The following is a 253,164-nucleotide window of genomic DNA, read 5'->3' on the forward strand; positions in this document are numbered from 1 at the left end:
AATAACCGTTTTGATAGCGGTACGTTTTCCTCAGCCCGAGTAAGACATTATGTTCAATGTGACAGAGGTTCCTCCCATCCCAATGTCTACATCCCCCTCTGTGTTTCCCCTTTTTGTGAGTGTGATACCTCCAATCCATCCACAGACAATGGCATTTTGTTCCTCTGTTTTGTCCTCCTGTCGACCCGCATTCCCATATCGCTGAGCAACGATAGCGCACACTAAAAGGAGAGGAGTTCCTTCTCCGCCTTTTAAATGTCTCCGGCTATTGTGTGGCACTTGCAAATGAAAATGTAAGGTCTCGCACGCATCGCATTTGTCCTGATTTATTTAAGTGATAGCATATGGTCGCTGCTATTTATGTGTCGTTGGGTCACAAATTAACCGCAGGTTCACTTTTATTAAATAGCCATTAAGATACTGTAAATCACGGATTCCATGCACTTGTGATATTTGTTTTCAGATGGTGCTTAATTTCAAGTGGGAGATCATATTTTGACTTGTTAGCATCATAATGCCGAAAGTGTAATGCGTAATTTTACTTCAGCCACTTCGAATCTTATTTAATTTAGTTACGGCCTATTTGAAAACGTGTGTGTAGCCTATAGGCCTGTTTGTGTGTATAGGCCGGTGTGTGTGTGCCTGTGGGTGTGTCTTACAAATGTAGTGAGCGAGGACGGGCTTAACATTCTCTAATCAAAATATCAAAGGTTTTAACTCTGACATTTAATTCCGCCCAACAGATTTGGAAACCAGTTGATAGAATAAAGGGAGACGTTGAAAATATAAAAGAGGGCGTTTCAGTGGTTGGTGGACTATGGTGGACTATAGGCCGGTCGAATAAAGAGCCGTTTGAATGAGAGAAACGGATGGCAAAAGCTATAATTCTATTTGCCTCGGCAAAATATCAGAAAGGACTTCTCGCTTCTTTGTCAGCTATTAGATTAATTCCTAGAGATGGCTTCTTTTGCGGTGCCAGACGCGTGGAGGGAGGCCGGTGAACCAGTTGGTCTTTGGTTTCAATAATCAAATTAACCATTTGGTAGGCTACAACTTTAGTCACAACTCTCGTGTAGAATGAAAAAGAAAGAGAAACCATTTACATAAAAGGGTCTAGGTTGTGTCAAGAAAGAATTAACTTTTTATTGTCGTTCATCATTGAATGGGTAACGCGTAAAGAACAGAGGGAAAGACACTGAAACGCTTCAGCAATTTTGGAGAAAAAAATAATCGATTGCATAGGACTTTATTAGCATAACATCTTCAATGTTATGTTATACCCGTTTTTGTTGTTCAATGCACCTTTCATCTCCTGTTTTGAACTTCAGAAAGAAATGCATGAGCCTACTTTCTTTTCTAGAGACACCAACAAAGGGTCAAACGGTAGTTATTTGACTTTTTGTTGCTAAGTCTTTCTGACTCCTTTGTCCGTTTATTTCAAGGAATTAAATATCTATTTTGGCCGATGTCTTCATTTAATTTTCAAGAGACAAATACATTGAATGATTGTCAATTTTAGGGTTAGACTATCTTATAGGGGCTCTTTTGAGTTGACTAACCCAATATATATGTGCAACATGTCAATTTATTTTTTATAGCCTCACAGCGAACATCCATTTAAATTGATGCGGAAAATATAATTGTGCCTAGACAGACACATTTTGATACACTCCCGTTAGATACTATTTCAGTGGAAGAAAAATAAACATTGCGCAACAAATAAAATGTTGCTACAAAGCATATTTTTTTTAGAAAGGCAAGAATGCGTTTTGAGAAATAGTGTGTGGACTTAACATAAACGTCGACATGCAGGCTCTTGATCCAATGATAGAACAACAGGATCGGGTAAACACCTTACCAATTACAAATTAGCCTAATATCAGCCTAAAAGGTCCGATGACTTGCTCACGACTTAGTTACTTTCATTAGAAATAAGCTATTGGCTAAATGAAGAGAATAATTAATGCAATAAAACGAATTACACCCCACCCCCTCCCTCCAGATAAAACCTATTCTGTGGCTTTACCTTACGGAATTGAAATAATATATCATAATTGTTCTATAGGAATATCCTATACCCATCCATTATCTCCTATAGAAATAGCCTATATCCAATCATGTGCATTTAAAACATGTAACATTACAGGCCTACCATTCTGGTTTTCATTTAGACTGCTTTCATTTAGTTTGTTGAGACAACAAGAGACATTAACGTCGGCAGGGTTAGGATTAGGGTTGGACGGTGGCAGGGCAAAATAACAACAATAGCCCAATAATAGTAGTAACAATAATAATAATTTTAAAAAAATACAATCCACCCTTCTGTAATAATGTTACATCATGCGTAATGATCCGCACTTCAAGCCAAGAAAGAGTGCAAAGGCAAAAAGAGAGAGGGAATACTATCAGAAATTCTGCCTAAGGTATACTGTTGGTTAAAAGGCTTAAAAGCTTGGGGAAAATTGGATCAGGGAGAATCGTCACCCAACTTTCATTATTTCCAAGTGGTGTGATTGAATTAAAGAGCAAGACCGTGGTTAGAGAGGAGGGTGGATGGCGCGCGGGGAGGGGGGAGGGGGGGGGGGGGGTCTTGGCGCATAATGGTGTGGTATTAAATTCTAATTAGAGATGCAGGGGATCAATGATAGGGAGGTTGGACAGTGCGGGCCCCCAGTGCCAGCCCAATAGACTGATGAGTTATTGTCATGTAAAAGCGCTAGCAATAAGACCAAACGCTTTGCCATTGTCCAAGAGGAAAGAGCCAAGTTTATTATGAGGACTATATGCTCTAGAGACCTGAGGCTAGGCGGCTCTTAGAGGGCTTTTCATAAAACAGGGCGAAGCTCCTATAAAGGAGGCCAGTTTTGGAGCAGGCGCCGAGCAGTGCACATCTACCCACGGTCTAGCCTCTTTCCAAAACAGTCAAATCCAAGCAAGTCAATTCTCCCCATCTCATCTCGCGTCATTATCATTGTTTTTGTAATCAAATTTGAAGTTTCGATTTTTTTTCCCCTTGGAAGTGCTGCTTTCTTTATCCACTGAGCCTTTTCAAATGTATAAAATGGAGTATTCTTACCTAAATTCCTCTGCCTACGAATCATGTATGGCCGGGATGGACACATCGAGCTTGGCATCAGCCTATGCGGACTTCAGCTCGTGCAGTCAAGCCAGTGGGTTTCAGTACAATCCGATCAGGACCACGTTTGGGGCTACCTCCGGCTGCCCGTCTCTTACGCCGGGTTCTTGCAGTCTGGGGACACTGCGGGACCACCAAAGCAGCCCATACGCCGCAGGTAAGCAACCGCCAACTTTATTCACCACTCCCTGGTCTCTACCCGGGTATATAGGACGCCTTGATTGCATTTGAAAATGGAAATGTGTTTAGTATTTACCAAACGAAATTTGCTTACACAAATGAAAGAATTTATCACGTTAGAAGCGATTGCAGGCAAGCGGTAATTCAGTTATGGGGTTACACTATCCCAGTCACACCCAAACCGCCAACAACATTATCTTAAGCTGCCAAAATGATAGGCATAATTTATTTACCTTGCGATGAGATATAAAGCTTCAAATAATTAGATAACCAAAGATCTAAGCTCATTATTGACACATAATTGGAGTTACAGTAGCAACAACCGGTACGGATGGCAACATTATGACACGTTTCCAAACTTGAACCCCAATATCAAAGCAAAGATTTGTTTATCATTACAGTTAACCACATTACAGTACATCACTGGTCTCATTTTAACACTAATCCACAAGTATTCTAACATATTATAGAATTTAATAACATAACTCGATTTCCAACATAATCATTCTTAATTCGGATAGATTTTTATCTGACAACTTTGTTAATATTACTCTACAGCTATTGCCATTGCAAATACGTTTAACGTTTACATTTTATTCCCACAGTTCCTTACAAACTCTTTACGGATCATGGCGGACTGAACGAGAAAAGAAAGCAGAGGCGCATTCGGACCACTTTTACCAGCGCACAGCTCAAGGAGCTGGAGAGGGTTTTTGCTGAGACCCACTATCCAGATATCTACACACGTGAAGAGCTGGCGCTCAAAATCGATTTGACTGAAGCCAGAGTGCAGGTAGGCTATGCTATCACCTCGTCAAAGTGTACCGTCTTTTCCAAACTCGAGTCATTAAGAACAAGGTTCCCTACTATTATTGGGGGGTTTCAAAACATTTATATGGTTTAAAAATACTTTCACCAACATTAGGCCCATACAGAACTCATATGCTTACACTGTTGTTTGATTATGTGTGAATAATTGTTGAGAGTTGAGAGAGTTGTTTTCCGACGATCAATGTCTAATATTGACAGCATGACTAGTTTCAGTCATTTACACATACAGTAGGACTATTTAGTCTAATGAACCCGTTTTTCGTTTTCTAGGTGTGGTTCCAAAACCGACGCGCCAAATTCCGTAAGCAAGAGCGCGCGGCCGCTGCTGCGGCTGCCGCTGCCAAGAACGGTTCCGGGAAGAAGTCGGACTCTAGGGAAGAAGACAGTAAAGAGGCCAAATCTACCGACCCTGACAGCACGGGAGGACCGGGGCCCAACTCTGTCCCAACCTCTAACTGCGGTGGGCCCAGTCCAACCGGTGGCCAGGTCAACGTTTCCAGCGGAAACGGACAAGTGGACCAAGTGAAGACGTCGGTGGCTCCCGGCATGTGTGGAAACACACCGAGTCAAGGCTGGGCTTCTGCACCAGGTACCATCACCTCAATCCCGGACTCATTGGGTGGACCGTTCGCCAGCGTACTGTCCTCTTTGCAAAGACAGAACGGAGCCAAAGCTACATTAGTAAAGACCAGCATGTTCTAATACAGCGGAGACCCACTGACAAAATCAAACAGGTGACTGAGTGTTGAGTCGTGAAATGAGGGATGTTACAAGAAAGACTGAAGGACACTGATAGGCCTATCATAACCGCAGTTGTAAAAAGATGAAGATGACTACTTTGATTTTTTTTGCCTCAGTCCTTCCTTTTCGGTTATCGTCCAGTATTATGGTCATTCTGCACTTATAGCAAGTAACCACAAACTGCTGTGAGTCATAAGCAGTGTCCCATCATACGACCAGATGTCATCAAAATGTCAGACACTGTACAACTGCTTGTTTTGTTTAAGTAGCCAACATTCTGATTTGACTGAAGATCTTCGATATATGGAATGTCTCTGTTGATTATCGAACGAGAGACTATTTTGTTAATTTCCTGATGCAACTTGCTAAGTGTAAGTAGCCTATACACCACTGTTTCAGGGCTCGTGAAGAATTTCGTTTATTTCAATTGTTGACATCAAATGAACACCCTTATTTCTTCAAAAAAGGCACAAAGTACAAAAGTTCACTGTTGACAGGAATATGTAATTGTATTGTGAGTCTTTCTACAGCTGTGTTTTTGTGGCTCAATTGTATAGTGTTAATATGTATTATTGTATCTATCCTATAGTTGACCATAGGCCATACTCCCCAGTCCCTTTAGAATCACGAAGTCTTTTTGACGTTTTACAAAGTTACCACTGGCGAATTTATTTTGGGTAAAAAAAGGGAATGTATGCAAACAGTGTTATTTCACTATTATTTGCATGTCTTTTTTGTCCGATTTTATAATAATTTCCCCCCATTTTGTGAGCATAATGTAACACGTTTTGTCCAGGATTTGAAAGTTATTTATATGTAGGTAATGAATGCTTATATTTAAGGAAATATTTCTACATGTGCACATAGTTTTCCAGGTGTACCATTGAAATGGTTGTTGATAAAAATAATCAAAGTTGTTTGTCATGTTTTTCTTTGTTGATCTTTAGATAAAAAGGTACAAACAGGCTAAGCTACCATTCTGCATGCATTAGATGTAAAACGGTTAACCAAATTCGCACAAATTACTATTCTCTTCTGATTCCCCAATCCATGTCAGATTTGGTTCTCAGAAATGTATCACATTGTTTAAAAGCTATTGTCATGGATTCTATAATGTATTACTATGTACCTCTATTATACAAGTCACCTACACTGAGAGAGACCTTTTTGGAGAATTTACTTCAGCACCATGGATAGCGTCTTGCGACAGAACGCAGGCTATGGGATCAGGGTTACTTTCACAAAGGGCTGACTGTTCAGCAGTAATACCTTCGAAACAGTCGTGGTTAGCCTTTCCCATTCTCTGTCTGCCTTTAGCTGGCTAAATCCAGAAAAAAATACTGACCTTTTTGCTTTCATCCTCGTCGCAGCAAAAAGGCATAGGGCCGAATTGAGCCGAGTTGACTACATGCAGGTGCCCCACATTATTTCATTATCTTTTAACTACAGAAAGACACGGACAAGCTCATTCATTCATTTGTTACATTTTATTTATAAACATACAGTATGCTATAAAGCCAATGCATTTGAACATCACATTTATCTTTCTTCGGGTAATGTTCAGGTGAATATTACAATAAATACAGAACTTAGACGTAAAGTATCATTCCCAAACTATTCATCCAGCTAAGACGGTATCGATATTTCTGACACAAAGACGCCCCCCTGCAGAGTATCAGCTGAGATGTATTAATTTCCTAAGTAAAAGTAAAAAGACAATCAGACCTGAAGCCTAAAAATATGGTAGGACTATATCAGAAAAATAAACTCAGACGAAACAGGGAAAGTTGTAAGCTACAAGTTGAGAATGGATCATATGTCTGACAGAGTAGGCTATGGATTTATTTCAAGATAGCATTTGAACATACATTATATCCACCACCGGTAACCTATGGAGCGATTTCAGTGCCAACAGACATTTGATTTGAATTCCGTTATTTTGAATTTGTAATGCATGAATTGAATCGCTGAATTCATAAATGTAACTTATGGTAAGTATTGCATTCATTGTCTGTGAATCAAGTTTACAAACCATCATTTCAAGTTAATCAAAGTTTCATTTATTCAACTTCAGCTCTCTAAATTCAGATTCAAAACCTGAGACAACATCCTGGTACTTTGCCAACCAGGAAGGTAGAGAACAGATAATCAAATGCTCACTCTGTAAAACATAAACTTCATGCAGTTTCTGAAGCCAATGTGACATGTTGAATTTATTTCCTTCCTATTAATTTAGCGCCAACTTTTGAACCGTCTTGGCTATGAGCTATTACGACCCAATTCCTGAAAGCAAAGACTCTGGAGCCTTCTGTTCCCTTCTATGATGACAACAATCGGAGTTAGAAGAGTGTCACAAAAAACACAATTTGGCCCACATAAGAATATAGTTGAATAGTCCTGTCATAGCCCTTCTAAGGATAGCCTTTCCACTCCCTATTAAATCTTGCTCTTGTGACTGAGTGGGTTTGAACAAGGTCTCCTACATGTCACAAGACTATGTTAGCCCAATTAGCTAAAGCTGAATTCAACGATTACAAATTCAAAAGTATTACAATCAAATTCAAAATCCTAATATAAATTCGAAATTATGAAATTCAAATACAATATCTGTTGGCACTGAAATTGCTCCATAGTAACCTATAATTTCACAATTGACGTTCAAACTGCTGGCACTGGTCTTTAGCAGCCAAATGTTAATCAAGTGCACCTGGTGGTAAGAACATTTTAGCCATAATTTCACAACGCAACAAGTATGCTTAATTTATATTTTTGTTGTTGAAAATGGGTTTCTATTGCTGACCAAAATCGTCATCACTGTCAACAGGGCATAGAGAGGCCTATATAGAGTTATTATAATGTCAAAACATTCAGATACACAAAATACAAAAATCAATGGTCATCCTATTTTTTGTTGGGAAAGGCTGCTATTAAATATGTCAACCATATATCCTAGATATATTTTAGATTCTGTTTAGAAACTGGAAAGACACTGCAAATCATGAAAAAACAAGGTTTGGTAAACTGTGACATGAGTAAAAAAATAAAGGGGAATATCAACAAAACAAATTGGTGGGGTGATTTTAAGCTCTCTGCAGTTTCTCCTGCATTTTGGACAAAAATCTCCCATCCTACCCTATCACACTTAAAGGAAAACTCCACCCAAAAACGAAACTTTGGCATTTGTTTCATTAGTCTATTGTTGATATAGTCTCAAAATGTTTTGCTTGTTAGCAAATAAGTTTTAAAAGACATGTAACATACACAATACAGAAATAATCCCTATACGATGCCTATTGCTGATTTCTGTATTTTAAGTGATATTCTTGATCATGTTTTTTTTGTCAATAATCAAGTTGAGACTATATCATCAATGGACTAATGAAATAAATACCAAAAGACAGTTTTTGGGTGGAGTTTTCCTTTAAGTAGACACCATCTTTGGGTTCCCTTCCCTTGAGTGTGCAATCACCTGTTTACCTAAGGCACGTTTCATGACATTCCAAGCCTGAAATTCCTAAAGAGAACCGGTTAAGAGTTTACGGAATGGTTTAGTACAGTAGCATGAATCCATGACGGTTGTTTACCTCCACAATCAGTTTACATGCATCAGTTCGCGTTATTGCTTTAAAATCAAGTACATCTAACTTTGTGAGCGGACATTTTTTTTGAGCAAAGAAAGAGAGAAAAGGATAACGTTGTCAGGCCGACGTGCAAAGTTACTGTAATGTATGTAGGCCTATAGCCTAGTGACAGCACAGTATTTTTTTGTATCCAGTAGGCTACTAAAGCAATACGCAAGAAATAAACGATAAGACAGTGTTGGAGCTGCCTGGAAAGAAGATAGTTAGCTAAACGATTTCGTTTTCAGAATTTAAACCAGAGTTTGGGTTAATTGTGGTTTAAGTGAAAATCGGGAGGAACAAAGCAGGCTTTTCTAAGCCTTTAGTTGACCACCGAGAAAAACTCCTACAGATCTCAAATTGGCAAAATGGAATACACTTCTATTACTTGAAACTTTTATTGGAAATCATGACAACCTTCTCTAGCAACCAAATTAGAGACTAATAAGGCCTATCTAACAACCTGGATACCAGAGAATAATTCAATTCAAATAAAGGGTATACTTTACAAACAAATATTTTGTCTAAGTGCCAAATTTGTTGGTTGGACTTCATTGCATTAGTGTTTATGAGTTTCCTATACTGTTTTGAAGTGGAGGAGGCTGTTATACTGTATACACCATATTTACAGTATCAGAACTCAGATTCAAAATGTCCACCATCCTCTAGAGAGCTTGTGGGTGCATATGGATACGAGGAAGTGAGAACCTCTGAGCTGTGATCATACAGAGCCAATAGAATCAATAGGCTGACTATGATCAGTCGGACTAATATTCTATGTACACACAACTTTCCAATGTCAGGCATTAAATGGACCATTTCAATAAACCCGATAGGATGTGATTTGCAGACATTGCGAAAATCCCCACATAGGCATTGACAGACAAGACACATTCCACACATGTTGATTATATGGAGAAGTAGGAAGAAGGGAGACAATTTCTCTGTGTGCTTTCCATTGACCCAACGTTGTCACAATGTGGTTGGCTGGCCGGCTGCTGAAAATAGAGCAACAAAACAATAAGGACAACTGTAAATTCTCTAATAGTTGATTATCATATTTAATGGGATTATGGAAAAATACATGTATTTCTTGAGGCAATTGGGTACACAATAATACTCTTATATCCGTTAAATTAAAACTGTGAAAAGGGCAATGAACTAATCAGTGTGTGATGTAGCTATTTATCATGTGAAAGTGAGGGAGACAAATGTATAGGTGTGTGTGAGAGTGAGTGAGAGAGAATGCAAATGTGTATACGTGTGTGTGCATGCGGGGATGTGATTTTGTGTGACTCACAGCGGGAGCGGATGTAGCACTGGTGGCAGTTGAGGAGGCCGTTCCGGATCCTCACGTCTGTCCCCGTGGTGGTGTCACCCAGCTGTCCCTTACAGACCCCACACTGCAGGGGGAAGAGTGAGAGAGGAGAGAGAGAGAAGGGAGAGGAAGGAGGAAGAAAAGTACACTACATGAACAAAACTATGTGGACACCTGCTCGTAGAACATCTCATTCCAAAATTATGGGCGTTCCAATTCATCCCAAAGGTATTCAATGGGGTTGAGGTCAGGATTCTGTGCATGCCAGTCAAATTCCTCCACACTGATCTCGACAAACCGTTTATGTATGGACCTCGCTTTGTGCACGGGGGAATTGTCATGCTGAAACAGGAAAGCGCTTTCCCCAAACTGTTGCCACAAAGTTAGAAGCACAGAATTGTCTGGAATGTCATTGTATGCTGTAGCGCTAACATTTTGCTTCACTGGAACTAAGGGGCCTAGCCCGAACCATGAAAAACAGCCCCAGACCATTATTCTTCCTCCTCAAACTGTAGAATTGGCACTACGCATTTGTGCATCTGCCAAACCCAGATTTGTCTGTCAGACTGCCAGATGGTGAACCGTGATTCATCACTACAGAGAACTCGTTTTCACTGCTCCGCAGTCCAATGGCAGCGAGCTTTACACCACTCCAGCCGACGCTTGGCATTGTGCATGGCTAACCGAGGCTTGTGTGCGGCTGCTCGGCCATGGAAACCCATTTCATGGAGCTCCCGATGAACAGTTCTTGTGCTGACGTTGTTCCAGAGGCAGTTTGTAACTCGGTAGTGAGTGTTGCAACCGAGGACAGAAGATTTTTTACACGCTTTGCGCTTCAGCACTCAACGGTCCCGTTCTGTGAGCTTGTGTGGCCTACCACCTCGCGGCTGAGCCGTTTTTGCGCCTAAATGTTTCCACTTCGCATTTACAGTTAACCAGGGGAGCTCTAGCAGGGCAGAAATTTGACGAACTGACTTGTTGGAAAGGTGCCATCCTCGGGGAATCCACTAATTTGAAGGGCTGTCCATATACTTTTGTATACATAGTGTAAGACATATGCATGCTTTGTTTGAATACTTTGAAAATGCATAATTCTTTCCTTCCTTCCTTGTAGTAATCACTGATCTGACATTGGTGAGTGTGTTAATCAGAGAGGATTGGAAAGGTTTAAGCATTATGGTAATTCCTTCACCTTGCCTTCTGATTGGTCGGGTGGGAAATCTGCCATATTGCTTAAACCTTAGCCTCTGAGTCCCGAATTACCAGATGTTCTGGTTTTCAGGGGAAATGGAAAGAGAGTCTGTGACACGACTTCCGCTATTGGAAATTAACAAGGCAACACTCCATCTTAACTCCTCCTCCACATTCACTGGATTGGTTGAACAGTGCGGAAGACAACCTCCCTATAGTTTTTTCTTCTTGTCAAGACCAGTACGTAGGGGATCTAGTTTCAGGTGTTACTTTAACCCATGCTACGTTAGGTTACTTAAATCTTATACCAGTGGAGGCTGCTGAGGGGAGGACGGCTCATAATAACGGCTGGAAGGGACTCAAGGAAACCATGTTTTGATACCATTTCACCTATTCCGCTCCAGTCATTACCACAAGCCTGTCCTCCCCAATTAAGGTGTGACCAACCTCCTGTGGCATATACAATCTTTGAAGATCAACAAGGAGTTTCTTGGAGGTTGGGTCTAGGGCTTGGAATTCCATCATCAATTCCATTAGTTACAGTCCTGTAGTTAATAACTGTGGATGGGTGTGGTGTTGTGGTGAAAGGGTTCTGACCCAACGCAGCCTGGTACTAACAGTGGTGGTGTGGTGAAAGGGTTCTGACCCAACGCAGCCTGGTACTAACAGTGGCGGTGTGGTGAAAGGGTTCTGATCTAACGCAGCCAGCTACTAACTGCGGCGTTGTGGTGAAAGGGTTCTGACCTAACGCAGCCTCAAACTAACTGTGGTGGTGTGGTGAAAGGGTTCTGACCTAACGCAGCCTCAAACTAACTGTGGTGGTGTGGTGAAAGGGTTCTGACCTAACGCAGCCTCAAACTAACTGTGGTGGTGTGGTGAAAGGGTTCTGACTTAACACAGTCTGCCTGAGTGACACTGACCTTAAAGCACTGGATGTGGAAGTAAAGGCTGAGGGTCTCAATAATCATGGCTGCCCCTTTTCCCAAAGGGTGACTGCAACTGGAGCACAGCTTCTTACCGCTCACCGACCTGCAGGGGAGAACCCAGTTCAGGCTACAACAGACTGACCACTGAGCAGCACAAACTGAATGACCGCAGTGGCAAATGAAGTATGGTCCAGTGGATATATGGTCCAGTGATAGTGAATGAAGAACTGAGGGATTGATGCTTTTAGATTCCTCAGATTCACATCTAGTACAGTATATTGATCTATACATTTAATACAGTAGTGTGGGATAGAGATATCAGCATTGTCTTCTACAGAGCTGACATGATACTTTTCACAGAGAAGCACAGATCAAACCTTGTACTTTCAGCAAGTTCAATATCCTTCTCAATATAACAGATGACAAAAGCAGCAGTGACTGGCCTCAGGGAGCTGAGTTTGGCACCCTCTGATGGCTGTACCTGTTTGGAGATTGAGGCATGTCGGATGGGCATGTGGTGGGTGAGTTTGATGGACTGGGCCCCATGGATTCAATGGAGCCACACCTGAAGATGAAAAGCAACATGAAGGCCTGCCTAGCAACATGGACATGATTGAAACCTTTAGTATGAATTGGACCAATCAAAACTATATGAGCCGAACAAACAATATTTAAGGTTCTATAGGTGAAAATACAACGTTGCTACCAATTATGTGGACCACACAGTGTGCAATACAGCGGCATTTGACAAATTCCTACTATAAGCTGTAGGTTTACCAATATGGGTTCTTACTCTCTTGAACCACAAATAAGAATCTGTTTTAATTGGTTGAACTATAAAATCAGGGGACTTTTTTTGTAAATTCCTAAATATAACACCTCTGTTGTCATTTCTCTATAAAGCCTCATCTTGACATTGAGGCAATATAGATTACTTACGGGGCCACCAACGGGCCATCTGAGTAAAAGGCATGTCCGTGATGGAAGATGTGGAGAAGCATTAATAACTAAAAGAGAAAGCCCTCTGCATAACATAGTGAATATTGGCTTGTGAATGAAAAAACAAACTCAAACCCACACCCACACATGAACACACCGTTCCCCTCACCCCTAATCTCTTCTCACCCGCACATATGCAGAGCCAGAGGGGTGTCCGGGGTGGCACCGGACACCCCTGACATCTGATTGGCCACCCTGGGTGCCACCAACATTCAATTCGCTACTGGCAGTTTGATGCTGATTGACATCTCATTTCACATCTTGCTGAAAGAAGCATTTTATGTTGACGTTTGGGGGGCGCATTTTTCAAATCGAGGATGAGAGAATATTAACGTTGGTGGCGAGATACAGAAGAATAAGAAGAACGTACAGAAGAGAGAATATTTCCACAGCTCCACAAGCTGTGATTGACGAAAGCCTCATATTTGAAGTAAGTTTTAAAGTTTAGCATCGGGTTTAGATTTCCTAATCAACTTTTACGAAAGTTGAGTCGCTGTGTCAGTCAATGGAGCCAAAGGTCTAACATTAACAGACAGTTAATCAAATAAGAGAGATCGGTTCCTAACATTATGTTTACATATGTGCTAGTAATACACTCATATACAGTGCAGTAAGTTACAGTATACGAATGTTTAGCTAATGTGGGGTAACTAGTAGGCTACAGCTGTCAGTGTTGAGCAAGTTAACATTCAGCAATTTGAAATCCATTAACTCAGATTTTCATACTTGAACTCAAAACTAACAATTATCAATCTGTTAGCGTTACTCAAAAGACTACCACAATTTGCAGATAGTCTGTTTGCTATCGTAAAGGTATAAGAAATGATAGATAGCTAAGTTACTTACCGCAGAGTAGTCCTAGCCATGATCTAACTAGTAGCTTACCGCAGAGTAGTCCTAGCCATGATCTAACTAGTAGCTTACCGCAGAGTAGTCCTAGCCATGATCTAACTAGTAGCTTACCGCAGAGTAGTCCTAGCCATGATCTAACTAGTAGCTTACCGCAGAGTAGTCCTAGCCATGATCTAACTAGTAACTTACCGCAGAGTAGTCCTAGCCATGATCTAACTAGTAGCTTACTGCAGAGTAGTCCTAGCCATGATCTAACTAGGAGCTTACTGCAGAGTAGTCCTGGCCATGATCTAACTAGTAGCTTACTGCAGAGTAGTCCTAGCCATGATCTAACTAGTAGCTTACTGCAGAGTAGTCCTAGCCATGATCTAACTAGTAACTTACTGCAGAGTAGTCCTGGCCATGATCTAACTAGTAGCTTAGGCTGGTAGTTGATTTTAAGATACAGTTGTGATAAAGGGGATTTGTAATTAAGATTGAGATTGGACTACAATGTGGGAAATTGGATGCTTAGATGTAACTATAGACTGTCTTACTTTAGCATAGGTTCAATTAAACATGAAAACAAAAGGGAGAGAGACTTCTGTTCCAAAAGGACCCAATGTTAGGCCAGGCCTATACATTAAACTACACATTTTAGTTAGCAGCTGTTAGCATCTAATCTTGTGGATCCCTTAATTATACATTTCCATAAAGACTTTATTTAACGTGTATTTCAGAAATGTCAAGATCCAGAGAATGCTTCCTGTACAGCCGTGTTTGAAAACATTTCCCAGAACTCAGCATGTTACTAGGAAAAGGGCTGTCAACAGCTCCTGGTATAAGGACAATTCGTGGCTTGAATATTCTGTAAGTCAAGATTCGACTTGTTTCGCCTGTAGGCGTTTCTCTGCCCAATAGACCTGAATCTGCCTTCACATCACAGTCAGGTTTTTTTGTAACTGGAAAAAGGCGCTGTTTAAAGATTCGGGGTTTAAGCTCCATTCGATATGCTTGGAATCATCATAAAAGGGCTATTGACAGCAACTCAATGTTAGACGTCATAAATGAGGACAGGAAAAGTGGAGGAAAATGGTACTTACATTAAAACAATTGCAGATGTGCTCCTATTAACTGCCACTCAAAATATAGTGCAGAGGTCATTAACAAGGGTAATGGTTTGACAATCTTAAAAGAAATAGCAAAGCATGACCCTCTCATAGAGAAAAGGATGAATGCATGTGGCAATGCTAAGTACACAAGCCACCAAATCCAGAACAAAGTTCTTGAGGGCTGAGCTGAGATGGTACAAAGTGAAATAATAAGAGAAGTAAAAGAAAGTGAAGTTTTTAAGTGTAATTGTAGATGAAAAAGAACAAATGTCTTTAGTTGTGAGGTACTATTACAACTGCCATCCACGAAAGCTTTTCACACTTTCAGTCAGCTGAAAGCTTAGATGCAGCAGGTCTCATAAAAATTATGATCTGGCTATTGCCTTGAAAAACATAAATAATCTTGTGGGGCAAGGCTATGACGGTGCATCCGTCATGAGTGGAAAGCATTCTGGTGTGTCTGCACGGATTAAAAACAGTGCAAGAGTTGCATTTTATGTGCACTCTAATGCACATTGTTTGAATTTGGTTCTTGTCAATTATGTAAAATCAGTGCCTGAGGCAGTTAACTGTTTTACTCTCCTGCAGAAGCTTTATAACGTTGTGTCTGGCTCGTACGTTCATCTCAAGTGGCTTGCAGTTCAGAAAGAGCTGTATCCACAGCAGCAGCCCAGAGAACTACAGAGACGGATGTAAGGTGGGCATGCAGATACATGGTATGCCGTAATCTGAGGGACAGGCTTCCAGCAGTTCTGAGAGTGCTACAGGATATCACACTTAAAAATAGTGTTGATAGATTAGTGGAGGCAAGGGGCCTTCTTACTCAGATTTACATTTCATAGGGCTTTTGGTTACCTTTTGTAAAGTGCTCGGTGATGCCAAATGTCTCTGACATGTTCCAATCAAGCGCTCTTAATCTATCAAGGGCTGTGGATCTAGTAGGTGCCCTTACAGACACATTACAGGAAGGGCTGTGGATCTAGTAGGTGCCCTTACAGACACATTACAGGAAGGGCTGTGGATCTAGTAGGTGCCCTTACAGACACATTACAGGAAGGGCTGTGGATCTAGTAGGTGCCCTTACAGACACATTACAGGAAGGGCTGTGGATCTAGTAGGTGCCCTTACAGACACATTACAGGAAGGGCTGTGGATCTAGTAGGTGCCCTTACAGACACATTACAGGAAGGGCTGTGGGTCTAGTAGGTGCCCTTACAGACACATTACAGGAAGGGCTGTGGATCTAGTAGGTGCCCTTACAGACACATTACAGGAAGGGCTGTGGATCTAGTAGGTGCCCTTACAGACACATTACAGGAAGGGCTGTGGATCTAGTAGGTGCCCTTACAGACACATTACAGGAAGGGCTGTGGATCTAGTAGGTGCCCTTACAGACACATTACAGGAAGGGCTGTGGATCTAGTAGGTGCCCTTACAGACACACTACAGGAAGGGCTGTGGATCTAATAGGTGCCCTTACAGACACATTACAGGAAGGGCTGTGGATCTAGTAGGTGCCCTTACAGACACATTACAGGAAGGGCTGTGGATCTAGTAGGTGCCCTTACAGACACATTACAGGACTACAGAAGTGAGGGTTACTATGGAGAACTATGTAGAGGTTGAAGAGATTGCAGAGCACTGCGAAATAAATTGATAAATAGTGTGTCAAAGACAGCCTAAAAACAAGCTTAAGAGCCCACGACTCATTGATGATGAGCACTGTAGGACAGAAAAAGTGACCAAAGTGATGGTGAGCTCTTCCAAAGAGATATCTTTTATCAGGTGCTTGATAGACTCACAGCTGAGCTGCAGAGAAGAATTGCGAGAATGCAAGGGGTTCAGTCTCTCAACCCAAAGACTACATCATTCTTGAATGAGGAGCCTCTGTTTGCCTTTGTTCAGACCTTTGAGTCAGATTTAGAGGACATCAAACCAAGCGGCTTCTTGATAAGAGAGAAAAGTGGAAGGGACAGACCGTCTACTCTCCTCGACTTTGTTGTGTTTCTAGAATCTTTAAAAAAAGAGGCCTTCCATGAGCTTTTTTGACTTTGTAAGATTTCCGTTGTTAAAGCTTCTCAGCTTTAAAACGGATTAAAACCCACCTTAGGACAACAATGGTTGATGACAGGTTAAGTCACCTCAGAATCCTCAGTGTTGAGTCAAGGAGGGCTCGCTCCCTCAACATGGATGAGTTTGCGAAACATTTTGCCAGTTCTCACCAGAACCTCAAAATTATGCTGTTTTTAAATCTACCTAGGATAATTTGGCATTTAGGAGGTCCCTCTGGTCATGATTAAAACCTACACGGTGTACTAGCTAGTACACAGACATTCAAAATGATAAATCCAAAGGGTATCATGTCACACAGATTTAATTTGGTCTTGATTAGGCCAATTCCAAAACTTCTCTTTGCTATTAGTTAACACACACACACACACACACACACGTACACACACACACGTGCATACATACGATACTGTAAGTTTGTAATATTGATTGGCAGCAAAATTATTTTTATTTTTCAAGTCGGTTTCTGCTTGATACCTGGTATGTCAAATTGCATTGTGTACATTTTTGTAAATAAACTATGCAATTTATGTAACACACAAACGCCATCTTATCTCCTTGCTGCTTGAGCTTTATTTCCTTAATTTTTTTGGGATGTGCAACACTTCTGAGAGAGAAATTGAGCTGCAGTTCCGAGGTAGAGACACTGACTAGTCATAGTATATTAAAGAATTCTAGTGAAGTAACCCTTTTGGACCACACTATCTACCACATTGAAGAACTCCGGGTTATGTGAATTATCACTTCTACCTCTAATCAGCAATCATTCATGCTCCTTAGATGCCAGGTTAGGGTTACACACTCATTTTCTGTCATGGTCTATGGACCGCCTGAAGTAGCCTTGGCCACCCAATGTATACAATTCTAGTTCCGACACTGCACATACCTCCTGTCCCGAGAGGGCGCCTGCTGGCTGGGTTTGGTGCAGTCTAGTAAGACCTCTGTATTTTGTTTCTTGTTGGGTGGCTGGGGAACGGCCATGGTGGGTGGTGCTCTCTGACCATTCTGCAAACTCGGTGTCAGCTTGTCTGCCTGACTGCTGTTCTGGCTGATTGAGCTGTTGATGATTGATTGATTAAATGCATAATTAATTTCCATTTCATTAATGGCATTATATAGAAAGTCATTATTCTCATGACCATTGTAGAGTTCAAGGCCACACACACACACTCTCAGACTGACCTGACTGCTGTTTTCAGACTCTCATCTCTGGACGCTGTGCTGATGTCACTACTCCTGTCGTTATCTTGTCCTTTCCATACCACTCTCTCGGTGTTCCCCTGGTGGATGAAGAGAGATGAAGACAGTTTCAAAGGGTTAGTTACAATCACCCTAAAATCCACCAAATCACAAAACCCACTGCTTTACGGCACATTAACTGTGGTCATATTAGCCGTTTAATAAATTAAAAACTGTTAGTTCAATTTCACTTTATTAGTGAAGTCCACGTCCCTACACTGAGTCGAGTGCCTTTTAACGGTGTTGAGATATGCTCAGAGAGAACTTGCAGGGCTCTGCGTAAACAGCTTCGACCCACCGATGAGAAGTACGAGACTGGAAAGTGTACTTCAAACGAGTTGACTGTCAAGAGTGGAAAGGACCGGGAGTAGTCATTGGCCAAGATGGTGTGGTGATATTTGTGAGGCACGGAGACACCATTGTGCATCACTCAAGATTGAGGAAAGTAAATGATCAACAAGATAGAGGGGCTGTTGCTGAGAATCAGCCACCTAATGAAAATGACAAAAAGGACACATTAACAGACACACATCAACCAGATGTCATATCCAATGACATGGACACTGAAACAGGAAATGGAGCAGACACCTTCAACCATGCCACAGGTAATACTGTTGAGCATTCAAATTAGGAAAACATTCAACAGCCACATGTGATAAGACAACATGGTTGTTCCAGTCTGAAAACTGGACACACTTAAATACATGGACAAAGAAAGTAGTATTCCACATACAGAAACAGCCATTAGAGGAGCAGCACTTGAAACAAAGGATGTGTCATTTGACTAAGTAACTGGAGTAAAAATTGAGTGTTTGAGGAAGTCAAAGAAATGCCTCAACAAGGTAGGCGTGTACCCTTAAAGAATCTTTAACTGGAATAGTGCCAAAAGCACATCTAGTGGCTCGAGGAGCTGGCTGCTAAAGAACTCCAAAAGACGTAGTGTGCTAATACGGTTTAGTAAACGTTGTTAAACTGGAACCTTGTTGTTGTGCCATTTCGAGTTAACAAAGGGTACCGAAACATTTCTGCTGCATTGAAGGTCTCCAAGAACACAGTGACCTCCATCATTCTTAAATGGAAATAGTTTGTAACCAACAAGACTTCCATGAGCTGGCCGCCCGGCCAAACTGAGCAATCGGGGGAGAAAGGCCTTGGTCAGGGAGGTGATCAAGAACCCAATGGTCACTCTAACAGAGCTCTAGAGTTCCTCTGTGGAGATGGGAGAACCTTTATTGTGAATTTTCATTACATACGTGGCAATTATATATTTCAGAAGGAGCCAGCAATACTAGTGTAAGTATTTGTGCTCTAGGTCATTGGACACCATTAGACATGCACGTGGTTATTCTTGTAACTGTTATAGCCAACTATGGTTACACCCCTTGGGTCTTTTCTGGAACAGGGGTTCCCCTTTCAGAAGAGTCAGCAGGATAACATATATTGGTTATTCCTGTAGAGTGCCAAGGTCTGTTGCTATTAGAGGTCGACCGATTAATCGGAATGGCCGATTAATTAGGGCCGATTTCAAGTTCATAAGGAACGGTGGGTTAACTGCCTCGTCCAGGGGCAGAACAACAGATTTTCACCTTGTCAGCTCGGGGAATCCAATCTTGCAACCTTACAGTTATCTAGTCCAACGCAATAACGACCTGCCTCTCTCTCGTTGCACTCCACAAGGAGACTGCCTGTTACGTGAATGCAGTAAGCCAAGGTAAGTTGCTAGGTAGTTAAACATATCTTATAAAAAACAAATCAACAATCATAATCACTAGTTAACTACACATGGTTGATGATATTACTAGATATTATCTAGCGTGTCCTGCGTTGCATATAATCTGACTGAGCATACAAGCATCTAAATATCTGACTGAGCGGTGGTAGGCAGAAGCAGGTGCGTAAACATTCATTCAAACAGCACTTTCGGGCGTTTTGCCAGCAGCTCTTTGTTGTGCGTCAAGCATTGCGCTGTTTATGACTTCAAGCCTATCAACTCCCGAGATGAGGCTGGTGTAACCGAAGTGAAATGGCTAGCTAGTTAGCGCGTGCTAATAGCGTTTCAAACATCACTCGCTCTGAGCCTTGGAGTGGTTGTTCCCCATGCTCTGCATGGGAAATGCTGCTTCGAGGGTGGCTGTTGTCATTGTGTTCCTGGTTCGAGCCCAGGGAGGAGCGAGGAGAGGGACGGAAGCTATACTGTTACACTGACAATACTAAAGTGCCTATAAGAACATCCAATAGTCAAAGGTTAATGAAATAAATGGTTTAGAGGGAAATAGTCCTATAATAAACTACAACCTAAAACTTCTTACCTGGGAATATTGAAGACTCATGTTAAAAGGAACCACCAGCTTTCATATGTTCTCATGTTCTGAGCAAGGAACTTAAACGTTAGCTTTCTTACATAGCACATATTGCACTTTTACTTCCTTCTCCAACACTTTGTTTTTGCATTATTTAAAACAAATTGAACACTCTTGACATTCTTAATAAATCTAAAAAACTGTTTTTACTTTGCCATTATGGGGTATTGTATGTAGATTGACGAAGGGGAAAAAACTATTTAATAAATTTTAGAATAATGCTGTAACATAACAAAATGTGGAAAAAGTCAAGGGGTCTGAATACTTTCCAAATGCACTGCATATACATATTTAAAACACGTTATTTTAATTTGAAAGGTAACCCAATATAACTTCTCCTCTCACCCCCTGTCTCTCCAGCAGCTCCTGCTTGCGTTCCCAGTCGGCCAGCGACCGGACGATGGTGTCCTGGGGGTCCATAGGCGCGGGGGTGTCCCCCCGGATGGGCGAGGGCAGGGTGGAGGAGAGGGGGGTCAGAGGGGCCACAGTCTCCTCTAGTATCCTTCGCTCCTGTGGAAAAAGGGAGGGAATGAGGAAAAGCGGGAGCAAAAGAGTGCGGGAGGGAGGGAGAGGGAAGGAGAGAAATAGAGAGGGAGAGAAATAGGCAGGGAGGGAGAGTAATAGGGAGGGAGGGAGAGTAATAGGGAGGGAGAGAAATAGGGAGGGAGGGAGGGAGAAAAATAGGGAGGGGGGAGGGAGAAAAATAGGGAGGGAGGGAGAAATTTGGGTTTGTATTCATTCAGCAGCCACTTTCATATTCGCACACACACACACTCACTCAACACACCTCCTCATGGTATCTCCTCTCCTCGTCTTCCACCTCTCTTTGCGCTCTCTCCCACTCCTGTTTCAGCTTCTCCTGCTCATGCTGGTACTTCTCCTATTACCATGGCAACAAGAGATGGCACACATTCAACATCGATGACATGTCATACAGACAGACGGATGGTCAGAAAAGATGCCTATTGGGCCATACCTGGCCATAAAGCATATCGGGATTTGCCACTTTTCGTATTTTAGTAACTAACAAAGTACTTATCACACTCCCTAAAACATGATGGCTCATGACACTTTGCTTCATGAAAATCCAATGTCTTGAAAACTTGACTGCTGACATGCAAAACATGTTGGGATTGTATCAACAAGGAACTAATGTAAAAAATGTGCCTTTTTCCTTGAAAGATGGTGTGAAATGTGGAAGACTCATCTTCAGACTCCTTTTGAAATATGAAAACATCTGATTAACTTAGATTTCGAATGAACTATCCATTAACATTGGATTTCATCTAAAATAAATATATTGTGTTAGTTCAGGTCTTAAGTACCATTGAGAAGCATGAGCCAATCATGTGACAGGAAAAAGTGGGCATACACAAACATAGCATGTGTGTATGATGAGGGTTGTAAAAGAGAGAAAATACATTAAAAAAGCTGCCAACCAAAGAAACAGACACACCATGCACTGACAAGGTGGTTTAGGAGTCTAAGGTGACAAGGGTTCATGCATCAGCAAAGCAAACCCTGTGGGTGGATCTCAATAGTCTAAAATGGCTTTCTTTTCTTCTCACCTTCATCTGTAGATTTATAGATCTGAGAATATAGGTTAGGTGAGGATGAAGAAAACAAGGCTATTTGGAGTATTGAGACACCCTATGACGGGTAGGTAGAGGAGGAGAGCGAAGTTGACTGGCGGAAGATTTGGGGCTCTGGCGAGAGACACGCAGGTCATGCCATAGCACATAGCTTTTATTGTGCAATGCTGCCGCTGTGTGGCCACTGTGTGCACAGCAGTGAGTAGCACATTAGGGTTTGACTTCAGACTCAGAGCAGGCAGATGACTAAGCAGGATTGTGGTTAATTAAAATGTGTCTGCAAGCTAACAGAAAGTTAGCACCTGCTTTGGGTAAATTTAACTGGTGCTGCAGACCATCGATTCAGTAATCAGCAGGCTTATTCGGGCCTATCTTTAGCTAAAGTCAATAGGACATCATGCCAACTCAGGCCTAGCTTTAGCATGCTAACTCTGGCCTTTTGTTAACATATTATTAGCCATATGCTAACTCAGGCCTAGCTTTTGTTATTTAGTATTTTGCAGCATGCTAAATCAGGCCTAGCTTTTGGGTCTTTAGTAGCTTAACTCTACCTGAAGCATGCGCTCCTGCTCTTGCTGCCACCTTTCCTGACGCTTTCGCTCCTCATTTGGGTCCCAAGACCAGCGGTCACCCCGCTTAGCCTGGGCCACTACCGGGGATGACACCTGCGTGACCTGATAGAGCCCACCCAGAGCTCACACACGCACACACGCCGACCCACATATTCATAAACCAAAGTACACACACATCCACAGAAAGGGAAGAGAGGAGACAGTTGATCTACAACAGCACTATGTCCATGCTAGCCAAAGGTGTCCTACTAAGGAGAGAGAAAAGAGCGAAAGATGAGGGGATGAAGAGCAAGGCTGGGCACTTTGTACATAATCCTCATCTGATTGGTCATTGTTCATTGGCTCAACCTATCAAGCACTGGGTTTTAGGGAGGTCCTAAATATATTAGAAAACAACAAATGGATTGTGCTCAGTAGACAAAATGGAAAAACACGCTCTGAAATGGAGTGAAACAGAGCCAATAATGAACTTGCCCAATAAGAAAAGTTTGTTTTGGTTTCACGGTTTTGTTACTGTGTGCCCTAATGAACACAACCCTGGATTGTCTGTTAAGATGCATTGTATCCTATGCATTTGGGACGGTATTCACACCATTTTTTTTGTCTCAACCAGATGAGAACTAGTAAAACCCCCTTTAGAACTCTACCAGGAAAGATTATAGCAGATGGAACAGTTAGAATGGACTCACCGCTGCTGTACCACGCTCCTGCTCTGCCCCCTCTATGAAATAGAGATACAGTGAAAAAGGTAGTCGGTTAGAAAACAAACATCGTTCAAAACACAGGAACTGATGCGGAGTGGACATGAGCTTTTTAGGCATTACCACTGTCTTTGTGTGAACGCAAAAGCTATTTAAATAATGAATGTCAGGTAAAGGAATGAGGGAATGAAGCGAAAGGTGGCAGGGAACAAATCTAGGTGAGAAGGTGAATATTGAGTTGCTGAAAAGCTACAAGCTGTGTGGTATTTGTCATTACTGAGTGGCTAACAATTCCAGTTTCCTCTGCAAAAGTACACTAAAAATCTACATTCAACAATTCTTTAACACTTTACAAGAAGTTTCTCTTATTTATTTAAAACTCTTACTTACAATTTTGTTGCAGTGTCATGTACACGTTTAAAGTGTCGTTTAAATACAAAACAAAATTGACAATACAACTTTCATAACAGTTACATACCAATAAAACATATTTTTTTAAAAGACTAGCCTGCTGGTCTTACTGAGTCGATAGGTACGTTAGCCCAAGCTATTTAGGAGGAATATCACACCTGGCACAACTTATTGTTTAGTTCTGTTTTTCCTGCTGAGGGGTGCCCTATACCTGCGCCCAGAGGGGAGTAATTCAGATTCTGGGTACAGGGGGTGGCTTGGGTCTAAAATGATTTTGTGAGCCTTGGCAGGCCCTGACCTTAAAGATCTCATCCAGGCCTGTCTGTTTGACACAAAGTACCTTGCTTGCTGTAGTGATAATCCTCAGCATATTTCTCTGGCTGACAGTGGTATTACCAAACCAACAAACAATACAAAAGTTTAAATACTCTCAATGAAAGATTTGTAAAACAGAGTCAGTATAGTGTACATTGAAAGATCCCAGCTTTTTGAGAAAGTACAGTCTCTGTTGGCTCTTTTTGTAGATCAGGTCTGTACATTTACTCTACTGAAGCTTATTGTCCAAGAGGACACCGAGGTATTTGTATTGCTCTACATTACAACCTCTATATTCTGACCTCTGATAGATGTTGCAGAGGTAGGTGTTGTACACTTCCTGAAGTCTATGCACGTCTCTTTGGTCTTGTTGGTATTGAGGACCAAGTGTGATTCCTCACACCACTCTACAAAGTCATCTAGGACCGGGCCATGATGTTCCTCATCATCATGCAACAGGCTGATCAAGGCAGTGTCATCAGCAAACTTAACGAGGTGTCTGTTAGGATGGGAACTAGTACAACTATTAGTGTACAAGATGTACAGGAGTGGGGACAAAACACATCCCTGAGGAGAGCCTGTGTTGGTATTGCGAATGTCCGACACGTGGGGACCTATTTTGACTCGCTGTGAGCATTGGCTCAGGAAGTCCAACAGCCACAAAACCAGCCCCCCATCTAAGGAAACAGTGTTGAAGGCAGAAGAAAAGTCAACAAACAGAACCCTAAATGGGTTTTGACACCCTCTAGATGTCTATAGACCATGTTAAGGAGGGTAAGAATGGCATCATCAACTCCTCTGCTAGGCGGATAGGCAAACTGAAATGGGTCGAGAAGCTTCAGGGTGACGCTGAGAATATGACTTTTCACAAGTTTCTCAAGGCATTTCATTACTAAGGATGTCAAGACGACAGGGCGGTAGTCATTCAGCACAGAGGGATAAGATGCTTTAGGAATGGGTATAATTATTGAGTTTTTCCACAATACTGGCACATACTGCTGATCGAGTGAGGATTGGAAAATGTCTAAAAACACCAGCCAGTTGTTCAGCACAGTGCTTTAACACATGTCCACTCATTTTGTCTGGGCTTTTGTATGTGTTGCATCCCCTGAACAACTTTAAATCATCAGACTGTTTAACAACAACTCTCCCAAACATTTGTAATGATGCTTCCATTTGTTTTACCTCCGACGCAAAGTTGTCTGATTCAAATCTTGAGAAAACATTCAGTTCATTAGTAACACTGTAGTTATACGTAGCAATGTTGTATTAACATTGTTACTATAGTAATTACAGCATTATAAGAGTCCACAGGACTCCAATAGTAAATGACAAAACCAGTAGAGTGAGGAAACAGGTTTCCAATGCTGTCACCCAGCCTCCGGGGAAGCCATGGGGAAACCCTGTACTATGTATGAGTAAATGAACCCCAAAGAGGGTTACAGGCAAGCTCAACTAAACAGTGAGCAGTTTACCTGGCGTGGTGAAGAACTCCCAACGTAGGCCTAACCTAGGGTTGCCGGTTGCTGGTGGATAACTGGCACTGTTAGCCAGCTCTACAGCACAAGCAAGGAGAGGGGAGGAAGGAGGGAGGTTAAGGGGGTGAGGAGGAGAAAAGGAGGGGATAGATAGAGAGTTCACAAGCAAACAGAGTGCCAGTTGGAGACGCAAAGAAAAAAAAAGTGTTGGGTGTGTGATAGCTGAGAGGGCTGCGGGAAATAAAGACTTTTGTCAAAAAGGCAGTTTGAGGTTAATTCTGTTCTCAAAACAAATTTTGATTACCTGTTGTGGGAGCTTCACATGGTGGTTTGTTTCTGACAGGTCCTGGATCAGCCAAGGTAGCAACTTCATCTGCTCTCTGAGACGCTTCCAGGCTGGGCTCACTGACCTAAGATCATCCCAGAAAAGTCAGAAACACAATGATCAAAACATGACCAGAGGATTCTTCAAAAATATTTATAGTTCGAACTTAGCAGAGAGAAATTTAATTTATAGAGTTTGTGATATCCTATTCTACACAGTATAGAATCAGGTCTGTCCTACATTTCTATCTGAAAGTTCTATGGCGCTGAACACTCCTGGGTACGGCTTCTGCTTGAGGTAGAGCAGCGTGCAAATGATGGACTATTCGCAGCATTGGGGGCCATTGATTGGTTGGCAGGTGATCTCACCGGTGCGGTCATTGGTTGAGCTTGTTGTGTGGCGTGCTCTGATAGGACTGGACGGAGGACAGTGGTGTTCTGTCTAGTCGCTGTGGCATTCATACACACTTCTGTTTGTTCTTTGGGAGCTTGTTGTGACTCTGAAAACCAGACGGACACATGTCTAGGTGAATCAGAGCAAGACTCTGCATCAGAGTCTACGGTAAGCCCAGACAGTGTGTCCTAATGTGACTTTAACCACAGGAAGACCATGTTTAACAGCCTAAAGTGTTCATTTGCTAATCAGACAATGAGTAATAAATTACTAGAATGCACATCAAATAGCAAAAGGATTTGATGGGTTATAGAAACAATATAAATGGCCACCACTAGGTGTCAGAGTAGCAGCAGTTAGTCTCCTAGGTAACACATAGGAACAGACCTGTAGCTGGAGAGGGCTGTACTGCAGTCTCTGTTGTATTGGTCTCCTCCCCCAGTGGGCCTGCAGCAGACCTGCCTCCCGCCTCCACAAGACACTCTGTGCTCTGCAGCTCCTGTAGGGACACCCACAGGAAGAAATAGTCTGATTATGCATCCTCCTCCTTCCTTTTGTTGAAGTCATGACCTTTCTGACACAATGTTGCTTTATCCTATCTATGGACTGTATGTAGGCTTTCAGTCAGCAGTTTGCAATGGTGAAAAAAGCACCCAATTGTCATAAATGAGTAAAAGATATCTTGATAGAAAATGACTTGAGTAAAAGTGAAAGTCAACTAGTAAAATCCTGCTTGAGAAAGTCTAAAAGTATTTGGATTTAAATATACTTAAGTATTAAAAGTAAATTTAATTGCTAAAATATACTTACGAATCAAAAGTTAAAGTATAAATCATTTCAAATTCCTTATATTAAGCAAACTAGACAGCACCATTTTCTTGTTTTATTAATTTACAGATAGCCAGGGGCATGCTTCAATAATCTCATATCATTTACAAATGAAGCATGTGTTTAGTAAGTCCGCCAGGTCAGAGGCAGTAGGGATGACCAGGGATGTTCTCTTGATAAGTGTGTGAATTAGACCATTTTCCTGTCCTGCTAAGCATTCAAAATGTCATGAGTACTTTTGGGTGTCAGGTAAAATGTATGGAGTAAAAAGTACATAATTTCCTTTAGGAATGTAGTGAAATAAAACTTGCCAAAAATATAAATAGTAAAGTAAAGTACAGATACCCCCAAAAAATGACAGGATTGCTGGGTCCCCCGTGGACAGTTGAGCTAACTTAGACTAATGTGATTGTATGAGGTTGTAAGTATCAAGATAATTTCCCAGGACATAGACATATCTGATATTGGCAGAAAGCTTAAATTCTTGTTAATCTAACTGCACTGTCCAATTTACAGTAGCTATTACAGTGAAATAATACCATGCTATTGTTTGAAGAGAGTGCACAGTTATGAACTTGAAAATGTATTAATAAACCAATTAGGCACATTTGGGCAGTCTTGATACAACATTTTGAACAGAAATTCAATGGTTCATTGGATCAGTCTAAAATGTTGCACCTACACTGCAGCCATCTAGTGGCCAAAATCTCAATTGTGCCTCAGCTAGAATAATACATTATGGCCTTTCTCTGGCATTTTAAAGATTGTACAATAAAAAAAAATTAATTCATGTTTTTTTCTTTGTATTATCTTTTACCAGATCTAATGTGTTTTATTCGCCTACATTAATTTAACATTTAAACAAACTTCAAAGTTTGCATATCCTTGCTACAGGCAGTTAGATTTGGGTATGTCATTCTAGACCAAAAAAAAGGGGGCGGATCCTTAAGAGGTTTAAGTAGTACTTTCAAGTATTTTTACTGAAGTACTTTACACCACTGGCAGTTTGTCGAGATGCAAGCCACAATTTACATTGTTCCAAATCTTTTCAGACCTTTTAGATAACGTATGTTTTTTTCCACAGAAACAAAGCCGGCTGGCTGCATATATTGAGTGCTCACCGAGGGCAGTGAGGTGGGCCGGCTAGGCGGGGTAGACTCCTGTGCATTATCCTTCTTCTGGGCATCACTTTCTCCTGGCATTGAAGATGATGTCACTGCAGTGCCTGTGCCACACTGTGCCACAGCTGGCATGGCTGGTAATGGGCTTGCCCTGGGGGAGAGGCTATGTGTGGGTGGGGGAGTGGCCTCACATGGGTGTGTGTCAGAACCATCAGAGGAGGCTGTAGGTGTGGCAGGGGAGGGGTAGAACCGTAGAGGGGAGGTCCTTCCCTCGCTCTCTGGAGTGGTGACCTCATCGTTTCCCATGTCGCCGTTCACTCGCAGCAAGCCGTCCACCTGAGTACACAGGTTAGAGACTGAAGGCTTAGAGAACACACACATGTATACATACTACAAAGATGCATTTCAATGTCAAAATCCAACACTTAAAACACAATTTTAGAGATACTGCATCCACGCCAAAAATATCCTTCAGACAGCAATACAAGAACAGTCAACTGGGGTGAACTCTCCCAAATTCCACAGCAACGACTGCATTATGACCACACAGTTCTACTCCAGACCACCCAGACCGGAAGTTGCCCCATGTTGTAAATAAAACCGTAACTCATTCATGTAACTCTGGCCTATAAGCTATTCAGCTAGCCCGATAACATGCTGGGACGGAATGAAAGGCTGTAATGCATGTGTGAGGAGCACAGAGTACTCCAGACACACAGGGGAGTTGTTGAATGAAGGGGGACTCACTACCCAGAATCGCCCCCTCAGTCTGTGTGGTCCTCTGTCTGCCCAGAGACCCACTTCACATTGAGAGGGACTACTTGTCAACTTCTTAAGTCAATACGGAACAGAGCCCCCCATTCAGGCTCCCCTCAGCTCCAAATAAGAGATTCCAGACACAGAAGTGAAAGAAGTCCCGGTTTGTTCCCATAATAACCCCAAAGCATGTTATCTTCCTTTGGAATAGGCCCATTTGGCAAATGGCTCTGAGGATGAAAATGAACATCCTGTTATGCTGAATTGAGATGTTGCAACAGACTTCGGGGAAGAAGGAAAAGGGATTTCTATCTTTTTGTCTGAAAACATGACACCTAATCTCCATGGTTTCTGTCTTCTATTCTAATTTAAATGCCAAGATCAGGGTTCCATTTACACAATACATTTGTGTGCCCTTGGAAGACTAGGCTGAACAAAACATTCAAACTACTTTGAGGGATGAGTGGCGAACAAGCCCACGGCCCCCCTGGTAATTTAAACCTTTGTTCAAACACAATGTTACAGTAAAATACACTAGTGATAACACTGATAAAACCCTTGCCATTAGCTGGCATTTTGTGCCTCACCTTGCCTGGCCTGGGTCCCACCAGCATCTGCATGCCCTTGGGTTGATTGTAAGGCTTGGGCATCAGCAAAGGTACAGACTTGGGTGAGACGGCCCGGATCGAGGGGTTTGGTTCAGGCTTACGCGACCGAATCTGGGGGCGATGAGACAAACCCTGGGGGAACCCCACCACCTGGGCCTCAACAGTAGCGGTAAACTTGGGTGCCGGGAGCGACTGCTGCCTCAGGTACTTCAGGGGGCCATTTGTATCTTCTTCCGGGGAGGTGGGGGTGGGAGAACAGGAAGTGGGGGTGAGGGTGAGACGTGTGTTGGTGGTAGCGGTGGGATCCTCAGAGATGCTCCTGTCCAGCAGTTTGGGCAGTTGCAGGCGCTCCAACACCGCTTCACTTATGGTGAAGCGCTGGGCGTAGCGGTGGAGGACCAACGCTGCCTCCTCAGGGGTGCGGGCCAACCGGTAGGCCTCGCGGAGGTCGTTCTCACGACGCTCCCTAGGGGAGGAGAGACGGGAGGACAAGATGAGACAGGGGCCATGTGACTGGCTACACACTGACAAATGCATCATTGTTGAAACATGCTATGATCCCCTGATGCAATTATAAAATAGGTCGAGGCCAGGATGAGATTAAAAAACACAGGCTATGAGAGAAGAGAGTAGCTATAGGCCTATACTGCACATGGAGACAACCAACAATATGGAAACCAGGATTCGATCTAAAATGGAGGATTTCCTTGTGACGTACTTCTCCTCAACAATCTCCCGGTAGGTTTTGATGCTCTTCCTCCTCTGAGAGATGGCCCCCCCCTCACCAGTCATCAGCTTCTCCATCATCTTCCTCTCTTCCTCCTTCTTAATCAGGTCCTGGGAGACGCTTCTCCTGCGACTCTTCCACCGGGCTAGGTCCTAACAGACCGACAGTAGATGTGACTGTATGAATGCTTGAATGTGTAGGTGTGTGTGTGCAACTGTATGATAAAGTGTGAGTAAGTGTAAATGTGTGTATAAAAGTGTATTAGCATGTGCGTATGCGTGTGTGAGAGAGTGCTTACATCCTGCCAGTGGTCCTCTTCCTCCTTCATCATGTTGTACTGGTTGTGCATGAGCTCGTGGCGCACCTGGCTGTGGTGTGGCAAGATGGCGTCCTCCTCACAACGCATGTCAATCATACTCACACTCCTGAGGGGGAAAAAAGGAGAAGACAAGGATATGAAAGGAGTTATAGAGAGATTCACTGGGAGAAAAGTCATGTATACGGTAGAGACAGAAAGAGTTTTATTTTAAAGGCACATAAGATGGAGTAATGTTTGGAGTTGCCGTAGTGATGAAAGTTCATTCAGGAAAGGTCAAACCGAGTCGATGGTCAGATACACCTTCTCAAACCCATGATTCTGACAATACCACACATATTATTGGATATTACTCTTCTGTATATATTAGTTTGTATTATACTGTGTTGAACCATGCAAAACAGAAGGCAGCAGCGATAACGTTAATAATTAAAGGCAGATTATAACATGTAAAGCAACATGCTATCAAAAGGTCATATATACAGTAGCCTATCTGTACAACAGCACAGAGCATCAGTTCTACATTTGATCCAGGTTTTGTTTTGAGAACCACAGTGAGAGCCTCATACTGTGTACATATACTTGTTTGTGAGTGTATGCGACATGCATCATATGGTGAGCTCTCTAGTCTCTCTAGCCTTCCACAGTTTTCAAATGTTCTGGCTTCACAGCGTCTGCATGTAATAGAACATGAGTTTGTCATAGAAGAACTAAGTCTCTGCCTACGTCACCATCTTATCCACTTAAATACTAAATAGTATCTAGCAAGATGGAGATCCCAGAGGTTATTTTTAATGAGTGCATTTCGCAAGTGGCTAGTTTACATCAACTACCTTCACTAAAACTAACCATCTGAAAATGTCTGAAACACTACCTCTTCAAAGAGTATCAAAAATAAATCCCATGGTGCCCCCCACCCCAAAAAGAATAATGTATGCACTAATGTAAGATGCTCTTATCCAGAGCGACTGCTAAATGACTCAAATGTAAATGTTAATGTAAAACCACTGCAAGGTTTTGCATGCAAACTTTGGTTTTGAATCTTCATTCAGGCATGTCTGCCTCCTGATTTAAAAAAAAGAAGAGTTGTCTGTCTGAAGAGGACCCACCCCAGAACAATTTCTTCCCCCCTTATCGAAGTTGCCAAAAGAGTCCGTCATTGAAATCAGACCCTAGTCACTGCTGTTGCTTAGGGTTTGGGGTTTGAGACTATGAGCTGTCCACAAGACAGGAGAGTGATCTAGGTTCATCCTATTCCACAGTAGACCCTCGAAGGCTATAAGAGACACCAACTCGGTGAGGCTGGATAAGTGGCTCACAGACATTTTCGGGTGCACACTTGCAGTTAGGATTCATGCGCACGTCTAGAGTTCCAGCATTTGCTTCTGAGAGTGAGTGTGAGACATGCAGATGACAGAAGCTGGTTACAAACACAAGCATCTTAATTTGAAGTCAACCGCTAGTCCCTCCCAACTTCTGGCAAATAAAAATGAATAGGATGGGTGTAACATGGTTAAAAGTCCAATAGTCCAGAGTTACACCCATCAGCTCCTTACAGATAGACATGTCTAGAAGCTGGGATACTTGATGGGATACTTTGCAGGTGTGGTTTAGCAGGGATGTGCTGCCGATGGGTAACAAAGAACTACTTACTCTGGGTCATCTGATACACTAGCAGCTCTGTGACTGAATCTACGAAAGCAGAGACATGGAGAAAGAGCACAAACACTAATGAACAAACACACAACTACAACACATACAGATCTGGACACACAACGCAATACATACAGATATGAGAATGTGTGATAAGGAATATAGGGGGCGTGTTGAAAACACCTGTAGGTTTACTCTATGAGTAAGTTTAATGAGATACTTACTATAGGTTCAGTATTATTACAAAATGAGCAATTACTGTCTTAAATATCAGAACGATGGGTTTACAGTAAAGTTGTTCTGGCTAGATCTACAGATTGATAAAAACAGTGTCCATTTGAACACAAGGTGGCACTCTAAACAAGAACACAGCCAGCTCAGCACTTGGGGAGAAAAAAAACACTGAATTCACTGCACTAATATAGGCCTCTACAGAATATTGTATGGCGCAGATGGAAATGATCTCATGATGCAGTCTAAAATAAAACTAGCATTAAAAAGCATGCATATTTTATTAGCCTGCTCATAACGCATCTTCAAAGATGGGGTTCTTCGTCTTTCGCCAGAACAATACGCAATTTGGAGGTTTGGGTTAACCGGGTTTGGGTTTAAGTTCCAGGCCACAGAGGGCTTTTAAAAGCTGCCTTTCTGACATTGGGAAGGATGCGAGTTAAAGTGTGTCTTGTGGTCCTATTAAGACTGGCCACAAGACGGAGAGACGCAGTGACGAGCGGTCTTATGAAACGGACAGCATATAAATTGTTTTACGGGCTGTATGTATTTGTCATATCTGCCACATAGAGCGAAAGGCCATTTTTCTACTACTACCAGTGCATTCTAGTAATAGAGTTTAAGTCTACTCTATGTAATACGTTTACCATGTATGCATATATCTGCAAGTGTTTAGGCACATTCATGCATACATGCGCAGCCCTGTATATTCAACAATTATTAAATAGCAACACTCCTTGGACAAAGCTAAGAAAGTAATACAATGTAAATATGATTGAGGGAGTTTCTGTAACCAGTGTGTATTGGAAATGGTCAAATTTCAGAGGTCACCATGCAAGGTTATTTAAAAGGTCACTGTCATTTCTTCACATGCGCAAAAACATACACACCCAAATGAACAAATAAAACCCATAAAGTATAAATAGAGAAAGGTCATGCATTCTTCATGTTTGCCATCCAGAGGTGTGCATCACTGCTGGAGGTCATGGCCACATGCGTATGAAGCAGGATTTCTAAACGTCTACTGAAGGATGACAGGTAATGTAGTTCTCTGTATCTGATCTGTGTAGGCTGGGAGAAACCCAATATGTTGTGGCTGTTATGGTGTGATGCTCCTCCCTTAGCCAACTGAGCATTTTGTATCGGTCTCTGAATCCTAGTCAATGAACGACAAGCTCACATTGGCGGGAGGTCGTCGTCAAGCCAAGATGGACATTTCCCCACTGCCGGTTTGTTGCCCTCGCGACCTTCAACCTCCGACTTGCCCATGCGACCCTGGCAGGTGATGGTCAGCGTGGTGGTTGCCCCGGCTGAAGGAACAGGCAGGAACTGGTTTGGACCAGTGGTGCCGCCGTGTTTTGGCGAGGTAAGGGCACGGCGAGCCCATATGTCGTCATTCCTCCCCGTGTCTGTTGCTAGGGATATGGACAGCCCCACCTTCTTTTGCCCTGCCTTCTCCCTGTAAATCAAGGGAGGGAACTTCCTGGTTGTGTCCAGGCTGGCCCTGGGGCTAAGGGGGCTCGTCACGATGATGGAGGTAGTCATGGGGCTGGTTGTCAGGGATGACGGACGGTATAGTTCCTCGGAGCATGAGCGGACGGGGCTACTGCTGAGAGAGTGGTTTGGTTAGCATTGACCAAGGTCGTAGGGCATTTTAAATAATTTCACTATTGAAATAACATAATAAAACAAAATTAGGATATCCAGATAGTTTAAATATATATATATTTTTTTTAAAGTCTCTTGACCAATCATAATTACGCAAATGCACATGGCAGAGGTAAACAGCGGAAGGCTGCTATCTCCAGTCGATTTTGGCAAAAAGCAACAGGGTCGTTCCATGTTATTTCATCAAGCCATGACACCTACCATTGTTCTGAAATGGTTTCTGTAGTTAGAAACAGATCATTCAGCAACTTTATTTTGAGGAAATATCATTTTCTCAGAGATCTTAAGCTAATTAATTGCACCCAAATTGACCATAAATATTTTTAAGGATTCATACAATAATTATAGTACCCAACATCCAATTTGGACCACACATTCTTCAAACTTTGTCCACCTAATAGTAGGAACAGTACCATCTAGCGGTTAAAATCTGGTGATATCAGGATGATGGATGGGACATAAACCTAAAAACTTCAATTACTAGTTTCTCTGAACAGGGGGAAAAAAACAAATGAACTGAGAATACATTACATAGGATGAAGAAACAATACTCCGATCCGCAGCTTCATACTTCTTGAGACAGAGAACTGATACTGTATACTTGTTTTTGGGGTGAGATTGACGTGAGGTGTGGGGGGGTCTGTGGGTGACTTGCCAATTTCTTTGGATTCCTCATGTCTTACTCATTGTTAGAAAATTATTTGGTACTATATTTATTGAATATTATCTGAATCTTATGAATTAAAATGGCCTATTTGGGCACAACAACAAATTAGCTTAATTTTTTTGAAATATAATTTAATCTCTAAGGAATTATGTTCCACAAATGCTTATCTTACTTGTTTCTAACAAATTATTTCAGAACAATCTGAACTTGTCAGTGTCAAAACACTTCCTTGTTCTTTTTGGAGGTGGAACCACCCAACAGTAAAAGAGAAGTCTGATTTTCGCCATAATATAATTGATTCTGTTACAAAAAGGTTTTCTGGTGAGTGTCATACATTGATCAGTTTCAGGTCTTTTGGAAACTCTGTTCGGTGCACGCTTGTAATTTCTATTTGAAGTGGGGAAAATAGCATACCGATGTCAGGGCAGCCTGGAGGGCTAAATACGCCACTAAAAACTATATTAAATAGTTTGTTTTATTAAGTATCTCAAATGACATGGTATATCCTTGCAGGTAACAATATTTATATAATTTAATTCATAACAAAGCATTAAAATAGGCTGAACAAAAAAAGTGATCCAAAAAAGAACTCACTCAAGTAATCGAATAATAACATCCATTCAGATATCGGATATTAGATAACCGTGCCCATCCTGTAATAATCGTAATATAAAGACATTGGCATAGACTCGAATGGGTTTGTTCTTAAGGGTTGTGGAACCATTTCAAACACAGAATCATACCCAAACACAATATCCTATTATAAAAACTCACATTAGTACAGCTGGAAGGTAGATTTGTGAAGAAAAGCAGACAAAAAACACTAGTGACTCACAAAGATTGTATTGGGAGAAAACCCACAATAGCTATAGCTAGTCTGCTTACTAAAAATGATTTTTCTCCCCACTCATATTATACTAGGCCTTACATTCTACCAGAGTCATTTTCATTATCACACCGTTACCATTGAAAATGTCTTCTGTCTTTGAAAAAAATATCTAATGTGTGCCATTGAGAATGCGTACATCTTTTCAGGCAATGAGAGGGGTACGCCATATCCCAGCCCTGGTCAGCGGTGGTAGGACCCCTCATTTCCTACTTCCTGAGGGTGGGTTGTCAAATACTGTAACACAGTATGGGTAGGCTAGCTAGACAATGGCAAGTATTTGGTATGTGCGTGCAAGGCTGCGTCTATATCAAATGTGTGTGTGTGTGCTTGAAAAATCAACGTGTTTCCAATATACAAAAGGCAGCATAGTGACTTGCTGATTATCTCCAACGAGTGCCATAGACCCATTCGGTATTAGATAGATCGTAGCAGCCCTGCCCATCTCTGGGGAAAACAACCTGTGGTTACCTAGATTACCCCATTGACTCACAGCAAAAACATTTAAATGCAATTTTCTTGTAATCTGCTTGTTTTAGTAAACTAAAAACAACATTTAGGAACTGTACAACATGTCTAAAGATTACTTTTAAACATTGCCTTCTCCCGATCTCAGTATTGCCAACTTAGCGACTGTCGCTATATCTAGCGAGTTTTCAGCCCTTCATCGACTTTTATTGGTAAAAGATTCTAGCGACAAATTCAACAATTTTTCAGGCTGCCTTTGGGGACTTTTGACAACGAGGGTTTCTATGGTTTTAATTGCATTTAGCGATTTTTCCCACTGAATTCTGCTGCAAACTAACAGAAGCCACAGCAACGACGCACACACAGGCAGAGAAGCACCAGGAGAGGGGGATCTGGCGGCAAAGGGGACAAAAAAAACGCTAGACCGGGGACCGCAAATTGGTACGGTGACTTCGTTGCAGCAACCACAAAAGGTAATCTAGCAACTTCTAGCAACATATCAAAGAGCCAATAAAAGATATCACTGAAAAATATGGTTGGCAACTATATTGTAGGGCTTCCCTCATGCCCCTTTTCATGACGGTGCTAGCAGCCACGTGACTACAAACAGACTACAGCTACAAGTAGTAAGTGGGTGCAAACGGACTGTACTAAACAAGTCAAATGTCTTACCTCTGATTAAATGTTTTCCACACACATAGCTACATGTAGTCTACTTGGACACCGAGTCCCCACATTTCCCACTCTCCTACGGTGAATAGCCTGAAGCCACAGGGCTCTTATCGCAGGCTCCATTTCCCTAAGTGGGAGTATTGTGAACTGCATGTCAGGGATTTTGACCTGGTTACATATACATTGAACACCACATCAGATTTTTGGCATGTTTTGTTATTTATGTTGACGAAGTTGGCTCTTTTACACTGGATTTTTTTTTGTGTTCCCCATTTTGTGGGGGCGGTCGAGGGGAATTCCTTCTTATTATGTGAATATTGACTCTGCCAATAGCACCATGTTGCTTAGGTGATCAAATCAGAAAAATACTCTTCATTAGGTCAATCTCTGTCGAAAGGAAATACAGTGGGGCAAAAAAGTATTCAGTCAGCCACCAATTGTGCAAGTTCTCCAACTTAAAAAGATGAGAGGCCTGTCATTTTTATCATAGGTACACTTCAACTATGACAGACAAAATGAGATGCTAAGCTAAGCTGCTAAGCTACAGGACTGTTTTGCTAGCACAGAAAGGAATATGTTCCGAGATTCCTCTGATGGCATTGAAGAGTGCTCCACATCAGTCATTGGCTTCATCAATAAGTGCATTGATGCAGTTGTCCCCACAGTGACCGTACGTAAATACCCCAACCAGAAGCCATAGATTACAGGCAACAGCCGCACTGAGCTAAAGCTGCCTCTTTCAAGGAGTGGAACTCTAACCCGGAAGCTAATAAGAGATCCCACTATGCCCTTCGATGAACCACCAAACAGGCAAAGCGTCAATACAGGACTAAGATCGAATAATACTACACCGGCTCTGATGCTCGTCGGATGTGGCCGTGCTTGCAAACCATTACAGACAACAAAGGTAAGCACAGCCGAGAGCTGTCCAGGGACACAAGCCTACCAGACGAGCTGAACTACTTCTAGGCTCGCTTCGAGAGGCAAATGGCACTGAAACATGCATGAGAGCACCAGCTGTTCCGGAAGACTGTGTGATCACAGCAGCCGATATGAGTAAAACTTTTAAACAAGTCAACATTCACAAGGCCGCAGGGCCAGACGGATTACCAGGACGTGCACTGCGAGCATGCGCTGACCAACTGGCAAGTGTCTTCCTGACATTTTCAACCTCTCCCTGTCCGAGTCTGTAATACCAACATGTTTTAAGCAGACCACCATAGTCCCTGTGTCCAAGATCACTAATGAAACCTGCCTAAATGACTACCGACCCATAGCACTCACGTCTGTAGCCATGAAGTGCTTTGAAAGGCTGGTCATGGCTCACATCAACACCATCATCCCAGAAACCCTAGACCCACTCCAATTTGCATACCGACCCAACAGATCGAAAGATGCAATTTCTATTGCACTCCACACTGTCCTTTCCCACCTAGACAAAAGGAACACCTATGTGAGAATGCTATTTATTGACTACAGCTCAGCGTTCAACACTATGGTGCCCTCAAAGCTTATCAATAAGCTAAGGACCCTGGGACTAAACACCTCCCTCTGAAACTGGATCCTGGACTTCCTGACGGGCTGCCCCCAAGTGGTAAGGGTAGGTAACAACACATCCACCACGCTGATCCTCAAAAAAGGGGTCCCTCAGGGGTGCATGCTCAGTCCCCTCCTGTACCATGTGGTGCCAGGACAACAACCTCTCCGTCAATGTGATCAAGACAAAGGAGATGATTGTGGACTTCAGGAAAAAGAGGACCGAGCACGCCCCCCATTCTCATCGACAGGGCTGCAGTGGAGCAGGTTGAGAGCTTTAAGTTCCATGGTGTCCACATTGCCAGCAAACTAACATGGTCCAAGCACACAAAGACAGTCGTGAAGAGGGAACAACAGAACCTATTCCCCCTCATTAGACTGAGAACATTTTTGCATTGGTCCTCAGATCCTCAAAAGGTTCTACAGCTGCACCATCGAGAGCATCCCGACTGGTTGCAACACTGCCTGATATGGCAACTGCTCGGCCTCCGACCGCAAGGCACTACAGGCGGTAGTGCAAATGGCCCAGTGCATCACAGCGGTACCGGAGCGCCAAGTCTTGGTCCAAGAGGCTTCTAAACAGCTTCTACCCCCAAGCCATAAGACTCCTTAACACCTAATCAAATGGCTACCCAGACTATTTGCATTACCCCCCCCCCCCACCCTCTTTTACACCGCTGCTACCCTGTTGTTATCATCTATGCATAGTCAATTTAATAACTCTACCTACATGTACATATTATCTCAACTAACCGGTGTCCCCGCACCGGTACCCCCCCTGTATAGTCTCGCTATTGTTATTTTACTGCTGCTCTTAAATTACTTGTTACTTTTATTTCTTATTCTTATGTTTTTTTTAAAACTGCATTGCTGGTTATAGGCTCATAAGTAAGCATTTCACTGTAAGGCTGTTGTATTCAGCGCATGTGACTAATAACATTTGATTTGATTTTAGTTGAAAGCACCGACAGTCGTTCTGGATAAGAGCGTATGTTAAATGACTAGAATGTAACTGTTATCAACAGTAACCAAACAACTAACAGGCATAAGGCCATAAGAAGTTGCTACAGGACGGATGTCAAAACAACTGCCAGGATCACATAGAGCGACTCAGAAATATAAAGAACAAACATTGCAGACTCCTGGCAAACACCAAAACACCAAATTCTGAGCTTGGTTTTCACATGCAGCGAAAGAGGGCAGCTGTGTCCAGCGCCAACAAAAACACTAGGCCACAGCACAGCTTATGTTTGGAATGTTCCTCGGACCTCCCCAGAATAACTCTTGGGTATGTCCTAAATGGCACCGTATTACCTATATAGTGCCCCTACTTTTGACCAGTGCCCACAGTGCACTATATCAGGAATAGTGTGCCATTTAGGACACAGACTTGGAACATGCCCTGTACACAAGTCCTATTTCATCTTTAGTGTGTTTAGTCAGCCAACATAGTGACAAGCCAGGTCTTCAGATATCGAGGCCAGAGAAAGCAGACCTATTCATAGGGTGGATCCAAATTTAACTCACCAGAAAGCAACACGCCAATGGAAACATGTGTAAGGAAAAAAAATAGCATATTAACAGATCACACATTATAATGATGTAATAAAAATCTCAAAACATTTGAATAAATAGTCACTGAAAAGCAGAACAAGCTGAATGAAGAAGAATAATGTGCTGTTTGGTATTGGTCGGTCAGGGACCCGATGACCTCGGTGAAAAGCTCAAGCCAATCTCATGATCTCATTCAAGCGCACAGACAGGTGTAGAAATGCACTGACACATGCACACGTCCTCATACATTTACTCAGATAGGGTTAGCATGACTTTAGGATCTACAATTGCACACCCACATGTAAACACACAGAGACACACTTGCTTGCTCTGCTCACACTTGCTCCTTGCTCCTTGTTGACTTCCACTTACAGGTGTAACTCTTTCCAATTACAACCTTGCATTGAGACACACACGTAGAGGGAATACGATGTTTGCTGAATGAATCCAGCTGGAAGCCAGTCATCCTTCCAACACTATTGCGAAGCCTGCGTATTACGAAGCCTGTATTCGTCATCGTGTGAGAGTGGTGTGTAGGTGTTACATCTAAAGTCTGGTTTAACTAATAAGCTTAAAGTCAAACCATGCCATGTCAACAAGGTCAGATGTACTGTTGGAGCAAAGGCCCGATTTAGTAGGTGACGTCTAGTGTAAACAAACACACTCATATGTATGCATGTAAACTCAGCAAAAAAAGAAATGTCCTCTCACTGTCAACTGCATTTATTTTAAGCAAACTTAAATGTGTAAATATTTGTATGAACATAACAAGATTCAACAACAGACAAACTGAAAAAGTTCCACAGACATGTGACTAACAGAAATGGAATAATGTGTCCCTGAATAAAGGGGGGGTGGGCAAAATCAAAAGTAACAGTCAGTATCTGGTGTGGCCACCAGCGCATCTCCTCCTCATGGACTGCACCAGATTTGCCTGTTCTTGCTGCGAGACATTACCCCACTCTTCCACCAAAGCACCTGCAAGTTCCCAGACATTTCTGGGGGGAATGGCCCTAGCCCTCAACCTCCGATCCAACAGGTCCCAGACATGCTCAATGGGATTGAGATTTGAGCTCTTCGCTGGCCATGGCAGAACACTGACTTTCCAGTTTTGCAGGAAATCACACACAGAACAAGCAGTATGGCTGGTGGTATTGTCATGCTGGAGGGTCATTGATGGAGGGATTGTGCGTTCCTGGTGTAACTCGGGCAGTTGTTGTTGCCATCCTGTAGCTGTCCTGCAGGTGTGATGTTCGGATGTACCAATCATGTGCAGATGTTGTTACACGTAGTCTGCCACTGCGAGGACGATCAGCTGTCTGTGCGGTCTCCCTGTAGCGCTGTCTTAGGCGTCTCACAGTATGGACATTGTAATGTATTGCCCTGGCCACATCTGCAGTCCTCATGCCTCCTTGCAGCATGCCTAAGGCACATTCACGCAGATGAGCAGGGACCCTGGACATCTTGCTTCTGGTGTTTTTCAGAGTCAGTAGAAAGGCCTCTGTAGTGTCCTAAGTTTTCATAACTGTGACCTTAATTGCCTACAGTCTGTAAGCTGTTAGTGTGTTAATGACCGTTCCACAGGTGCATGTTCATTAGTTGTTTATGGTTCATTGAACAAGCATGGGAAACAGTGTTTAAACCCTTTACAATGAAGATCTGTGAAGTTATTTGGATTTTTACAAATTATCTTTGAAAGACAGGGTCGTTTCTTTTTTTGCTGAGTTTATGTATGTATGTGTTTGTACAGTATGTATGCATGTACTCTGTGTGCACACATGAAAGCACGCTCGCACACATGCTCATAAGCGCACACAAACCAGATTTCAACTCATCAAGATGAGTGAAACAAGCCATATTTTAGTTTCATGAAAACCTCAATACGCTGTTTTGATATTGGTTTCTAACAACACTCAACAGGGTCATATAGTAGCCAAAGTGGCTCACACATTTTAAGAGTCACCTATCTGTGTCTGCATAGCAAATGTCTTGCCTGTTGCTGGCTTTTCTCTGAGTGCTTCGGCCTTGGCCAATCAAACACACATCTGGTCTATATCAGATACTCTGTTCATGCCACAACAGTACAAATTTTATTTTTATTTTTACTATGCTCCAGAACTTTGGTGACTACAAAATATTTTTTAAACCTCACGCTTTGAGCTGGATGTGTCAATGTGTGGTTCATACACTAATAATCTATGAGCAGAATTACTGTTTTACCTTAATTAGCCACAGAATTCCTAGTTTGAAAACAACTGTTTTTCTGGATGCCACATTTTCCCCCATGTGGGCCAGCCCCCTAGCAAATCAAGCGTAACCAATGAGCTTCAGCCTCTCACCATAACAGATACAGCTATCAATACACACATGACACACCCACAGCAGAGGGAGAGAGCGAGCAAAGAAGTGGTGCACGTCTGCATATCTGGAAAATTGCGTGCTACGTTTGAAAATGACCTAACTAATTAACTACTTTCAGAACTACTGGCTAAATAGTATACAAAAGTACAGGAAAATCTCTTTAAACATGCATGTTCCACATCAGACAAGACATTCCCAGTATCCTTTGTGCGTTGGGGGAATTACAATATGAAGGAAAATTGGCTGACGGTAGCGGTTTTCGAAGTGCTGTGTCAGGTCTGGTGGAAGAAACAACATATCTGTGTTCCGGAGAGAAGCAGTAAATCATCACATGCCGACACTTCTAGAAAAGATAGAATAAGGGCTCCGAGTTTCTTTTGTCTCAATACTAATAACAGAACGAACCATTAGCATTTTGGCTAATGTTTAGATAGATGGCCCATTAGGCTCGTGTTATCTGTAGCTAAAAAAGAACACTAGGCTAACGAGCTGCTAAGGTGTGTGCACCAATCGAGTGGTGATGAGTATTTTGGAGAACAGTTATCATTTTGAACAATAGAGTACGAGAGGTACTTTTTCAATATATGACAAATACAATATTAGCATATTGGTCTCCTACTGCTATTGAAACACCCCCCACTATCTATTGCCTTGGGTCTGTCTAAACTGGTCTGTCAAAGTGTAGCAAGTGACATACATACGAGTTAAAAATATCAAGTTTTCCTGGAGAAAAGAGTGCCAACACATTTACCAAATTACACCATGGCTACGATCGAATATCCATACTAGCATTCCACTTAGTAGTGGTAGTAGGCTCTGTTCCAATCTATCAATCACTTTTATTACATCACCAATGCTCACCTGAAGGGTATATCACCTCCTATGGGCGAGGTGGCGGTACTCCAGCTCTTGCGGCTGCCTCCACCCCCTCCACTGCCCTCCTCCCGGCTCTCGTGGTCACCCCTTTTCCTGCGCAGCGGTGTGGGCACGTAGCCACTGGCGTTGCTCTTGTTGGGCAGGTACTGATTGAAGGGCACCATCACGCGGGGCTCGCTCACCGAGGTCCGCCGAGCCAGCATGTCATCCTTGCGCACGTCTGGCAGCTTCCTGCCCCCGTGAGGTCCGGCGTCGGACTCTGAGTCGCTGCCACGGCCTGGTGGGTACAAACGAGGGAGAGACTGACTTAAACCACCACAGTACCCCCATGAAACATTGCCTCACCCACCGAGAAAGAGAAATAACTGCTTAGGTTTTTAAAATTAGACATCAGCGTTTCCCAATCCTGGTCTAAAAGGACCACTTTCTTCATTGGTTTTCATTTGAATGATGCGATCCAACCACTGACCTCTCAACTTGGATAGACATTACTAAGAGTGGTCTAGAGGTAAGCTAGAAACACCCCAGTATCAATTAAACAGACCATTGAACAGCAGAAAACTTTCTAGATTGTACCTTTAAGAGCTCTGAGTCTGATATAGCCATAGACCGTTAAAATGGAAATAAACCACAAGAATCAGTTTAAAAAGAACACCAGTACATTCAGGAGTCCCCCAGTACCTGGCCTAGATGATCATGTGACTTAGCAGTCTGCCAGTGAAGTCTCTCTTTTACCACCTATGCACCTTTCTAGGCTTTCTTAAACAAACTGTACAGTATACTTATTATGGGCGAAGGTAGATACTGTTTGATTGCTCTTGTCAACCATCAAATTAACCAACATTTGGTTGTGCAGAACCTCATCGCTTAAGGTCTTCCCTCCCTCTCTGCCACATAAATTCATCCTTTAAGGTCCTGCCCTTCTCCACTTTGAGATTTATGCTTCCCAAATGGCACCCTATTTCCCCTTCAAAGTGCACTACTTTTGACCAGAGCCCAGAGGATGCCATTTGGGATGCAAACATTCACTTTTTGACAGATAAAGACTATACAGGCCTTAAGGTACTTCTGCTTCAAATTGACCGTAGGTTGTAAAGTGGAGGGGTTTAACCCTTCAACAGCTTGAATTTGGAACCATAAGCAGGTGCCACTAATGCATGCAGCCCATACCAACTGACCTGTGGTTTCCTGTCAACCTGTTGTCTCCTGTCAACCTGTGGTCTCCTGTCAACCTGTGGTCTCCTGTCAACCTGTGGTCTCCTGTCAACATGTGGTCTCCTGTCAACATGTGGTCTCCTGTCAACATGTGGTGCAGCCCATACCAACTGACCTGTGGTCTCCTGTCAACATGTGGTCTCCTGTCAACATGTGGTCTCCTGTCAACATGTGGTCTCCTGTCAACATGTGGTCTCCTGTCAACATGTGGTCTCCTGTCAACATGTGGTCTCCTGTCAACATGTGGTCTCCTGTCAACATGTGGTCTCCTGTCAACATGTGGTCTCCTGTCAACATGTGGTCTCCTGTCAACATGTGGTCTCCTGTCAACATGTGGTCTCCTGTCAACAGAAAACCACATGTTACCAGTAAATGGTAGGTAGCATAACGGTTAAGAATGTTGGGCCAGTAACTGAAAGGTCGCTTGTTCGAATCACAGAGCCTACTAGGTGAAAAATATGTCGATGTGCCCTTGAGCCAGGCACTTAACTCCAATTGCTCCTGTAAGTCTCTCTGGATAAGAGCGTCTGCTAAATTACTAAAATGTAAACAACATGTGGACTACTGTTAACAGGGAAGAATAGAAGAGGGAGGAATAGAGAAGAGTGAAGACTAGAATAGGGAAGAGAGTACAGAAGTGGCCTCTTGCTAGTAACACAAAGATGTCTATTTATCCACAGTGTGCGTTGATTTAAATAACCCCTGACAAAAGAGGGCTGCCATTATCACATTTCTTTTGGAGATGAAATTAAAATCCTCTGAGTTAGCTTCCACAGTGAGTTTGAAAGCAGAATGGTGATAGCAGCTTAAGGAAGGCCTGGACCATGGAAAACTGTAGCTAATTTGTATAAACAGTCATGATTGGGAGCCTCATCATTGAATGATCTCTGTTCTGTCCTGCTGTTCTCAGACCAAGTGTGTGGGCCTCCAGGAGGTCTCCTGGAACTGTTCCAGAGTCAATTAGAGTTAGATGAGCCCAGGGCTGGAGATGGCCTGGGCGAGGCACTGTGGTTAGGACAGTGAACATCTTTAACGTACAGCTGGCCTCACTAAATTAATTTCACTAAAACCACTCAATTTTTACCTATATGGCCAACCCAGCATAAAAAAACCCCCACCAACAACTCAATGCTTCCTTTCAATCCAATAGAAAAACAAACCTCTCAACGCCTTTCGCAACAAACCAATAATAAAACATCTTTACAAATGAATAGCAAACATATCAACTAAGCGTTTCCCTACAAACCAATAGCAAACACAATGTGGTCCTGTGTGGCTCAGTTGGTACCATGTGGCACTTACAATGCCAGGGTTGTGGGATCGATTCCCACGGGGGACCAGTACAAACAAATGTGAAAATGTACGCACTCACTACTATAAGTCGCTTTGGATAAGAGCGTTTGCTAAATGTTATATATATATATATATATATATATACTGAATATATATACTGAATATATATACTGTCCACTTAGGAAGCAACACTGATTTTCAATACATTTCACATGCTGTTGTGCAAATAGAATAGACAACAGGTGGAAATTCTAGGCAATTAGCAAGACACCCCCAATAAAGGAGTGGTTCTGCAGGTGGTGACCACAGACCACTTCTCAGTTCCTATGCTTCCTGGCTGATGTTTTGGTCACTTTTGAATGCTGGTGGTGCTTTCACTCTAGTGGTAGCAGGAGACGGAGTCTACAACCCACACAAGTGGCTCCGGTAGTGCAGCTCATCCAGGATGGCACATCAATGCGAGCTGTGGCAAGAAGTTTTGCTGTGTCTGTGAGCATAGTGTCCAGAGCATGGAGGCGCTACCAGGGGACAGGCCAGTACATCAGAAGACGTGGAGGAGGCCGTAGGAGGGCAACAACCCAGCAGCAGGACCGCTACCTCCGCCTTTGTGCAAGGAGGAGCAGGAGCAGCACTGCCAGAGCCCTGCAAAATTACCTCCAGCAGGCCACAAATGTGTGTGTCTGCTCAAATGGTCAGAAACAGACTCCATGAGGGTGGTATGGAGGGCCCAACGTCCACAGGTGGGGGTTGTGCTTACAGCCCAACACCGTGCAGGACATTTGGCATTTGCCAGAGAACACCAAGATTGGCAAATTTGCCACTGGCGCCCTGTGCTCTTCACAGATGAAAGCAGGTTCACACTGAGCACGTGACAGTGTCTGGAGACGCCTTGGAGAACGTTCTGCTGCCTGCAACATCCTCCAGCATGAACAGTTTGGCAGTGGGTCAGTCATGGTGTGGGTTGGCATTTCTTTGGGGGGCCGCACAGCCCTCCATGTGCTCGCCAGAGGTAGCCTGACTGCCATTAGGTACCGAGATGAGATCCTCAGACCCCTTGTGAGACCATATGCTGGTGCGGTTGGCCCTGGGTTCCTCCTAATGCAAGACAATGCTAGACCTCATGTGGCTGGAGTGTTCCTGCAAGAGGAAGGCATTGATGCTATGGACTGGCCCGCCCGTTTCCCAGACCTGAATCCAATTGAGCACATCTGGGACATCATGTCTCGCTCCATCCACCAACACCAAGTTGCACCACAGACTGTCCAGGAGTTGGCGGATGCTTTAGTCCAGGTCTGGGAGGAGATCCTTCAGGAGACCATCCGCCACCTCATCAGGAGCATGCCCAGGCGTTGTAGGGAGGTCATACAGGCACGTGGAGGCCACACACACTACTGAGACTAATTTTGACTTGTTTTAAGGACATTACATCAAAGTTGGATCTGCCTGTAGTGTGGGTTTCCACTTACATTTTTGTGTGATTTTGTTGTCCGCACATTCAACTATGTAAAGAAAAAAGTATTTAATAAAAATATTTCATTCATTCAGATCTAGGATGTGTTATTTTAGTGTTCCCTTAATTTTTTTGAGCAGTATATATCTATGTATATATGTATATATGTATATATGTATATATGTATATATATATATATATATATATATATATATATATATATATATATATATATATATATATATATATATATATATATATATATATATGTATATATGTATATATGTATATATATATATATATATATATATATATATATATATATATATGTATATGTATATATGTATATATATATATATATATATATATATATATATATATATAATTATATTATTAAATATACACACACACTTTAAATCAAACAAACATTAACTAAACATCTCCCTGCAAACCAAAAATCCAGCTCTGAGCACTTTCAACCATCGACACAGACATTTCCTCCCCACTTCCTTCCAAACAATAACACACCCTAGCCCTCGACAGGAATATTGGTCTAAGCCCATGTGTTGCCTTTACTTCCCAGAATCTCAGCCAAAACACTTGGTGGAACATTGCAACCTTTTACAAGCCTCCATTAAAAGTTAAGAGGTTGCTTTGACAATTATACTGTGTGATACTACTTACCTACTTCCTATGGTAACTTATGACTAGCATGAAGTTAAAAAACACCTACACTTTCAGCCAAGCTAGAATTCAGACTCCATTCATGTCTTCCTTGCAGTGCATAAATATTTTTTTTTACAGCTGTTGACGTGTCTGTCTTTCCGACATGAAACATTACTCACAGCATCGCATGTTACATGCGACCATTGTGAACATGGTGGATGCATTGGAATATGGACATTTAAGCAGAGCTGTTGCTTTAATCCTTTCCATCCATTGTCTGACACCATTGCACTCTCCAAACTGAAAACACACGCGTGCACACAGTGTATGTTATACTGGGGGGGTTGTGGCCAGCAAAAAGTGCACAAAAAAAAGGGAGAAAAAGAGATGATAGCATAGCTACCTGAGCTGCATAGGGTCAAACGTGGACAGGTAGCTTAAATAATAACTGCATGCATGCATACAGTTATTATTTACGCTGCCTTTCCACATTTGATCTTCATTATAAAGGGTTTAAACACTGTTTCCCATGCTTGTTCAATTAATGAACCTGTGGAATGGTCGTTAAGACACTAACAGCTTACAGACGGTAGGCAATTAAGGTCACAGTATGAAAACTTAGGACACTAAAGAGGCCTTTCTACTGACTCTGAAAAACACCAAAAGAAAGATGCCCAGGGTCCCTGCTCATCTGCGTGAACGTGCCTTAGGCATGCTGCAGGGAGGCATGAGGACTGCAGATGTGGCCAGGGCAATAAATTGCCATGTCTGTACTGTGAGACGCCTAAGACGGCGCTACAGGGAGACGGGATGGACAGCTGATCATCCTCGCAGTGGCAGACCACTTGTAACAACACCTGCACAGGATCGGTACATGCGAACATCACACCTGCGGGATAGGTACAGGATGGCAAAAACAAATGCCCGAGTTACAATAGGAACCAGACAGGACTGGCAAAAAGTGCTCTTCACTGATGAGTCGCGGTTTTGTCTCACCAGGGGTGATGGTCGGATTCACGTTTATCGTCAAAGGGATGAGCGTTACACCGAGGCCTGTACTCTGGAGCAGGATCGATTTGGAGGTGGAGGGTCCATCATGGTCTGAGGCGGTGTGTCACAGCATCATCGGACTGAGCTTGTTGTCATTGCAGGCAATCTCAACGCTGTGCGTTACAGGGAAGACATCCTACTCCCTCAAGTGGTACCCTTCCTGCAGGCTCATCCTGACATGACCCTCCAGCATGACATTGCCACCAGCCATACTGCTCATTCTGTGTGTGATTACCTGCAAAACAGGAATGTCAGTGTTCTGCCATGCCAGCGAAGAGCCCGGATCTCAATCCCATTGAGCACGTCTGGGACCTGTTGGATTGGAGGGTGAGCGCTAGGGCCATTCCCCCCAGAAATGTCCGGGAACTTGCAGGTGCTTTGGTGGAAGAGTGGGGTAACGTCTCACAGCAAGAACAAATCTGGTGCAGTCCATGAGGAGGAGATGCACTGCAGTACTTAATGCAGCTGGTGGCCACACCAGAAACTGACTGTTACTTTTGACCCTCCCGTTATTCAGGGACACATTATTCCATTTCTGTTAGTCACATGTCTGTGGAACTTGTTCCGTTTATGTCTCAGTTGTTGAATTTTATGTTCATACAAATATTTACACATGTTAAGTTTTCTGAAAATAAGCAGCTGACAATGAGAGGACGTTTCTTTTTTTGTTGTTGCTGAGTTTATATATGTCTGTGCACGTGCGCGTGCGTATATTAAAAGATGAAAGCAGGCTAGGCTTGTGTGGTTATGGTTAGGTCTCATTTTGTCTCAATCCCCCTTGAACAATCAGGGTTTTAAAAAGGCTCTGGTTGGAGCATCATAGAGTTTTAAAATACAGAACCTAGTTCTTGGCTTCTCTTTCCTTGCCTGGAAAATACATAAAACACACATCTTATTTTTCCTCTGGTGCATTCGATGGAGAGCTTGAGTCTTGTGTTGACATTGCAGCTGCTAATATACAAAAAATAGTCCTCAAGGGTACCATAGGCCTGTATAAGAGAGGAGAGGGATTATATCAATCAATAATGGTGTATGTGTGCACGCGCATGTGTCCCTAGGTCTGCATACAAATATAGGCACAAGATTGAGTATGCCCCTATATTACAAGCAGAAACACCCACACCCACTGTGACTGATATGGATCACTCTCAGGTATCTTAATTCTAGTGCAACACTACAGATGACAGACAGAACACTCACACCCACTGTGACTGATATGCATCACTCTCAGGTATCATCTAGTGCAACACCACAGATTGTAACAGTTTGAATTGGTATGCAAAAAAAGCTCCACTAGAATATGTTGCAACCCGTCAGTCAAGACTGCAATCTCCTCTCTCCACCACCTGATCTCAATTCTCTCTCCATGTCTCTTCAAGAGGGCCTTCAAAGAGACGTAACCCACAGCAACAGCCCTAAACATTGGGCCCGAGGAATAAACACAAAACCTCCTTTGTACATATGTCAATAACATAGCTGGGCTGAGATGGAGATACCCTGACAGATGATCACATAGATTGGAGGTTGAAAAGAGCAAATAGGGGCAGCTAGTTTCAGACCAGCTGACGGTGACTATTCCACCACCTGCCCCAAAATGACACCATGTGAAAATGACTGACATGCATCATTAAAGTGCACAGAATAAACCATTGGTGGTGAATGAGGTAAGTCACTATGTGATGACAGCTACATGAACAAACCATTTAGCAACAACGAAAATGAGAGTTCAAGTTCAAGTAGTCCCTCCCGGTTTTGTCCATTTTCTTCTGTTAGGTTTTGACCCAGGTAACACCAGACAGTATGAGACAGTAAAAGCATGTGACTTGTGTGTGCAGTGTGACCCATCCGGGCGTCTAGCGTCCTACCATCACTGCCAATGCCGCGGGCGACCACTACGTCCGGCGAGGGCGTCTGTCTGGAGCGTGAGCCGAATGAGTCCAGGCTGTCGAAGGAGTCCTCTCGGCCGTGGCGAGGCGGGGAGAGTGAGTCGCTACGCTCCGAGTCCCAGCAGTCGATGTAGCCGCTGTCCCGTATGCTGCGTTGGGGGCTCTCCGTGTCCTCCGCCTCCTTTGACACACAAAATGTACAAGCATGCAAATGTATGCACACACACACACGTCAATGTAAAAAGATTGTGTTGAGATCATCCCAATACCCCATCCAATCTGGATCTCTCCTTCACCATGATTCCTCCAACACGGACAAGTACATTCACTTCCTCTTTCCAATTCTAATTGATATTCTACTTCTGTCTCTGTGTTTTAAGCTGCACAGTGTAACCCTGTCTGTGGCTTCTCTAGTTTCCAGGGTTGAGGAAAGGCTTTTCCATCCCGTCTGCCGGAGGAACCTCCTGGACCAGCCCTGTTTCTCTTTCCCCCTCATGGCTGAAACCTACCACCTCTTTCTCCCTCTCCACTGCCCCTTCTCTTTTCCTCAAACCCTCCTGTCCCTCCCTCTCCCCTTCCTCTACTCCTCTCTCCTGCTCCCTTCCACTCCCCCTCTCCATCCCTCCCACACTATCCCTTTCTCCACCCACCCCTATCCCCCCCTTACCCTCCAATCTACTCCGTCTTTCAATTCCTCAGACCTATTCCCTGTGCCAGATCCTGAGTGAAGGAGGATGCTGGGGTCCTACTTGGCTGACCTCATGGTGGGTGGGGGGGTGTGGGGTACAATGGCTGGCTTTGAGTGGCAACTCTAGGGGGGGGGGGGATTCCTGATAGGGTTCATAGGACAACGGCAGTGGACCTGAAGCTAATGGGTGTGCAGGTTTTGGTTCCTGCCCAGCATTAATACACCTCCTGTATTGCGTGTAACAGGATTTCATAAACCTATTGAATTTCTCTCTCACTTTAAGTCACTATCATTAACTTTAGTTAAGTGGAGATGCGGCCCTGTTATTCTGGACTATACAGACATCTGGGAAAGCATTCTAGGTTAAGTGGTCATTTCTCATTTATAGAGAATAATAGTGGGAGAATGGAATAAATGGAAGAGGAGTGACCTCACGCTCAGAACGGTTGCTACAGCTACATCCCTATATGTCCCTGGGGGGCTGTAAAAAGCCATAGTCCAGGTGACACACACTGGTTCTGGAGGACCAGTTGAAGGCCTGGGATCATCCTTGGACAAAGAGAGAGGTGGGAATGGGGGGGGGGGGAGAAAGAGCAAAGAGAGCATTCTCTTCTAGAGATGACTCCATGATGAGGGGAAGGGAGAGATAAAGGATGGAGTAGTGAAAGCATCAGTGCACCCCGAGGGGAGTTTGCGTCATAACATCCTTACGTTTGCCAAAGAAATAATATGCTTAGGTTGGACAGTCCTTCTAGTCTAACGTTCCTAATAGTACAGCCACCTAACAACTGCAAAACTACTTTGAACATCTACAAAGACGTAAAAATAAACCACCCTTCCAGGAATTGAACCCCCAACCTTGTCATTGCTATCACTAGGATACAACAAACTGAGCCATGTCAAAGCCTTACATCTATCCCTGTACGCATCCCTGTACACACCTTCCGCATCTGTGATAGCAGGCCTTCAAACTCCTTCAGGTCCAGTGTGGGCCCGTTGTAGGAGGTGCAGCTGTTGGCAGCCCGGCCCAGCCAGTATATGGTAATCAGAACCTGTGGAGGAATCATTACAGCAGGAAGAGTATTTTAGAGCCAGTATCAACAAGACAAGGTATTAACGTCAGTCTGTAACATTCAATTTAGTGGTAGATCATTGCCAATTGACCAACCCACACAGTCAACCAACTTTTGGGCTAATTAATTCCCAGTGGTCTCATACCCCAAGCTTGTGCACAAGTTGTGTAATACATTATGCAAGACTGCTAGCACATGATACATTAGCTTATTTGATAATTAGCAAAGTTGCTTGATAAATGCTTTACGGGCCCAATATCCCACTTTCCCCCCCAAAAAACTGACCAAACTAACAGTTTGCTTACTGAGTAAACCTGGCAAAATGCCATTGCAAAATCAACCTATGTTGAGATGGGTAAGTTAACATACTGTAAGCCACATATGAAATTCTTGACAGCTCCAAGGTATGCTTCATAATGCTAATACTAACCGACAGCAACACAAGCATTCTCAGCCACCTGAGAGCAATCAGAGAATTCCACATTTCACACAGTATGTCTATGTGACAGATGCCAGCCATGGCACACTGTACCCATTAGCTAGCAAAATTATACCATCTCTCAAAGAGGAACATTGGGCTAACTTATATAAAATTAAAATAATGCTAACTCAGACATGTGTTGCAGACACATTGAGGTACTGTACTGACACATTAAATATTCCGGATACATTCTGGACATATCATTTTGCCATGCGGTTTGTACAGCGACCGTACCACACACAATTGATACTACACACAATTGCTCCACAGTTGTTATTCCCCAATTGCATCAATTCAATGTACTATTCTCCCTTGAGTGTTAGTTTGATGTCAAGTCCAGTCATACAAACTAAATCACCCTCCTTTCCACTTTCCTTCAATTTGTAAGGAGTATAAACAGTTTCATCAAAGTGGCCACCAATAGGTTTCACTTCCTGATATATTTGGTCCACTCTTTTCCCTATCACTATAATAGGCTAACCAGGGGTTTCTGTACAAAAAAGACCTAGCCCTTGTCCTGGCCAATATGAACACACAGCTAGCTTTCTCACTCTCTTTACCATTGCCACATGGGTAAGGTTGTTTTACTATGCTAGCATAGCCCTGACAGCTAATTTACCATGCCAACTTCATCTACTATCTCATGTCCCTATATGTAGCTAGGCTACTGTGGCCATATGGAGATCACACAGGCTCTTTTACGTTGCAAGAACAAGCTGATAGATTGATATCACAAAACAAAGCAGACAAAGTCATCTAAGGATCTAGGGGTATTCCTTTGATAAAACAGATTACAGGTTGTCTTGGGTGGTTTGCGTAATGTGTGGTACACAGTAATTGTAAGCACTCTTTTCAGATGACAATCTAGGCTACAAAACAAAAACTAAACATACTTCACCCACAATGCACATCCCGTGCACTGTATCTAGAAGGCAAAACAATACTATTCACATTCATCACAAGCACCCACACTACCATTTAGCATGACAAATGTACACAAAGTGAATTCAGGTAGGTAGCCTGACTGGGATTCAAACTTGGATACTTGCAACTTTCAGTACAACACCTGTCTGTCAAACAGCAAGGGGCTGGAACCTCTTGATAAGGTCATTAGGTGCCGTTCTAAGGACGGAAAACATTTGTGTCAATAAATAGCCTAGACAGGGTATAAATATTCATACAACTCATGCTCTGTTTGTGGAATATACAGTAGGTTCTACAACTGTTGCAATGATAAATTAAACAGCATACCTAACCTGGCTAAACATGTTGTAGCTACACCTTTGCAAACACCCGTATACACCACAAACTAATCCTGCAACATCTTAAAGACCTGAGGTCATGCCCTCTGCACATCTGTCTCCGCCTCACTTTACAGTGCCCGTCTTCTCTGATACGTTTCACTGGACCAGTCACCTGACAAAATGTGTTCCTTCCGGACGGGACAATATCCTCTTTGTGCCACAAGTGTGTACACAGGCCTGATTGGTGTCACAGTTTTGCCCCAGCCCCAGCTAACACACCTGACTCCAATAATCACTTAATCATGATCTTCAGTTTAAAATGCAATTTGATTAATCAGCAGTGTTTGCTAGGGATGGAGAAAAAGTGTGCCACCAATCAAGCCCTCGAGGACTGGAGTTGCCCACCCCTGTAGCTTGCATGAGCACACACACACCTTCACAGCAGCAGTTCCTTACCTAAAGAACCAAAATGCCAAACAATATTTCCTCCAAAACATACCTACGTCATAGGGAATAGATACCTTACGCTTGGTTCAGTTTAACAATCCATGAGGCCAGCAGAATTCCATCCAGTCAAGCATGATAGTCCCTTTTCCTAGCCAAGTTTGAGCTGTGTTTACAAAACAGTACAAAATACTCCACCTATCTCATTTTTTTCAGTTTGATGGTGCTCAGTCTCAGCAATTTAAGAAAACAATTATTGAATGCTGCTGCTGCAGTTTGCTACAATGAAAAGGCTACAATCGACAGCAGCATTAGGCTAGCTCACTCTACAGCTGTTGGGAGTTTATGGGACAGTCTAATGCAGCGTTTCAGTGTCCCTCTGCTAAAACAGCTGTGGGGCTAGAGCTGGAGGCAGCCTTGGCTGAGTATAGTCACATATGTTAGACAGAGTACGCTATAGCAAGCAAAGTCAGGTAGAGAGCTCACTGCAGAGGATGACAAATGCACTACGCCAGCTCCTCTTAAAGCAGCAGAGACAGGAGATAGACGGAGGGAGAAAGAGAGGGGTTCATGGGATGGACTGACTAAGGGAGAGGGATAGGATTGAGAGAGATATTCAGAGATGGAGAACAGAACGACAGAAAGAATGACAAAAAAAGACAAAACAGCCAGAGACAGAGACCAACCCATATACACGAGGACATAACAGATTACCAGACTGACAAACAATATAGAGAGGTGTCACTTACATTCTTGAGTTTCCTACTGCAGTCGGCAACCCTGCTAGGAAGAGAGAGAGAGAGAGACGAGGAGGATCATAGGTTCCAGGTTAGAGAGCTGTCAAATGAGCTGCACCTACTCCACACTGCAGTTATGGAATGACATACAAATGGAAAAACCGATCTGGACTGAGAGGGAGGGAGGAGGAAGAAAGTGAGAGTGGGAGAGAGAGAAGGAGGGAGAGAGAGGGGAAGGGAGAGAGAAAGAGAGAAGTAGAGAGGGACAAAGAGAGAGAGAGAGAGAGAGTAGTTGCAAGAGAGAAAATATTAGTCTCTCCCAACTCTCCAGCCTGACCCTGTTGCTTCAGCCTCAAGGTTGTTTGGATGCTTTTCTATGTTCAAGCACCTCTAGGCAATAGCAGGGTAAGGACAAATTATTATTTAATTGTCTTTCTGACACACAAATGGACACACGCACAGAGACAAACAGACACAAACACACGGGCAGGCATGTTTGCCTTCCATTCTCTCACTAACATATTTCTCATCAAACTAAATAAGCACTCAACCATGTGTCAGAATGGTGACATATTTAACTATATCTCCAGGTCCCGTGTCGGTCTGGTGTGTGCATGCGTTTGTGTGTGTGTGTGTGTGAGCATGTGTGTGTAGGTGAGCTGACCTAAGGCTACACTTGATACTTTACTCACACACTAGTCAGCAGAGGTCATAGTGGGCTAGTGGGCTTGTTCAGCTCCCACACAACATTCCATGTCATAATAACCTTTACAGGTGACCCAGGAGTTAAGAGTGTTACAGACCTACTCCCACATGAGTGGGATTATTATGGAATGGTCAATCAAATGACTCAAGTCCAGATCGTTAGTAGGTGGAAGCTTATTCATTTACATGTCAATCTGCTTGTTCATACCTAATCCTTATTTTACCAGGTTGGCTGAGAACACGCTCTTTAACAACCTAGATTTGCAGAGAGTTGCAGGAGAAAGGAGAAGGTTTAAATTAGAAGCTGAGGATGATTTGGTAGCCAAGGCACCAGGGATAACATCCCATACTCTTGCGACAAGTGCTGTGGGATCATGTAAATTCACTCATCCTTATAATATATGGATCAGTTCATGCTTGCCTGTTTTGAGGTTGAGGTGATTTGTAGACTTCTGTGCTGCAACTAACCCTGTCAGATCCAATGACTAATAGAAAGGCTCTATAGCAATTAGAAAATATTTTGAAGATATTCTGTTTGTTCTCATTTCTGGCAGCTTTGATAAAGAGACATATAAAGGTGATTATTTTCACTTTGTACATGACCTCCCCTTGAGAGCACCACATTTGTTAGTTGGCAACAGGATACTAACACACTTCATGACCAAAAGTATGTGCTCGTAAAACATCTCATTCCAAAATCATGGGCATTAATATGGAGTTGGTCCTCCCTTTGCTGCTAGAACAGCCTTCACCTTTCTGGTAAGGCTTTCCACTTGATGTTGGAACATTGCTGCTGGGACTTGCTTCCATTCAGCATTAGTGAGGTCAAGCACTGATGTTAGGCGATTAGGATTGGCTCGCAGTCTGTGTTCCAATTCATCCCAAAGGTGTTTGATGGAGTTGAAGTCAGAGCTCTGTGCAGGCCAATCAAGTTCTTCCACACCGATCTCGACAAACCATTTCTGTATGGACCTCGTCTAGAATGTCATTGTATGCTGTAGCGTTAAGATTTCCCTTCACTGGAACTAAGGGGCCTAGCACGAACCATGAAAAACAGCCACAGACCATTATTCCTTCGGGCAGGTAGCGTTCTCCTGGCATCCGCCAAGCCTAACTTCGTCCGTCGGACTGCCAGATGGTAAAGGGGCGAGCTTTACATGGTGATCTTAGGCTTGTGCGTGGCTGCTCGGCCATGGAAACCCATTTCATGAAGCTCCAGACAAACATTTATTTTGCTGACGTTGCTTCCACAGGCAGTTTGAAACTCGGTAGTGAGTGTTGTAACTGAGGACAGACGATTTTTACACGCTTCTGCACTCGTCAGTTCTGTTCTGTGAGCTTGTGTGGCCTACCACTTCGCGGCTCAGCCGTTGTTGCTCCTAGACTTTTCCACTTCACAATAACAGCACTTACAGTTGACCGGGGTAGTTCTAGCAGGGCAGATATTTGACCAACTGACTTGTTGGAAAGACTGCCATGTTGAAAGTCACTGAGCTCTTAAAAGTTAGGACATTCTACTGCCAATGTTTGTCTATGGAGAATGCATGGCTTTTGCTCAATTCCATACACCTGTCAGCAACGGGTGTGGCGGAAATAGCCAAATCCAATCATTTGAAGGGGTGGCCACATCATTTGTGTATATATAGCTAGTGTAGCTGATCCAGCAGAAAGGGCCAAATAGCAAATACAGTAGATAGGTGACACCAAGTCAGTTTCAGCGTCAGTTTCTCCACCTCCCTCTCCTTCAACAGAATGGCCCTGTGTCATTTCACCTTCCTCGCCTCCCTCTGTCCTTCCTCCTCTCCTCTAGCTTGATTAAATAGACAGGTCTCTTTTCTCTACGCTACCTTGATTACTTACATAACCACATCTAAAGGCTGCCTGAGAAAGAAGGCAATTCAGATTCCACTAGGTATTAGATCACTGCCTGTGATATCAACTGTACTCTCTTCCCTCTCTCCCTCGCTCTCTTTTTCCCTCTCTCACACTCCCCCTCACTCTTGCTGTTACTCTCTCTCTCCCCCTCTCTCCCTCTCTTCTTTCACCCTCTTCCCCTGTCACTTATCTTGGAAATGGATCGGTTTCCATCAACAGATGGTACAGAGGACATATTTCAGGCCTCAGCTCATTGTGTGTCTCTTTATACTAGAGGTCGACCGATTATGATTTTTCAACGCCGATACCGATTATTGGAAGACCAAAAAAAGTAGATACCAATTAAATCGGGCGATTTAATTGGTATCTGTTGGCGAAGTGTTTTTTTAATAATGACAATTACAACAATACTGAATGAACACTTATTTTAACTTAATATAATACATCAATAAAATCCATTTAGCCTCAAATAAAATCAAACATGTTCAATTTGGTTTAAATAATGCAAAAAAGTGTTGGAGAAGAAAGTAAAAGTGCAATATGTGCGATGTAAAAAAGCGAACGTTTAGTTCCTTGCTCAGAACATGAGAACATATGATATGAAAGCTGGTGGTTCCTTTTAACAGGAGTCTTCAATATTTCCAGGTAAGAAGTTTTAGGTTGTAGTTATTATAGGAATTATAGGACAATCTCTATACGATTTGTATACAGTCATATACAGTTTGGGCACCCATGACAATTTCCATGATTTCCATATATAAATAATTGGGTGTTTGGATCAGCAATTTCATTTGGATCTATCAAATAACTGATGGACACAGTAATATTTCAGTAGTGAAATGAGGATTATTGGATTAACAGAAAATGTGCAATATGCATCAAAACAAAATTAGACAGGTGCATAAATTTGGGCACCCCAATATTTAGTAGAGCCTCCCTTTGCTAAAATAACAGCCTCTAGACGCTTCCCATAGCCTCTAATGAGTGTCTGGATTCTGGATGAAGGTATTTTGGACCATTCCTCCTTGCGAAACATCTCCAGTTCAGTTAGGTTTGATGGTTGCCGAGCATGGACAGCCCGCTTCAAATCATCCAACAGATACTCAATGATATTCAGGTCTGGGGACTGGGATGGCCATTCCAGAACATTGTACTTGTTCCTAGTAGATTAGATTTTGAGCAGTGTTTTGGGTCCTTGTCTTGTTGAAATATCCAGCCCCGGCGTAACTTCAACTTTGTGACTGATTCTTCAACATTATTCCCAAGAATCTGCTGATATTGAGTGGAATACATGCGACCCTCAACTTTAACCTCAACTTTAACCTCAACCTCTAGTAACTCCCCACCCCGGGTCCGGGAGCGTAATCGTCGACTGACATTAATTAGCATAACGCAACGGATATAAATATTCCTAGAAAATATTCCTATTCATGAAAATCACAAGTGAAATATATTGAGACACAGCTTAGCCTTTTGTTAATCACCCTGTCATCTCAGATTTTCAAAATATGCTTTACAGCCAAAGCTAGACAAGCATTTCTGTAAGTTTATCGATAGCCTAGCATAGCATTTTGTCCAGCTAGCAGCAGGTAACTTGGTCACGGAAATCAGAAAAGCAATCAAATTAAATCGTTTACCTTTGATGAGCTTCGGATGTTTTCACTCACGAGACTCCCAGTTAGATAGCCAATGTTCCTTTTTTCCCAAAATATTATTTTTGTAGGCGAAATAGCTCCGTTTGTTCTTCACGTTTGGCTGAGAAATCGCCCGGAAATTGCAGTCACGAAAACGCCGAAAAATATTCAAAATTAGCTCCATAATATCAACAGAAACATGGCAAACGTTGTTTATAATCAATCCTCAAGGTGTTTTTCAAATATCTATTCGATAATATATCCACCGGGACAATTGGTTTTTCAGTAGGACCGATTGGAATAATGGTTACCTCTGTATTTTATGCAAGAATCACTCTGAGAGCCATCAGGTGATCAATTGCACAATGTAGCCGCTTACGGGTATTCTTCAACATAAATGCGTAAAACTAAATCACAATGCCTTGGGGAATACGGAGAAAAAGTAATCTGGTTGATAGCCCATTCACTGCTCAATAGGGACGCATAGGAACGCAGAGCTTTCAAAAGATGAGTCACTTACGAATTTGATTTTTCTCAGGCTTACGCCTGCAATATCAGTTCTGTTATTCTCGCAGACAATATTTTTACAGTTTTGGAAACTTTAGAGTGTTTTCTATCCTAAGCTGTCAATTATATGCATATTCTAGCATTTTGTCCTGACAAAATATCCCGTTCACTACGGGAACGTTATTTTTCCATAAATTAAAATACTGCCCCCTAGTCACAAAACAAGATTCCCAGTACCGGCACGGGCCACACAGTCCCACAGCATGATGGAACCCCCACCAAATTTTTACTGTGGGTAGCAACTGTTTTTCTTGGAACGCTGTGTTCTTTTGCCGCCATGCATAACATCCCTTGTTATGACCAAATAACTCAATCTTTGTCTCATCAGTCCACAGCACCTTATTCCAAAATGAAGCTGGCTTGTCCAAATGTGCGTTTGCATACCTCAAGCGACTCGGTTTGTGGCGTGTGTGTAGAAAAGGCTTCTTCCGCATCACTCTTCCATACAGCTTCTCCTTGTGCAAAGTGCGCTGAATTGTTGAACGATGCACAGTGACACCATCTCAGCAGGATGATGTTGTAGGTCTTTGGAGGTGGTCTGTGGGCTGTTTTTTACCGTTCTCACCATCCTTCGTCTTTGCCTCTCCGATATTTTACTTGTTAAGGCCAGTAGTGGCAGGCCAAGAACTGTGCCTGTGGTCTTCCATTTCCTCACTATGTTTCTCACAGTGGACAATGACAGCTTAAATCTCTGCGATAGCTTTTTGTAGCCTTCCTCTAAACCATAATGTTGAACAATCTTTGTTTTCAGGTCATTTGAGAGTTGTTTTGAGGCCCCCATGTTGCCACTCTTCAGAGGAGAGTCAAAGAGAACAACAACTTGCAATTGGCCACCTTAAATACCCTTTCTCATGATTGGATGCACTTGTCTATGAAGTTCAAGGCTTAATGAGCTCACCAAACCAATTGTGTGTTCCAATTAATCTGTGCTAAGTAGTTACAGGTATTCAAATCAACAGAATGACAAGGGTGCCCACATTTTTGCATAGCATATTTTTCACATCTGATTGAATTTCATACAACGCAATATTGCTACACTAAAAATCTTTGTCTGGACAATACCCCAGTACTCCGCTTTCATTAGAAAATGAATGGCATGCCACTGTGATCATTTTCTGTGACGACAGAGTAATTATTATGCAGCCTCAGAGGGGTGCCCAAACTTTTTCATACGACTGTACCTTTGACTATTGGATGTTCTTATAGGCACTTTAGTATTGCCAGTGTAACAGTAAAGCTTCCGTCCCTCTCCTCGCCCCTACCTGGGCTCGAACCAGGAACACATCGACAACAGACACCCTCGAAGCAGCGTTACCCATGCAGAGCAAGGGGAACAACCACTCCAAGTCTCAGAGCGAATGACCCTGCTAACTAGCTAGCCATTTCACATCGGTTACACCAGCTTAATCTCAGGAATTGATATGCTTGAAGTCATAAACAGCGCAATGCTTGAAGCACAGCGACGAGCTGCTGGCAAAACGCACGTAAGTGCTGTTTGAATGAATGCTTACGAGCCTGCTGGTGCCTACCACCGCTCAGTCAGACTGCTCTATTAAATCATAGACTTAGTAATAACATAATAACACTCAGAAATATGAGCCTTGGGTCATTAATATGGTCGAATCCGGAAACTATCATCTCAAAAACAAGACGTTTATTCTTTCAGTGAAATATGGAACCGTTCCGTATTTTATCTAACGGGTGGCATGCATAAGTCTAAATATTCCTGTTACATTGCACAACCTTCAATGTTATGTCATAATTACGTAACATTCTGGCAAATTAGGTGGCCCAAACTGTTGCATATACACTGACTCTGCGTGCAATGAACGCAAGAGAAGTGACACAATTTCACCTGGTTTATATTGCCTGCTAACCTGGATTTATTTTAGCAAAATATTCAGGTTTAAAAATATATACTTCTGTGTATAGATTTTAACAAAGGCATTGATGTTTATGGTTAGGTACAGTCGTGCAACGATTGTGCATTTTTCGCAAATGCGCTTTTGTTAAATCATGCCCGTTTGGCGAAGTTGTGTAGTTAACTAGTGATTATGATTGATTGTTTTTTTATAAGATAAGTTTAATGCTAGCTAACAACTTACCGTGGCTTCTTACTGCATTCGCGTAACAGGCAGTCTCCTCGTGGAGTGCAATGTCATCAGGTGGTTAGAGCGTTGGACTAATTAACTGTAAGGTTGCAAGATTGAGTCCCCGAGCTGACAAGGTAAAAATCTGTCGTTCTGCCCCTGAACAAGGCAGTTAACCCACTGTTCCTAGGCCGTCATTGAAAATAAGAATGTGTTCTTAACTGACTTGGGTATGGCTGCACACAATCTAAGACTGTGACAAGGGCATATAAGTGGCAGTTTGATGTTTATCGGTTATTTTAATGCATACACAGCATGCACACACACTTCCCTTAGGCCACACCTGAACTCTTCAAGGCATCATATGTCATGTAGAACCAGTCGAGCCACGCCCAAGACATGTTAAGTTTGACATTGCTCCATCTCTCCTTCTCTCTGTCTCTCTCGTGCTCTCCCCCCCTCTCCCCCAGTCTCTCTCGCTACTGACAGAGTAGTTCTGGCACCAGGACAATTGGGGGGAAACACCCACTCACCTAGCAACAGCCACAACATCACAATCTCTGGATATAGCATACTGTAATATTTTGTCAATGACCAGTTGTACCTAACAGATACTGCTTTGTTATGTTGCATACAGGAGAGTCACACTTCCACTGAACTGTCTTCCCAAGAGTTATTAATTACTGTACTGTTGACATAGCAGACACACAGTGATGTAGAAAGACAAGCAAATGGATGGAAATAGATCAAACACATGGATGAAAATACAAAGACGGACAGACAAAGAGAAAGAAAGGGAGATGGATACAGAGATACAGTTGAAATTGGAAGTTTACATACACTTAGGTTGGAGTCATTAAAACTCGTTTTTCAACCACTCCACAAATGTCTTGTTAACAAACAAGTCGGTTAGGACATCTACTTTGTGCATGACACAAGTCATTTTTCCAACAATTGTTTACAGACAGATTATTTAACTTATAATTCACTGTATCACAATTCCAGTGGGTCAGACGTTTACATACACTGAGTTGACTGTGCCTTTAAACAGCTTGGAAAATTCCAGAAAATTAAGTCTTGGCTTTAGAAGCTTCTGATAGGCTAATTGACATTTGAGTCAATTGGAGGTGTACCTGTGGATGTATTTCAAGGCCTACCTTCAAACTCCGTGTCTCTTTAATTGACATCATGGGAAAATCAAAAGAAATCAGCCAAGACCTCAGAAAAAAATTGTATACCTCCACAAATCTGGTTCATCCTTGGGAGCAATTTCCAAATGCCTGAAGGTACCAGGGTTCATCTGTACAAACAATAATACGCAAGTATAAACATCATGGGACCACGCAGCCGTCATACCGCTCAGGAAGGAGACGCGTTCTGTCTCCTAGAGATGAACGTACTTTGGTGCAAAAAGTGCAAATCAATCCCAGAACAATAGCAAAGGACCTTGTGGAGATGCTGGAGGAAACCGGTAAAAAAACGATCTATATCCACAGTAAAACGAGTCCTATATCGACATAACCTGAAAGACCGCTCAGCAAGGAAGAAGCCACTGCTCCAAAACCACCATAAAGCTAGATAACGGTTTGCAACTACACATGGGGACAAAGTTTGTACTTTTTGGAGAAATGTCATCTGGTCTGATGAAACAAAAATATAATTGTTTGGCCATAATGACCATCGTTGTGTTTGGAGGAAAAAGGGGGATGCTTGCAAGCCGAAGAACACCATCCCAACCGTGAAGCACGGGGGTGGCAGCATCATGTTGTGGGGGTGCTTTGCTGCAGGAGGGACTGGTACACTTCACAAAATAGATGGCGTCATGAGGTAGGAAAATTACGTGGATATATTGAAGCAACATCTCAAGACATCAGTCAGGAAATTAAAGCTTGGTCGCAAATGGGTCTTCCAAATGGACAATGACCCCAAGCATACTTCCAAAGTTGTGGCAAAATGGCTTAAGGACAACAGAGTTAAGGTATTGGAGTGGCCATTACAAAGCCCTGACCTCAGTCCTATAGAACATTTGTGGGCAGAACTCAAAAAGCATGTGCGAGCAAGGAGGCCTGCAAACCTGACTCAGGAATGGGCCAAAATTCTCCCAACTTACTTTGGGAAGCTTGTGGAAGGCTACCTGAAACATTTGACCCAAGTTAAACAATTTAAAGGCAATGCTACCAAATACTAATTGAGTGTATGTAAACTTCTGACCCACTGGGAATGTGATGAGAAATAAAAGCTGAAATAAATCAATCACTCTACTATTATTCTGACATTTCACATTCTTAAAAAAAAGTGCTGATCCTAAATGACCTAAGACGGGGAATTTTTACTAGGATTAAATGTCAGGAATTGTGAAAAACTGAGTTTAAATGTATTTGGCTAAGATGTATGTAAACTTCCGACTTAAACTGTATAGGCAGGCAGACAGACAGGCTGAAAGGCAGACAGGCTGAATTACAGACAGGCTGAATTACAGACAGAACAACTGTTCAACCACCCTACTGACCACCTACTGGACAGTGTTCCAACCAGCCAGTCAACCAGCCAGACAGACAGAGAAGCAGGTGTGTGTGATGTCTTACTTGGCGTTGGGGCGTGTGGAGATATCCTGCAGGTCCCCAGGGTCAAACAGCTGAGAGCCCTTCAGTCCCAGCTCCTCACAGCCACGCAGGAACACACTCAGGTTGTCCTGAAGGGAGAGAGAAGACAGAATATTACTTAGAGAGGACATAATCACGTCAGACGCCATAAAGTGCTTTGAAAGACTGGTCATGGCTCCCATCAACACCATTATGCCAGAAACCCTAGAACCACGTTCATCTGTACAAACAATATTACGCAAGTTTAAACACCATGGGACCACGCGGCCATCATACCGCTCAGGAAGGAGACGCGTTCTGTCTTCTCGAGATGAATGTACTTTGGTGCGAAAAGTGCAAATCAATCCCAGAACAATAGCAAAGTACCTTTAGAAGATACTTGAGGAAACAGGTACAAAATCATCTATATCCACAGTAAAACGAGTCCTATATCGACATAACCTGAAAGGCCGCTCAGCAAGGAAGAAGCCACTGCTCCAGAACCGCCATAAAAAAGCCAGACTACAGTTTGCAACTGTACATGGGGACAAAGATCGTACCAAAGTACGTTCATCTCGAGAAGACAGAACGCGTCTCCTTCCTGAGCGGTATGACGGCTGCATGGTCCCATGGTGTTTATACTTGCGTAATATTGTTTGTACAGATGAACATGGTACCTTCAGGCGTTTGGAAATTGCTCCCAAGGATGAACCAGGTGTTGGTCTTGGCTTATTTCATTTGGTTTTCCCATGATGTCAAGCAAAGAGGCACTGCGTTTAAATGTAGGCCTTGAAATACACCCACCGGCACACCTCCAATTGACTCAAATTATGTCAATTAGCCCATCAGATGCTTCTAAAGCCATGACATCATTTTCTGGAATTTCCCAAGCTGTTTATAGACGAAGTCAACTTAGTGTTTGTAAACTTCACTGGAATGTGATACAGTGAATTATAAGTGAAATGATCTGTCTGTAAACAATTGTTGGGAAAATGACGTGTCATGCACAAAGTAGATGTCCTAACCGACTTGCCAAAGCTATAGTTTGTTAACCTCTCTGGGATATGTGGGATGGTAGCATCCCACTTGGCCAAAAGCCAGAGAAAATGCAGAGCGCCAAATTCAAATAAATTCCTATAAAAATCTAACTTTCATGAAATCACACATGTAAGATACCAAATTAAAGCTACACGTGTTGTGAATCCAGCCAACATGTCATCGCCGAAGTCGAGGATCTGTAGGATGGTCAGTTTTATGAGGGTATGTTTGGCAGCATGAGTGAAGGATGCTTTGTTGCGAAATAGGAAGCCGATTCTAGATTTAACTTTGGATTGGAGATGTTTGATGTGAGTCTGGAAGGAGAGTTTACAGTCTAACCAGACACCTAGGTATTTGTAGTTGTACACATATTCTGAGTCAGAACCGTCCAGAGTAGTGATGCTGGACGGGCGGGCAGGTGCAGGCAGCGATCGGTTGAAGAGCATGCATTTAGTTTTACTTGTATTTAAGAGCAGTTGGAGGCCATGGAAGGAGAGTTGTATGGCATTGAAGCTCGTCTGGAGGGTTGTTAACACAGTGTCCAAAGAAGGGCCAGAAGTATACAGAATGGTGTCGTCTGCGTAGAGGTGGATCAGAGACTCACCAGCAGCAAGAGTGACATCATTGCTGTATACAGAGAAGAGAGTCGGCCTAAGAATTGAACCCTGTGGCACCCCCATAGAGACTGCCAGAGGCCCGGACAACAGGCCCTCCGATTTAACACACTGAACTCTATCAGAGAAGTAGTTGGTGAACCAGGCGAGAAAATCATTTGAGAAACCAAGGCTATCGAGTCTGCCGATGAGGATGTGGTGATTGACAGAGTCGAAAGCCTTGGCCAGGTCAATGAATACGGCTGCACAGTATTGTTTCTTATCGATGGTGGATATGATATCTTTTAGTACCTTTAGCGTGGCTGAGGTGCACCCATGACCAGCTCTGAAACCAGATTGCATAGAGGAGAAGGTATGGTGGGAATCGAAATGGTTGGTAATCTGTTTGTTGACTTGGCTTTTGAAGACCTTAGAAAGGCATGGTAGGATAGATATAGGTCTGTAGCAGTTTGGGTCTAGAGTGTCTCCCCTTTGAAGAGGGGGATGACCGCAGCTGCTTTCCAATCTTTGGGAATCTCAGATGACACGAAAGAGGTTGAACAGGCTAGTAATAGGGGTTGCAACCATTTCGGCAGATCATTTTAGAAAGAAAGGTTGTCTAGCCCGGCTGATTTGTCGGGGTCCAGATTTTGCAGCTCTTTCAGAATATCAGCTGACTGGATTTGGGAGGAGAAATGGGGAAGGCTTGGGCGAGTTGCTGTGGAGGGTACAGTGCTGTTGACCAGAGTAGGGGTAGCCAGGTGGAAAGCATGAACAGCCGTAGAAAAATGCTTATTGAATTCTCAATTATAGTGGATTTATCGGTGGTGACAGTGTTTCCTAGCCACAGTGCAGTGGGCAGCTGGGAGGAGGTGCTCTTTTTCTCCATGGACTTTACAGTGTCCCAGAACTTTTTTGAGTTTGTGTTGCAGGAAGCAAATTTCTGCTTGAAAAAGCTAGCCTTGGCTTTTCTAACTGCCTGTGTATATTGGTTTCTAACTTCCCTGAAAAGTTGCATATCTTGGGGGCTGTTCGATTCTAATGCAGAACACCATAGGATGTTTTTGTGTTGGTTACCCTCTCTGAGATAGGGGGACGTAAATGTCCCACTTGGCCAATTGCCAGGGAAAATGCAGAGCGCCAGATTCAAATAAAATACTATAAAATTCAAACCTTCATTAAATCACACATGTAAGATACTCAATTAAAGCTACACTCGTTGTGAATCCAGCCAACATGTCAGATTTCAAAAAGTATTTTTGGCGAAAGCATAAGAAGCTATTATCTGATGATAGCACAGCAGTAAACAAAGATAAATAATATTTCAACCCTGCAGGTGCTACACAAAACACAGAAATAAAATATAAAACATGCCTTACCTTTGATGAGCTTCTTTTGTTGGCACTCCAATATGTCCCATAAACATCACAAATGGTCCTTTTGTTCGATTAATTCCGTCCATATATATCTAAACTGTCCATTTATTTGGTGCGTTTGATCCAGAAAAAAAACAGTTTCCAATTTGCGCAAAGTCACTACAAAATATCTCAAAAGTTACCTGTAAACTTTGCCAAAACATTTCAAAATACAACTTTAAAAATACCTAAACGTTAGTAAACGATCTGTTTTCAATAGAGGACGAGAGAAAACTAATGCTACTTTTCAAGTCTTGGCCAACTCTCAACAGCATTACCCTTTTCCAGGATGCACAAAGGAATAACCTCAACCAAATTCTAAAGACTGGTGACATCCAGTGGAAGCGGTAGGAACTGCAAACAAGTGCCTAAAAAAATATTGTTTCCCCATGAGAACCCAATGAACAGACCTCAAAAATAAATAATTCTGAATGGTTAGTCCTTGGGGTTTTGCCTGCTACATAAGTTCTGTTATACTCACAGACATGATTCAAACAGTTTAGAAACGTCAGAGTGTTTTCTATCCGAATCTACTAATAATATGCATATCTTATATTGAGTAGCAGGAAGTTGAAATTGGGCACGCTATTTATCCAAAAGTGAAAATGCTACCCCCTATCCCAAAGAGGTTTTAAGGGCAGTCAGGTATAGAGAGAACCAAGGGCTATATCTGTTCCTGGTTCTAAATTTCTTGAATGGGGCATGCTTATTTAAGATGGTGAGGAAGGCATTTAAAAAAAATAACCAGGCTTTCTCTACTGACGGGATGAGGTCAATATCCTTCCAGGATACCTGGGCCAGGTCGATTAGAAAGGCCTGCTCACTGAAGTGTTTCAGGGAGCGTTTGACAGTGATGAGTGGAGGTCGCCTGACTGCTGACCCATTACGGATGCAGGCAATGAGGCAGTGATCGCTGAGATCTTGGTTGAAAACAGCATTTTGTATTTAGAGGGCAAGTTGGTTAGGATGATATCTATGAGGGTGCCTGTGTTTATGGCTTTGGGGTGTGCAGGGTGAATACGTCGTCTGTCATACAATAATTTGGTAAAGAGCCAATTTGACATTTGACAGTACATTGTTTTCACTGAGGAAATATACGAGTCTGCTGTTAATGATAATACAAAGGATTTTCCCAAGGTTTCTGTTAACGCATAACCCACGGTAGTTATTGGGGTCAAATTTGTCTCCACTTTGTGGATTGGGTGATCAGTCCTTGGTTCCAGATATTGGGGAAGATGCCAGAGCTAAGGATGATGTTAAAGAGTTTTAGTATAGCCAATCGGAATTTGTGGTCTGTATATTTGATCATTTCATTAAGGACACCATCAACACCATAGGCCTTTTGGGTCGGAGGATTTGTATTTTGTCCGTTAGTTAATTCAATGTAATTGGAGATTCCAGTGGGTTCTTGTAGTCTTTAATAGTTGATTCTAAGATTTGTATGTGTTTTTGATGTTTGTTCTTTGTTTTAGGGCCAAAAAGATTGGAGAGTTGGTTCATATTAGAATGACTGTGATTTTGTTGTGATCTGATAGGGGTGTGAGCGGGTTGACTGTGAACGCTCTGAGAGACTCTGGGTTGGGGCCAGTGGTAAAGTAGTCTACAGTACTACTGCCAAGAGATGAGCTATAGGTATACTTACCGTCCCCTCGAAGCCTACCATTGATTATGTGCATACCCAGCGTGTGTGACAGAGCTGTAGGAGTTGTGACCCTTTTTTGTTGGTTATGTTGATGTAGTTGTGCCGAGAGGGGCATATGGGGGAGGGAATGATTTCACCTCCAGGTATTTGTTCTGGAGTTCTGGCATTTAGGTCGCCACAGACTAGTACATATCCCTGGGCCTGGAAATGATTGATTCCCCCCTCCAGGATGGAGAAGCTGTCTTCATTAAAGTATGGTGATTCTAGTGGGAGGGTATAGGTAGCACATAGGAGGACATTTTTCTCTGTTGAGATCATTTCCTTTTGAATTTCTAGCCAAATGTAAAATGTTCCTGTTTTGATTAATTTATTTAATAGAGTGAATTAGGTCTGCTCTATACAAAATTAGCATACCCTCATAGTCCCTTCCCTGTTTCACACCTGGTAGTTTGGTGGATGGGACTACCAGCTCTCTGTAACTTAGAGGGCAACCAGTGGGTCCATCTCCTCTATACCATGTTATTGTAGGATGACAATGTCTGTATTTCAGAAGTCCAGGTTCCTGCTCTTTAGGTCAAAGGCAGATGACCTCAGGCCTTGGATATTCCAGGATGAGATAGTGAAGGCAGTGTGTTCAATAAAGTGTTCAATGTTATTAGTCATGTGGTTTGGCCTCAGACCAGTAAGTGTGAGCAGAGCCTGCTGAGCATCTGGTACATGCCATTGGCTTGGGCTAGTGTAAGAGTGAGGGTTGGGCCTATTTGCCTGCTCTCTCTGTTTCCTTTTTCCCCCCATCTCTGTCTCCCATGCAGAGCTTGCCAGGTGTCCTGCAGTCCTTTGTTCTGTCGGTGCAACCTGACCCTGCTAAGGCTCCTGTCCCCTTCTCTTCTCCAGTTCCCAGCCTCTTTCTCTTCTCTCCCGTTCTCCCTCTCTCTGCACAGAGCTGGATTTTCTCACATTTCAGAGCATTTCTCACTGTGCTAAGCCAATGAAAGTCCGCTATGGGGGGGGGGGGCCCCCCCGGCTTCCTGTACATTTGGGAGAGTCCCATCTCTGCTACCCTGGAGAGGAGACCCCACCCATAAACACACACACACACACAGAGGGTGTGAATGGATATTGCTCTGCCGGCAGGATATGTAAAAGACAATCAACAAAAAATATTTTTCACAATATTGAGCAATTGGAACAGTAGTATTCAGTGATATCAACTTCTCTCAAATCAGCACTGCATACACACTGATACAAACTATTGACATGCATTTCAAGGTCTACAAGGTTTTGCTCTTCCCATCCATATGTTTATCATAGCGGACTTTGTTTTATAACTTAGGACAGTTTTGACACTCACCACGACATCCTTTATCATAAAGTTGGTTGGACCTCTCTAAAAACACACAGGTCACGTCATTATTCTATTTTTGTTTCTCAATAAATACTAATAATACTCAATAAACTACCAATTTACTTATCATTGTTGAAATATAGAAACTCAGATTACAAAACTAGAACACAGGGTTGGTTAATGCTGGAGACTCCACGTGTATCCACAGAGTTCGGTAAATCTGCTTTTTCCTAACAGGCCCCTATCATGTGGAATAATCTCCAAGTAACATTTCATTTGGATATGTTGTCATCTCTGGGTCAGTTTAGGAGAAAGGCTAGGGATTTTTGTATTTATAAATGTGCTTGTTTTGTTTATTGTGTATATAATATTAGCTATTTATTAAATTTTGTGTTTTAAATTGTGTATAATTTTCCCTTCTGTATTGTTCACATTTGCAAATGAGACCTAGGTCTCAATGTGTTTTTCCCTGGTTAAATAAAAGTTAATAAAAAAAGACTAATAATGTTCCATATCTATATACACTGTATATATACAAAAGTATGTAGACATCCCTTCAAATGACTAGATTTGGCTATTTCAGCCACACCCGTTGCTGACAGGTGTATAAGATCGAGCACACAGCCATGCAATCTCCATAAACAAACATTGGCAGTAGAATGGCCTTACTGAAGAGCTCAGTGACTTTCAACGTGGCACCGTCATAGGGTGCCACCTTTCCAACAAGTCAGTTCGTCAAATTTCTGCCCTGCTGGAGATGCCCCGGTCAAGTGTAAATGCTGCTGTTATTATTATTGTTGTTGCTCCTATTATCTAGGAGCAACAACAACTCAGCCGCAAAGTGGTAGGTCACAAAAGCTCACAGAACGGGACCGCCGAGTTGCAACACTCACCGCTGCTCGGTTGCAACACTCACAATCAAGTTCAAAACTGCCTCTGGAAGCAATGTTAGCACAATAACAATTCTTCAGGAGATTCAAAAATGCGTTTCCAAGCCTAAGATCACCACGCGCAATGCCAAGCGCCAGCTGGAGTGGTGTAAAGCTCACCGCTACTGGACTCTGGAGCAGTGGAAATGCGTTCTCTGGAGAGATGAATCACGTTTCACCATCTGGCAATCAGACAGACGAATCTGGGTTTGGCGGATGCCAGGAGAACGCTACCTGCCCGACTGCATAGTGCCAACTATAAATTTCCTTTCCTGTTTCAACATGACAATGCCCCCGTGAACAAAGTGAAGTCCATACGGAAATGGTTTGTCGAGATCGGTGTGGAAGAACTTGACTGGCCTGCACAGAGCCCTGACCTCAACTCCATCAAACACCGTTGGGATGAATTGGAACGCCGACTGCGAGTCAGGCCTAATCGCCCAACACCAGTGCCCGATGTCCCTAACGCTCTTGTGGCTGAATGGAAGCAAGTACCCGCAGCAATGTTCCAACATCTAGTGGAAAGCCTTCCCAGAAGAGGGGAGGCTGTTATGGCAGCAAAGGGGGAACCGACTCCATGTTAATGCCCATGATTTATGATTGTGGAATACTAATTTCATCAATATTACAAAACTTACTTTAGGTCAGCTTCAATGGCTTTTATAGGTAGGTAAGAAAAGTTACATGATGTAAATTTTTATGTCCAAACATGAATATTGACTTACATTGAAGCGTTTTCGGGTGGTATATGGCCAATATACCACGGCTAAGGGCTGTTCTTACGCACAACTCAAAGCAACGCAGAGTGCTAGGACACAGCCCTTAGCCGTGGTATATTGGCCATATATCAAACCCCTGAGGTGCCTTATTGCTATTATAAACTGGTTACCAAAGTGAATAGAAATGTAAAAATAAATGTTTAGTCATACCACGACTTTCAGCCAATCAGCATTCAGGGCTCGAACCACCCAGTTAATAAATAGTAGTGCAATACCGTAAATTTTTTCCCCTTTAATTTCAAAATGATCCAGCTTCTTCCACCATGTTTCACACATATTCAGACTACATTTTGAGATAATATATGACAAAGTGCAGTTAAAAAATATATATATTATAGACATTACTTTATAAGCAACCTTAAGTCTGAATAGTGATGAATTGACCCAATGGGTCATGAAATGTAGTTTCACCAATTTACTGTATGTTGTCAACTATTCAAATCATATTTTTCACCAAAATAAGCATTTTTTAAATACAAACGAAATGTACCCTATTCTTAGTCCACCATACCCTTTACTGACATATTAACCACCTGGTTGAGCACATTTGTTGATTTATTGCTTTTTAGCCTTTTTACATTTTAACCATTTATTTTCATATTTCTACTCTTCAAGGTCTCTACTAACAGGAATGGTGCAATATGAATACCTCAACAACTGAATTCCTCCTGCCTTTTATCCCTTATCTTTGGTGACTGATTTTGAGTATTCTTACAGCCCTCGAAGTGGGCGAAGTTAGAGAGCCACAACACTGAACTGCAGCAACCCAAAATAATACCAATTATGTAAATTCATCCACAAGGGCTGGGGAGTTGACCAATCAAGTTCAAGTGAAGATTTCTTTCATATCCACTTCTAAATCAATTGTCAAAACATGCTCTACCAGATGATTGAGAATAGGGTTAAAGGGGTAAGGAGAAATTAATCATTTAAATAAGGTTGTTTCCACTTAGAGAAATACATATACTGAAATCTCCAAAAATACTTCACCAAGCACACTAAACAAAACCTTCTCGAAAATTCCAAACTATTCGCTTACAACTTGGGGGAGCCTGATTGGCTATGCAGCACCCAGTAAGAATGTGCTTTGAGATTTCAAATGGCTCACCAATCACTGACAGTAATGAAGTCAATACAGTAGGCCTTCCATTGGCCAGAGACTTCCCAGTTCCCATTTAGCATAGCTGAATTACATTGGAGGGATTCCATCTTAAAAGCCTGTAGTAGGGCTAGATGAATGTATTGTTGGCAGGGGGAAGAAGAAAGGAGGAGGATGGAAAGGATTTGGAAAGGGTTTAGGAGGGCTATCAACACCAGTTAAAAACAAACAAACTAAACTAGTTAAGTCCAGTAGAATCCAGTGAAAACCAGTTAGTCACAGAGGTCTGGCACAACATGGTTTGTTTAAAAATTATGCTTTTAATAAAAAGTGGAGGCTGGGTGGAGACATTGTGAAATAACACTTTCATGTTTTTCAATGTCCTATTTTGAGTAACGGGTTGGTTACGCTTAATAATGCCTGCATTGCTAACTTCTCCACTGTTTTTGTCCCGTAGCTACCATGTTGTAGCAGCGTGAAGCGAACCCATAGTTACCATGTTGTAGCAGTGTGAAGCAAACCCATACACATGCACAGATACTCTGTGTGATCCAGTAGTCAGTTAACAAGAAACCAATAACAACAAAGAAACTGGAGGCTCCCAAACCATCTCTCTCCACAATGCTGCTGCTGCTCCCAAACCATCTCTCTCCACAATGCTGCTGCTGCTCCCAAACCATCTCTCTCCACAATGCTGCTGCTGCTCCCAAACCATCTCTCTCCACAATGCTGCTGCTGCTCCCAAACCATCTCTCTCCACAATGCTGCTGCTGCTCCCAAACCATCTCTCTCCACAATGCTGCTGCTGCTCCCAAACCATCTCCCTCCACAATGCTGCTGCTGCTCCCAAACCATCTCTCTCCACAATGCTGCTGCTGCTCCCAAACCATCTCCCTCCACAATGCTGCTGCTGCTCCCAAACCATCTCCCTCCACAATGCTGCTGCTGCTCCCAAACCATCTCCCTCCACAATGCTGCTGCTGCTCCCAAACCATCTCCCTCCACAATGCTGCTGCTGCTCCCAAACCATCTCCCTCCACAATGCTGCTGCTGCTCCCAAACCATCTCCCTCCACAATGCTGCTGCTGCTCCCAAACCATCTCCCTCCACAATGCTGCTGCTGCTCCCAAACCATCTCCCTCCACAATGCTGCTGCTGCTCCCAAACCATCTCCCTCCACAATGCTGCTGCTGCTCCCAAACCATCTCCCTCCACAATGCTGCTGCTGCTCCCAAACCATCTCCCTCCACAATGCTGCTGCTGCTCCCAAACCATCTCCCTCCACAATGCTGCTGCTGCTCCCAAACCATCTCCCTCCACAATGCTGCTGCTGCTCCCAAACCATCTCCCTCCACAATGCTGCTGCTGCTCCCAAACCATCTCCCTCCACAATGCTGCTGCTGCTCCCAAACCATCTCTCTCCACAATGCTGCTGCTGCTCCCAAACCATCTCCCTCCACAATGCTGCTGCTGCTCCCAAACCATCTCCCTCCACAATGCTGCTGCTGCTCCCAAACCATCTCTCTCCACAATGCTGCTGCTGCTCCCAAACCATCTCCCTCCACAATGCTGCTGCTCCCAAACCATCTCCCTCCACAATGCTGCTGCTCCCAAACCATCTCCCTCCACAATGCTGCTGCTGCTCCCAAACCATCTCCCTCCACAATGCTGCTGCTCCCAAACCATCTCCCTCCACAATGCTGCTGCTCCCAAACCATCTCCCTCCACAATGCTGCTGCTGCTCCCAAACCATCTCCCTCCACAATGCTGCTGCTGCTCCCAAACCATCTCCCTCCACAATGCTGCTGCTGCTCCCAAACCATCTCTCTCCACAATGCTGCTGCTGCTCCCAAACCATCTCCCTCCACAATGCTGCTGCTGCTCCCAAACCATCTCCCTCCACAATGCTGCTGCTGCTCCCAAACCATCTCTCTCCACAATGCTGCTGCTGCTCCCAAACCATCTCCCTCCACAATGCTGCTGCTGCTCCCAAACCATCTCTCTCCACAATGCTGCTGCTGCTCCCAAACCATCTCCCTCCACAATGCTGCCGCTGCTCCCAAACCATCTCTCCACAATGCTGCTGCTGCTCCCAAGCCATCTCCCTCCACAATGCTGCCGCTGCTCCCAAACCATCTCCCTCCACAATGCTGCTGCTGCTCCCAAACCATCTCTCTCCACAATGCTGCTGCTGCTCCCAAACCATCTCCCTCCACAATGCTGCTGCTGCTCCCAAACCATCTCTCTCCACAATGCTGCTGCTGCTCCCAAACCATCTCCCTCCACAATGCTGCTGCTGCTCCCAAACCATCTCTCTCCACAATGCTGCTGCTGCTCCCAAACCATCTCCCTCCACAATGCTGCTGCTGCTCCCAAACCATCTCCCTCCACAATGCTGCTGCTGCTCCCAAACCATCTCCCTCCACAATGCTGCTGCTGCTCCCAAACCATCTCCCTCCACAATGCTGCTGCTGCTCCCAAACCATCTCCCTCCACAATGCTGCTGCTGCTCCCAAACCATCTCTCCACAATGCTGCTGCTGCTCCCAAACCATCTCCCTCCACAATGCTGCTGCTGCTCCCAAACCATCTCCCTCCACAATGCTGCTGCTGCTCCCAAACCATCTCCCTCCACAATGCTGCTGCTGCTCCCAAACCATCTCCCTCCACAATGCTGCTGCTGCTGCTCCCAAGCCATCTCCCTCCACAATGCTGCTGCTGCTGCTCCCAAGCCATCTCCCTCCACAATGCTGCCGCTGCTCCCAAACCATCTCCCTCCACAATGCTGCCGCTGCTCCCAAACCATCTCCCTCCACAATGCTGCCGCTGCTCCCAAACCATCTCCCTCCACAATGCTGCTGCTGCTCCCAAACCATCTCCCTCCACAATGCTGCCGCTGCTCCCAAACCATCTCCCTCCACAATGCTGCTGCTGCTCCCAAACCATCTCCCTCCACAATGCTGCCGCTGCTCCCAAACCATCTCCCTCCACAATGCTGCTGCTCCCAAACCATCTCCCTCCACAATGCTGCTGCTGCTCCCAAACCATCTCTCTCCACAATGCTGCTGCTGCTCCCATACATCTCTCTCCACAATGCTGCTGCTCCCAAACCATCTCTCCACACAATGCTGCTGCTCCCAAACCATGTCTCTCCACAATGCTGCTGCTCCCAAACCATGTCTCTCCACAATGCTGCTGCTCCCAAACCATCTCTCTCCAATATGCTGCTGCTCCCAAAACATCTCCCACCAAAAAACAAAATTCCTCCTTCTGTGCTCTCTTCCGACAACAAGTCGCCCGATGCCAAGAATAACAGAAATGTAAACAAAGAACATGCGGACAGAAGAAATTTTAGTGACAAGGGTCTGTGTATGTGCATGTATGTGTAGGGGAAACCACTTAAACCCATGTCCAGCAAGCGTCTTGTACAATAACATACAACATCTATGTGTGTTTGTGTGTTTGTACCGTTTGTGTGTGCGCGTGTGGGGTAGGGGGTCACTGGTAGAGGAAACTGGGTGGAGACCACAGCTGAGAACATCCACAGTGACCTCTTGTAATGGAAGGCTCTTGATGACAGACACTGATGTCTACATCAACACACACAGTGTTCCAGCCACTGCCCTCTTCCCCCCTCTCAGACACCAAAACTATGGACAACGGTCAGAGAAAACCAGGCACGATAACACATGTAGACTTAAAAGAGACATCTGCAGAGAACTCCATTCCTGTGGTCTTGAGACAATATTTCCCCAATAGAACTAAAACAGTAATAAAACTATTAGGTGCTAATTGATGATGCATGAAGTACAGAGACATTGAACACGTTCCATCCTCAGATCATTTTACATTACGGTGCTGAATCTGGATGGACTCAATACCTTTCTGACGCGATCTGACGACAGATGCAGGGGGGGGAGTGAACCAGCATTCACACCCAGAAACAACACCTATAGAGTATCCAGGGGAACGGGGTTCACAGATTATGCTGAGGGAAATGGGTGTCTCACAGATCTGTTTCAGATTCCAACCACAGAGTCAAGGCCAAGGACAACACTCAAATAAGCAGGGGAGAGTTTAAAACTCACAGACAAGTGGTTTCTTCTTATCACAAGTCAAAATTCTAGGCAGTGCCATGACTGGTGTTTCACAATTATAAAGTGTCATACACACATCTATGGTTATCAGGTTCTGTGTAATGGTACACTGGAACTAAGACAGAATATTCCCAAAAGTGCAAATTTTAAGCTAAATGTAGTGCACCGCAAACAAATGAACCCAGGTCTGCTACCAACCCACTAGCCCTCTTCAGCAGAACAACAAGCAACAAACCAAAGAACCAACCAGCCAACCAGCTGTAGTCCAGGGAGTGTGGCTTGCTAACACTGAGTCTCAGTACAGCTTGCTAATACTGTGCCTTAGTATGGCTTGCTATCACTGAGCATTCCTAATGCCCTGGACAAGAGCCACCAATCAACCTGTAAAACATTCCACACTCTGCTCTGCTCCAGGAATTCCACAGAGAGACATTTTCCCATTAGGCTGTAACAGGAAGGGGAAGAGCCTCTTCTGGAATTTTTCTTACGATATGCAGATGAAAGGTGTTACTGCAATGCAAAAGCGTGCGTGTGAGCACATCCATATGATTTTCAAAAAGGAAGGTGTGGATACACAAGCCTGCACCTTGAGTTGAACCATAAGGATTTACAAGCCTAGTTTACATGCCTAGTTTACATGCCTAGTCTAGTTCAGTAGGCCACAACTTTCAGATAGAAATATATTTTAAAGAACAAATCAAATCAATTAAAATCTCATTTGATTTGTCACATGCACCATGTTGACCTTCCAGTGAAAAGCTTTTACTTACAAGCCCTTAACCAACAACGCAGTTGTAAAAAAATAGAGTTAAGAAAATATTTACTAAATAAACTAAAGTAAAAAATAAAAAAGGACCAATAAAATAACTAGGCTATATACAGGGGGTACCGGTACTGAGTCAATGTGCGGCGGTACAGGTTAGAGGTCATTTGTACATGTACTGTAGGTAGGGGTAAAGTGACCATGCATAGATAACAAACAGTGAGTAGCAGTAGTGTAAAAACAAACGGGGTGGGGGGAGGGAGGGGGTGTCAATGCAAATAGTCTGGGTGGCCATTTGATTAATTGTTCAGCAGTCTTATTGGAGTGGGTCTAGGGTTTCCGTGATGATGGTGTTGATGTTTATTTCTTGAACTGCATTGTTGGTTAAGGGCTTGAAAGTACGCATTTTACCCGTTGTATTCGGCGCATGTGACAAATGCATATCGATTTGATGTGAGCCATGACCACCCTTTCAAAGCACTTCATGTCTACCGACGTGAACAGCGCTACTCTTATAATTTCTATCTGCAATGTTCCACAATGATTCCCTACTCAACCCTTCCCTACTCAACATGGCCCTGGTAACCCTGTATTTGCTTGGCTTTGTTCAATGACAAAAAGCAAAAGCATTATGTTGTGAATTGCTTGTGCCCACTCAGATACAGTACATATCAAAGACGTACTAAGGTCTCTTTCCTCCTCCCACTCACTAGTTTCTTGTTCGTGTCCCCAGCAGATGGAGGGCCAGTTTGTGTAGATGGATAATTGATAACCCCTCTAATTCTATGCAGAAAGACTGACCCGACACCAGATTAAGTGTTCTCTTAGGTCTTATAGACAGAAATCATTAGATGTGTAATGGAGAGAAACAGTAGCCATGTAAACAGAAAGTAGGTCCAGAACAGAAACGGAGGAAGAGAGAGACTTTTGATGTTCTTAACTTAGATATCTTCAGAAAATGAGACTTCAAGAAAGAAAGAGAGAGAAAAAAGAAAGAGAAAGAGAAAAAAGAAAGAGAAAGAGAGAAAAAAGAGAAAGAGAGAAAAAAGAAAGAAAGAAAGAAAGAGAAATAAAAAGAAAGAGAGAAAGAGAGAGAAAGAGAGAGAAAGAGAGAAATAAAGAGAAATAAAAAGAAAGAGAGAAAGAGAGAGAAAGAGAGAAATAAAGAGAGAAATAAAAAGAGAGAAAGAGAGAGAAAGAGAGAAATAAAGAGAGAAATAAAAAGAAAGAGAGAGAAGAGAGAGAAAGAGAGAAAGACCAAAAAGATTAAAGACTTAACTGGTGTAACAGTGGAGCAAAAACATCTTGACAAAGTGAGGAAGTAACTGTGTTGCTTTGAACTTGTTACAAGATAATAAGATAATCCATTGTTACTGGATTGTAAAAAAGAGAAAGGGCATGTAATTGCTGGTGTTCCTTAACAGCCAGAGGAGGCTCGTTGGTGGCGATTAGAGACGCCGTTAGATAAGAGAGTAGGGAGAGAGAAGCCGGGCCAAACCAAACTTCCTTCAAAACAGTTCAACTGAAGCCTACCACTTTTGCATTTTGGGTTCTAGCTCCCCCTCTCCCTCCCTCCATCCATCATCCAGCTGTTGAGTTCTCCTCTCTTTCATCCTTTCTTTTCTGCATATGTTTGTCTCTCGCTTTCTTTCTTATCCAGCCATTGTTCATCTCCTCTCCTCCGTTCTTCATCCCTTCTGTACTCTTTTCATTACCCTTTGGTCTTCAAACCATGAGCAGAGTCAAAGAAGATAGGACCATTGTGATTATATATATTTATTTATTTATCCTTTATTTAACTAGACAATTCAGTTAAGAACAAATTCTTATTTACAATGATGGCCTACACCGGCCAAACCCGGGTGACACTGGGCCAATTGTGCACCGCCCTATGGGACTCCCAATCATGGCCAGTTATGATACAGACCGGATTCAAACCAGGGTGTCTGTAGTGACACCTTTTTGAAAAACTAGAGGATTACTTCAAGGATTATTTTTAAATTCAGAAAGGATGTTTGCGAAAAACAACTTCTCTGTAAACTCAATGACATTCAAATGAACATTGAAAAAAGGTGCATGTTTAAATCAGAGCTTGCTATGACGACACACCAAAAGTGTTTGATGGATCGAGGGAAAAGAGCAGGAATAGGCTTTTGTAGGCTACAGTCCAAGCTATGTCTTCCAATGGTGCGACTGCTGTCGGCATCCAAAGATTATACAACTTGAATAAATGCTTGGAGGTAAGGATGACAGCAGTGGTGTAGTCTACAGCGAAATGGATATCACTTATTATTGATATCTACAGTGGGGAGAACAAGTATTTGATACTAAGTTCTGCTTTTCTGATGTATCAAATACTTCTGTCATGCAATAAAATGCAAATTAATTACTTAGAAATCATACAATGTGATTTTCTGGATTTTTGTTTTTGTTTTAGATTCCGTCTTTCACAGTTGAAGTGTACCTATGATAAAAATTACAGACCTCTACATGCTTTGTAAGTAGGAAAACCTGCAAAATCGGCAATGTATCAAATACTTGTTCTCCCCACTGTATATAGCGCAATGATGTGAATCACACTCCTACTCTCTAAATTAGCTATTTGCGCCTTACGGATTGTGGTTGTTGTGGATGGCTGTTCAGAAATCTAAATGTGTATTTGAACCCAATAATGGTTGAATTTAATAAATTAACGCTTTTGATAAACTTAAAGAGGCAATCTGTAGTTGCTACATCCATTTTTGGGCTTATAAATTATATATATTAATGTAAAGATACAATTTTATCTGAAATTATATGTAGTGGAAAGCGATGGGTTAGAAGAAGCCTACACAACCAACCCATAAAGTAAAATTTAACATCCATATATGGCCAGCTATGTAAACTTTAACATTGATTTATCCTGCAATAGATGTCGTTCAATTGGTAACATACAAGTTTACATACACTTAGGTTGGAGTCATTAAACATATTTTTTCAACCACTCCACAAAATTCTTGTGAACAAACTATAGTTCTGGCAAATTGGTTAGGACATCTACTTTGTGCATGACAAGTCATTTTTCCAACAATTGTTTACAGACAGATTATTTAACTTATAATTCACTGTATCACAATTCCAGTGGGTCAGAAGTTTACATACACTGAGTTGACTGTGCCTTTAAACAGCTTGGAAAATTCCAGAAAATTATGTCACAGCTTTAGAAGCTTCTGATAGGCTAAATGACATCATTTGAGTCAATTGGAGGTGTACCTGTGGATGTATTTCAAGGCCTACCTTCAAACTCAGTGCCTCTTTGCTTGACATCATGGGAAAATCAAAATAAATCAGCCAAGTCCCCAGAAAGAAAATTGTAGACCTCCACAAGTCTGGTTCATCCTTGGGAGAAATTTCCAAAAGCCTGAAGGTACACGTTCATCTGTACAAACAATAGTACACAAGTATAAACACCATAGAACCACGCAGCCGTCATACCGCTCAGGAAGGAGACGCACTCTGACTCCTCGAGATAAACGTACTTTGGTCCGAAAAGTGCAAATCAATCCCAGAACAGCAGCAAAGGACCTTGTGAAGATGCTGGAGGAAACAGGTACAAAAGTATCTATATCCACAGTAAAACGAGTCCTTTATCGACATAACCTGAAATGCCGCTCAGCAAGGAAGAAGCCACTGCTCCAAAACCTCCATTAAAAAAAGCCAGACTACGGTTTGCACATGGGGACAAAGATCGTACTTTTTGGAGAAATGTCCTCTGGTCTGATGAAACAAAATAGAACTTTTGGGCCATAATGACCATTGTTATGTTTGGAGGAAAAAGGGGGAGGCTTGCAAGCCGAAGAACACCATCCCAACCGTGAAGCACGGGGGTGGCAGAATCATGTTGTGTGGGTGCTTTGCTGCAGGATGGACTGGTGCATTTCACAAATTAGATGGCATCATGATGGAGCAAAATGATGTGCATATATTGAAGCAACATCTCAAGACATCAGTCAGGAAGTTAAAGCTTGGTCGCAAATGGGTCTTCCAAATGGACAATGACTCCAAGCATACTTCCAAAGTTGTGGCATAATGGCTTAAGGACAAAAAAGTCAAGGTATTGGAGTGGCCATCACACAGCCCTGACCTCAATCCCATAGAACATTTGTGGGCAGAACTGAAAAAGCGTGTGAGAGCAAGGAGGCCGGCAAACCTGACTCAGTTACACCAGCTCTGTCAGGAGGAATCGGCCAAAATTTACCCAACTTATTGTGGGAAGCTTGTGGAAGGCTACCTGATATGTTTGACCCAAGTTAAACAATTTAAAGACAATGCTACCAAATACTAATTGAGTGTATGTAAACCTCTGACCCACTGGGAATGTGATGAAAGAAATAAAAGCTGAAAGAAATAATTCTCTCTGCTATTATTCTGACCTTTCACTTTAAAATAAAGTGGTGACCCTAACTGACCTAAGACAGGGAATTGTTACTAGGATTAAATGTCAGGAATTGTGAAAAACTGAGTTAAAATGTATTTGGCTAAGGTGTATGTAAACTTCCGACTTCAACTGTACATAACATACATTTTTGTCTTCTAATGCCTCAAGGGGAATGTAATCTAAAAGTAACTGAATGTAATCAGTTTGGTTCATCCAAAAGTTGTGTTACTGAATATAAATTTTGGACAGGCAACTAGTAACTAACACATTACATTTAGAAAGCCACCTACCTAACCCTGTTCCTATCTCACAATAGCGCCAAATCTGACCAAGATAATAGCAGCAAATCTAGTCAAGGGCTACTGTAGCGATCGATTTGAAAACCAAAGTGTTCAGCAGAGGTAGCATAACCATGGGTCTCGTCAAACAGCGCTGCCAGTCTCGCAGCGTTTTACACTAATAACTGATCCCGGTGCTGTCCTTCTGGGCCTGGCTAACCAGCAGACTCAAGCCAAGCCAAAACAATGCAGAGGAAGTGTGGGGGGGGGGGTGAACTAAAGGAACAAGTAACTAATATGTTTCCTTCCTCTCCTCTCCTTTGCTATCACTCTATATACATAAAACAGTGTAATGAGGAGCTGGATGCATTTCCACAAGATCTTGAAAGACCTGCTGCAACACACACACACACACACACACACACATGTGCACATATGTTCCCACAGACACACACAATGGAATACTAGTGTGAGGTTTACACCCTTCCATTGTTCCCAGCTGTTTGACAGACATAGGTTGAGCCTTCTTATAGCTTGGGAGTTGGAGTGACTATGTGCTGTCTATCTGTGAATAATTTAAAGTGCAGAATAGACTGTACATTATTCAGAAAGGAATAGAGGTAGAGTGAGAGAAAGGGAGAGGTGGAGGGAGGGAGGAGAGGAATAGGAGGATAGGGGAATTAAATGGCGGGAGGAAAGGGGGAATAGATGGTAGAGTGAAATGAAGGGGGAGATGGAGGCAGGAAGGGATGCAGGAATGGGAGGATAGGGAAACTAAATGGAGGGAGAAAGCTGGCATGAGAGGAAGATAGAGGGGGAGAGGAATGGAGTGATGGTAGAAGGAGAGCACTTACCAGGCCAGCGATGGGAGTGGGTAATCTGTTGATCTTCTTCACCAAGCCAGGTTTGATGGAGCTCAGCAACCTGAGAGAAAGAGAGCGATGAGAGAGAGCGAATGTAAAATAATATGAAACCACAAACATCTGATTCAAATCCAATCAGATATCTCTACAAAACATCAATATCTTCAGCTATGAATGGATAACATCTGTAAAGGCATTGTTGGAAACAGTCCCAGCAGATACCATCAGACACTTACAGTATAATATAGACAGAAAGCAGTTTAGTATTTTGTTTTATGGATAGAGGGAGGGCTATAGACCTAAACTTCCTTAGATAACTCTATGTGAATGATCATCATAACCAGAAAGTCCAGAGTTGGTGAACTTCAATGTCTCTTATCCAGCATCTGTTGCTCTGAAGAGCTAGGAATCGTATGCATTTCATGTAGGAGGAAGATAGAGAAGGGGAGAAAGGGATAGATTGAGAGACAGACAGAACAAATAAACAATCAGACAGACTACAACGACAGAAAGAAAGAAATGAATGAAGGAATCAGAAAACAGACCCTCCCCCTGAGTGTGTCCTATGTGGCCCTCTTGGGAGGTTGGCATTGACACTGGCTCTAAATCAGATGGAAGGACTTAAGGACACATGCTGCTCCCCACTCCTCTGTATATTAGAACAGGTCTCAGAGCAGTTGGAGTGGATAGTGATAATGACAGGGCAGAACCAGACGAAGAGGAAAAACCTCTGTCCTCACAGCCCTTAAGGGGCTCATGGTAAGTTGGAGCACAGTGGAGCACACAGCCGCAGCCTTGGACTGCAGTCAGACTCGCAGACAGGCCTTGGACTGCAGTCAGACTCGCAGACAGGCCTTGGACTGCAGTCAGACTCGCAGACAGGCCTTGGACTGCAGTCAGACTCACAGACAGGCCTTGGACTGCAGTCAGACTCACAGACAGGCCTTGGACTGCAGTCAGACTCACAGACAGGCCTTGGACTGCAATCAGAGTGACAGACAGGTCTTAAGAGACTTAAATACACACCCAGTCACACAAACACGTGACGAACGATCATACGCTATCTCAGTGTGTTAGGATGTATCTGGCTTTAGTGTATCCAGTCATGTTATTCCTGAGGAAGTGGGCATGAGTGGTTGGGATAATGTTGTCAGGTCATGGTTCACAACAAATTACTAACACACAGATAACTGTAGCTAAAATATGTTATTGTACACAAGCACTTCTGTCAAAAACATGGGAAGTCACGAGACAAAACCCCCCCATTTTGATGTTCTGAAACTTAAAACACTTAACTAAAGTACATACTCCTCCTCACTCAAGGTAACCTCCTCAAAAACTAAACATGAGAAAAAAAGTGGGTAAGGGTGTCAAAGACAAAACAGATAACTTCCTCGTGGTCCAGCCCTTCCTTTGTTTTGAGAGCACACATGGTCCACAGGAGACATTCTCCAAATTCCTCCCAAGGTGCAAGGTTTTTAGAAAGAGCCTGAGGAGATCTTATCTAATCCTAGGCCTGTTATTGCCGTTTCACCTGAGGAATGTACAACAAGAGTTCCCCCTATCTGATTCCAGACCTGTTACTATGTCCGGTTGTTGAGGAATGCACTACAATAGTTCCCCCTTTGTTCCTCATCAAAGCCAGAGCCAACATGACATAACCATCTTGTGATAACAATCGCTGTGGTTATGACATGCCTGGAAGGCAATGTGATTCTATCTCAAACGCTGAGTGGAAGAGAGTGGAGAGGTTGAGTTGGATTGAGATGGATGGCTGTGGGATGGTGTGATAGGGGAAGGGTTAGGTGTAAGGGAGACGCTGGTTGTTGACAAAGGTGTTTCACACATGACCGTGGTTGTAAAGAGTAAGCGGAGAAGGTGATATGTGATGTTGATAATATGGTAAGATAATGCTGGTCTTTCAATGGCGGTGTTATTCATACTACTGTCCCGACTGTGCGGATCTCCATGATATGCATGCAATGATTTTATTGCGAGGGATTAGAAAATTACTGTTATCACGCACGCACACACACAAAATGCACATACAGTGTAGACAGAGAACATACAGTAGAGGCCCACAATTCACTGAACACTCAACAACCCACAGTTGTATTACCCATCTGTTTCAGTTGACCCCACTGAAGTCCTTCAAAGTCCCTTCATGGTCTCCAGGGGGCTGTACCGAACCCCTAGGGTGTCTGTGCACTTTACTACACTAACAGAATCCACACACTGGAATTTAGTGGGATGACCAAAACCATTAAATCTCCTAGACTGAGTCCACTGCTGAAAAGGACAGGGTCATACCGTAAAGTAAAGTATGTTCTATGCACAGGATGAGGAACATGTCTGAAGGGAAGGTGGGAGACTATAGCCATAACACAGGATGAGGAACATGTCTGAAGGGAAGGTGGGAGACTATAGCCATAACACAGTTGTTCCCACAATGTGAAGAATTGAGTTGACATGGTTGGGAGGATGCATGCAATTTACAGTGCCTTGCGAAAGTATTCGGCCCCCTTGAACTTTGCGACCTTTTGCCACATTTCAGGCTTCAAACATAAAGATATAAAACTGTATTTTTTTGTGAAGAATCAACAACAAGTGGGACACAATCATGAAGTGGAACGACATTTATTGGATATTTCAAACTTTTTTAACAAATCAAAAACTGAAAAATTGGGCGTGCAAAATTATTCAGCCACCTTAAGTTAATACTTTGTAGCGCCACCTTTTGCTGCGATTACAGCTGTAAGTCACTTGGGGTATGTCTCTATCAGCTTTGCACATCGAGAGACTGAAATTTTTTCCCATTCCTCCTTGCAAAACAGCTCGAGCTCAGTGAGGTTGGATGGAGAGCATTTATGAACAGCAGTTTTCAGTTCTTACCACAGATTCTCGATTGGATTCAGGTCTGGACTTTGACTTGGCCATTCTAACACCTGGATATGTTTCTTTTTGAACCATTCCATTGTAGATTTTGCTTTTCTCTTTTTAAATAGAGAATAAATGATTGGTTAAACCCCTCAGAACTGTGAATATATCAAATGGCAAACATATCTAGTCAATATGATAAAATGTGCATGTAATGTACAGTTAGCCTGACTAACAAAGCCAAACTCTGTAGCCATAGTGACCCATTTCAGGAAACTTGGCGTATGTTGCGGGTCACTACTTCACAGGAGAGCCGTTTGAAAGTGAACTTTTTTTAAATGAAAATGCGTTTTTTTGGGGACAGAAATGCCTTCTCGAACATGTGAACTTTCATGTACCTTAATAAAAAAAACTTGTATGCCATCCGTAAATATGAATAAAATTGTTAAATTACGAGCCCTGTAGGTTTAGCCACAGAAAAAAACAGCAACATTCCAGCTAGCCATGATTGGCTGAGATAATGAGTGGGCTGGACATGACGAGAGATGAGTTTGTATTGGTTTGCCATATAGTACACATTCTGTCTATTTGAGCTGGTCAGTATGTGTAGATAATCCTGTCTAATGCGGCTTTTTTGGAACTGTATTGAGTAGTAAAACTACATAAATCAGTATGATATTCAAGAATGATAGCTAAGGAGATGGAGAAAACACCTGTTTCTGAATTACATCTTCAAACTAAGGGCAACCATGGCATCCGTGACAGGAGACGCGTCCATCTATGATGTATACGGGTAAAATATTCTAGCAACCTACATTTTCAGATATGACACATTTCTAATTTTGACAGAAAGTAGTTCATTTCAAGTTAGTGTACCATTAGCTAGCTAACATTAGCTTGCTAACTCGCAAGCTAACTTTAAGTGTATGATCTTATTATTTGTATCTCTGAGTCATTTGCTTGGCTAGTTAATGTCAGCTAGCTACCATTGAAACTGATTGGTTAGCTACCTGCAGACTCATGCAGGGTAGTAACATCATGAGTTGGGAATATGGTTCATTGTTAGCTAGCTAGCTACCTACATGTCTTAACAAAATAATCCACTATGCAAGTAACTATTTCGGATGCGTTCGTAAATTCAGTCTGGCCATCTACTCCGATTTCAGAGCACTCTCGTCTGAGTGTACCAGAGCTCAGAATAACTGATGAATTTAGGAAAGCTCAACACCCGTTGAATATGGCCGGTGTCAGTAAAAGTTGGCAAATAAATGTAATTAAATTGTTGCCAGCAGCACAGTTAACCAACACTCTGGATAACATGAAAACAGCCTAACCAGCACTGCTAGGGTGAGCTAAATGGCCAGAGTTTGGGTGGGGGCTAAAGCTTAAGAGGGTGTGAATGATGCTGAATGGGTGTAGTCAAAGAAGGGCTCTCCAGTAGGTAAAGGCATTCAAAGGCCATTTCTCAAAAGTGAGGTTCATCAACTTTCAAAGCAGAATTACTTTTCCATTGTTCCTCAAATGCAGTATTTATTTTATTTATTTTTATTTTTATTTCACCTTTATTTAACCAGGTAGGCTAGTTGAGAACAAGTTCTCATTTGCAACTGCGACCTGGCCAAGATAAAGCATAGCAGTGTGAGCATACAACAAAGAGTTACACATGGAGTATACAATTAACAAGTCAATAACACAGTAGAAAACAAAGGGGGGGTCTATATACAATGTGTGCAAAAGGCATGAGGAGGTAGGCAAATAATAAAGATTTTGCAGATTAACACTGGAGTGATAAAAGATCAGATGGTCGTGTACAGGTAGAGATATTGGTGTGCAGAAGAGCAGAAAAGTAAATAAATAAAAACAGTATGGGGGTGAGGTAGGTGAAAAGGGTGGGCTATTTACCAATAGACTATGTACAGCTGCAGCGATAGGTTAGCTGCTCAGATAGCTGATGTTTGAAGTTGGTGAGGGAGATAAAAGTCTCCAACTTCAGCGATTTTTGCAATTCGTTCCAGTCACAGGCAGCAGAGTACTGGAACGAAAGGCGGCCAAATGAGGTGTTGGCTTTAGGGATGATCAGTGAGATACACCTGCTGGAGCGCGTGCTACGGATGGGTGTTGCCATCGTGACCAGTGAGCTGAGATAAGGCGGAGCTTTACCTAGCATAGACTTGTAGATGACCTGGAGCCAGTGGGTCTGGCGACGAATATGTAGCGAGGGCCAGCCGACTAGAGCATACAAGTCGCAGTGGTGGGTGGTATAAGGTGCTTTAGTGACAAAACGGATGGCACTGTGATAGACTGCATCCAGTTTGTTGAGTAGAGTGTTGGGAGCCATTTTGTAGATGACATCGCCGAAGTCGAGGATCGGTAGGATAGTCAGTTTTACTAGGGTAAGCTTGGCGGCTTGAGTGAAGGAGGCTTTGTTGCGGAATAGAAAGCCGACTCTTGATTTGATTTTCGATTGGAGATGTTTGATATGAGTCTGGAAGGAGAGTTTGCAGTCTAGCCAGACACCTAGGTACTTATAGACGTCCACATATTCTAGGTCGGAACCATCCAGGGTGGTGATGCTAGTCGGGCATGCAGGTGCAGGCAGCGACCGGTTGAAAAGCATGCATTTGGTTTTACTAGCGTTTAAGAGCAGTTGGAGGCCACGGAAGGAGTGTTGTATGGCATTGAAGCTTGTTTGGAGGTTAGATAGCACAGTGTCCAAAGACAGGCCGAAAGTATATAGAATGGTGTCGTCTGCGTAGAGGTGGATCAGGGAATCGCCCGCAGCAAGAGCAACATCATTGATATACACAGAGAAAAGAGTCGGCCCGAGAATTGAACCCTGTGGCACCCCCATAGAGACTGCCAGAGGACCGGACAGCATGCCCTCCGATTTGACACACTGAACTCTGTCTGCAAAGTAATTGGTGAACCAGGCAAGGCAGTCATCCGAAAAACCGAGGCTACTGAGTCTGCCGATAAGAATATGGTGATTGACAGAGTCGAAAGCCTTGGCAAGGTCGATGAAGACGGCTGCACAGTACTGTCTTTTATCGATGGCGGTTATGATGTCGTTTAGTACCTTGAGTGTGGCTGAGGCGCACCCATGACCGGCTCGGAAACCAGATTGCACAGCGGAGAAGGTACGGTGGGATTCGAGATGGTCAGTGACCTGTTTGTTGACTTGGCTTTCGAAGACCTTAGATAGGCAGGGCAGGATGGATATAGGTCTGTAACAGTTTGGGTCCAGGGTGTCTCCCCCTTTGAAGAGGGGGATGACTGCGGCAGCTTTCCAATCCTTGGGGATCTCAGACGAGATGAAAGAGAGGTTGAACAGGCTGGTAATAGGGGTTGCGACAATGGTGGCAGATAGTTTCAGAAATAGAGGGTCCAGATTGTCAAGCCCAGCTGATTTGTACGGGTCCAGGTTTTGCAGCTCTTTCAGAACATCTGCTATCTGGATTTGGGTAAAGGAGAACCTGGGGAGGCTTGGGCGAGGAGCTGCGGGGGGGGCGGAGCTGTTGGCCGAGGTTGAAGTAGCCAGGCGGAAGGCATGGCCAGCCGTTGAGAAATGCTTATTGAAGTTTTCGATAATCATGGATTTATCAGTGGTGACCGTGTTACCTAGCCTCAGTGCAGTGGGCAGCTGGGAGGAGGTGCTCTTGTTCTCCATGGACTTCACAGTGTCCCAGAACTTTTTGGAGTTGGAGCTACAGGATGCAAACTTCTGCCTGAAGAAGCTGGCCTTAGCTTTCCTGACTGACTGCGTGTATTGGTTCCGGACTTCCCTGAACAGTTGCATATCACGGGGACTATTCGATGCTATTGCAGTCCGCCACAGGATGTTTTTGTGCTGGTCGAGGGCAGTCAGGTCTGGGGTGAACCAAGGGCTGTATCTGTTCTTAGTTCTGCATTTTTTGAACGGAGCATGCTTATCTAAAATGGTGAGGAAGTTACTTTTAAAGAATGACCAGGCATCCTCAACTGACGGGATGAGGTCAATGTCCTTCCAGGATACCCGGGCCAGGTCGATTAGAAAGGCCTGCTCACAGAAGTGTTTTAGGGAGCGTTTGACAGTGATGAGGGGTGGTCGTTTGACTGCGGCTCCGTAGCGGATACAGGCAATGAGGCAGTGATCGCTGAGATCCTGGTTGAAGACAGCGGAGGTGTATTTGGAGGGCCAGTTGGTCAGGATGACATCTATGAGGGTGCCCTTGTTTACAGAGTTAGGGTTGTACCTGGTGGGTTCCTTGATGATTTGTGTGAGATTGAGGGCATCTAGCTTAGATTGTAGGACTGGCGGGGTGTTAAGTATATGTTATACAATTTTGTAGCTCTGTGTCTATGATTTTATCCAATGTAAAAAACACAATTTCAAATGTTGCTACATAAGACCGAATCAAGGTGGTCGGTCACATACGACCAGTAAGCCTGTAGTGTACTTAACTCACTATTGTACCACATGGTCTGGTGTGTCAGGCTACTTACTGTACATTATAAACTGGGTGGTTCGAGCCCTGAATGATGATTGGCTGGCAGACGTGGTATATAGACCGTAGATCACGGGTATGACGGAACATTTATTTTTACTGCTCTAATTACATTGGTAACCAGTTTATAACAGCAATAAGGCACCTCAGAGGATTTTAGTATATGGCCAAAATATCGCGGCTAAGGACTGCATCCAGGCACTCCGCGTTGCGTCGTGTTTCAGAACAGCCATATAAATGCAACTCTTATTGTGCCGAGCAGCAAAAGGAAGACAGTTGAGGGTACAGCTTATGTCATGATCGTAACTTGAAGGTGTTTTTTTAAATTTTATTGTAAAACACTTACTCGCACAGCAGGATCCCATTCTCCAGGCCTCCCCTGAAGTCCTTGTCATTGAAGCATCTGCCTGTGACCGCCTGTCGATCAAAAAGGAAAACCAAAAGGTGTCAGTTCCCTATTCAACCAAACAGGCACATTAGTCAGTCAGTAGTCCTGCAGTAGCTATGCCTTGTCCTCCTTCTCGGTGTACAACAGTATTTTCTAAATTCAAAAACATGAGTTATTCCTCAGTTGAAGATGTACAACTATAAAATGCTACATTATTTAACATTTAGCTACTTAAATAGCAACATGAAAAAGCACGGCTGGCCGAAGAGGATTAAAGAGAAGGTATAGTGAACTGACACTCACATGTCTACTGTAAATCAACGTCCATAAACCAAAAATCCCTCTGTGGGAAACAGGCTTCAAACACAATAGCCTTTGTTCCTGGTGCTTCAAAACTTTTCCTCCGTAAATCTCCAGAGGAAATACTCCAGAGCAAAAGAACAAGAAACTAGAAAGGCTATCCAGTCACCCTCGCTCATTGACAGGGATAACTAACAAGCTGTATGTTAACAAGCTTGACGTAAGCTGCCATCATCCCCACCAAATGGCTCTCTGGGGCTGTTCCAGGCCTGTAATTGGACGTGACACAGGGGATTTATCTCTCGTAGTAGTCCAGTAGCGCTTGCATGACTAGTCTAAAGTCTAAATGTGTCACTGTGGTCTAAGGCTCGAAATAGGACATGTGGATGCATATGCTAGACTGTTTTGTTCAAATGTACATTTGTACATCCAAAGGTGACAATGTGTCTATATTTCAGACTAGTAGCAGGTTGAAAATCATAGAAGAGCATCTAAAAAAACCTCCTCTCAATTTCAATCTGAGTAACACTTGGGAGAATGAATGGACTGATGTCAGCACACAACTTACAATCGAAATCTAGGCAAGTTAGAGTACCTTGACCTGTTGACCCTTGACCCGGCCCCGGTTTCCCAAAAGCATCTGAAGTCTAAGTTCATTGTTAGTACCTCCGTAGGAGCATTGTTAAATCTCAGAGCGGTTTTCCAAAACCATAGTTACTATGGTTGCACTTGAAAATGCTCGTAATCTAACGCCTGCCTCAGACCACTCATAGAACAGCTAAGTGCGTTGTGAAATGCTTTTTGCCCTCCCACTTTGTGCACAGAAGATCTCCGCTAAACATAGAATCACACGGTTTATCCATCTCTGCGACTGCCAATAACTTCGGAACAAAGTTGACTACAAATACAACTTTTCCAACGTCTTAGCAATTGATACAAACAAGCGAAGTATAAACATATGCTTCAAATGAAAACCCGGGATGACTGCATTCTTTCGATCCTATCAGTATCGAAACATGCTCCAACAACGCACTTAGCGACCGCTCTCTCTGCACGGTGTTTTGGGAAATGGATGTTACATCTTCGGCCATTGTAGGAAAGATACATTGTTAACACATTCATAGGCCTAAATTTCATCGCTATTGGGAAACCGAACCCTGGAATGATGTGTATACAAGGACATCCTCCTTACACATCCGCACACAGATACAAATCCTGCCAAAAACATTGTTTACAACATGCGCAAACACACACACACACACACACAGTCCCAAACTAATTATAACAGTCTTACTTAAATATCAGCAGCACTTAATAAACAACCTCCATTCAAAAATCACCTCTAATCTCCCTGTTGTAAGTGTGTAACAGTCTTGCTTCCGTCTCTCTCCTTGAAGCAACCTGGACATGAACCAGGGACCCTCTGAATACAACTGCCTCCCATGAAGCATCGTTACCGATCGCGCCACAAAAGCCACAGCCCTTGAGGAACCGCTACGTCTAGGTCTCAGAGAAAAGTGACGTTACCGATTGAAACGCTACTAGCGCACACCGCCAAACTAGCTATCCATTTCACACAGGTTAGAAGTGCAAGACCAATTTTAATGTTTTTGTTTTGAGGCGCATAGTAAACATAGCCATTTAAAAAGTGGAGCTCTTCGGATGGTTATTTTTGGAAGCTAATAATGTACGGGATTAAATTCCCTGACTGGTACATTTATTTGCACAGGTGTGGGAAAAGTGTGGGGATACGGGATATACAACGACTGGCTGGCCGGGGTGTGCATTTCTGTCAGTTCTTTGGCTTGTTTGGACGGCGTACAAAAAGAAATGGACTGCTGTAATGACAGTGAGTAGTCCAATATGTTGATGTGTTTGGTGGAAAGGAAACAAGGCCAACTGCCTTGTGTATGTGTGCTGACATTGGGGCCTTTCACCAATACTATTCACAGCAGTGGCTAAGAATAGTGAACCAGGCATTGTCTGTCCATTGACTACACAAAAGTGATGAGACAACATTCTATTGGAGGTCTGTGTCACTGTGTGAGCTCCAAACATTCTAACACTAAACTGTCAAAAAGCACATAGTCCACATTATGAGCATTTAATTTATAATTGCTGTATAGTTTTCAGGGTTTAACAATACAGTGCAATGTAGATTTATACAGTGTCATTTTGAGAGAACCGGTTTATTCCAGTTCAGATTCAACAGTAAAGTATCAGCTTATATTAATTTAATACAGGAGAATATTTCAATGCAGTGAGGATGATGATATAGCAATGCCTGATATATTTCTTAGTTAAAATTGTTGGTATTGTCAGTGTCTGCAAGGCTTGAATAATGTCAAACTGGCTGTCCACTGATTCATCTGATGCGGTAACCTCTAACTCAAGACCTAGAGGGCATCAACAGATAGCTGTTTCCTAAACTGAACAGAGACCCGGTAAGGAAGCCCAGGCCTTTGGCCGACCAACACACCCTGGCTTACCTCATCATAGGGGCTTCTGGCTGGCACAACCAGGGGGCCTGATCTCTAACAGGCCTCTCCTGGCTAATATAGCCCCTGTGGAAATTTTATCAGGAAGCCACAGCAGTAAAAGGTGAATTTGTTCCTAGCACACCAAGGGAGGGTCCATAGACTGGAGCTATACTATACTGACAGGTTCAATCAAAATAAACACACATTTTCCTGGAAAAAAATTGCCTCGGGGGTCCAGCATCCAGGAGAGTTTGACCCCAAAGTCCATTTGGCCCTTTAATCTAGTTCAAAGATTAAAACCCTTTAGTCTCATTCGATAAATGCATCCATCTTACAAATTTCCTCAAATTACCTCTCATTTAGATGGAAACATAGACCGAAACTAAGTAATGGGGAGATATTCTGACCAAGGTCTCAGCCAGTGTCCATGCCCAGTGAAGTTTCTGGTAACTTCTGGACCCCAGATTTCAAAACAGCGGGGTCATCTGAGGGGGCTCAATTAGACTGTGGAATGTGTTGCCTTTGTTGTCTCCAGTGGAATGCGGCACGATGCTTGTTGTCCGAAATGCTTGGCCACATTGTTCCACAAACAATAATTGTTTTTCTTACTTCCCATCCCCATGGACCCCTTTAATGACCAAACAGAAGTGATTCTCATGGTTTCGTATCCAAGTGTATCAGTTCCAGTACTTTCTCATGCTCGTTGGGAGGAAGGCTCCATTGGAGAAAAACAGCATAGACATACTTTTAAAGGAAGCAACAGAAAAGCTTTGCTCTTTATCCCGAGCCAGGAAAACCAAGGACTCTGAAGAGTAAATCGACAAAGGCCTTGTTCTACTTTGATGACTTCAAGTGTCCTAGATCTGAGGAGCCTGGGAAATGTGTTCCCCCAAAGGAGAAGCAGTTTGTGACTATTTGTTGCTTCTGAAGAACTGTCTGGTCTGGTTGTTCAAACCAAGCACAGGGAATGAGCAATGAAACATGAGGTATTGCTTGCTTTCCATCCTGGCTAATCCAATCTACAACATTATTAGTCATACAATGTCAAAAGAAAATCCATTAGAAACAAAATTGCATAACAAAATGGACTCTGAGGCCTCTATCAAAATAGACAAGGTCTACTATTCTACCTGCAAGTTCAAATTCAGATCCAGTGCTCAAGACATCCAAACTTCTCTAGACAAAATCCTCAGTGACATGAGACCCATCGGAGGGCCAACTTTGTCCTGAACAGATGTCTATCTTTGTAGAAATAGTCTTAACTGGACCCCCTAGGGCCCAGCTATTGAAAACAGATTTTTTATTTTTATTTTTATTTTATTTAACCTTTATTTAACCAGGTAGGCTAGTTGAGAACAAGTTCTCATTTGCAACTGCGACCTGGCCAAGATAAAGCATAGCAGTGTGAGCAGACAACAAAGAGTTACACATGGAGTAAACAATTAACAAGTCAATAACACAGTAGAAAACAAAGGGGGAGTCTATATACAATGTGTGCAAAAGGCATGAGGAGGTAGGCAAATAATAAAGATTTTGCAGATTAACACTGGAGTGATGAATGATCAGATGGTCATGTACAGGTAGAGATATTGGTGTGCAAAAGAGCAGAAAAGTAAATAAATAAAAACAGTATGGGGATGAGGTAGGTGAAGAAGGGTGGGCTATTTACCAATAGACTATGTACAGCTGCAGCGATCGGTTAGCTGCTCAGATAGCTGATGTTTGAAGTTGGTGAGGGAGATAAAAGTCTCCAACTTCAGCGATTTTTGCAATTCGTTCCAGTCACAGGCAGCAGAGTACTGGAACGAAAGGCGGCCGAATGAGGTGTTGGCTTTAGGGATGATCAGTGAGATACACCTGCTGGAGCGCGTGCTACGGATGGGTGTTGCCATCGTGACCAGTGAGCTGAGATAAGGCGGAGCTTTACCTAGCATGGACTTGTAGATGACCTGGAGCCAGTGGGTCTGGCGACGAATATGTAGCGAGGGCCAGCCGACTAGAGCATACAAGTCGCAGTGGTGGGTGGTATAAGGTGCTTTAGTGACAAAACGGATGGCACTGTGATAAACTGCATCCAGTTTGCTGAGTAGAGTGTTGGAAGCCATTTTGTAGATGACATCGCCGAAGTCGAGGATCGGTAGGATAGTCAGTTTTACTAGGGTAAGCTTGGCGGCGTGAGTGAAGGAGGCTTTGTTGCGGAATAGAAAGCCGACTCTTGATTTGATTTTCGATTGGAGACGTTTGATATGAGTCTGGAAGGAGAGTTTGCAGTCTAGCCAGACACCTAGGTACTTATAGACGTCCACATATTCTAGGTCGGAACCATCCAGGGTGGTGATGCTAGTCGGGCATGCGGGTGCAGGCAGTGACCGGTTGAAAAGCATGCATTTGGTTTTACTAGCGTTTAAGAGCAGTTGGAGGCCACGGAAGGAGTGTTGTATGGCATTGAAGCTTGTTTGGAGGTTAGATAGCACAGTGTCCAAAGACGGGCCGAAAGTATATAGAATGGTGTCGTCTGCGTAGAGGTGGATCAGGGAATCGCCCACAGCAAGAGCAACATCATTGATATACACAGAGAAAAGAGTCGGCCCGAGAATTGAACCCTGTGGCACCCCCATAGAGACTGCCAGAGGACCAGACAGCATGCCCTCCGATTTGACGCACTGAACTCTGTCTGCAAAGTAATTGGTGAACCAGGCAAGGCAGTCATCCGAAAAACCGAGGCTCCTGAGTCTGCCGATAAGAATATGGTGATTGACAGAGTCGAAAGCCTTGGCAAGGTCGATGAAGACGGCTGCACAGTACTGTCTTTTATCGATGGCGGTTATGATATCGTTGAGTACCTTGAGTGTGGCTGAGGTGCACCCATGACCGGCTCGGAAACCAGATTGCACAGCGGAGAAGGTACGGTGGGATTCGAGATGGTCAGTGACCTGTTTGTTGACTTGGCTTTCGAAGACCTTAGATAGGCAGGGCAGGATGGATATAGGTCTGTAACAGTTTGGGTCCAGGGTGTCTCCCCCTTTGAAGAGGGGGATGACTGCGGCAGCTTTCCAATCCTTGGGGATCTCAGACGATATGAAAGAGAGGTTGAACAGGCTGGTAATAGGGGTTGCGACAATGGTGGCAGATAGTTTCAGAAATAGAGGGTCCAGATTGTCAAGCCCAGCTGATTTGTACGGGTCCAGGTTTTGCAGCTCTTTCAGAACATCTGCTATCTGGATTTGGTTAAAGGAGAACCTGGAGAGGCTTGGGTGAGGAGCTGCGGGGGGGGCGGAGCTGTTGGCAGAGGTTGAAGTAGCCAGGCGGAAGGCATGGCCAGCCGTTGAGAAATGCTTATTGAAGTTTTCGATAATCATGGATTTATCAGTGGTGACCGTGTTACCTAGCCTCAGTGCAGTGGGCAGCTGGGAGGAGGTGCTCTTGTTCTCCATGGACTTCACGGTGTCCCAGAACTTTTTGGAGTTGGAGCTACAGGATGCAAACTTCTGCCTGAAGAAGCTGGCCTTAGCTTTCCTGACTGACTGCGTGTATTGGTTCCGGACTTCCCTGAACAGTTGCATATCACGGGGACTATTCGATGCTATTGCAGTCCGCCACAGGATGTTTTTGTGCTGGTCGAGGGCAGTCAGGTCTGGGGTGAACCAAGGGCTGTATCTGTTCTTAGTTCTGCATTTTTTGAACGGAGCATGCTTATCTAAAATGGTGAGGAAGTTACTTTTAAAGAATGACCAGGCATCCTCAACTGACGGGATGAGGTCAATGTCCTTCCAGGATACCCGGGCCAGGTCGATTAGAAAGGCCTGCTCACAGAAGTGTTTTAGGGAGCGTTTGACAGTGATGAGGGGTGGTCGTTTGACTGCGGCTCTGTAGCGGATACAGGCAATGAGGCAGTGATCGCTGAGATCCTGGTTGAAGACAGCGGAGGTGTATTTGGAGGGCCAGTTGGTCAGGATGACGTCTATGAGGGTGCCCTTGTTTACAGAGTTAGGGTTGTACCTGGTGGGTTCCTTGAGGATTTGTGTGAGATTGAGGGCATCTAGCTTAGATTGTAGGACTGGCGGGGTGTTAAGCATATCCCAGTTTAGGTCACCTAACAGAACAAACTCTGAAGCTAGATGGGGGGCGATCAATTCACAAATAGTGTCCAGGGCACAGCTGGGAGCTGAGGGGGGTCGGTAGCAGGCGGCAACCGTGAGAGACTTATTTCTGGAGAGAGTAATTTTCAAAATTAGTAGTTCGAACTGTTTGGGTATGGACCTGGAAAGTATGACATTACTTTGCAGGCTAACTCCTCCCCCTTTGGCAGTTCTATCTTGACGGAAGATGTTATAGTTGGGTATGGAAATCTCTGAATTTTTGGTGGCCTTCCTGAGCCAGGATTCAGACACAGCAAGGACATCAGGGTTAGCAGAGTGTGCTAAAGCAGTGAGTAAAACAAACTTAGGGAGGAGGCTTCTGATGTTGACATGCATGAAACCAAGGCTTTTTCGATCACAGAAGTCAACAAATGAGGGTGCCTGGGGACATGCAGGGCCTGGGTTTACCTCCACATCACCCGCGGAACAGAGAAGGAGTAGAATGAGGGTGCGGCTAAAGGCTATCAAAACTGGTCGCCTAGAGCGTTGGGGACAGAGAATAAGAGGAGCAGGTTTCTGGGCATGGTAGAATATATTCAGGGCATAATGCGCAGACAGGGGTATGGTGGGGTGCGGGTACAGCGGAGGTAAGCCCAGGCACTGGGTGATGATGAGAGAGGTTGTATCTCTGGACATGCTGGTAGTAATGGGTGAGGTCACCGCATGTGTGGGAGGTGGGACAAAGGAGTTATCAGGGGCATGAAGAGTGGGACTAGGGGCTCCATTGTGAACTAAAACAATGATAACTAGCCTGAACAATAGTATACAAGGCATATTGACATTTGAGAGAAACATACAGCAAGGCATGCAGTAATCACAGGTGTTGAATTGGAAAAGCTAGCTAAAACAGTAGGTGAGACAACAGCTAATCAGCTAGCACAACAACAGCAGGTAAAATGGCGTAGACTAGGCAACGGGGCCAACAGATAAAACAAACAAGCAGAATGGAGTACCGTGATTAATGGACAGTCCAGCGTGCATCAGCTATGTAGCCAAGAGATCAGTGTCCAGGGGGCAGCGGTGGATGGGGCAGGGAAGCTGGACTGGCGAGTGTTATCCAGGTTTAAAAAAACGAACAATGACTAAATAGCTTGTAGCTAGTTAGCTGGTTAGCTTCTGGAGGTTCTTGAGTGTGTTCTAAAAATAAAAAAATAATAGCGATTCCGTATCACATTGGGTGAGGCAGGTTTCCGGAAGGTATAAACAAATTAAAAGTCAAAAGAGATAGAAAGTAAATATGGGTCCGGTAAGCGTTTGGGACGCGGCGATTCAGGCGGTTAGCAGGCCTGTGCTAACAAGCTAACAGTTTGTAGGCCCGGGCTAGACAAGGTAGCAGTTAGCGGACCGGAGCTGGACAAGCTAGCAGTTAGCAGGCCGAATTAGCAAGCAGGGAGATAGTGAGGGCTAGAGAGTTAGCCTTTGGGGGACGTCGCGATGGGGTGAGTCTGTTTATTCCTCTTCATGCGATGACATCGATAGACCGGTCGTGGGCCCGGGTATTGTAGCTCAGGAGTATGCTACGGTGGTAGCACAGGTGCTACGGCCGGGCTAGCTTCAAGCTAAGTGGGTGGAAACGCTAGCCAAGGAGTAACCCGGGGTTGCGGTTTAGCTAGATAGCTAGTTGCTGAAAAATCCAGCTGAAAGATGTTCCGTTTGCGGTGGGAATCCGGGGATGAATCCGGGGATGAAAAATAAATAGGTCCGTTATGCTCTGGTTAGAGTCGCGTTGTACGAACAGGCGAGAGCTTTCCGAACTACAGGTTAGCTGATGACCAGTTAGCTGAAGACCGCTAGCATACCCGCTGGTTAGCTGGCTAGCTTCAGTTGAGGGGTCCCGAAGTAAATATAAAGACTTTAGGAATTTAGGAAAAATAGCTACATTGGGTGAGTCGGGTTGCAGGAGAGTATTTGGAAGCTTAGGTTTAGCAAAATGTTTTCAAAGAGATATGTGGAGATAATATGTAAAAATATGTAAAAAAAACGAAAATGAAACGATAAATACAGGGACACGACAGGACAGGACGACTTACTGCTATGCCATCTTGGATCAAGTCCATTGCATCCCAACAGTAATCTCTGGAGCATTTCCCTGGAAGGCTACCTGTCGCAAGTTAATAACCGGTAACTCCAGTTTTTTTTGACTGCAAAACCCTTTTACCCTGAGCCTGAGGCAAAGCATGTTCCACCTGTTCCAGAGTTGACAGCTGTTCACTCCATTGCTCATAAACATAAACAGAGACGTGCGCTCCTCAAAATGGCATGTCGTGGTCTGTTTTGTCAAATGTGATCTGCCATTCGGGTTTTTTGTATGGGCCCATTGCATAATCCTGACTACCTAACACCATGCACATCAAACACATACAGTTGAAGTCGGAAGTTTACATACACCTTTGCCAAATACATTTAAAAAATTTACATTTAAACATACATTTTTTCACAATTCCTGACATTTAATCCTAGTAAAAATTCCCTGTCTTAGGATCACCACTTCATTTTAAGAATGTGAAATGTCAGAATAATAGTACAGAGAATTATTTATTTCAGCTTTTATTTTTTTCATCACATTCCCAGTGGGTCAGAAGTTTACAAACACTCAATTAGTATTTGGTAGCATTGCCTTTAAATTGTTTAACTTGGGTCAAACGTTTGAGATAGCCTTCCACAATAAGTTGGGTAAATTTTGGATCATTCCTCCTGACAGAGCTGGTGTAACTGAGTCAGGTTTGCAGACATCCTTGCTCACACACGCTTTTTCAGTTCTGCCCACAAAATTTCTATGGGATTGAGGTCAGGGCTTTGTGATGGCCACTCCAATACCTTGACTTTTTTGTCCTTAAGCCATTATGCCACAACTATGGAAGTATGCTTGGGGTCATTGTCCATTTGGAAGGCCCATTTGCAACTTAGCTTTAACTTCCTGACTGATGTCTTGAGATGTTGCTTCAATACATGCACTTACGTTTGCCTCCTCATGATGCCATCTATTTTGTGAAGTGCACCAGTCCCTCCTGCAGGAAAGAACCCCTGTGCTTCACTGTTGGGATGGTGTTCTTCGGCTTCCAAGACTCCCCCTTTTTCCTCCAAACACAACAAATGGTCATTATGGCCAAACCATTCTATTTTTGTTTCATCAGACCAGAGGACATTTCTCCAAAAAGTACGATCTTTGTCCCCACCGTAGTCTGGCTTTTTTATGGCGGTTCTGGAGCAGTGGCTTCTTCCTTGCTGAGCGGCCTTTCAGGTTATGTCGATATAGGTCAGGTTTTACTGTTCATATAGATACTTTTGTACCTGTTTCCGCCAGCATCTTCACAAGGTCCTTTGCTGTTGTTCTGGGATTGATTTGCACTTTTTGCACCAAAGTACATTCATCTCTAGGAGACAGAACGCATCTCCTTCCTGAGCGTATGACGGCTGAGTAGTCCCATGGAGTTTATACTTGAGTAATATTGTTTGTACAGATGAATGTGGTACCTTCAGCCGTTAGGAAATTGCTCCCAAGGATGAACCAGACTTGTGGAGGTCTACAATTTTATTTCTGAGGTCTTGGCTGATTTCTTTTCCTTTTCTTTTCCCATGACGTCAAGCAAAAAGGCACTGAGTTTGAAGGTAGGCCTTGAAATACATCCACAGGTACACCTCCAATTGACTCCAATTGACAATTGATAAATTATGTCAATTAGCCTTTCAGAAGCTTCTAAAGCTGTGACACAATTTTCTGGAATTTTCCAAGCTGTTTAAAGGCACAGTCAACCCAGTGTATGAAAACTTCTGACACACTGGAATTATAAGTGAAATATTCTGTCTGTAAACAATTGTTGGAAAAATTACTTGTGTCATGCACACAGTAGATGTCCTAACCGACTTGCCAAAACTATAGTTTGTTGACAAGAAATTTGTGGAGTGGTTGAAAATCGAGTTAATGACTCCAACCTAAGTGTATGTAAACTTCCGACTTCAACTGTACACGTACAGATGTGGGATCTTAATTTGATAACTTTTTTGTTGCTGACAATTGCTCTGCGCCTCAGAAAATGCTGATGATCTTTGTGATTGACTTAAATTCACTGAAAACCCACACTAAAACAGTTATATTAACAGTATTCCATTTTTCCATTGAGCATACTTTTGTCCAGCTAATAGCCTAACCACAGATCCAGCAACATTATGGACTAAACATTCAAATCCTGTTGCTGCAGGATTATTTGCTACGACAATACTAGTCAAAATAAGATCCTATACATGTACATTCTGGCCACCGACCAATAATCGTTGTAATTTGAAAATCATAACAAAATGTTGCACATCTATGGAAACATTGTGACTACCAAGTTTTATCAATATATAGCTACAATAAAAATCTCTGGACCACTCAAAGCATCCCTGCCCTCCCCCGTCCCTTGGCCTAGAGACAAATGTACAACATGTCTACACTGTCAGAACATGAACGGGCACTTCGGTTGTCCCCATAAGAGAACCCTTTGAAGAACCCTTTTTAGTTCCAGGTAGAACCCTTTTTAGGTTCCATGTAGAAGCCTTTCCACAGAGGGTTCTACCTGGAACCAAAAAGGGTACTCCTATGTGGACAGCTGCAGAACCCCTTTGGAACCCTTTTTTTCAAAAGAGTGTACAGTACAATACAACGCCTCCAAGGACACCAACATCATTGTATTGTGGATCATCAGTTTCTAGGAATTCCATGCGTGGGGGGGCCTCTCTTTAGGGTTTGTCAAACCATTTGGGGCTTCAACAGTTCAGCCAAAGGCCAAGAGAGGGATTTGTCTAGGATCCACCATCCAAAACTTTCCACATGCTGCCACTCTCAAAGGAAACCAACTGTCTTTGGATGTCTAGCAGCTCCCTCTATTGTGACTATGGGCTGGATGCCCTGGGGCTTGACACATATTATAGACTGGGGTGGGAGGGAATTAGGGGTTCAATGTCGCAGTTAGTGGCTGTGCTTGCTGCCACCACTGTGGTAACTCAGGGGGCAGCTGTTAACTTTAAGGAGACTTCGCAGCACTACAGTGGGTGAGAATAGACGACACATCTCCGCCACAGCTGCCCTCCTCTACGGTCCCAAAGGCTGCTGGGAAAGCAGTTGGCGGCTGGAGGATTCTGGCCTACTTTCTGCTTTTAGCACTAGCCCAGTGGTGCTATTCTATTATATTAAGGAGTGGGAGAAAGAGGGGGATGAGGAGGGAGAGGTGGAGAAGAGCTAGCCTCGTTTGGTAGTATAAATGCATAACCCCTTGGCAAGAATTGGTTAACATTTCCAACAGTTCCCTCTCTCTCTCTATTTTTTGAATTTGCAAAAAAACATACATTTGAACCCAGATTTGAACCACTAGGGTCACAGGTTCACAAATCAACAAAAGGGTTGTTGCCGTACTGATGGACTAACTGACAGCTGGGAGACACGACTGAATTGCTAAATTATTATTTGGAAAGAGAGCAGCAAAACCTCCATATGTTTTAAACCAGAAAACTATCCAAATGCCTGTGGTCTCATTTTTCAGTGAAAGGTCAACGCAGTTTCATTCTTTCCCTCCGAGCCCTCAGAAACTATTGGCCAGGCCTCCCGTCAAGGAGTGAATTTCCATAAAACTGAAAAATGAGACGCTTTTTCCCCACAGCTTTATGATATTTCCCCTGTTCTGCTGCCCCTCCCTCCCTCCTGTTCAAACAAAACGCAATGGAAGGAAGATGCTAAAGCTAAGTCGCTAGCCTTGCGTGTGGTGAACAGGGATGAGCTACAATATACTGTCATCACATTCGCGCCTATGGCGCAGGAAGAGGAGAGAGACTAGACCATCTGGAGAGAATGTGTCGGCCTGTAAAACTTCTATCTTCTTTGTCTACAATGGGTTCATTGATGTGGTCTTGGCAGAGACTGTATCAGATTTGGAAACTGGTCCTTAGGCTTGCTGCAGGTCTATATAGTAAATCACCCAAGTGGAGGTCAAAAGTATTTAGAGGCTGACATCCAATAGATACAAGCTAATACAGTGAGCACACATTTAAAAGTTTGGCCAGGAATACATGCTAGACAGCTAGGTAACATTGCCTCACAGCCCTGTACTGTGCATTTTTTATTTTTAAATACCATAAACCTCACAATGCTCTGAGATATATTTATGGCTTAACTGTTCTTTTTACGATGTCCTTGAGAAGGCAGCGACACACAGTCTACAGCCTACCTCTATACCAGCCTCAACATACACAAATCTAGATTTTTATGCGGGACTTGAGCAGGAGTCAGCTCTGAGGAAACGCCAGAGGTATAAAATCAACTAAACCACAACACAGGCGTGCCAAAAGGATCATCGCAGGTAATGAAGCACCCTTACTGTGGTATTACGAAGTTGAAGTCAGAATGAGACCACAGCAAAGTCTAAACCCAGTCTGTAAATCCCTCACTAAAAGACACACCAATAGAAGGCTTGCCATTTTTTTTTAAACACAGCTACTGATTGAGAAGGATATGGTTTATTTGATTGTGGGCATTTTATTTAAGCCTTGAGGTCAGATATAATATTGTGTACGGTGCAACTGTTTGTAAATATCATAAAAGGATGCTGTGCCTTCAAAAACCACACACACAATAGCCATCTCTCCTGGCAAAAGCACTACTAAATGTAAAATGTTTGATCATGAAACGTTGAACTTTTTCACTATGAAGTAGTCATAAGGGGTAGAAGCATGCAAGGGATAGAATGTTGCACAATAGACTAGAGTTGAATGGCACTAGCCCTCTTCTCTCATTACACCCTAACCACAAGAGCTATATTGGGTGACAACACTCCATTACCTTGATTTATATCATGATTTATGTGGAACACAACAGTAGAGAGACAAACAAGGTAGAGCCTGCTATAATCTTAAAGTCATGTATTTTTCAACTTTTTTTTATTGAACCTTAATTTGAACAGGGACTTCGTGTTGAGTCCAATGGTCTCATTTCCAGGTGAGCCCTGTGTACACAATACACATCGAGATACAATATACACATTAAAACTACACATGCAAAAATACACAAAAACACAATAATTTACTGTTGATTACTTCGGGGGAAAATACTATTTATGGTACTATACTAAATGTAAGTACAGTGTATATGAACATGCCACATTTGTCTATCCTGAGACAGTAGGTTTAGATTATTTTCTCAATTTGTCTGGATACATTTTTTTTATTTTTTATTGGACAATAATTTCCTCCTCCAGGATAGATGGATATCCTATTGTATGTGTGTCTCCCCTTTTCGTAGGCCGAATATATGGATCAGACAGCATTGTTTCTGTTTGTCAGTGACAGCAGAGTACACTACCGTGTAATTTTTGTCGTATTAAAAAAGATTCTGCTAATGTCTCTGGTCATATAAAGTGTAGTACAATTGCATCAAATGTGTTCATAAAAAGGCCAACATTTTCCTGTGCAAAGAAAGGTGAAGAAATGTAGACATCTGATATATCCTATAGCCTAGGCCTACTCTAAGCCACTAGTGCTGCAGTCTTTTTTGTGAATATATATTGTATTATATATTATTACTATATTATCCACTGGTATTTACATATATGAATAGGCTAAAGCGCATCATTTCGGAATGGAATTTTTCTTTCTCCCAGACAATTGGGAGAATTGTGTCAATTTTATCTATCTGCTCCTCTTTCTTTTTTTTATTGGCCAAAAGCCAGCTATTACCGGCTAAAGGAAACCCTGGTGCATGTGTGCTGTCAGGTCTAGTTGCTAAATGTCTGACTTCTGTGAGATAGCAAGGATCAACATGCTCTTGGAGCACAGAATCTCCCCTTAAACTTTTTCATGCCTGTCATTCAGCATAGGACATCCAGAAAGTATACAAACACCTTAATTTTTTCCACATTTTGTTACGTTACATCCTTATTCTAAAATGTATTAAATTGTGTTAATCCCTCATCAACCTACACACAATACCCGATAATGACGAAGCAAAAACAGTAGAATTGGTTATTTTTGCAAATGTATGTAAAAAAAATACATAAACTGAAATATCACATTTACATAACTATTCAGACACTTTACTCAGTACTTTGTTGAAGCACCATGGGCAACGATTGCAGCCTAGAGTCTTCTTGGTGTGATGCTACAAGCTTGGCACACCTGTATTTGGGGAGTTTCTCCCATTCTTCTCTGCAGATCCTCTCAAATTCTGTCAGGTTGGATGGGGAGCGTCACTGCACAGTTATTTTCAGGTCTCTCCAGAGATGTTTGATCGGGTTCAAGTCCGGGCTCTGGCTTGGCCCTCAAGGACATTGAGAGACTTGACCCGAAGCCGCTCCTGCGTTGTCTTGGCTGTGTGCTTAGGGTGGTTGTCCTGTTGGAAGGTGAACCTTGGCCCCAGTCTGGAGGTCCTGAGCGCTCTGGGGCAGGTTTTCATCAAGGATCTCGCTGCACTTTGCTCCGTTCATCAGTCTCTCGATCCTGACTAGTCTCCCAGTCCCTGCCGCTGAAAAACATCCCCACAGCATGATGCTGCCACCACCATGCTTCACCAGAGGGATAGTGGCAGGTTTCCTGCAGAAGTGACGCTTGGCATTCAGGCCAAAGAGTTCAATTTTGGCTTCATCAGACCAGAGAATCTTCTTTCTCATGGTCTGAGAGTCCTTTAGGTGCCTTTTGGCAAACTCCAAGTGGGCTGTCATGTGCCTTTTACTGAGGAGTGGCTTTCGTCTGGCCAGTCAACCATGAAGGCCTGATTGGTGGAGTGCTGCAGAAATGGTTGTCCTTCTGGAAGGTTATCCCATCTCTACAGAGGAACTCTAGAGCTCTGTCAGAGTGACAATCGGATTCTTAGTCACCTTCCTGACCAAGGTCCTTCTCTCCCAACTGCTCAGTTTGACTGGCGGCCAGCTCCAGGAAGAGTCTTGGTGGTTCCAAACGTCTTCCCTTTAATGGAAGAATGATGGAGGCCAATGTGTTCTTGGGGATATTCAATGCTGCAGAACTGTTTTAGTGACCTTTCCCAGAATCTGTGCCTCAATACAATCCTGTCTCTGAGTTCTACGGAAAATTACTTCGACCTCATGGCTTGATTTTTGCTCTGACATGCACTGTCAACTGTTGGGCCATATATAGACAGCTGTGTGCCTTTCCAAATCATGTCCAATCAATTTAAATTTAGCACTGGTGGACTCCAATCAAGCTGTAGAAACATCTCAAAGATGATCAATGGAAATAGGATGCACCTGAGCTTAATCTGGAGTTTCACAGCAAAGGGTCTGATTACTTATGTAACTAAGGAATTTGTTTTTTATTTTTAATACATTTGCAAAACCTGGTTTCACTTTGTCATTATGGGATTCCTTTATTTTTATTTAATCCATTTTAGGATAAGGCTGTAACGTAACAAAATGTGGAAAAAGGGACGGGGTCTGAATACTTTCCAAATGCACTGTAGCTCTAAGTGCCACACCCTGATCTGTTTCACCTGTCTTGTACATGTCTCCAACCCCCTCCAGGTGTCACCCATCTTTCATAGTTTCCCTGGTTCCGACCATTCTGCCTGCACGGACCCCGAGCCTGCCTGCCGTTCTGTACCTGCCTGACTCTGACCCGTTTACGAACCTCTGCATGTCCTGACCCCAAGCCTACCTGCTGTTCAGTACCTTATCACCTCTGCCCTGGATTACGGACCTCTGCCTGCCTTTGACCCGTCTTTTGCCTGCCCCCTGTCTGGGTCAATAAACATCTGTGACTCTAGCGGTCTGGATCTGGGACTTATCCCGAGTTTTGATAGTACGAACTGGCCATGACCGACCCAGCAGTCACAGACCAGCTCTCCCTGCAAGGAGCCACCATATGAAGACACGAGGAGTTACTGCAATGTCTTATGGAGGGACACCATACCCTGGCAGAGCGCCATGACCAGGCATTCAATTCATTGCTGGAGCAATTCCGTGGATTCCCCACTGGGCAGCAGGTCATACTCGTAATCTCCCAGCCTACCCCAGTGTCCAGAGAACCCTGCTTACCTCTTCCGGAGTGCTACACTGGAGATCCGAGCCAGGCTTTTCTCTCCCAGTGCTCCCTTATTTTCAAGCTGCAGCCTTCTTCGTTCCCCTCGGACCGCTCGAGGATAGCGTAACATCATACCGCTGATGTATGGGAGGGCACTCGCCTGGGCCACGGCGATGTGGGAGCAACAGTCCGTCGTCAGCCTCAGTCTGAAGGAGTTCATGGAGGAAGTTCGGAAAGTGTTTGATTCTCTGTTGTCCGGGAGAGAGGCTGCTCGTAAGCTGCTCCAACTATGTCAAGACTCCCGTAGTGTGGCAGACTACGCAGTGGATTTTCGCACGCTGGCGGATGAGAGTGCCTGGAACCTGGAAGTATTGTTCGACATGTTCCTTCACGGATTATCGGAGGTGATCAAAGACGAGCTCGCAGCCTGGGAGCTGCCCATGGACCTTGACTCGCTCATACCCTGTGTCCTGGCTAAATTCCCAATCTGGCCCTCAAACCATCAAGGTCACCTAATAATCCCCAGTTTACAATTGTCTCATTCACCCCCCTCCTCTCCCCTGTAACTATTCCCCAAATTGTTGCTGTAAATGAGAATGTGTTCTCAGCCTACTTACCTGGTAAAATAACGGATAAATACAAAATTTAATACAACTCATACTCTGGTGGGCCATACGGAGAACTTTTCCTTTCCCCTTACTCGCACCCGTTTCCATGCCATTCTGCTCTGAGGGAACAAGTCGAAATCTCTCTGGGTACTCATCGACTGAGGCCGATTAGTTTTTTGGAAGCTACCCTGGCGTCCGAGCTAGGCATCCCCACTCAGCCCCTCTCCATTCCCATGGACGTTAGAGCGCTGGACGGGGGTTCTATAACCTGGGTCACCCACAATACCACCCCCATCAACCTACGTGTGTCAGGGAACCACAGAGAGACGATCCAATTCCTGCTTATTAAGTCTCCTCAAGTTCACATTGTATTGGGATACTCTTGGCTCCAGCGACACAATCCCCTTATTGACTGGTCTGCTGGTGCCATCAACAGAGAATCAAACACCTTCCAAACTTCCTCCACAAACTCCTCCAGACTGAGGCAGATGGTGGACTGTTGCTCTCACACCGCCATCATTCCACGTTCCCAGGGTTCTCATTACAGTTGTTTTGGCGGCAGCTTAGCGTTCAGGCCAGAAGGGTGGTGTGTAAGGGATACTAATACATGAGTTCCAACAGCCATGGGGTGTAGCCACTACTTCAGAGACCAAGGAATAGACAGATATAATGAATGAGTAGAAAAGAGATTTTAATCTTTGAATGAAGGAATGGAAAGAATGCATATCACTTTAACACTTGACAGAAGAAAGTGGTTTGTTTCCAAAGCATTGTGAATGCTGACAAATACAGACACACACAGAGAGACGCATACAGTGGGGCAAAAAAGTATTGTCAGCCACCAATTGTGCATGTTCTCCCACTTAAAAAGATGAGAGAGGCCTGTAATTTTCATCATAGGTACACTTCAACTATGACAGACAAAATGAGGAAAAAAATCCAGAAAATCACACTGCAGCACTCCACCAGAAATTATGGTGGGAAATAAGTATTTGGTCACCTACAAACAAGCAAGATTTCTGGCTCTCGCAGACCTGTAACTTCTTCTTTAATAGGCTCCTCTGTCCTCCACGCATTACCTGTATTAATGGCACCTATTTGAACTTGTTATCTGTATACAAGACACCTGTCCACAACCTCAAACAGTCACACTCCAAACTCCACTATGGCCAAGACCAAAGAGCTGGCAAAGGACACCAGAAACAAAATAGTAGACCTGCACCAGGCTGGGAAGACTGAATCTGCAATAGGTAAGCAGCTTGGTCTGAAGAAATCAACTGTGGGAGCAATTATTAGGAAATGGAAGACATACAAGACCACTGATAATCTCCCTCGATCTGGGTCTCCACGCAAGATCTCACCCCGTGGGGTCAAAATGATCACAAGAACGGTGAGCAAAAATCCCAGAACCACACGGGGGGACCTAGTGAATGACCTGCAGAGAGCTGGGACCAAAGTAACTAAGGCTACCATCAGTAACACACTACGCCACCAGGGACTCAAATCCTGCAATGCCAGAAGTGTCCCCCTGCTAAGCCAGTACATGTCCAGGCCCGTTTGCTAGAGAGCATTTGGATGATCCAGAAGAAGATTGTGAGAATGTCATATGGTCCGGATGAAACCAAAATAGAACTTTCTGGTAAAAACTCAACTCGTTGTGTTTGGAGGACAAAGAATGCTGAGTTGTATCCAAATAACACCATACCTACTGTGAAGCATGGGGGTGGAAACATCATGCTTTGGGGCTGTTTTTCTGCAAAGGGACCAGGACGACTGATTCGTGTAAAGGAAAGAATGAATGGGGCCATGTATCGTGAGATTTTGAGTGAAAACCTCCTTCCATCAGCAAGGGCATTGAAGATGAAACGTGGCTGGGTCTTTCAGCATGACAATGATCCCAAACACACCACCCGGGTAGCGAAGGAGTGGCTTCGTAAGAAGCATTTCAAGGTCCTGGAGTGGCCTAGCCAGTCTCCAGATCTCAACCCCATAGAACATCTTTGGAGGGAGTTGAAAGTCAGTGTTGCCCAGCAACAGCCCCAAAACATCATTGCTCTAGAGGAGATCTACATGAAGGAATGGTCCAAAATACCAGCAACAGTGTGTGAAAACCTTGTGAAGACTTACAGAAAACGTTTGACCTCGGTCATTGCCAACAAAGGGTATATAACAAAGTATTTAGATAAACTTTTGTTATTGACCAAATACTTCTTTTCCACAATAATTTGCAAATAAATTCATTAAAAATCCTACAATGTGATTTTCTTTCTAATTTTGTCTGTCATAGTTGAAGTGTACCTATGATGAAAATTACAGGCCTCTCTCATCTTTTTAAGTGGGAGAACTTGCACAATTGGTGGCTGACTAAATACTTTTTTGCCCCACTGTACATGAAGGTATTGTGTGGGAAGAGTGAGAACCAACTGCTGTCAAAACCAGAGCACAAGTAGTGTTCAACACCTCTTCACTGCTGCAGTCTCATTCACACACACACCTTCTCTTTCATAATTTAACACTAACACACACATACTGCGCTCTCTACATGCTCACAGTACCACCAACATTCCCAGGCCCATTCCCTGGGAGACTCAACTGCGTAGGAAACCTTACATAACCTCTGATTGGTCATCCATTACTCCCCCTCATCAAGAAAGACGTACTGCTTTTCCTGGAAAAAGACAGTCCCATATCATAGATTATCTTCAACCAGGTATTACTAAGCACACACACACACACACACACACCTTTCTGTCTGAGATTAGGGAGGATGGTACAGGTAATACAGAGGATGGTACAGGTGTTATTTATCTCCATCTACTTCGCTTTCTCCTCCAGCACTCCACATAAACGTGTGTTAAATCTTATACCTTGATCTCCCTCGTTTTGACAAGCAGAGGTGACCTCTGACCTGACCTCTTGGTCACCCGTCAAATCTGTGTTTGCCGTTTCAGGCTTGATTGAAGGTCGAGGTGGTTAAGAATTCATCTCAGGGTCTCACTACCAGAGACATGACTAACACTAAAGATACTGTGTGATCCATCCTCAGGGAGGTGGCCTACAGTATACTGTGGATCCATCCTCAGGGAGGTGGCCTACAGTATACTGTGGATCCATCCTTAGGGAGGTGGCCTACAGTATACTGTGGATCCATCCTTAGGGACGTGCTACATGTGGCCTGATGTTGGACTACCTTTTCTGATTCGTTATGTTTGGCTAGCAAGGAAGGAAGGAAGGAAGGAGCCCTAATGTCCACATCTGTTTCTAACACACCCGATCTTGCCAATCAACCAATCAGACCTTGATTGAAGCTGGGATAAAACAAAAGCATTTGTACACCCTATAGTGACAGTGGTGTAGTGTCACAGTAGGGTTACCGGTCACTCATACATATTTAACCGACTCGGGGACATTAGCATACAGCTCTGGCCTACATCGCAAGGTCTCTCTCTCTCCCTCTTCTCTACAGGTTGTGTGAGAAAGCAGGGCCTTGCCTTTGAGACATAGGGTGATTAAGTTCAAGTTCATTCTCCTGTATAGCATCCTGAATGAACGAGCTGGAAAAGTCCTTGACTTGATTTCATTTGAGGCAATTTTCTTCATGGCCATACTTACATGTCATACACAGTAACACAACTTACACATAATTATGTATTAGCAAATAATTTGTACAGGCCTCAGTGTAACGCTCATTCCTTCGACGATAAAAGCGAATCCGACCATCACCCCTGGTGAGACAAAACCGCGACTCGTCAGTGAAGAGCACTTTTTGCCAGTCCTGCCCATAAGTGACGTTGTTGCCAGTGATGTCTGGTGAGGACCTGCCTTATAACAGGCCTACAAGCCCTCAGTCCAGCCTCTCTCAGCATATTGCAGACAGTCTGAGCACTGATGGATGGATTGTGCATTCGTGATGTAACTCGGGCAGATGTTGCCATTCTGTACCTGTCCCGCAGGCGTGATGTTCGGATGTACCGATCCTGTGCAGGTGTTGTTACAAGTGGTCTGCCACTGCGAGGACGATCAGCTGTCCGTCCTGTCTCCCTGTAGTGCTGTCTTAGGCATCTCACAGTAGGGACATGGCAATTTATTGCCCTGGCCACATCTGCAATCCTCATGCCTCCTTGCAGCATGCCTAAGGCACGTTCACGCAGATGAGCAGGGACCCTGGGCATCTTTCTTTTGGTGTTTTTCCAGAGTCAGTAGAAAGGCCTCTTTAGTGTCCTAAGTTTCATAACTGTGACCTTAATTGCCTACCGTCTGTAAGCTGTTAGTGTCTTAACTACCGTTCCATAGGTGCATGTTAATTAATTGTTTATGGTTCATTGAACAAGCATGGGAAACCATGTTTAAACCCTTTACAATGAAGATCTGTGAAGTTATTTGGATTTTTACGAATTATCTTTGAAAGACAGGGTCCTGAAAAGGGATTTATTTTTTGCTGAGTTTAGCTCCATATCAATTTTGCCAAGTGTTTGACATGGTTCAAGAACAGTATTCTAATGTTGAATTGCAACATAACAATCTAGTGTGTTAGTGGCACTTGACAACGGAAATCATTCTACACAGGTGGAATTCACAGATTCCATGAAGCTAAAACACTACAGTAACACTACAGCTTGAAATGAATTGGCATGTGCTTTCCAAAACCAGAATACGCATTTTCACAGACAAACTGCGGCTGGTAGGTTCAGTACATTCATGTAGAATGTACTGCTCCCCAGGAAGTAAGGTGTAACATCTAAAACAGCCATGTAGCATGACAACAAAACACTAACAATGTAGAGCATTGTCAAATGAGGAACAGAAAAACACACATTACTGCTTAATACCCCAAGCCTCCCCCCACTCCCGCAAGGAGGGCCTCAACGTGAAAGTCACACATCCGCCCAAGTTGTGAGCAACCAAACAGACCCAACCCCCTACTCTTACATTAGCCCAAGCCAATAGCATGTTCCAGATGCTCCGCAGGCTATTTTCACACTTACTGGTCTGAGGCTAAACCACACAATTAACAACATTAGACACTTTATTGAACACAAAGGATTCTCTATCTCATCCTGGAATATCCAAGGCCTGAGGTCATCTGCCTTTGGCCTAAAGAACAGGACAAATACAGACATTGTCATCCTATAAGTAACATGGTATAGAGGAGATGGACCCACTGGTTGCCCTCTAGGTTAGAGAGCTGGTAGTCCCATCCACCAAACTACCAGGTGTGAAACAAGGAAGGGACTGAGGTGGTACGCTGATTTGGTATAGAGCAGACCTAACTCACTATTAAATAAATCAAAACAAGAACATTTTACATTTGGCTAGAAATTCAAAAGGAAATGATCTTAACAGAGAAAAAATGTCCTGTGTGCTACCTATATCCCCCCACTTGAATCACCATACTTTAATGAAGACAGCTTCTCCATCCTAGAGGGAAAAATCAATCATTTCTTGGCCCAGGGACATGTATTAGTCTGTGGCGATTTAAATGCCAGAACTGGACAATAATCTGACAGCCCCAGCACACAGGGGGACAAACATCTACCTGGAGATGACAGCATTCCCTCCCCCATATGCCCCCCCAAGGCACAACTATTACAACATAACCAACCAAATCGAGTCACAACTCCTGCAGCTCTGTCGCACGCTGGGTGACATAGTCAACGGTAGGCTTCGAGGGGACTCCTACGGTAGGTACATCTACTGCTCATCTCTTGGCAGTAGTACTGTAGATTACTTTATCACTGACCACAGTCTCTCAGAGCATTCAGTCAGCCCACTGACACATCTATAAGGTCACAGCAAAATCACAGTCTACTTGAACAGAGCAATACTCAATCATGATGCATCAAAGCCAAAGGAACTGAATAATATTAAGAAATTCCTTTTAGACAACTTTCTGGACAAAAACGTTTCACTATAATAGTGAAGGTGTAAACATGGCAATAGAAAACCTAGACAGTATATTTGACCTTTCAGCTTCCCTATCAAATCTAAAAATGTCAAACAGAAAACCGAAGAAAATTAACAACATTGACAAATGGTTTGATGAAGAATGCCAAAATCTAAGAAAGAAATGAAGAAACCTACCCACCATAAAACATAGAGACCCAGAAAACCGTAGCCTACACCTACACTATGGTGAATCATTAAAACAATACAGAAATACACTACGGAAAAAGAAGGAACAGCTCATCAGAAATCAGCTCAATGTAAATGAGGAATCCATAGACTCTAACCACTTCTGTGAACATTGGAAAACACAGAGTTATCTATCCAAAACAGAGATGTATGGATAAACCACTCTCCAACCTTCAAGGCCATCCTTTGCCTTGATGACACTCTAGGCATTCTCTCAACCGGCTTTCATGAGGTAGTCACCTGGAATGCATTTCAATTAGCAGGTGTGCCTTGTTAAAAGTACATTTGTGGAATTTCTTTCCATGTTAATGTGTTTGAGCCAATCAGTTGTGTGGTGACAAGGTATGGGTGGTATATAGAAGATAGCCCTATTTGGTGAAAGACAAATCCCATATTATGGAAGGTCCGTCAACATAGAAAATGTCAAGAACTTTGTGTAGTCTCAAAAACCATCAAGTGCTATGATGAAACTGGCTCTCCTGAGGACCGCCACAAGAAAGGAAGACCCAGTTACCTCTACTGCAGAGGAAAAGTTCATTAGAGTTACCAGCCTACGATTGCAGCCCAAATAAATGCGTCAGAGAGTTCAAGTAACAGACACATCTCAAAATCAACTGTTCAAAGGAGACTGCGTGAATCAAGCCTTCATGGTCGAATTGCTGCAAAGAAACCACTACTAAAAGGACACAAATAAGAAGAGGACTTGCTTGGGCCAAGAAACACAAGCAATATACTTTAGACCAACGGAAATCAGGCCTTTGGCCTGATGAGTCTAAATTTGAGATTTTTGGTTCCAACCACTGTGTCTTTGTGAGACGCAGAGTAGATGAACAGATGATCTCTGCATGTGTGGTTCCCACCGTGAAGCATGGAGGAGGTGTGATGGTGTGATCGTGCTTTTCTGGTGACACTAGGAGATTTATTTAGAATTCAAGGCACACTTAACCAGAATGGCTACTACAGCATTCTGCAGCGATACGCCATCCCATCCCATCCCGCCATCCCATCATTTGCTTTTCAACATGACAATGACCCAAAACACACCTCCAGGCTGTGTAAGGGCTATTTGACCAAGGAGAGTGATGGAGTGCTGCATCAGATGACCTGGCCTCCACATTCACCCAACCTCAACCCAATTGAGATGGTTTGGGATGAGTTGGACCACAGAGTGAAGGAAAAGCAGCCAACAAGCTCAGCATATGTGGGAACTCCTTCAAGACTGTTGGAAAAGCATACCTTATGAAGCTGGATGAGAGAATGCAAAGAGTGTGCAAAACTGTCATCAAGGCAAAGGGTGGCTACTATGAAGAACTTCAAATAAAATAGAAAATGGTTACTACATGATTCCATTATTTCATAGTTTTGATGTCTCCACTATTATTCTACAATGTAGAAAATATATTTTTTTTAGAAAAACCCTTGAATGAGTAGGTGTCCAAACTTTTGACTGGTACTGTACATGATCAATAACTAATCTTAGAATCAACTATTAAAAGACTACCAGCACCCACTGGATTCTTCAATTACATTGAATGAACTACAGGACAAAATACAAATCCTACAACCCAAAAAAGGCCTGTGGTGTTAATGTTATCCTCATTGAAATGATAAAATATACAGACCACAAATTCCAATTAGCTATATTTAAACTATAACATCATCCTTAGCTCTGGCATCTTCCTCAGTATGTGAACCAATCACCCCAATTCACAAAAGTGGAGACAAATTTGGCCCCAACAACTACCGTGGAATATGCTTCAACAGCAACCTTGGGAAAATCCTCTGCATTATCATTAACAGCAGACTAACATTTCCTCAGTGAAAACAATGTACTGATCAAATGTGAAAGTCTTTTTACCAAATTACCATACGACAGACCAAGTATTCACCCTGCACACCTTAATTGACAAACAAACATGCTATGTTGATTTCAAAAAAGCTTTTGACTCAATTTGGCATGCGGGTCTGCTATTCAAATTCATGGAAAGTGGTGTTGGGGGAAAAACATGACATTATAAAAACCATGTACACAAACAACAGTAAGACAAAAATAATGGTTTTCCAAAAAAGGTCCAGTTGCCAGGACCACAAATACAAATTCCGTTGCCCTAGAGCACACAAAAATACCTTGGCCTAAACATTAGAGCCACAGGTAACTTGCACAAAGCTGTGAACGATCTGAGAGACAAGGCAAGAAGGGCCTTCTATACCATCAAAAGGAACATCAAATTCGACATACCAATTAGGATCTGGCAAAAATGACTTTAATCAGTTATAGAACCCATTGCACTCTATGGTTGTGTGTGTGTGTGTGTGTGTGTGTGTGTGTGTGTGTGTGTGTGTGTGTGTGTGTGTGTGTGTGTGTGTGTGTGTGTGTGTGTGTGTGAGATAGTGAGAGAGTGAGTGAGAGATTTAACACAGACAACCAGAGAGAGGATTAAAGCAAGGGAGACACTAAATCAAACTTAATTAAAGGCGTTGGTCGTGAGTTAGTGAAGCAAAACACAGAGATAACAAGGGCTTGTTTAGGCTACTATTGGTATGCCACTTAAGACGCTTTGATCCAAAGGCACTTATAATAAGTGAATACATACATTTTATTATGCGATTCCTGCAGGAATTGAACTCATGACTTTGGCGTTGCACGCAGTAAGCTCTAACCAACTGAGCCACAATGATGGACACTAGTATTGGTCCCGAATCCCGGTTGATAAGTGTAGAATCGTTATAATGGAAAAAGTTGGCTATTGTTTGTATGTCATTTTAGGGAGTAACCAAACTGTGTGTAGGGTTACCTTTGTTCAATTGAGCCACTACTGCATACCGTATACTGTATGTACACCAACAGGAAACCAAGAGGAAAGAGACAGCAAGGAAAGCAACAAAATATGAGCTAGACAAGCAGTCAAGGCTGTCTTTATAGTGCACATTACTTTGGTATGTCTAGATAGAACTGCATTGAGACGACATAACAAAGGGACAGTCTTTCAAGGAAATTACCTATAAGCCGCAAGAACTCCAGCGATCTCTACCTACTACTCTATTACGTAAGGACCTCCTGGTCAGTTCGAGGAAGTGGGAGGCGGGTTGTGGCCTATGTCAGATAAACAGTGGACAGATAGGGAGTGTGTGTGTGTGTGTACCAAAATAGAAAGGAGGAATCTTGAGTTCTAGTTCATTCTGAAAGGGAGAGTATATTACTTTCACAACCTTCACTCGATAAATCACCATCTTCCCTTGTGACAAAATGCATAGCACCATACCCATACCCAACAGCATTAAGTAGCCAATGACATTAGATAGCTAGTATTAGTTATTAGCCATTCTGTCCTGTCGTCGTGCTAGCCTCCAGTAGGGCTGATCACTGACACACACCGCCATAGACAGAAATAGTCTGGCATTGCTTTTAGAGGGTGCTGCTTTTCCAGTCTTTAGCAGGAACACCTTAGTGTGGTTCCAAAGACGGAGTGTGGGACAACATAATGTGACAGTGTCGGGAGAGAGAGAGGGGAGAGTCAGGTGTTACGAAATATATTGGGAGTGCTGTGGCAGGTTTGTAGGAGGGTATTTATACACTCTTAGAAAAAAAGGTGCCATCCAGAACCTAAAACAGTTATCGGATGTCCCCGTAGGACAACCATTTGAAGAACCCTTTTTGGTTCCAGATCGAATCCTTGTGGGTTCCGTGTAAAACCATTTCCACAGAGCGTTCTACCTGGAACCAAAAATGGTTCTACCTGGAACAAAAAATGGTTATCCGATGGGGGCAGCCGAAGAACCGTTTTGGAACTGGAGTAGAGTGTAGTACATGACTCTTTAGACTTTCCATTCCAGGAAAGGAAAATGTAATGTTCGTTTTTAAATGAGATCCATACCTGCAGCATGGCAGTAACCTCCCAACATATTTAACTACACAACACACGCACGAACACACACTTCTCGGTCTGGTGTTCGATCAATAGCTCTGGCCCACATAGAGGATGACCCACTTCACGCTACAGCGCTCCTCTCACCCAGACCAGGAACAGTTCAGTACAGCTCTGCACTCCTCTCACCCAGACCAGGAACAGTTCAGTACAGCTCTGCACTCCTCTCACCCAGACCAGGTACAGTTCAGTACAGTACAGCTCTGCACTCCCCTCACCCAGACCAGGAACAGTTCAGTACAGCTCTGCACTCCTCTCACCCAGACCAGGAACAGTTCAGTACAGCTCTGCACTCCTCTCACCCAGACCAGAAACAGTACAGTACAGTACAGCTCTGCACTCCTCTCACCCAGACCAGGAACAGTACAGTACAGTACTGCACTCCTCTCACCCAGACCAGGAACAGTTCAGTACAGCTGTGCACTCCTCTCACCCAGACCAGGAACAGTTCAGTAGAATTCTGCACTCCTCTCACCCAGACCAGGAACAGTTCAGTACAGCTCTGCACTCCTCTCACCCAGACCAGGAACAGTACAGTACAGTACAGCTCTGCACTCCTCTCACCCAGACCAGGAACAGTACAGGACAGCTCTGCACTCCTCTCACCCAGACCAGGAACAGTTCAGTACAGCTGTGCACTCCTCTCACCCAGACCAGGAACAGTACAGTACAGCTCTGCACTCCTCTCACCCAGACCAGGAACAGTTCAGTACAGCTCTGCACTCCTCTCACCCAGACCAGGAACAGTACCACACAGTACAGCTCTGCGCTCCTCTCACCCAGACCAGGAACAGTACAGTACAGTACAGCTCTGCAATCCTCTCACCCAGACCAGGAACAGTTCAGTACAGCTCTGCACTCCCCTCACCCAGACCAGGTACAGTACAGTACAGTACAGCTCTGCAATCCTCTCACCCAGACCAGGAACAGTTCAGTACAGCTCTGCACTCCTCTCACCCAGACCAGGAACAGTTCAGTACAGCTCTGCACTCCTCTCACCCAGACCAGGAACAGTTCAGTACAGTACAGCTCTGCACTCCTCTCACCCAGACCAGGAACAGTTCAGTACAGCTCTGCACTCCTCTCACCCAGACCAGGATCAGTACCACACAGTACAGCTCTGCGCTCCTCTCACCCAGACCAGGAACAGTTCAGTACAGTACAGCTCTGCACTCCTCTCACCCAGACCAGGAACAGTTCAGTACAGCTCTGCACTCCTCTCACCCAGACCAGGTACAGTTCAGTACAGTACAGCTCTGCGCTCCTCTAACCCATACCAGGAACAGTTCAGTACAGTACAGCTCTGCACTCCTCTCACCCAGACCAGGAACAGTTCAGTACAGCTCTGCACTCCTCTCACCTCACCCAGATCAGAAACAGTTCAGTACAGCTCTGCACTCGCCTCACCCAGATCAGAAACAGTTCAGTACAGCTCTGCACTCCTCTCACCTCACCCAGATCAGAAACAGTTCAGTACAGCTCTGCACTCGCCTCACCCAGATCAGAAACAGTTCAGTACAGCTCTGCACTCCTCTCACCTCACCCAGATCAGAAACAGTTCAGTACAGCTCTGCACTCCTCTCGCCTCACCCAGATCAGAAACAGTTCAGTACAGCTCTGCACTCCTCTCACCCAGACCAGGAACAGTTCAGTACTCTCTGTGTGTGTGTCAATCGTATAGCTGGCTTCACTGCCACAGGCCTACTGTACTGTATGTTTCAAATGGATGTGAATCAACTGCAACAGTAAAATCACTTCAGGGTGCATGTGTGATAGGCTAGCCTAATCAATATGATGGCAGGTCAGTCATTATATCCGTCTGTACAGTTTGATTGGTGTCAAACTACCGTCTGTCTGTCTTCTGGGAAAGAAATACAGATTGTACCCTTAAAAAAGATACCCATCATATTCTCCCAAAATCATGTTTTATAAACAACCTTTAAACCGGAACAAAGGTATTGTAAAATCTAATTGTTCAGGCTTGTCAGTATATACACCTCTCCCACATGTCACATTTGACTCAGTACTACTGCTCTCTATGTCTCTGCAGTGCTGAGAAACATGACCAAAAGGTCACAAACATTTATTTTTGGATTTTGATGCCAGGTAAAAAGGCTGCCGAAAAAAAGATAAATGTTTGATTCAGCAGAGAAAAATACCATAGAGGACTGGCAGAGGGGTTGAGCGGGACAGGAGAATCCACACAGGGGCTTCAATGTTACCCCTAAAATAACAGCAGGAGGCCGTACTGCTGCCCCATACTCCCCGGGGACACGCACACACCCACTTTAGTGGTTCAGAACGCCCACCTTTCAGAGTAGAGACGTTATCCCAGATGTGCAGTTACAAATCCCTACCCGCTAACCCCGCACACACTTTCATTACAGTGGAACCCGAGTCTGGAGGGGGATTGTGTAAATTAAAGTTGGAGTCTATGAGAGGAAAGGAAGGGAGGCGGGGGGTCTTTTATGAAATACTCTCTTTCACATGTGCCTTAGGAAGGGGAGAATGGACCTCACTATCTGGACTCCACTGGCCCCAACACCTACAGAGTCATCCATGAATAGTTGAAGGTAGCCAACGTGGATGAGGTTCATGAAGTTGTTCTGCAACCCTCAGAACACTATATGAAGCCAGAAGACTGCCAAAACCAATCATCACATTTCTATGTGGCCCCTACTGACAAGCCCCCAACAGTTCCTAGCAGCAGATCAGAGATAAGGAGTGTTGGCTGGGAGGACTCCCCCTGGACTAAGCCCTAGGCCCCCTAAGCACTGCAAGGCTCCAATATCCTGGGCTGGCTGCTCCACAGTCCCATAGGCTGGGGCCATATTCATTAGGAAAATGTTTAATAATGTTGGGGGGGGGGGGCATTTCTTATTGATCAAGTTTCAGTCCATTTTCTTCCGCATGGTGCATAATGAAGACCCCTATGGGACAAGCCAGGGGTACGAGCCAGACCCGACATGGAGACAGATGACCTTGCATCGACCCAGACGACAGACTCCAACAATCTGATACCAACGCTGTGTCAACCACCAGCATCCCTCAACGTGTGCCTGGGTATATACAGGGGCTCTTTCAGGCTCTCAGTGGCTGGCGTGTTCATAGGAGTCGTTGATACAGTCACACGGTGTGTAAGTACACACACCTCAAACACACAGTCTCTAATATATCCAAACAAGATAGGATACTTGCCATTAAAGCTGGAGCACTGTTGTTAATCGAGTAATAACTTAAACATGAATATGGGCAAACACACACACACACACACAGAAACCAGGACAATGTTTACAACGTAGTACCTCCAGCAGCACCCTAGCACTGCACTGCACATCGACATGTCAAGACATGCCTGCCTTTCTTCATTACCATTTATAGTTCAAACAATGGCGGGCTAATCAAACGCTACTCACTCAATACTGTGCAAACATCAACACACAACAGTGGGTCAATCAGCATGTTTAGTGTGCGACTTCTGTTCTGACATGTATACGCTCTTCAAAGCATGCTATATATATTATAAAGTTATAGCAAGTCCTCAACATCAGAACAGCTGGAGCACAGTGGAGAAGATGACCAAAGACCACCAGAAGTGGACAGCCTTTGTTGTTGTGAGTATAGAAAGTCCATGTAGGGAGTGGACTGTCTCCCAAAAAGGGTTGCCAAGCACCACCAACTGACTCAAATTCTTCCCAACACCCCACAAAATCCAAATCCACACAAAATGACACCTTCGTCCCTGACATTTTCCCAAGGCCCTGGTCCAAATTCGGACTTTTTCCCCCCCATCTCCGGCCCCTGGAAATACCTTCCCTGGTTGGCACCACAGAGTCCCCATTGGGAAAGGGAAGCTACGGAGTGGAGAGCCAGGATTCCCTTACCCTTTATATGCAGAAGTCCTACCATTGAACCTCTCCCTAGGGGCCCCATACTGTATCCTTCCCTAGACAAATGAGGGGAGGGAGAGGGGAGGCTTGCCCTGGACTGGTGAAAACATGAGAGGTGTGGAAACCAAGATGGTGGATGATTAGGCCTATACCAGTTAAGACCCATAGTCATAACCCTAACTCAACAACATACTGATCAGTCATTATCAGAGACCATTTGACTCAAAATCAAATACAATTTTATTGGTCACATACACATTTAGCAGATGTTACTGCGGGTGTAGGAAAATAACACATAGGACTGGTTTCCCGGACTGAGATGAATACTAATCCTCGACTAAAAGGCACTTTACATGGAGATTTTAGAAGCAGGCTTAATCTGGGTTTGGGAAACTGGCCCATTGTGTTCAACTACAAACATGGTATGTCTTTCTCCTACTGAATCACTGCTGCTGAGCCATATGGCTAGATGTGAAGTACTAACACATTGTACACATAACAGGGTACAGTGGTCACTTCACATCAACATCTGATTAACTCTTAAATCAGGGTAATATGGTACAATTTGTGTGTGGATAGAAGGGTATTGTCACCTTGATGAACACTGCTGTTCACATACAGACTGCCTTGGCAGGGGCGTTGGGGATTAGTGTCAAGATGGGAAGCCTAAGCAGTGTTGATCCCCAAAACACCCTTTCACCTAAACATTAGAGTATCTTCAAACTGCACAATCTAACACATGAGACAATCTTAATTTGGTAATCTGAGATCACATTTAAGTGGACTTAGCTTATTTGACGTAGTACCATATGTCATTTGAACACGATTTATTCTCTTCTTGGGATAAATATGACCTTCATGGAGAGCGTAGACTACTAACAAGACATGGTGCAGCCATTGCAAACATATCCTCATGTCCTGCCAAAGACAAATCCCAATTCCCTACAAGTATGTGAACACCTGCCCGTCGAATATCTCATTTCAAAATCATTGGCATTAATAATTGAGTTGCTCCTCCCTGTGCTGCTATAGTAGCCTCCACTCTTCTGGGAAGGCTTTCCACTAGATGTTGGAACATTGCTCTGGGGACTTGCTTTCTTTCAGCCACAAGAGAATTAGTGGAGTCGGGCACTGATGTTGGGCGATTAGGCCAATTCATCACAAAGGTGTTTGACGTAGTTGAGGTCAGGGCTCTGTGCAAGCCAGTGAAGTTCTTCCACACCGTTCTCGACAAACCATTTCTTTACGGACCTCGCCTTGTGCACAGGGGCATTGTTATACTGAAACATTAAAGGGCCTTCCCCAAACTGTTGTCAAAGTTAGAAGTACATAATCATCTAGAATGTCATTGTATCCTTTAGCATTAAGGTTTTCCTTCACTGACCATTATTCCTCCTCCAACAATCCACCCAACTTTCCTGTTGGCACTATGCAATCAGGCATGTAGCGTTCTCCCTGGCATTCGCCACATCCAGATTTGTCCGTTGGCCTGCCATATGGTGAAGCACGATTCAACACTGCAGAGAACGCGTTTTCACTGCTCGAAAGTCCAATGGCGGCGAGCTTTACACCACTCCAGCCGACACTTGGCATTGTGCATGGTGATCTTAGGCTTGTGTGCGGCTGCTCGGGAATGCAAACACATTTCATGAAGCTCCCAAAGAACAGTTCTTGTGCTGACGTTGCTTCCAGAGGCAGTTAGAAACTCGGGTAGTGAGTGTTGTAACCGAGGACAGACGATTTTTACGCGCAACGCACTTCAGCACTCGGCGGTCCTGTTTAATAAGCTTGTGTGGCCAACCACCTCGCAGCTGAGCGGTTGTTGCTCCTAGACATTTCCACTTCACAATAAAAGCACTTACAATTGAACGGGGTAGCTCTAGCAGGGAAGACATTTTACGAACTGACTTGTTGGAAAGGTGGCATTCTAGGATGGTGCCACGTTGAAGGTCACTGAGCTCTTCAGTATGGGCCATTCTACTGCCAGTGTTTGTCTATGGAGATTGCATAGCTGTGTGTTCGATTTAATACACCTGTCAGGAACGGGTGTGGCTGAAATAGCTGAATCCACTCATGGTCTTTTGACCATGTAGTGTATCTACCCAAATAAACTCTGTTTCATTGTATGTTTCCAGGCTATGGTGTAATTTCAAGTCAAACTCTATTTAAAGGTGGTCATGGCTAATGTACAATGTGCTGCCCAGATGACAGAGATATAGATAAGCCCTTTGGGGGTTCAGCCTCTGTTGTGAAAATCTCTTTCAGAACAGGAAGGAAGTTGGGTTGGGCTAAAGGACATACAAAGGACAACTTTCAAAGAGAGAAAAAAAGGAACTATGGAAAGAGAAAGAGCGAAATGGCTAGACCAATGCCCAATGAATATCTCTGGTGCAGACTGGCACATAGTCTTGTTTTGAAGGAAAACGTGTGGCAAAGACACAAAGGAAACACCCAGATACTTGTTTCCTCATATTATGAAGGGGGTGCTGTTGTGTGTGTGTGTGTGTGTGTGTGTGTGTGTGTGTGTGTGTGTGTGTGTGTGTGTGTGTGTGTGTGTGTGTGTGAGAGAGACTAGGAGGGAGAGAGAAATTAAAACAATCACCCCAAAAAATTGTGTATACTCCGTAACAACACAGTGAACGTACATTCACAAACCAGACGTAGTGCCATGGTTGCCAGCAATACAACAAGTGGAACCCCTCACTGCCTCCTTGAAGCTGAGATCTGTGAAAGATGACCCCAAAGGTCACCAAGACATTTGTTTTTTGTTTTGTTTTTGAAAAGGAGGAGATGGGCACCCTGGAACATAATTTTTTTTAAATGTAGGACAACATAGTATGTACTATCACATGAGCTATAATGTCAGAGGGAAAAACACAGTGTTGGATGTTTGAAGTAACGTCTTTGCTGTTGCATATCAAAACGGGCGTAGCAATTTGACCTAGGACTGTTGCCGTATTACCGCCACACCCGCGGTCATGAGTCAGGAAGGCAGTCAAATTCCACGTGACTGTTTAGTCACGGTAATTAGGCTTCTCCAAGCTCTGATGCTGCTGCTGGTCATTAGTAGCTGTTAAGGGAATTTTTATCAATAATGACTAATTATGTATACATTTCAATCAGGACTGACTAATCAGAATACTATTATGTTACTGTATATGTACTAATCAGAATACTATGTTACTGTATATGTATGAATTTTCTTTCTTAATCCTAGTACTGAATATAATGTGTGTAAATATAATCAAGAATTAGAACAATGACTGTCTGTTCCTTGGTAGAAATGAATTAACTATATCTTCAGACTGGCTAGAATGCTTATCTACACAGGAAGACCTTGGCTCAGTCATAAATTATATTAAATTGGTAAGGAGACGATGTGGGAAGGCTTGAGATACTGCCTTTGTACCAGGGTGGGAGAAGAGACGGGACAGTTCGAAAACTAATGACGTCATTTTCAGTTTATAACCTGTGGTAAACTGTATCGTGTTCAGTACTCTCATGAATAAAATCTGCTGTTTGACTTTAAGACTGGGCTCTGTCCATTACTATAAAATAAGGGTCTTACAAATCCTTATGAATTGACAGAGTGTTTAATTTTAATTGGGTGTTAAAACATAGAGCAATTTAATTCCTGCAACAGTAGCCTACCAAACTTGCTAACTGCCTGGTACTCAGCACTCGATTGTCCCTCTAATCACTCTGACATTACTGCAAATGTAATCGAACATCTAATCAAACACTACATGAGCGCCCATGAGCTCATGTTGTGCAACATTTCTGTAGGCTATACAATTGCGCGTGAAAACAGAGTGATGGCCTCTACTAAAAAGAGGATCCATCAGCTTTCTATTGGCTAGGCCTACTATATTTATTTCTCAACTTTCCTAATATTAAGCACATTGTTTATCTTTACAACAGGGGTATAGCCTACCTGGCTGACATGAAAAGGAACCACAGGAAAAGCGTCATCCATTCGCCATTTAAGTGCATAGATTACATATTTATTCCCGTTGCCCCTATTTTGAAATATTGTGCACCGTTATTGTGCACCGAACACAAATTTCACACTTATTTTATATATGTAAAGACAAGATTAAATCAAGAATAGTCTGATGGGTGACAATATTAGCCTATCACTTGTGAATTATAACACTTGTGAATGATGCCCAGCACAAGAAACTACCTTTTTCTTGTGGCTTTTAAAAAATCATAGCCGCACACCTCATGTAGCCTAGCCCTATATGTTTTGGTAAGGTTTGTTTCATAGCTAAAGTGGCCAAATAAATTCTTAAAATTAAGCACATTAATCCGCTTTACAATGGTTATAGAGCCTATCTGGCATACATAAATGCACCTTTATAATATAAAAGCAGTACATGCATAATTGCATTTGCAGTCACTTTTGATAATGGTGTTTTCCCGCTAATGGAACATTCACGCTTATAGCCTACTGCCATGTGCGCATTGCTGCGCTTATAATGTGAAGAATTAGCCTAATAGTTTATAAACATTTTAAACTAAATGTTTTTTTAAGCTAGTGGTTGTATTAATTTGGGATCCATTGCACCCCACAATTGTCACAGACTATGTATGGAATATTTATTTATTGCAAAGAATAGATTGACATAGGCTAGTGCTTTTGCTGTTCATTAAACCTACTCATCTTGTTGGCCGATGAAAAATAAATGTGGACAGTTCTTCCAATATCTTCATTGCACCTCGGAATTGAATAAGGGTGCGCGCAGTTGCGTCCCCAATGTATCGGTCTTCACTTGTAGCCTGTGAGAAAGACTCGATCACACTCTCCATATGAGTGAGAGGTGCTTCGAATAACGCAGCACTCCGGGCCACAAAAGGCATGGATTTTTTTGGAGTGCTTTACGGCCACAAAGGGGATGCCGCTGTGACATTCGAGGCATTATCAAGTGTGTCAAATTTTGAATGAAAGACTATTGAAGTGTGTACAGCCTGTGCAAAAAAAAGCAGAGCTCATGCCTTTCAAGCAACTCTTTTCAAATGATCTTAAGTCTCATCATGCAGCCTTACAATGTATTAAAAATCAAAACACATAGCCCAACGTTTGTAGAACAACTAAAGTTACATTATTAACTAGAAATGAAGCATATAGGAGTACCTACTTCTTTGTGAACCGCTCAACACAGAATAGCTACATGTGTGCACTCCCTCAAATTGTTTGTGGAGAAAATAAGCAAATTTTTATTGTATTCTTCAAACTATAACATAATATTAAATAATTCCATGGAATTCTACGTAAATCTTGTCTGCTAAAGGAACTAGTGTAGCCCACAGCCACTTGGCATAGCCACATCAGGACAACTCTGAGTATACCATTATTTTCTTCTGAACTAGACTACCGTTTCTTCATATCATGTTTCTTTAGACCCGTCTAAAATAAATAATGGATTTATTGTGTAGGCCATATTACATGGATCAGTGGCTTGTAGTGTTTACGTTAATTAACGGTCAATTACTGCGAGACCGACAGTTATTTGCTTGACAATCACCGGCTGACAAAATGTTGTGACCGCCACAGCTATAGTTTGACCATTAAGGATTCCAACTTTAAGCAGGTTTAATTAGAGGTCATCAACTCTGGGCTCTCTACTGATCAGGGAGGATCATGATAATGTTCTCCACTCTGCATTCATATTCCTTCCCCATGGACCGACCACGCACGCACACACACACAGTACAGTACAGTAGGATTGCAGACAGGTCACGACTTTCAACAGCACCGGAGGGCTGAAAGAGGTCATTGTAATCAACCTCCCTCAATCTGCCCACCCAGTCGGCTCCTAATGCCTCCCCTATAACCCACTTCTCACCCCCCACTTGCCCTCACAGCTTGATTCCCCCATCCTAATGGCCAACATACTTTAATGTCAGACATTGCTATTGTTCACAATTCATAAACATCAAACAAACAAATCCCCCCTTATTCCCTCTCACTTATGTCAACTATTCCGGCTCTAGATTCCCAACTGACCACGCACGCAAGTCCGCACACACACACACCTCATTGGGGCACATACTGTAGCCATTCGCTGAAGGTCTACTGACAAAATAAAGGGAGCACTCTCAGAGGTATCGATGGGGAGCAGAGTTACATTTTGTGATTTCAATACACAGTCCACAGAGAGGGAGGTTTCTATGGAGTTTCATAACAGCTAATTATACCGCAAAACTGAGAAGGTTTAGTCATAAAGACTTAGGCTTACATAACCTGTAATACTCAAAGTAGCTGTTTAAATAACTGATTATATCAATGAAAAGCCTAACAGTGGGCCATTTCAGAGCAAGTGCACACTACAAATAAACATGCAAATATGAATCAAGTCAAGACCAAGTGTCAGCCTACTCTTAGAGAAATCAATAGAATGAAGAGAGGACTTCTCCAGCAAGAGTTCTAATTTGATCACTTCCCCTGTTCAGCTAGACAGATCATGTGCCAGGAAAAACAATTAAGTATAAAAGAACAACAGTTACCAAGCCTAGGGGCAGAAGTTCTACACATCTGACAAATAGCAACACGATTGACACGTTATGTAACCAACCCATTCTCCAAATAGAACGCAAACCAGTGGTGCAAATGCAGTAACAGAATTATGCCATGGCTTGACGTTTTAATTACGCCATGTGGTGCTGTATTTTAGCTGTCAGTCAAACTCCGCAAAAGTGAAACTAAAGCTATGCATTAATTATGAATGTTTCGTGTTAGAGTTCAACTTTAGTTTAGGCATTAATTCCGAATGGTTAAGGTTAGAGTTAAGGTTTAGGAAAGACTTAAAACAAAAAATTGTGTCTAGCACTGGGATTGAACATGCAACATTCAGAGCTAGAGTCTGCAGTTTAAACAACCACCGACCATCCCCATCCACAATGCCCTAGTAAGTCGCACGCCTACTAGAAGGTCCTATGTGCTTACATTGCTCCTAGTGGTCGGTATAGCTTCCACATTTTGCCAGGTCCAAACGTAATCTGGTACTTACAGAATCGGCACCTCCTGGCATATTCCATAAGAGAATGGGCTGTAAGTAACACTACTGACAAGTAACACTATTAACCAAAATTAGGCATAGACATATAAGAGACGTCATCAATCCCATCATAAGAAACATCCAGGTTTAAAGTCCTCAAGGGCACAATGTGCTTCAGCAAGACTTTGGATATGCACCCATCTCTGACCACTACTTCCATTCGCTTTGAGGGGCATCTCCAATCCTAAGGGTGGTGGGGTTAGGCGTTGTAAGGCGTTCCAAGACGATGGCGCAGAGTACATAAAAGCCCTTTTACCAAATTCAGTTCGGACATTTGGAACAGTTAGCAGGACAAAGTCCTGCCTATACCTTAAGCATTGATGTTCTTTACTGCTGAGGTGAATTGATGTTAACTAGGACAAGGCCAACTGTCACGCTCACCCAAAGAAGATGGAGGTGCAGCTAGGTAGATTAATCAGGATTTGGGTTTATCCCTTCTAGAGCTAGCAACAAGCTAAAGAGGATTTTTTTTTACTGGTTAAAAACACTACCCCGGAGATCTGTACACTACAGTGGGACATATACTCCTAGTGGAGGTGGAATAAAGATGGTTTTTCAAGCTACAATAAGTTCTCATATATTGCATAGTTCTTATCATAAGAAGTCAAACTTATGCTAACACTAAGCAGGTAGCATAGTGGTTTACGAGCATTGGGCCAATAACGGAAATGTCGGTGGTTCGAGAATCCCCGAGCCAACTAGGTAGAAAAATCGGGTGATGTGCCCTTGAGCAAGGCACTTAACCCTAAATGCTCAGGTAAGTCGCTCTGGATAAGAGCATCTGCTAAATTACAAAAATGTACAAAATGTATAGTTAAATAGGATATTTGATTTACCTATGACAGACATTTCTTGAATAGTGTGAAATAATACTGGGTAATGTATTATGAACAATAACTTTGAAATGAAAACTGAACTGTCCAGAAGAGTATGGGGCAGGTCCCTCTATGTTCATCGACTTATTCTCTACAGTAGCTTTTTCCATGGTCAATTTCCAACCTGGCATGTTAGACAGTGTTGTTGACAGACTTATTGTATATTGGGTTTGGAACTTCAATGCGAGCTGTTAAATGAGTTGTGACAATCAAATGTTAGACATCGCTAAACAAATACCTTACCTAAATGGATTGGCGAGGCTGGCGTTGGCTGCAGGCCAATATGAAGTGGACTGAACAGACCTCTGTCCCTGACAACAGGACTGGCCTAGGGTTGAAGAGAGGCCTGATACAGTCGAGAGGAACAAGGCCTTTACTGTACACTACTGCTCTACTTCCACATCATCATACCTCATCATTATCACTAGGAGGGGGTGGGAGATCTCACTTTATTTTGATAGTTCTGCAAAAAAAAAAAAAAAAACTGTAGATGATTTGACTCTGAACCAACTATCTAGAAGGTGTAGTTGTAACATGTTGCAGGCAATAACTAGGTTTATTTAGATATATTCACTCACTGTGAAAGTAGTTGCTGGATGTTGCACTTGATTCAATGATCAGTTATTTGAACATCAAATCTGTAAGTGACCATCCAAATAAAGAGAAGAAAAGGAGGGATACAAATGTAGGATCTTAATTTGAGCCAGTTTGCTAAAGCAGGAAAATAATCCTGCAGCAACCGGACATGTGAATTATAATTAATGGACAATTTTGTAGGGGTTGATAGATTTTTCGTAAGGGAAAATCAAGTCTGAAATTGCAAAGTGGAAATTACAAACTTCAGAAGCCTTTTTAAAACCTCAAATACACTAAAAGGTCTGACAGAGAAGTGACAATTTCCCTAGTTAATATTGCCTGCTAACATTCATTTATTTGAACTAAATATGCAGGTTTAAAAAATATATATACTTCTGTGTATTGATTTTAAGAAAAGGCATTGATGTTTATGGTTAAGGTACATTCGTGCAACGATTGTGCTTTTATTAAATCACAGGCACCGCATTGTTTATATGCAACGCAGGACAAGCTAGTTAACCTAGTAATATCAACCATGTGTAGTTAATTAGTGATTATGTGAAGATTGTTTTTTTTATCAGATAAGTTTAATGCTGGCTAGCAACTTACCTTGGCTCCTTGCTACACTCGCGTAACAGGTGGTCAGCCTGCCATGCAGTTTCCTCTTGAATGAAATGTAGTCAGCTATAATCAGCATCCAAAAATGCTGATTACCGATTATGAAAACTTGAAAATGGCCCTAATTAAATCGGCCATGCCAACTTAATGACCCAGTCTCAGTCGCTCCCTGTCACTGAATCAGTACAAACAGGTCGGACTGAGATTTCAAATCCAGTCCTACTGAGAATTTCTGGAACATCTTCACAATTCCATGTAATAAATTGCCTATACAGTAAAAGTGTACAAAAACAAACAGGCCATTTATCCTATTCCCTGCAACCATTTCTGTGGGAACAGAGAGGGGGGGGGGGTATTGTTGTTTGTGTATCATTTTTGCATGCTGGTAGATAATTGATAAGCCAACCACACTTCTAATCTTCTATTTCTCTACAAAAGTGGCCATTCATGAAGTAGGCTAATACTTCATATAGCTCTAGTGACATGAGTGATACAGACAATGAGAGTACCCAGGGGACAAGATTACGATTCTGACAGACAGGAGACAGAATGTGAGAAAAAGTGAGAGAAGCAGACTATCATGCAAATAATGCCTAATGGGTTTAAGTCAATAGTAAAATGAATGAGATGTGGGAAGACAAATAGATAGTCTCTAAAGAGAAGGGGTAGAAACAACATGGCCATGATATAGGATAGACAGAGTATCTACCTCCTAGTAAGTTCTTATTTCAATTCTCTCACAGAGATTGAAGCAGCTAAACTGTTGCTGAAGAGATCATTACTAATATGAAAGAAACAAGGTCAAGAAGCTCAGCCATCTGCAAGGAGGGAGGAAGACATGCTCTACAAGTGTCTTATTTCAACTCAGCATTTTGTATGTGTGTCTCCTGGCTACTGTTCCCTTGCCTTAAGAACGTCCAGACCTTGGCCTTTTGTTAAGCATTTCTATGACTATTTAGCTCATTTATGCTAACATTAGCTTGTAACCCATGCTAGCAGGCTAACAATGCTAAGAAAGGTAACACCGCTAACTTGCACATTTTTGCTTTTAGTACACTGTGGGCAGTGTAGCTAACAACAGAATGAGCTTCCCATAGCAGTGGGACGGCATCACTAGACCTTAATGGACCCGTTTAAGCTAATTCACCCACTGCCCTGCAACTTCCCTCATCCACTTTACAGGGGCAGGTGTCAGAGACACAGATAGTTCCATAGCTTAGGCTAACTGCACTAAGTACTAAGTTGGATGGGGACCTGCCTCAGCAACATTTCCAGGTTGCTAAATACTTGACAAAGAAACTACTTGGGAGAAAATCTAAATGTGTACTCACAATGGGGTCAATCTGGTCATCACAATAAGAGAAGCATACAAAGTAGTTGCAAAAATATATTACAGCACATATTTTAGAGGTAAAATCAAAGTAGTGAGATTACACACATTTTACACCGATTTCCCAAAAGAATCTCAAGAGCTTTATAGTCCAAGATGGCTTATTCTGTCTCTGGGTAAAGTGATCTGTAGTGTTTTATAGCTGTTGCTATTACATTGTCTGTCAGGGCAGAGGCCTGGGGCAGTGGAGACCCGGCACATGCCAGTCAGCTGAGGGACGATTGTGTCACTTTCCAGAGCTGGTGACAGGGCGCATTGTTGCCATGGGGGACTAGCTGAAGGGGGGAGTATGTGTATACGTATGTGAATGAGGTGGTTGAATTCAGGAACTTAGGAATGTTGGGGTGGATATTGAATCTCGTGTGTGTGTGTGTGTGTGTGTGTGTGTCATCAACAATGGAAACCAACCCAGCACTGGTCTGAAAGGCACCATTCATAGTGGGCGGTCATCATTTTCGCTCCTCTAGGCCCGTTTGGGTATCTCACAATTGCCAAATTACCAAAAGGACAGTTCCCCCCCAAGCACAACTGAGTTGGGTTGAGCCTAAAAGCTCATTTGAATCAAATTGGTTTTACAGGCTGACTACACTGCTCGTGTCGCGTGCGTGCGATACATGTTATTCAATTATTGCACCCACACTGCTCACACTCGCCAACGATCGTCTGCGTTGCCAAGGAATAAAATGGAAGTCAGTTCTGTTTCTGACCCAGATCACGCATCAAGTCCTGCCTCTCCCATCTCCTCATTGGTTTGTAGAAGCAGGTACCCATGTACTATCATTGGTTATACCCACGTGGGTGACTGAAAGATGAACGAGTTCAGTGGCGGTAATGCACATAATTTATGAAAGTTGCCAATCGCAATATAAAGTTGACCATTTTATGTTAATTGGCAGAGTAGAGGACCTTGTGCATTTCAAGTAAAATAACTCAATGTTTATATCCCAGGACAAATTAGCTAGCAACAGCAAGCTAGCTAAAAGTACGAATTAGCTAGCAAGTGCAAGCTAGCTAGTTAAACATTTATGGCAATTTAATGCTTTTCGACCTGTCCCCAAAGTAATATAATTGGTTCAGGGTTTGGGTTCCGTGTTAAGACAAGTGTCTAAGACAATACTTTAATTAACCAAAGAACAACTACGCTAGGAGTTGAAATTGGGGTTAGGCATGCAAATAAGCCTGTTGAGCTAATACTGCCTGAACTTGACCCTCTAATGGTCACCAACTGGTCCATCATGATCACGATCGACGAGTTGATCGCCAAGGCATTCCTCGTCGTTCACCAAACATTTTTGTAAAAAACCCAACGCTAAAAATATGTTTTGCACTGCAGGTGCATTTGAATCAGCAGCCCTGGTGCCGGGAAGGCAAAGTGTTTCTATTTGGAACCATTTCATGTGTGTGAAGGTAAAACTCCACCTACCCAGCAGGCCCAGAGAGTAAATCAAGTACACCTATAGGCCTACCGGTGGCCAATCAGATAACCGTGTCTGCACAGTTTGCTCGAGCCATAGACTAAAAAGAATCCTTGAATGCAGAGAAAAATCTAAAAATGTACTCATAATGGGGTCAATCTGGTCATCACAAGAAGTGAAGCACACAAAGTAGCTGTGTGATACTGAGATTTCAAAACTTTAAAAAACCATGACTAGAGAGAGACAACGAATACAGCAAATAACCTGTTTTTAGGAGTAAGTTTCTCTTCAAAGTTGTTATTCAGCACTTTTTTCAACATTTTTACAAGCCATAAAATGTGAGTTCTCCCTACCTTCATTGACGCTACATCCAGCACTGCAATGAATGAGTGTACTATAGTAAGCTTGTGGGGGTTTTTATATTGAGGAATATTTCACTTTCTCTGGTCATAGGAGTAACAACATAAATTTGTGCATGAGGCAGAAATAATGCAGTGCGGCTTGAGTTTCGCCATCAGCTGGAAGACTGTTTCCTTTTCTCAGTGGAGGGAAGGAGGGTGGAGGGACGGTGAGTCGGGTGAGAGGCAGCCTCCTCGCTGCTCCCTCCCTCCCCTCAGACTGACAATCACATGCATTCCATCAGTCCAATAAAAAAAAAAGAGCTAATTATTTTTGCTCACTCAGCTGTGCGTCACAAGTGATACAACAAATTGTCCATTACCAGTGTGCTCATATACTTAATTTATTCAAATACAATTTCAGAATTGCTACAGAATGTATTAAAATGTGTTAATGTTGCATAGGCGTAATACGTTTTTGAAGTCATGCAAAAAATAAAACATCTGAGCGGTAGATCTCGGCTTGCATCTCGACTCAGAAAAGGTTGGTGGCCACTGCTCCAATACTAACAAGACCATTTGTTGGAATCGCACTGGAACCAGTCCTTATGTAGAAATGTATGTCTGTATAACATTATCATATCACTCTGAACACGCTGTGTCAAAGAGCAGCAGAGAAGGAGACACCTAATTTCCCATTCAAATGTCACCCAATCTCCATAGGAAAAATAGACAGGGCTTCTCCAAAGACACTTGGATTATACAGTAAGTGTCAGTGCACTGAGTATGTGTTCTATTGCAGATAATGACACACTGTGCAGGTTACTTCAGTGTGTGTGTGTTTGCCCCACTGCAGACGGAGACACTGCGCAGGTTCTAGTCCCCCCTCGGCAGTCTAGAAAGAGTCCAGCTCCCATGAGCCTTAGCTCAGTAAACTAAGAGGCCATCTCAGTCTCACTGCCCCAATTAAAATCATACACGCAACTGAGAGATCACTCCACCTATCTTCCCATTTGTTTGACTACCCTGTATGTATGTCTGTCTGATATAAATTGACTCATTCCTTTGGAACAATACTGTACGATGACGACCCTAAACTGTGTAGGAAAAAAACGCAGCGATGCCTGATTCAGAAGTAGGTCTATATTTCTACTCAGCAGCTGGTACACGCCTCAACACTAACTTGAAATGTCCCTTTGTTTATGTGCCCAGAGAAGGAAGCAGCTCACTTTCCTATGATGACAGGCCTATTCTGGGAACAAACCTAACAGGACTTCTGGTGTTGAATAGGAGGAAGAAACATAGATTGGGGGGGTGGGGGAACTTTAGTTACATATTGGGATATTATTTTTGACAATATCGAAATATTATTGTTGTGCTATTGGCTGTACCTGCATTAATTTGTTTTTAACACTATTTCCATGACTGAACAAAACTAAATTTCCTCGTGGCTCTCTTTTCTCTCTGCAGCAGAAACATGGTGAGCAATATGTTTGGAACATCAAATAGCGATACACAGTATTGAATCGCAATACATATAAAATCGTGAGAATTGCAATACATATCGTATCGGCACTTAAGTATTGTGATGTCCCTCGCAGTTCCCAGTCCTAGAAGAACACCCCCGTGGTAAAAACAAAAGGTCTGCTTGATGGAAGAGGGTGCTTTTTCTGTCATGTCTTACAGGAAACTAGAATTCCATCCTGGCTGAAACATTTCCAAAATGTTTGCTGGGATGAGGGTATCATTTAAATCTGTGGCTCAATTTGTGATAAAAAGCGCAATGATTTCTGACAATGTAAAACTTTACTTCAGTGCAAAACTAACTATAGTTACAGTAAGAAGCGGACATCAGCAGCTAATACACTGTAACAAGGTCTCTCTACATCCCACAAAGCAATGGTACATAGCAATAGCAGCATGACCAGTAGACTTCACCTCCGTAATCCAGATTAGGATTGAGGATTCAAGTGAAGTGAAGCTAGTGAGGGCAAGACGGAGCATTGCGACTCTCAACCCAAACAATAACAAACTGACTGCTGCCACTCAGAGGGGAAACTCTTTTAGACAGTGTATAGCTCTGTGGCACCAGGTGTGCCTACCACTGTAAGGATGGCTATGCTAAAGTGTCATGCTGTTATACCTGCCCTGATGGAGATTGAGTGAATGCAGTTGCAGCCACATCTCCTCTGTGTGCGTGCTTGCGTGTGTTTGTCGCACTGCAGATTGACATTCTCCTACTCGCCCTCCCTCCCACAGGGTCCACCTCAGGCATGGGACAGGTATGAATGTGCTCCCCAGCCTGATCACAAAGATCGATAAAAATGGTATAGAGGACAGGGAAGCGTAGATAACCATTCAGAGAAAAGTAACACACTAACGTGCATATAAACCACATACAAAGAGACGCATGCACAGTGGATATCCTAGTGCATATCATACAGACAAATGCACAAGCAAAGACAAATACAAAAACACAGACACACACACGGGTGTTTGAACCCATCGGTCAATCCCACCTAGGACGACAGGAGTATGTTTACTAGGCCCAATCCCCCTAGGCCTGAGCTCTCCCCATAGGCACTTGTAGATCAAAGGATTGGGATTAGCAACATAACAATTAACTTCACCATACCCTTTAATTGGCTACATGGTATTCTCCTATTGCAATTTAGGGAAATTAAGCTAAATTGTACAAAGTTTCCCCCAGAACTAAACAAAATGTTGCATAATGAGGGGAGAAAATCTGTTGATGGTCAAAAATAAAATCTCAACAGTCTTCCTGCACGATTAAGAAGATCATAGTTGAAGTTTTAGTCATTACTTTCTTACTTTTAAGGCTTTTATCCTCGTGTGACTGGTCGAGACTGTGCAAGCGGAGTGCGTGTTACCTGTCGCTGGTGAACTGATTGTTGAGTTTTTGCATAAACAACTTGTTATACAGTACCAGTCAAAAGTTTGGACACACCTACTCATTCCAGGGTAACCAAAAAAAGTGTTAAACAAATCAAAATATATTTAAGATTCTTCTAGGTAGCTACCCTTTGTTTTGATGACAGCTTTGCACACTTGCCATTCTCTCAACCAACTTCATGAGGTAGTCACCTGGAATGTATTTCAATAAACAGGGGTGCCTTGTTAACACTTAAATAGCAGAATGTATTTTCTTCTTAATGCGATTGAGCCAATCAGTTGTGTTATGACAAGGTAGGGTTGGTATACAAAAGATAGGGCTATCAGTACAGGTACATCAAAGCTGGGTTCGAAAGACTGAAAAACAGCTTCTATCTCAAGGCCGTCAGACTGTTAAATAGCCATCACTAGCACAGAGGCTGCTACCTATAGACAGACTTGAAATCACTGGCCACTTTAATAAATGGAACACTAGTCACTTGGATAATGTCTACATATCTTGCATTACCCACCTCATATGTATATACTGTATCCTATACTACTCCACTGTATCTTGTTCAAATTCTATGACATTGCTTGTCCATATATTCTTAATTCCATTCCTTTACTAGATGTGTGTATTGGGTATGTGTTGTGTAATTGTTAGATATTACTGCACTGTCGGAGCTAGAAGCACAAGCATTTCACAACACCTGCAATAACACCTGCTAAACATGTGTGTGACCAGTAAAATTTGATTTGATTTTGGTAAAAGTCCAAATCCATATTATGGCAAGAACAGCTCAAACAAGCAAAGAGTTGAGACATGAAGGTCCGTCAATCAGGAAAATTTCAAGAAATCTTCTGCAAGTGCAGTCACAAAAACAATCAATCTGGCTCTCATGGAGGACCACCACAGGAAAGGAAGACCCAGAGTTACCTCTGCTGCAGAGGAAAAGTTCATTGGAGTTACCAGCCTCAGAAATTGCAGCCCAAATAAATGTGTCTGTTACTTGAACTCTGAAGCATCTCAACATCAACTGTTCAGAGGAGACTGCGTGAATCAGGCCTTCATGGTTGAATTGCTTCAAAGAAACCACTACTAAAGGACACCAATAAGAAGAAGACTTGCTTGGGCCAAAAAAACATGCGCAATGGACATTAGACCGGTGGAAATCTGTATTTTGGTCTGATGAGTCCAAATTTAAGATTTTTGGATCCAACCGCTGTGTCTTTATGAGACGCAGAGCAGGTGAACGGATGATCTCCGCAAGTGTGGTTCCCACCGTGAAGCATGGAGGAGGTGGTGCGATGGAGTGGGGGTGCTTTGCAAGTGACTGTCAGTGATTTATTTAGAATTCAAGGCACACTTAACCAGAATGGCTACTACATCACTCTGCAGCAATATGCCATCCCATCTGGTTTGCACTTAGTGGGACTATCATTTGTTTTTCACATGACAATGACCCAACACACCTCCAGGCTGTGTAAGGGCTATTTGACCAAGAAGCAGAGTGATGGAGTGCTGCATCAGATGACCTGGCCACCCAACCTCAACCCAATTGAGATGGTTTTGGATGAGTTGGACCGCAGAGTGAAGGAAAACCAGCCAACAAGTGCTCAGCATATGTGGGAATACCTTCAAGTGTTGGAAAAGCATTTCTAGATGAAGCTGGTTGAAAGAATGTGAATAGTGTGCAAAGCTGTCAAGGCAAAGGGTGGCTACTTTGAAGAATCTAACACTTTATTGGTTCCTACATAATTCCACAAGTGTTATTTCATAGTTTTTGATGTCTTCACTATTAATTGCAAAAATAAAGCAAAACCCTTGAATGAGTAGGTGTGTCCAAACTTTTGACTGGTACTGTACATGATTTGGAAAATCTATTACATTATTTTGAATAAATCCTACTGTATCTTCATCAAGTACAGTATTTTTGTACGGTACTTCATTTAATTGATAAGAGCATTATTGATTGGTTGTTCCACTACCGCAAGTTTTTCACCAGAAGTGAATAAGCAGAATGTTACGTAATTTGCAGAGAAAATTCATTTGTGGGCAATGTAAATTAATCAAGATCAAGGTTAAGAAACTTTTGTTCTCCCATGAACAGCTGAAAATATCTACAGGAAGGTTGATGTTTTTTTTCACTCTCACACCCACTGTATGAAAGTTATCTTTAAAACACATAATACTCCCTTCATTATTCAATCCATCCAAACCCAAATAGAACTCTAGCCTCTACTCTCGACGCACTTATGGCCATCTGTGAGGTATGGATCGGTGTAGCTAAGCAATATGGCCAATAGCTCCATCTTGACCACTAACACTTAGTGTAAATGTTGTCATATTGCTTGATTTGTTTGATTTGAGATTTAGAAATCCTTAATCTACTCACTTCCTCTTTCCTAGCAGCTAGTGGTAGGCCTACAGCATGCGTCTGGGTCTTAACTACTCACGCTCATCCACCTAAAGACAACCAGACAAAAAACCCTCAACCCTCTCGGTACTCGTCACTCCAGTCTATAGGAAGGGGGAAAACAATAAACCCAACATGTAGTCGTGGCAGTTATTCCCATTGTCTGGTCTCTTTGTTCTCTGTCCGTTTCGTACTTTCCCTACCAGGCAGAGACAGAGTGCTCTCACTAAGTCTGGTCCCCCTCTGCCACTTGCAGATTATACAGTGTCTTCTTCCACTAAACTTCATTAGTATAATATGCCATGCATCTGTAAGAACAAATGTACAGTCGTGGCCAAAAGTTGAGAAGGACACAAATATTCATTTTCAAAGTCTGCTGCCTCAGTTTGTATGATGGCAATTTGCATATACTCCAGAATGTTATGAAGAGTGATCAGATGAATTGGAATTAATTGCAAAGTCCCTCTTTGCCATGCAAATGAACTGAATCCCAAAAAAGCATTTCCACTGTATTTCAGCTGGAGATCACTCTGTCATGCTGATTGAGTTCGAATAACAGACTGGAAGCTTCGAAAAGGATGGTGGTGCTTGGAATCATTGTTCTCCTCTGTCAACCATGGTTACCTGCAAGGAAACATGTGCCGTCATCATTGCTTTGCACAAAAAGGGCTTCACAGGCAAGGATATTGCTGCCAGTAAGATTGCACCAAAAAAAGTTATGGCTTGAATCCCGCTAATGGGACCGATATGGCAACAGCCAGTGAAAGTGCATGGCGGCAAATTCAAAACAACAGATTCCTCAAAACATAGAAGTATTTTACACCATTTTAAAGATAAACTTGTTGTTAATCCCACCACAGTGTCAGATTTCAAAAAGGCTTTACGAAGAAAGCATAAACGATTATGTTAGGTCTGCAAAAGTTCCGTTACAGTCCGTAGAAACATGTCAAACGATGTATAGAATCAATCTTTAGGATGTTTTTTATCATAAATCTTCAATAATGTCCCAACCGGAGTATTCCTTTTTCTTCAGAAATGCAATGGAACTCAAGCTAACTCTCACGTGAACGCTCTCATGCCACTCTGCCAGACCTCTGACTCAATCCCCTCTCATTCCCCCCCTCCTTCACAGTAGAAGCATCAAACAAGGTTCTAAAGACTGATGACATCTAGTGAAAGCCTTAGAAAGTGCAATTTGACACAATAGACACTGTATATTCGATAGGCAAAAAGTTGAAAAACTACAAACCTGGGATTTCCCACTTCCTGGTTGGATTTTTTCTCAGGTTTTTGCCTGCCATATGAGTTCTATTATACTCACAGACATCATTCAAACAGTTTTAGAAACTTCAGAGTGGTTTCTATCCAAAGCCATCTGGGCCTGAGTAGCAGGCAGTTTACTCTGGGCCCCTTATTCATCCAAGCTACTCAATACTGCCCCCAGCCATAAGAAGTTAAATCAACCATTTATCGGATCATCAAGAACCTCAAGGAGAGCGGTTCAATTGTTGTGAATAAGGCTTCAGGGCGGCCAAGAACGTTGAGCAAGCACCAGGACCGTCTCCTAAAGTTGATTCAGCTGTGGGATAGGGGCACCAACAGTACAGAGCTTGCTCAGGAATGGCAGCAGGCAGGTGTGAGTGCATCTGCAAGCACAGTGAGGCGAAGACCTTTGGAGGATGGCCCGGTGTCAAGAAGGGCAGAAAAGAAGCCACTTCTCTCCTGGAAAAACATCAGTGACAGACTGATATTCTGCAAAAGATACAGGGATTGGACTGTTGAGGACTGGGATGAAGTCATTTTCTCTGATGAATCCCCTTTCCGATTGTTTGGGGCATCCGGAAAAAAGCTTGTCCGGAGAAGATAAGGTGAGCGCTACCATCAGTCCTGTGTCATGCCAACAGTAAAGCATCCTGAGACCATTCATGTGTGGGGTTGCTTCTCAGCCAAGGGAGTGGGTTCACTCACAACTTTGCCTAAGAACACAGCCATGAATAAAGAATGGTACCAACATCCTCAGAGAGCAACTTCTCCCAAACATCCAGGAACAGTTTGGTGACGAACAATGCCTTGTCCAGCATGATGGAGCACCTTGCCATAAGGCAAAAGTGATAACTAAGTGGCTCGGGGAACAAAACATTGATATTTTGGTTCCATGGCCAGGAAACTCCCCAGACCTTAATCCCATTGAGAACTTGTGGTCAATCCTCAAGAGGCGGGTGGACAAACAAAAACTCACAAATTCTGACAAACTCCAAGCATTGATTATGCAAGAATGGGCTGCCATCAGTTAGGATGTGACCCAGTAGTTAATTGACAGCATGCCAGGGGAGATTGCAGAGGTCTTGAAAAAGAAGTGTTAACACTGCAAATATTGAGTCTTTGCATCAACTTAACGTAATTGTCAATGAGAGCCTTTTACACGTATGAAATACTTCAGTATTCCATAGTAACATCTGACAAAACTATCTAAAGACAATGAAGCAGCAAACTTTGTGGAAATTAATATTTGTGTCATTCTCAAAACTGTCGGTCACGACTGTATGCAGATGGACTAGAAGGGATGGGCATGGTGATTGTTGCTCTGCACTTTTCATTCATTTAAAACCATGGATCAAATTAAGAAGACAATTGGGGGAACCTTTCCCCTCCATTGTTTTAAGAATCATCTCCATGTTCATCGACCATCAGTGAACCCAAACACGGAACAATTAAAGTGTAATTCCTCAGAATCCCTGATAAATTATTAAATAGTATATGAGTGGAGCTGCGTGGTGACTTATTTTCAGAAATCAGAGTTTAATTTAGTTGATAATGAAAATATGATTTACTAACACAGCCTATAATAACAACCCCACTGTATCAACGCTCTCAGAATATTTGCCTATTACAAACAGTGATATCTTCTGAATGGTATCACCCAATGACAAGTGGATGATATCAGGGCTCCCAAGTGGCACAGCGGTCTAAGGCACTGCCTCTCGGTGCAAGACGCGCCCTGGTTTGAAACCAGGCTGTATCACATCCGGCTGTGTTTGGGAGTCCACTGGGCCAGCACACAATTGGCCCAGCGTTGTCCAAGTTTGGCCGGTGTAGGCCGTCATTGTAAATAAGAATTCGTTTTTATCTTGTTAAATGTTCAATATAAATATTTTTTTAAATGTCACATTCCATTTCAGCCTTTCACAATAGAACACACTCACAGTATTGTTGCAGAAGGTAACACAACATGCCCATGCTGAGTGAGAGAAGGGATAAAAGAGAAATGTCAAAACAAAGCACTGAGCAAGAAAAAAGTATGGTTATTCAAGAGGGAAGAAATATCCAAACATTTCCAACCAGTATACCTGAACCCTCTCTAATTTGCTTGATGTGTACTTGTAACATTGTGTGATTCAATTCATGGAAATCAAACTCTATTTAATATTGATGTTTGTCTAAAGTCAACTGAAATATGTTGACAAAACATATATAATCATATCTGCATTTCATTCCCTTATCTACTTTGTGGAAAGTTATTTCATTCCACCATTCAGTGGGAGGTGTCAAATGGTTGACCAACATAGTCATTGGCTGGGAAAAACCCTGTGACTATAGCACAACAATTGTTTATGCACTCATCAAAGAGCTGTCTGTCTGAAACTCAGAGTAGCCTTACACAATCATTACCAGTGTCCCTGACAAGGTGCTGGCAGAAAGGAAACTGCAGTCAATTTCAGTTCAAAACCGCTGTATATTTCTAAGTTCATCTTATTGAGCAAAAATGGGCAATTGGTAGGCTACAATCAGAGTGCTAACACGTTGAATTAACAAAATGGCACTGCAGTGGATAGCAGCAATCTTACGGGCTCCTGACCAATTCTGATAAATTTGTGTGCTTTTTTTACACTGATCTGAATTTTTTATTTTACATGATGTCTCTGCCATAATTTCCTACGACCAGAAACAGCCATCAGTAACCCTGTTCTGCTTTCTCCAGACCAGGCCCTAGTCCCCGAGACTCAAAAGAGGAAGCGGCAAGTGAACCGGCACCCTGACGAGACTACGTCGGAGAACAAATAGACCACCATTGCCCTGTGTTCTATTCGCGAACATGCAATCACTGGGAAAAAAACTGGATGAGCTCCGTTCGAGACTACCGTATCAACGGGACCTGAAACTGTAATGTCCTATGTTTCTCAGAGTCGTGGCTTAACGAGGACATGGATAAACATCTTGCTGGTTTTTCTATGCATCGCCAAGACTGGACGGCAGACTCGGGTAAGACGAAGGGAGGAGGGGTGGTTCTCATTGTTGCTGGCACTAAGACCGCACTCAATGATCTGCATAAGGCCATAAGAAAACGCAAATTCAGAGGCAGCATTTCTCATGGCCGGTGATTTTAATGCATGGAAACTTAAATCCATTTTCTTATTTTTACCAGCATGTCACCTGTGCATCAGTGACAAAACGCTCTAGATAACCTTTATTCCACACACAGAAACAAATACAAGGCCCTCCCTCACCCTCCCTTTGGCACATCACATAATAACTCGATTCTCCTGCTTGCAAACAAAAACTCGAACCGAAAGTACCAATGATGCGCTCAATACTGGTTAGGTTATGTTCCCGGGATTCATCCAATTACATTGAGGAGTTTACCACATCAGTCACTGGCTTCATTAATAAGTGCCTCGACAACGTCGTCCCCACAAAGGCTGTACGTACATACCCCAACCAGAACCCATGTATTACAGGCAACATGGGCCTACCAGACGAGCTAAATGTCTTCTATGTCCGCTTTGAGGCAAGCAACCCTGAACCATGCATGAGAGCACCAGCTGTTCTGGCTGAGTTTGTGATCTTGCTCTCTGTAGCCAATGTGAGTAAGACTTTTAAACAGGTTAAAATTCGCAAGGCCGCGGAGCCTGACGGAATACCAGGATGTGTATTCAGAGCATGCGGTAACCAGCTGGCAAGTGTCTTCACTGACATTTTCAACCTATCCCTGACCCAGTTTGTAATTCCAACTTGTTTCAAGCAGACCACCATAGTCCCCATGCCCAAGAACCCCTAAATGACTATCAAACTAAATTAACTGCCTAAATGACTATAGCCCCGTAGCAATCACATTGATAGCCATTAAATGCTTTAAAAGACTGGTCATGGCTCACATCAACACCATCATCCCAGAAACCCTGGACCCACTCCAAATTTGCACACCGCCCCAACAGATCCACAGATGACGCAATCCACACTGCCCTCACCCACCTGGACAAAAGGAATACTTATGTAAAAATGCTGTTCATTGGTGTTAAATGCTGAGCTGTAGTCATAGTCCCCTCCAAGCTCAGGATCTTGGGTCTGAACACCTTCCTCTGCAACTGGATCCTGGACTTCCTGACGGGCCATGGTGAGGGTAGGCGGTGAGGGTAGTCAACAACACATCCGTCACGCTGATCATCAACACTGGGGCCCCTCAGGGTTGTGTGCTTTGTCCCCTCATGCACTCCCTGTTCACCCATGACTGAGTGTCTGTAAATGACACCAACACCATCATCAAGTTTGCTGACCACACATCGGTGGTAGGACTGATTACCGACGGCAATGAGACAGCCTATATGGAGCTCAGAGACCTGGCTGTGTGGTGCCAGGACAACAACCTTTCCCCCCTCAACATCATCAAGAGAAAGGAGCTGATTGTGGACTACAGGAAATGGAGGGACAAGCACGACCCCATTCCCATCGATGGGGCTGTAGTGGAGCGGGTCGAGAGTTCCTTGGTGTCCACTAGAGGTCGACCGATTAATTGGAATGGCCGATTAATTAGGGCCAATTTCAAGTTTTCATAATCGGAAATCGGTATTTTTGGACGCCGATTTCCGATTATTATTTTTTTAGACCTTTATTTAACTAGGCAAGTCAGTTAAAGAACACATTCTTATTTTCAATTACGGCCTAGGAACGGTGGGTTAACTGCCTTGTTCAGGGGCAGAACGACAGATTTTCACCTTGTCAGCTCAGGGGACCCAATCTTGCAACCGTACAGTTAACTAGTCCAACGCTCTAACCATTGCACTCCACGAGGAGCCTGCCTGTTACACGAATGCAGTAGAAGCCAAGGTAAATCGCTAGCTAGCATTAAACTTATCTTGTAAAATACAATCAATCATAATCACTAGTTATAACTTCTAATACAGTTTAGCAGGCAATATTAACCAGGTGAAATTGTGTCATTTCTCTTGCGTTCATTGCACGCAGAGTCTGGGTATATGCAACAGTTTTGGCTGCCTGGCTCATTGCAAACTAATTTGACAGATTTTTACATAATTATGACATAACATTGAAGGTTGTGCAATGTAACAAAAATATTTGGACTTAGGGATGCCACCCGTTAGATAAAATACCGAACGGTTCCGTATTTCACTGAAATAGACGTTTTGTTTTCGAAATGATAGTTTACGGATTCGACCATATTAATGACCAAAGGCCCTTATTTGTGTGTGTTATTATGTTATAATTAAATCTGATTTGATAGAGGAGACTGACTGAGCAGCAGCAGGCCCGTAATCATTCATTCAAACAGCACTTTCGTGCGTTTTGCCAGCAGCTCTTCGCAAGCACAGCGCTGTTTATGACTTCAAGCCTATCAGCCTAATGGCTGGTGTAACCATTGTGAAATGGCTAGCTAGTTAGCTGGGTGTGCGCTAATACCGTTTCAAACGTCGCTCGCTTTTAGATTTGGAGTAGTTGCGCTGCAAGGGCCGCGGCTTTTGTGAAGCGATGGGTAACGCTGCTTCGAGTGTGGCTGTTGTCGATGTGTTCCTGGTTCGAGCCCAGGTAGGGGCGAGGAGAGGGACGGAAGCTATACTGTTACACTGGCAATACTATAGTGCCTATAAGAACATCCAATAGTCAAAGGTATATGAAATACAAATGGTATAGAAATAGTCCTATAAATACTATATTAACTACAACCTAAAACCTCTTACCTTGGAATATTGAAGGCTCATGTTAAAAGGAACCACCAACTTTCATATGTTCTGAGCAAGGAACTTAAACATTAGATTTTTTACATGGCACATATTTTACATGGCACACATTTTTACATGGTACATATTGCATATTGGCACATTACTTTCTTCTCCAACACTTTGTTTTTGCATTATTTAAACCAAATTGAACATGTTTCATTATTTATTTGAGGATAAATTGATTTTATTGATGTTTTATATTAAGTTAAAATAAGTGTTCATTCAGTATTGTTGTTATTGTCATTATTACAAATAAATAAAAAGTCAGCTGATTAATCGGTATCAGCTTTTTTGGTCCTCCAATAATCGGTATCTGCGTTGAAAAAAATCATAATCGGTCGACCTCTAGTGTCCACATCACTAAAGAATTAACATGGTCCACACACACCCACACAGTTGTAAATAGGGCCCCTCAGGAAAATGAAAGGATTTGGCATAGGCCCTCAGATCCTCAAAAAGTTCTACAGCTGCACCATTGAGAGCATCTTGACTGGCTGCATCACTGCTTAGTACGGAAACTGCAAAGCACTCGACCGCAAGGTGCTTCAGACGGTGGTGAGTACAGCCCAGTACATAACTGGGGCCGAGCTCCCTGCCATCCAGGACTTCTATACCAGGCAGTGTCAGAGGAAGCTAATCAAATGGCTACCCAGACTACCAGCATTGACACTTTTTAAACTAACTCTTGCACTAACTCTATGCACACACACTGGTCTCTACCGACACACTCCCATACACATACTTACACCCCAACACAGACACATATACTCAAGCCACACGCACACACGCTGCGGCTGCTACTGCTCCCCATACGCTGCTGCTACTGCTCCATCTATTATCTATCCTGTTGCCTTGTCACTTTACCCCTACCTATATGTACATAGCTACCTCAATTACATCGTACCCCTGCACATCGACTCAGTACTGGTACTCCCTATATATAGCCATGTTATGTTCTACTCCCTGTATATAGCCATGTTATTTTTACTCTTTATTATTATTTGTTAACCACTGTGAATGTATTCCTCGTGACACTATTTTTATTTTATCTTTAACTCTGCATTGTTGGAAAATGACCCGTAAGTAAGCATTTCGCTGTTAGTCTATAACTGTTGTTTACGAAGCATGTGACAAATAAAATGTTATTTGATTTAGTTTAGAACAGGGATTTCCAACCATTTCTAGCATGAGAGCTACTTTTAAAAAATGTAACATGGCGAGCTACTCATGTTTTTCTAACTTTCAAATAGGCAAAATCTTCTCTTCTCTCCCCTGCAATTCTTTCCCAGGTCATTAATGTAAAAGAGAAAGTACTAGGTTCTGTCAACATATCTGGTCAAATAATAATAAACAACTACGGGGGCCCTACAAAATCTGTATTTTTTCTCCCCAAATTCTGTTTTATATTTTCCCAAATTATGTTCTCAGTTATACTTTTTTTGGCTATAGATTTTTTGTTTTCACTCGTAAAATGATGATTGTTCATATAGAGACAACATTGGATGTTCTAAGTCCATGCAATGTTGAAATCACAGACGAAATGTTATTTTAGGTCTGGGTGAAAATGGAAAAAAATAAAGTGCAGAATTTAATTACGCCTTTTTTTACTTTTAAAAAATGATTTAACTTTTATTTTACACTGAACAATTGAGGAATATGCTTCTAATGTGCCGGTCTAGCAATGGTTCTGTACTGCTGCTGCTCATTTCAAAGCTAAGTTCGCAAATAACATAATAGATACAAATGATGTACTTACTCGCTTTGCAGTTTCCTAAACTTCTGCCAGGTAAGGCAACTTTGGCGCAGACAGAGGGCTGCCTCGCTTCTAGCTCTTAGGAAACTTTGCAGTATTTTGTTTTTTGATGTATTATTTATTACATTGTTAGCCCAGAAAATGTTGTGTTATTATATACAGCCAGAAAGAACTATTGGACATCAGAGCGGCGGTAACTCACCAGCACTACCAGCATTATGACCAGGAATACGACTTTCCCGAAGCGGGGATCCTTTGTTCGCACCACCCAGGGCAATTGAACTGATTCAAGAGGCCGACCCAAAACAAGGAGAGGTACATGGTAACTGAACTATTCTTCCCAGAGAGACATCAGGGATTGTAATATACTCTGTTTCACGGAAACATGGCTCTCTCGGGATATACTGTCGGAGTCTGTCCTGCCACCTGGATTCTCAGTTCATCGTGCCGACAGGAATAAACATCTCTCCGGGAAGAAGAAGGGCAGGGGTGTATGTTTCATGATTAACGACTCATGGTGTAATTATGATAACATACAGGAACTCAAGTCCTTTTGTTCACCCAACCTAGAATACCTCAAAATGTAGACCGTATTATCTCCTAAGGTAATTTTCTTCGGTTATAGTCACAGCTGTGTATATCCCCCCTCAAGCCGATACCATGACGGCCTTCAAGGAACCATATATCCTCAGGCTGCATTCATTGTAGCTGGGTATTTAAACAAAGCAAATTTGAGGAAAAGGCTGCCTAAATTCTATCAGCATATCAACTGTAGTTGCTGCTAAAACACTCGACCACTGTTACTCCAACTACCGGGATGCATACAAGGCCCTCTCACGCCCTCCTTTCGGAAAATCTGACCACAACTCCATTTTGATCCTCCCTTCCTATAGGCAGAAACTCAAACAGGAAGTACCTGTGCTAAAGACTATTCAATGCTGGTCTGAACAATCGGAATCCACACTAAGATTGTTTTGATCACGAGGACAGGGATATTTCCTGGGCAGTTTCCGAGAATAATATTGACGAATACCGTGACGATTACTGACTTTATCCGAAAGCGTACAGGAGATATTGTACCCACTGACTTTTAAAACCTAAATGGCTAAATGGCAGCATTCGCTCAAAACTGAAAGCGCAAACCAACGCATTTAACCATGGCAAGGTGACTTGGAATATGGCAGAATAAAAACAGTGTAGTCATTCACTCTGCAAGTCAATCAAACAGGCAAAACGTCAGTATAGAGACAAAGTGGAGTCGCAATTCAACGGCTCAAATACGAAATGTATGTGGCAGGGTCTACACACAATCACAGACTACAAAAGGATAAACAGCTACGTCGCGGACACCGACGTCTTACACCTGGACAAGCAAAACATGTTCTATGCCCACTTTGCGGATAACACAGTGCCAAAAAAAGGACTGTGGGCTCTCCTTCTCCGTGGCCGACGTGAGAAAGACATTTAAACATATTAACCCTCGCAAGGCTGCTGGCCCAGACGGCATTCCTAGCCATGTCCTCAGAACATGCGCAGACCAGCTGGCTGGTGTGTTTACGGACATATTCAATCTCTCCCTATCCCAGTCTGCTGTCCCCACATGCTTCAAGATGGCCACCATTGTTCATGTACCCAATAATGAAAAAGTAACTGAACTATATGACTATCGCCCCGTAGCACTCACTTCTGTCATCATGAAGTGCTTTGAGAGACTAGTCAAGGATCATATCACCTCCACCCTACCTGACACCCTAGACCCACTCCAATTTGCTTTCCGCTCCAATGGGTCCACAGACGATGCAATCGCCATCACACTGCCCTAACCCATCTGTACAAGAGGAATACCTATGTAAGAATGCTGTTCATTGACTATAGCTCAGCATTCAAAACCATAGTACCCTCCAAGCTCATCATTAAGCTTGAGGCCAGGGGTCTGAACCCCGCCCTGTGCAATTGGGTCCTGGACTTCCTGATGGGCCGCCCCCAGGTGGTGGGAAACAACACCTTCGCTGATTCTCAACACTGGGGCTCCACAAGGGTGCATGGAAATCAGTGTCTTTGTTAGTGTCTCCCTGTTCACCCATGACTGCGTGGCCAAGCACACCTCCAACTCAGTCATCAAGTTTGCAGACGACACAACAGTAGTAGGCTTGACTACCAATGATCAGACAGCCTACAGGGAGGAGGTGAGGGATCTGGGAGTGTGGTGCCAGGAAAATAACCTCTCACTCAATGTCAACAAAACAAAGGAAATGATAGTGGACTTCAGGAAACAGGAGAGGGAGCATCCCCCTATCCACATCGATGGGGCAGCAGTGGAGAAGGTGGAAAGTTTTAAGTTCTTCGGCGTACACATCACTCAAATGGTCCACCCACACAGACAGTGTGGTGAAGAAGGTGCAACAGCGCCTCTTCAACCTTAGGAGGCTGAAGAAAATTGGCTTGTCACATAATACCCACAAACTTTTACAGATGCACAATTGAGAGCCTCCTGTATCACCACCTGGTATGGCAACTGCACCTCCCATAACCGCAATGCTCTCCAGGACACCTACAGCACCCAATGTCACAGGAAGGCCAAAAAGACCATCAAGGACAACAACCACCTGAGCCACGGCCTGTTCACCCAGCTATCATCCAGAAAGCGAGTTCCGTACAGATGCATCAAAGCTGGGACCGAGAGACTGAGAAACAGCTTCAGATTGTTAAATAGCCTATATACAGACTTGAAATCATTGGTCACTTTAATAATGTTTACATCTCATATGTATATACTATATTCTATACTACTGTATCTTAGTCTATTCCACTCTGACATTGCTCGTCCATATATCTTAATTCCATTCCTTTACTTAGATTTGTGTGTTTTTTGGTATATGTTGTGAAACTGTTAGATATTGCTGCACTGTCGGAACTAGAAGCACAAGCATTTCGCTACACCCGCAATAACATTTGCTAGACACGTGTATGTCACCAATAATATTTGATTTGATTTGCAGTTAACATTTAATTGAGAAGGTTTTGGGGAAAGTATTTCTGTCAATCCGCAAGAAGGTTATCACAACTGGCTACACACTGAGTGATAGACAAACATGCGCACCACACATACAGACAGGAACAATATTGCTGGAAATTGACTTGCAGATATTGTGTTAGGTTTGGCTTTTTAAGCCAATAGTGGCTAACCAGGGGTGAGATCATGTCAATGCTGTGTTGATTAGATAGTAGCTGGTAGCTTGAGGTGTCTGATAATTGTGAGATTTGTTAAGGACAGTTTGTGGTGGAACACGTGAAAATTGCATGTACAGTGCCTTCCGGAAGTATTCCGACTTTTCACATTTTATTATGTTACTGCCTTATTCTAAAATATATGAAACAAAACATTTCTCAGCAATCTACACGCAATACCCCATAATGACAAAGTGAAAACTGGTTCAGAAAATTTTGCTAATGTATTACAAATTTTAAAAACAGAAATAAACTTAGTTACATAAGTATTCAGAACCTTTGCTATGAGACTCGAAATTGAGCTCAGGTGCATCCTGTTTCTATTGATCATCCTTGAGATGTTTCTACAACTTGGAGTCCGCCTGTGGTAAATGAAATTGATTGGACATGATTTGGAAAAGCACACCTGTCTATATACAGTCCCACAGTTGACAGTGCATGTCAGAGCAAAAATCAAGCAATGAGGTTGATAAAGGTTTATGAATCTGCAATAAACAGTTAATACATTGGTTGGAATTGTGTTCCATCAAGTATACTGTAATGTACAGTGTTACTGTCAGAGCAATCCAAAGCCTAACACTCAGAAACAGCTAAGAAATATACTCATGGCTGAGAAATTAAGCCTAGAAATTAAGCCTTCTTAATTTACCTGATAATAATGGGCTTGGCTCTTGTTTGTTTCCTTCAAAACCGGTGATCTGTATCAACTCTCAATGCCCCCAAGGGGACCCAGTGACATACACCAGGTGTATGTGGGTAAGGTGAGCAGTTCCCTTGAGAGGACAGAGAACGACCTGTCCAACTGTTGTTTCTCTCATTCAACTGTGTGGCTCAATATCAGGCAAAGGAGACAGGGCCAGTAATGGCTGCTTTAAACTAGGTTGACTACCCATACATAAAAATGTGGATATATATATTATTATATTAACATGCTACAACGATAATTGTGTAAGCTCAAAACAATACATATGGTGATAAAGTACACAAACTTGTGATAAAGTACATGTCTGTGGGGGTTAAAGGTTGAAAGGGTGAAAGGGATAACAGGCTTTAAACGTTATCATCTACAGTTTTTAAAATACGTGTCCAGAATAGACACTAATGCCTCAAAGTTATTTCACGTAGGCCTAGTTTACCAAGCTTAGGTCACATCACAACAACCTAAAACATTGTGTTGAATAGAACAATGTAACAGCTAATCACAGTCTAACAAAGCCAAGTGCAACGCGGCCAGTGAATGCCGTGATTTCAATTCTCACAGAACAAAAACCCGTTTGTGCGATTATTGTCCGACAAGCTCGCGATGAGGCAAACAAAAAAAGATCCATTCCAGATGATGCATTCTTTGTTTTCAACCAAACGCGCACCCAGCTCCACAGCGGAGGCTACTGTTCGTAGGGCATTTGAGAAGACGAATTTGCATCACTTATTCAACAGGTGACTAGGCAATAAAACCGCTTAGCATGGTTTACTGTGCCTTTGTGTCATGATAATATGATAACGTGACGGGGCTTTAGACTTTTAGGCAAATTACAAGTCTGTAAATTGTAGGCATATTTGGTCATTCTGCAGTCTAATAGCGTGCCCGTATGAGTTTGATAAGGACAGTGACTCACCTCAATCCATTTCTGCGCTTCTAGAAACGCGGGCTCCGAGGCCGATTCGGAGAGGGGATGTCGCTGGTGTGGTTGTCCTCTATCTGCAGCGGGACTTGCCATTTGCAAAGCTGCTCAGTATTAAAATAGACCAACAATAAATCTACAAATGTAGGCTATTGGAAATCCTCAGGCTACAGCCTCAGCACCTGACCGTGAAAACCCGATAATGCCGTTTATTTATTTTTACTTGACTTGCTGTGTAGCCAGTCTCCCCCACTCTCCTTCGGTCTATGTATCAAACCCCAAGCACTGCACTTGCAGCTACCCCCTGTAACTCCCGTGTAGCCTACTGGGACTGTGGACCGAGTCGCCTCGCTCGCACCGCAATATGAATTGCATCGATGGCTAAAAATACACGGAGCAGTGCTGCTGTGCGGTCAGCCAATGCAAAGACAGCAAGCAATTCCATCAGCCACTCCGGATCACACACCCAGTTTCCCGACAGCAGCAACACAGAGCAGTGAAGAGAATTATCATTGGGTGTGTTCGAGCAGTACGCCTAACGAAGCCGACTGTAGAAATTAGGCGAGTGAAGTTGGGGGAGGTGCATCTATAATAGCCGAAAGACGGACACTGCAAGGCTCAGATGAACATGTCAGTGTCAACATGGCTGCTATTTTTATTTAAAAAAATATTTATAGATGTCAAAATAAACTTTTCTATACCCTCATATCACACACTTACAAACTGAAAACATAACGTTTGTACAATTAATTGGTCTCAATTAAAAGGTCTCAAATATCACTTTAATTTGTGTTCCCTGTAGCTCTTAGAATAACAGCAAAGCTGGTTCCTGTTTAAGTCCCTTCTTTTACCCTCCTAATGATTGGTTGACAAATAGTCCCTCCCACAATGCAGGTGATGCTGCATGGTGCAGTTGGTGAGGAGCAACTGCAGCGATTTAAGGATGCACTATGCAGAATTCACTCCTCCATTTCCTGGTTGCTAAAATTCTAATGGTTGGCCTAATTTCAGTTTATGTGACAAAACAAGCAAGTATAGCATAGAGAATCATTGTACCATGTAAACTGCGGAGAATCATTTTTTTCATCCGTGGCGTGTATTCATGGATGTCAAGGGAAGCCAAGCTTCCCCAAATATTTGACTAAATAAATAAATAAATAAAAACATGTATTTCTTCTCTCTGTGTGTTTTAAGAATTTTCTGTAAATTCGCAAGTGGCTAAATCTCACCGGAGAAATCATCCAAGTAAGGGAAACAGCACCCCTCTCAGTACGTGTAGCCCATGTATCTGATGCTGTCTGGACCAAAAGAGTATGACATGTTGCGGCTGTAGCGTTTGACTGATTGATGCCAGCAAGCATTTGGCTTCCCTTAATTAAACAAATATTAAAGAATGAACTGAGCTCAACGGTGGGTTGTCCTGGTGTAGCAAAACACCCCACAATGGAAACCAGTTTGGATTTGGCATCACACCAATCAAATCACATCCTAAGCAAAACATAATTTTACTATTTGGTCCGCTTCTGTTGATGTCATGCAGTAGCTAGCTCGCTAAATCGGCTTTTTCCTAAGCCATGGATGAAGATGGGGATTTGGACTTGTGGTTTTGACTTAATTCTCAGTACAGGCCAATGATTATGACGGCGATTCTGATTAATATGTTGTGCCACTGGCCTGGGAGGTTTGAAGTTCAATATGTAGTCTAGATGTAGCCTAGGCCTTTTAGGCTCACGTTAACTAGCTAGCTAATTTAGCTGGTTCATTTTTGCCCATGCAAGGAAGTTAGGCTAGCAAGCAATTTAGCTAGATAGCCTATGACAACAAAAACTAAAAGCGTACTGTATGACAGAGCCATAGACTGTTTTGCCAACATGAAAGAAAGAAGGATGGCATTGGCGTTCAGCTAATCTTCAAGTAGGGTGATTCCAACGTTTATTTTTGCTTACACACGCATGCACACACACATAAACACACACACACAGAAGATGGTACCAGAGGGGATGGCGGCCGTTTTATTGTCTCTCAACCAACCGTGCTATTTTGTTTGTTTTTTCACCTTATTTGTAACTTATTTTGTACATAATGTTGCTGCTTATTTTATACATAATGTCTCTTATGACTGAAAAGTGGTTATGGACATCAGAACAGCGATTACTCACCTTGAACTGGACAAAGAATTTTTCTTTAATGAGTTGGACGAGAGGAATTTACTCCAGACACCCGAACAGGTCCTCATCCCCGTCATTCGCAGGAGAAAGAGACGGAGGTTTCTGGATGGAGATCGGGGTGCCTTGTGAGGATCCGGCGACAAGTGGCTAATCTGCCTTTGCCATATGTCCTATTGGCCAACGTACAATCGCTGGATAATATAGTGGACAAACTACAAGCATGTATATCCTACCAACGGGACATTAAAAACTGTAATATCTAATATTTCACAGAGTCGTAGCTGAACGACGACATACATTTTTTAAATGTATTTTTAAATTTCACCTTTATTTGACCAGGTAGGCTAGTTGAGAACACCTTTATTTAACCAGGTAGGCTAGTTGAGAACACCTTTATTTAACCAGGTAGGCTAGTTGAGAACAAGTTCTCATTTGCAACTGCGACCCGGCCAAGATAAAGCGTAGCAATTCGACACATACAACAACACAGAGTTACACATGGAATAAACAAAACATACAGACAATTATACAGTAGAACAAAATAAAATAAAAAGTCTATATACAGTGAGTGCAAACGAGGTAAGTTAAGGAAATAAATAGGCCATGGTGGTGAAGTAATTACAATTTAGCAATTAAACACTGGAATGGTAGATCGGCAGAAGATTAATGTGCAGCTAGAGATACTGGGGTGCAAAGGAGCAAAATAAATAAATACCAGGATGGGGGATGAGGTAGGTAGATAGATGGGCTGTTTACAGATGGGCTATGTACAGGTGCATTGATCTGTCAGCTGCTCTGACAGCTGGTGCTTAAAGCTAGTGAGGGAGATGTGAGTCTCCAGCTTCAGAGATTTTTGCAATTCGTTCCAGTCATGGGCAGCAGAGAACTGGAAGGAAAGACGACCAAACGAGGAATTGGCTTTGGGGGTGACCAGTGAGATATACCTGCTGGAGCGCGTGCTACGAGTGGGTGCTGCTATGGTGACCAGTGAGCTGAGATAAGGCGGGGCTTTACCTAGTAGAGACTTGTAGATAACCTGTAGCCAGTGTGTTTGGCGACGAGTATGAAGCGAGGGCCAACCAACGAGAGCGTACAGGTTGCAATGGTGGGTAGTGTATGGGGCTTTGGTGACAAAACCCCTCATGATAAGTTGTAGACCATACTATCTACCTATTTACCTAGAGAGTTTATCTATATTCTTCGTAGCTGTCTTTTTACCACCACAAACCGATGCTGACACTAAGACCGCACTCAATGAGCTGTATATGGCCATAAGCAAACAGGAACATTTTCATCCAGAGGTGGTACTCCTAGTGGCCTGGGACTTTAATGCAGGGAAACTTAAATCCAATTTAAGCTCTTCCTTGCCCTTCATTTGGCATATCTGACCATAATTCTATCCACCTGATTCCTGCTTACAAGCAAAAATTAAAGCAGGAAGCACCAATGACTCGGTCAATAAAAAAAATGGTCAGATGAAGCAGATGCTGAGCTACAGGACTGTTTTGCTAGCACAGACTGGAATATGTTCCGGGATTCTTCCGATGATATTGAGGAGTACACCACGTCCGTCACTGGCTTCATCAATAAGTGCATTGGTGACGTCCCACCGTACAGTGGCTGTACGTACATACCCCAACCAGAAGCTATTGATTACAGGCAACATCTGCACAGAGCTAAAGGGTAGAGCTACCGCTTTCAAGGAGCCGGATGCTAAAATGGAAGCTTATAAGAAATCCCGCTATGCCCTCCGATGAACCATCAAACAGGCAAAGCATCAATATAGGACTAAGATCGAATCGTACTACACCGGCTCGGACGCTCGTCGGATGTGGCAGAGCTTGCCAACCATTACAGACTACAAAGAGAAGCACAGCCGAGAGCTGCCCAGTGACATGAGCCTACCAGACGAGCTAAATCAAATCAAAATCAAATCAAATTTATTTATATAGCCCTTCGTACATCAGCTGATATCTCAAAGTGCTGTACAGAAACCCAGCCTAAAACCCCAAACAGCAAGCAATGCAGGTGTAGAAGCACGGTGGCTAGGAAAAACTCCCTAGAAAGGCCAAAACCTAGGAAGAAACCTAGAGCGGAACCAGGCTATGTGGGGTGGCCAGTCCTCTTCTAGCTGTGCCGGGTGGAGATTATAACAGAACATGGCCAAGATGTTCAAATGTTCATAAATGACCAGCATGGTCGTATAATAATAAGGCAGAACTGTTGAAACTGGAGCAGCAGCACGGCCATGTGGACTGGGGACAGCAAGGAGTCATCATGTCAGGTAATCCTGGGGTATGGTCCTAGGGCTCAGGTCCTCCGAGAGAGAGAAAGAAAGAGAGAAGGAGAGAATTAGAGAACGCACACTTAGATTCACACAAGACACCGAATAGGACAGGAGAAGTACTCCAGATATAACAAACTGACCCTAGCCCCCCGACACATAAACTACTGCAGCATAAATACTGGAGGCTGAGACAGGAGGGGTCAGGAGACACTGTGGACCCATCCAAGGACACCCCCGGACATGGCCAAACAGGAAGGATATAACCCCACCCACTTTGCCAAAGCACAGCCCCCACACCACTAGAGGGATATCTTCAACCACCAACTTACCATCCTGAGACAGGGCCGAGTATAGCCCACAAAGATCTCCGCCATGGCACAACCTAAGGGGGGGCTTACTTCTATGCTCACTTCAGGGCAAGTAACACTGAAACATTCATGAGAGCATCAGCTGTTCCAGATGACTGTGTGATCAGGCTCTCCGCAGCCGATGTGAGTAACACCGTCAACTTCTTTGGGACTGGGGGGCAGTATTGAGTAGCTGGATGAATAAGGTGCCCAGAGTAAACTGCCTGCTACTACTGCTACCTGCTAGTACTACTGCCTGCTACTAGAATATGCATATAATTAGAATATTTCGATAGAAAACACTCTGAAGTTTCTAAAACTGTTTGAATGATGTCTGTGAGTATAACAGAACTCATATGGCAGGCAAAAACCTGAGAAAAAAATCCAACCAGGAAGTGGGAAATCTGAGGTTTGTAGTTTTTTAAGTCATTGCCTATCGAATATACAGCGTCTATGGGGTCCTATTGGACTTCCTAAGACTTCCACTAGATGTCAACAGTCTTTAGAACCTTGTTTGATGCTTATACTGTGAGGGAGGGGGGAATGGGAGCTGAATGAGTCAGGGATCTGCCAGAGTGGCATGAGCTGATCACGCGTGCTCAAGTGAGAGCGACCTGCATTTATCGCATTTCTACAGACAAAGGAATTCTCCGGTTGAAACATTATTGAAGATTTGTGTTAAAAACATCCTAAAGATTGATTCTATACGTCGTTTGACATGTTTCTACGAACTGTAATATGACTTTTCGTCTGAACTTTCGCCTGGACTTGCCCGCGCGTCGTGAGTTTGGATTGTGTTCTAAACGCACGAACAGAAAGTAGGAATTTGGACATAAATTATGATCTTTATCGAACAAATCAAACATTTATTGTGGAACTGGGATTCCTGGGAGTGCATTCTGATGAAGATCATCAAAGTAAGTGAATATTTATAATGCTATTTCTGACTTCTGTTGACTCCACAACATGGCGGATATATGTATGGCTTGTTTTGTTGTCTGAGCGCTGTACTCAGATTATTGCATGGTGTGCTTTTTCGGTAAAGCTTTTTTGAAGTCTGACACAGCGGTTGCATTAAGGAGAAGTGGATCTAAAATTACATGCATTACACTTGTATCTTTTAGCAATGTTTATTATGAGTATTTTTGTAAATTGATGTGGCTCTCTACAAAATCACCGGATGTTTTGGAACTACTGAACGTAACGCGCCAATGTAAACTGAGATTTGTGGATATAAATATGAACTTTATTGAACAAAACATACATGTATTGTGTAAAATGAAGTCCTATGAGTGTCATCTGATGAAGATCATCAAAGGTTAGTGATTTATTTTATCTCTATTTCTGCTTTTTGTGACTCCTCTCTTTGGCTGGAAAAATGGCTGTGTATTTCTGTGACTAGGTACTGACCTAACATAATCGTTTGGTGTGCTTTCGTCGTAAAGCCTTTTTGAAATCAGACACTGTGGCTGGATTTACAACAAGTTTCTCTTTAAAATGTTGTGAAATACTTGTATGTCCGAGGAATTTAAATTATGGGATTTCTGTTGTTTTGAATTTGGCGCCCTGCACTTTTACTGGCTGTTGTTGAGGTGGGATGCTACCGTCCCACATATCCCAGAGAGGTTAAACAGGTCAACATTCACAAGGACGCAGGGCCAGGCGGATTACCAGGACGTGTACTCCGAGGATGCGCTGACCATCTGGCAAGTGTCTTCACTGATATTTTCAACCTCTCCCTATTTGAGTCTGTAATAGCAACATGTTTCAAGCAGACCACCACTTCCTGTGCCCAAGAACACTAAGGTAACCTGCCTAAATGACGACCAACCGTAGCACTCACGTCTGTAGCCATGAAGTGCTTTGACAGGATGGTCATGGCTCACATCCAAACCATTATCCCAGAAACCCTAGACCCACTCCAATTTTCATACCACCCCAACAGATCTACAGACGATGCAATCTCTATTGCACTCCACACTGCCCTTTCACACCTGGACAAAAGGAACCCCTATGTGAGAATGCTATTCATTGACTACAGTTCAGTGTTCAACACCATAGTGCCCTCAAAGCTCATCACTAAGCTAAGGACCCTAGGACTAAACACCTTCCTCTGAAACTGGATCCTGTACTTCCTGACGGCCACCCCCAGGTGGTAAGGGTAGGAAACAACACATCCGCCAAGCTGATCCTCAACACGGTGGCCACTCAGGGGTGCGTGCTCAGTCCCCTCCTGTACTTCCTGTTCACTCATGACTGCACGGCCAGGCACGACTTCAACACCATCATTAAGTTTGCAGATGACACAGCAAGTGATATTAGCATATGAAGATACCATGGGATGAATATCGCTCATTTGTCGTTGTTTCTTGTTGGAAGCCCACTCATGAATGGTATCCCGAACTTACAGAGTGAATTTAAGAGCGAATAGTGCCTAAACACAATGCAACAAGTTCACTGCTAAAGGAGAAATTAAGATGAGCAACATTTTTGAACATGCAGCATAGCTAACCTGGTTTGACTTTTGCCTAAGCAGAGTCATCCTTCACATTTCAGCAGTTTAAACCAATCCAGACAAGATATGACTGATCTCATGGAATCCAAATTCTCATTAGATTCAACTGCTGTAGCCTTAAGATTTAGTTAATGGTGATGAAAAAGAAAGACACATCATTGACAAACACATATTACACACCAAATTAATAAAACAATATTGCTTAGGCTAGTCAATGTATTTTATACTCAATAGTTTGTCAATAGAAGGAATTCAAATGGCATAATGGCATAAAACAGCATGTTTTCTTGTCCTCTACTGGCATCTTCAGGAACATTGCTGAAATGAGGATACTTGAAAAGTCACTTCCCACTTTCTCTCTGTCATGTCTCAAATCCTGGTGCACCTTTTAAATCGAACAGTTTGAACTGCATTTTGAGGCCTGTATTGTGTCACCTCCAACTGGTATATCTTCCCTATGAGGGGTCATAGCTCAATGGAGGATCATTTGATTGCAGATCAAGAGGTCCCAGATTCAAATCCTGGTGCCCCCTTAAAATCAAGTTGTTTAAACTTGTATATGCATTTTGATGCCTATGTTGTCAACATGAGGGGGTTTAGCTCAACGGTAGAGCATTAATCTGATATAAATCTTCAATAAGCCTATTCAATATACGTATTTCCTTAATGTTTTGTAATGCCTCAAAAATATTTAAATGGACTTGTTTTTAAACAAATGAAACTGAGTAGCTGGCGGGTGTTGGGAACTGGATTGATCTCTGACCTATTTCCTGTGAGATAATGACAACCAGGATCATCAATTAGCTGGAAGAGCAGTGAATTTGAACAATGCTTAGCATGAGAAAATGAGAATGCAAGAAGATACAAGTCCACTCCACTCTTCAGTCAACTCTTTAGACAGCAGGCGTTCTGCTCAGTGGAGCCGTTGTTTGAGGCAGATATGATACCTGCAGTGAAATGTTAGCATATTGATACAAAACAAAAATACCTTATTTACATAAGTATTCAGACCCTTTGCTATGAGACTCCATGTTTAGCTCAGGTGCATCCTGATCATCCTTGAGATGTTTCTACAACTTGATTGGAGTCCACCTGTGGTAAATTCAATTGATTAGATATGATTTGGGAAGGCACACACTTGTCTATATTAGGTCCCAGAGTTGACAGTGCATGTCAGAGCAAAAACCAAATGATAAGGTCGAAGGAATTCTCCATAGAGCTCAGAGACAGGATAGTGTCGGGGGACAGATCTGGGGAATGGTACCAAAACATGTGTGCAGCATTGAATGTCCCTAAGAACACATTGGCCTCCATCATTCATAAATGGAAGAGGTTTGGAACCACCAAGACTCTTCCTAGATCTGGCCACCCGGTCAAATTTAGCAATCGGGGTAGATGGGCCTTGGTCAGGGAGGTGACCAAGAACCCGATGGTCACTCTGACAGAGCTCTAGAGTTCCTCTGTGGAGATGGGAAAGCTTTCCAGGACAACCATCTCTTCAGCACTCCACCAATCAGGCTTTTATGTTAGAGTGGCCAGACGGAAGCCACTCCTCAGTAAAAGGCTCGACAACCCACTTGAAGTTTGCCAAAAGGCACCTAAAGAACCTCAGACCATGAAAAAACAAGATTCTACGGTCTGATGAAAGCAAGATTGAATTCTTTGGCCTAAATGCCAAGCGTCACGTCTGGAAGAAACCTGGAACCATCCCTACAGTGAAGCATGGTGGTGGCAGCATCATGCTGTGGGCATGTTTTTCAGCGGCAGGGGCTGGGAGACTAATCAGGATCGAGGCAAAGATGAACGGAGCAAAGTAAAGAGAGATCCTTGATGAAAATATGGTCCAGAGCACTCAGGACCTCAGACTGGGGCGAAGGTTCATCTTCCAACAAGACAAAGATCCTAAGCACACATCTAAGACAACGCATGAGTAGCTTTGGGACAAGTCTCTGAATGTCCTTGAGTGGCCCAGCCAGAGCCAGGACTTGAATCTGATCAAACATCTCTGGAGAGACCTGAAAATAGCTTTGCAGCGACGCTCCCCATCCAACCTGACAGAGCTTGAGAGGATCTGCAGAGAAGAATGGGAGAAACTCCCCAAATAGAGGTGTGCCAAGCTTGTAGCGTCATACCCAAGAAGACTTGAGACTGTAATCGCTGCCAAAGGTGCTTCAACAAAACACTGAGTAAAGGATCTGAAGACGTATGTAAATGTGATACTTCAGTTTAGATTGATGAGGAGAAAGAAAACAACAGTCAATTTTAGAATAAGTCTGTAACCTAACAAAATGTGGAAAAAAGTAAAGGGGTCTGAATACTTTCCAAAGGCACTGTATACACACCTAAGGACTGATATACACCTAAGCGCAGGTAGGACTGTTATACTGATAAACACTTTGTTAGTGCATGTAGGACTACAGCTGCATCCTCCATGTCTCCATGACTGATGTACACCTTAGTGCAGGTAGGACTGTTATACACTTGTGTTAGTGCAGGTAGGACTACAGCTGCGTCCTCTATGTCCCGTATCCTTCCTTGTACATCTCCAGTGTACCTGCACAGCGACTGCCTCCTCTCACCAGTCTCACATCAGTGAAACACAGAGCATAGACCAGCTCCATTCACAAGCCTCACAAACTTCGAACAGACCACATTGACACTGCTCTCATCCCAAATACTCTATGTCACTGTGCATTAGACACTGCCCAAGAGTAGACTCAATGCCAAGAAAAACAACTGACCTTACTTTGCGCCCTTTTCCAAATTAGGGACCTTTAGGTGCATCAACAGGATGCCCCCAGCCCAGATGTCCACACATCAACTTGGCATTTGTCATGCCCCAACCTTGTCTACATACGCCCGTCCATTCTCCTTGGTCAAAGACCTCCACTGTCCCAATGCAGGAGCTGGTCTCATTCACCAGTCTGACTGAACCAAAGGCTGGGGGCTAATCTGAGGAGACACAAACACACAGGTCATAATCAGTAAATAGACAACTGGGCTGTGGCTCCACTGTTTCAAATGTAGCGCCCTCCAGTTTTGTAATCAAGCAGGGAGACTCATTTATCTGCACTGACTCTGAGCCTGCACTCTGGGAGGGTAAAGCCTATTCTACCCCATCAGCTGAGACAGTCCTGCTGCAGCCTGATATATCCTGAACTGTCTCAATGGGAGAGGCTTCTGGTCACCAGGAGGCTCCTTCTTCCTCATGCTCAACGTCTCCAACAGATTCCAGACCCAGCCAGCTGTCAATCACTCTGCTGCCTTCCTCTTCCCTGCTGCAGACGACTACCACCAAGGGAACTACAGCTGTGTTTACGGGAGTTATGTTTTCTCTCAAAACCTCTACTCTGAGCGTAAACTCCTCTCCCTCACTGTTTCAGGTAACTGAGAATGAACCAGACTTTGTGTACTTTGTGCCAGATTTGGAATGATTTTCCACAGATCGATCTGATGATCAGATCAAATGGTCAAATGTGTTTTTATTCCAGCCTCTCCTCTTACTGCTTTCACCATCAGACTGGTCCTAGTGCTGCTGACGTCAGTGACGACCACCAGGGTCCTCTATCTGTACTTCAACACCACCAGGAGGCAGAAGAGAGAAGAAGGGGAGAGTGTGGAGATTGTGTCCCTGCAGGGGAGACCTGAGGTTGGGCCAACAGAAGAAAGGAGAGGAGAGGAGAAGGGAGTAGACGAGAGTAGGCGATGAGATAGTAGGAAAAGTGGAAGAGAGTAGGGGATTGAAGGAGAGGAGAGGAGTACTTCCCAGAATGCTTTGAGATTATTCTCATTGTCAAATAGTTTAAACCTAAGGTTAGTTCAAACCTGTGTTGTCCTTAGTTGAAGATTGAGTGTTTGTCGACTTTCTAAGTTCTATCTACTGATTGATTGTTTTTCGTTTAAATTGTTGTATAGTTAGGACACATGTATACATTAGTTTTTGTTCTGATGATGAAATGGAAGCTTTGAGTTCAATCCAAATGTAAAAGGACAGAGTTTTCATCAGCGTTTCTATGGTGTGTCCACTTTTTATGTTTTTAATTTGACATGTGGTTACTTGGAAACTTATTGTGAAGAGACTTTTCATCATAAGAAATGTTTATCATTGTTTTAAATTGTTTACATGGAGTTCTGTATTTCATTTTCACATATTAATAAACTTAGCTAATAATATTGATCTCTACAGTTGAAGAAGCATTTAGTCTCTTTTACGACTTTTATAATCTGCCTGTTTTTAAAATGCTTTATCTATTATAATAAAAAAATATTTTACTTGAGGAACGCTCCTGTCTTTTCAAGAGAAGTGTGGAGAGTGTGGTGAGATAAGGATACTCAACTCAATGAGCGTCATTTGGGTATGGCAGGATACGGCAGTCGCCATACCCTAGCTCAACACCGACAATTTAAAATATACTACTAAAATCATAAGGGAAATCCCCCCCCCCCCCCCTCAAATCTAGATGAAAAGTGTTTGGCTGCTTTGAGCTTGCAAAAACACTCAAATAAAAATAATCGGAACATTTGCTGGCCCTGAAAATCCCTTTTAAATAGGCATATTTAGCTTGGTGGTATAGCTAACTACTAGAACATTTGACTGCAGATTAAGAGGTCCCAGGTTAAAATCCTGGTGCCCAGTGGAGTAGCGCAGTTTCGTGGGGCCCCCTTGCTAGGTCTGAGCAATGGCACCAACCCCTGGACATTTATTTATTCTGTCATGGGGCAGAGAGAAAAATGTGCAGTTCTATAGCTATTCTCATGATATTTTACAGATTTTGCCCCCATGAGGCTGAGAGAAAATGTTGCTGTTTTAGAGCTCAGGGGGATTTGAAAGACGGGACAATATATTTTTTCAGAATATTGACCCAAAAGAATCTTAAGGTTGTTAGCCATCAGTGAAGGTACTCAGATACTCAAAACATCCGCCATCGCCAGCATTGTGGGAGACTTTATAGTTAACCAATCATTGGGGTGTTTTTTGTTTGACCCACGCGAACGTCAGAGACATCATGCCCATAGGGGGCACATGCCTTATTTTTAAAAAGAACCACCAGTCACAAGGATACAGACAGCTCAAGAGTTATGCTTAGATATTTTTAGCCTTCTAAACTGTTCAGTAACATGTTGATTATTTGTGTATTTTCAGTAATATTCAGTAACATGATTATTATATATATCATTAGGCTGTATGTATTTCTATAGGCCTATTGTAAATGAGTTGTATTGTAGCATCACCATCTTTATTGCAAATATAAATACAAATACAAACATAATGTTAGACTTTATATTCATTTCAGAGGTAATGAACTGTCCATTGATCAGCACAGCAATTGATAAAGCAGGTCCATGTTTGCAAAACAAGTGTTTCTAAGCTTATGTCAATATTACACGTAAGATAACAGTTACAGAAATCAGGAATGCAGACAGGCTCTATTTATCTGAGATACTGTCCCACACACCACCACCTGTTGTTATGTTGAGCACCTACTGACCCCAAACCAATTCTGATGGGGTTTTTTTCTCTCAAAATGTTAAGGAAATACAGACAGTTACCGATTGCTACAGTACAAACAGCTCACTCAATAAAGCCTGATGGTATGTACAAAAGCAAAGCTAGCTTTCATTTAATAAAAAAAGCTTGACAAGTGTCGTGGAATAGGATAATGTCTTAATGTGGTGTAAAGAATCCAATACTTTACCTTGTATGCAGTACAAATCACAAGCAGGAATTGGGCTGCATTGAGTACAGTTACATGTACACAATAAAGTGATTATTGTGGATAATCAGATTAATATAATAGTTGGATTAAAATGTTTACATGCTTTCCCTAATAAACGATTTCCCTAATAATCCTGTTTACATGGACACATCTGAAATAGAGCTACCTGATGGCAGTCTGATAAATGCAGAAAATCACCAATCAAAATGAAAGTTATACCACAGTGACCATGTTATTTTTGGTAAGCATATTTGATTCTGAGTTCGGACATACAAAGTTTGTGTGTGAAAACTACTTATAAGACTCATACATTCAGTTGTTCCCGAACTCACTTCACCGGTGCTAAAGATGGAGGCTCGCTCGGCTGGCGCTAGCACATGCGCAAATCATATACACTGCTGGAATGCCGATGAAGGTGTTACATGTCCTAATAAATCAAACAATTGTGATTAGGGTTATGGTTCTAGATTACAGGAAAAATCTGTTTTAGGTCCTTGAAAAATGCAATGATCGTGAGTGATACCCGTGGTGAACGTGACCAAAGACATGACTGAAACAGGAACCAATTTTATGTAAGCTATACAGTGGATAGGCTATATACAAATGAATGTGATATTTGGAGCTCTCTCTCAGTAATTGATTGTGCGTTGAACACACATATGATTTCAGTTTGTGAATGTGTGATATGAAGGTTAGAGCCATGTTTATTTCGACATTATAAAGAAAAACTTTGATTAACAATGGCAACACTGCCATGTGGATCTGAGCCTTGTCTTTGAAACACCACATTAGTGTCCGACTTTCAGCTGTTGCAGATGCACCTCTCCTGACTTCATTCATTGACTTTCATCTACAGTCGGTTGCTTTGGCTTACCACTCAAATGTGCCCAAAGTTTCTGCAGAGGCAGCACATTGGCTATGACCCAGTGCAGCAAAGCATCATGGGTCATTAGACATAAATGAAAGGCCCAGTGCAGTCAAAAACGTGATTTACCTGTGTTTTATATATCTTTCCACACTGAGTATTCAGTGAAATTGTGAAAATAATGATAATGCTATTTTAGTGTAAGAGCTGTTTGAAAAGACCGCCTGAAATTTCAGCCTGTTTTGGTGGGATGGAGTTTGTCCTACCATGGTGACATCACCATGTGGTAAATTAGTTAACAGACCAATAAGAAAGCGAGTTCCCAACCTCTACCAGGGATTGGAACTAATTCAGGGAACACAACAGGAAACCTGAAAATAACGAAATATTCAGAATCAGAACCGGGAACGAAAGGGATCTATTCTGTTCTGGAACAGAATCGTATTTTAAAAGCCTGTGAAGTGGTTAATAATAGCGCGCTTTTACTTCCCGTGCCTTTTCTCTGTCACTCAGAAACATATTCCAGTGTCTTCCTGGCAGTGTGTACGCATGTAGGCTACCTGCACCACCACCCCATCCTCCGAAGCATAGGCTACTGTAGCCTCTCAACTTTACAAGCATGATTCAGAAATGTTTAATTAGAGAGTAATACATAGTTAAGGATACAATATTCATCACATTTCACATTGGATTTATTAACTATAAAACGGTAAGACGTGTTTTTAATTCTGATGCTGCTCTGCACACACAAGCGTGTTAGCTAGCTAGCTCTAGTACGCTCCATAGCAAGCTGCTCTACCCACACTGTTTGGTGAAGTAATTAAATGTAGAGTTAAATAAAATAAAAATTAGGATTTCAGAAGTTTAACAAGGAAGAGAAATTAACAATATAAACTAATATTTTTTTTGATTCAAAGCATTAAGAACTTTCTTTGCAGGTCAGAACAATGGAACAGAACCCCAAAAATAATGGTTATGTTCAGAACTAAACAAAAGGAAAATTATTTTGGTTCCAACCACTGCTCTCTACCAATAACAGCAAATGTTTTGTTTTCCGCAAACAAACCACTACCAGCAGTCCAAGCTAAATTAATGTTTGAGAAATTGCTCTTTGTTAAGAAGCTAATTTGGTTTCTTTTTGACCATTTTAATTGAAAACAATCACAGTAAAGTACTTAATTGTTACCCAGAAATTATTCAATATTGAGATAAAAACAGCTGCATTGGACCTTCTCCAGTGGTAAGCACATTCAAGGATGCTCTACGTCCAAGTAGATTGGGGAAAGTTTACTGATCGCATGCGGATATTGAAAAGGTTTAATAACCTTGGAAGCTCATTCAATCAAGAGGCCTGTGGAGATTGGAAAGACAAGGTGTTTGCTGTTAGTTGTCGGCTGTTCCCAGTGGTGAAGTACCTTTGAGACAAGAGGCTGCTGGTAGCCTGACGTTGATTAATGGCGTAGCCTTGTAACGTGTCATTGTGCTCAATGACCTGTCAGCATCTGTGCAGAACCGTGTTTTTTTTTTGTTGCTTCAGGGATGTCAGATAGAGTGATATAGTCAGAAAAGTTTTGGGAATGTGTTTGATTGAGCTAGTTAGTTGGATCACTAAATGCTTGGGGGACGATTGGATTATCTTTGAATAGACATGTACATCAATACACAAATATCTTCACAGAGCTACAGGATTTTTGTTGTTGTGATTAGTGTGTTTATATATTCCTACACCACCATTTATTTTGGGTGTGCGTCTACCGGGGTGTATTCATTACTTCATTACACTGATTATTTAGCGAAACGTAATGAATACGAACCCCTATTGTCAGCTGTTCATATTCAGATCGTCTCCTCAACAATATCAATGATGACAATTTTGTTAAACATTTCTACATTTAAAAATATTCAAAACAAGACCTCATAATCATGTTAGTAGTAATTAGATATAGAACATTTTAGATCATGGGTTTCTGTTAAATGTTTTGCAGCATTCCAACAGATGGCACTGTTGAAATATGGAAATGTTTGTTGGATATTTGCCACCATCACAGTATTGGTGCATTTCCAATCAAACAAAAATACATATTGTGTCAGAGATAGGGTTGTTTAATACATTGGCACCTTTGTTAAAAAAAAGACTTTAAATTAAGTGAAATATGTAAACATATGTCAATTTGTCATTGACACTATTCTGGAATCAACATTCTAAAATGCTGGGATTCATTAATGTCTGAATGTTTGTATCTGTATATAAAAACATTTTTATATACTTTTTGTTTCCAGATCATCTTCAGACTTTAAGACTAGATGAAGTTAGGTAATATTGTATTGTATAAATATTCATAATACTGCCCCTTTAAAAGGCTGGAACTGCAGCACCTCCCCTTTCACACAGAGGATTATGTCATCATGGTTTCCCCCAGACTCTGGACAAATGATGCTGGGAGTCGCTCAGAGGGATTTTTTTCTCCTCTATCGCTCTCTCTTGGCATTTGCTCTCTCCATTAGTGAGGTGACAGTGGCTGGGGGAACGGATGCACTGTCTCCATCTTTTCTCTCTTTCTCTCTCTCTCTCTCTCTCTCTCTCTCTCTCTTTCTCTCTCTCTCTCTCTCTCTCTCTCTCTCTCTCTCTCTCTCTCTCTCTCTCTCTCTCTCTCTCTCTCTCTCTCCTCAGCTAATTCTAACAGCAGGGATGTAGTCCTCTGTCTCTTTCAAACTTCAGCACCGGCTATGCTGTGAACTCCTTGGTGACCGCTGTTGATTCTATTGGGACCTTTTTCTTCTCTTGCTCTTCACTGAGCTTGTTTGAGAGGATCTATACCTTAATGAGTTTGGAAGGGGAGGTGTTTGATTTCGCTCTATAACCTGGTGGAACTACGGGACCATGGCCATGAAGGAAACCATTTTGCCCATCAGCGAGGTGTCCGCCCCGGCCCCGCCCCCGACCCCAGAGGTGGTGGAGCTAAATGTGGGTGGCCAGGTGTACGTCACCAAGCGCTCTACCCTGGTCAGTGTGCCCGACACCACCCTGCACGCCATGTTCGCCCGGTGCCCACCGCGGGAGCTGCCGAGGGACAGCCGAGGTCGATTCTTCATCGACCGCGATGGCTTCCTGTTCCGCTACGTACTGGACTTCCTGCGAGACCGCCAGCTGGTGCTGCCCGACCACTTTCCCGAGCGCGAGCGTCTGCAGCGGGAAGCTGAGCACTTCCAGCTTGGCGAGCTGCTGCGCCTCCTGGGGCCCCGCGTAGGTTCCAAGCAGGGCTCCATGAACGATGAGGGCTGCCACAGCGACATCGAGGAGAGCTCGCAAAGCAGCGAGTACCCCACAGGTCGAACCTCGACTTCCTCAGACAAGAGGTCAGGGTTCATCACCATCGGCTACAGGGGCTCCTACACTACAGTGCGAGACAACCAAGCCGACGCCAAGTTCCGACGCGTGGCACGGATCATGGTGTGCGGACGCATCGCCCTGGCCAAAGAGGTGTTTGGGGAAACGCTGAATGAGAGCCGGGACCCCGACAGACCGCCGGAGAAGTACACTTCGCGGTTTTACCTCAAGTTCACCTACCTGGAGCAGGCATTTGACAGGCTTTCTGAGGTGGGCTTTACAATGGTGGCTTGTAACTCCACGGGAACAGCCGCTTTTGTCAACCAGTACAGGGACGACAAAATCTGGAGCAGCTACACGGAGTACATCTTCTTCAGTAAGTGACTTCTCACCCATTCACTAACATACATATTGGATAGGTGGGTCCAACATGTTTTCTCAGGTTTTAGAAGTATTGTGTAACATTATTCTTTACATTTGGAAAGATTGAACGAATTGCCTACCTTTTCTGACTTGGATTGTACATGCTATTGAAGGTAAATAATAGCCTCTCTCTGTGGTTCAAAGTAATCCCATTACCAGCTTCTGCACTTTCCTTGAGAATAGCCTTCCTGTGTGGTCCAGCAATGACGGCCGCTGACCCCGGCAAACATGGATGCTAGAGTCAGCATGGGTTTGAATACGAGCCCACTGCCCTTTGACTCACCCTTCCCCGTCTTTCAAACACTGTTCTATCTCGTCAATAAAGCTCATGAATTACGTAAAGAATGTGGGACTGCCCCACCCTCCCTGGTTCTCTCATCAGTTGGAAATGTTTTCCAAATCACAGCAGGTAGGTAAAAGAGAGAATAGATTAAAGGGAAAGGTGTGTGAGAGTAACATACAGTTTCATTGAAAGAAGAATGATTGAAGGACCAAAAACTTCTTGAGGGCTGTAGATACAGTGCCTTTGGATAGTATTCAGACCCCTTGACTTTTTCCACATTTTGGTACGTTACAACCTTATTCTGAAATGGATTAAATGGTTATTTTTTTCTCTTCATCAATCTATACACAATACCCCATGACAAGCAAAAAAAGGTTTTTAGAAATTTCTGTAAATCTATTAAATATTTTAAACTGAAATATTATGTTTACATAAGTATTCAGACCCTATAATCAGTACTTTTTTGATGCGCCTTTGGCAGCAATTTGACAGCCTCGAGTTTTCTTGGGTATGACGTTACAAGCTTGGCACACCTGTATTTGGGGAGATTCTGCCATTCTTCTCTGCAGATCCCCTCAAGCTATGTTAGGTTGGGGAGCGTGGCTGCATAGCTAAATTCAGGTATCTCCAGGAATGTTCGATCGGGTTCAAGTCCGGGTTCTGGCTGGGCCACTCAATGACATTCAGAGACTTGTCCCGAAGCCACTCCTGCGCTGTCTTGGCTCTGTGCTTAGGGTCATTGTCCTGTTGGAAAGTGAATCTTCGCCCCAGTCTGAGGTCCTGAGAGCCCTGGAGGAGGTTTTCATCAAGGATCTCTTTGCACTTTGCTCTGTTCATCTTTCCCTTGATCCTGACTAGTTTAGCACTTCCTGCCACTGAAAAACATCCCCACAGTATGATGCTGCCACCGCCACCATGCTTCACTGTAGGGATGGTGCCAGGTTTCCTCCAGACATGACGCTTGGCATTCAGGCCAAAGAGTTCAATCTTGGTTTCATTAGACCAGAGAATCTTGTTTCTCATGATCTGAGAGTCCTTTAGGTGCCTTTTGGCAAACTTCAAGCAGGCTTTCATGTGCCTTTTACTGAGGAGTTGCTTCCGTCTGGCCAGTCAACCATAAAGGCCTGATTGGTGGAGTGCTGCAGTGATGGTTGTCCTGCTGGAAGGTTCATGGTCAGAGGAACTCTGGAGCTCTGTCAGAGTGACCATCGGGTTCATGGTCACCTCCCTGACTGCGGTCATCTCTTGGAAGAGTCTTGGTGGTTACAAACTCCATTTAAGAATTATGGAGGTCAATGTGTTCTTGGGGACCTTCAATGCTGCAGAAATGTTTTGGTACCTGTCCCAAGATCTGTGCCTCGACACAATCCTGTCTCAGAGCTCTACGGACAATTCCTTCGACCTCATGGCTTGTTTTCTTTTGCTCTGACATGCACTGTCAACAGTGGGACCTTATATAGACAGGTGTGTGCCTTTCCAAATCATGTCCAATCAATTGAATTACCACAAGTGGACTCCAATCAAGTCGTAGAAACATCTCAAGAATGATCAATGGAAACAGGATGCACCTGAGCTCAATTTTGAATCTCATAGCAAAGGGTCTGAATAGTTACAGGGACTTGCAAAAGTATTCATCCCCCTTGGAGCTTTTCCTATTTTGTTTTCCTACAATGTCCAAGTTGGTGAAGTGGAATTTAAAAAAGTACTCGATTAAAAAAAAAACTGAAAAGTGGTGCTTGTATATATATTCACACCCTTTGCTATGAAGCCCCTAAATAAGATCTGGTGCAACTAATTACCTTCAGAAGTCACATGATTAGTTAGATTGCACACAGGTGGGCTTTAATTAAGTGTCACATGATCTGTCACAAGATCTCAGTATATATACACCTGTTCTGAAAGGTCTCAGAGTCTGCAACACCACTAAGCAAGAGGAACCACCAAGCAAGTGAGACCATGAAGCTCTCCAAATAGGTCAGGGACAAAGAGAAGTACAGATCAGTGTTGGGTTATAAAACATATACGAAACTTTGAACATCCCACGGAACACCATTAAATCCATTGATAAAAAATATGGCACCACAACAAACCTGCCAAGAGAGGGCTGCGCACCAACACTCACAGGCCAGGCATGGAGGGCATTTATCAGAGAGACAACAAAGAGACCAAAGATAACCCTGAAGGAGCTACAAAGCTCCACAGCGGACATTGGAGTATCTGACCATATGATCACTTTAAGCTGTACACTCCACAGAGCTGGGCTTTACGAAAGAGTGGCCAGAAAAAAAGGCATTGCTTAAAGAAAAAAAATAAGCAAACATGTTTGGTGTTCGCCAAAAGGCATGTGGGAGACTACACAACCATATGGAAAAAGGTACAAAGGTCAGATGAGACTAAAATTTGGCTTTTTGGCCATCAAGGAAAACGCTATGTCTGGTGTAAACCTAACACCTCTCATGACCCCGAGAATACCATCCCCACAGTGAAGCATGGTGGTGGCAGCATCATGCTGTGGGGATGTGTTTCATCGGCAAGGACTGGGAGCTGATCAGATTTGAAGGAATGATGGATGGCTCTAAATACAGGGAAATTCTTGAGGGAAACCTGTTAGTCTTCCAGAGATTTGAGACTGGGACAGAGGTTCACCTTCCAGCAGGACAATGACTTTAAGCATACTCCTAAAGCAACACTCGAGTAGTTTAATGGGAAACATTTAAATGTCTTGGAATGGCCTAGTCAAAGCCCAGACCTCAATCCAATTGAGAATCTGTGGTATGACTTAAAGATTGCTGTACACCAGCAGAAACCATGCAACTTGAAGGAGCTGGAGCAGTTTTGCCTTGAAGAACGGGCAAAAATCCCAGTGGCTAGATGTGCCAAGCTTATAGAGACATACCCCAAGAGATTTGTAGCTGTACTTGCTTTAATTGTACTTTTTTTGTCTTATTTCTGGTTTGTTTCACAATATAAAATATTCTGCATCTTCAAAGTGGTAGCCATGTTGTGTAAATAAAATGATACAACCCCCCCAAAAATCTATTTTAATTCCAGGTTCTAAGGCAACAAAATAGGAAAAATGCCAAGGGGGTGAATACTTTTGCAAGCCACTGTATGTAAATAAGGTATTTTTGTTTTCTAATTTGTAAAACATTTGCAAAAATGTATAAAAAACATTTTTTGCTTTGTCATCATGGGGTATTGTGTGTATATTGATGAGGGGGGGAAAACAATTTAATACATTTTAGAATAAGATGAATTAACTTAACAAAATGTGGAAAACCAACGTGCAACGTTTTGGTATATACCAACATTTTGGTATAGTGTGTCTGGGTGTGAGGTGTGAGGTGTGTCTGGGGAATAGGGAATGAAATGGGGGGGAAACAACCAAGGAAGTGCATAAGGTCAGGCAAATCCTAACAGATTGGAACAGTCTAATCAATACAAATAAATGATGACAAATAGGGGTGTGTGTGTGTCTTTGAGTCTGCATGTGTGTTTCTATGCCTGCACAGGTGTTAATGAAGACAAAATGGCCAGTCTATATATTGACCGTATACAGTTCCAGACATTTTGCTCCCTGACTTGTCACCCTTTTTCACTCTCCCGGTCACATGTCCCTGCTGGTAACAAAGAATTTGGTCCCTTTGGACGTGAAGGCTTTGACAGGAGAGGGGGAGGCTTGATTTTGTCTGTTCATTCTAAGACGAGATGAAGAAACACAGAATATATTTCAGTTTTGTTAATACACCACCAAGATATTATTTTGTTTCCTTTTTAAGCAATGGAGTCAGTACAAGATCAATGACATCTACAACAGAATAAACAGTTAGAATTTTTTATGGAGTAAAATTCTTGAAATAGACCAATGGGGAATGAGTCCAAACCGGTGCTAACATTCAATAAAAAAGATAGAGCTACTTTTCACAAACTATCATGCCAAGATATGGCAGAGAGGGCTCAGAGGCATCGTCTAAAAATCTTCCATGGGAGGTGTTTTATTTTGAAGGAAGCACAGATGCCAACATAACACATGTAGAGTATGCGAGAACACTCCATTGGTGGGGGGCGACATATCTGACATATCAATGCATCTTACCCCACTCCCTGTGAAGGCACATGGTACTGTTTAACACTTTTGAAAGTGCTAGAGGGTGTGAATATGCAGGGGGGTAATGGATGGGGTGACGAAGCAAAAGTGCATCCGAGGAACTCGAGGTCAACGGTAGCCGCTGACAAATGCCTGTCTGGCTCAGAGGTTGAGGAGGCTGTTTCGATTGGGTTATTTTCATCTAAACTTTTCCTCCTCTCGATGGACGTGTTGGCAGTGTTGTACACACTTCTCACTTCTCTCCCCTGAAGGTGATCCGCCTGTGTGATCCTGCTTGGGTCTTGCATAATTCATTAGCTTCTCTGCAACATGGCATTGTATTGATATTTATGAGGGATCAAGCTTTTATTCCTGTGCGATGTTGGAACATCATTGCCATAACAAGCAGATTTTCCCCCTGTTGAATACAGTATAAGCATTGAGCTGCTATTATGCTTAAGGATCGGCTAACTCCTCAACATGTGTGTTAATTGCATTCTGTTGTTGTTCTAAAGATCATTTGATACACTTTTCACGACAAGAAAATGCTAGATAAGCCTATAGGTACCATAGTGGCATGTTACAGAATATTAAATTCCAACAATAACATAATAAAAATGAATCATTTATATTATATTTATATTATATTAACCATGTAAACAAAAATTGTGCAGGCACATTGTTTGTTTGCACATTATGAATATACCGTATTTATGCTTCAAATGTATTCTATACTACAATATCCAATTCAACAATTTTGACTTTTTCAAAATGTTCTTACGTTGCAGCCTTATTCTAAAATTGAAAAAAAACAGAGATATCTAATTTACATCCTGTTTGCATCCTATTTGCATCCTGTTTCCATTGATCATCCTTGAGATGTTTCGATAACTTGATTGGAGTCCACTTGTAGTAAATTCAAATGATTGGACATGATTTGGAAAGGCACACACCTGTTTATATAAGGTCCAACAGTTGACAGTGCAGTGACAGTGGCCTCTATCATTCTTAAATGGAAGAAGTTTGGAACCACAAAGACTCTTCCTAAAGCTGGCCGCCCGGCCAAACTGAGCAATCGGGGGAGAAGGGCCTTGATCAGGGAAGTGACCAAGAACCTGATGGTCACTCTGACAGAGCTCTAGAGTTTCTCTGTGGCGATGGGAGAACCTTCCAGCAGGACAACCATCTCTGCAGCACTCCACCAATCAGGCCTTAATGGTAGTGGCCAGATGGAAGCCACTCCTCAGTAAAAGGCATATGACAGACCATGACAGCCCACTTGAAGTTTGCCAAAAGGCACATTAACCCTTGTGTAGTCTTAACATTCTGTATACTCCCCTTGTCTTAAGGGTACAAAAATGATCAGCCTACACTAAACCCCTAAAATGAAGCAGCTAAATTGAATTTTAAACCCCAAATCTATTTTTCATGAAGAAACAACCTGTCATTCATCACAAACTTGTGAATATCTGGGTTTTCCCTCTTCACAATGCAGAATAATTAGTGGACACCATTCGTTTTTATTACAACACACCTGGCATAATTGTTTTCTTTACTAAAGTAGAGGTTTATTATTATTATTATTATTATTATTGCTAAAGGTACTGTATAGGTGTAAACATACTTTTTTTTTTGCAAGAGATAGCACTTGTATAGCCTAAGAAAGTAGCAGAAATTTGCAGAAAGTAGTTTTGAATGCATTTTATTGAAGGGAAACAATAAGTCTTGAACATTTTTGGCAACATCGTGAAATATTCCTATAAACTGTAGAATGAGGAATTCTACTACAAAATACTAGTCTTCTTCCATTTTTTTTAACCATTGCCCCCACCCACAAGGTGTCGGTGAATGGAAAAAACTCCCCAAATACAGGTGTGCCAAGCTTGTAGCATTATACCCAAGAAGACTTGAGGCTGTAAACGCTGGCAAAGTTTCTTCAACAAAGTACTAAGTAAAGGGTCTGAATACTTTGCCAACATTTCTAAAAACCTGTTTTTAAGTCATCATTATGGGGTGTGTGTAGAATGATGAGATTGAAAAAACAATTTAATCCATTTTAGAATAAGGCTGTAACATAAGAAAATGTGGAAAAGGTCAAGGAGTCTGAATACTTTCCTAATGCACTGTATTAGCTCTAAACTTGCTCTGTATAGATCATTTATTGAAAAGGTGGTGATTGGTCAATTTCCAGCTTGACATTTAATGGCAAGAAAAGTCTAAAAAGAGAGACAATATTGTCTAAGATATATACTGACCATACAAAACATTAAGAACATAATAATATTGACTTGCACCCCCTTTTGCCACCAGAACAGCCTCATTTCATTGGAGCAATGACTCTACAAGGTGTTGAAAGCATCCCACAGGGATGCTGTCCCATTTTGACTCCAATTTGATTTGATGTTTCCACAGTTGTGTCAAGTTGGCTGGATGTCCTTTGAGTGGTGGACCACTCATGATACACACTGGAAATTGTTGAGTGTGAAAAACCCATCAGCATTGCAGTTCTTGACACAAACCAGTGTGCCGTTCACCTACCACCATACCCTGTTAAAAGGCATTTAAATATTTGTCTTGCCCATTCACCCTTTGAATGGCACACATACACAACCCATGTCTCAATTGTCTCAAGGCTTAAAAATCCTTCTTAACCTGTCTCCTCCCCTTCATCTACTCTGATTGGAGTGGATTTAACAAGTGACATAAATTAGGGATCATAGCTTTCACCTGGTCAGTCTATGTGGAAAGAGCAGGTCTTCTTCATGTTTTGTTTTAAAATTAAACTAGGAAGCATTGACCATGATGTCGAACAGCTCCATTTAACCATGTTAAAGAGATACTGCGAGATTCTGGCAACCTAGCCTCTAGCTTACCCCACTGTACCTGTAGACGTCCATTCGCGAACACTAGTCAGCATTGCCTTGTGTAACTACCTCTACCTTCCTTCGTACTGCACCCAGAGACATACAAATAGTATCCAAGAGTTCATCTGAGTCTAGGTAAGTAGAAAAGCTTAATTGCCAGAATATCGCAGTATCGCTTTAAAAGCTTTACATTTTTCAAACCATTAAGTTTAGCATTTACCAGACTTGAAAGCATTCAATAAGAAAGCTTTTTCCAACACTGAAACATCCATCCCAACTCAGGCATTATAGACTTGTAACCTTTATTCCTGAACCAGACTGCAACACCTTACTATTCCCCTTACCATGCCCCTTACCATGCCCCTTACCATGACTCTTACCATGTCCCTTTCCATGCACCTTACCATGCATTAATACATTATACATGCTGTTATGGTTTAGCAATTTCACAATTTGTTTCTCAGACCAAAAATATTGATTGCCAATGTCTCTGGTCTGAAGAAGGTCAATAGACAGAAACGTTGGCAATAAACTAGAATACATATGTGAAATTGTGCAATATTTTGTGTGCAGTATTGCAATATTTGTGCCATATTGTTTTCTTTTGAATTCTTTTGAATCATGTTCCATGCTCCAGCATAATGCAAACTTATTCTTGACATTGTATTCTTAGATAAAACGCATAGCCTTTTCAAGAGCTTGGTTCTATAAGGTTCTATCTGCATTTTTGTCAACATTTAGTAACTGACATAGCCTCGTTCTGTTCTATGTTCTCTACCTATATAGTACTCTAAATACCCCAATTGATGTTATTAAGGTCAAAAGAATAATAGCTAAAAATAGCTGACACCATTCAAACCAATGTGGGTTTGGAATTTTAAAGACAATTATCTTAGGATCATCTTTTTGCAGACATAACCGTTTAGTCTAGCTCCCCTTTATTTGGTTGTAGATTTTCCTCATACACTAGCTGCTATCTCACAGAGACCTTGCACGTACGAACACACACACACACAATTTTGCTCAACAAATCATCATGTTTGTCACGCCTTGGTCATTGTATTTTGTGTTTTCGTTATATATTTGGTCAGGCCAGGGTGTGACAGGGGGTTTATGTTATTGTATTTCGTATTGGGGTTTGTAGTATTTGGGATCGCGGCTGATTAGGGGTGGTGTATAGGCTTGGCTGCCTGAGGCGGTTCTCAATCAGCTGTCAGGTGATTCTCGTTGCCTCTGATTGGGAACCGTATTTAGGTAGCCTGAGTTTCGCTTTGTCTTTCGTGGGTGATTGTTCCTGTCTCTGTGTTGTGTCACCAGATAGGCTGTATTAGGTTTCACGTTCCGTTTGTTGTTTTTGTATTTATTAAGTTATTTCATGTATCGTCACTTTTCATTCATTAAAGGTCATGATTAACCACCACGCTGCATTTCGGTCTGACTCTCTTTCAACGAACGAAGAACGCCGTTACAATGTTCAATTACTTCTAAGGAGGTAAACATCTTTGCCAGGGACATACAGGGAGTGAAAACCCCTAGTCGGTCCCTATCACAGGCCATTGTTATCTACAGCCCTACATATACTGCACACTGCGAACAGTTCTCAAATCTGTTCTCAAATATGTACTGCACATTAGGCCAAGTTCTTCAGCTATATTAATGTCCTACATTTTATCATTGATATGTCTTCAACACATTTATTTTCAATACAGTTTGGGTGGTTAGAGTTCTTGTTTGATTCATAGTCCTGAAGAGTCTGCTAGCAAAGTTCCAACAAGAAGAACAAATAATTCCCTCACATCAGAGATGACGTGGGTTCATCATGATGGCATGGGACGTGGGTTCATCATGATGGCATGGGACGTGGGTTCATCATGATGGCATGGGACGTGGGTTCATCATGATGGCGTGGGACGTGGGTTCGTCATGATGGTGTGGGACGTGGGTTCATCATGATGGTGTGGGACGTGGGTTCGTCATGATGGTGTGGGACGTGGGTTCGTCATGATGGCATGGGACGTGGGTTCATCATGATGGTGTGAGACGTGGGTTCATCATGATGGTGTGAGACCTGGGTTCATCATGATGGTGTGGGACGTGGGTTCGTCATGATGGTGTGGGACGTGGATTCGTCATGATGGTGTGAGACGTGGGTTCATCATGATGGTGTGGGACGTGGGTTCATCATGATGGTGTGGGACGTGGGTTCGTCATGATGGTGTGGGACGTGGGTTCGTCATGATGGCATGGGACGTGGGTTCATCATGATGGTGTGAGACGTGGGTTCATCATGATGGTGTGAGACCTGGGTTCATCATGATGGTGTGGGACGTGGGTTCGTCATGATGGTGTGGGACATGGATTCGTCATGATGGTGTGAGACGTGGGTTCATCATGATGGTGTGAGACCTGGGTTCATCATGATGGTGTGTGACGTGGGTTCGTCATGATGGTGTGGGACGTGGGTTCGTCATGATGGTGTGGGACCTGGGTTCATCATGATGGCATGGAACCTGGGTTCATCATGATGGCGTGGGACATGGGTTCATCATGATGGGGTGGGACATGGGTTCATCACGATGGCATGGGACCTGGGTTCATCATGACAGCAGACTACTTTTGGGGTCTAAAAGCATCTTACAAACTGTGATTTTGGACTGTTATGTCGATTTAAGACAAACGGAAAACCAAAATGTTAATCTATTGCCTTATGGTCTGAGTTTTGCAGAGCGCATCCTAGAACTGTTGTGACACAGTACGATTTGCATGCAGATTTTATTTTGATACTCATTTTTTTTCTGCCATGCCAAGCAAAACGCCAACAAACACCGACCTAGAGGCATGACAGAGAAGGTTGTTTTATGCAGTGACATTCTTCAACATAACCGTTATTGATTGAGAGGGTAATCGTTTAAATGTCACAGATGCAACCCTGGGACAATGACAAATGTGGTGGGACTCCCGGCACGACTAGCCAAATGATGGATTTCGTCTGAGGTCAGGTGACAGGCGGGCAGGCCACCGGGTGGGAAGTTGGCTTTCACTTCCGTTCGCTCACTCCCTAAACTTCACACCATTTCCCCCGCTCATCAACATTGCGAAGTGAATGATGCATTCTCCCAAGCGTTGAATGAGATTATATGGCCGTCTTCTGTAGATAACAAACCTACAGGGTTTTTCCTGCTTTGTGTGGCAATGCGGTTTCTCAACTAAATAAGGCTTGCAATCCCTTTCATTAATTTAGATAAGCATTCAGGGTAGGCTATGAGACAGGTAGTTGATTCTCCATGCAAAACAAATAATCCCATTTCCCAACAGCTCATTTGATTAGCTATTGTTGTCCTATGGAATTGTACTTGAAAGAGAGAAGGAGAACAATAGGATCGTTTATACCATGGAATTGAGAGAGAGAACAACAGGAGAGTTCTCAGCTGCATACCAAAACAAGTGTCGGAGCTGCCATTTTGCTGAACAACGAAATACCAAATTCTAATTTTAAGCGCTGGAGATTTTTATCAAGCAAATGCCAGTGGACTACGATGGTCTTTATCCGCCAAAGTCTCATTAATTAGGCAGAAAGCTGTCCGATAACACGCCTGAAAGATAATGACAGTGGCGGCAGCCACTTTGCCTGTCGTTTAAGTCCAGATAGACACCAGGAATTTAAGTAGTCATGACCAAGTAGTAGAGTCATTGTGGACTCTACCGGACCATGAAAATGGACACAGATGGGGATGTTCCATGTGCAAGATTAGGAGATGGAAGCATGAGTGAACACATATGTTTACACCATTTCCATGTGCATTATTTCTAGGACATTGTTTTGCCCCCAGAGAGAATACTAGCTTGTGAGGCCATCTGCTCCCCCAGACTTCCACTACAACACAGGTTGTGAGCCTATGCGTGAACACATTAGTGCTTAGTGCTTTCATTGGAATTGGATGTTTACTAGCAGGATTTTAACTTGTTTCGATAGCCATTGCTACGACAGAGTACATGTGCACATTGATTTACAGATTACAGGCGGCTTTAGTCTTTAATCTGTGTAAGATAAATGTTGAACCATAGTACTTAAAAAGTTAACTGCCACCTACCTGTCTGGAAACACCTTGCTGAGAATGTACTGCAAGTGAAATTCAAATTCTCAAATAGGAGGATAAAACCATCCTCCTCTTCCTCAATACACCAGTCTTCACTGACAGACATGTATTCAACATAATGTCTATCGTGCTGAAGTACAGAAACAACCTGTATGTTGTGCCCTAAGGCTTGGCCATGCTCCTGCTCTGTCTCTGTTTAGGCTGAAGCCATTTCCCCATGGCTATCACCGCAACGGAATCTTCATCCATTTTTTTTATTCCATACACTTCCTTTCTTTCCCCAACTCACCCGCTGAGAGATAGGAAGACCTGCATTTCAATTATAGATTGGTATCACACTCAACTCCTTCTTTTCTCAAATCCCTTTTCACTTGACAAAGGCCAAAACCTGCTCCATTTTTTCAGTCTCTTGATGAGGCCTCTGCTTTCCCTTTTGATACTTTGCCTCTATTCAATGAATTAGTCAGGTGGACTGAACATTCTGACCATCTTTAAAATCATTATATCTCTATATTTGTGTTCTTTATTCCTGCTATAGAAGTCTGTTATCTACAATTGTTTCATGTCATATCTCTTTATTTCAACCATTACGCAAATGTAATTACTGTGATATATTATCCACAATATTTCTTTCAAAACATTCACTTCATCCCAAATCTCAAACGCAATGTTTTTATTTATTGTAACCCATATTTTACCCTTAGTTGACTGAGAACCCATTCTCCTTTACAGCAACGACCTAGGGAATAGTTACTGGGGAGAAGAGGGGAGATGAATAAGCTAATTGGAAGCTGGGGATGATTAGGTGGCCATGATGGTATGATGGTCAGATTGGGAATTTAGCCAGTGGTTAATGCTCCTACTCTTACATTAAGTGCCATGGGATCTTTAGTGACCAAAGAGAGTCAGGACACTCCTTTAACTTCCCATCTGAAAGACAACACCCTACACAGGGCAATGTCCCCAATCACTGCCCTGGGACATTGTGAGCTTTTTTTTATCTGAGGAAAGAGTGCCTTCTACTGGCCCTCCAACACTAGTTCCAGCAGCATCCAGGGACCGACCAGGATCGAACCCTGCTTACCTTCAGAGTCAAGCCAGCAGTGGGCTGCAGGGGTGTTTGCTGCTGGCCAGTGTCGAATAGGGAATTGCATTCAAATGATGTGCTTTTCCTTTTTCACTTCACTATTTGCTTGAGAGATTATTATTATTTATTTTTCACATCTCTCAGGATGGCCAACTGTTGTTCTGAGAGCATTCAGCTTTCCTACCTTCTTATTAAGATTCACCACTGGCTTTTCAACATAATTGCACCTTTCATTCTTAGCGCACATCTACAAGTACTGTAATTTGCCTCCATTTCTTGGCTGTGCACTCAATGAAGCGTTATCGGGAGCACTTATATAATGATTTGTTCAACACTTGATTAGATAATAGATGTCTTGCTTAGCCGTTGGTGTGCTTTCTCGCATATCTCACTTGTCACCGGGGCTATTTTTGGATACGGTGTCCATTTGTAGAAGCTGGTCTGAAAGGTTTTTGAAGTGTCAAGTGCTTCTTAACCAAGGAATCATGCTGTCATTATATGCAAATCAAGTATTATATGCATTATATTCAAATCAAGAATGACATTTTAAAGTGAAAATTACAAACTTTAGAAGACTTTTTAAACCTAGAATACACTTCAAGTTCGCATTCCCCGCTGTGCAGTAAAATTCGCAGTAACAAAAGGGATCAAATTAAAATCCTACATCTGTACTATGAATCACTGACTTGTATTATTGTACTTATGTGATTATCAAACCTTTCACCAACCTTTTATCTACCTTTGGCCCATAATTAGCTGAGTCAGTGCTGTTCCTCAAAGTTACAAAACAAATTGGCCTACCATTTTATTTTTAGGTCCTTTACATTCTCAATGTCCCAATGTCATCGGAGAAGGGCGGTGGCATCAGTTGTCCTATTTCAATACTGACTGATACCCACCTGGTTAGCCTGTCCCCACTGTCCCCAGGGCTCAATGATTATTGTGCAGCCCTGACAAAGACTGTCCCAGAGAATCGATCTGAAACACGAAGACTCAGCAGGGAGTTATATGGGAGAGCTATAGGAAACAAGACCCTTTATTGGGAGGGTTGAGATTGGACTCAGTTCGATAGTAGATCGCCAGTTTGTCCTTGGATGTGAATCTCGGACACTTTGATTTAGGTGTGGTTTTGTACGTATTGCTATAACACTGTTCTGATTGACATGACAGCTGTCCTTTCCTATTAAGATAACCCTATGTCCTAAAGCATAAGACTAAATATACAGTTGAATAATTGTTTTCATTGGTTGTGGTAGTGTTATTAGGTTTTACTATGTGTTATGCAAGCTTTACCAAGGTGTTGTATTACCTTATTGACAGTGTTAGGAAAGCCATATGCAAACATATCAACTGTTACAGAAGTAGCTAAAATGTGTCAGTTGGCCCAAAATATTATTCTTATGGCTGAGTTTTATCAAACCTGCTATAGAAATATCTATGCGTCTTTGATTACATGCACTATATTTTATTTTACACTTCAGTCATTTAGCAGATGCTCTTATCCAGAGGTGCCTTCAACTACAGTAGCCAGTAGGTAAAACAATCATTAAAAAAAAACTTTCAGCAAAATAGCTGCTATCCAATAACACTACTGCCTATGCACATACTACTCTTATTCAGAAAACTGGAACATCTACCGTAGAGTGGTCTACTTGCTATTAATTACAGTACCACAAACCATTCTGCATTTTTATTTGAGTTATATGAAGGTATGTTAACACTCTATGTTCCTGATTTAATACTGTAATGTGGTTTTGATTGAACAGCATCCCTAAGCCTTATCGAGATAGACTACCATCTGCTTCAGAGAGTGTGCCAAGACCCTTCAAGAACCATTCCACACAAAAGCCCATTGATGACTGCTTGGCTGTACAGTAATAGAGGCTTTCTCTTAGTGAGGTAGTAAACCTTGATTTCTCTATTCACCTGAACTCCACTTGTCCCTATTGAAAAGCGAGGAAGGCACATTTTCTGAAGGGATAGTTTTGTCTGTCACCCAAATGGCTTCCTATTCCCTACATAGTGGACTACTTTTGACAGGGGCCCTATGGGCTGCACATAGGGCATAGGGTGCCATTTCTGACGAAGCCTTTGTCGAACAAGATTGAAGAGGTGAAGAAGAATTCAAAGGGAGGGCCTTACTCCTCTTATGACATGCTATTTGTCTAATGGAGTTGCATTTTCTCCTCTGATGTACTGGCTCTCTAACTCTACTGAACACTCTATTAGCTTGACTTTAGTTGTCTAAGCATTGAGAGTAAGTTATTTATGCTCTATTTCCAAATCAGATGGGAGACAGTGGGACAGAACATTCTCTGCTTTTTTAAAGGCCCAGGGAACGTTCTACATCGACTGACCCTCTCTGCAGTCTATTGTATTATTTTCCCGTTGGTACCAGTGAGAGCAGAGAAAGACGGTAAAACCAAATCTGTCAACGATACGATTCAATTTAAAAGAGATTAACCATGTGCCATAGGCTATAGTTGAGCAGATGCGTTTGTAGGATTTCCACATATGGGCAGGGTTGGGTAGGTTATTTTATAAACGTAATTCGTTACAGTTACCTGTCCAAAATTGTAATTGGTAACATAATTTTTGGATTACCCAAACTCAGTAACGTAATCTGATTACATTCCGTTACTTTTAGATTACAACCACTATCTGTAAGGCGTAAAAAGCAAAATGAAAGATCAGCAGTGTGATTCACATTAATGCACTATGTAGATATCAATAATAAGTGATATCCCTGTCGCCGTAGACTAAACCACTGCTGTCATCCTTACCTCTAAGTGTTTATTCAAGTTGGATAATCTTTGGATGCCGACAGCAGTTGCACCATTGGAAGACATAGCTTGGACTGTAGCCTACAAAAACCTATACCTGCTCTTGTCCTGTGATCCATCAAACACATTTGGTGTGTCATCATAGTGGCCCCTGACTTGTGGTCAGTCTCGCTCAGGTGGAACAAACTTAAACTTGCGTCTTTTTTGAATGCTGATTTGAAAGTCATTGAGAAAACAGAGAAGGGTAAAAAAATATATATATATCTGAATTTAAAAGTAATCCTCAAAGTAATCATCTAGTTTTTAAAAAGTATCTGTAATCTGATTACAATATTTTTGCTGGTAATTTAACGGATTACAGTTACCGTTTTGTTGCATTCCATTACATGTAATCCGTTACTCCCAAACCGTGCATATTCCATTGGTTCGATTATTAGTCTTCTCTATTCAGCAGCATTTGCTTTTAAAACTAGGTTTTTCGCACAATTGTATTTAGAAATTTACAAAAGGAAAACTGCAGCCACAACCGGCCATACAAATATAATCCATAGATGGCAGGTCCCATTCAAATCAAGACTGGCAGGCATTGCTCGTGTACCCATGAGTTTAACAGTCAAAGTGCCAGGGTAAGAGGTTACAAATCCTTCTATGGATTATATCTCTATAGCCACAACACAGCAAGCTGTTCTATATTTGGCTTGCCTACTTCCCAAATTGCAGCCTTCTCAACTGTAGGCATACTGCTGACTGCCAAGATAAAGGAAAGACCTGAGTAAATTAAGGATACAAAGTATATGTTATGGAATGGGGTGCATTTCCTGGCATGGTTTAAGGCCACTTGTAGAATCTTTGCCAAGGCTCATTGAAGCTGTTCTGGCAGCTCGTGGTGGCCGAACACCCTATTAAGACACTTGGTGTTCCCTTTATTTTGGTAGTTACCTCTATGTTCTTGTGATACAATTTAATCCACAGTCATTTTTTGGGAGAAAGCCCCTGTATTAGCGTGTGTATCAGAGAAAAAGAGAGCTGTAATTCCCAGTTTTTCTTGAGGTAGAAACATCTCTCTCCACACAAAGAAACTACATTGTGGGATGAGTGATCTAGGATCTAAATACTATGTCATGCGTTTCTGTGGCAGAGGCAGTCTTTGTGAATTGTAGTCACTCAGGATTCCATGATGTGTGGCGTCCCTGGGAGCTGGGCTGCTATTCCTATTAGTGAGATAGTAAACCAAATTGGAAGCCTTTGCATTATGATGCCTTTGAGGTAAATCACTGATTCGCAGCCTGCATGTGTTTTCTAATATGGGCATGCTGTGACCCACACAAACCCCAAGGGTGGCTGACATTTGAACACAAGCCACCGCTGCTGTTGTTTATGTAGATAATTGTTGTGTTGTTTTTGTTTAGATGTGCAGTGGGTAGCGGGGTGTAGTAGCGTTATCTCTGTATGTTTAATATTTGAGACATACTGTACACAGACATAATTGGCTTTGCTGAAATGCTGCCTCATGTTCTGATGCTATAAAACCAGGAGTTGTATTTAATCAAAACCATTCTACAACAAACCTGCTCTGTGGGACATCACAAAATACCTATGCTACAAAAAGACACCCTTTCACTGTCAGCATTAGTTATTTCACCTCATAAACATGCTCTAATTTATCACAATTAAGCTAATTAGCTAAATATGAGGCTCAGTAACATTTCTATTTTCCTGCTGGGATTGATTTTGAGCCCAGCTCTGATGACATTTGCCTAATAAACTCCTCGTTTGACCATAGCAACAGCTTCAGCAGAAGAATCCAGTTGATGAAATAGCTAGGCCTGCCCACCTGATGTTATGTTCTGATAGGCAATCTCAGAGACTGTCATGATTGACAACATCCTATAAAATGAAAGCTGCAGCCAGATAACCATCCATATCTCTCACATCTTACTGTCAATCATCTTTGACTGTGTTAAATTGGTGGGAGTCGCTAACTGCCGCAACAGTATGAAGCTTTGGTAACCATTACGAGATTTGGTTCAGCTTTAAATGACGTTCAGCTTTTAAACGCTTCATGAAGCCTTCATAAGTGCTACATGAATGTGTTACAAAGCATCTATAACCGTACAGTAGGTCCTGCTCTATAAATGTGGAATAAATGTGTGACATAACCATCAATGTCAAATGTGACATAACCCACTGCTTAATAAAGGCTTTATATATCATATTAAACTGATGCTTCACAAAGCATTTATTACCTTGTCATGCATCTTGGTAAAGCATTGCAATACCAGGATAGTGGGTTAGATTCCCGGGACCACCCGTGTGTAAAAATGTATGCACCCTTGACTGTAAGTCGATTTGGATAAATGTAATTGTATTACTCTAAACCCTTTCTAGGTTGGCCCAACCTCTTTCCCTCTTGGGTGCATAGTCAATATTGGACTTGACCTCAACTTACAACAAAATGCAGTTTGACACACACTCTAAAGTGCAGAGTCATGCACAGCAAAAAACATTGGTAGGGCCCTTTAAAGTCTGTATTTATCTTTTGCATAATTCCCTTTTTTCCCATATTCTGCTTTTGTTTTCCAGGTTTCGGATTTTCAGTTTGTTCCATTTTTTTCACACTTTTTTAAATAGAAAAACAACATATTTGGATTTTCTTGGATTTTCTGTGTTCACAGCAATGCTTAAATCAAAACAGATGACCACTTTTGAGGTCTGGGAAAAATCTAAGAAACTTTGATTTTTGCTTGTAGCTGCCTTTGTTTCAGTGTGCATGCCCTGTTTGGTTAGCGGTGTTTCGATAGCGCAGTAAGCTCACATAATGAGTTGGCAAATCAAATGCCCACTTGTGGTGCCACTGGACAGTGACAAACTAGTAAATAAACCTTTATTTGTTGTCATTTAAATTAGTTTGTAGTATTTATATGTGTTGAGTTAGATTACAAAGCTACCTCAATCGTTAGATCAAATAATTTCGGTGACTTCACAGCAATTGCTAGCTAGCTAACAGGTCTGACAACTTTCTTTGTTGTTAGGTTGGAACCAACATGCAGTACCTCCAGCAGGCAGAGAAGCAAGAACCAATTGTCAGCCAACTCAGGGACAAGCTACACTATTCACAGTGTAATATTCAATGTAATTGCATTGCTGGACTTTTTTTAACTTAATGTATTTGTATTGTTTTAAAAAATAAAAGGAAATCTGGTTTAAACTGGTCTTTAATATTTATTTATTTGAGCAGTTAATGATAATTCCTTTAGACTTGATAGTAAGCACAGTGCCACGTGATATAGAATCTTTATGGAGGTGTTATGAATGACCGAATGTGTCTCATTTCAAACAAAGTATTAATGGACACCACGTAAAGTGTCGATAAATAGGCTTTTAGCGTTCTGCTGATTTCTGAAGGTTCTCTCATGATCAACAGGTTACTGTAGTGTGTGAGAGGTATTTAGATGGGTTGATGGACCGGCGAAATGTGTGTGTGTGTATGTGTGTTTCAGAACCAAGATGATTTGAACAGTCCAATCTGAGACTACCTCACCAGGTATTCCTCTGCTGTTCCCATGCTGGAGACCAGGGCTTGATTACAACCCGTTAACAATGGTGCCAACAGTTTGTGGCTGATCTTTCAGCGGGGGAGTGGGTGAATGTGTCAAAGACCTGTCTGGGCCCAGGACCCCACGGTATGGCTTGTTAAATTGTTGTGTCAAAGACCTGACTGGGTCCAGTAGTGCACAGTATGGCTCATTTTTGTTTTGTGCGTGTTTGTGTGGTGAGGAACATGTAACTTGGTTCCAGAAGACAGACACTTACAAATTCTTTTAGATTAGGGGCCTTCATCAAGGTAAGTGTTTCTTGGTGTGACGTCGTCTCCAGGCTATTGCACACACAGTATATACTATAAGCCTTGGATATCAACCATTCAAAGTTGACCATAGTGAGAGTGACCATTGAATTCTGTAGGAGTGACCTTACTGAGTAAAGTATTTGTCATTGTCACTACTTAACATAGTCAAAAAGTCATAATTATTGCTAAACCCTGCCCACTTCAACAATTTATCTTCTTAAAATGTTATTTTAAACCTAACCCTAACTCATGAAGACCTTGTTTAATGTGTTGGTCAACCAGACCTTCTGTGCATTTGGGCAGAAGTGTCTGGGAACGAGATGAGGTGAACCCTTTATAAAGCATTACATACAGTTATAGATGCTTTGCAAAACATTTATGTAGTGCTTAGGAAGGCTTTATGAAGCCTTTATAAGCTGAACGTCCTTCAAAGTGGGACCAGAGATTTATAGGCCGCCAATGTATGCATTCATAAAGCCTTTAAGGCAGCAACATAACACATTTATCTGCCATAGGCTGGAATTAATATTATGAACAATGGCAAAAGATGTTATGAAGCTTGTTATGATGTGTGCTATAGATGACAGGCACATCTGTTATCAAATGCTGGTATGTCTTATAAAACTGTTATAAAGGCTTTATGGATGTTAACACATTAACAAGCAGTAAGTATGTATGGTTATGTATGGCAATCAATAGTCAACAGTGTTAATGAGTGGCTCATTTCTAGCTCCCAGGATCATCTTATGTAGTCAGTTAGCTGGCAAATCTTATGTCACGCTGAGCTGATTTAGAACCCAGTAAGGGGCGTGCTTGCTGAGGTCTAATGGACTCCTGGTACCCTCAGAGGCAGTGTTTTATTGACAGGCCAACCGGAGAACTGGGCAGCTCTCGGATACTATTTAGGAAAATAAACAACAAACAATGTTATTTAAGTGATTTATTTATTTTCTACAAATGTGTATTCAAATTGTTTTTACAGTAAATTACAGTGCATAATCAGCTGACAATGAAAATGTTGCGTGACATTATCTATTTATTATTTTCTGCAACTGTGATGTTTTGGTCAAAAACATTTTGTAATCTACTGTACTATGCTTCAATGGTTTTAAAGCAATGGTCCTTCCTCAATGGTTGACTTCTTCAAAATGCATCAATTGATTCATGCAGTATAGAGTAACTGCAAATGATGGAGAACATAGTTCCTGGTTCAATCTTTAGCAGTTGTTGCTGAGGAAGCTGTTTGTCACAGGCAGGGAGCAAAGGCCAACTGCTCTCACTGCTTGCAACTCAGCTGAACTCCTTTTAGTTTAACATACTGACTTAACACTTGGGTGCACTTTTTAGTGCTCCACTGACAGGGATTTCATGCTGGGTGCTGAGAGCCGTTAGCCATCTTACTGTAACCGTCCTTGTTAATGCCTTGGGTCTGCAGCGTGCGGAGAGAGGGGGAGAGAGATTGGCTCAGCTAAGAGCATTTCTCATTACATTAGCTTGTTGCCTGACTAACTGTTGTGGTCGTGTTTCCAACTCTGACTGTTCTACCTTGGGGGTGAATTATGTAACATGAGAATATTATTGGAAGAATGTGCACATGTTATCTCATCTTCTTACAATGCAAGACTGGAAGATTTAAGATAGCCAATACAAAAGCCCACTAAAGTTGTGAAAAGTGTCCCCCATAACGACTACTACTGTGTGGAGAAATCTATCGAGGATGTTTTTGTTTGTTTTGTTTTTCCCCATGGGACACTTTGCAGCTACATTGTACAATCATGTCTCTTTCTCAGATAGCAGAGGATGTATTGTGGGGGACACTTTGCAGCTACATTGTACAATCATGTCTCTTTCTCAGATAGCAGAGGATGTATTGTGGGGGACACTTTGCAGCTACATCGTACAATCATGTCTGTTTCTCAGATAGCAGCGGAGGTATTTTGGGGGATACTTTTAGCTACGTCGTACAGTCATGTCTGTGTCTCACTATTTTTGTCTCTCACTCAGATCTTTTTTTTTTTCCTGAAAAGTATTTGCATACATTGATTTAAGTAGTTTATGGAAAATATGAAAGATTGTGCATAGATAGAATGTATGCCAAATAGTCAAGACCTTGGATAGCTGCATTTCTGACAGTGTTTCCTTAACCTATCATGGTTTTGCCCCAGCTGTTCCACTTATTTGATCTATTCCAGTAATACTGTAGCACACCTGATTCAACTGGTCAACAAATTAACAAGATGAATCAGGTGTGCATGTACTGTATTGTATTCTACTGTATTGTAATAGTTCAAATAAGTGGAAAAGCTGTGGGCACTCATGAAGAAATTAGGGGAAAACAGCAGCATGTCATACACATGTGCTCCCACTCGGTGTCTCAAGATGTGACTGACCTTGTTTCTCTGCTGTTTGTTTGGCAGGGCCGGCATTGAAGACCGTCTCCCCCAAGCAAGACTGTGAGGAGCGCAAGCAGGACAAACTGGGCACTGACAAGGGCAGCGAGAGCGGCACGTCCCTCAACGAGCTCTCCACCTCCAGCTCCGAGACCCACTCCGAGGCCACCTCACCCCAGGATGGTCCCAACCTGGGTGGGGGAGGCGGCGGGGGATCCGTGGCCCCCTGTGGAGCCCTCCAGTCCGTCTCCCGGCAGCCCAGCACCCTCACCCTGGGGCGACCCTCCAAGAAGGGCTCGTCAGTGCAGTGGATGCAGCTGCCGGATAAGCGACGCAACAGCGAGCTCTTCCAGTCGCTGATGGGGCGTGAGGGTGGCCTGAGTAGGAAGAAGAACACGGAAAGACCCAGTGCAGAGGAAGAGATGAAGCAGTGCATCCAGGACTTTAACAACATCAAAATCCCACAGGCTTTCCCTGAGCGCAAGAGGCAGTGGCAGTCCGAACTACTTCAAAAGTACGGTCTATAGGGGCCACTTTCTATTCCCATCCCCATTCCACATGTGGTAGCCATCTTTGTTTGGATTCCCTCTATTTTGTCTGGTTTTAAGTGCTATGATTCCTCTAAAATGTCTGACAGTACAAATTAAGTTAAAAGGATCATCAACCAACTGCTGTTTTTGTGAAGGGAGGCCAGGTTGGTAAGCACATGCATTTCAGGGGCATGTTAAAATAAGCACAGGGGATATCCCCTTTTCTGGTATGTTGTCTCTTAAATTCTAAATTGCAATGTAGATCTCTCATACAAGCCTCAAAAGTAAAAACTGTGTGACTATGTGAAAAGTATTTTGGCTAATTTCTTTCTTTGACACCTTCAGTGACATTCCCACTCCCCTCCCTATGGAATGGATTGAAATAGTTGTGAATGTAGTTGAATGTTGTTAACGAATAAGAAAAAATTGATACACTGTATACCACTAAAGACTTAATTACAATTTATTGAATTATCTACAGAGAGAGAATTATATGTGTTCGACATGTGAATTGTTTAAGAAGTTTTGTATTTCCAGATAGTGGGAAGAGTGGAATATGTCCTTTCAGTATCTACCATGGATGTCCTTTGGTGTGTTTTACTGTTGTTGTCCATGGTCAATGTGTGAGTAACAAGGTTTATTGCTATTTTTTTTGAATAATTCTACAATAAAATATAATATCATGTTATGACACTTTTCAGTCCAGGAACAGGCTTGATCAGTGTCAAGGAAACCATCTCTTCATGTAAAAATCCTTCAGTGCCGGGCTAAGAACGGTGAAGATGATTTCTTACAATCACTCTAGATAGATAATATTGTGTGCTGAGGGCCAAGCCTTTTTTATACAGTGTTAACTCCAAGCTGCTTTCTCTTGCTCACCCAATAACTTACGGAATTGACAACAACAAAAAAGCTGATTACCGAGCAATGGAAAAGTCTGTTTTTTTGTTGAAAATCATTTATCTAATAAAAGTGTTGAGTAAAGATGAAACAGCCGCTGGCTTTTTATACACCAGTTATTTTGTCCGTTATTTTGTCCGTTTTTTATTGCCAAGGTGAGAGGTTTTGTTTTAAAAGGAGACCTTTTGTTTTAAAGACATTCAATAAAATGACATGTTATGAACTCAACGAATTACACCACAAGGCAAAAATCTAAAACAAATCCATGCTTAGTGAATTTAAGAAAACACTTTACTCAACAAATTGCTTTGACAGATGGAAATATGGTGGCGATTACATAAACACTTTGACTGTTTTACGTTTGCTATTTGAATGAGAAGATAATGAGCTTCAGAGACTGAACATGCTCCACTGAGTTTAACCCCACTAGTCTGAGTTGTCCCTATCCAAGGTGCTGAAATGATCATCTCTTAGTCTCAAATGAGATTGCAGGTGTATCACAACAGGATTGAAGAAGTGATGTTTTCCCGTCTTCTGCCAGGGACTAAATGTCTGAAAATGGAAATGTGCACAACGTTTTTAGACAATTGATTATTTCTCTGATGGTTGAAGAGAAACTGAATCTGAAACGGTCGGATGTGCTGTATTTATCAGAAACCAATATGGGCAATGTTGGAGGACTTCCTCCAAAACAGCCATGGTCCATCCCTTGGGATAAAAAAAAAATCTGTTGCCAGTGTTAATATTGTTGCCATGGTAATGCTGAATGTGGATGGGTCCTCCAAACACAATGACAGCCACTCGGGTAGATAGAGGCGTGTGATGCATGCATAGGCAAGTAAGTTATCTTACATTCAGAAGTCCATGTCAACTGACACAATAGTTATTATTGAACCACAGGAAGACATTATTGAACCACAGCAGTAATTATGAGTCTCTCTTGAATCCATCTATCACTGTGACTGACAAAGCATGAGCAAGTCCTAGTGAAATGTATTATTCATCACAGTGCCTGTGATAAGAACCATTATCTGCTTTTTGCAAATCTAGTGGTCACAGGGCATATACTTTAGGAATCTGTCAATGGAGGATTGGCTATTAGACGAGACTGAGAGGCCCTCTAAACCAAGGTTTCCCAAACTCAGTCCTGGGGCCTCCCTGGGTGTACTTTGAGTTTTTTTCTCCTAGCTCTACACAGCTGATTCAAATAATCAAAGCTTGATGATGAGTTTATTATTTGAATCAGCTGTGTAGTGCTAGGAGAAAACAAGAAGTGCACCCAGGGGGGGCCTCAGGGCCGAGTTTGGGAAACCCTGGTCTAAAGTATTTGACCTGTTGGGACGTTGACCTTATGTCCATGTCCCATGTGCCTGTATGACAATACACCATCTTATTTCAATCAGATGGCAATAAACAAAACAAATGTCTTTGTTATAAATGTCTACTGAACAATAATGTGTTTTTCCACTTAGTGAGAGTAAATCTTTCAATTAAGATGCAATTGAGTTTCTCGTCATTCTAAATTGTGTTAACACTGTTTTATTGAATACACAGCTTATTGTAAACACAGTATTCCTTAGTAAATCTTATCCTGAGGGCAGCAAACACACAACAACAAAATAGTCCTGGAAATGTAAACATTCTTCCCATATTTTGATGATGGAATTGTTCATCTTCAAGAAGACATGCCATATCGGGTGTTCTACAGATAACATGGTCATGACTCTAACGAAACGCCATCACAAGCTGCCTTGGGGAAAAATGTCATCCAAAACTGTATGGACATGATGGTGACAACAAACCATAATGTTAAACTATAACACAAACCGATAGATCTTTTCTCAATTAGTTCGGAGTGGTTCTTTTGTACCAATAGCTCAGCCAACCACTCTACTGACAAAAACATGTAACAGATTGGAAGCAGAATTGGAACTACAAGGAAATGGACATTTTCACATCTTGAGTGTGGACATCAAATAGGGTACGTGCACCTGCCAAATGAGACTGCAGTACATTATGGTTGATGGATTTTGATATTATATATCTGCATATTTAAAAAAGCACAGGAAAATGAGCTGATCTTCAGAGACCTGAAGGTTTAACCTCAGTCGTCCCTTGAAATACATGACTTCATCAACCAAGGTAGACCTGGCTTTATCCTATCCTGAAAGCATGCATACTACTACTGCAGTGCTATAATGATACAACAATGTAATTAAAAGCAGTTCCTTTTGGGTATGTCTATTTAGGCGGAAATCAACATTTTTGCCATTCCATTTATTGAGAGATCAAAGGGGAAAATGCAGCAGGGAAAATAAATCCATTGAGGATACTTTAACATAGGATCAACCTTAAGATTTAGCCAGGTAAGTTACATTGGACTATTGATTATCAGCATTGCATCACCTGAGTTGAGTTGAGTTGAATTGACGCTTGCAAGTTTGCTGTAAATTCTTGATTAATGTGTCAGATGTTGCATCTGACATATATGAATACTACTCATTTGCTGGTGACATCCTGTACTCCTGTACATTTCAGATCTTCTGAAAACCAAGCAAATACTTTCTATTCAAAGCCTAGATGTACATACTCATCAGAGGTTGGTTTTTGATGGCATTTCTATGTTAATGGCAGAGTGAGATGGTTCAAATCAGGTTGAAGTTTATATGTTTGACCTACAATGGTAGGATGACAAATAACCCTGTAGTAAACATTGAGACAACATAACTTATTTATGTGGTGTAATAAATCTTTCTAAATATAATGATGAAAGCCTGATCTTTCTCAGCACTTTACAATTGTCTAAATAGTCAGCAATAAAACAAAGCAAAAGTGCAGTTTCTTGAAATGATGTTCCCTCATGACAAAACGTTCCACCGCATCCTATTCTTATGGGCTGCACATCATTATTCAAGATTGTGAACAGTACTTTTCTGCATTGAGTTGTTTTTGCAGCGTAATCTATGATATGACAGCAAACCAATGGAGCAAATAGTTGGCATATGTGTTTACAATGTGAGATCTGTTGTCCAAGTCAAGTCAAACCAAAATGAATAAAGTGAGTATGCTGTAGCCCTAAAATAAATGTTAATAAAGGTATTAGTTGATTCTTGCATGTCTGAGTGGATTTATTTTAGATTGACCTATAATCTGCCATTTTGTTGAGATTGGCTTGACATGACAGGGGCTTTGCATGACAAAAGGTTCAAAAAATATATTTTTAAATACTAATCTATCTTGAGCTCTTGTTCCAGATCAGTTTGCCACTGTTTTATAAGGGCTCATACAAAGCCTGGAGAAAGCCAGTTTCCACAAAATAACAATAGTAGCCAGTCAGTTTCCACAAAATAACAATAGTAGCCGGCGTGGGTGTAAAATATGCGGCCTATGCCCTGAAACCACCACCGCGGGAGGTGTAACCATTAGAGTAGTCACAGCACCTTGCCCTTGTGCGCGCCACTGGGCCTAAATGAGTGCCATGCAGCCAGGCACACTCTCTACCTGACTATCACAGCAGTAGAGAGGAGGCCAGTGTAATAGAGCTGTCCTTGCTTCATGCTTGACTCACTACTATCTAGACACGGGGCGGGAAACACATGCTACCAATCACTCAGTTTAAACCAACTGTCTGATAGCGATGATTTGGTTCGCCTCAAGACGTCCCTTCTAGGGGTTGTTTTCACTTCCCTTTGAAATGGGTTTTGGTATTTTTAGAGAAGCCCTCAAATTGCACTAGATGACAAAAAACGGAGCGAAAAAGCCTCAGACGCTAGGTATCCCTTATTTCTCAGTGTGGTTCTTCCTTTAGTGTTTCCATTGACTGAGCTCGATGTGAGTTTTCTAATGTTTTTTCCAATAGAGTAAGTCGTTGTGCACCTAGGCACATCCCCGCATCCCAGCCTACGTTCTATGGTGCTACACTAATGCACATGCCCTGTATATGCATACCTCCTCTCCCTGGCCAATCTGGAATGAAGTCAGTGTTTTAATGTGCTTCACCGTTCCACACAGCTGATGTGTCCTTGCTGTTCTAGTCACAATCCATCTGGGCTCTGGAGTAAATGACATTTCACATGCATCCTCTCTCCAAATACCTGTTTACCATTATCTCTAAAAGTGTTTTCACTTTTACTGATACATTCCATAATAGTGTGTTATGTTCGTTGACAGCTCAGCATGAACAGACTTTGAATGCAAAAAAGTATAGGTCTGTACAGTAGCTTTGTGGAGATGATATGAGTGAGGTTATTTGAGAGCTTTAGGCTTAATAAAGGTCTGTCAATCTCATTAGTGTCATGCCATTCACATTGGCATTCATGGCTGTACAGCTCCAATCCTTTTGCCTGGCTACCCAGACTCTTTATCTCCAGCCAAAAACTATGTCACGCCCACAGGCGTTTAATGCTAATTTCCTGCAAATCTATGCATTATGCCATGGCTAATGCTGTGTTCCTCTGCTCAAACATTGTGATAAAATCAAACTGGTATGTGCCCTGAATGCCCAGTTTGGGAATTTTGACTCTCTTGCTTTTAGGTAATGGTATTATTTAAAAATATATATAGTTCAATATATTTTCGGCATGCTTTCTATCTGGTTTGAGATGTTGGCAATGAAGCCATGTATCTTCTTCCCCAAAGTTGGATGAACAGGAACAGCTAGCAAGCTAACTATTTCTGCAGACTTCCAGTCATTGCGCTAACGCTAATTGAAATTGGCTCGTGAAACTTCCTCTTAAAACTTCCTCTAACTTCCTTCATACTGGACGCAGAGACATAAAAATCTGATCCACGAAGGTATTCTGTTGCAGCAAGCGATATTCAGAAAATTATATATTTTTTTCAGTTTGAAAACCCCTGCCCTACTGAACAAGGCCAAGGTGTGTGTGTACTATCCAGCCAATTAGTCATGTCAATTGATCAATTAAGTGCCAAGCACTTCAATGAAATGCCATTGAAGTACTAAGCAGGAATACATCTATGAAGTGCCATGCAGGGGAGAAATGCAATCAGCAGTTCTGCAGAACTCAGTTGCGTACCGCTGCCATATGGGATTGTTATGGTAGAGGAGGAAAGCTTGGAGTTGATTATGTAAGAGCAGCAACCATCAGGCAGTGGGTTCTCTCAGTTGGGATGTGTTGAGATATGCCTCACTGGTAGGCAGATGTCCATACAAGCTTCTGTGAGTTTCCTTTCCATCTCTCTAAAATGCTTTGACATTTGGGTGGCGAACAAAGCAGTCTCTGGGTCTTCTTTAGTATGCTCATATGTCAAAAGGAAAATGATTTTTTCTGAGTGACAATGGAACTTTAGTGTGGCCACTTCAATTGGTCCATTTCCACAGCAGAACATTTTTCAGAAATCTTTTCTGTTGTGCATTGAATGGTTCATCGGGGACTCAGAAAGGGTCAGAAAAGCACAGTAGAAGACAAAGTGATGAAGCGCTTTCCCTCCAGTATGTCTAAACTACCTTCATATCTAAACTACCTTCATGTCTATACAGCCTCTTGGAAGACAGAAACTCTTTGGATTAAGTTTGATTTGTAGATATTGATCGAGACATGTAAAATCTGTCAACAACACTCTGCTCTGTTAGAGCAGCTCACAGAAAACTGCACCTGTACATAGCCCATCTGTAAATAGCCCATCCAACTACCTCACCTCTTTGCACCCCAGTATCTCTACTTGTACATTCATCTTCTGCACATATATCACTCCAGTGTTTAATTGGTATATTGTAATTACTTTGCCACCATGGCCTATTTATTGCCTCACCTCCCTTATCTTACCTCATTTGCACACACTGTATATAAACATTTCTACTGTATTATTGACTGTATATTTATTTATTCCATGTGTAACTCTGTGTTGTTGTATGTGTCAAAATGCTTTGCTTTATCTTGGCCAGGTCGCAGTTGCAAATGAGAACTTGTTCTCAACTAGCCTACCTGGTTAAATAAAGGTGACATAAATAAAATAAAATAAATTCTCCTCATTGGTTGGACTTCTGAAGGTCCTGGCAAGAACAAACTTTAGAAGAGTACTATATAGGTAAAGAAAAATAAAAGACTTGTGAGGAGTCATCTTTCCAGTGCTGACTTCTTAGTCAAGTCAGTCCTGTGTTGCTCTTGTCTTTTGCATTCTCAACATGTATTCAATTACATAACTGAATATATCACACGGTTCCTATCCTAACATTTTGCCTCTGTAGCCTCATAATGACCAAACTCCTGTCAGAAAAGGTCACAGAAGTTGGTGACTTCCTCATCCTCAACAGGTCCTGACAGAACCTCTTTCCGCAGTCTTAGACATGCTTCTCACGTGAATAACGTGGAGCCAGTTCAGAAGGAGAACCCCAGCGTGGTGGCATCAGCTCATTCCATCAGCAGATATTGCAACAATTGGATTCACACTCTACTTACTGTACATGCAATCTATTTAGTTGTCCAGTTCTACACTTGCTTCCTCAATGCAGGATGTCACACGTTCACATGTGCTGGTGATTCTTGCTGCCTTGTCGCTGTAACTAGCTTTTACTCACCATGCTCACTGTTTATGTCATCCCACTACCACCCCAGCCTCCACCTGTCTGGGTTCTGGGTTTCTTCTTTCAGGGGATTTGATATAACTACAAGCAATGAGGATGATCTGTTGTATCATCTTCTTATGAGCAGAGCCTTAACGCCATGACATACATTGTAATCTTTTCTACTAAATGGTTAAACGTGGTGTTTCCTTTCTGAAGCGGCATTCTGGACAGATTGGATGGGTCGTGTCTTTATTGATGGTTTCTTGCTATACTGTATGCTCATTAAGATCATATAACGAGGTTACCGGTAATAGGAATTTATCTGTTTTAGCATTACAATGACAGAATCACATTCAGTGACTCTGTAATGATGACCCTTAGCACGACAAGATGTGTCAAGAGCAGGGAATCAGCTGGACATATTTTATATCATCAAATCAATCTGTTTTTCTTTTTCATACCTCCATCGGGAGCTTATTGATCCATCTATTTTTGTTTAAAATTCATTTTATGTAAACATCTGCCACATATTACCATTTGATTGCTTAAGACATTTATAACAAATGGTCTCTCCAATGGCAACAATAAGATCTCTAAAAGAGACCGTATTAGACCTAAATTCTCTTCACCAAAGCTTCCATAAAAGGTCTGACCATTGTGCCAATGCTAAATCTCTTCTGCAAATAATTCCAGGAGGCAGCTTCCCCCTGTAGACTCGGCGGAATTAAAGCAATGTCGAGTGAGGGCTGCTGTCACCCAGATTGCCAAGCCTACTTATGACATCCAGAGCGCCTTGTATTATAATACATATTCAGCCAGTTGCATAGAATTCCATTCCAGACAGCTCTTACATGTGATTACTAAACAAAAGACAAAGTAAATACAGTAGCATTACAATGGGTTCCATTTTGGGAAAACAAAACATGTTTGGCTTTCATTGAAGAACTTGCAAAGTGTACAAGCCAATTGGAACGAAAGGAAATGACATTGGAACGTTCAGAACACGCAGAGATTGTACGATATTGTCATAGATGTTAACGTCATAAAATAGTTGTGTTTGTTGTCTTCGCCACAAACCACTTGGCATAGCAGCAAGGCATCTGCACATCATGGCAAGTTTTCTTGTTGCATTTACAGTATAGACCCAACATTTTGACATTCCAACGCCATTCCCTGTTTGGCATTCACATCCTGCCTCCGCTATCTGTGCCAATGGTAATCTTCCTCCTCCAGAGACGGACAAAATCATTAGGTGAATTGAAGAGGGAACATGACTGAAAAAACCCAGACAATAGACTAACAACAGTGATGTTGAAAGCAGCCTTCTCTAGGAGCAGAGATGTGTCCACTCTAACTAGAAGAAATCTTACGATTTCATCAGTAGATCTTTGCTTTGAGTGTCAATTTCTTGGTTTTGTGGATAGATTCAAATACTGTCTTTTGATTATTTGTAGCTGGTAAATGACTGAGGGGCAAGAAAAGCATACCATAAATACAACGGAGTAGTATTAGTGTTGCCTAGTCACAGATTGTGTTTAATGACAAACTACAGTACATATAATCTTTTTAGAGCTCTTTGACTCACTGATACGGTCACTCACTCCTGTCCTCCAGTCAGACCAGAATGCAAACAAACAGGTATTGATCTGGTGAGACAGACAGCAGAGATCAGTGGAGAGAAGTAGATGAAGTTGGTGTTCCCGAGGTGCACTGTCAACAAATCTGCCTGAAGTGGTCCATTCGATCCATTGGGACGTAAAGGCACAGTGTTGCAGATTACAGGACACTCACTTCCCCTCTTGCTTTCATTGTGTTAGCTGTTTATTTCACCTTCGCACTTCAGTGACAGTGCAGTGGTCACACTACCATATAGGATACCCTGTAGAACTCAACCCACATTGCCCACAGTACTGTAGCATGCAGTTACTGTTGCTACTGTAACCTATGCAGATGTTTTATAAGCTAGCATACTATGAACTACTGTACCAAAAATACAAACAATGGATAGTTTTATGTGATAGCCATACCTACCAGATTATGATGTTGGTGGAGGACCAGTCAGTTTCATAGTGTATTCTCATTGATCTGATTTTACTCTGTAAAAAAAAAAGAAATCATTATTTTTTATCCCTACTTTCAGTTCTCTACATCTTTGTCCTAGTTTGTAAACACATTTACTGCTTAATACATAACTACTGTTCCCTAGGCCTAGATAGCTACGATAGGTTTGACAGAGTCCGGCCCTGAGAATCTCTCTCCAAATCTCCTCAACCCCAAAATCCTCCTAGGAAGGAATCTAGAGGATGGAGTCTAGGGCAAGGAGTCTAGAGGAAGGAATCTCGAGGAAGGAAGAATCTCGAGGAAGGAATATTGAGGAAGGAATCTCGAGGCAAACAGAAAAGTACTATGAAGGCTGTGTTCATCTAAGCATATCAATGTGATGATGATATATCCCTACATGTTGTGTGTATGTACTGACATGTATGTGTAACTGATAGATGCACACACACAAATGTTCATGTTTTAAATACATGTAAATTGTCAAGTCTTTTGTCTGTAATGTCTTTTTCGTAATGTGTCAGACCCCAGTAAGACTAGCTGTAGCTATTGGCGTCGACTTACGGGGATCATAATGAAGAAAATCCAATCAAATATTTTTTTTACAGTATATATTATCTAAAGGTTACATTGTTTGGTACTAAGGCAACTTTTAAAATGTAAGCTCCTACTTCTTATCATGGTAGTGTTCACTGAAGCTCCTACTTCTTATCATGGTAGTGTTCACTGAAGCTCCTACTTCTTATTAACATGGTAGTGTTAACTGAAGCTCTTACTTCTTAACACGGTAGTGTTAACTGAAGCTCCTACTTCTTATCATGGTAGTGTTCACTGAAGCTCCTACTTCTTATTAACATGGTAGTGTTAACTGAAGCTCTTACTTCTTAACACGGTAGTGTTAACTGAAGCTCCTACTTCTTAACATGGTAGTGTTAACTGAAGCTCTTACTTCTTAACATGGTAGTGTTAACTGAAGCTCTTACTTCTTAACACGGTAGTGTTAACTGAAGCTCCTACTTCTTAACATGGTAGTGTTAACTGAAGCTCCTACTTCTTAACATGGTAGTGTTAACTGAAGCTCCTACTTCTTCTTAACACGGTAGTGTTAACTGAAGCTCTTACTTCTTAACACGGTAGTGTTAACTGAAGCTCCTACTTCTTAACATGGTAGTGTTAATGTACTTCGAGTTTTTACTGTATATTTCCTATTATTCACAGTTCTCATTGCAGAGAAATCGGTACTGCAGGGCTTTTTCTGTAGTTAGTTAAAGGAAATAAGAAGTCACCAGTACCTCGCCTTTGTAGCACAATGTCAGACTTCAGAGGGACACACTTTCATCTGTAAGAAATAATTGGTAGAAAATTGTGTGTGTGGTGTGCAGTATTATTTTTCCTCCATCAAAGAAAAAAAGAGAACGGCAATTATTCTGCCACTTATCACGCTTCTCCTCGTTCTCGGACTGGTCTGCTTCAGAACAGCAGAAGAAGAATGAGGGACCTCTGAACATTTCTCTGAAATTTGCTGCAAGGCAAAACATTGCATTATGCTATGTAAAGCATAACAGCAAGGACACAATTTGCTTGATGTACACAACTGTTTTGCTCCCCTGTTTCTGAATACACACTACTACTTACCTAGCTATAGTATTGGCAGTGGCGATTTTAGCATGTAAAACCCCCAAAATGTATGCAACACAACAAAACACAAAGCCACAACACAACAAAACACTAAACAATACATTAATTGCACTATAACAGTGACAAACGGTGCCCAAAACTGTTTGAGCCTACATAAAGTTGTCCCAACAACAGAGCTTTCTTTTCAGCACCATGGAGTGAATCCTTACCACCTGGCTATCATCGGAGCCTTGTCTGGCCGAGAAACAGTTCATTCAGCCTTGTTTACTAACTTTTAAAATAACATAGCTGATAAGGCTGACTTGCTTAAACAAATATGGTTTCTACTAACAATTGAGATATACAAACTATGGCATGAGAGGATTACGAGTGCATAAGAGGCAATACGTTATTTAGATTAAGACATTAATGATCGAGCTAGGACAGACATAGTCAATATAACTATTTGTTCAGCACTTTTGAAATGTACAGCAACAGAATTCAGAACATGGGCTGTTCTTACAGTATTCTCCATTTACACAAAGTCAGAACCGTAGGATAAGTAAAGGGGGCATATTGTCAGAGTCGTGTGTATAGGTGGCAGAGAAGTCAAGCGCAGGAGAATCAAACTTGGTGGAATGGAGTAGTTTAATAACTTTTAAAAAAACTTCACTCTTAAACCATGAATACAATTAAAAAAAGTGGGTACGAGGACCCGTCGCGCACCAATACAAACAACACGAATACTGAACAACAAACAATCTATGACAAAGACATGAGGGGAAACAGAGGGTTAAATACACAGCAGGTAATTAATGGGAATGAAACCAGGAGTGCAGGAAGACAAGAAAAAAACAATGGAAAATGAAAAATGGATCAATGATGGCTAGAAGACTGGTGACATCGACAGCCGAGCACCGCCCGAACAAGGAGAGGCATCGACTTCGGTAGAAGTCATGACAATACCCTGCCCTGACGCTAGGCTCCAGCAGCGCGTCGACACCATATCACGTCCTCCACCGGAACCCCCGCACTCCTCCGGGACCCTCTCAATGTCCAGAGGGGGCGGAGGAACATCCCGCACTTCAGCCTCCTGGAGTGGGCCAGCGCTGTGTGTGGAGAGGGAAATGCGGCGTTGGACCATTGAGAAGTTCACCCGCCGTTTCCGGGCAGTATTCGACCACCCACCCGAGGGCAGAGCGGCGGGTGAGCGCCTCTACCATCTGAGGCAGGAGACGAGGAGAGCCCAGTAGTTTGCGCAGTAGACTGTCAACTTGATTCATGATGATGACCGCTAGCTTGCTCGCTAAGATTTTGATAGTATGATGTTGACATGATCAGTCCAATCAAAGCTACGGTAGATGTAACGTGGTTTGACGTAATGTTATCTGTAGCCAATGAACTTGAGTCTTCTTGGATGGGCACTTCAAATTTAATTCTATGGCAGCACCCAAATTTTCAAGCTCTTCCCGTAGATTTTGCGGTGATGTAGTGCCCCATGTGTGACAGAACACTGAGCCAATCATGGTGCAACTAGAGAACATTACCAACCACTACGCTCTATATTTTCAAGTGGGAAAGGGGCGCTCAGGGTAGAACTCGGTTGTGCTGGTGGAGGCGCCTCACTACCACAGAAAGCACTGAGCTAGGCTGAAACACCTGCATTTTGGAGCTGCCTTGCTCAAGAAAGCAAAAAAGAGACCATGTTTGTATGCGGCGTTATTAACTCAATTATTTAAAAAATGACATTGTTTGCAAACTGATATGTGATACGCGTTAATGCCAAAATAACATGCCCCACCTGCTCTGAATGTCGGGTTGCCACTGAGTAATGGATTACCAATTCAAAAAGGCAACACTTGGCAGCCAGTAGACTGTTAATAATGCTACTCAGGTTGTCAAAAAACACTATCACTATCGGTTAACTCATGGTTCAATGAACTGCACTTGTTAGCATCAACTGTGAATACCAGATCATGTTGAATTCATAAGAAGAGAGAGAATAACACAGTTACGTTGATAGAACCTAGTTCCATAATAACAGGGATGACTGATGTTAAAGCATGGAGAAGAGCCCATTGATGCCTGCCTATATATCGCGCTACACCATGAAGGAAAATATATCAAACACAGAGTACATGCATTGCATATGTCTTCATGGCAAAGAACCAGGAAGATAAAAGCATTATTTCCAAAATTCCCTGGACGACTTCTGTTTCTGAATTACGAAGGTTTGCTTTGGAATAATCTGCATTTTCAAAAAAGTGAAATATGTATAACTCTGTACATGCATTACATACTGTATGTCACAGTAAAGACAAGCAACCAGTGTCTAGTACCTGGAATTAGGGGACAACTACCAGTGAATGCTAGAAGTTTTCTGTGCTGTGCGAGACATCTGAGTGAATAAATAAAAGCTTCCTTTGTGTGACATGTTGGGATGGGATTAAGAGCTTTTCACGGCTAAGGGAGATTTCTAATCTTCTGACAGCAGACTGAGAAAATCTGCCCCAGACTGACAAGGAAGCTCATGTCTCCCCATCCAGCAAATAAAAATTCTCTATCTAAGCTAGCCGAGTAGCCGTCCACATGAGTTCACACTGAGAAAATTCTGAGTGGATAAATAAGCGCATCTGACTAAATATGCAGGTACATTTCTCATACCCCCAAAAATTGAATTATAAAGTCAGAAAATGTACTGAATTCCTGAATATGAATCAGTTTCACTCTTTATATCTTTGATCAAGACATTTGCGACTGAGCTACAATGTCACACCTCTTCTAGCGGTCGATATGGCTGTTTTGCCATTATCACAGTCCAAACTGCCTTCAGAATCAGAACATGTTAAGGTCATGGGTAACAATTAGTCAGAAAGCACCTGCAGCCTACAAATAATATGGATTCATCGAAACACTATAAAATTGTAATTTTTTACAGACTCCTGCATATCTCTACCTGTACATGACCATCTGATCATTTATCACTCCAGTGTTAATCTGCAAAATTGTAATCATTCGCCTACCTCCTCATGCCTTTTGCACACAATGTATATAGACTCTCTTTTTTTTCCTACTGTGTTATTGACTTGTTAATTGTTTACTCCATGTGTAACTCTGTGTTGTCTGTTCACACTGCTATGCTTTATCTTGGCCAGGTCGCAGTTGCAAATGAGAACTTGTTCTCAACTAGCCTACCTGGTTAAATAAAGGTGTTCTCAACTAGCCTACCTGGTTAAATAAAGGTGTTCTCAACTAGCCTACCTGGTTAAATAAAGGTGTTCTCAACTAGCCTACCTGGTTAAATAAAGGTGTTCTCAACTAGCCTACCTGGTTAAATAAAGGTGTTCTCAACTAGCCTACCTGGTTAAATAAAGGTGTTCTCAACTAGCCTACCTGGTTAAATAAAGGTGTTCTCAACTAGCCTACCTGGTTAAATAAAGGTGAAATAAAATAGAATAAAATAAATTGAAGAGCACTGATATTGCAAACAATTTCCTCAATGTTTTGCCTCTCCAGAAGTCTTGACCCTCTGAAAATGGAAATACATAGATATCCTGGGGGTGATTTCACAGCTCTGTGGGCTGAACATTGCAATCTTTGTGGCTCGGATTAAGAAGTGCGAGTGTGATTGGCAGAACTTCCTGTGTGCCCATACCGTGGACTTGGATTTTGCATGACATTCCGAGGCTTTATTTTCTAGTCCACAACTATGATTCTGTGCTTTCATTTTTTTATGACATTCCTTAAAGATTCATATTTGGTAGATACATTGACCAATGAGATTACAACCTATTTTGACCCACTCAAAAAGACAAAAGTTTGTTGAATTCCCAATGTGTTATCACTATGCCTTCAACCATCTAAAAGCACAACCAAATTCCAATGGAAAATCAATGTCTGATATTTGGTTTAGCTGTCACCTAAATGTGTTATCACTGTGCTTTCAACCATTTAAAAGCACAACAAAGTTTGAATGGGAATACAATGTCAGATATTTTGTTTATTTATACAACAAGCTCATGTGTTATCGCTGTGCTGAATCTAATAGCACTAGCAAATGATCTGGATTGCAGTTGAGATTACATTAAAGTACATAGTGCACGTGATAAATGTCGCTTGAGATTCTGTGAAGATTATTATAGCAATTGTGAAGACTTCCACAGACCTGCGACCCTGAATGTGTATGCTTTCTATGATTACATAGGAAGACATTTATTTGTACAGTAACCTCACAATGTGGCCATGGATGTGTTACTCATTTGAAGGTTTAATAAATACTGTTACATTAGTTTGTAAGATAGCCTTTATATTAGGTTATTTACCATATTGCAAAAGTGATACTGAATTGTGTTTGTTGACATTGCAACCAAATATCAACATTTGAAGGAGATGTTTCTTAGATAGCTCCATCTGTGCCACTGAGTCTGGCTTTAATTCCAGTTTGTCTACAAATTAATAATTGATATGTTGGATTCATGTTAAAGTTAAAGTTAAAGAATAGGACTAAATCAAAAACTTTAAATACGGTTCAATTTGATCCTATTCTTTAACTTAGATTTTTGGTTGAGAAGAAGACGTGAATCCAATATATTTATTATTAACTTGAACATTCCAAACAAGTAGTCCAGGTAGCCATTTGATTAATTGTTCAACAGTCTATTGGCTTGGGGGTAGAAGCATTTAAGGAGCCTTTTGGACCTGGACTTGGTCCTCAAGTACTGCTTGCCGTGCGGTAGCAGAGAGAACAGTCTATGACATGGGTGGCTGGAGTTTTTGACAATTTTTGGGGCCTTCCTCTGATAGTATAGAGGTCCTGGATGGCAGGAAGCTTGGCCCCAGTGATGTACTGGACCGTACGCACTACCTTCTGAAACCGGTCAGGATACACTCGATGGTGCAGCTGTAGAACTTTGAGGATCTGGAGACCTATGCCAAGTTTCCTGAGGGGGAATAGGCATTGTTGTGCCCTCTTCACGACTGTCTTGGTTAGTTTTGCTCTCCTTTTCCTGTTGTCCACGATCAGCTAATTTGTCTTGCTCACGTTGAGGGAGAGGTTTTTGTCCTGGCACCACACTGCCAGGTCTCTGAACTCCTTCCTACAGGCTGTCTCATCATTGTTGGCGATCAGGCCTACCACTGTTGTGTCATCAGCAAACTTAATGGTGCTGGAGTTGTGCTTGGCCACACAGTTGTTGGTGAACAAGGAGTACAGGAGGGGACTAAGCACACACCCCTGAGGTGCCCACGTTAAGGATCAGCGTGGCGGATGTATTGTTGCCTATCCTTACCACCTGGGTGCGGCACGTCAGGAAGTCCAGGATCCAGTAGCAGAGGGAGGTATTTAGTCCCAGGGTCTTTAGCTTAGTGATGAGCGTTGTGGGCACTATGGTGTTGAATGCTGAGCAATAGTCAATGAACAGCGTTCTCACATGGGTGTTTCTTTTGTCCAGGTGGGAAAGGGCAGTGGGGATTGCAATTGAGATTGAGTCATCTGTGGATCTGTTGGGGCAGTATGCGAATTGGAGTGGGTCTAGGATTTCCGGGATGATGGTGTGGATGTGAGCCATGATTAGCCTTTCAAAGCACTTCATGGCTACAAACGTGAGTGCTACAGGGTGGTAGTCATTTAGGCAGGTTATCTTAGCGTTTTTGGGCACAGGGACTATGAGAGGTTGAAAATGCCAGTGAAGACACTTGCCAGTTGGTCCACGTATGCTCTGAGTACATGACCTGGTCATCCCACCTGGCCCCGCGGCCTTGTGAATGTTGACCTGTTTAAAAGGTCTTACTCACATTGGCTACGGAGAGTGTGATGACACAGTCATCCAGAACAGTTGGTACTCTCATGCATGCTTTAGTGTTGCTTGCCTCAAAGCGAGGATAAAAAGGTATTTAGCTCGTCTGGTTGGTTCGCATCACTGGGCAGCTCACGGCTGGATTTCCCTTCGTAGTCCATAATAGTTTTCAAGCCCTGCCACATCCGACGAGTGTTAGAGCTGGTGTAGTAGGATTCAATCTTAACCCTGTATTGCCACTTTGCCTGTTTGACGGTTTGTCTGAGGGCATTGCGGGATCTCTAATAAACGTCCGGATTAGTGTCCCCCTCCTTGAAAGCGGCAACTCTAGCCTTTAATATTGTATTGTCTATTTTTTGTTGAATCCTGGGTGGAATTTAAACAATAGCTTTGATGACTTCCAGAATGCTATATCACCTTAAATATCATTCTTTATTGATAAATGATTGATAAGAAAATGTAAAAAATGATTTGCTCTGTTGAACCTGACTTCGATAGCAACAGTGAATCTATTAAGTGGAGATTTTAGTTACAGTCAGTCATTTCAAAGCTAAGCAGGGCTTGTTTGAATCCCTGGATGGGAGACCGAAGGGATAGCTGTAGATAGATGAACTCTCCAGTAGGAGGTACTGCCCAGCCTATTGCTTTTTTCTCGTGGTGGATATTACATTGAATATCTGACATTGTTTCAAAGTTACAAATTCAACATATTTTATACAAGGTTTGTCTATGTTGAAAATTGGTTTCCATGATGACATGATTCTGTGGTAGAAGTTTTACCATCAAAACCTTTTTCATATCCAACGTATTTTCAATGTCGATTCCACGTCACGATATGCATATTCATCACTGGCAGTGGTTCCACTCAACTGTCTGAACACTTTCAAGTATCTTAATAAAGATACTCCAATGCTGCAATTGTTCTTTAATATTAATGCAACCGCATTTGAGGTGGCACACAAGGTGAATTAAGAAGCAGAGAAATATATCACTTGGAGACTACAAAGGCACTTCAAAACACTCCCTAATGAACTTGGCATTTAGATCCCTGAGCAGGCTGCATGGGAAGCTGAGGTCCTATTTTTCATCCATTTTATGGTCTAGGGAGGTTGTTCTTTAACTCACGGTGGCCGCTTCCTGAAAAAAGGACTTGTGGGGACTCAGATGTGGGGACTATCAGATAAAACCATGGTGTACTAAAATATCTTTCTTTCTTTACATTTCAGACAGTCACTCAGAGGGTGATTTGTACAATGATAGTTCATATTTATATACAGTATATTTATATACAGTATGTAAATATGCTGATGGACTGGAAGACGGAGCTTTTAACATTCAAAGCTTTCTGAGTATGACTGTTTCATTTGTCTGTGAACTAAACTACATGTTGTTAATCGTTCAAAATGTACATCAAATGTGTGAATACGCGGCCCAACAAGCTCAATTAGGCTATACTACATGTTGTTAATCGTTCAAAATGTACATCAAATATGTGAATACGCGGCCCAACAAGCTCAATTAGGCTATACTACATGTTGTTAATCGTTCAAAATGTACATCAAATATGTGAATACGCGGCCCAACAAGCTCAATTAGGCTATACTACATGTTGTTAATCGTTCAAAATGTACATCAAATATGTGAATACGCGGCCCAACAAGCTCAATTAGGCTATACTACATGTTGTTAATCGTTCAAAATGTACATCAAATGTGTGAATACGCGGCCCAACAAGCTCAATTAGGCTATACTACATGTTGTTAATCGTTCAAAATGTACATCAAATGTGTGAATACGCGGCCCAACAAGCTCAATTAGGCTATACTACATGCTAAAGCAATACTGTAGTTCTGCTTTCAGTAAGTAGTGAATGTTGTTACCTTCTGTAGAATGACACTTCTTCAGCCTGCTTTTATAAAGGGATTGCATTTACTGTAAAGAGCTTAATGCTTCTGAAAACTGCTGCTCTACTAACTATTCCTTAGCTAACAGTGTATTGCATAAATTAGGAGAAAGGATAAGGTCTTGTATACATACATACTTGAGCATACCACCCTGCAGCAAATACAAGGCTTTTAGAAAATGAAAAAAAATCTGGAGTTTCTGAGAAGGTTGAGGTGGTGATTCCCTGATTCCCTCACCCTCTTAAATTTGACCATGTTGTTGCTCCTTTGTGCTGATTGCATCCCTGATTGTGTGAAGGATCTGCGCTATTTGTTTTTATTTTATGGTAGTTCTGGTAATTAGCAAAATACACCTGTGCTTGTCAGAGGGACTGGAAATCACTGTACGGGTTCGTTCACCTCTCTCCACCAACCATACACATTCAGTTGTGTTTTTTTTATTAATTCAGAATTGCAGCACGCTGCCAGACATAATGTGGAACAAATTCTTTGAGTGCAACACACAGCAACACGTTTGGCCCGAGCTAACTTGTCAATTAGATTTCTTATTTAATGACTTGCAGTGCCACCATGCAATTACTTTAGCAGAGCCCAAACCTTATTATTGAAACTCTCCAATGGTCTTTGATGTGCTTTGCTGGTATCTGCAGCACTCATTATCACCGTCCATCAGACATTTGTCAGTTCCTAAAAACAGTCCACAGCTAATTGATTCACATTGGAAAAAGAATTGTGCTGATCCGTGTTAATCTAAACGTGCATGAGTTGAAATGAATTATTTAACTTGAAACATTGAAGGGAAGATAGGATAATTTACTTGTCAGCAGAGCCTTTACAGTATGAAAATCACTTTAAGGACAAATTAAACTAGCTAATTTAGGGGAAATGGCCTCTAGATTAAATGTCTCCACAGGCTCAAATGTGGCTGAAAATATTACATTATGGGGTATAGGGGGATAGGGGGATAGGGGGATAGGGGGATAGTTTGATGGAATTCAAGCAGTTCCAAGAGACTGAAATGCAATATCAAGTAAAACGGGGGAATGGAGTACATGTATCAAGTTCCTTGTCTAAGTATAATGGGTCTAGTATTTTAATAGCAACAGTTTTGAGTCAGTCAGACTAAACCCAGGAGTCGTTCATGGTGACATAACATTAGTTGTCCCAAGAATGACAAGGCCAAACGTAGATATAAAGTTTAGGTCAAATATGAGTGGCAGTTGAGCGTTTAAGTTGTGGATTACGTCCATTAGTCAGTGGCTTTTTCGCTGTTCTCTTTCCAAGCAGATACACTACATGACCAAAAGTATGTGGACACGTGCTCGTCGAACATCTCATTCCAAATTCATGGGCATTAATTTGGAGTTGGTCCCCACTTTTCTGGGTTGGCTTTAAAAACTTCTTCGGGATTGGTGTCCCTTCCATGGGACGGTTGAGCTAACATAGGCTAATGCGATTAGCACGTTACAAGAACATTTCCCAGGACATAGACATATCTAATATTGTCAGAAATCTTAAATTCTTGTTGATCTAACTGCACTGTCCAATTTACAGTAGCTATTACAGTGAAATAATACCATGTTATTGTTTGAGGAGAGTGCACAGTTATGAACATGAAAAGTTATTAAATTGCACCTGGGCTGGAATAATACATTATGGCCTTTCTCTGGCATTTCAAAGATGACAAAGATGAAAAAATACAAAAGAACGGTTGTTTTTTTCTTTGTATTATCTTTTACCAGATCTATTGTGTTAACTTCTACTACATTTCTTTCACATTTCCATAAACTTCGAAGTGTTTCCTTTCAAATGGTACCAAGAATATGCATATCCTTGCTTCAGGGCCTGAGCTACAGGCAGTTAGATTTGGGTATGTCATTTCAGGCAAAAATTGAAAAAAAGGGGCTAATCCTAATCCTTAAACTATATGTTGGAACATTTGCTTCGGGGACTTGCTTCCATTCAGCCACAAGAGCATTAGGGAGGTCGGGGATTGATATTGGGGGTTTAGGCCTGGCTTGCAGTCAGTGTTCCAATTCATTGCAAAGGTGTTCGATGGGGTTGAGGTCAGGGCTCTGTGCAGGCCAGTCAAATTCTTTCACACCAATCTCGACAAACCATTTCTGTATGGAACTCGCTTTGTACACAGGGACATTGTCATGCTGAAGCTAGAATGGGCCTTCCCCAAAGTTGGAAGCACAGAATCGTCTACAATGTCATTGTATTCTGTAGCATTAAGGTTTCCCTCCACTGAAACTAAGGGGCTTAGCCCGAACCATGAAAAACAGCCCCAGACCATTATTCCTCCTCCACCAAACTTTACATTTGGCACGATGCATTGGGGCAGGTAGGGTTTTCCTGGCATCTGCCAAACCGTTGGACTGCCAGATGGTGAAGCACAATTCATCACTCCAGAGAACACGTTTCCACTCCTCCATAGTCCAATGGCAGCGAGGTTTATACCACTGCAGCCAACGCTTGACATTGCGCATGGTAATCTTCGGCTTGTGTGCGACTGCACGGCCATGAAAACCCATTTCATGAAGCTCCCAAAAACTGTTAATGTGCTGACGTTGATTCCAGAGATAGTTTGGAACTCAGTAGTGAGTGTTACAACATAGGACAGACCATTTTTATGGGCTACGCGTTTCAGCACTCGGCAGTTCAGTTCTGTGAGCTTGTGTGGCCTACCACTTTAGACGTTTCCACTTCACAATAACATCACTTACAGTAGACTGGGGCAGCTCTAGCAGGGCAGAAATTTGACAAACTGACTTGTTCAGTAAGTCCATTCCACTGCCAACGTTTGTCTATTTATTTTGTTGTTTTATTTAACCTTCATTTAACTAGACAAGTCAGTTAAGAACAAGTTCTTATTCACAATGATGCCCAACCACGGCCAATCCCTAACCTGGATAACGCTGGGACAAATATGCGTCGCCCTATGGGACTCCCAATCACGGCTGGTTGTGATACGGTCTAGAATCAAACCAGGGTCTGTAGTGATCTCTAACACTAAGATGCAGCGCCTTAGACCTCTGCGCTCAATTTTATATACTTGCCAGCAATGGGTGTGGCTGAAATAGCCGTATATATACATTGTCATCAGAAAGTATTCAGATGCCTTGACTTTTTCCAAATGTTGTTACGTCACAGGCTTATTGATTAGTCTCCCAGTCACTGCCACTGAAAAACATCCCCAAAGCATGATGCTGCCACCACCATGCTTCACTGTAGGGATGGTGCCAGGTTTCCTCCAGACATGACACTTAGCATTCAAGCCAAAGAGTTCAAACCTTGGTTTCAGGTGCCTTTTGACAAACTCCAAGTGGGCTGTCATGTGCCTTTTACTGAGGAGTGGCTTCCAACTGGCCACTCTACCATAAAGGCCTGATTGGTGGAGTGCTGCAGAGATGGTTGTCCTTCTGGAAGGTTCTACCATCTCCATATAGGAACTCTGGAAGTCTGTCAGTCTCGGCGCTCTATGGACAATTCCTTCGACCTCATGGTTTGGTTTTTACTCTGACATGCACTGTCAACTGTGTGTGCCTTTTCAAATCATACCCAATCAATTGAATATACCACAGTTGGAATCAAGTCGTAGATACATCTCAAGGATGATCAATGGAAACAGGATGCACCTAAAATCAATTCCGAGTCTCATAGAAAAGGGTCTAAGTACTTACGTAAATAAGGTATTTCTGTTCTTTTTTTGTCTTTAATACATTTGCAAACGTTTTCACATTGTCATTATGGGGTGTTGTGTGTAGATAGATCTGGGGGGGGGATATTTAATACATTTTAGAATAAGGCTGTAACGTAACAAAATGTGGAAAAAGTCTGAATACTACGAATGCACTGTATCCCAGATGGGTTGACATTTCACCTATCAACGTCTTCATCCACTTGATGTCACTAGCTAGCTATCCAGCTAATGTTAGCTAGGCAATGTTATCCATGAAGCTAGCCTCTGATAAATTGTTTGGGTAACCTGTGCCTTGCGAAGCTGCCTACTATAGCCAAGTGAATGTCAGTAGCTCATCACAATACTAGCTTTTTTCTTATTCACCGTTTCCCTGGCAGCCCATCCAACAGCTCCAGATCGAGTATATTACAGACAGCAGTAAGCCATAGCACCAGGTTGTAAACAGGAAGTAATGAGCCCGCACATGTACATCTTTTGTATGTGGTTCCAAATTAACTAAAGTCAGCTCTTGCAAGACACCTATGTGATCGACCGGCTTGATTCGGTCTTATGTAGTAAAATTTGAAATTGTATTTTTTACATTGGATAAAAGTAGAGACTCAGAGCTGAAAATTGTATATCATACACTACAGTTGAGGAACAATGGGAAAGAAATTCTGCTTTGAAAGTGGATAAACTTGTAACTTCACTTTTGAGAAAATGTCCTTTGAATATTTTGGTACACCTACAGGAGAGCTCTTCTTTGTCTACACCCATTTAGCATCATTCACACCCTATAAAGTGCTAGCCCCACCCATCTTTCTAAGTATTTATATGTGAGGCCATGTACTAAACAACCAAAGATTTCAAGACTAAGGCTGATTTATACTACAGGTGTGTTCGTAAATGTAATCTTGAGTGCGTTCGTAAACTCAGAGCGTTGTCAGATTGTCAGTTTGTAAATTCAGAGTGCACTGGACACTCTGGCCGAGGGGTAGGGTTGATCCAAGCGTTCTGACCTAACAACAGCAGTCAAGCACCCAAGCTAACTGGCTAAGTTTTGCTAGCTTGCTAGCTACTTCTAGACACAAATGAGAGAACGGCTCCCTCTGACCATTTTACTCGCCCTAGCAGAGCTGGTTAGGCAGTTTTTATGTTATCCAGAGTGCTGGCAACAATTTAATTACACTTTTTGGCAATGTTTATTGACACTGGCCATATTCAACGGGTGTTGAGCGTCCGTGAATTCATCAGTTATTCTGCGCTCTGGCACACTCACACGAGAGTGCTCTGAAATCGGAGTAGATCGCCAGAGCGAGCTACATCTATTGACAGTTGTCACAGTGACATCATGAACATTCTATTGAAATGGTTACTTGTATAGTGGAGTCTTTTGTTTAGACATGTAGCTAAATAGCTAAACAATGAACCATAATCCCAACTCATAACGTTACTACCCTGCATGAATCTGCAAGTAGCTAACCAACCAGGTTCAATGTTAGCTAGCTAACATTAGGCAATAACTAGCAATGCAAATGGCTCTGAGATATGAATAATATAATTACACAGATCATACACGTAATGTTAGCTAGTGAGCCAGCTAGCTAGCTAGCTAACAATACACTTTCATTTGAAATGAAAATGACTTTCTGACCAAATTAAAATGTGTAATATCTGAAAATTTAGCTAGCTAGACTATCTTGCCCACATACATGGATGGATGCTTCTCCCTCTCTGTCACGGATGCCATGGTTGCCCTTAGTTTGAAGATGTACTCCGGTAACAGGTGTTTTATACAACAGACTTCTGTGTGTTCTCTTTTTGACTCCTATCGTGGAAATACAAATCAATAATGAGGAGAGACAAGGTCAATAACCAATCAGGATATTACTTTATTCAAAACATATTAATAACATTGATTAATTATTGCAATAATGAAGCTGGTCAACGAACCACCCTTAGATGGTTTGTTGAGAGCCCAACGAACGGATTTGAGCCACATCATTTTATAGTACATCCTCCTGAATGTTCATGAAAAAAACAGAGGTATGGAATGGGTCAGAAGGTGACTTGATAAATGAGAAAGGAGTATCCCCCAGACAGATAGCATTTGTTGTGAAGACTGTTCTTATTGTAAGAAAACCAGAGTTTGGCCCCTAAATCAAGGCTTTAATCTCATCCCTGGTACCTCACAGCACAGAAACACGCCTATTTCAAAAGTATAGACACAATATAGTTCTAAGAACCCTATTCTGTTGCATAAAGCAACCATTTGATGCAAAACAGTATTATCACATAATCTTGTAATTTCACCCACAACACCCCGTCTGCATATTTGCAATCAAACACAATAATCTCTTTAACTATCATACTCTAATTCCACTGATTTTAAAACTCGGTCCTTCAGAAAGTGGAAAGCAACACATACGCAGTTCTACTAGGCGATATCTTTCAAAAAAGCTGTGTTAGAAAGGATTACCTACACATACTGACCAGCTCAAGTAGACAGAAGCATGACCAATCCGAACTCATCTCTTGGTATGTCCAGCTCACTCATTATCTCAGCCAATCATGGCTAGCGGGAAGGTTGCTGGCTTTTTCTGTGGCTAAACCAACTAGGCTCGTATTTACAGATGGCATACACATTTGTTATTAAGGCACATGAAAGTTCACATGTTCCAGAAGGCATTTCTGGCCCAAAGCACATTTTGATAAAAATGTTTATGTTCAAATGGCTCTCATGTTTAGTAGTGACACGCGACATACAGTATGCCTAGTTTCCTGAAACGAGTCACCTACAGTCAGATTGAAATGTACGTCATTTTATCACGAAACAATATATTGACGCGAAAAAATCTGACATTTAATTTAGGATTTCACTGTTCAAGCCCAAATATCATACTTTGACTAAAACGATGACTTGACTTAAATCGTTGTGCAACATCACAAGTAAACTCTGAATATCATCTTTCAGCTGAAAAAGTGTATTTTCGCTGGTTTGGGAATTTTATTGAACATTTAATCTGTCATCCATTTACTTTTCCCTTTTCTCCTCCTGTCAGTGCCTCCAAAAAAATGGATGGGTGGTTTTTGGTGCGTGCTGACTTCTGTCTCTTTTCGATTAGCCAATTTCTTCCTAGCAGCCAGCCACAGGTTGTAAAATCTCTGTTGTGCTTCAAAGGAGGGCATTGCAGAATAATTGCTTTTGCCATCTGGGATGTTGTGTCATTTGTTTGGATAATGGACGCCAGTAAGCCATTGTTTATTTGCAATTTACGAAAATGATAACCCTCCCAAATAAAGAGGGGTTGACTGAGACTTTAGTTGAATTGATGAAGTCAGAATTGATCGAACTAAAAGTAATTTGACTAGTGATTACTGGATGATGTCATAGGAGGAAGTACAGATGGCAAATGCAGGTGTAGGATCTTCATTTGATCAGTATTGTCAGAGCAAAATAATCCTGCAGCAACATGATTTGAATGTTTAGTCCATAATGTTGCTTGATCGGTGGTTAGGATATTAGATGGCCAAAAGTAGGCTGCATAAAAAGTGCAATACTGTTAATATGGGGTGACAGGTAGCTTCGTGGTTAGAGTGTTGGGCCAGTAAGCGAAAGGTTGCTGGATCAAATTCCAGAGCTGTCGTTCTGCCCCTGAACAAGGCAGTTAACCCACTGTTCCCCGGTAGGCCGTCATTGTAAATAAGAACTTGTTCTTAACTGACTTGCCTAGTTAAATAAAATATAACCATGGGTTTTCTGTGAATTTATGTCAATCCTGAAGCTCATCTGTGGTGCAGGAAAATAGTCAGCAACAAGAGTGATTAAATGAAGATCATACATCTGTAGAAGGCTATCAACTATGTATATTGCAAGTATCTATTTTGTACATCCAATGAAGCTTCACTGAACCCCAGGATAAACACAGAAGCACAGTGAAATTAAATCAAATGCATAGCTTCATTTTCTCTGAGCAAGAAAGTGATGCAGAGCAAGTGAAGAGTGACACAATAGGAAGTCTTGGTTCTTTCATCCAAACTGCTTGCACGCGTCAACAAGCGTTAGCGTAGCCAGGCGCTAAAATAGAACTAAGCATTTTTTATGCTTGACACGCTGCAAGTCTTGCCTCTCCCATCTCCTCATTGGTTTTAGGAAAATGTACCCACGCGGGTGATCGAAAGACGAACTGAGGTCCACACTCCAGTCCAGTTGGGGGTGGTAATACACCTTAATTGCCAACCACCATTTAAAGTCCAAAGAAGAAGAAGACTGAAGGAGGAGGGATGACTGGAAACTAACTAGGTTTACCCTTTTATCTGTGGATTAATTGTCGGAGTAGAGGACCTTGTAAATTTCAGGTAAAATAACGACCCAATGTTGATATCCTAGTAGAAATTAGCTAGTAACAACAAACTAGCTAGCTAAATTGCCATGACTGTTTCATGAGTTTTGACCTGTCCCCAAATTAATATAGTTGGTTTAGAGTTCTTTTGATATTTCAACCTGTGTGTCCTGATCACGTCTGGTTTGGATGGACAAAATCCACATGCATGCGATGGCGCACGTGCGTGCCCGGTCTAGTTTGTAAGATATCATATAAAAGATTTTGCTGCAGATGTTAAAAATATTTGTTGGTCTTATGTGATTAATAAGAAGCATCCAGACGCTGTGCTTGATGAATTTTTGACTTTGGATCTACCAATTATTGATAAACATGCACCTGTTAAGAAACTGATTGTTCGAACTGTTAAGGCTCCATGGATTGATGAGGAATTGAAAAACTGTATGGTTGAAAGAGATGGGCCAAAAGGAGTGGCTAAGTCTGGCTGCACATCTGACTGGCTGACTTACTGCAAAATTGAGAAATTATTTGACTAAACTCAACAAAAATATGAAGAAACTATATTATGAGGCCAAGATCAATGATATAAAGAATGACTTTAAAAAAATACTTTGGAGTACTTTAAATGAAATGACGGGCAGAAAGACATTCAACTCCATCTTTCATCGAATACGATGGCTTGTTCATCACAAAACAATGATGTTGCCAATGAAATGAATGATTATTTCACAGGAAAAGTGGGCAAACTTAGGCAGGAAATGCCAACAATGAACAGTTAGCCATCGTACTCATGCATAAAAAAAACTAAATGAAAGGAAAGCATTGTAAGTTAGTCTGGGAGAGATGGAAAAATTACTGTTATCCATCAATAATGACAAACCTTTTGGAATTGACAACTTAGTCGGAAGCTGCTGAGGATGGAAGCTGACTCTATAGCCACTCCTATCTGTCATATCATTTATCTCAGCCTAGAGGAAAGTCTTTGTCCTCAGGCCTGGAGGGTTGCCAGTCATTTCGCTACCCAAGAGTGGTAAAGCGGCCTTTACTGGTTCTAACAGCAGACCTTTCAGCTTGCTCATTGTTTTGATGGAGAAAATGGTGTTTGACCAAATACAATGCTATTTCTCTGTAAGCAAATTAACAAGACTTTCAGCACACAAAAAGAGAAGGACAATCAACATGTACTGCACTGACACAAATGAGTGATGATTTGTTGAAAGAAATGTATATTAATAATAAGATTGTGGGAGCTGTACTGTTTGATATCAGTACAGCCTTTGATATTATTGGCCCTAACCTGATGATGAAACAACGTATGTGTTATGGCTTTTCAACCTCTGCCATATTGTGGATTCAGAGCTATCTATCTAATACAACTCAGATCGTTTTCTTTAATGGAAGCTTCTCTAATGTCAAACATGTAAAGTGTGGTGTACCGCAGGGCAGCTCTCTAGGCCCTCTACTCTTTCCTGTTTTTACCAATGACCTGCCACTGGCATTAAACAAAGCATGTGTGTCCATGTATGCTGATGATTCAACCATATACTCATCAGCAACCAGAGATAATGAAGTCACTGAAATCCTTAACAAGGGATGCAGTCTGTTTTGGAATGAGTGGCCAGTGTTTATGGACATATTCAATCTCTCCTTATCCCAGTCTGCTGTCCCCACATGCTTCAAGAAATCTAAGGTAACTAAACAAAATGACTATCACCCCATAGCACTCACTTCTGTCATCATGAAGTGCTTTGAGAGACTAGTCAAGGATCATATCACCTCTACCTTACCTGACACCCTGGACCCACTTCAACTTGCTTACCGCCCCAATAGATCCACAGACGATGCAATTGCCATTGCAATGCCTACTGCCCTATCCCATCTGGACAAGAGGAATACCTATGTAAGAATACTGTTTATTGACTACAGCTCAGCATTCAACACCATAGTACCATTTGAACATCTTGGCCATGTTCTGTTATAATCTCCACCCGGCACAGCCAGAAGAGGACTGGCCACCCCACATAGCCTGGTTCCTCTCTAGGTTTCTTCCTAGGTATTGGCCTTTCTAGGGAGTTTTTCCTAGCCACCGTGCTTCTACACCTGCATTGCTTGCTGTTTGGGGTTTTAGGCTGGGTTTCTGTACAGCACTTTGAGATATCAGCTGATGTACGAAGGGCTATATAAATAAATTTGATTTGATTTGATTTGATTAGTACCCTCCAAGCTCATCATTAAGCTCGAGGCCCTGGGTCTGAACCTCACCCTGTGCATCTGGTCTCTGGAAATCCTGATGGGCCGCCCCCAGGTGGTGAAGGTAGGAAACACCTCCACTTCGCTCCTCCACCTCCCATCAAAGCTGGGGCCGAGAGACTGAAAAACAACTTCTATCTCAAGGCCATCAGACTGTTAAATTGCCATCACTAGCACATTAGAGGCTGCTGCCCTATATATTGTACATAGACTTGAAATCACTGGCCACTTTAATAATGGAACAGTAGTCAATTTAATGTTTACATATTTTTCATTACTCATCTCATATGTATATATGTATATACTGTATTCTATTCTATTCTACTATCTTAGTCTATGCCGCTCTGACATTGCTCGTCCAAATATTTATATATTCTTAATTCCATTCCTTTACTTTAGATTTGTGTGTATTTTTTGTATTGTTGTGAAATTGTTCGTTATTACTTGTTAGATATTACTGCACTGTTGGAGCTAGAAACACACACAAAAAATGCTACACCCACGTGTATGTGACCAATAACATTTGATTTGATTTGTAATAAACTGGTCCTGAACATCTCTCAAACTAAAATTATTTTATTTGGTACAAATAATTTTCTAGACCTCAGCTGAATCTGGTAATGAATGGTGTGGCTGTTGAACAAGTTGAGGAGACTAAATTACTTGGTGTTACCTTAGATTGTCGATCTGTCATGGTCAAAACTTATAGATTCAATGGTTGTACAAAGGGGGGAGGTCTGTCCATAATAAAGAGATGCTCTGATTTTTTGACACCACACTTTTGACACCACAAAGTCCTGCAGGCTCTAGTTTTATCTTATCTTGATTATTGTCCAGTCATATGGTTAAATGCTGCAAAGAAAGAAGTAGATAATATGCAGCTGTCTCAGAACAAAGCCACGTCTTGCTCTTCATTTTAATCAGAGGGATAATGTTAATACTATGCATGCCATTCTTTCTTGGCTAAGAGTTGAGGAGAGACAGACTGCGTCACTTCTTGTTTTTAAAAGAACCATTCATGTGTTGGAAATTCCAAATTGTTAGCATATAGCACTGACACACACACTTACCCAATCAGACATGCCACCAGGGGTCTTTTCACAGTCCACAGATCCAGAACAAATTCAAGAAAACATACAGGATTATACATAGCCATGAGTGTATGGAACTCCCTTCCACTTTATATAGCACAAGTGAACAGCAAACCCGGTTTCAAAAACAAATAAAGCAACACCTCATGGCCAACGCCTCTCCCCATGTGACCTGCTTGTTATGTGTATATACTGACGTGTGTGTAACTGATAGATGAACACACACCAAGTTAATGTTTTTAAATATATGTAAGTTGTAAAGTATTTTTTCTGTAATGTCTTTTTTGTTAGGTGTCAGACCCAAGTTAAACTAGCTGTCGCCATTGGCTAATGGGGATCCTAAAATCAAATCAAAACCATGAGGGCAATCTTAGTATATACAAATCAAGCAGGAAAAACTCCAAAAGCATATGCGATATTTGCTGTGTTCAAACAACCGGCAAGCAATATGAGATGTGGCAAGCCAAGTGGTGACACTGTCCACACAACTTGACAAAAACAAATGTACACCTACAATATAAAGATGTGACACAAGTTGACTCCCATAAAAGTACACCACTATCAAAAGAAACACAATTTCTGCATGTGTCGAATGCAGTGAACCAGAGTGAAGGTCTAACGTCAATAGGTGTCGCTTTCATGGATGAAACCCCATGGAGGCGGCGAACTCAAGACACCGCGTCACCCAGATCACGTCACTGCTACCTTGCTGCAGGGAAACATCAGGAGGTGAGCATGCGCACTCATCTTTATTGCATCACACTCACATTGAAGAACACCAAAAGATAGTCCCTTTTGGGGAGGGGTCAACTTTCACTCCGATAAGGTTACAGTATATTCAAAAGGTTTCTCATCAATCTACACACAATACCCCATAATGAAAAAGCGAAAAACAGGTTTTTATTTTTTTTTTGCAAATGTATTAAACATAAAAAACAGAAATTGCATATTTACATTAGTATTCAGACCCTTTGCTATGAGACTTGAAATTGAGCTCAGGCGCATCCTGTTTCCATTGATCATCCTTGAGATGTTTTTTTATTTTTCAAACATTTGCAAACATTTCTTAAAACCTGTTTTTGCTTCGTCATTATGGGATATTATGTGTAGATTGATGAGGATCTTTTTTTTGTGTACACTTTAGAATAATAAAATCCTGAAAAAGTCAAGGGGTCTGAATACTTTCCGAATGCACTATATATGCCACTTTGTACAGTTCAGAAAGCAGCCCCTGCTAACAGGGAAACAATGACGGGGTGAGGGTTCAGATGGCGAGTACTCCGATCCTACACTTCCAAAAGGGTTCTGCGGGTGTCCCCATAGGAAAACCCCTCTGGGTTCCATGTAGTGACCCTCTGTTCTACATGGAAGCAAAAGGGTTGAACCTAAAATCGAAAGGGGTTCTTCAAAGAGTTCTCCTATGGGGAAAGCCGAAAAACCCTTTTTGGTTCTAGATAGCACCTTCATTTCTGAGAGTGTACTTAAGTGTCACACTCACAAAGAAACACTTAGAAGATACATTGTCTGTTTTACTGCATGTTTTCTTGACTCTCCGATGACATCCTTGATATCCCCAGCCAGCAGTCAGCAGCTTTGGTGTGGGACTCCAAAACAGCAGTTCCCTAATATGGCCAAATATCCATCCTGATAGGGGCCGGTCAGTTGATTCAACACCCATTGATATAGTGTACATTAGGCTTTAATGTCACTGATGGTGCTTAATGTTTCTAAGTAACACATTGAAGTAAGTGAGTCGTTTGGCAGAGTATCTAAATGATGTCAGTCTCAGTAATTTTGCTCCAGATATTATTATGTAAAGAGTACTTACTCTCCCCGCTCGGGCCCCAAATGCTGATCTGGCATCCGACTCGATGTGTGAACTTCAACTTTTGCTGCATCTCTATTCATCATAACTCATTATGGGGCCGAACAGCTGGCGATATGGGGATACAGCGTCATTGTGACCCATCTATCCATCCACTTCCATCTGTTTCAGACCATTAATTCAGTAGATGGGCCTGTATCTGGCGTAAATGCCTTCCTAGAGCCCTCTAATCCTGCTCATCTATCTCCTCGTCTGTCCTCTCATTTCAAAAACCTTTGTGTTCTTTCCACCGCCATGCCAACAGATGCATCCAAAATGGGATGTGATCCGCAGACTGGGGGAAACATTTGATTTAGATTTAATTTGAACAGCAAACCTGGTTTCAAAAAACAATTGAAGCAACATTAGTTGGCTATACACGACCTGTAGATGTGAAACTGAATGTCTGGACATGCAAAATAAAATCCCCAGTTTTACAGGATTTAGGAAAGAACATAGTATCCTGGAGAAGTGCCCGACCGGAACACAAACTGGGAGTCCTTGCAACTGTCAGTCACACCTTAACCATTATGAGAGGTCCAAAAATCTTGACGAGATCGCTAGGTGTTGTAAGGTTGCTTCACTACTCATTCCTTCAGAAAGCACATCCCTGTGCTTCACTCAAAGTCCCTGGTGCTGGGAACCATTGAGATATGCTTTTGACGGCCGAACCAGGGTGACAGTTTTTTATTTGATTTGTTCTTTTTAGAATGATCTTATCAAAAGGCTCAGATTAAAAGCTTAAATATCACAACATTCCTTGTAAAAAAATATATTTTTAAACACAGCTACTCATAAACGATCATGGGCAACAGGCTAACATCTGTGACAGGCACTTGTTTTGGATTTTCAAAGGGAGGTCTAATAAAATGATAACATTAACTGACCATGTCTGGGTGTTTCTTCACTAATTTATTAATTATCTTTGTCCTTTGAAATATACCAGAGACCTTTAGATTGGCCCTCCTTGGTGGAATGCTCCAGGGATTACCCTAGGTACAGATCTCGGATCAGCTTTCCCTCCCTGAGCCTAACCTTAATCATTAGAGGGGAAAATGCTAAACTCACCCAAGATCATGTATGTATGTATGTACAGGAAAATAGAACAAAGTGGTTGGAGGTGTACAGTCTGGGGGATTGTAGTACTCTGGGAAGAGCCTGAATCTCAGCTGTCCTAACAACATGGAGACTTGGTGACTATGGTGAATGTTAGAACATTCAAACGTATTTCTCAGTGCTAGCCTAACACTCATTTGTCACATTGGACTAAAGCATATTGAAGTGCCATTACCATGTGTCGTGTCTTTGGCTATGCCGGATTAAGTGATATGACATGCTATTCTATAAAACAATTGAATTATTTATTATTACCTGATTGAGCTAATCATGTAAATGTAATTAACTAGAGAGTCGGGCACCACAAAATAATATTTATAGAGCTGTTATCTTCTGAACAACCTCTTAAAAACCTAGTAATATTTTACATCAATAGTAGTCAATATTAATCATCATCTTAATTCAGTCTCATCTGAAAGTTGTAAATTCTTGGTTATCTGCACGAACCCTGGCTAACAATTTGAATCAGAAATACAAAAGATGACAACCGAACTGACATCAAATCAAATCAAATCAAATGTATTTATATAGCCCTTCGTACATCAGCTGATATCTCAAAGTGCTGTACAGAAACCCAGCCTAAAACCCCAAACAGCAAGCAATGCAGGTGTAGAAGCACGGTGGCTAGGAAAAACTCCCTAGAAAGGCCAAAACCTAGGAAGAAACCTAGAGAGGAACCAGGCTATGTGGGGTGGCCAGTCCTCTTCTGGCTGTGCCGGGTGGAGATTATAACAGAACATGGCCAAGATGTTCAAATGTTCATAAATGACCAGCATGGTCGAATAATAATAAGGCAGAACAGTTGAAACTGGAGCAGCAGCACAGTCAGGTGGAAGTTGAAACTGGAGCAGCAGCATGGCCAGGTGGACTGGGGACAGCAAGGAGTCATCATGTCAGGTAGTCCTGGGGCATGGTCCTAGGGCTCAGGTCCTCCGAGAGAGAGAAAGAAAGAAAGAGAGAAGGAGAGAATTAGAGAACGCACACTTAGATTCACACAGGACACCGAATAGGACAGGAGAAGTACTCCAGATATAACAAACTGACCCCAGCCCCCCGACACATAAACTACTGCAGCATAAATACATCATATTCATTAAGTACCACCGTACTACCATGTTCAATTGGTCGCATTACCAGAATATAGTTCATTTCCCCCCCTACCTTCTGATGTTCCCAGAATCTCTATGTTAACCAAGGGTTTTGCAAATGTAACCTCAGTAGGGTAGAGAGAGGAAAAAGGGGGGAAAAGGTATTTATGACTGTCATAAACCTTCCCCCCAGGCCAACGTCATGACACATGCTTCTAAGACCCATGGCTGTGGTGAGGGACTATTGTGACTAGATACTCAATAGAAAAGCATGCCATTCAACAAGCTTTGACAGGGCAATTTGCTCAGCTCTGGTTATTAATGCATTATAAATTAATGGATTACAAATCATGAATAAATTAATTTATAGGAAATGCTAGCAGATATGGATGTGGGAATGTGGAGTGTAGATGCCTGTTTGAGTATAGAAATCTGAATTTATGAGTGATGAATAAGAGAAGAATTTAGTTTTAACAACATACATAAACTTGAGTTCACAAAGCTGAATTGTGAGGATAGAGCTTCCCCACAGCATGGGGATGTTTTCATGGTTCGTCCAAGGCCCCTTAGCTCCAGTGAAGGGCAATCTTAAGGCTACATTATACAATAACATTCTAGATGATTCTGTGCTTCCAATTTTGTGGCAACAGTTTGAGGAAGGCCCTTTCCTGTTTCAGCATGACAATGCCCCTGTGCACAAAGCGAGGTCCATGCAGAAATTGTTTGTTGAGATCGGTGTGGAAGAATTTGACTGGCCTGCACAGAGCCCTGACCTAAAACCCATTGAACAACTTTGGGATGAATTGGTATGCTGACTGCGAGCCAGGCATAATCGCCCCAAATCAGTGCCCAACCTCACTAATGCTCTTGTGGCTGAATGGAAGCAAGTCCCCGCAGCAATGTTCCAACATCCAGTGGAAAGCCTTCCCAGAAGAGTGGAGGCTGTTGTAGTGACGGGAGGTCCAATTCCATATTAAATCCCATGATTTTGGAATGAGATGTTCGACAAGCAGGTGTCCACATACTTCTGGTGATGTAGTGTATAATTCTTGTGAAAATACAAAATAGTGTACTTGTTGCACCAACTCAAAACAATAGTTCTGGGGGTATCACAGTGGTATCAACTAGACCAGTTTGATGCTTCTTTGCCCAGACCGGTTTGTGCTTATGCATGCATTTTGTTTGTATAGTGTAAGTAGAGTAAAATAAAATAAAATGTATTTATATAGCCCTTCTTACATCAGCTGATATATCAAAGTGCTGTACAGAAACCCAGCCTAAAACCCAAAACAGCAGGCAATGCAGGTGTAGAAGCACGGTGGCTAGGAAAAACTCCCTAGAAAGGCCAGAACCTAGGAAGAAACCTAGAGATGAACCAGGCTATGAGGGGTGACCAGTCCTCTTCTGGGTCTGCCGGGTGGAGATTATAACGGAACATGGTCAAGATGTTCAAATGTTCATAAATGCATGGTCAAATAATAATAATCACAGTAGTTGTCGAGGGTGCAACAAGTTAGCACCTCAGGAGTAAATGTCAATTGGCTTTTCATAGCCGATCATTCAGAGTATCTCTACTGCTCCTGCTGTCTCTAGAGAGTTGAAAACAGCAGTTCTGGGACAGGTATGGTCCGGTGAACAGGTCAGGGTTCCATAGCCGCAGGCAGAACAGTTGAAACTGGAGAAGCAGCATGGCCAGGTAGACTGGGGACAGCAAGAAGTCAAAATGCCAGGTAGTCCTGAGGCATGGTCCTAGGGCTCAGGTCCTCCCAGAGAGAGAAAGAAAGAAAAAGGATAAGACAGAAGAAATACTCCAGATATAACAGACTGACCCTAGCCCCTCGACATATAAACTACTGCAGCATGAATACTGGAGGCTGAGACAGGAGGGGTCAGAAGACACTGTGGCCCCATCTGATGATACCCCCGGACAGGGCCAAACAGGCAGGATATAACCCCACCCACTTTGCCAAAGCACAGCCCCCACACCACTAGAGGGATATCTTCAACCACCAACTTATCATCCTGACACAAGGCCGAGTATAGCCCACGAAGATCTCCGCCACGGCACAACCCAAGGGGGAGCGCTAACCCAGACAGGAAGACCACGTCAGCGACTCAACCCACTCAAGTTATGCACCCCTCCTAGGGACGGCATGGAAGAGCACCAGTAAGCCAGTGACTCCAGCTGTTTGCTTAGAAATTCGTTTTTTAAATTCCTTTTTAAATGTTTTAAAATATTTAGCCCTTTTTCTCCCCAATTTCGTGGTATCCAATTGTTTTTAGTAGCTACTATCTTGTCTCATCGCTACAACTCCCGTACGGGCTCGGGAGAGACGAAGGTTGAAAGTCATGCGTCCTCCGATACACAACCCAACCAAGCCGCACTGCTTCTTAACACAGCGCCATCCAACCCTGAAACCAGCCGCACCAATGTGTCTGAGGAAACACCGTGTACCTGGCAACCTTGGTTGGCATGCACTGCACCCGGCCCGCCAAAGGAGTCGCTGGTGCGCGATGAGTCAAGGATTTCCCTACCGGCCAAACCCTCCCTAACCCGGACGACGCTAGGCCAATTGTGCGTCGCCCCACGGACCTCCCGGTCGCGACAGAGCCTGGGCGCGAACTCAGAGTCTCTGGTGGCGCAGCTGGTGCTGCATACAGTGCCCTTAACCACTGCGCCACCACTAACTGAAGTTTATTTAATGCTTTATCCGGGAAGCCGGAAAGTAGAGCATTGCAGTAGTCTAACCTAGAAGTGACAAAAGCATGGATTAATTTTTCTGCATCCTTTTTGGACAGAAAGTTTATGATTTTTGCAATGATACTTAGATGGAAAAAAGCTGTCCTTGAAACAGTCTTGATATGTTCGTCAAAAGAGAGATCAGGGTCCAGAGTAATGCAGAGGTCCTTCACAGTTTTATTTGAGACGACTGCACAACCACCAAGATTAATTGTCAGATTCAACAGAAGATCTCTTTGTTTCTTGGGACCTAGAACAAGCATCTCTGTTTTGTCCGAGTTTAAAAGTAGAATGTTTGCAGCCATCCACTTCCTTATGTCTGAAATGCAGGCTTCTAGCGAGGGCAATTTTGGGACTTCACCATGTTTCATTGAAATATACAGCTGTGTGTTATCCACATAGCAGTGAAAGTTAACATTTTCGAATGACATCCCCAAGAGGTAAAATATATAGTGAAAACAATAGTGGTCCTAAAACGGAACCTTGAGGAACACACAGAGACAAATTTATATCTTTCCGACAGAAAAGATCTAAAACAGGCCAGAACTTGTCCGTGTTGACCAATTTGGGTTTCTAATCTCTCCAAAAGAATGTGGTGATCGATTGCATCAAAAGCAGCACTAAGGTCTAAGAGCACGAGGACAGATGCAGAGCCTCGGTCTGACGCCATTAAAAGGTAATTTACCACCTTTACAAGTGCAGTCTCAGTGCTATGATGGGGTCTAAAACCAGACTGAAGCATTTTGTATACATTGTTTGTCTTCAGGAAGGCAGTGAGTTGCTGCACAACAGCTTTTTCAAAAATTCTAGAGAGGAATGAAAGATTCGATATAGGCTGATAGTTTTTTATATTTTCTGGGTCAAGGTTTGGCTTTTTCAAGAGAGGCTTTATTACTGCCACTTTTAGTGAGTTTGGTGGATAGACAGCCATTTATTATGTTCAACATAGGAGGGCCAAGCACAGGGAGCAGCTCTTTCAGTAGTTTAGTTGGAATAGGGTCCAGTATGCAGCTTGAAGGTTTAGAGGCCATGATTATTAGCACCATTGTGTCAAGAGATATAGTACTAAAACACTTGAGGGTCTCCCTTGATCCTAGGTCCTGGCAGAGTTGTGCAAACTCAGGACAACTGGGCTTTGGAGGAATACGCAGATTTAAAGAGAAGTCTGTAATTTGCTTTCTAATGATCATGATATTTTCCTCAAAGAAGTTAATGAATTTATTACTGCTGAAGTGAAACTATCAGGTAAGTCTTGACAGATCAACTTGATACCACTGGTGTTGGTTTCTGGGCAGAGGTACTGGGCCAAATTGTCACTCATCATCATTAAATACACAGTTGGACCAGTCTTAGCAGGATGAGATTTCTATAAGCCATCATGTGGTGCCAATGTTATTCCAGCCTTTCAGCGCTTACTGTCCTTTGTCTTATTTCCAAAAACACAACAAAGTACTGTTGCTGAATTTAATTCAATGTTTTGATTCAAATCTTGCCTGGAATAGCTGTTGTGCTTGTATTGCAATGTAATTAACCCTCCAGGCCACACAATATCAGATCAACATACAATTTGGGTTGATATTGATTCATTTGTGAAGAAACATTAATGTTGAAAATGTTGTGGTCAAAATCTAAGTTACAATGTGCCAAAATGTATGTTGATCAATTTTAGAAAATTCAACCAACAGATGCCATGTGATTACATTGATAAAGTACATTTAAATAACAATGGAACTTTGGGGAATATTTTACACAGAGGGAATAAATTGCAAGTTCTAAAAGTTGGAGATTTACATATTGTACAATGGTTTTCACACAGGGTCTTAGCAGCTAAATACAATTTATTTCATCATCACCGCAAAATACCCTGAGGGAATACTGATTTACAGTTGAAGCCGGAAGTTTACACACACTTAGGTTGGAGTCATTAAAACTCGTATAATAACCACTCCACAAATTTCTTGTTAACAAACTATAGTCTTTCCAAGTCGGTTAGGACATCTAATTTGTGAATTTTCCAACAAATGTTTGCAGACAGACTATTTCACTTATAATTGACTGTATCACCATTCCAGAGGGTCAGAAGTTTACATACACTAAGTTTACTGTGCCCCTAAACAGCTTGGAAAATTACAGAAAATTATGACATGGCTTTAGAAGCTTCTGATAGGCTAATTGACATCATTTTAGTGCATTGGAGGTGTCCTGTGGATGTATTTCAAGGCCTATCTTCAAACTAAAAAAATATAAAAAAATCTGCCAAAACCTCAGAAAAACTATTGTAGACCTCCACAAGTTTGGTTCATCCTTGGGAGCAATTTCCAAACGCCTGAAGGTACCACGTTCATCTGTACAAACAATAGTACGCAATTATAAACACGATGCGACCACGGAACCGTCATACCGCTCAGGAAGACACGTTCTGTCTCCTAGAGATGAACGTATTTTGGTGCGAAAAGTGCAAATCAATCCCAGAACAGCAGCAAAGGACCTTGTGAAGATGCTGGAGGAAACCGGTACAAAAGTATCTATATCCAAAGTAAAACGAGTCCTATATCGACATAACCTGAAAGGCCGCTCAGCAAGGAAGAAGCCACTGCTCCAAAACTGCCATAAAAAAGCCAAACTACGGTTTGCAACTGCACATGTGGCCAAAGATTGTACATTTTGGAGAAATGTCCTCTGGTCTGATGAAACAAAAATAGAACTGTTTGGCCATAATGACCATCGTTATGTTAGGAGGAAAAAGGGGGATGCTTGCAAGCCGAAGAACATATCCCAACCGTGAAACACGTGGGTGGCAGCATCATGTTGTGGGGATGCTTTGCTGCAGGAGGGACTGGTGCACTTCACAAAATAGATGGCATCACGAGGGAGGAAAATTATGTGGATATATTGAAGCAACATCTCAAGACATCAGTTAAAGTTAAAGTTAAAGCTTGGTTGCAAATGGGTCTTCCAAATGGACAATGACCCCAATCATACTTCCAAAGTTGTGGCATAATGGCTTAAGGACAACAAAGTCAAGGTATTGGAGTGGCCATCACAAAGCCTCGACCTCCATCCTATAGCAAATTTGTGAGCAGAACTCAAAAAGCATGTTTGAGCAAGGAGGCATACAAACCTGACTCTGTTACACCAGCTCTGTCAGGAGGAATGGGCCACAATTCACCCAACTTATTGTGGGAAGCTTGTGGAAGGCTACCTGAAACATTTGACCCAAGTTGACCCAAAAAATGTAAAAGAAATACACTCAATTAGTATTTCGTAGCATGTAAACTTCTGACCCACTGGGAATGTGATGAAAGAAATAAAATATGAAATAAATCACTTTCTCTACTATTATTCTGACATTTCACAATCTTAAAATAAAGTGGTGATCCTTACTGACCTAAGACAGGGAATTTTTACTAGGATTAAATATAAAGAATTGTGAAAAACTGAGTTTAAATGTATTTGGCTAAGGTGTATATGTAAACTTCCGACTTTAACTATATGTACAACTTTTTGCTTAATTTCTTCTGACAAACCATTTAAGCCTAGCAATCTAAATTAAAGGTGCATGGAAATCTTTTAAACAGAGGACACGCATGAGTTGCCTTAGTCAGTTTATTTACTAGGGGTATGTATGGTGGTGAAATGAAAATGACTCTACTCAATCCTGGAGTCACATTTCTGTGTGCTTCCAGTTTGATATATGCAAAGACCACTCTTGGCTGAGTAATTGCTCATTAGCATCTAATGAAGAGATTTGGCTCTGCATCCAGACAGCCATTTGAGTAAGGGGCTGCAAGCAAGGCATTGGGCTTCAGAACACACACAGGCGTTTTAGAAAGACTGCATATACCAATCTTAGTTATGCCAGAGCCAGATACAGATTCAATCATGCCAGTACCCATGAGAAATGCTATTAAACAAGCAAACGCGGACATAGGAATATATGGAAAATTTGCTTCGCAATTGTCTGGCTCACTGGGGTAGTTTAGGGAAATATACAATTAGACTGATATTATTTTCTTTTCAGCCCTTATCAGGGGATTCTTTTCATGGCTGTACCTTTCTTTTTCCTGTTCCTTTCTTTTTTTTATGATCACTTTAGCTTTTGGATCATACCTTAAGCTGTTCCTAAAATAGCCACTTGCGTTATGTCACTCCTACCCTAAATGTAATGTGACAGTTTGAACATTCTCTTAGCCATGGTTGTATTTGCCCTGACAGAGCATGTGACGATCATAGCTTGGAAAACATGGCCTTGAGGGACAGCCTATGTCTACTATGACAATTCTTATCTTGTAAATGGGGTCTGACAATAATTTTAGACAGTATGGCTGTCAATGTGTGCGACCCCTCCAACTAGACAGTAGATAGTATTCTAGGAGGAGGCATGCAATTAATACAACAATACAATGGCTACATTCATACATGACTTATTGGTTAAAGCATGGATGTGCTAAGCATGCCATATACTGCATACATACATGCAAAAAAATATTTAAGATTATTTCGAGACCCTTTAGAAGTATGTTTTTTTCTTGCTTTGGGCTTACCCTGGGGGCGGCAGGGTGGCCTAGTGGTTAAAGCGTTGGACGAGTAACCGGAACCCCCGAGCTGACAAGGTACAAATCTGTCGTTCTGCCCCTGAACAGGCAGTTAACCCAATGTTCCTAGGCCGTCATTGAAAATAAGAATTTGTTCTTAACCGACTTGCCTAGTTAAATAAAGGTCAAATATATGTATTTTTCAAACCATCTCCACACCTGCTAGAATGAGGGAAGGCAGACATTTTGTGTCAAAGCTGTGTAAAAACTGCCCAGAGAGGATTTTCTGTTATGCACATGCTGATGAGGAGCTTATATGCTGAGTAGCACAGCTGAGACCAATAGATCTTTCTATTAATTTCCGTGCAGTGGCTGTGGATGCTTTTCCATACCGAGCTGCCTGCCGGTGATTAACACTGGACTGTTATCAGACGTTAGGCAAACTATGTGGCTGGTTTAAGTCACTGCTTTCCTTTGAGATAAAGCTTGAGAAAATAGGCGACATGCCCATGAATCAAAATAAATATTTCCACTTCTGAAAATGTGAAAATGTTTGATCATAGCATTTAACCGTATATTTTGGGATAATAAAATGGAAAATTAAGTTACTTTTTTTTCCAACTAGGACTGGCCCCAGGAACAACTCACATAGGGGACGTTTAATTACCACAAGGGGGCAGATAGTCATGGTAGGTGCCTCTGTGGTATACCTTGTCAAATTCAGTTGCGTGAGGGTCTTTTTGCTACAAATAATATTTTCTACTGTGCTTTTATGCCTAGTCACATATCACTGACACAACATGTTGTGAGGAAGCGTTTGTCCCAGGGTGTACACACTCCCCTGAGGATATAGCTCATCAGGATTGGAAGTACACCTTCATCCCCAGTACCGTGGGGAGATCAATCATCACACCGGAGGTAGACTGAGAATGTACAGTGGCTTGCGAAAGTATTCAACCCCCTTGGCATTTTTCCTATTTTGTTGCCTTACAACCTAGAATTAAAATAGATTTTGGGGGGTTTGTATCATTTGATTTACACAACATGCCTACCACTTTGAAGATGCAAAATATGTTTTGTTGTGAAACAAACAAGAAATAAGACAAAAAAACAGAAAACTTGAGCGTGCATAACTATAACTATTGTAGAGCCACCTTTTGCAGCAATTACAGCAGCAAGTCTCTTGGGGTATGTCTCTATAAGCTTGGCACATCTAGCCACTGGGATTTTTGACCATTCTTCAAGGCAAAACTGCTCCAACTCCTTCAAGTTGGATGGGTTCAGCTGGTGTACAGCAATCTTTAAGTCATACCAGATTCTAAATTGGATTGAGGTCTGGGCTTTGACTAGGCCATTCCAAGACATTTAAATGTTTCCCATTAAACCACTTGAGTGTTTCTTTAGGAGTATGCTTAGGGTCATTGCCCTGTTGGAAGGTGAACCTACATCCCAGTCTCAAATCTCTGGAAGACTGAAACAGGTTTCGCTCAAGAATTTCCCTGTATTTAGCGCCATCCATCATTCCTTCAATTCTGACCAGTTTCCCAGTCCCTGCTGATGAAACACATCCCCACAGCATGATGCTGCCACCACAATGATGGTGTTCTCAGGGTGATGAGAGGTGTTGGGTTTGCTCCAGACACAGCATTTCCTTGATGGCCAAAAATCTCAATTTAGTTTAATCTGACCAGAGTACCTTCTTCCATATTTTTGGGGAGTCTCCCACATGCCTTTTGGCGAACACGAAATGTGTTTGCTTATTTTTTTCTTTAAGCAATGGCTTTTTTTCTGGCCACTATTCCGTAAAGCCCAGCTCTGTGGAATGTACGGGTCCTATGGACAGATACTCCAATCTCCACTGTGGAGCTTTGCAGCTCCTTCAGGGTTATCTTTGGTCTCTTTGTTGCCTCTCTGATTAATGCCTTCCTTGCCTGGTCTGTGAATTTTGGTGGGTGGCCCTCTTGGCAGGTTTGTTGCATTGCCATATTCTTCCATTTTTTAGTAATGGATTTAATGGTGCTCTGTGGGATGTTGAAGGTTTTGGATATTTTTCTGTACTTCTCGAGAACTTTGTCCCTCACCTGTTTGGAGAGATCCTTGGTCTTCATCGTGCCACTTGCTTGGTGGTGTTGCAGACTCTGGGGCCTTTCAGAAACAGGTGTATATATAATGAGATCATGTGACAGATCATGTGACACTTAGATTGCACACAGGTGGACTTTATTTAACTAATTATGTGACTTCTGAAGATAATTGGTTGCACCAGATCTTATTTGGGGGCTTCATAGCAAAGGGGATGAATACATGCGCACACACAAATGTACTTGTCTTTTTTTAAATCATTTTTTGAAACAAGTTTCTTTTTTAAATATTTCATTCCACCGATTTGGACTATACTATAAAATGCCAAAGGGGATGAATACTTTTGCAAGGCACTGTAGAGCGGTTTATTGCCTTATGGGACACACATATGTAACCCATTGTCTTGCCACCATATAAGCATCATCATAGACCAGCCTACAGGATCCACACACTGTGAGCATCTTCGATACAGAAGACACACAATCCATCAACATCCACAGTCATTTGTATTGGACAGGAGAGAAGAACAATCAGAGAAAGTGGAAGCCAGCATCTCAGTACGTCATCACCCAGAGAATACGACAGGTCTGATTGATTCAGGCAATCCCAAGATCAAACTCAATCTGCAACACAACAAGAGCCATATACCCAGAGGTGACCACAACTCTAATTTTCCACTCTTGTCCCTGATTTTCAACTGCCCATCATTTGAGATCTTGTACCGTGGCCAAACATTGTACAGTGTAACATATAAAGGCTGCAGTGTGGTGTCTCTTAATTGGAGTTGTACTGGCCAGCAGATGGCTACAGGGAACTCATGTGTGGCCTCATTGGCTGCTTGCTGAGTCAGTTAGCCCAGAATGAACCACACCTGAGCCAACAGCCCATGTGGACTATGCATTTGGGATTATAAGACTACTGTCGGAAGGCTTAATCTTAATATTTCTACCTAATTTTATTTTGGGTGTGTGATATACACAGTATGTCTATGCGCAGATGTGGCTGATTACACTGAGTAAAATATTTGTACTGTGGACATGTATAATAATATCACTCTAAAATCCAATGTAACACAAAGCATATGGCACATATTTGCTGTTGAATGATCAATTGAAAAGGTTGGTTGACAGTCTCACTGGATTATAGAAGACCATGTCCCATACTGCTAATGAATAATAATAACAACAACAACAACAACAAGGGATTGGATTCACTTTTCCTGGTGCCAAAGGGCCTTTCGATTGTAGGGAACCTGATCTTGTCTACTTCCAATGTGTAGTATCAAAGTAGTTACTAATACGGTTTGAGCCAACCTAGACAGTGAGGCGGTGGTGATATCCCATACACACAACTGATATGACATGCCTCCAGGTTGATATAGTTCCAGCAGGCCCTGGCTCATGGCTGTGTGTGAATAAGAGGGTCATGTCACGAGAACCGAGAAACAGATCAGTTAGACTGTAGAGACTGAAGCTATCTAGTAGTATATCCTTCCTGTTTGGCCCTGTCCGGGGGTGTCCTCGGATGGGGCCACAGTGTCTCCTGACCCCTCCTGTCTCAGCCTCCAGTATTTATGCTGCAGTAGTTTATGTGTCGGGGGGCTAGGATCAGTTTGTTATATCTGAAGTACTTCTCCTGTCCTATTCGGTGTCCTGTGTGAATTTAAGTTTGCTCTCTCTAATTCTCTCTTTCTTTCTCTCTCTCTCTCGGAGGACCATGCCTCAGGACTACCTGACATGATGACTCCTTGCTGTCCCCAGTCCACCTGGCCGTGCTGCTGCTCCAGTTTCAACTGTTTCGCCTTATTATTATTGGACCATGCTGGTCATTTATGAACATTTGAACATCTTGGCCATGTTCTGTTATAATCTCCACCCGGCACAGCCAGAAGAGGACTGGCCACCCCACATAGCCTGGTTCCTATCTAGGTTTCTTCCTAGGTTTTGGCCTTTCTAGGGAGTTTTTCCTAGCCACCGTGCTTCTACACCTGCATTGCTTGCTGTTTGGGGTTTTAGGCTGGGTTTCTGTACAGCACTTTGAAATATCAGCTGATGTACGAAGGGCTATATAAATACATTTGATTTGATTTGATCTAAACCCCTTGACAGTGAAGCACCAAACACGTATTCCTTCTGTATCCAAATATTTTCCTAAAAGCACCACACTGGTGTCTGTGCATTAAATGTACTTACTATACATAATGCACTTTAAGGATTTTCAGTACGTTTAACAAGCTTTGTGCTTGACATATTTAAGCTGTTCAGCCCCCCTTTTGGAGGCAATCATTTTTCCAGGGAAATTGTCTGCTAAATGTAAAAGAATAAATATGATTTCAAATAATCATACGTCGTGCCTTAATTTTGTTAGTATGTTGCAATAACACCATTTCATATTTTTTATATACTGGTCAATAATTGGCATCCAAGCCAGGATACAGAAAGCCTCCTGTCTGATCCAAAAGGAAAACACATACCCATTGTCCTCCTCCATAGCCTATCTTTAGTTTAGTATGAGCATGTTAGGCCACATCCCTATGCTTTATCACATCTAATTTCAAATGTAATTGCACCAAATTGTCCATTTGAATATAAATGTGGCTCATCATATTTCCATTTCCTCAATGTTTCGCAAATGTGGATATTAAAGGGATACTTCGGGATTTTGGCAACAAGGCCCTTTGTATACCCAGAGTCACATTACCATTTGTATGTATCTGTGTCCAGTATGAAGGAAATTAGAGGTAGTTTCACAAGCCAATACTAACTAGCTTTAGCACAATGACTGGAAGTCTATGGGTATCTGCTAACATGATAGTAGATACCCACAAACTTCCAGTCATTGCCAAAATCTCAAATTATCCCTTTAAGTGGCTTCAATGTCAATTCTGTGTTTGCGAGGCATTATCTGGCAAAGGGTGAGTGAGTAGGCAGTTAAATGGCAGCCCCAGGGAGAAAAGGACCATGGACCGTGGTGGAAGGCACAGAGGGGCCATTGATGAGGAATTAGAAGGACGTCATGGGAAGGCAACTAGATGAGTCTGACCGACCTGCTGCTCCATAACACTGGGGCTGTATATTCTCAGGGATTGTGCTAGGATGTGTGTACTATCAAATTGGAGTTAATGGATACTATGTGGCTAGTAGACAAAACCCATTAAATGGCTATTAATCTTGTTGTACTATTTCATACTGTTGACTGCTTACATTGGAGTACATTTAGTAATTTCCCCGAGTATTTGAAAAATATCAGGTAAGAAAGGTGAACCATAGATGCATTCCCTTCAATATTATGTCTCTTATTATGGAACAGTAGATAATAGCACCAATCCTCTGGGAACCAATCAATTCCCATTGTTCCTAGTGTATAGAGTCTTCAGATGGTGTATCCAGGTATAACAGTGTTGGCTTGGGGTTTTCTCCCAGGCTGCATGATAATCATGGTCTCAATTCAACTGTACTGTATTTGTCACAAGGGGCTAGGTGTGTGAGGAAGAATCAGGTGCAGAGAGCAGAGAGTTCCACAGGAAGAAGTGCACTTTAATACGGCACAAAAAGCAATGCCCACAACAGGGCGCAGAAAAATATGGACCCACCCAAAGCACAGGGTACCAGGTCCAGAACACGAACACACCTAATAACACACACACATAACACAAGAATAATCCCGCACAAAACAAGGGCGGGTATACACACTTGAAATAAGGAAGCCCATCAAGCACACACAAATAGACACAGGTGCAACTAATAAGACAAAACAAACAGAAAACGAAAAAGGGATCGGTGGTGGCTCGTAGGCCGGTGACAACGACCGCAGAGCACCACCCGAACAGGCAGGGGAGCCAACTTCAGCGGAAGTCGTGACAGTATTTCTGCGTGGGCGTAACACATACACTAGGTGTTGTATAGCAACGTGTGTTATGCAATTCTGGTCACTTGTAATAACCTTTTCTAAGGTCGACGTGGCATTTGAGTGCCCTTTAGATTCTTACATTAGGTACTTTGAGGATCTCTTTTGTGTGAGACATTGTGCTATCGTCTACATACAGTAGACAGACATGCAGTTTTAAAGAGCGTCCATGTTCTGTTTACACATGACCTGCTCTTGACACATTAAATCCAACCTGAAGACTTGTGTGTCTCATATGCGTGCTGAGATGCTTGGCTACTCAACAGTCTATGAGCGAAAGGAAGGATGTACTTCATTTAATCTGAGTGTCATAAGGTTCCATGACTTTGTCCACACAGGGCATCTGAACACACAAAATACATTTTGATGATTTACATTACATTTTGTGTGTTTTACTTAACTTTTGTACACCTGTGGTGTTCCCGGTCAAAAATGACCGGTCATTAGAAATGAATGGGTGAGACTACAATTCCTGTATACAATTGAGTTCAGGCACATGCCCATTCATCAGATGGACACACATCCTCTCCCAGACTCCCACATGCATGTGTGTTTGAGCGCGCACACACACCTCACTCCCCTTCTTGGCCTCCATGGAAACCCCCACGGGAACCTTTCCCCAATAGAATATTTCCCCCACAGGAACCACACTTGTTGGCATTCTCACAAACATCATTAAATAATAAATATAACTTTTCTCACAGCTCTGGCATATAAAGCATTTTTGAGGCCTTGCTCTCACAATTCATTCTGTGGCAACACAGGGGGAGGGGGGGGGGGGAGGGGGGGGGGGGGGGGGGGGGGGGGGGGGAGGGGGGGGGGGGGGGGGGGGGGGGGGTGATAAGCCAGTGACTGAGGTTCAAGAAAATGTGAATCAGAGGGATTTCAGGAGAAATCTTTCTGACTCAGAATGACAGAGCTGACTCAAAGAGCAATAGCTCCATTTACTGGAGAAATTTTGCAATGGCAGTCAATGGCATCATGTTCACTTCACACTAAACACACTGCAAATGTGCATTGTCATGCACTGACAGAATGATAATTGAGATTTTTTTTTTTTACTTCTTACTGTAGGCCTACATTATCATCATCATCATCATCATCATCATCATCATCATCCTCTGCCTGCATCCCTAATCTCTACCTGTAGCCTACTTCCCTCTGGTATAATGTATTTCCACCTTTCAATCACTCTTGTTGTCCAGCTCCCTGAATTCAAATGAAACATTCTAACATATCAATCTTGCTGGCAAAACACTGTTAAATATAAGTTATTTAGCTGTAGTGTGGATGTAGTGTGGATGTTTGGCTGTTTTTATATATAATGAGCACCCAGATAGTGCAACTGCTGTGTAGGCAACACAATAGTCAGACAGAGACAAACTGGCCCAGGGCAATTTTGCGCAGGCTGCCGCCTCGTTGGCTACTATGTTACAATATTAAAATTCTCAGAGCCACTTTGTTGATGCAATGCTTCAATATCGGCAGAATGTTTCCCTTCTGCCAAACGCTGATGAAGGGGCGTAGACTTCGGCTACTGAACTTCAACAAGTCTCAATAAAAAAAAGTGTACTGGAACAGCCCAAAAAAAAACAATATGCAGTGTTGCCAACTCCTCAGTAAGGAAAGTAGCTATTGGCTGTCCTAAAAGTCGCTAGAAGTCGCTAAATGACGTCATCACCTAATTTGCATAATTGGCCATGTGCATGTAATTGTAATGGACGCTGTAGGAGAGAGGAATAATGTTGTGGGAGAGACAAAAAGTGAGTAGAAAACACCCTAAATATGTTTAGAACTACAAATGAACTTTCTTCTGTCAATTCTTGCTTTTTTTAATGTCACAATTCCAACCCTCCTCCTTTATCCGGGCTTAGGACCGGCAAAAGTGACCCAAAAGAGACACTCTGGCAGACTTAGTTTTTAATGAGATTTTTTATTAGATTTTTTAGTTTTTAGTTTTATAGTTTAGTTTTCTTAATTTGGTTTGGTTTTTAACATTATGGTCCACTTAGGAGCCTACAACAAGTTACAGTAGAACATGAACATTTTTAACCATAACATTTTTTAATTTTTTTCGTATACAATCTACATTAACAATCTAAATGGACCAAAAAGAGACAATAGAAAAAACTGTCAATGGCAATGTGAGAAAAGTATGGTAACTTGTCTGGCCCTAATTCAGGTTAATAGTTTTTTTAAATTGTAAGCCAGGGCGTGATCAGCCAGCGGCGGCTTCCCGCATGCGAGATTCATTTGTAGTCTGGACGCTGAGGGGTGAACATCTCCTGCTCTGACTGCAGCTGGGAGGGGCTGCTGCCTGTGAGTGCTTTGGGACAGGAGATGGCCCACGGCAGCACCCGCTGCTCGTTGAGAAGAGTAAGAACAATACATGCTTTCACATCAGAGTCTCCAAAATTCTCAAATAACACCAGAAAATGTCGCTAACCCTATTACAGGGGCTGAGTCACTGGCTTGCTGGGGCTCTCTCATGCCGTCCCTGGAGGGGGTGCGTCACCTGAGTGGGTTGATTCACTGTTGTGGTCATCCTGTCTGGGTTGGCGCCCCCCCCTTGGGTTGTGCCGTGGCGGAGATCTTTGTGGGCTATACTCAGCCTTGTCTCAGGATGGTAAGTTGGTGGTTGAAGATATCCCTCTAGTGGTGTGGGGGCTGTGCTTTGGCAAAGTGGGTGGGGTTATATCCTTCCTGTTTGGCCCTGTCCGGGGGTGTCCTCGGATGGGGCCACAGTGTCTCCTGACCCCTCCTGTCTCAGCCTCCAGTATTTATGCTGCAGTAGTTTATGTGTCGGGGGGCTGGGGTCAGTTTGTTATATCTGGAGTACTTCTCCTGTCCTATTCGGTGTCCTGTGTGAATCTAAGTGTGCGTTCTCTAATTCTCTCCTTCTCTCTTTCTTTCTCTCTCTCGGAGGACCTGAGCCCTAGGACCATGCCCCAGGACTACCTGACATGATGACTCCTTGCTGTCCCCAGTCCACCTGGCCATGCTGCTGTTCCAGTTTCAACTGACCTGAGCCCTAGGACCATGCCCCAGGACTACCTGACATGATGACTCCTTGCTGTCCCCAGTCCACCTGGCCATGCTGCTGCTCCAGTTTCAACTTCCACCTGACTGTGCTGCTGCTCCAGTTTCAACTGTTCTGCCTTATTATTATTCGACCATGCTGGTCATTTATGAACATTTGAACATCTTGGCCATGTTCTGTTATAATCTCCACCCGGCACAGCCAGAAGAGGACTGGCCACCCCACATAGCCTGGTTCCTCTCTAGGTTTCTTCCTAGGTATTGGCCTTTCTAGGGAGTTTTTCCTAGCCACCGTGCTTCTACACCTGCATTGCTTGCTGTTTGGGGTTTTAGGCTGGGTTTCTGTACAGCACTTTGAGATATCAGCTGATGTACGAAGGGCTATATAAATAAATTAGATTTGATTTGCTAGATTTGCTGCTAGTCGCTTTTTTTTGAAAATGTGTCGCTAGAGGGGTCTGAATATTCATTAAATATAGCGACAAGGTCGCTAAGTTGACAACACTGACAATATGGTGTAATTGCAGACCGCAATTCAGTCCATTTCTGGAAGTGGGTGTTCCCTGACATCAGAAAACGCCCATTGATACCTGCCATTGGTCAGTTCCGGTGTTAATGGTTTCTTGACACAAATTATTTGTTTACATAGCAGGTTAGGATAACTAATGTGGCAGGTTAGTTAGTTGAATTAGCGTGGCAGGTTAGGAGACTACAGGTTAAGGTTATGAAAAGGTTGAGATTAAGCTTTGCTACAATGTTACAGTTGTCAACAACAGTTGTCCCCGACTCGAAAGAAATGACCAGGGACCAATGGCGAGCATCAACGGGTGTAACTTGACATCAGAAACACCTCTAATTGGGGTATGCAATTATACCCTTCTCCAAAAAAAAGCAGAACGCTGCCAAACACCAAAACATCACAAAATGTCCTTATCATATTGTCTATGCCGCAAACTGTTTAGACTGGGAAGCATATGGTAAACTTGAGCCAAGAGCTGTGGTCACACATAGCAAGTGCGGTGGTCATGCATAGGCCTAGACAGCATGCTGTTGCTTTCTGTAGTTTTTTGTATGTTTTGACTTTGTCAGGTTGCTAGCATACAGTAGTCCTAGCCCTACTTTGCATAATTTTTTGGGGTCAACTTGAAACATTTTGACCTAAATGTTAAGCCTGTCGCATGCTTTCCTGATGAAATTGGGTTATGTTTTTGTTCATTTTGGTGTTCGGCAGGTTTTTTTCACGGCTGTTCTCAGCCACTACATTTTTTCTTGGGGAAAGTCAAAGTTCGTTAGCCGAAGTGTATGTCCCTTCATTGGAGATTGGACAACTAGTAGTGGCGGGAACTAAGGATGGGACAATTCAATGAAGGGTTTGCCTTCATTCAACAAGAGAGTGCAACAGCAGCTAGGCCCTACTTTCTGCAGTGCACTATTTATTTTATTTAACCTTTATTTAACTAGGTCAGTCAGATAAGAACAACTTCTTCCTTACAATAACGGTCTACCAAAAGACAAAAGGCCTCCTGCGGGGATGTCTGCTGGGATTTTTTTTAAATAGGACAAAACACACATCATGACAAGAGAGACACCACAACACTACATAAAGAGAAACCTAAGACAACAACATAGCATTGCAGCAACACATTACACACAGCATGGTGGCAAGACCACATGAAAACAACATGGTAGAAACACAACATGGCAGCAACACAACATGGTAGCAGCACAAAACATGGTACAAACATTATTGGGCACAAACAACAGCACGAAGGCAAGAAGGAAGAAACAACAATAAATCACGTGAAGCAGCCACAACTGTCAGTAAGAGTGTCCGTGATTAAGTCTTTGAATGAAGAGATGGAGATAAAACTGTCCAGTCTGTAGGTCTTTCAGATGCGTGTGAGTGAGGCCTAAGAGGGTTTTATAAATAAGGGGTCTTGCGATGGGTATACAGAGATGACTAGTTTACAGAGGAGTATAGAGTGCAGTAATGTGTCCTATAAGGAGCATTGGTGGCAAATCTGATGGCTGAATGTTAAAGAACATCTAGCCGCTCGAGAGCACCCTTACCTGCCAATCTATAAATTACTTCTCTGTAATCTAGCATGGGGAGGATCAAATCAAATCAAACTTTGTCATCTGTGCTGAATACAACAAGTGTAGACCTTACCGTGAAACGCTTACTTTACAAGCCCCGTAGCTTACGACTACCGCCCCGTAGCACTCACATCCGTCATCATGAAGTGCTTTGAGAGACTAGTCAAGGACCATATCACCTCCACCTTACCTGACACCCTAGACCCACTCAAATTTGCTTACCGCCCAAATAGGTCCACAGACGATGCAATCTCAACCACACTGCACACTGCCCTAACCCATCTGGACAAGAGGAATACCTATGTGAGAATGCTGTTCATCGACTACAGCTCGGCATTCAACACCATAGTACCATCCAAGCTCGTCATCAAGCTCGAGACCCTGGGTCTCGACCCCGCCCTGTGCAACTGGGTACTGGACTTCCTGACGGGCCGCCCCCAGGTGGTGAGGGTAGGCAACAACATCTCCTCCCCGCTGATCCTCAACACTGGGGCCCCACAAGGGTGCGTTCTGAGCCCTCTCCTGTACTCCCTGTTCACCCACGACTGCGTGGCCACGCACGCCTCCAACTCAATCATCAAGTTTGCGGACGACACAACAGTGGTAGGCTTGATTACCAACAACGACGAGACGGCCTACAGGGAGGAGGTGAGGGCCCTCGGAGTGTGGTGTCAGGAAAATAACCTCACACTCAACGTCAACAAAACTAAGGAGATGATTGTGGACTTCAGGAAACAGCAGAGGGAACACCCCCCCATCCACATCGATGGAACAGTAGTGGAGAGGGTAGCAAGTTTTAAGTTCCTCGGCATACACATCACAGACAAACTGAATTGGTCCACTCACACAGACAGCATCGTGAGGAAGGCGCAGCAGCGCCTCTTCAACCTCAGGAGGCTGAAGAAATTTGGCTTGTCACCAAAAGCACTCACAAACTTCTACAGATGCACAATCGAGAGCATCCTGGCGGGCTGTATCACCGCCTGGTATGGCAACTGCACCGCCCTCAACCGTAAGGCTCTCCAGAGGGTAGTGAGGTCTGCACAACGCATCACCGGGGGCAAACTACCTGCCCTCCAGGACACCTACACCACCCGATGCTACAGGAAGGCCATAAAGATCATCAAGGACATCAACCACCCGAGCCACTGCCTGTTCACCCCGCTGTCATCCAGAAGGCGAGGTCAGTACAGGTGCATCAAAGCTGGGACCGAGAGACTGAAAAACAGCTTCTATCTCAAGGCCATCAGACTGTTAAACAGCCACCACTAACATTGAGTGGCTACTGCCAACACACTGTCAACGACACTGACTCTACTCCAGCCACTTTAATAATGGGAATTGATGGGAAATGATGTAAATATATCACTAGCCACTTTAAACAATGCTACCTTATATAATGTTACTTACCCTACATTATTCATCTCATATGCATACGTAGATACTGTACTCTATATCATCGACCGCATCCTTATGTAATACATGTATCACTAGCCACTTTAACTATGCCACTTTGTTTACATACTCATCTCATATGTATATACTGTACTCAATACCATCTACTGTATCTTGCCTATGCTCCTCTGTACCATCACTCATTCATATATCCTTATGTACATATTCTTTATGCCCTTACACTGTGTATAAGACAGTAGTTTTTTGGAATTGTTAGTTAGATTACTTGTTCGTTATTACTGCATTGTCGGAACTAGAAGCACAAGCATTTCGCTACACTCGCATTAACATCTGCTAACCATGTGTATGTGACAAATAAAATTTGATTTGATTTGATTTGATTTGACCAACAGTGCAGTTCAAGAAAGAGTTAAGAAAATATTTACCAAATAAACTAAAGCAAAAAATAATACAAGTATGACAATAAAATAACAATAACAAGGCTATATACAGGGGGTACCGGTACCGAGTCAATGTGCGGGGGTACAGGTTAGTCAAGGTAATTAGGTCCGGGTGGCCATTTGATTAATTGTTCAGCAGTCTTATGGCTTAGGGGTAGAAGCTGTTAAGGAGCCTTTGGACTTGGCGCTAGACACCTAGACTTGGCGATACGGTACCGCTTTCCATGCGGTAGCAGAGAGAACAGTCTATGACTTGGGTAACTGGAGTCTTTCACAATTTTTTGGGCTTTCCTTTGACACCGCCTAGTATATAGGTCCTGGATGACAGGAAGCTTTGCCCCAGTGATGTACTGGGCCATACGCACTACCCTCTGTAGCGCCTTACAGTCAGATGTCGAGCAGTTGCCATAACAGGCGGTGATGCAACCGGTCAGGGTGCTCTCGATGGTGCAGCTGCATAACTTTTGAGTATCTGGGGATCCATGCCAAATCTTTTCAGTCTCCTGAGGGGAAACAGGTGTTGTCGTGCTCCCTTCATGACTGTCTTGGTGTGTTTGGACCATAATAGTTCATTGGTGATGTGGACAGCAAGGACCTTGAAACTCTCAACCAGCTCCACTACAGCCCCTGTGATGTTAATGGAGGCCTGTCTTTTGCTGTAGGCCACAATCAGCTCCTTTGTCTTGCTCACATTGAGGGAGAGGTTGTTGTCCTGGCACCACACTGCCAGGTCACAAACCTCCTCCCTATAGGCTGTCTCATTGTTGTTGGTGATTAAGCCTACCACTGTTGTGTCGTAAGCAAACTTAATGAAGGTGTTGGTGTCGTGTATGGCCACGCAGTCGTGGGTGAACAGGGAGTACAGGAGGGGACTAAGCACACAGCTCTGAGGGGCCCCAGTGTTGAGGATCAGCGTGGCAGACGTGTTTTTGCCTAACCTTACCAACTGGGGGTGGCCCGTCAGGAAGTCCAGAATCCAGTTGCAGAGGGATGTGTTTAGTCCCAGGGTCCTTAGCTTAGTGATGAGTTTTGTTGGCACTATGCTGTTGAATGCTGAGCTGTAGTCAATGAACAGCATTCTAACATAGGTGTTACATTTGTCCAGGTGGGAAAGGGCAGTGTGGAGTGCGATTGAGATTGCGTCATCTGTGGATCTGTTGGAGAGGTATGCAAATTGGAGTGGGTCTAGTGTATCGGGATGAGGCTGTTGATGACCAACCTTTCAAAGCACTTCATTGAGACATGAGTGCTATGGAGCGGGAATCATTTAGGCAGGTTACCCTCGCTTCCTTGGGCACAGGGACTATGGTGGTCTGCTTGAAACATGTAGGTATTACAGACTCGGTCAGGGAGACATTGAAAATGTCAGTAAAGACACTTGCTAGTTGGTCTGCGCATGCTTTGAGTACATGTCCTGGTAATCTGTCTGGCCACGCGGCTTTGTGAATGTTAACCTGTTTAAAGGTCTTACTCACATCGGCTACCGAGAGCGTTATCACACAGTCGTCCAGAACAGCTGGTGCTCTCATGCATGCTTCAGTGTTGCCCACCTCGAAGCAAGCATACAATGCATTTAGCTCATCTGGTAGGCTCGATGCGGATGTTTCCTGTAATCCTTGGCTTCTGGTTGGGATATGTACGTACGGTCACTGTGGGGACTACGTCATCGATGCACTTGATGAAGCCGATGACTGAGGAGTTATACTCCTCAATCTCATTGAATGAAGCCCGGAACATATTCCAGTCTGTGCTAGCAAAATAGTCCTGTAGCATAGCATCTGCGTCATCTGACCACTTCTGTATTGAGCGAGTCACTGGTACATCCTGTTTTAGTTTTTGCTTGTAAGCAGGAATCAGGAGAACAGAATTATGGTCAGATTTTCCAAATGGAGGGTGAGAGAGAGCTTGTATGCGTCTCTGTGTGAGGAGTAAAGGTGGTCTAGAGTTTTTTTCCCTCTGGTTGCACATGTGATATGCTGGTAGAAATGAGGTAAAACAGATTTAAGTTTGCCTGCATTAAAGTCCCCGGCCACTAGGCCTTATACAGCTGGTTGAGTGCGGTCTTAGTGCCAGCATCCGTTTGTGGTGGTAAATAGACGGCTATGAATAATATATATGAGAACTCTCTTGGTAGATGGTCTATAGCTTATCATAAGGTACTCTACCTCAGGCGAGCAATACCTCAAGACTTCTTTAACATTAGACATCACGCACCAGCTGTTATTTACATCTGAATCAGGGTTAGTTTGGCAGCTGAGGTGAAAGAGAAGCAATTATGACAGAGGAAACCATGTTTAGGTTCAACCTTAGCCTGCACCTTTGATATATGCTGAGACGAGGACAGTGTACCATCTAGCCATACTCCCAAGTACTTGTATGAGGTGAGTACCTCAAGCTCTAAACCCTTAGATATAGTAATCACCCGGTGGGGAGATTCTTCTTCTTACCAAACCACATGACTTTTGTTTTTGAAGTGTTCAGAACAAGGCTACGGGCAGAGAAAGCTTGTTGGACACTAACAAATCTTTGTTTTGGAGCTTTTAACTCTAAATCTGGGGAGGGGCCAGCTGAGTATAAGACTATCATCTGCATATAAATGGATGAGAGAGCTTCCTACTGCCTGAGCAATGTTGTTAATGTTAATTGAGAAGAGCGTGGGGCCTAGGATTGAGCCTTGGTGTACTCCATTGGCGACAGGCAGTGGCTGGGAGCAGATTTTCTGACTTTATACACTGCACTCTTTGAGAGAGGTAGTTAGCAAACCAGGCCAAAGACCCCTCAGAGACACCAATACACCTTAGCCGGCCCACGAGAATAGAATGATCTACTGTATCAAAATCTTTGGCCAAGTCAATAAAAATAGCAGCACAACATTGCTTAAAATGACAATGGTGACATTCTTTAGGATCTCTTAAGGATCCACCCTTTTTTTCAATTTTCTCCTAAAATGACATACCCAAATCTAAGGTTGCAGTGACACATCCATAACATGAGCAGAAACCAGATTACATACCAGAGAGAATATTATAGACATCAAAAAAGCCAGTCAGTTGATTTTGACACTTTTGATATACAGGGAAAAAATTGTTTCCAACTACTAGTTTCCATGCACATGTTTTAACTTGAGAAGTACTGTAAACTGTACTCTAAACATCTTAGCTAGATGTAAAATTGTGCGTCAAAAATGTAAAAATGACAGATTTCTTGATATATCTTATATTTATTCAGACTTTTTTCAGGAAGTGTTATAGCTGTGTCTTTTGGGGGGTTTAGTGGCAGTTGGCAGCCAATAAGTTGCATTACCGGCCCCCAACAGTCCTGTGGTCTGTTGAGTCCAAATGAGATTTTTGGTTCCAACCGCCGTATCTTTGTGACACGCAGAGTAGGTGAGCGGATGATCTCCACATGTGTGGTTCCCATCGTGAAGCATGGAGGAGGAGGTATGATGGTGTGGGGGTGCTGTGCTGGTGACACTGTCAGTGATTTATTTAGAATTTAAGGCACATTTAACCAGCATGGCTATTACACGATTCTGCAGTGATACGCCATCCCGTCTGGTTCACGCTTTGTAGGACTATAATTAGTTTTTCAACAGGACAATGGACCCAACACACCTCCGGGCTGTGTAAGGGTTATTTCACCAAGAAGGAGTGTAACGGAGTACTGCATCAGATGACTTGGCTTCCATACTCACCCAACCACAACCCAATTGAGATGGTTTGGGATGAGTTGAACCGCAGAGTGAAGGAAAAGCAGCCAACAAGTGCTCGGCATATGTGTGTAACGGAATTCCTCTTCTTCAGAAGAGGAGTAGCAAGGATCAGACCAATGTGCAGTGTGGTAAGTGTCCATAATGATATATTTAATAAATCATCAGAACACTGAACAAAATCACAAAAGTAAAAAACAAACAACCGAAACAGTCCCGTATGGTGAAAACACTAACACAGGATACAACCACTAGGCCAAACATAGAAATATAACAGAACAAAACATATAAAAACAACATAGAATGCCCACCCCAACTCACGCCCTGACCAACTAAAATAAAGGTCAGAACGTGACAGTACCCCCACCCCCCCAAAGGTGCGGACTCCGGCCGCAAAACCTGAACCTATAGGGGAGGGTTTGGGTGGGCATTTACCGCGGTGGCGGCTCTAAATCGGGACATGGACACCACTCCACCATAGTCTCGGCCCACTTATGTGGCACCTTAGGAGTGACGACCCTTGCCACCGACCCCGGATTGGGGACCCTAGCAACGGGTCCCGAATGGACGGGACATTCCGGCAGCACCGGACAGGAGGGAGACTACGGCAGCTCAGGACAGACGGGCGACTCCGGCAGCTCAGGACAGACGGGCGACTCCGGCAGCTCAGGACCGACGGGTGACTCCGGCAGCTCAGGACCGACGGGCGACTCCG

General features: G+C 42.6%; 3 protein-coding genes across 13 annotated transcripts; 2 read left to right on the forward strand and 1 right to left on the reverse strand.

Moving 5' to 3' along the window:
- Positions 1-2,681: 2,681 nt before the first annotated feature.
- Positions 2,682-5,805, forward strand: LOC109864949 (paired mesoderm homeobox protein 2B). Its single transcript, XM_020453045.2, has 3 exons — positions 2,682-3,293; positions 3,922-4,109; positions 4,418-5,805. Exons 1-3 carry the CDS (start codon positions 3,053-3,055, stop codon positions 4,847-4,849), a joined length of 861 nt encoding a protein of 286 aa, XP_020308634.1. The 5' UTR covers positions 2,682-3,052; the 3' UTR covers positions 4,850-5,805.
- A 551-nt stretch (positions 5,806-6,356) lies between these two features.
- Positions 6,357-155,185, reverse strand: LOC109864863 (LIM and calponin homology domains-containing protein 1). Of its 11 annotated transcripts, none has more exons than XM_031797568.1 (27): positions 154,625-155,184; positions 91,914-91,984; positions 84,198-84,267; positions 64,953-65,059; positions 55,509-55,539; positions 52,459-52,569; positions 50,809-51,010; positions 43,255-43,546; positions 32,351-32,389; positions 30,680-30,806; positions 30,373-30,533; positions 29,634-30,120; positions 28,291-28,626; positions 26,729-26,840; positions 26,317-26,447; positions 25,928-26,033; positions 25,621-25,701; positions 23,408-23,439; positions 22,698-22,820; positions 21,342-21,434; positions 20,900-21,064; positions 18,138-18,235; positions 17,842-18,012; positions 12,425-12,508; positions 11,938-12,046; positions 9,809-9,911; positions 6,357-9,506 (listed from the first exon to the last, which is right to left on the reverse strand). In XM_031797568.1, exons 1-27 carry the CDS (start codon positions 154,724-154,726, stop codon positions 9,481-9,483), a joined length of 3,570 nt encoding a protein of 1,189 aa, XP_031653428.1. In that variant the 5' UTR covers positions 154,727-155,184; the 3' UTR covers positions 6,357-9,480. The 11 variants fall into 11 exon arrangements, with proteins under 11 accessions (XP_031653428.1, XP_031653429.1, XP_031653427.1 ...); XM_031797569.1 differs by having other exon boundaries at positions 6,357-9,503; positions 55,509-55,542; XM_031797567.1 differs by having other exon boundaries at positions 55,509-55,542.
- Positions 155,186-170,954: 15,769 nt separating this feature from the next.
- Positions 170,955-195,315, forward strand: LOC109865016 (BTB/POZ domain-containing protein KCTD8). The gene is made up of 2 exons (XM_020453125.2): positions 170,955-172,233; positions 193,746-195,315. Exons 1-2 carry the CDS (start codon positions 171,411-171,413, stop codon positions 194,243-194,245), a joined length of 1,323 nt encoding a protein of 440 aa, XP_020308714.1. The 5' UTR covers positions 170,955-171,410; the 3' UTR covers positions 194,246-195,315.
- Positions 195,316-253,164: the final 57,849 nt, after the last annotated feature.

Source organism: Oncorhynchus kisutch, linkage group LG19, assembly GCF_002021735.2.
Source record: "Oncorhynchus kisutch isolate 150728-3 linkage group LG19, Okis_V2, whole genome shotgun sequence".
Classification (NCBI taxonomy): domain Eukaryota; kingdom Metazoa; phylum Chordata; class Actinopteri; order Salmoniformes; family Salmonidae; genus Oncorhynchus; species Oncorhynchus kisutch.

Bases quoted from the DNA above. Each gene is read 5' to 3' on its own strand.
- LOC109864949 (XM_020453045.2), top strand. From the start codon at position 3,053: ATGTATAAAATGGAGTATTCTTACCTAAATTCCTCTGCCTACGAATCA. The intron at 3,294-3,921 runs GTAAGCAACCGC...TTATTCCCACAG, and splicing joins AAGCAGCCCATACGCCGCAG to TTCCTTACAAACTCTTTACG. The intron at 4,110-4,417 runs GTAGGCTATGCT...TTCGTTTTCTAG, and splicing joins TGACTGAAGCCAGAGTGCAG to GTGTGGTTCCAAAACCGACG.
- LOC109864863 (XM_031797567.1), bottom strand. From the start codon at position 154,726: ATGGCAAGTCCCGCTGCAGATAGAGGACAACCACACCAGCGACATCCC. The intron at 28,627-29,633 runs GTGAGGCACAAA...CTGTGTACTCAG, and splicing joins TGGGACCCAGGCCAGGCAAG to GTGGACGGCTTGCTGCGAGT. The intron at 26,841-28,290 runs GTGAGCACTCAA...GTGTCCCTACAG, and splicing joins GGCCCACCTCACTGCCCTCG to GAGCTGCAGAGCACAGAGTG.
- LOC109865016 (XM_020453125.2), top strand. From the start codon at position 171,411: ATGGCCATGAAGGAAACCATTTTGCCCATCAGCGAGGTGTCCGCCCCG. The intron at 172,234-193,745 runs GTAAGTGACTTC...TTTGTTTGGCAG, and splicing joins CACGGAGTACATCTTCTTCA to GGCCGGCATTGAAGACCGTC.